At 40.9% G+C, this 240,315-nt stretch overlaps 4 protein-coding genes across 12 annotated transcripts in view; 3 read left to right on the forward strand and 1 right to left on the reverse strand.

Annotated features, from left to right (window-relative positions):
• LOC118105768 (melatonin receptor type 1B-B) overlaps window positions 1–13,321 on the forward strand; it is a 70,128-nt gene extending 56,807 nt beyond the window's left edge. Inside the window, exons 2-3 of the mRNA XM_035153577.2 lie at window positions 7,270–7,388; window positions 12,572–13,321. Of these exons, the coding sequence (XP_035009468.1) occupies window positions 7,270–7,388; window positions 12,572–13,321 (869 nt within the window). The remainder of the gene's footprint in view (window positions 1–7,269; window positions 7,389–12,571) is intronic.
• Window positions 13,322–36,620: 23,299 nt separating this feature from the next.
• On the reverse strand, window positions 36,621–54,407 carry LOC118106063 (vascular endothelial zinc finger 1). 3 transcript variants are annotated; one of them, XM_035154218.2, is made up of 7 exons: window positions 54,300–54,407; window positions 49,508–50,259; window positions 48,832–48,901; window positions 48,442–48,610; window positions 43,604–43,645; window positions 42,877–42,942; window positions 36,621–42,688 (listed from the first exon to the last, which is right to left on the reverse strand). In XM_035154218.2, the coding sequence occupies exons 1-7, from the start codon at window positions 54,330–54,332 to the stop codon at window positions 42,321–42,323; spliced, it is 1,500 nt and encodes a 499-aa protein (XP_035010109.1). In that variant the 5' UTR covers window positions 54,333–54,407; the 3' UTR covers window positions 36,621–42,320. The 3 variants fall into 3 exon arrangements, with proteins under 3 accessions (XP_035010109.1, XP_035010110.1, XP_035010111.1); XM_035154219.2 differs by lacking the exon at window positions 42,877–42,942; XM_035154220.2 differs by lacking the exons at window positions 42,877–42,942; window positions 43,604–43,645.
• Window positions 54,408–60,059: 5,652 nt separating this feature from the next.
• Window positions 60,060–61,166, forward strand: LOC118106335 (gap junction gamma-1 protein). Its single transcript, XM_035154777.1, has one exon. The coding sequence runs from the start codon at window positions 60,060–60,062 to the stop codon at window positions 61,164–61,166; it is 1,107 nt and encodes a 368-aa protein (XP_035010668.1).
• Window positions 61,167–71,698: 10,532 nt separating this feature from the next.
• On the forward strand, window positions 71,699–239,288 carry LOC118106618 (RNA-binding protein Musashi homolog 2). 7 transcript variants are annotated; one of them, XR_004695225.2, is made up of 15 exons: window positions 71,699–71,871; window positions 72,645–72,685; window positions 72,854–72,935; window positions 73,273–73,357; window positions 82,921–82,962; window positions 143,921–144,013; window positions 173,597–173,645; window positions 214,728–214,810; window positions 219,700–219,832; window positions 221,454–221,528; window positions 223,972–224,028; window positions 227,088–227,291; window positions 228,433–228,476; window positions 231,523–231,677; window positions 237,919–239,288. XR_004695225.2 is itself a non-coding variant. In XM_035155313.2 (15 exons), exons 1-14 carry the CDS (start codon window positions 71,810–71,812, stop codon window positions 234,073–234,075), a joined length of 1,203 nt encoding a protein of 400 aa, XP_035011204.1. In that variant the 5' UTR covers window positions 71,699–71,809; the 3' UTR covers window positions 234,076–234,085; window positions 234,212–239,288. The 7 variants fall into 7 exon arrangements, 6 of the variants coding, with proteins under 6 accessions (XP_035011204.1, XP_035011203.1, XP_035011205.1 ...); XM_035155313.2 differs by lacking the exon at window positions 228,433–228,476 and adding an exon at window positions 234,034–234,085 and having other exon boundaries at window positions 234,212–239,288; XM_035155312.2 differs by lacking the exon at window positions 228,433–228,476 and adding an exon at window positions 234,034–234,085.
• The last annotated feature ends 1,027 nt before the right edge of the window (window positions 239,289–240,315 follow it).

Consider the following 240,315-nt stretch of genomic DNA (forward strand, 5'->3'; position numbering starts at 1 on the left):
GTTCAGCTTACAGTTTGTAACATAGGCTATATTAAAACGTGCTAAATTCTTGTAAATTTTGCTAAACAATATTTGTTATTGTATTGACATTTTAGATTTTTTTCCAGTAAGATACGTTCATATAGATTTATTCTGAGGTAAACATTACTGTTGCTGCTCTAGAAACAGTTGGTTTAATTATGTTTAAAATATTCTTTGGATCTCATCCAGTTATGAATTTATTCTTTTTTTTTATGCAATCATCCCTAGCTTGTTTTCAGGTTTAGGAGATGGTTGTTCATGTTTGCAAATGTAAATTGAACCATCATGAGCCATAAGAATAGCATGGAATTTTTTTAATTGAAAGGTGAAAGTTATCCTTACAAAACTACACCGAGATTATGAAACTTACTGTTACAAAAATGTATTTGACCAAGACTTTACTGCAGTTACAGCAGCAGTGTGTCCTGAAACCTACTAGTTAGAGCCAGTGCCTCAGATGTCAGAACAATATTTTGTGACCTGTCTTTTACCTAAGCTAAATTTGCGTTATACAACCTGTATGTTTCGGTGCCTTTGAAATTCATATCAATATTATCCATGGTGCATTGCAGAACACAGTAGTGGTGTCACAGATTTGAGGAACAAAAACAGTACAAATGCAAAGTTACAATGTCACTACCCTAGCAAAAATCATATAGCTCATCTATAGCCAAAGACTCTTGTGTATATATGATGTATGTGTGATGATATCCTCCAATAACTTTCCTTGTAATGCATGCTCAAAGGATGGATGATCTAAGTGACTTCTTGAGACAGAGAAATGTTCCTGAGGAAACAATAGAGACCCTTGAGCATGAGAAGGTATTCAACCTCAAAAGCAGAATATTTGAGTCAAACAACTGTTCTTTTCATGACAATTTTTATTGCTTCTAAATTATTGTCTCTGAAAATGAACATGAGCTTTTTTTGTATTTTCGTTTCTTTAAACTGTAGATAACTAAATATTATCAAAAATTATTAGGTTATCTAATCATGATTACTCATTTTTAAACAATTCCTTTGTCCATGTTTAGGTTGACACCAGCACCATACAGCTGATGACAGATGAAGAATTAAAGACGTATTTGCCATCATATGGTGATCGCCTAGCAGTGTTAGGATTTTGTAAGAGGAAAGAGAACAGCCACAACAACACTCGAAAATCAAAGCTTTTTGAGCGACTGAAACAAAAACTGGCCAAAAGAAAACCTTGTGATGAAGGAGGCAGGAGCAGAAACCAAGGGGAGCCCTCACAACCATCTCAGAAAAGAAATGCTTTGAAGATAATGAGAAAAATAGAAATAGGATGGATGCATTCTGATGATGAAAAAGAGCCTTTCAAGCAAGTGAGAGCCAGACGAGGAGGTGGAACAAGAAAAGTCAACATTTTAAAGGATGCTCAGAAAGGGGAGTTGATGCAGGAAGGAATTAAACTGTTTTTTCCAGACGGGAGAAGTAGTCTGGGGCCCTTAACAGATTTTGAGTTAGATCTCAAAAATTATCAAGAGGTGACAGTTGACGATGTAATTACAGTTGGACAATTGTACACTGACACAAAACTCCCTCTTCTTAGGTTTTATTTGACCACACAGAAAAAAACGATCAACCGTCCACACAGCACAAGTTTGGCTCCATCTTTGGAGTGACAAGAAAGCTCTCAGTCAGTCAATCAGTCCTCCACTTCTTCTCAGTGTTTCTACAACACCGCCATCTGCTACATTTGAAACACTCAATGTAATGGACATAATCTAATCTAGTCCAGGGAGTTTGTGAGTGTTTATGGTATTCACACACAACTTCAATGTAAAATCTTGTTATTTCCTTGTACATTGTCAGTGACCATGCATCTTCATGTAAAACCTAGAATAAGACTGAAACAGTTCAAAAGATAGCTCTAAAGACCAACTGTCCTGTTTGTTACCTAAATCATTTGTTAAGGATAACACCATAAGTCTTAATAGCATCATGCCATTGGAGATCAAGGAGGGCAAAGATGTACATTTAAACAAATTTTGTTGGCACTTTTAAATATCAAGGTCTATGCTTTTAGCCTTTTTAGTTTTTGAGCTAAGCAATTGTTATGTAAAGTTAATACTACAGATGTAACATTTTGGATGGCATTAGTTAATGCCACTTAAGTTTAAGGGTTAATGTCTTAATCCCATTGTGAAGAACATCTATGGCAGAATGACCATTGTAAGATTTTTTTGGAACCAATACATGCCTAAAGTAAGGGATGTAAACATCTAATATCAAAACTAGAAGAATTAGCAGTTCTATAATTGCTCAGTGTTCTATTGCTCTGGGGGAATGTCAATAATGTGTAATGAAAAGAGCACTATGATACAAATCACTTGCTTATCTGTTTAACTCTGTCACTCAAAACAACCATTTTGTCTTAGAATTTCTTGGCTATATCGTCAGACATATCCAGTTACACACCTACAGCATGGTCATCATCATCATTTTCTCATAAGTGTATACAGTACATTTGTTCTTACACAGTTTAGATACGAATAATATTTTTTGTTGACACAAAGGCATAAAGGGAAGATAGGAATATGTGTATGAATATTTACACAAAATTAGTTGGGAGCTGTGAATTCACTGGTACTGTGTAGTCATGTTCTTTTATGTGTGTGTCAGTCAGTTGGAATCAGTCACCCCGCGCAAGATAACGACATTGCGCAGCTATATGCGCATTTCACCGAGTATAAAAGTAATAAAATGCCTCACATTGTTGTCACCTATTTAAGACCAGGGTGCTACTGACATTAACATATAGATTTATAACAGCTGATGACTCACATGGGTCGCGAATAACCAGCCCAAAAATGTACTATAGGTCTATGTATTAATTAATAATGAATAATACGATAACAGGATGTCTATATCAGCTTGCCAAGCGCGCTTCCAATCATGAACAGCGCTGTCTACACAATCAGCAACATGGACAGGTCAGGTAATACAACTTTGGAAAAGCCTGCGGTGTACATCATTCAGCACCATGGACAGTGGCGAACGCAGACACCCGAAGTGCGTTTAGAATGGAATTGCTGGTGTGATTTTATTCCTTTTGTTTCATTTAGCAGGAGCGCTGAAACCTCATCTAGTCACATTTAGAAATGAATTACATTTAGTTAAAGGGGACATAGCATGCAAATTCCACTTTGTTAGTGCTTCTACAGGTTAATGTGGGTATCTGGCATGTCTACCAACCCAAAAACTCTGGGGAAAAAACACTCGCGCGTTTTGTTATAGTTCCTCTAAGTCAGAAACGTCATGCTTGAGCGACTCGATTGCGCTTCCTGGGTATTGTTTCGTAACAAGGAACTGGAAGTCTCCCTACATGGTCTTGGCCCACCCCCACTCGTTACTTCGGGTTTACACCGGAGGCAGCGAGGCTGCGAGGCAGCGCAGCGCCGTTCCCAAGCACGCAGCCGGGCTGTTCACACGGGACGAGCATTTCTCCGCTGGTCAGCCCGCGATTCACTCACATGTGGCATTTGTCTGGATCGTTGGGACTGGGAGGCTGCAGCAGCTGCTCGGGAGCGACCGCTCGCTCTCCAGTGTGGAAGACTTCCGCAGTGTTCAGCGCTACTGTAACCCCCGAACCCCGACATTCAACGGGTACAACAACAAGGGGAGAAAGCAGAATCGCGGGCTGACCTTATATGTACAGTCTATGGGGCTGACCAGCGCGGAGAAATGCTCGTCCCGTGTGAACAGCCAGGCGGCTGCGCGCTGGAGAACGGCGCTGCGCTGCCTCGCAGCGGTCTTCCACACTGCCAGCTGTGTGGAAGACTTCCGCAGTGTTCAGCTCTACTGTACGCCGGGTTACAGTAGTTACGCCGGGTTACAGTAGTTACGCCGGGGTACACGGACGCGAAGCGCCGCTGCGAGGCAGCGCAGCGCCGTTCTCCACCGCAGCCGCCTGGCTGTTCACACAGGACGTGCATTTCTCCGCGCTGGTCAGCCCCATAGACTGTATATATAAGGTCAGCCCGCGATTCTGCTTTCTCCGCTTGTTGTTGTACCCGTTGAATGTCGGGGTTCGGGGTAAATGATGGTCTTCATAGCCCCCCCCCTCTCTCTCTCTCTCTGTCTGTCTGCTTGTGTGCTTGTAGTGGATGGGCAGAGGGGGACATTTAATTATGTGATTGGGAAAATTAAAACTCCAGGACAACAAGGGAATACAAAGTATGGGATGCATATTTGATATTTATATCATATAAAATATGTAATTTATATCGTTTAAAATCATGGGGGGGGAGGGGGGAGCTGGCTCATTAGCATTTAAAGGAACAGGCACTCAAAACAGGTCACTCTGTGGAGGGCTGTTTTATACAGGGTAAAAAGGGTGCTGTTTTAAATGATCCTTGTGGTATTTTGACCAAAGTATGTTACAGACATTTCATTAAGACCCCAAGGAACCATATCAACTTGTGGTAAAATGGGCATGCTATGTCCCCTTTAGTTAATAAGTAACATCATCCACCATTGTTGACTTTTCTTAAAAATGTGTTCTTTACATGCTAGCATTGCAAGAATTTCAAAATCAGGTTTGAAAAAGAAGTTGAAAGGTTTTTTTCCCCTCCGTGTGTGTCATTCATGTGTTATTGCGTCTCGCTCATCTTCCGACCAATGATTGAGTTTTCCTTCAACCCACCAGGTGACGCAAGGATTCACCTATAGGCTACATCTTCACACATAGCATAGTCTGTTTTACAAAATGGCTTCATCAGCACAATAATAATTATAAAAGTAATGACTAGAATGGAACTCTAACAGATGTAACATTTGGGCATGAACATGCTCAAAATGAAAAATATTAATGTTTTCATAATCTGCACGTACTCTTTGCATAGTATTACGCCTGGGCCACACTGCCTATACCTCTCTACCTGTGCGTCGGCTACCTCGCTGAACTGCAGCTGATCGCATGTCTGTGTGGTGTCCACACAGACAGCGCTGTTGCTGCCAGCCCTGTCTTTGAACATGGAGTTTGGATTTGATGATGGCCATCATTAAAAGCATTGTTAACAAATGAAGGGATTCCAGCCACAGAAATGCTAGACAGCTTTTAATTTGAAACGGATACAAATGGATGAGTTACAAAATGATTAATATTTTTTTCATTTCATTTCTGTGATATATTCTACAGATACATTGAAACTGTAGCAAAAATTGACAGTGATCTATTTTGTGCCTGTATTTCAGATGGCGTGTACAATAAACAATTCAGGACATATTTGTTTACTATGGTAGGCCTAGCTGACACTGTTTATCATAGCACATACTTCATTCCCCCAGTCCATCAGCAATCATTGGACAAAGTCTTAAATAAAGGTCTGTAATTTTATTACACATCATCAGACATTGCCAGGTTGTGTTCAGCCATAAGTTCCATACATAAGTGAAACACATCCTCATCACAAGGGTAGTCCTTAAAACAACAGTCCTCTCTGCATATTTCTATTTTCATTTGATCAGCTGGCTGCAAGACCTGGCATGTAAAATGTTATATCTGTGTGAAGAAGTATGCAGCTTTTACAACCAAAACATTGATTTTCAGGAAAGACAGTAATTTCTTGGACATGACATGAAGTTTATATTTTGATTAGTACTGATAATGTTGAAGTTAAAATTGTTTAGGATTAGAGAATAATCACTTGGGTAAAATGTGCAAGTTTTCATCTATGCTTATTTCAAACCACCATGCTGCTACAGCTAACTATACAGTACATGGCTGACAGGGGTGGGGATGGATGTAACACTTTTAATCTAATTAAACCTGAATTGACAACTTCACACATACACACATTTTTTGTTCACTACATAGATGATGTTCTCTTCTAAATTCTAATCAGCACCACCATAAAAGGCAAATACAAACACAATGACAATGAAAGGTTAATCATAGAAATCAAAAAGTGCCAACAACAGCAGAGCATTTCAGGGAGTGGTGGCCAATGGAGCCTCAAAGGCCACAGCTCGATCACACAAGTGGACACGTAACTACACCCAGAAGGGCTTCCAGCAGAGCAATCCGTCTTCCACGGAAACGGCAGTCGGTTGTGCTGTATGGGGAGGATGACGCGCCACGACGGCTGCCACGCCACACAAAAGGCCCTTGCACACCAGGCTGCAGCCACCACGGGAGATGAGTGGAAATGGAAGGCACACCCGTATTTAAAAGGCCGTATGGCTCCACCCAGTAATCAGTGTGCCGGGAAAGCTGGCACAGTGCCGTACAGCAACAGGGAGGGAAAGGACCTCCGGCTACTCTAAGTACAATCTACTTTGAATTATAAACCTCGAGCAGTTGCCGTTTTTTACATTAGGCTAAGAGTGGATTTAGACAAACCCTAAATGCTGTAGTAGATTATAGAAGTTACTGAGATACTGAAATATAATTAGAGCGAAGGTACTGCACATAGATGCACTGTGTAAATGGGCGAATGGCAAAAACTGTACTGTGACTTGCGGAGTGGTCATCAAGACTAGAAAAGCGCTACATAAACACAAACCATTTAGATAAACTTAGAATGGATCACATCATTTACTGACAGTAATAAAAATAAATGAATGTGTGCATTCCAGTAATGAGCTCATGTATTCTTTGTTAGTATGACTGATTGGTTCACACTGTTAAGAAACCTGCCTTGGGTGAGTGGTGTTACGCCCAGCCTAGGAGCCACGAGAGCATAACATAATTTGGCAAAACAATCTATAATATCAAAACTAACTTCCCTACACCCAAAAGAGACGAAAATAGAATACAGAGATCTTACCTCCCTACCTAAACAAAAACAGGAGAAAAGAGTTTTCTAAAACAGAAAGGTGTCTCTTCCATACAATAATCAGGACTGCTCTGAAACATCAATCAAAAGGTAATTAACAGAAAACATTCTAACAATATAGCGAATACAGATCTGAAAGGATTTAATAGGACAAAGTCACGGTTGTGTTGGGAGCCAAGAAAAAAAGATGAAGGTCCCCCGGCATCAGCTCCATCAGCCTATCCTCCAATCACCTGCCGGACCTGAAACACAGCCACAGGAAAACAGAGCAAGGGAAACAGCACCACCCCCAGGCAGGGAGGGAGAACCACACAAAACAAACATATGACTCAGAGTCAGAACAGTGGTGGCCATACATATCCATAAACTTGCTGTTGCTACACTTAAAGTTGGTATGGTTTCAATCACACCTTCATATGACTCTTTCCTCTCATGCCCTTCACAGGAAATGTCTTTGTGGTGAGCCTGGCCTTCGCTGACTTGGTGGTTGCATTTTATCCCTACCCTCTGGTATTGTATGCCATCTTCCATGACGGCTGGTCACTAGGTGAGACCCAGTGCAAGGTGAGCTGTATATGACTGTATATCTGATGCTCACTTTCCTTTAAACCTTTATCTCACAAGTCAGTAGTTTGTTATTAACATCGGTCTCTGGTGATGCAATCACACATGGACAGCTCTGATTTAATCAGTTCACACTTGGCATTAAATTGTGTTTTAACATCTGTCTGCAGTGACCACTTGTGATCAAATGTCACGTCCCATTTTATATGCAATTAAACACAATTTCTGTTCACAAAGACCAAATGTTTTTAACCAGGAGGCCTTTTGTCAGTGTCCATTTCATTTAGTGAGTGAGAGAGAGAAAGCAAGAAAGCAGAGTCAAGAGGAGGTGGGTAAATCAATGCTCTGCACAAAGCTTTGCAATAAAATACGATTTTTTATAAAGAAAATAAAAAAGAAAGAATCGATATGTGTCAGTCAGAGTTAATACCATGGTGGTGACCACAAATACAGAATACTAGGTCTGAACAGGGTATCAGAGCGCCGCGATTTGTGCCCTTTGATTATGATGACAAACTCCGAACAAAATCCTTTAATAGGAAACAATGTGAGAGTTTTTTAAGGAAGCAGGAGGATCCAAAAATGTGTAACAAAAACTGTCCTTTAATTAGACAGGGTTTGACAAAATCCACTAAGAGAAAAAGCACAGGAAAACTAGAAAAAGGACTCCAAAAGGCTGACCTGGAAAAACGTAGGGAAACACAAGAACTCACGATAAAGGCGAGAGGGTGGTGACGTGGGAAGGCCGTGTAGACGACGAACCGACAAACGGAAGCACAGAGACTTATATACACAGGGAAGGCAGGGGTAATTAGACACAGGTGAAACACATGAGGAACTGGTGCAGACAATCACAGGGGCAGGAAACAGGACAAAGACAGGAAGTAAAGTGGAAAACACACAATGAGCAAAACATAACAGGAAACTGAAAACTCAGAACACAAATCCAAACATAAGGAAAACACAGGTCTTCTGTTTCTGTATCAGTGGGATGCCTACACACAAACGGTGCAGTCAGTGTGTGTGTGTGTGTCTGTTGTTATTTTCAATTTAATACCAATATACAAATAATAATAATAATACTTGAATATATAATGGGTAAATTGGTCTATGATCAGCCTGACCCATAGTGTGATGAAAGTTTTCTGGAAGCTAATGAAAAGAGATGACTTCTTAAGCCATGTTCACACCGGACGCGGCAGCGCAGCGCCAAGATAAGCTGTCCGCCTCCTTTCCGCCCCCATGTAAATCAATTGGGCTGTTCACATTGGCTGCGAAGCAGCACCGAGGACGGCTCGCGCTCTGCAGCGATGGTTTCGGCGTCTGGTCTATTTTTTTTGCTCGCCGCCAGCATATCGCGCCAGAAAACACACTGAAAATCGATTTTTAAATGATATAAATGACATATTATCAGTGGTGTATAAAGTACTTGAAAGCCATACCTGAGTAAAAGTACAGATATCTTACCTGAAAGTGACTGGTAAAAGTAAAAGTCACCCATAAGAAAATGACTTGAGTCAAAGTCTTAAAGTAGCTAATATCAAATGTACTTAAGTATCAAAAGTACAAGTACCAAAATTAAAAATGCAAAGTGCTTTTTATAGTAGGCCTATACAGACACAAAAAAAACAAAATTGTTCTCTTCAGGCTTTATTTCAACTGACTGAAAAATTATAACAAAAATATACATATACTGTATAATTTCAAATAGTAATGGACTAGTGCATCTGAACTTCTATGGACAACAAAGAACCAACACAACAGAATAAACAAGTGCCTCTTGTGTCTGCCTAAGACCACTAATAGACCAAAGTATAACCACGAACAAATTCTGTAAATATCACTAAACATGGACCTTTCACTTTCTAATCAGTAGCAGGAATGATACACAGTGCCCCTTATGATAACTCAGCAAAAGGAAACAAGTTTGAGGCAAACAAATAGGATAGTTTTCCTCTGTTAACAACCTGCACAGTGCTAGTACAGAGAAGGAAAAAAAATCACTGGACAGTCTAGTTTGGCTGCATGCCAATGTTGTGCAATAGTAGGTAGACTTGATGTTGGCTAATTATTAATAATCATAAAATATGATAATTAAAATAATATTATTTATTAAAAATAATATTATTAATTACAAACAATAAAGTTATCAATTAAGAATAAGGAAATTATTAATGAAAAACAATAAAATGATCAATTAAGAATAATAAAATCTTGTAATTATAATTTATAAAAGACGGGGCACCACCCTGGTATCAGGGACCAACAATCAATCTGTAAAGATCAGTCTCATAATCTGAAAAAGTTCAATTAGAAATCTCAATATTTACTTAATGATATATAATGAACAGTGAAGGTTTTAAGTTCAAGCACTGGCTATCATAATCCAGCCGTATTCACATACATATGCACAAATACCGTTACTTTAAATACAATAGAATTTATTCAAGATAATACCATCAATGTTAATTAATGACTACTATCCTAACAAGAATCCACTATATCAAAGATACATAACAAACACTTATCACAATTTATAACACACATGCAATACCTGTGTGTGTGTGTGTGTGTGTGTGTGTGTGTGTGTGTCTGTGTGTGTGTGTGTGTGTGTGTGTGTGAGAGAGAGGAGGGGAAGTCAAGATGGCGTACGAAGTCACGTGGGTGAAGTTTGTATGGCCAAATTCAAGATGGCGTTATAACCACGTTGGGGACATACATATGACCAATTCAAGATGGCGGTATAAACTCGTGGTTTGACCAACAGGAAATGGAGAACAAAGGGATGCTTTGGTCTATCTCGTGGTTCAAGGCGCCGAATGGCGTCGAGATGCGATCGCACTATCTAAGTCGGTTGCAGGTCGGAACGTGTGTGCAGGCGGGTTTAGGAGAAAAGAGAGAGAGAGAGAAAAGGAAACACAAATGGACTCGGCGGTCCTACACAAATATACACTCTAATAACACGCTAATGTTTAAACTAGTCTCTGCCCAGACATAAGCCTCTTACTTGCTGGTCCACGGTTTGTTGATGCGCGAGCGGAAAGTGGAGAGAATTGGTCTCGTTCTCCTTGGCGAAAGTTTCTTGCCCTTCTGCAGGGATGAACAGCTGAGGAGCAGCTGTGGTTTCGGATCTGGAAAAAGTCTGTGGAACTCGGCCTGCGAGTGAATAGACTTTTGCCGCGGTCGTTTCAAAATAAAAATCAAGCTTTCAAAATAAAAATCGAGGTAACAGGAAGTTCACAAAAAGGAGAGCGTAAACTTAAGGTAAAAATCAAAATACAAACGTTTGGATGGGTCCTCCCTTTGAGTGGCTGGATCGTCTGGAGTAACCGGGAGAGGTTCTGGTCTAATCTTCAGCACACGGGAATAAGCAATGAGTTGCAGGGGGGGCTCTGTATTTATTACCTGAGAGGTGTCCGGCCTCCCTCCAGGGGGGGCCGTGGGGTCTGTTGGCTCTCAGCCAATGGAAGGCCCGAGTTTAAACTCGGGCCGCGGTTAAAAACATGGGGGTCCCCAAAGGCATTCTGGGTGTTTTCTGGCCTCATGGTCAGAGAAACAACTCTAGGTCAGGCTTCTCAAATGTCATGTCATCATTGTCCTGGGCTCAATCCCAACACCAAATTTCAGACAGAATAATAAAGACTGAACTGAACCGAGCTCCTGCAGGAGCACCTGGATAATTCTAAAGGGAATAAATGGATGGGGAATGTGCTCACGTTGATTAAGTCCCTGCCCTTTGTACACACATCGCAACTACCCATTGGATGGTTTAGTGAGGTCCTCGGATCGGCCCTGCCAGAGTTGGTCACGGCCCTGGTGGAGCTGGAGAGTGGAGTTTCTGAAGGTGCGGAGGGATTCATTTACCTCCGAACCCCTACATTGAACGGAACAAACAACAACCAGCGGAGAAAGCTGAATCGCGGCCTGACCGGTGTTAACAGCCAGGCGGCTGCGAGCGCGAGAATTTAAATCCTTCCCTCCCCACCTCGCATCACCCACTCCAACAACATGTCCATAAAAGGCTTGATATGCTGTCACTCTCTATGTTACATGTATGTATTCACATCTTAAACCTTATGTCTTGCCTCTCAACCTCTGCTCTGGTTAAGAAAAGCTTTGGAGCTTCTCCATCTTGAACCTTTGATATGAAAGTCCCTGAGCGTAGGTAGACATTACAATTTACCGCTAGTTTGCCCCTTATGTATAACCTAGCCATGGGTATTGCTAGGAGAGAAGGGAGTATGTGTGGGGGGAACAAATAGCAGATGTGCTGTGTTTTTGATGTAGGGAGCACAAGGCAAAAATTCCTTCACACATACATGACCATAAATGGAGCTCGGAGCTATAATCATGTGACACACCATCCCAATTTGGCAGTCTATTTAAGCTGAAAAGATTTCTCATGCTTGTCAATGCCTCTGCTGCACTGCATCAGTACCGCTGCCTGTCGATTTAGTGGTGCGAAGGCTCACATATAGCAGATTCACAAGGTAATATTTTCCCCTACAACCAAGATGCCTAGGGGGTAATGGCCACACGCAGGCTGGTGCCAAGGCTCCGAATGTGCAATTTTGGGGCATTAAAGACATTTGCTCATCACTCCCCATGATATTAATTTCATGTAATAAATCTAATGATTTCTGGGGAAGTAATGGAATGGGAGTTTATACACCAAACTCTAAAAGTTATATGAAACACACAATAAACAATGTTTATTATTCTTATCATTCTTCTTCTTCTTCTTCTTATTATTATTATTATGGATTTTCTACTTTCAAGAAATCTAAAACATATTTTCACTTTTCCATGATGAGTGATAGTAGAACACTACAGTTTGCCAAAAGTGAGAGAGTCTTGAGTATTTCCTGAAGCCACTCTAAGATGCTGATTAACTTTCAAGTGCCAACAAAAGCGGAATCCACGTAACTTCCAGGATTGCTCTCATGTAGACTGGACTTCTAACATTTTCCTTTTAAGATAATCTTGTGTTATCCATAGACCCGCAGGGCTGGGGAACTGTAGCTCAAGATGCTACGAGCTAGTTTGCTGTAAGTTATTAAGCTGCAGCAACACTGCAAGTAGTGAGCTATGCTACAAGCTGGAGCTTAGTCATTTAGTCATGTTCGTGTTGTAATTTACTGCAACACTGAGCTGGCCTATCTCTCTCTCTCTCTCTGTCTCAGGTGAGTGGATTCCTGATGGGCTTGAGCGTCATTGGCTCCATCTTCAACATAACAGGCATTGCCATCAACCGCTACTGTTACATCTGCCACAGCTTCAGTTACGACAAGCTGTACAGCTACCGCAACACGCTGCTGCTAGTGGCCCTCATTTGGCTGCTCACTGTCATTGCCATCATGCCCAATTTCTTTGTCGGCTCACTGCAGTACGACCCACGCATCTACTCATGTACATTTGCACAGACAGTCAGCACGTCCTACACCATTGCAGTGGTGGTCATTCATTTCTTTGTGCCCATTGCTGTTGTCACCTTCTGCTACCTACGAATCTGGATCCTGGTCATCCAAGTGAGACGGAGGGTAAAGTCAGAGGTTGGTCCTCGCCTCAAGCCCAGCGACCTGAGGAACTTTATCACCATGTTTGTGGTGTTCGTGCTGTTTGCAATTTGTTGGGCACCACTCAATTTCATTGGGCTTGCTGTTGCTATCAACCCTGAAGCAACGGCACCTCGCATCCCAGAGTGGCTGTTTGTGGTCAGCTACTTCATGGCTTACTTCAACAGTTGCCTCAATGCCATCATCTATGGCCTGCTGAACCAGAACTTCCGGAGAGAGTACAAGCGGATCATCATGTCTGTGTGGATGCCACACCTTTTCTTCCAGGAGACATCGCGGGGGGGCACTGAGGGGATGAAGAGTAAACCCTCACCAGGACTCAATAATAATGAGCAAGTGAAAGGAGAAACTGTGTGACACTGCTTTCCTCCTCTCTGATCTCCTTTCTGTTTTCACTTGTGCAGTGCCATCTATCAGAAGTTAATCTCTTCTGTGACAAAGCAATGAACTCTGTAAATACAGATAGACCGACCAACAGTGAGCGTGAGTGGGATTAAAATGAAAGAAGAGTTTTCTCAAAAAGCATAATGACTGCAGTAGCTGTGTTCTCCATTCTTTTAAGAGTACCATTCATGAAACACAAGGCTCATCAATTTAGATTTGAAGTGATTTTATTTGAATTTATATTCATTAATTTGAGTCTGCAATGTGTGGTTTGTATTTAGTGGCAATATTCAGTATCCGTGTAAAAAATACTTTCAACCAAATATGATGTTCAGTGCTGCAAACTAATCACCCTAATCGTTTTTGGCTTATACCTCAGGAATAGGGCCCTCACTGGGGCCAGGAAATAGACAACGAATCTGGTCTCCCTGGACAAAATGCAGGAAAGGTTCCTGAGTTCCTTTGAAGATTCTTGGATTCCTGGAAAAGTTTGTGGGTTTAAAATGGGCTACATAATCCCTTCTCTAACAGTTTTGTTAAGTGGGATGAAATTAACATTGTAGCCTTTTGTTTTGCATCTTTACTTTTTGACATTTGATTTTCACCTGCTTTTATAGTTTTCAAACCAAAAATTTGTAATAACTTCCATGTTTTTTTCAAAAATAAGAAAACAAAAATTGATGAGCCCTACACATGTATCATAACTTATTATGTATCATGTTTTGTACACCTCAGGGTGCCTGCCTCCTCTACTGTTAAGAGATTAGTAATTTAAGTATATTACATCATGAGGTCAATGATGGTTTGCCTGTCCACACAGTGTCTTCATTATCCTTATGGATTTCTGTACTGTATTAGTAATGTACTACAAGTGTTTTAGCACACCAGATAATTTCAAAGGCATTCTGTGTATTAGTAATTATTGTTTGTCTCATTTTTAAACCAAAAATGTATTCAGTTCTCATTTTATTATATAACTGTTGGTAAATGCACTACAGCATGATGACCCTCTAACAGATGACAGAACAATCTGTTACTGGTTGATGCCTCAAATTTGTAATGGACATTTCCATGCTTTGTCAAAGGTGCCTGATTTATTGTTCATAGCCTCAAAATGAAAGATTTTACCAAAAACAACAAACCGTTCTGCCAGAAAGCTGTGGTGGACTTACAGGTGTATTATCATTATGAAACTATTTTACCAACATCCCTCATAGGTTTGTTTCAAGGTGTGTTCACACTGAATGAGAAGTCAATTTAGAGGTGAGGTGACACGTCAATTCTCTCTCTCTCTCTCTCTCTCATACAATATCCAGGTTCAAATCTGGCATCTTAGGGTGTTACATTTTTATTTTCAAAACCTAACTAGGGTGAAGACCTTATTTTTGTCGTTTTTATGTGTTGAAACATAATGTAATTATCACATTGCTTTAATGACCTCCACTCTCTGTACTACTGCAGATTTGACAAAAGAATGTTAACAGGCAAATGCAGTGAAAGTATAGATTATATAATATGATTTAGTCGATCATCAATGAATTACATTATTCATGACCACGATTCACATATTCCTATATTAAACTTATACATCAAGGTTTTTCAGCCCTCAGTGATCATCACCCTCTCTTCAGTGTGGGTTGTAGAGTCTGCAGTGTGCTGTGCTGTACAGGCAAGGACATTTTTTCTACAAATCTCCCACACCAGAGCTGTTGTGACAGGTGACCACACCCCAGTTAAGTTGCACGTTTTTCCCCACTGGCTCCCTGCTTGACAGCATGCTCTTTGTTCTGCAGCCCTCCTGGTAGTCTTGTACCTTTGTGCGAAACACCAATAATCTCTGTCCAAGAGGCACAAATGTTCTTCTCCTCCTTAGCATCGGCAAGGGGAAGATCTCCCAACCAATGACGTCCTGTTTCAGCCCTCTATGCTCAACCTACACAATGTACATTTTCCCATCATCCTTAGGCTGTTCAAGAATTCACTTGGGCTCTTAATCCATGTTCAATTTCAATGTTTCCTGCTCTGAGCACAGCCTGTAAGCAGCTTTTATCTTCAACATGGATTGACAATAGCAAAATGGACATTCATTCAAACTGGTAGAGCATGTCTTTTCATGATCCATTGAAAAGACCTGGCTGTATGATGTCAATTTGTACCACATGGTACCACATGGCTGTCCAGAGTTGGACAGCCATGTGGTACAGACTGGGCAGACCATAATCACACCAGGTTAGGCTCCCTACCCCTTGGTTGTAGGACATCATGATGCAGGACAAACGACAGTCCTGGGCATAAGTATTTTGAAAGTTAAATGATACATGGACTGCATTTATGTGGCACTTCTCAAGTCTTAATGGCCACTCAAAAATTACAGTTTACACTAACCCATTCATATACACATTCAAATAACTCTTGTCTATCACTCACACTGACAGAGGCAATTTGAGGTCCAGTGTCTTGTCCAAGGACATGTCACATCAACATGATGGCTGGACAAGAAAGGACTCGGATCACTGGCCTTCCAAGTGGTGGACAACCTGCTCTAACTCCTGAGCCACTACCACCCCAAGGACAGGATGCCATAGTTGAGGGGGTGTCTGCAGTACAATACGTATACTCAACAGGAGTCATAGAGTTTACAAACTAGCCACCGGCATTGAGGGCAGAAGTATGAGCTAGTTATTTACCATAACATGAGGGAAAGCTGTGGATGTGGTTATTTGTCTAGAGCAGTCATAGACCTGTTGATGAAAAGCTTTAGTCTAACCACCTGTTCACCTGTTTTTCCAGTGTGAGTAAAGGGTTAGTCGGTGGGGCTGGGCCTGTGTATGCTCTATCTGTGGCTAATATTAGCTCAATGCCAGGAACTGGTTGCTACTGTCTCTATTGTTGGCACATCTGTCATTTGTTTGAGTTCTTATTCGCTTGAACAGCATTCCTCATTTCCACCAATTTAAAGCATTGCAAATAAATGTGCTGGATTTCATCCAAGAATTAATAGTCTACTGTAAGAATCAGTGTGTATTTTAGACATGGTTACAGTTAGATTTAAGTTAAGGTTTTGATACTTTTGTTGAAGCATCCACCTTCAGTGTGTAAGGAATCAGTAAAAAATTGTAAGATGCCAGATTTCAACTAGTTATGAAGTAATAGGTTTGCAAGTAAAGACATAAACATCCTACGATTTAATTGCCTAACTGAACGCTTACTAACAAACTAAAACACACACACACACAATAAAAATACAAACTGCACACGTGACAAAAAATTACTTCTGAATTTGGTCTGCACACACCTTTATTCATCAGACAAATGCAGTGCACTAAAATTCTGTTTTGTCTGTTTGAGTTGTAGTGGAAAATTGCACTGACCAGTGTCTAAGGTATTGGAAATCCCCCTGACCAGGTGTCTCACTGCTGTGATACCGTCTACCTGACAGGATGGAACCCTTATTTGGCGGTGTCTCACTGCTATGACCTTGATCAACAGGGTGCATGCCCTTATTTGGTGATGTTTTTCTTCCAACTGCTACAGCGGACGGACAGACACAGATGATCTCATGTCTTTCATGTCTTTTTTCATATTATGTTTTATGAAACGCCTCTTTGTATAAGTTCTGGCTTTTGTGAACTTGCGGCCAGTTCCATTTTGAGCACCCGTGGTTGTTGTGTAACTTCTGCAGAGCTTACTATTATAAAGACTCAAAGGCAACTCCAGTCTGAGAATTTCATTATTTCAAATCTCAAGATGAATTTCCATCACAAACTTGGCGTCACGAACAGGAAAGATCCCTTGAAAGATCGTCTGGACCCGAGAAGTCTTCGGTGGTTGGCCACCCAGGAGAAAAAAATCTTCTGCCTCTACCTCCAACAGTTAAGAGAAGAGAGGGCCGAAATAACTTGGGTTCCGGACCTTCTTCACAGGGATCCAAAGACCTCTCTTTGGTCATCTTATATCTGGTGAGATGTTGAAATTCTGATTTTCATGACTGTTTAGATGATTTCTCAAATACGAAATCAAACATAAGAAATAATACATTTAAAGGGTTTTATTTGGAACGGGTGTATTAGTCATTCTCTCTGGATTATTGTGGATTATTAATGTTAATCTGACCCATATTGTGGCAATCATCCTTGTTGATGGCTTTTTTTTCCTGTTTTTTGCCGTAAAGAGAAACAAGGATTCGTGGAGACGTCCACGTCTTAAATTGAGTGTTCAAGGGAAATTGTAGACGTGCACAATTTCATACACTTAATTGATAAAGATGGGTAACAAGGGAAGTCAGGGACTTCAAAACCCAGAAAGTCCAAATGGTGGGCTTTATGGTTGCAAGAGTGAGGACGGGAAAGTGTGACATTTTCTTCCAATATGGTCCAGAGACTTTGCTTTTCCTCATAACGGGTCATTCATTGTCGAAAAAATTAAACTTTTATGAGAGAAACTCCTCGAGAATGAGGAAGAATTAAAAAGCAACAAAAAAAAAAAAAAGAGAAAAAATAAATAAATAAATCAAGGTCACAATGTGGAAAGACAGAAGATAATAAGAAAGTGTCTTGAAATGTGGGAAACAGAGGCAGAGTGTAGGGACAGAAAACAAACATTTAAACAGATGGCTAAGGTTGATAAGAAGGAAACTGAGAAAGTTGAAAAGAAATCATATAGATCTCTGTATTCTCCATTACAGGGTGTGGCAGTCCGCTCCTCGACGCCTGCCTTCCTCCTCACCTACGACAAAACCCTCCTCCATATGATGTGCAGAGACCAGACTCCACCAATCAACGATCAGGCCCATCTCAGACTCCACCCACCACTCTCCCAGTCTATGGAGACGGGGCAGCGGGAGGACTGAATGATGACGCCACCTCTTCCTCATCTTTAGGCCCCACTGACTTTGCAAAGATATGTCCGCACTGTGGGGGAGACCTCCGTCTGACATCACCAGACTGGGATGATGCGTTTAATGCAGCATACGTCAACGCTCTCAACACACTCCTCAACGCCCTGAGGACCGCCTTCCCCAATAAAATTGACATGTCCAAAATAACGGGGTGCAAACAACAACCAGGCGAAACCGTAGGAGATTTCCTCACACGTCTGACCGTCCTGTTTAATCAACACAGAGGCATCCCCATACCTGACACCCTTGGCAACGAGCCAGGGGCTTATGAAACACATCTGAAACAGGCCTTCCTGAATGGTCTGCTCCCCCCACTACGGGCAGACGTAGGCCACACCTGCATCGGGCTTGAGGATGCTCGCTTGACAGAGGTCAGATGTCATTCTGAACATGCTGAACGTCAACACAAAGAAACCAAAGACAAAACTCAGCAGAAAAAGAATCAACAACTCCAGAAAGCACAGCTAACCATGATGCAGGCTGTGTCTGCCCTGTCAAGGCCACGCAGACAAGATAACGCTGAGAGCAGAGCCAACTTCACTGTACCAGGAAGAGAGGGGCGCGGACGTGGCCGTGGGCGAGGCTTCTCTGTACACTGGGCAAGGGACTGCCCCAGCAGCGAGAGGAGGGGGAGACAAGAACTTTCACTACCGACTGAACTACAGAAAGTGAGGAGGGGGCAGACGGGGGGAGACGACCAATCTACCCGCCGAGGATCAGAGAAAGGGAAGTGAAACACACACACATACATGCCAAAGCAATGAAGAAAACGCTTGCAATTCTAACCGCACACACACACACACACACACACACAAAAGCTCCAGCAATGAAGAAATCGCTTGCTAAACTAACTGCACACACACACACCAGAGCAAACACAACTTTGTGGTTCTTATGTTAAGTACAATAGTGATGCTTTTAAGAAAATGCCTCAACTCGAACTGTGTGTTAACGGTCACAAACTTAATTTCATGGTCGACTCTGGTGCAGGTTATTCTGTGGTTAGGATGTCAGATTTGCCCACATCTCCTGAGATGAGTGGTGGCTTTATATTCTCTCAAGGTGCCAGCGGTGCCAATGTAAAAGAAAATTTCACAAAACCTCTCAAATGCGCTGCTCAGTTTGACAAACATCCCATAAGGTTTGAACATGATTTTCTGTTGTCTCCCTGTTGCCCGATTAATCTATTAGAAAGAGATTTGATGATGGTGTTAGGCCTCAATTTAGTATCCTCCCCTGATGGAGTGACAGTTACGCACAATTCTTCTTCACAATGTCACAGACCACACATGAGCAGCTGCTTGTATATCAGTGGCAACTTCCTATAAATGCCTCCATTGATCTGCTCTCCAGGTCAGGGTCTCTCGACACCCCTTTTTTCTGATTTTATGCACACTGATTCACTGCATTGCACTTCACATGTGACAGACACAGCAGATCACGTTTATGAATCTCTGTTTTTGCCTTTTCCTGATGATTCTCTGAAAGTGTCCAATATTTTTTGGTCTGTTTCCAGAAGTGCAGCTTCCGTCTCACTCACTGACCAACAGATGGCACTGTTTCGCGTCTCGAATTCCAGCCCTCACATCTCGCTCTCCAAGTCCCATGATGACCAGTGGCAAGGCTTAGGCCCATTTGTCAGATCATGGCAGGCTGCCGTTGATTGGCAACCCACAACCATGCCTGACGTAATGTATTCACCCAGTCTGAGTGCATTTGATCTAAAAATGTCTCCAACCTTCTGTTCTCCAGCCACACGCTCATTTGTTGTGATTGAAAATCACCTTCATTCTTATGCAATGTTGTCCAACCCCTCTGATGTTTCGCCTTTACTTTCAGATCTGCCTGAAACACTGTGGGCAAAGGACACATATGATGTGGGCCTCATCAGAAACTGTGATCCAGTCAAAATCACTCCAAAATCTGATTATAGGCCATGTAAACAACAATATCCACTCAGACAGAATGCAGTGGAGGGGATACGTCCTGTTTTTGAATCCTTTTTGCAGGCTGGTGTAATTGTCCCCTGCCCTGATTCACCGGTCCGCACTCCACTGTTCCCAGTTAAGAAGATCAGAGACAAAGGTCAACCTACTGAGTGGCGGTTTGTGCAGGATCTGAAGGCTGTGAATGATGCTGTAATTTCTCGATCGCCTATTGTTCCCAACCCATACACGCTGCTTTCCCAAATTCCGCCTAATGCAGCGTGGTTTTCGGTTGTAGACTTATCCAATGATTTTTTGTTAGTGTTCCTGTCCACAGGGACAGCCAGTACTGGTTAGCTTTTAATTTTGAAAACAAGGCCTACACGTTCACACGCCTATGTCAAGGCTACTGTGACTCTCCATCATTATACAATCAGGCTCTCAGGAACAGTCTTGAATCCCTCATCCTCATTCCGGGTTCAGTTCTCTTGCAATATGTTGATGATCTACTAGTTGCCAGTCCCACACAGGAGCAATGTGAAACAGATACGATCGCTTTGCTGAGACATCTGGCTCGTGACGGCCATAAAGTCAGCCTCAGCAAATGTCACGTTTCTGGGTCATGTCGTCACCAAAGATGGCAAATCCCTGTCTGATAAGAGAGTAGAAGCTATTGTTAACATGCCTAAACCCTTGACGAAGAAACAAATCATGTCATTCATCGTAGAACGTTCATTCCTGACTTTGCTCTTCTTGAAGCCCCTTTAGGTGCTCTGTACCATGGCAAATCACTCACTCCTCACGAACGTGTCGTTTGGACTCACGAGGCAGACGAGGCATTTGTCACACTGAAGAGGACGCTGCAGCAATCTCCCACTCTTGCTCTCCCTAACCCTGACAAACCTTTTGTTCAGGCTGTGGATGAGAGAGACCGCTGCATGACTTCTGTCCTCCTTCAGTCTCATGGTGACAAATATCGCCCTGTCGCCTACTTCTCCGCCAAACTTGATCCGGTGGCAGCTGGCCTTCCACGTTGTTTGTGTGCAGTGGCCGCCTGTGAAAAAAGCCGTCCTTGCCTCACGAGACATAGTAGGTTACTCTGACTTGACACTCCTTGTTCCTCATGCTGTGTCTCTCATTCTTACAGAACAGAAGACCTCACATCTCTCTGCTGCTCGCTGGTTGAGGTATCACACTGTTCTTCTTGACATGCCCAACATCACAGTGAAACGCTGTTCAACTTTGAACCCAGCCACGCTTCTTCCGCTTCCGGATGACGGGGAGGAACACAACTGTGTGGCTGAACTTCAAGTCCAGTGTTCCCCACGACCTGACCTCTCTGACGAACCTCTTTCTAACTCTGACTTGATTCTGTATGTCGATGGCTCCACCTCACGTGACCCTGTCTCTGGTACTAACTGTGTTGGTTTTTCTGTTTGTTCAGATAACGAAGTTCTCCTCTCGAGTTCTCTTTCTCATCACCTCTCAGCACAGGCAGCAGAGCTCATTGCACTCATGGAAGCATGCAAATTGGCTACTGGTAAAACACACAGTCTACACTGACTCCAGATATGCGTTCGGTGTAACTCATGATTTTGGCGCCCTTTGGCAACACAGAAACTTCCTCACATCTTCTGGTAAAAAGATAGCACACCACGGTCTCATCACAGATCTTCTGTCTGCCATTTTGCATTGTTAAGAGACATTATTCCACGATGGGGAATTCCTAGCAGAATTTCCAGTGACAATGGCAGACACTTCGTAAACGAAGCTGTCAAACAACTCGGTTCTCATCTAACTATGGATGTGCGAACACACTGTGCATATCATCCAGCCAGTGGTGGAGCTGTGGAACGAGAGAACGGCACACTCAAAACTAAACTTGCAAAGTGCTGTGAAGGCACAGGTCTTGCATCGACAAAAGTCCTGCCTCTGGTGCTGATGTACATGAGGATGAGAAAACGAACCCCACATTGGTGTGGATCCTCCGTCTTCTCCGCTTCCATCCACAGACTTGTGTGATCATGATATGTTGTCCTATTTCTCTAACCTGACTTCTTCAGGAAACAGGTGGCAAGAGCCCTACCAGGTACTGCTAACAACCCACACAGCAGTGAAAGTTGCTGAAAGAGCCACCTGGATCCACGCCAGCCACTGCAAATGAGTACCAGCTCCATCTGACCAGCTGACGCCTTCAACTCAAAGCACACACACTGATACTTCCACAGGTTGAGAAGCACCGAGAGTGTTGTATGATTAACCACACGAGCGTTCTGCCACAACACAGAAGAAATCTGCCTGACAACTGAGACCATGGACAGGCCATGGCATCCATTTCGACATCCAGGGTTGTGTGGCCTGAGAGGCTCACTATACGTGTTACTCATGATCTCCTCTATTATTGTTTTGCACATTATTCTGTCTAGATGCACTCCTGTAAAAGTCTCTGATGATCTAACGAACTGTCTTTTCCTACGGTGTCCTCTCAGAACCATCCAACACATGCAAATTTGACTAGACACAAGATAAAGTGATTCAGGTCCCCTTGATCCGTAACTTATTCCCCATCCCTCCCTACCTGGACACTGACAGCACAGATGGTTCTGATGACGATACTCAATTTTAGGTTTTTTTATGTTATTTTCTCCCCCCAGATTGCTTATGTGTTTCTTAATGATTTCACTAGAAAAAAACAGCTACTGCAATTATCCTTTCAACTTCATATTTTATGATGCCTTAATTTAAATCTCTGTGAATTTTTAAGGTTGATGTGAGTTACTTTATGAAGTTTGTACATACTTAATCAATTTTTACTTCCTAGCAAGAATTTAAAAAGTTTTTACTGCATATTTTCAACCTTAGATATACTGTATGTTGACATTTAACGTTTTATTACATTTTAATATGAGTTACTTTTGCCAATCAATACAGTATGTTAAATTTTGATAATGGTTAATGAGATGATGATGTTGTTTGACCTGATTTCCTTCCACTTTCATTTTAAATGCTTGCTCAATTACAGGAAAAGAACTTTTTTTTTCTTTCCACAAAAACAGCAGCGGCTACCTATTGCACCTCCCCACCATGCATCGATGTTCTAGAACCTCTCCATGGTGGATGTGACCCTGTATGTACGCAAAGTACCAGGGTTGAAGACTCGTCGATATTCTTCAATGATTATGATGTTGATTATGATGTTTCTTGATTATTTTTCGTTAGTGATCATATTTTTATTGATGATCAAAGGGGGAAGTGTAGTGGAAAATTGCACTGACCAGTGTCTAAGGTATTGGAAATCCCCCTGACCAGGTGTCTAACTGCTGTGATACTGTCTACCTGACAGGATGGAACCCTTATTTGGTGGTGTCTCACTGCTATGACCTTGATCAACAGGGTGCATGCCCTTATTTGGTGAAGTTTTTCTTCCAACTGCTACAGCGGACGGACAGACACAGATGATCTCATGTCTTTCATGTCTTTTTTCATATTATGTTTTATGAAACGCCTCTTTGTATAAGTTCTGGCTTTTGTGAACTTGCGGCCAGTTCCATTTTGAGCACCCGTGCTTGTTGTGTAACTTCTGCAGAGCTTACTATTATAAAGACTCAAAGGCAACTCCAGTCTGAGAATTTCATTATTTCAAATCTCAAGATGAATTTCCATCACAGAGTGTAAGAGTATTTTGGTATGTAAGCTTACTACAGTCATAACACAAAAACTCTGAAGGTATATAAAAGCACAATTGTCTATGAAGCCCGGGTGACAGTGTACTTATGCAGTTTACAGGTTTAAATCTTAGTAAAGTTTAATCTTAGTAATGATGAGAATCACCACTCTCTATGCATTTCATTTTTCATATTACTACCAGAGAACAGACAAGAGATTCTTGTGAATAAAGCTACCACTGTTTTTATCCTGTTCATCTTAGTAAAGACCAAGTGAATCAGTGGGTGCAGGCTGATCTCCAGTCTAGTCGTTATAAGTTGTTATATAGAATGTGCATGATTTTTTCTGACTGATCTTTTATGTTGTCTTTTATTACTTATTGGTTTAGGTCCAATGATAACTGTGAAAATTGCTGCTGAAAAGATTGAGATAATGATGAAATAATAGTCATGATAATTGGTAGGACCTGGTAATGGTGCATATTAAATTTGTATGCTGTAAATGTCATGATTAATGGATGAATGAAAGAGACATATTGGTTGTAAACAAAGCAATTTGAACTAAGTAACTGGGCCTTTATTTACCTCACCTGTTTAACAAGTACATTTGATATCTTAGTGAGATCCTGTGCTCTATAATTTGCATAGATTTTAAGGTATTGATGCATACAGTTCCTTGATGTTTACCTGTTCCATATGATATAACTCCATTACAACAGTCATGTCACTCTCAGGACTCTTGACACTTTGTGACTATTTCTTTCATATTTAATATATCTCAACTAGCTTGATGAGGATAATCTCTGTTTCTCCTTGTTAAACTTTTAATTTGAAACAATGTTTGTAATCTTCATGACGTAACTAACTGTGATAGAAAAAAAAGTTAAATGATTTAAGATGTGACTCCTTTTCATGAATGTGAGCCAATATTGGCTGTTAATGTTAATGACTCGTCCATGCACACACAAGTTAGTCATGGAGTTCCACAAGGTTCTGTCCTTGGACCCATACTCTTCACCTTATATATGCTCCCTTTAGGCAACATCATCAGAAAGCACCACGTACACTTCCATTGTTACGCAGACGACACCCAGTTGTACATATCTATGAATATCTGATGAATCTAATCACTTAGTCCAACTTCAGGAATGCCTCAAGAACATCAAGGCCTGGATGACCCAGAACTTCTTACTTCTAGATTCAGATAAAATTGATGTTGTTGTAATTGGCCCTAAGCATCTCAGAGAAACACTGTCTGACCAGATAGTCACCTTGGATGGTATTAGTTTGGCCCCCAACTCTACTGTGAGGAACCTTCGAGTTATGTTTGAACAGGACATGTCATTTGACCCACATATAAAACAAGTCTCTAAGACAGCTTTCTTCCACCTGCGCAATATTTATGAAAATTAGAAACATCCTGTCTCAGAAGGATGCATGCAGGTCCATCCATTTGTTACCTCTAGACTGGATTACTGTAATTCTTTATTATCAGGATGTCACAGTAAGTCTGTGAAAAGCTTCCAGTTGGTCCAAAATGCTGCAGCACGAGTGCTGACAGGAAGTAGAAGGAGAGATCATATGACTCCTGTCTTAGCTTCTCTGCATTGGCTCCCTGTAAAATTCAGAATAGAATTCAAGATCCTGCTCCTCACATACAAAGCCCTTAACAATCAAGCTCTTTCATATATCAAAGAGCTCATATATTATTGTGTATTGTCCAAATAGATCATTTAGCTCCCAAAACACAGGCTCCCTTGTGGTTCCAAGAATCTGTAAGAGGAGAATGGGACGTAGAGCATTCAGCTACCAGGCTCCTCTCCTGTGGAACCAGTTCCCACTCTGGGTTCGGGAGGCAGACACCATCTCTACATTCAAGGTTAAACTTAAAACCTTCCTTTTGGTAAAGCCTATAGTTAGGGCTGGATCAGGTGAGTCCTATACCATCCCTTAGTTATGCTGCTATAGGTCTAGACTGCTGGGGGAACTCCCATCATCCACTGAGCACTTCTCCCCGTCTTTCTGTCTCTCTGCCCCCACATTCATTTACTTACATGTCACTAACTATGTGTCTTTTTCCTCCCATAGTCTCTCTCTCTCTTTCTCTCTCTCTTTGCAGGTATCTCTGACTCCAGAGCTGCAGGATAACAACTATTATTATTATTATTATTATTATTAACAATAATATGTATAAATTATTATATGAACTGTTGTTTCTATCATTAATAATCAATAACATCTTATATATATTGTTGTTATTAGGAGAAAGTGAGCATTAAATTATTGTTGGTAAATGTAAATTAGGCTGAGTTGAGCCATTTATAGCACTTACAATACAAATCTCCTCTGTATGTTTCTATCTATACATTAACCATAATTTGTTTGTGCTGCCTGTTATTACCTCCACCAAGGAGGTTATGTTTTTGCCAATGTTTGTTAGTTTGTTTGACTGCAGGATTATGCAAAGAGTACAGAAGCAGTTTGCATCAAACCTGGTAGAGAAAAGGGACAGGGGCCAGAGAAGGACCCGTTAGAGTTTGGTGCATATCAAGTTAAACGGGCAGATCCCGGACTCAACACTTCACTTTCCTCAACATTGTGAGAGAAGGCATTAAAGACACTTTTGTCAATTTCTCAGGAAATAATGTATTGATGTAGGATGCAAAAAATCCTTGTTGAGCTGTTTATTAACAAACAAATTGTTAGGGTTTGTTTCTAGTTGGACCCCAAAGCAGAGACTGGAGAACCAGATCGGAACGAAGGCAGAGTTTATTGAACAAATAGGCAGAGAAAAGCAGGCTGGGGAGGCAGGGTGCTGGCTGGCTGGAACTCTCCACGGTATGACACGGACACTGAACACCAGGAACGGGAAAAACACTGCACGGAAAAACAAAACGCTGGCGAGCAGCAAGGCACAAGGGAGGTCGAACAAGACGGAATTATCTGGCAGCGTAGTGGAGTCAAGACCAGGCTTTTATTGAGAGGTTGATGAGATGAGATGTAGAGGTAACATGAACGTTACTTTCAGTCGGCCATCTTTAGTGTTGCTATCAGAAGAGGTGTTTAAGTTCTAGCATGAATGCTGGTGGTTCATCTAAATTGTTTTGATGTTTACTAAACAGATATCATAGTCAAGGGCCGAGCTACACCGAGCTAACTGATTCATCCTATCCATAAACATAGACTGTCAGTTTTTGAGCAAGTCAATCTGAGAAAACATACAGTGAAGCCTCATCAGACAAGGGAAAAAAAGGGATGAAAACTTTATCTGGTGTTCTGTGCATTAACTGAGACATCAGTCAATACGCAGGCACGACCATCTCCTTCTTATACCCGAGTACTAGCAACAATACTAGCTTAACCATTTTTATGATTATCTTTCTCAGTGGAAATTACAACAATGTGATGTCCTCCCTGTTAGTCTGAGACCTTTTTGAAATGGAACTAAGGGGGGAGGTGTTGATGGGTACTGACGTACTAGGGTAAGCGAATTGCGTCATTTCCTTTTTTCCTGCCGCTGGTGGTGGTCGCTCTCTCTGATCTAGCTCCTCTGCTAACACAGCTATTTATCTATATTACTACGGCTAAAATCGCCAGTCTATATTTAAACATCCACACATACCAACCCCTACTCTTTGGTGCTTTAGCGATTCTGTGTCTGTCCTTCTCACCAGATTCTTCTGTTTGAGCTCACCCTCGTAGGCTAACAGGCTAATATAGCAGCGATGGATTCTCTCCCTCCCTCTTGCTCCACTGCTCCGAGTGTCTAATGTTCACTTACTCCTCCGCCTCCTTTAACAGTAGTGGCACAGTTAACAAATGTAGTGTATTGGTAGCGATGGAGGCGAGGCTTAGCGACTTAGCAGCTTAGAACCTCCGTTAGCTGTAGTTAGCCAGCCCCCGCTAGCATGTAGCTTAGCCTCAGCTAGCAGTCCCTCGACTTGTCCCGTGCAGCCGGGAGCACAGGGCGGCTGGGTGACTGTCCGGAGGGGGCATAGTGCTATCTTAAAAAGCCCACGATTAAAGACCCACCAGCTCACGTTTCAAATAGATTTTCTCCACTCAGCGACGCACACGTTGAGAAGCAAACTCTGGTCATTGGCGACTCGGTTCTGAGAAACGTGAGGTTAGCGACACCAGCGACCATAGTCAATTGCATGCCAAGGGCCAGAGCCGGCGACATCGAATCCAAACTGAAGCTGCTGGCTAAAACTAAACGTAAATACAGTAATATCGTAATTCACGTCGGCAGCAACGACTCCCAGCTTCGCATGTCGGAGGTCACTAAAGTTAATGTTGAGTCGGTGTGTGCTTTTGCAAAAACGATGTTGGACACAGTCATTTTCTCTGGACCTCTCCCGAACATGACAGGTGATGACATGTTTAGCCGCATGTTGTCTTTTAACCGCTGGCTGTCGAGGTGGTGTCCTGTAAATGGTGTGGGCTTTGTAGATAATTGGCAAACTTTTTGGAGGAAACCTGGTCTTGTTAGGAGAGACGGCGTTCATCCCACTTGGGATGGGGCATCTCTCTTATCTAGGAATATTACCCAGTCTATAAAATGACAACCCAGAGTTGGGACCAGGAAGCAGAGCTGCAGTGCTACACACTTCTCTGCGCTCCCTCTGGATCAGTCACACAACCACAAACCCATAGAGATTGTGTCTGTCCACCGTCCCATTAAATTATTTAAATCAAACAATAAAGAGGGAGAATTCCACACAAAAATCTAATACAAATTAACACAACCTCTGCAACAACTCAGGAAACAAAGACTTTTAAATGTGGTCTTTTAAACATAAGATCATTATCATCAAAGGCTATTTTAGTTAATGAAGTAGTCTCAGATCAAAAAATAGATTTATTGTCCCTCACTGAGACGTGGCTGCATCCTGATGAATATGTCAGTCTAAATGAATCTACTCCCCCCAGTCATGTAAATACACACGTTCCCAGAGAATTCGGCCAAGGAGGTGGAGTTGCTGCTATTTTTAACTCCAGTCTATCAATTAATCCTAAATCTAAACTAAGCTACAACTCATTTGAATGTCTTGTTCTTAGTCTTCCACACCAATCCAAGAAATACCAACAGCCAATCACATTTGCTGTAGTTTACCGTGCTCCTGGGGCTTATTCTGAATTTTTAACGGAATTCCCTGAGTTTTTATCAAACCTAGTCCTCAAGACCGATAAAGTTAGTATTGTCTGTGACTTTAATATTCATGTTGACAGTAATAATGATAGCCTTAGCGTAGCATTTATTTCAATACGAGACTCAATAGGTTTCAGTCAGTGTGTACACCAACCTACTCATTGTTGTAACCACACACTTGACCTTGTATTATCATACGGTGTCAACATTGAAAATCTAATAGTACTTCCGCGCAATCCAATCCTATCAGACCATAATTTAATAACCTTCGATTTTTCATTATCAGAATATATGCCACTAATAAAAAACTCATTTTCTAGATGTCTACCTGATAGTGCTGTAGCTAAATTTAAGGAAATAATTCCGATTACATTTAAACCCATATTATCCGTCGATATAACCAACAAATTCTTTAAAAACCCTAGCTCCACTGAGATTGACCATCTCGTCGATAGCTCTGTAAAGTCATTACGATTAACATTAGACTCAATAGCGCCTCTAAAAAAGAAACGTGTGAAACATAGTAAGTTAGCTCCGTGGTATAATTCCAAGACACATGAGTTAAAACAAGGGTCAAGAAAACTAGAAAGGAAGTGGCGCTCCAGCAACCGTGTTGAAAATCTCCTAGACTGGAAGAATAGTGTTAAAGCATATAAGAAGGCCCTCCACAAAGCAAGAGCTGCCTACTACTCGAAACTAATAGAAGAGAATAAAAACAACCCCAGGTTTCTCTTCAGCACTGTAGCCAGGCTGACAGAGAGTCACACCTCCACCGAACCCAGTATTCCTCCATCCCTGAATAGCAATTTCTTTATGAGCTTCTTTAATGATAACATTCTAAATATTAGAAATCAAATCAACCATCTCCTGCCCTCAATTGACACTAATACCCTACCAAGAACAGAAATCTCAGAAACAGCTGAGAATCTTACCAATTATTTAGACAGCTTCTCTCTGATCACCCTTGATCAGCTGAACAAAATAATCTCATCTTCTAAACCAACAACTTGTATCTTAGATCCCATTCCTACAAAATTACTTAAAGAAATTCTGCCCCTAATTGATAGTTCGTTACTGAACACAATCAATCTGTCATTATCATCAGGATATGTACCACAGTCCTTTAAACTAGCTGTAATCAAACCCATTCTCAAAAAACCCACCCTAGACCCAGAGGTTTAAGCCAATTACAGACCGATATCCAACCTCCTCTTCCTGTCTAAAATCCTTGAAAAAGTTGTAGCCAATCAGCTGTGTGAGTTTCTCCAGGAAAGTAATATATATGAAGACTTTCAGTCGGGGTTTAGAGCTAATCACAGCACAGAGACAGCCTTGGCAAAAGTCACTAATGACCTTCTAATAGCTTCAGATCAGGGGTTTGTGTCTGTCCTCATTCTGTTAGATCTTAGTGCAGCATTCAACACTATTGACCATCAAATTTTATTACAGAGACTAGAACAGTGAATTAGCATTAAAGGAACCGCCCTGAACTGGTTTAACTCATATTTTTCCGATCGATTCCAAGTCGTGCAAATTAATGATGAGTCATCTGTGCGCACCAAAGTTAACCACGGTGTTCCACAGGGCTCTGTGCTCTGCCCAATTTTATTCTCATTATATATGCTTCCACTAGGAAACATTATCAGGACACACTCTGTAAATTTCCACTGCTATGCGGATGACACCCAGTTATACTTGTCAATAAAACCTGAACAATGTAATCAATTAACTAAACTCCAAGCATGTCTCAAGGACATAAAAACCTGGATGACCCGCAATTTTCTCTTATTAAACTCAGATAAGACAGAGGTTCTAATACTTGGCCCTAAACACCTTAGAGATACATTATCTAATGATATAGCTGCGCTAGACGACATTGCCCTTGCTTCCAATGAAACAGTCAGGAACTTGGGAGTGATCTTCGATCCTGATTTGTCCTTTAATTCTCACTTAAAACAAATTTCTAGGACCACCTTCTTTCACTTGCGTAATATCTCAATATCTCAAATGTCCTTTCTCAAAAAGATGCAGGAAAACTAGTCCACGCCTTTGTTACATCCAAACTTGATTATTGTAATTCCTTATTATCAGGCTCCAGCAGTAAGTCGTTAAAGACTCTGCAGCTTGTCCAAAATGCTGCAGCACGTGTCCTGACAAGAACCAGGAAAAGAGACCACATTTCTCCAGTATTAGCTTCACTACACTGGCTTCTGGTTAAATCTAGAATAGAATTTAAAATTCTCCTCCTCACCTTCAAGGCCCTTAATAATATGGCACCATTATACCTTAAAGAGCTGATAGTACCATATCAACCCACTAGAGCAGGGGTCACTAACAGGCGGACCGCGGTCCGGGTCCGGACCCAGAAGCCGTCCCGTATGGACCCGGACCTACAGCCAAAACAGAAGGTTATGATTTAAAACCTGACGGGGCGCTTCTATTTGTAACCGGCGCAGCTTTTGTAGTCTTTACGGTAATAGTTTAGCGGATGAGGAAACGCATAGACCAATTGCATGCGAGTTAAGCCATCCCACGTGACACTACTCAGCCAATCAAGTCTGTGCATTCCAGGCGGTAAACATTGCGACTCTACAGTGCAGACAGATGAGAGAGTTAGAGGCAAGTTACACATGAAGAGACGGTAGAAAGAAAAAGAAAGATAGAGATACAGGTAGAGAAAACAAAGGGAGAGAAACAGAGGAGTGAGACGGAGAAAGGGAGAGAAACAGAGGAGTGAGACGGAGAAAGGGAGAGAAACAGGAGTGAGACGGAGAGAAACGGAGGAGTGAGATGGAGAAAGGGAGAGAAACAGAGGAGTGAGACGGAGAAAGGGAGAGAAACAGGAGTGAGACGGAGAAAGGGAGAGAAACAGAGGAGTGAGACGGAGAAAGGGAGAGAAACAGAGGAGTGAGACAGAGAAAGTGGAGAAACAGGAGTGAGACGGAGAAAGGGAGAGAAACAGAGGAGTGAGACGGAGAAAGTGGAGAAACAGGAGTGAGACGGAGAAAGGGAGAGAAACAGGAGTGAGACGGAGAAAGGGAGAGAAACATGGGGGACAAACAACATGACAAAAATCATGGGGGGAGAGGGGGGAGGGGGGAGCTGGCTCATTAGCATTTAAAGGAACAGGCACTCAAAACAGGTCACTCTGTGGAGGGCTGTTTTAGACAGGGTAAAAAGGGTGCTGTTTTATATGATCCTTGTGGTATTTTGACCAAAGTATGTTACAGACATTTCATTAAGACCCCAAGGAACCATATCAACTTGTGGTAAAATGGGCATGCTATGTCCCCTTTAACAATTAATAAAATTGCACATTAATAGATTGTGGTGGAAATTGGTCAACAAACGAGGTTCTGAGACAAGTTGTCTTTGTAAGTTTATTTGTAAAAGCTTTCTGCAGAAAGGATCACACAGGCACGGTGGAGGCTGCAAGTGAGATGGGTCTGGGACAAGTGTCTGTGCTCATATGCATACACATGCATCCTAAATGTGTTGGAGAGGAAATAGTGTCATGTATGGTAAGGGTGTTTGTCAGTCAGCTGAGTTCTTCGAACAAAGGACAAACACAGTCCAACCACAGAGTACAGCAAAGGTCACTATAGAATTCAGGTGACCTCAGGATCAACTTCTGCAATACATGAATAGACAATGGGCTCACATGCTACATATGTTTTTATTCATGATATTCATATGCTGTCGCGCTTTAGAAAGGTCATCAACTCAACTCGATTTGTGAACACAGCAGGGATCCCCTGCTGTGTTCACAAATCGACTTCTCCTGGATTTCAACTGACTTTATACTCGGAGGTCAGGCGGAAAAGTCTGTAGAGACTGCGGAGCATCTCACTCACAGATTTGTGCTCACACATGCACCTCCTCCGGACAAAATACGGAGGAACTGCAGATGGAATTCAGTGCATGTCTGAAAGCAGCTTCACATCAACACCTGCATATGGAATCAGAACACACATGCTGTTCTGTCTCATTCTTTAAATAAAATGTTACAACTCTCAAGCCTCTGCTTTTTAACTCTGTGAATTCAATTTCAAAAATTAAAACCCAAGCTGAACCATATATTAAATAACATGGCTCATCATATGTATATGCCTATTATTATCATCGTTTTCATAATGTCATAACTTTTGTATCGTTCTCATGTCTGTATAAAGCACTTTGGTCAACCAGTATTGTTTTAAAGCTCCTCTCTTCCTCTTTTCTTCCCCTCTGCCTCTCTCTTATTATTTCCACAGCTGCTTTCAGCCATTCCTCTGTGCTCCTTCATGCTTCTACACATTCGTATCATCATCATCAGGAGCCATCTCCCTCTGTGACCATAGCCTCAGGCTCGATGCGAAATTAATGCATACAAATTGACTCCGTGGGCCCCACCATTACTTACTGTAAGTTCCATGGTGGCCATCATCCTGGCAAAGGAAAACTGCTGACAGAAGGAGCAATGGCTTCGGGCATGAAAAGAAGACTAAAGACTGTTCATTCTGACAAGACAAAGGCATCTTAGCACCTATACCAGTGGAGCTGGTAAATCTTTTCTCCAGCAGGGGCTATACCAAAATCTAAAACATACATACCAAAAATCAAGCAAACGTGTATTAAGGTATCTGCTGAGCTGAATGAACATTTGTATATGTGTGTGGTAAGTCAGTAGAGTGAGAAGTGACAAGATGACCACAATGATCAACACCAAGCTCTTTGCGCAAGTTATTTTCAGTGAATTAATTCAGTACTAAGTGAATTACAGCCTCCAATGACACTCAAGTTCAACAACTCATCAAGCTGCAGATGTATCTCAAACCTTGTGTTTCAATTAATGGAACACATCCCTCTGCTGCCACCTGTTGTGTGGTGGGATGTAATGCTGTTGAGGCACTGGAGAAATGCACCAACAACCAAGGAGGCAGGAATGCACATGAGCAACATACAGCCAGTGTCACCGGGCAAAGATCCAGCCACAGGCCAGTCAGTAAATTAAATCTGTGTAGAATGATATAATATATTATTTATTATATATAATAAATAATTGATATTTGTATTGCAGATTATACATTTCACACACTACCTTCATACACTTTAAATTGCTCTTAGATCCACCACATCATCAATCAATCAACCCTGTCACCACAATCACAGAGGAAATCAAATTCAATGTTGATACCACTTTCCTGCCACAGCAACTTAGACCAGACATTCCTCTCTCTGTGGAGCCTGAACACAGACTCAAAGAGGAACAGACTTAAAAAAAAAAAAATGTATTGTTTTTTTTGGGGTGTATAATAGCATTGCTGCTTGCGACAGTTCATTAATTGGGCTAAACAATATCATTTATAGGCCCAGATGATGCAAGAGCGGAGGATGTTGCGCAGACGACCCTCACTCCTAGTTGCCAGCGCCAACCACCCAGTCCACTTCCCAGTCCACTTTCCTGGGGTTGTACAAACATCAGCTGGCTGTCCGGAATGCAGTGAAGGAAATTGCGACATGAATAGAAAACATCAATAAAACAAAAGCACTTATTGGATGTCCTCACTAATAAATTAGTGCATGACTGAATATGGGTGTGTGTGTGTCAGTATACATTTTGAAATAAGGCTTTTTAACTTACCATCAGAAAAGCATAATGTCGTAGCGAGCCAGCACTGCAGCCCTACCAGGAAGCCCCACATTTGGCTGTGCGTCTTCGTGCTTGTCTGGTTGTGGATCTGCTCCAGGTAGTAAGGGGATGCCATGAGCCATAGGTTGTGCAGGACACAGCACGCCAGGATAATTCTGCACCTTCTCAGGTGTATAAAGGACCTTGCTGCCAGCTGGGTCCAAGCACATCTAACGACCCCTGAGCTGCCAAAATGTGTGCTCTATCACAGGGCTTGTGTGGGTGTGGATGTCATTGTAGAGCACCTCTTTGAGGGTTGGAAGGTTGGAGCAGAACTCTATACTAAATATATATAAATATAATTTTATAAGCTCTAATGTCAGATTTTTTTATGGTAACAATTAATCAGTTAAAATCAAACTACAGATGCACAATTTCATGGCACTAGAAATTGTAGGTAGTGACCGATCAATTATAGACCAATAAACAATTTAACATAAGCCAAAAATGAAGTGAACCCCGCAAGCTAGTTCAGGCAGCCAACTCGAGCTGCGCTGCTCCAATCATGTGACATACATCATGTGACATACCTCACTCTATAATACACACATCTATAATACACACACACCTTATCAGGTGATCTATTTAAGCAGAGAGAAATTTCCCATCTTCCCTTTTGCTCGCACTGCTGCTGCAGTATTGCTACCAGTTGCTTCAGCCCCTCCACCACCCCAGCATCCACCTGTAGGCTCTGACAGGGGGTTACAAGTATTTGCTCATCACTCCCATCATTCCTGTGTAATCATATGGGAGAGTGATTTAATTGGAGCCTAGACGGCAAACACTAAACCTGTTCTACTGCTGCAATAAATGTTTGAACGTGAGTTGTCTGACTGAACTGTTAGTTTACGATAGAGAATATGAAGTTGAGTTGAAGCATTGGAAGTCTCGTCACTTGCCAGCACCGTTACCTCTGAAAAATGCTGTTGCCGCTGAAATGCAATGAATCCTGGAATACGTTGGACTGGGGAAGGACCCACCCACTGGAATCATTGTTTCTTGGGAATGGAAGGACACATCTGTCTGCCACATTTGAAGGAGCCTTCACAATTGGACAGTCTAGTCGCACTACTGTGACGCAGTTGCAAGGATGCAGCCCCTGAATTGAGATACAGATATGGCAACAAATGTGTCCCAGCCGTTTTGTGTCCCCTATAATCACATCTGTATTTGGTTGGGTCATATTTGGCTGTGTTGTAAGTATACAGTTTTATAGTATTTGCAGCGCATGTGATGTCAAATTGATAGCTTTCTCCATTTGCATGTTTTGCAATCCAAGCGCCGCTGGATTCGGTCTTTCCACCACATTTTGGAAGTAAGGAGTTGAACTGGACATACTTTTGGCAATGTAGTGTATAGAATGCATGTGTAGTATGAGAGTAAACTCGATTGCTTTACATAATACAGCAGTAAAAAATTAAATTATTTTTTGTCCCTAGGGAGAGGGTTAGGGTCTCTTCAAAGTCGCTATATATATATATATATATATATATAAATATTCAAGTTACTATTATTCTTATTAAAAATACTTCTCATTCAGATGTCAGTTAACCACTGTATGTTCACCTACGACACAATTAACACAACACATAACATTTCCCAAGTTTAATCGTCGATGAATGAAAAAACACCGAAATGTTTTTGTATTCACATACAGACCATGAATTGTCACATAATCCCCTGAAGTTTAAACTGTGAAGATACTGAGGAGCCTTGAGACCAGAAACACCCATGAGCACGCACGCACACATAGACACACAGGAGACTTTAGGGGCAACCTCAGCAGCCTCCCAGAATCCTCAGGAAAAGCTACAAAAAGAGCGAACACATCATGAAGAGTACATCTCTCCTGATTAGGCGAACGTGCTGAGTGCGGCGGGGAGTGGATGGGTCAGTCCCAAGATTCAGGTGAGATGGACAGCATTTATTTCCTGGGTACCACTCAGTATGGAGACTCCACAATCATGTTTTGTTTTCTTTTATTTAGACAAACCCAAATAAAAGGCACATAAAACATTGCGCATATGTTTACATAATTATTCTCAATGGACATACATTTAAAAAAAATGTAGGAATGTTTTACCTTTCTGCTAATCAGAAAGCCTAGCCTTCGTATATACAAAATTACCATTGTTAATGTTCTAATACAAAAAGATTTATAAAAGGTTATTTTTTTCTTGCATGTCTGTCATAACTAACATGTCCTCTGAACTAAATGGTTTGTACAAAGATATACATTCATTTGCCTTCACATCTGCCAAATTCATCATACAAACTTCACAGAAAATAAGAATCATCTTCCAAATCATAGTTTGGCCAATAAATGGTTTGCTTTTCACATTAGGTTGGAGTCAAATTAAAAACTTAAACCACATGGTTGAATGTAACTGATACATTTATGACCTCGACTTTAAGATTGCAATTCATGTTTCAAGGTTGTTCTTAAAGAGAATATGATAACGTCACAATCATTAGGTTTAAACATAATAATAAAAACAAAAAGCTAATCACAATATTGTTTGGTTGCCAGACCGTGGCCCTCAGCTGTCTAAAATGATGAAGGCTTCCTTCACAAAACTGTTCCATCACACAGCACATCTAGAGGAGGAAGCATTGACATGAGGAAAAGTCTTGCAAAGTATTTCAGGCACACATGTTTACGGCCACTGGAGAAGGACAAATGACGCCACACACTTCCTTTCATCCTAATTTTTTTAGTGTTTTGTTTTCATTAAGTCACTAGTCTTCTAATATGGTTTTTGAACTCAAACCTACTCTGGACTAGCTCAGTCATCCACATGCAACATTGGATAAAAAAAACAAAACAAAGATGGTTCATGAAATGGTTTCAAAGATCATAATGCCATTCCACATCAGAGCATTTCCCTTGATGGACAGAGTTGGCATGCATACGGCTAAATTATTGAGCCAAAACAAAATGCAGATGTGGCCGGGTGAACTGTAAAACAAACAAATCATCGTCTTATCCCATTAAACTGAAATGCCCTTGATAAGTACCACTCTTCTGTAGTGTGCACATCCCACAGTTTGCTGCAAGTGCTTCAGAGTTCCTGCACTGAAAAAAGGCTGTCAACTACAAACAGGCCTCAGATCTACAAACTAATTATCTCGGTCTCTCTCTCTCTCTCTCACACACACACACACACACACACACACACACACACACACACACACACACACACACACACACACACACACACACACACACACACACACACACACACACACACACACACACACACACACACAGGGAACTGTGGGACAGTTTGTGAGTCTGGTGTAGGAGGAACTGTTGAGGCTGAGATCACAAGACACCTGTGAACATGTCCAGGCCTTTGTTCAGTCACTGTCCATGAAAAGCACAACCAAGTATTCAAGTGAAGTGCACCACGTGTTTCTAGTAATTGTGAATGACACATCGCAGCCCTCACATCATCATTCTGACCTATTTCTCTCCTCCATTAACAGGTGTTTTTTTTATTATTTTAATGATTCCACTTCTTCACAAGCTAAACTCAGATGAATCAGCTCATGTAACAAAATCTGACAACTCCTCATTTCAAGTTGGAATTCGAGGGGCTGTATAAGACAATTTGTGCAACTTTCAAAAACAACCTATCCAATAATCAGACCCACGTCTCTCAGTGACTGATCGAGTATGTGATTGCACATGCTCAATTCCGTTCATGGCCTCGTCACTACAGACACACCAAAAAAAGGTCTCTTTGAGAGATAAAGCTGTGGGTTGAAGTGAGGAGGCGGCTGGAAGACCTTCATCTGCTGTTGTGTTCAGCTCCGCTCTGGAATCAAATGGCAACCTCATATGTTTGCGCCACATCCCAATACGACCATTACGACATACAACAGGGATCAGGATAAATTAGACCTGTCAGCCCTGATCAAGAGTCACTGGACCAGGTAGCTTGGTCTTTTGGTATTTGTCTTTGTGTGCCACTGTCATGATGTTCTAGGACTGAAAAATCACCAATCAGCTAACCTGCCCAATGTCTCCAAGATCCCAGTGAGAGGTGTTTGGATGAGGGGTCCTGTGTTCTGGTGTCCTCTGTTGTCTCCACTGAATAGTTCAGTGGTTCAACAGATGATGTTCAATCATCACACCCAGGTTATCAACCAATCTGTATCTTGGCTACATGGATAACACTCCTACACTTTTGCTCTTTCAGGTACACCTGAGCTTTGAATACATTCTTTGTGATCACAGCCTCCATTTTCCTGTTAAGATCAACTGCCAGGATAAAAAAGAAAAAACATAAAATAACTACGACAAATAAACAATGCGCTATGCAAGTGAGATCTACAGAGAATTCAGATTAAAAAGGACAAGTCTGAAATTACCTCACCTCTTTATAACTGACACTTTCCCTGAAGAGGCTCTAACCAACAATGAGTTCAGCATGCTGAAAAGTTGGATCTGTGTAGCTACAGCCTGACAAGGCTTAACTGTACCATAGGAGAAAAATGAACAAATATACAAGAGCCATGCTTGTGACATGTAAAACTATCAGTATGTTTTCAACAAGAATTCATCTTTAGAGGCGAAGCACTACATAAAGCAGATGACATGCACTTGCAAATATCTGTGTTTCTGCTGCTTTGTTAGTTTGGCAAGAATAACACTGAGAACCTGTTCAGACCTGGTTATAACTGTCTCTGGTGATCCAAGCTAGTGTGTTTAACTCTGATTTCATCAGTTCATACCTGGCATTAAAATGCATGTCCAGTTGTGATCATACATTTGTTTATAAAGACCAAATTATGTTGTTTTTAGTCAGTGTGGGTCTACAGGCAGGTCTGTTGTCACTATAGGAATGTGGGCACATGTCCCACACTTCCCCAAATGTGCTGCGCAAACAGATCACCTGAAACAGGTGATGATACCAGGTCTGGACAGGGCCTGTGTTTATCTCAACTAAACAGTAAAGCTCCTTCATTCGTTTTAATAGTTTTTGGACAACAATGGAATTGTGTGATAGTGGAAGCACAAGCTCCTGTATATCAAGCTGTAGCCTTCAACAGATGGTACTTGTTGGCATGTTAATTGTTGGTTTTTGGCCTTTAATGCAATTTGCTTATTATCAAAAGAAACTGTCACCTTTCTTATCCTTTCATTAGCCTCTGCTCATTTCTCTGTCCCCTCCAGGATGGACGGCCACACCAGTGGTGAATTAGTTCTTGCATTGCTAGCCTGTGGTAAGTCGAGAGGTTCACTCTCTCACAGGTAAAAGGCAATAAAATAGTGTTTCATATTTACAAAGAAATGGTCAGTGTGTAAATTGTTGAACATGGTTTAAAAGACTATTCTCAGTAACCCCCCTGAGTTTGACTGACAGTGATGGGATCCTATACCTGCTAAAGTAAACAACCTACCCAAACAAACATACCAAAATAGTTGACTTTGGAAATGCTTCCGTAGCACACAAGTCTCATGAGCCACCGTGTAGCTCTTCTGACCTCTACAGTTACAAAAGGTCCACAGTAATCAAAATTTCAAATCATTTGACGTTTGATAATACTGCGATTTTAAGGGCAACACAAGAGGACGTGCTTTCAGTACGAGACACTTCCTCCTAGTTGTACCTTCAACTGTCATGTCCTGATATAAATACATAAAAAAAGTCCTAACAAATGTCACAGATAAACTTATGTAGAATATCCAGCAGTGAGGAGTGACTGGTTTCCAAATATTTCAAAATACAGACATGGTAGAAGCTGATGGATCTAACCAGCCTTTGAACCAACAGTGAAATCCACAATATCACTCACCCTTCCCCAAAGTGGAAGCTTTGTTTTTCTGTTGTTAAACTTTAAAATACATTAACTATTAAATACTGATAAGTCCACTAAAATAACAATAGGAAAAAACATGAACATGAAAAAATATGCCTCAAGAGGAAGCAATTCAGAACAACTCTGGCAATCGATTCCATTGACGCAGTTGCTAAACAATGCCTCAGGTATAGTTAAGTTATCACACGTCATCCATGTTTTAAGTCAGATGGCCAGTTGAAGAAATCAATTTCAACTGGTCATTTTTACAAGACCCGACACTTCAGTGGCTGAAGAATAGTTAAAGAATTGTGGGGAAAGGGCTCAGAGGGCATTTTCACACCTATAGTTTGTTTGCTTTGGTCCGATTCGGTTGGTGAGTTTGTGAAGTTGGCTCATTTTCCTTTGTTCGTTTTCTATTCACACAGAAAATTTTGAGCCAAAATGCATCACTACAAACGACAAATTCTTTCCACCTACTGGTCAGATGTTTTGGGGGCAAAAAAGTAAGACTGTTGGGAGGTTTCTTGTTGCTAATCGCTGGTCCAAGTAAGACCGATTTGCTGTTACTACCATTACTACACAAGCTGCTACAGTTTGTGCGCGGCATTCCAAAATGCAAAGCTCACAGACCCAGGTCGGACCACATTTCCACCACAAACATACCGCTCCAGAATTTGTTTGGGACCAGACTAAATCGACCCCCTTTCAAGGGTCTTGGTGGGGTAGATTTGGTGTGATCAGCGTGTTCACACCTGTCCAAACAAATCGCGCCAGGAGTCCGATTAAACCAGACTGAAAAGTATAGGTGCAAAAACACCCTCAGAGGGTTAGACTCTCACAGCATATATTGTGTTAACTGCCATCACTGCTGCAGTGAGCCAGCTAACTGTCAACTATCATAGTAACACAAACTGCCCACGTTTGTAGAAAGGGGAGAGCAAGGGATAAAAAGAAGCAAAACATAGGTGAAAATGCAGCAGCTGAAAATGTATGAACTGCCCAACTAACCATGTCAAAGTGTAAGAAAATGCACTTTTGGTTTTGAAGTGTTATGAAGTTCACGATCAATTGCCAGTAATGCAAGCAGGTAAACATTTATAAACATATCACATACTGAAATGCTGCAATAAGTAGCATTATTATTGCAACATACTGTACATGAGTCTCGGGAAAGACGCAACATTTGAACATGTTGGCTGCTACTGTAACATTTTTTAGAAACATAGGCTCCCCATGTCACCCCTCCTCTCACAGTTCCAGAGCAGATGAGACAGCTCACCAGGTTCATTACACTTTCTAAAGAAAACTTTTTGTTCCTTGATGGTTTAAATGCTGTTTAAAGGTTTTCTAGTAATCTTTCAAAATATATAATTTGGTGGAAACCCTATAGTTAGAAAATCTTTGGTATAAAATTGTCATTATTTACACAGTAACTGTATCCCATGAGGTCATGTTATGCTGACATATGAAATACGTTCTCTAAAATGCTCTGCGGCCTTTGACACCATTCAGGTCATTCAGGCAGTCAAGAGGTACGAAATTTAATGTCTATCCGAGTGTGACAAGTTGACTTTGGAGAGTGGAGGCCATCACACCTGGTGCTGAAAATCATTTCCACCTCACCACATAAAAATCCCGTTATTACATGAAAACTGCAAACATTTGCCATGATAATGGCTCCTGCCAGTAATGATCATTGTTTACTATTTTTGTGGTCGTATAACATTCATTATCCCCTTTTTAAATTAAATGCACTATCAACCATTTTGAGAGACATTTCATAAATTTGACAGGCTGATGTATTATTGGGCAGTTCAAACATTATCTGCTGTTACATGGGCTAACACAGCTCTACCAAGGAGGGGAGGAAGGCAGGACTTGGGATAGAAAAGGCATGCTCTCCATGGGCCGCATGGCAATGTTGAGTGGCCCGGTGATATTCATAGACATGGGAGAGGTGATAGCAACTGGGTGGGCAATATTCATGTGTGCTGTTGTCGGTATGTTGACAGAGGCCAGGTTCACTGGGCCGGTAATGGTAACAGGGTGCTGTAGGTTGATTGGTGACGTGATGTTGACCGTGCTGGTGGCGATGTTCATCTGCGCAGCGATGGTGATTGGGTTGCTGGAATGGCCGACCCGGTTCAAAGATGAAGTAATGGCTGCCGAGTTGCTGACCGGCGTTGTGGTGGCTGAGTTGTTGTGCACACTGTTGGCATCTGTGTTAAGACAAAAAAGACACCCAGAGTCAATTTAGGGATTGTAAACCTTGTAGAAATGTGCTACCCCTCCAAAACAAGGAATGCCAACAGCCCTCTCAATTCTTGGCCGTTTAGCTGGGTCACTGAAAATGTGAATGTTATGAATACGTTATGTCAACTGTGGTAATATTGTTGAAGAAACCTACCTTTGTGAGAGTTGTCAATTAGGACTTGGAAGGAGTTATTTAAAATCTCTCCTACTGTCAACTCACCTGAGGGGTAAATTCAAAAAGCAGGATCAATAGACTAACCAGCTGTCTATTGTTTTTATTCAAAACTTTCATTTTAAACAGTTACACATTATAAAGGACATCTTAGTCTCCATGTTTGCCTGGATTCACACTACACTACAGACCATATTAGATAAGGTCAGGGACAGCACATCACAGGCTCACTGTCACATTGCCTGGCCCATACTGAGGGCATCAGCTCACTGCGGAGTCATTTCTGATCCAATCTAGACTGGGAAGTCCCAGTCTTCAGACATGTTTGTTTCTATACTTTGTATTTCTCATTTCTTATTAATGGTTTAAAAAGCTGAGCTATCAAATCAGGTCAAAGTAAGATTACAGTTCGGTAAAGAAATATGGCATCTTATGTAAGGTCAGTTAGTGTGAATCTAGGCTGAGTGTTATGGTCCAGTTTGTTCTACTGATCCTGCTTCATGGAATTTAACCATACATTAGCATAATATGCTAAACAGCATCTTTAAATCAGAGAAACCTTAATGACACCAGTCCTCAGAGAAGATAAATGCTTCTGTACTTGAGTGACATGGTACAATGTGAAGAAAAACTGGCCACGTGTATTTTGCAGATTTGCAGAGGTTATATTTGAGTGTTAAGGGGTTTCTGTTACTAGCTACTGGATTACCTTTTCGTGGCCCTGAGTGGTTCCACTGCCAGTCACTTATGCCTATTCAGAAATACAGACACATATGGGGTTACAAGAGCACAGGGCAGCAGTGCCATCATCTGGGAGTCATCTTCAACAATTGGGCGTAGTCAGGTTGTTTGTACATGGGGTGGAGTTAATTTTTTTTTTAATTAATTTTTTTTTTTTTCAGCCCCTACCGTTTTGATGGGGTCAAAAATACAAACCAACTTTTTTTTTCTATGAATGTCATCTCTGAAAACAAAGTCTCAAGTCCAAATACAAAAAACAAATACTCTAATGGCTTCATAATTGACAGTTTTTTTCCCCAACTTAGTAATGGTGCTTGACTCAACTGTATAATACAGTAACAGCTGTCATGGTGAAGCTCTAAATTATGTTTCTGTATGAAGCTATGGCTCATTTCAAGCTCACTTCGCAGGGATATTTTTCGACACAAAACACAGAATACATTCACCAAAATTATGACATCTAATGCATGACTGCTTATGAGGCATACCATAGTAAGCAAGTCCTGCATTTCCATAAAGTTGAGGCATTCCCAAAATAGACGAATGGTCACAATCAAGGCAGCAGAGCCTGAGATATCCTGATTTGTAGTTCTTAGTATGGGTCAGCCACTACAAATTATGGTTTATTCCTAAAATGTTACAAAAAATAACGTTTTTTTTGTCCTCTCTACCTGGTTAATAGCCACAGCTGTCAGCACAGAGCTAGGGCCAAAACATATATCAAGACAAAAAATGTGATATTAGTAAATATTGATAATTATCTCAATTGTTCAAATTGCTAAATTATAATTTTCTTTAAGTTTGAAGTTAAAGTTTAAAGTCATTTTTGCTCTTGAATGAAGACTGTGGTTGAATGACAAACATTTTACAGATCTTAGGTAGTTCAATTACACGTCATTTCTCATCTCCGAGTTTGCACAATGCATAAGCATTGTACCTAATGTATATCGGACATGTTCAAAATCATATTGCGAAAATTATCTATATTGTTTTATCCCCAAGCCTTATTACAATAGTAAATTAGAGAGTTATGGTTTAATACTGATTAAATGACTGTTTTGTTTGTATTTTCCAGTCGTTCAATTAGAAATTTTCATCAGAATACAAGCAAAGATGAGGTAACCGGTAATGGATGGTTTAAGATCCCTTAAACAATATTTGAGAATAGAAATACTCATCGTAATCTATTATTTGTTCAGATCATATGCCATTTCAAATGTAAGCATGGAAAGCCAGTCCCACCAGAGGAGCAAACCCTAGAGCAAAATTAATGATGAACCAGTTTGTGAGTTTGTCTCTCTGTATTGTGTGTCTTCTAATGGTCAAAACATATTTTCAAAGTCATTTTGTAAAGTTTTGAAATGGTTTGTGGAAATGGCGCTATGCAACCATTTGTTAGATGAGCTACAGTAACAGGTAGGGCTGTAACGATTCTCGAACCAAAACCGCGGTCCAGACTTCCAAAGTTTTGGTTTGCTATACACAAAGACGGAACCGCGACACGTCTCCCTGCCCAACCTCACACGCTGCCACAGCTGCAGGTGTTGCCTGTTGCGCATGCGCTTATGTGTCCAATCACAACCCCACATAATCTGAACCAACACACAAGTGAGCAGTATCTTCAGAGCAATGAGTGTAGAGGTCAGATAGGATCGTCTGTTTTACCTTTACAAAAGTGCATTGTTAAGTCTGTGTGTTGTTGCCGTTCAGGAGCAGACACCTCATCTCTACTATGGAATCAGAAGGAAATCGTTTATTCCTTGTGGAGTACCCCTTGAGCTGCCAGCCGGCATATGCCCGACTGACTGGACCATCGACGGTACCGTGAGTGACCGGTACACTTTTTTTATTTATTTATATATATATATAAATATATATTATTGAAGCATAGATGCTTCTCTTTCTGTGTACTGTAGTTGATGGTTTATTAAGATCCACAGTAAAACCCTGAACAGATTATTTTTGTTTCATCTGTTTTTCGTTGTTTGAATTGAACTGTGTTGGGCTTGTGGGGGAGACTGAAATGGACTTTGTACTGTATGTACACTGATTGAACTCTGGATGTCGAGACTGTGGAAGACGAACACACACACCCTCACCTCTTTCCTATTCTTTGGTTATTTTTGTTTACGTAGTTTTATGTGAAGTCAATTCCAACAATGTTCTTCTCTTTAATGTCCCAAATGTTGCCGTTTTAATAAAACCCAGAAGGCACACTCCCCCTCTAGTATAGGAAAATATACACAGCCAGAATTAAAAAGAAGAAGACAGGAGAGACAGGGGGAAAAAAATATAGCAAATAAAGGATTTGACTGACAGAGGAAAAGGAGAAAGAATTGGAAGTAGCCAATACCGGCTGCTGAACCAAATGAGGCAAGTTGGTCTGAGATACAAAACGCTGAGGCCAAAGGAATCCAAAGTCAAACTAAAATACAGACTTAAATGTGAATAAAATGTTTATAAACAACATTCATTGTTTTTTGTTTTAATGCTGTAATTGATTGATTCAATGTATTTGAGATTTAAAATGACTACAAGTTTATGTTTTCGTCACCACCTTCAGATATGGATTATCTCTGTCCGGTGTATGCCACCTCTGTCAGATGAATAATAATATTTCAGTATGATATTTCATATTTTTGGAGGAATTGGTCATATGGGAAAATGTTATCTGTCTCCTAACATGAGAATGTATTTTTAAATGTACATATATTTTGATAGCTGTTTAAAGTAAAGTTAAAATTCTAATAAAAGTCCAATAAAAAAACATTTTTATAACATACAAATTAGGGCTGTCAAAATTAACACGGGATGATTAATTTCTGGAATTAACGTGTTGAGATCAGAGCTCGTTCACGTTAAGCAGCCAGTCAGTGTCTTTGTAGAAGAACAGTGAAATACAGAGTTTCTCTGGTCACAGCTGCTCAGTGATCAGCTGCTTCGTGATCAGAGCAGAAGCTGCAGTTGGTTTGTACAGAGCTGGAGTTTCTGTGTCCTCCTCCACTCTCCTCTCACTTGAACTAATAAACACTCATCACTAGTTATCAGGACCTGATCAGTACATGAAGTCACTTAGTGTTTGTTTGATTCGCTCCAGAGTTTATGAGGCTGCATTTAAACATCATGAAAATGACTCGTCAACATTTTGTGCTCAGTACAACACGAGACGTGACGCTCACAGTCGGGACTCTGTGTTAAAGTGAGCGGAGCGACACGCAGACATGATCCGACTCCATCGATTCCTAACCAAACATGAGCTCTGTCAGCCTTGGTGAAAATTTGTTTTTGTAGGTCTAGCATAATGTGAGTAAAAATGTAGTGTTTTTGGTGACTGATGGTGTTGATACAAAATAAGTGATGGCAAGGCAAAAAGCACATTGTTAAAGAAAAAAAGAAAGGAAAAAAAAAGAAAGAAAAAAAAAAAGTATCGTTGGGAGGTTGTATCAAAGCATAGCTCAGTAGCGTAGTACATTGTCAATTCATACATGTAGTTTTATTTGTCTGAGGTTAAAGTGATATTTTTTCAATATTGGATCCTCTTTCATCCCACTTCTCAAGAATCAGTAATTTGTAAACATTTTCAGTTCAGTTGTTAGAGTAAAAAAAAAAAATACTGATGAACATTAGAGCAATGGGAATGGTTTAGAACAAAAAGGCAAAGATTGAGACTCTCAGATGGTTTTTATTTTGTGTTTCTATTTGCTTCAGAGGCTGAGAAATCAAGTTCAGTGATGCTGTAACAGGACTGCAACTGTCCCACTCCCTAGTCCCTCATCCACTGAGACAACTAGCAGCTCAGCAGACTGTATGCATCTTCTAAACCAGGGGTCAGCAACCTTTTTGACAATAAGTGCCAATGTAACATTTTCTTGTTAATTAGTGTGCCATATCAACATTTTTTATAATATTCACTTTTATTATTGAACCACATTAATATTTCCAACAGACTTGTCATTTTATTCAATCCATATTGGCTATATATAGAACAACACTATAAAGAAACATGTTTATCTCATTATGATTGCAATAATAAGTTTGTCATTAACCCGCACCAACCCCACTCATATTCAGAATTGTGAAAGCTTGCATCAGTCACATGGTTTTGGCAGTGTCAAAGACTTTGAGAGAGTTTGCCTGCTTCCCATACCTGGACACTGCACGTTTGATTGATTCTCCCTTGTCTGCCTGATCTTAGAAACTTCTTTCGTGCTTTGTCTCAAAGTGGTGCTTAACACTGGACATTCTGCAAACAACACTTTAAAACATAACGTGCACACAGCACAGTCCTTATGAAAAACAAAGCCGTAGTCTTCTGCCCATGAGGGCTGAAATGCCTGTACTTTTGTTTTTTTAGCTAGCGGGCATGCCATCACCAGTACACCTGAACGGCTGCACTTTACGGAGATTCATGTGGGAAAATGCGAGCAGCGCCAGCCACTACTGGCACCTAGTGGCTGGGAGGTGTTAACATCAATCAAGCTAAATAATACAGGCTGCGTGACGGCAAAACCTTTGAACATTTCTTTGATAAGAAATCACCTGTGTGCCAATGATTATGGCGCCGCGTGCCAATAGTGGCACGCGTGCCTAAGGTTGCTGACCCCTGTTCTAAACCATCGTCGGTTATTGTCATCCAGGTAACTGCAGTACTCAGCTTTAGTGTCTCTCCTCTGGCCCAGGTTATCAGCCATTGTTAGAGCCGTGACTTTAAAAACTGTTTGTGATGTTGTGGATATTGGAGGGATACATGGATGTTGTTGAAGTGTGAAGTGAAGAAAGACGAGTTAAAGGAGACATGAGGCCTACCTTTATTGTTACATGGGTTGCTGAAGCTGGCCTGGCCATGTGTCTTGAGGTGACTTGTGATATAGGCAGCACTTAGCATTTTGCCACAGATGTTGCAGGTCACTTTGCCTTCGTGCCTGATCATGTGGGAGCGCAGACGGTCTTTGGTAGCGAAGGCGGAGGTACAAGCCTGAGAAAGAAAAATGGGGGCTATTATTTACTGCCAAGAAATGGTAAGACATGCACCAACAGTGAATAGGCTGTACAAGTGATAGCCTCTGGGTGCTTGTATCGTCTTTCCTGGCCTTTAGAGATCTCAATCATGTTCCTGTGTGTATCAACAATAACACAAGACCAACTGCAGAGCAAACATGACAGCAATATTGCAGAGGAGACCTAGTCTAGACTTACTGTTACTTGGCACTTGAATGGCCTCTCTGAGGAATGGACATGCTTGACATGACAGCTTAGGTGATCAGGTCTGCAAATTGAGATGAAGACAGGTAAGAGACAGGAAATTCTTTACCTTTAGCTGTGCTAGAAGGATCATTCCAGTCACTTAAATAACAGCTCGGTAACGTGGCAGAATATTTCATAGGGATACGCAGTCATGTTGTTGATTGCATCAGAGTCAACAGATTTGACATATTGTACAGTTTATCATGTCAATCAGAATACACACGCTGGGAGCAGTGACTGTGTCTTATGTAAAGTGTTGCCAACAAGAATGCCAACACCAAGTTCTTTTAACACCCCTTTGTGTTTTGTTTTGGTGTTTATAGCTGAGTTAAAGCAGTGTAATTGAGTAATTATAATGCCCTTCTACAGCTGAATACATTCCAATAAAACCAACTGTGAATTAATTGATTATTTCACCCAGGGACACCATCGTCCGTTTACGTATAGGTAAATAAAAGTGTCCGACTAGGAAAGGGCTTATTAAAAACTTGATGGGACATCCAATTTTTAATCTTCCAAAATATTGACTTCAACATATTCTTCATGAAAAACTGTCTTTTATAGGATATGGTGGGCGTTTTTGCAAACTGGTGCCAGGTAGATAGAAAAGGTTGTGATGTCCAAATACCTGGAGAAGCCCTTCCCACAGACAGAACAGATGTAAGGCTTGTGAACTCCTCCATCATGGGAGCGGACATGGTATGTCATGCGGTCCTTCCTCTTGAACCTCTGCTGGCAGATGGGACACTCAAACGGCTTCTCATCAGAGTGCGACAGCTTGTGGCGGTTGAGGTGATATACATCTCTGAAGGCTTTACCACACATGTCGCAACCGTGATTCTTTTTCACTGGCTTGGGGGGCTTTTTAGGGATGCTCTGCTGCTGTTGGTGTTGCATTGGGGTCATGATGCTTGTACCTGTGGCTGTTGACGTGGTGGCTGTAGTCAAGATACCAGCTACAGTAGTAATATATGAAGGGTTTCCGCTATTTTCACGTGGTACAGTGGATATAAGCGGCACCATGGTGGGGGCTGTTTGAGTCTTCTTTGGCCGTGAAACCATCTTGATGCCGGTGTGGCAGGACTCGTGCCGCCGCAGGTGGTAGCTGTCTCGGAAAGCCTTGTTGCAGTAGCCGCAGATGAAGGGCGTCTTTGACTTGGGCTCCTTTTTGACCATGGTAAGTGGAGGCCCACCACCACCTCCTCCAGTCCCACTGGCCACATTGTCTTTAAGAAGTTCTGCAGCACTGACAGGGGGTTTCTGGTCCAAAGGAATGGGCAGCACTGGTTTCTGATCAGGTGGCTCCGTTCCAGAATTGAGCAAAGGCAAGAGGCTGTTTCCGGCTACTTGGTGCTGGTGATGCAGAGCCTCATTGGCCTGCTGTAATGAGAGACAGAACCGTGTACAATGATGTTAGGAAACCACCAAAAACCAAAGATGAAGCAAAGCATCACTAGAGTGGAAAAGCTATATTCTGATGGCTGGTGTTTGACACTCTGCAATAGTCACACATATATATATTTATTAATAAAGATATATTGGTTGCCTCCTGTCTCCACAAATATACAGACACTATATGACACTTAAAATAAAAGGAAACCACCAAAGAAAGCTGTAGACTTATTTTCTTGATCAATTTAGGTCATTTTATGTATGAGATTGAATTATATTTAAAGAAACCAAATAAACCACTTACTCTCTACATTACTTAAAACTGTTAAAACATATTGGACTAGTAGTTTAGCAGGGGCTCTGCAGAGGAATACATACGATTGGAAAATCACGCATCTTAATATTGGAAAATCTAAAATAACAATTTAGGTAGATAATAAAGAGCAATAAAGAAAAGAAAAATGTTCCAGTGAAATAAATATCACAATGACAAGCACAGAAAATGCTACCCAACAGCAGTTGATAAAAAAAAAAAAAACTGTAGGGAGGACATCTTAAGTCTGCAGCTGCTGGCAGGCATTGTCTGATTGGTCACGGCAGATCCCCAGTGGGATAGGACGAACAGAAGGTGGGGGCTTATATGAATATTTTGGCCGGGGAGAAAGCAGAGATTCACATTGTAACCAGCAACTTTACAACAGGTCAGCTCAGAGCCTGGCGATTGAGACAGCCTTGTTCTTTTCTGTAATCGCCATTGGGCAGGGTTAAAGACCTGACCCATGGCTTTTCAGGTTCAGCCAAGCATCCCAACTCGGTCAGTCAGGAGGGGGGATGTGGTTTGAGGGGGCCAGGGTCCCAAGTGCTGCTTTTTTCCCCCACTGTGTTCTTTAATGGACGACACAAATCCAAGCACTGATGCACTTATGGCCCTTGGAAGAAAGGGGGGGCAGCCCTACTTGGTGCAGGCGGCCACTGCATTTGTTTTAGCATGGTGGAGAGAGCTGGGGGCCGTCACAGGTTGTCGACTCGCTTTTATATCTGCCACACTGTAGCTGTACTCAGACAAAATCATTACTGCAATTAGCATTTCTCCTAGCATATGTGTATGCAAGTCCTGGATGGCCAAATGCACACCCTTTCTCAGCAAGAAAAGAGAGCATGGCCTGCTGTTCCATCACACTCACTCTGATGATTTTGATACAAATCTGCTGTGAAGGCTGGGGTCCCCTTCAAATGAAACTACTGAAAAAGAATTAAGAGTATGGAAATTGACAAGAAATAGTACAAATAAAAATACTCCAGTCATTGTTTTTTTGTCCGCCCACAGGAAGGCGGGATATAGAATCACCACAACAGCGTCCCATTTGAAAGAATGCTATGTTTACAACGCTGTTATACATACACTGCCTTTCAACTGACACTTTACAAAACCCCAGATGAAAACAGTTATCACTAAAAACTAAATTTAAGGAGCAATGGAGTTATTTAGAATTCCAAGCTATACATAAAGAGGTTATAAATAAAATAATGCTAAAAAAAAGAAAATCGCAGCTCAACAAAAAGTATCTTGTAATTATAATAAGACCAGGAGTTAGGGGAAAAATAGCAGTATTTGTAGGGCAGTCCTAACAGAACCATCGCCTGACAACAACACCCTATATATTAGCTTATGGATGCTTCATCATGTGAGGTGACTCTTAATAGTCTCCTACACACCAGCTCCAGATATTCTGGCCATGTCTACCACTAACTATCAAAAAAACTAACCACTAATAGTTGCATCACTAGCAGTGGTGCAATGCAGCCTACATTCATGGTGATTTTTGCAATACAAATATGACAAATACCATGGCAACTGAAGCTTCATGAAATCAACTGTGTCTTTCAGTCAGATCAACAGTCTCAAATGGGAAATCATACATTTCCAGTTCAGATCATTTGAAAATTATTGTATGGCAAATGAGGATGTGTCATCCTACTGGGTTCTATTCTTATTTTTAAACAGACAATGAGGAACTAGCAATTAGGGCATTTCCATAACTGTGAGGGACAAGAAACTCTCCTTGTTAAAATGTGTAGAATATCATTGACTGAGTGCTGCTACCTTTGTTGATTACATCAGAATGAGATGATGTAAACTGCAAACTATCATTTTAAAAAAATAACAAACAACAATTTCAACAATAGTGACATGGTAAAACACAAAATAATGAGCAAAATTGAACTGCAGCACAGATTTTGTGTATTAAGTATTAAGCTCCTGCCATAGAAATACTACTGTCGTCTCAAAAACAGCCTCGCATCCAATAATAATGACAACACAAGCTCTGATCTGCCACCAAATTAAAACTACCAAATGCCTCACAAAGCAAAAATGATGCCAGGTCCCATCAAGGATGCGAAAGCACTTTGAAGGAACGGGTTAACTTTTAGTTCCATAGAGTACACACAAAATGTGCATTAATTCAGTGACTTAGTTGCAGTGATTTGTTTTTCATTACAGCAATCACACATTTCAAACCCTGATATCAATGTTGCCAATATTCACAGGGAGGGCATTTACTTTGATGCGGTTGATGTTGAAGGGAATAGAAAAGGAAGATAAGTGGACAAAATATAAACTAATAACATTAATAAGATCATCCACATTCTGTGTTAATACTTATGTTACCAATAATAGTAACCCTTTGAATATGATTTAAGTTCTCAAAATACAACTGTCTGGGAGCAGGAGCAACTATTCATACTATACAGGTGTTAATGACTTCATGGGACACTGCAATGCACTTGCAGTAACACTCTACAGTAGCAAAAACGTGTTGAGTTGTGGCCAATTCAAACCGGACAGACACTCTGCAGCCTGCTGATAGAAGATAGGCTCTTGTATTTGCCAAAGCATTTGACAGGTAGAAAGACTGGACTGACTGAGCTGCTATAGTTTGTCAGGAGCAGGACGAACAGGAGCAATTCCGGATTTACTGAACGAATTGTGGCTTATTTTAGGCGTTTTACTAAACTCTTGACGGTTTAGAAGAATAACTACCGTTCTTTTCAGGCCTAAATCTCCAATAAATCTCAACTCAGATAGTACTTCACACAGCGTTACTTGCATATATCGTGGGCCAGGGACATAAATACAACATTGAACTATACTTTCCTGGTGCATGTGATGTGTCAAACTAAAGAACCTTATTATGAACCTAAAAAAGTTCTTATAACGCGATGTAAACGGCACATTTCTGTTTTCAAACAAAAGGCCACATTGAAACTTTTAAGTTACAAGGTGGCTGGGGAAAGCGTTTTTTAAGTGGGTGGTCAATGATGGCAGAGATTTATTTAGCTATTTCTAGTTAGCGATCCGTGACTATACGTCCATGGTGAAACTGGGAAGTTGTGTCTCTTACGCGTGGTTTAATCGCAGCAGTCCGCGTGCTAGGCAGCCTTCGAGCTGCAGCGTTAGCATTAGCTAACTCCTCGGTAATGAACAGGTATAGCGTTCACATTGGTAAATTCCATCTCTTCCATTGCTCCGTTAACTGGTTTAAGTTAACAATAAACCGCTGCCTACCGATCTGTGCTGTGGCGTGAATTTATATGTTGCAGACGGTGAAGCATCCTGGTTAGCTAACCCATTAGCCATTTAGCTTAGCACACCAACATGTAATGGCTCAAGCTACTAGCCATGTTGCTAACGCGCGCATCAACAGCACTGGTACCAGAAGCGAGCTCCGCTGTGATTTTAGTGCAAAATGAGACACTGTGACAGAAGACCTTTAACCAACACCATGGAGGCAGAAATACAGAGTCTCTTTAAACCACATACACTGGGGTTCGATCAAGCTACTTAGCAGTTTGCTAAAGCAACCCCCACAGTGGACTTAGCAAGCAGGCTAATGCTATCACCATTGTTTTGCTTGGGTAACTAATTCATTTCACGAAGTGATAAAGTACATCTGCTTAACAACATTTACGCTATGTCGAAAACGTTGATGCGGTTTCTCAGATTAATGTTCAACTATGCCACTTACCTGAAATAAAAACGTACTCCAGCTCGGCTCCATTGCAAGACTTAGGCTAAAATCTGCAGGAGACCTACAAGGAATCTACAACAAAGCAGCCAAACATGGCAGCTACAACTTCCTGTAACCCCCGGGGCTGAACCAAGTCCACAGGACTTTTATCCGCAATACTGGACTTTACAAGAAATGTCAAAACAAATGTTTTCTGGTCAGTCACAAACCACCAAAAATGTGCTATATGAGAGAAATTGTTGATGATGAAAAATAAACATAACAAATAACAAATAAAAAGTTCTACATATAACGGTGTGATGTTTACATATACACTGGTTTATGATCAACATTAAGCACAAACAGTTACGGCTAGATTAGCTACTAAATAGAGGGGAGTCTGCATCATAACAATTTTTTATAAGGAATTGTAAAATTGGTGTGTAAAATAAATAAAACAAATAAAGCAAAATAGTGAGGCAATGGTAGTCAGCCTGCAGTAAAATGCTAAAGATATAGTCAGACAATTATACAGATAGTAGTTATTATTATTATTCATAGCCTATAAATACAATAAGGTGTCATATGAGAAAATATATTTTACAGTATAATAATAAAATACAATAACATTATTATTGTTGTTGTAAATAATAACAATAGCTTGATTTTAGTATAAGCAGTTAATTATACAATAAAATTGTAAACAGAATAGTGAATATAGTAATCAATTTATCCATTCATAATCCATTATTTTGGATGCACTATTCAGATTTCGCCCCCCCCCAATATTTCAACGTGAATAAGTTATATCCTCACCTGTATACCCTTTACAGTTCTGACCTGGAGCACAAGAGAAACTGTAATGATGGAGATGTAAACTAAACAACCCTTTTCCCAAAAAGATTTCACAACATCAGCAATTCAATTAATGTAGCCTAATGTACTTACATCTAGCTGTGATTATATCCTAACATTTTCGAAACTCTATGTGGCCTAACTGGACACAAATCTTTTTGTACTCCGAATAAATCTTAAACCCTTGAATATTAAACACATTGAAATTGGTGAAATGTAACTGTTATAGAGCTTTTTATCCAGACAAATGGCAGCTCCTCTGTTACCATGTATTTACCAGTCTTAACAAACCCCATACAGCAGTGAAAGATGTATCAATCAGAATGCTGCATGTGATGCTGCCCTCCAATTAAAGTCGTGAGCTTGTGGTTCCATTGTTGAAAGTCATGTATAATCTGTAAAACAATAAATGCAAAGTCTTAATGACAAAAATTACACGATAGAAACTTTTCCATCTAACACTGTGGCCTCTGCCCTCTGTGAGCAAGAATGTCACAACTCTTGAACTCAGAGTTTTCAGAAAATTCTGAGATCCAAGGTCTTGAACACCCTAAAAGGTCAAAATTTGTATGGACTCCTTGTGAACACGGTAAACACAACCCTTTTGTATATATTTGTGCACATGTGATATATTTGGTCACTGCGTGTGATGTATTAATGCAGTCGCCATATTGATGAGGGAAAGTTACCTATGAAGACATGAAGGTCTATCCACAATAAATATCATCATATCTGGCTGAATTTTCAAGTAGTTTAGTTTGTTTCAAATTTCAAACATGTAGTTATGATACAGAGAACTTGACTAAACTAAAATGCAGGTTTTTACATTCCAAAGCTATCTTTCAGAGGTAGATAGGAACAGTAATTAACTGCTATAATGAATAACATCATTACATCTATAAATACCACTCTTACCATTTGTCATTATAACAACCAGTCAGACAGAGCATAATAATGATGGTCATACAACTGTTCCCAGCCTCAAGTACAGTACTAATTGTCCATGTTTGAATTGCACAGTAGATTTTGAGAGGAAGTCCTCCACTGGCACTACTATGGAAGTGCTCAGCAGTGCAATCAATTGCAGGGTATTGCAAAAAACATTCTGTTTGGGTGTGTGTGTCTCTCTCAATGGCTGTTTGTCACTTTAATACCAAGAAATACAGAATAAAATCAGTGTTTGTTTTTCTAATTTAACAATTTACCAGTCAAATACTGTGGCAGCGACAACTAAGTGAACAGAAGTTCAAAAGGCGACTTGAGGGCAGCGCCACCACACATGGATGGCCAATGCAGGAACAGACACTAATGTGTTCATTAGTAGATACATATAGTCCAAAGTGATATTTTTAATGAGCGAAAAAGACACAGAGACATGTTTTTTTAATATTGTTTTTTTCACGAACTTCATTGGACAGAAAATCAGTCTTTCACTTGTAACCATAATGTATGATGTTCCAGAGCTCCCACTAAATATCTCAACTAAGGCTTTCATGTCCATTTAAGGGGAGCCGTCCATCTTCAGCATGTATGGAACAGTATTGGACAAATGGGAATTTTAACACAATAATGTCACTAATAATGTTAGGGAATCAGATTTATTGCACTCCCCCCATTAGACACGTTGAACTGTACCACATTTCTCAAAAATATGTCCAAAAGTTGCTCAGATAAATAATTATTTAGGCCTACAAATGTCAACTTTAGGAATCACCAACATCAGTAGAAATACTCCACCATCCCTGCAAGTTGAGCCATGCTGCACAGCATGGCTGAAAACACACCCATCAAAACCCTTTTCAAGCTCACTGATGAATACATTTGTTTTAATCATAGAGAGACAGAACAGGAAAATCTCCAGGCATTGGTTTGCTTTGCCGACAGTAGTGACTGCATGCAGACTTTCTACCAAATTGCTGAACAATTCTTTTAAACCCTTGATGAAAACAAACTTGTTTTCTGTATTCTTTCTGTATAGAGAATAAAATACAGCACACACATAGTGGCATAAATGATGACATGACAAATAAATAGTTGTAATATACTATTCAATAATACAACTTTTCACTGAATTCCTACCCAGAGCAAACTGCTTGATCTGTCACTGGTGCACTGCTTCCATTCCAGCGTCCTCAGTGTTAGTCTGTGAGTTTGGCAGCAGATGATGATGCGGATGCTGATGAAGATCTTAAACATTCCATTGTAAACATCACTGAAATGGTTATAAATCCTGTAGCCTACATTGAGCTGCTGAGCAATATTAAGCCTGCCGAAAAAATGGAGCCTCAGTGTCTAAATGACTGTGGCAACTTTCAGGCCGTTTGTATTTGAGAGATGTTCAGAGTCTCGCATCCCCATCGTTGTCTAGAGTACCTCTGTGAAACAGCAAACAGGGGAAGCAATAAAAGACTCTGTTTCTCATAAAAAGAATCCGCTGGTGTAAGCTTGTCCTCATCACTCTCTGGCTCTTGTATGTGCAAATTGCGTCAGTTCGTACCAATCTCCTCCATCCTGTTTTATTCTTGTAGGGGTGTTTTTGTAAAGAAATTAGGGGGTTTGCCGCAGTTCCCCATGAAGTCTACATATGTTTGCCTATCAGCTTGCAGCGGATGTACCTGAGATGACGTCGAGAGTCGCACAATCACATTAGATCAAAAAAACATAAATCAATACCAATTGTCTGTAAATAATAGTGGGAGTGTCCGGGGCGCAGAGAGCTGCATCCTGTGGAAAATCTGAGAAAAACTGTTAAAGAGCAGCCTCAGGTCCCGTGGTGGCCAAAACTTTACGGACCGCCATTCACTTTCATTTGGACATCGCCACACACCAGGAAGTATATGTATTTGGACAGAAATTAACCAAATACAATTAAAAAAATTGCTCACAGGCACTTATGGTCAACCAGGAGTATTGTACAAATAAACATTATTATCCTATTAAATTATGTTTAACATTTTTATACCGTTTTTTTTGTCTCAGGATGTTGGAGGGGGCAGCGCCCCAGTGCCCCTTATTAATCAGCAGCCAGTGGTTACCACTGACAAAACCCTGGAGAATATTTACAGAGATTATTGTGTCTGGAAGTGGACTAGATTCCTGAATGGAACAGGTTTACACCCTGTTCACTACCAACAATGGCATCCAGAGAGCATTCTCTATATCGAGTGTATTTTGACTGACAACCAGTACTACGTGAGACTTCAATACTCATGAATGAATGTGTGAGCATGTTTTCTTTATCTGAGCCACTGAATGCTGATTGGATAGAGATACACTGGCTCTAGCTGACACATGCTGCTACTGCCCTGTGCTCTGTTTTGAAAACGTTTGAGGCATCATCTGGAAAACAAAAGAAATGTAGAATGATTTATTTTTCTCTAACTTGTGCTTTTCAAGCTGGCTAAACACAGAACTTTTGCATAAACCTGCATTGTGTTGTCTTTCCAGCTGGTTCCATTTGCTTTTTGTTCGACTGTTCCAGGCTGTTCAGAAAAGGAACCCCCCATTGTGTTTTTAAATCTTTGTTGCACTGTACATTGCCAGCCTTTGTAGCCACATAGCACAATGCCAGTTTCAGATAGACTGGCTCAATTTGTGTGGTCAGCCTATTCTCCCTCACCACGCCCAACAGGATTAATTTCATCAACGCTTAAAGATTAAAAATAGCCATGCAACCTGCATGGCAAGGTCTGGATGTAAAGATTTATTTTGGAAAGCTCAAGGTTACATTAAGGTGAGTCCTAATATCATTCTGTTACGCTTTATTTTTATGTACTTCCTCCTCTAGGTTTATGGTGTAAAAGCAGTTTATGCATTTGTCTGACAGGATTGAAAATTAGGCACAAATTCACACTTTTATATGTGCACAGTAGTGTTTGTGCTAACTGAGGACACAGAGGAAATTTCCTCAGTAATATATCTGGGATTGGAACTGAAGTGCAGTTTACACTTTATGATTTAAAATTTTACATAACAAGTTTTGACAAGGCTTATACCAATATTTGTTTGGTCAGTTTTCTTTCAAATTAAAACTTACTTTCACTTTGAAAACTTCTCATAACCTGCTGACTGGTTTATATTGATATTTAAATGTAAATACAAGGGAAGAGTAATACATGTCTGTAAAATCATTTTGTAAATACTGCAACCTTCATGGTAGAGTGCAAGGACACAAAACTGTAAAGTATGAGGTATGTGGGCTTGTGATTGTTCTTCCCTTTTTTAGTCCATTACTCATACAACAAAATTATCATACAGTTCTATAAAAGTGTTACCATATATTAATACAATTCTCCGCTATGTTTTAATATCTAATAAAGTAAAGAAAGCTTTAATCTTATTTATAACAATTAAACTTTCTAGGAGCTGCAAAAACTGAAATATCTCCAACAAAATCTAAAATGGAGTCGGGATAGAGAAAGTGCTGCACATAGATTCACTGTATGAATATGTGTGTGAGTGGGTGAATGACAAAACCTACTGGTAGATGATATGAGTGGTCATCAAGATGAGAAAAGCGTAATATAAACATAGATCATTAATTATCATCATCATATTTATGCTTTTATTGACTGACTACTACATACAGTAACAAGGTTACTTAACAAATATTTAAAAAATATTTTTATTAGAAGCATGCTTACTTATACCAGTAGTTCTGTAACTATGGGGTCAACCCCCCTTAGGAGAAGTACACTGTAATTTAGTGTTCAGTGTCTTGCCCACTACAGCATGAAGATTGGGGGATCAAACCATTGACCTTATGTTGAGAGGATGACCCACTCTACCTCCTGAGCCACAGTAACCCATGTCTGCCCCCAAACAGAAAGAAAGCCTTTGAGAGGTACTGAAGTAAACAGAAACCTAATTTCTTAACTTATCCTATTGTATCATTGATGTAATTTCTCGCCCTAAGGTTCTGCCATGGGCGACTGGTCCATACTTGGTCGCTTCCTGTCTGAGGTCCAGAACCACTCCACAGTGATAGGCAAGATATGGCTCACTATGCTGCTCATTTTCCGTATCCTGCTGGTGGCCTTGGTAGGTGATGCCGTCTACAGCGATGAGCAGTCCAAGTTCACCTGTAACACCCAGCAGCCTGGATGTAGCAACGTCTGTTATGACACTTTTGCTCCTGTTTCACACCTACGGTTCTGGGTTTTCCAAATTGTTCTGGTCTCCACCCCGTCCATCTTCTATATTGTTTTTGTTCTGCATAAGATTGCCAAGGATGAAAAGCTGGATGGTCAAAGAGAACAGGTGGTAGCCCAGAAACCTCCCACACAGAGATGCAGCCACATGGGGAAGGATGGCATGGAGGCCTTGAGGGTTGGCAGGCCCACTTACTGTCCTCATTACGTGGAGGAATGGGACATGAGGGAGAGGGATGCCGTAGAACAAAGCTTTCTGCAGGAGAATTATGGTGAGGTCGGAGAGGACCCCACCCAGCAGTCCAATCAAGTTCTTCTCATCTACATCCTTCATGTGTTGCTTAGATCTGTCATGGAGATCACCTTCTTGGTAGGCCAGTACTTCCTGTTTGGGTTTGAGGTGCCTCACCTGTACCGCTGTGAGACCTACCCTTGCCCTACTCGTACAGACTGCTTTGTATCACGTGCCACTGAGAAGACCATCTTCCTGAACTTCATGTTCAGCATCAGCCTTGGTTGCTTTGTGCTCAACATCGCAGAGCTCCACTACCTGGGCTGGGTCTACATTTTCCGAATCCTCTGCTCAGCCTGCTCAACCTGCTGCAGTCAGGAGAGGGACACTGTCAAACTGTACCCAAACCACAAACCCCTCTTGCTTCAGCTCAGGCATTCTTTAAGGGGGCAGCTTGTTCTGCAGACCCCAGTAACCATGGCCCAAGAGAAGACAGGAGGTCTGCTTACTCATGCCCCAGCTATCTCCTTTGAAACAGACTCAACTGTGGAATGCACTTCCAAGAGAAGTCCAGAGAGCAGAGACAAACTGAAGGTCAAGCTGGCTAACATGTCCAGGCTGGGACGTACTAAGAAGTCATGGCTATGAGACAGAAATAGTGCCATTATCTTCCCTTATACCTCCATTAAAATGACTCTTGGGTGATCCTATCATAGGTGGAAGTATGTCAAATCACAACTGGCATTAGAATGTGTCTCCACGTGTGTCTCCAGTGACTTGTGATCAGATTCCACACATGCAAAAAAACATGTACATCATCTCTGTCCAGATTAACCGGTTTAATCCATTGTGTATGTGTGTCTGTGTTAGAGAGAGAGCACGAGAGAGACAGAGAGATACCCCTTTTCCACCGAGGCAGCTTAATATTGCATTGGTTCTCTGTGTTTTGACAGCCAAAGAAATGACTCTCGGCCAGAGAAACTGGTTCTAGAGTGGCACCAAGCTCTTTGCTGGTTGAAGAAAGAACTGCTTACGTCAGAGTCTGGGGGGGCGTGATTATCGGGACTTTGTTGTGACCATAATTATTTTTTAAACATTGAGTAATGTATTGTCTTCAGATAACTATGGATACCAAAGCTAAGCAGCAGTGGTCTGTGGAGGAGATAAATTGTCAAATTGAGAGAGAACTGGGAAAGGAGAAGCTGAGTGAATCAATGCACTGTGCAGCTTTACAATAAAATAAGACTTTAGTAATCATTCCTCAAATTATGGGAAATTATGAAATTGTAGCAGGTCGGTGGTCATCAGCTGAGTAAGCAGTTGTTCAATGTGGCTCAGGACACATTGATGTTCACACTGCTAAAAGTACGTGGCCACATGTGTTCCTGAACACCTCTAATTATGATCTGAGTGATCTAAATATGCCTTCATGTATTTTGGGTCCACTTGTGATTGAACCACCTGAGACGTGTGGTAACATGAACAGTTCTACTGAGAAAAGAAACTCTAATACCTGAAACAAACCTTACACAAATATGTCAACATATTCATGACACATTTCACTTTTAATCATTGTTGTGGTAAAATATTGAAATTGTTAATGTGATGCAAGTGTTTGAAGTATGGCAGTGAGGGCTGGAGACAATAAGGTGGAGTGGTTTATTCAGCTGTGTCCTAGGTCCATAATACAAAGTGACTGTATTGAGTATGTACTGCATACTAATTGTACACAGCATACATGAAATCAATGTATCACTTTTAAATAACAGTAAATAATACAATGATTGTGTGAAATGCTAAATAAATATCACAATGAGAAAGCCAGATTTGAACCGGAGTCATTGTGTGCATGTGTGTGTTTGTGTGTTTGTGTGTTTGCGTCAATTATCATGTGTGTTTTCAGTAAAATCAGCTTTAAACAAACGTGTAGGATGTAAACTGTGTGAACATTACAAGCAAATATGTGTGATGTAACTGAATTTACCAGAACATTTCTGAGGCGAAAAGCAGTTTCAAGCAAATGTCCAAGAGGTTTATCAACATTAAAACACCTTTCCTATCATATCATGTAACAGCATCAATGGGTAATGTTTGCTCGAAAGTGATTGAACATTAGCTGTTGTCTAATTGTAGTTAATGCATATAATATGTTGTTTTAACTTGAAACATGGCTGAAAGTCCCTCCAGATTTTTACTGTCCAATGTGTTTGTGTGTGTTCAATCAAAAAGCTGATTTTTTCAGAATTCATATGTTAATGTGATTTCCCATCCTAGCATGACATCAGAGGAAAATGAGCTGTACCAGCTCTCATACAATCCTACTGCCAAGGTATTGCACTGCTAAAAACACTGTTACCCTGTTAAAATTTCTCATAAACTTTGAACATTGCAGTATTTTGTGTGTGCAAGTAGTCAAGTGGAGAGCTGGTCAGTGTGCGATGGGTCTTGAAGTAGGTTGGCTTCTCTGCTGACGCAAAGGGATGTGAAAAGGTCCTCTACAGAGGGCAGTGGGCAGTGGGCAGCCAATGATTTGCATTCAAGAAAATGATGTCAAAATATATGACTGTGTCTATTTTTTCTATAACCCTTGTGTTGTCCCTGCTTCCCCCGGCTGTTGGCTGTGAGCGTTTGGGTACTGATTTAACTAACCCTTGTTGTGTTGTCCCCACTCCTCATCCTCCTCCTCCTCCTCCTCCTCCTCCTCCTCCTCCTCATCCTCCTCCTCCTCCTCCTTGGACTGTGGACCCTAACACCCCCACATAGCCCACCACATATTAGCACGTGCACGTAGGGCAATAGACAAGTGAGCAACCCTTGCAGATGTATTTGTTACACCCGCTGCACACGGTGTGAGTTTTACAGTCCTTTTTCGTGGGGCATATCTGACACCTCTCCCTCTTACTCGCCCCGAGCGGGGCTGCTGCGGCGGCGACTAGGGCTAGGGAGGAGGCCGGACACTGGGGTCGAGCGTCGTCGTCGTGGTCAAGAGCTCTCCGCGCGGCGGCGGTGGCGGCTTTCGGAAGCCTTCACAACCGCGGCGGATACTTCCGTGTGGGGGAGGCGTGAAGGCGAACCTGGAGGAGAACACCTCTCTTCCCTTGACCGCGAGCAGCCGGGTCAGGAGCTCGGGCTTGTTCTTCCGAACTGTGCCGACCACGGTGATCTTCCTCTCCAGGAGCTGCTGCGCGAGTTCGTAGGAGGTGAAGTAATTGTCGCACGTGACGTTGCGACCGCGCAGTCCCTCCGTGACATCGACCACGACCCGCAACCCCTGGTTCCTCTCCGGGCGTCCGCCGCTCGGCTTTCCGGTGTAGCTGGATTTGGCGTTGCAGGCCACCCACGACTTGATCCCATATTTCGCTGGCTTGCTGGGCATGTACTGTCGGAAAGGACACCGGAGAAGAAGAGGAGGAGGAGGAGAGGAGAGGAGAGGAGAGGAGATGCGAATGTTGACAGGAGAGGAGAAGAGATGAGAGGAGATGAGGATGAGGACTAGCAGCCGCTAGCTAGCTATAGCTAAATAACATAATAACATAACATAATAATAATATAAAAAAAACGAAAAAAAAGAATAACCTCTGAACGGAACCAGTTGCTCGTCCACGGTCACTTCGGGCCCTGGGTTGTAGAGGCGCGGCAGCCTCTACAACCCGTCTCGCGCGTCTCATCTCGCGGTCGTCGAAGCGCAGCAGTCTGGAGTACGTGTGAAAGACTTTGAGTGGTATCGTGGCACGAAATATCGCCCAGCCGCTCTCGGCGTCCCACAGGCTGGTGGCGGCCTCGCCCCGGGACCTGTACACGCCCGCTAAGATCAGCAGCCCTACGTAGGCGCGCAGGTCGGTCTCGTCCATCCCTTTCCAGTCGTCACCGTATTTTCGACGACCCTCCAGATTCGTCATCTCCAGGATGATGTTCTCTACCGTCGGCGTGACGAACAGGCGGAACGTCGAGGCTACGTCACGGGCGCGGGACGTTGCATGTTGGGGGTGGGGAATTGGTAAATTTGCTCGACAATACAGCTGATTCCAATTGTGATCTCGGGAGAAACACACCGGCCTCTCTGTGGGTCTAAATGACCCCCAGGAGAATCGAGAATGACAATCCGTGGGTCACCCTAACCCTAACCCTGACCGGCCAGGGCTTGCGGATGATCCCACGCACGCACATTTTTTGGGCTTTTTACCGCCTTTAATAAATAGGACAGAGTAAGCCTGTGAAAGGGGGGATAGAGAGAGAGTTGGGGTGGACATGCATAAATCGCCGTAGGCTGGAATGGAACCCGGGCTTCTGCGGGTTGAGGCCTTGCCTCATTGGGGCGTCGTATACAAATATAATTTGAGTTGCCTTTCAGTTGATGGTTTACGATTAGCAGCAGTATGTGTCTGTGGGTGTGACACCAGACAACTGCTTCTCCATATAGTCTGGAGGATCTGCCCGAGTTAGCAATTAGGACGCTGATTGGTGTACCATTGTATTTTTTCTAGAAGGAGGTTGGAAAATGTGGACTTTCCTGGAACACAGCATCAGTGCTAGCCTGTTAGCCTGCTGGATTTTGGGGATTTTATGAAACTCATGGTGATTTTACTCAGAATGGAACCAAAAACATCCAGTGAGAGGTCACTCTGTGGATGGAGGCACCTTGTTGATAAAGGTATAAAAGCTGTGGTGAGCAGAAAAGCCTCTCAGAATGAACAGCATGTCCAACCATTAGCTTGATGGTTTACAACAGCAGAGACCACATCAGTTTCTACTCCTGTCAGCCAAAAACACAATTGAAGATGTAAAAAAAACCTTGTCTGGTCAGATTAATGTTTCTGCTAAGGGTGCAGAATCTCGAAGGAGTTTCCAACACCTTGGAATTCATGACACAAAGAACTGAAGCTGTTTCCAGAGTAAATGGAGGAACTTCCAAGTGTCAGTGTTCCTAATAAAGTACTTGGTGAGAGTATATTTCTAGTATCTAAAACTAGAAAAGCTGTGAAATTGTGTAGACAAACAATCACAATTTCTTGCTTTGAGTGATAACATAAAATAAAAAAAACTACAGGCACAAGACAGACTGAAAAATTATTATATATTTACTTTTATTACTTGTAAGTGTGCCTGATTTTTTAAATCAAGATCTTGTGTATTTGTTGGGAAATTCACAAAGGTATGAAAAAACAAATTTCTTTTGCTTGCAGACACATTTCACTCACCCATACATGCTTTACATTACTGACCTACTGATTCCTACACGTTGTGATATCTTGTTGTTAAAATAAATGTCTGTTTGGTAACAGCCAACTTGTGTCATCTCCCTCCTTGTCACAATCTTTGAGCCGGGTTGTGACAATAGCATAACATCACATCACATCACATAATATAAGTTGATATATGAGTAATAAGGCCAGACTCATTATGCTACTTAGACATGTCTAATAAGATCCACATAAAGTCAGATAATTTATAAAGCAGAATTCCAAATGTCGGCGTGTATTTATAGGCCTATTGTCCTATTCAAGACATCATTTTCACAGCAGTTAGCTGGAGTCAGTGGAAATAAATAAAGCAGGGGCTCAAGGCACATCTTAAAATGAAATGTGAAAAAATCATTTAAGAAACTATTAATTTTAAGAATATGGCATTAAACATATTTTGTATAGCGTGAGGAGTAATGCAGCATGCCTGCAACAGCATCAACTCATTTGGCACTGATTTCACTCTTACTCTTTCTTTGGAAACAGACACACAGCAAAATAATGATAACAATTTAATAAACTTAATTTCTATAACTTTCTTTGGAGAAAATAAATGCACCCAGTGATGAAAATAGACATAATTAACATAGGGATTAATACCCCAATTAATATAACATAAGATGGAAAGTGAAACCCACTTGATAACAATACAAATAAGATAAAATAAGGATAAAGTGGAGCAGTGCACAAGTGTAAGGGTTAAAGTGTAAGGGCTTTTACATAAGGAGAAGGACAATAAAATACAATTCCTAATGTAACAGAAAATGTATGCTGACAATTGTGTGAGACTTCTGTTTCACTCTGTTGAAGAAAATTATCAACATGGGTTCATGTGCACTGGAGGGAGATGGATTCATGACGATCAAAGGCTTTACATTTGTCATTTAATAGGAGTATACTTATGATTTTTACATTACAATAAGACTGAATTTATTCTTCAGTAACTTCTCTCTGGGTTTCTTCTTCTTCTTCTTCTTCTTCTTCTTCTTCTTCTTCTTCTTCTTCTTCTTCTTCTTCTTCTTCTTCTTCTTCTCTCCCATGGGGCCCAGCAGTTCATCCACATCAATCATCCTGAAAGGTGGAATGGGAGATTCACGTTTCCTTAGGGTGGGAGCTATGGCTGTCGCTGTCAGCTAATGGTGATTGATGTGCATGGTTACAACAGGACACCTGAGCCAATGCACATGGCTTGACCAGGGAGCATGTTGGCTCCAACACACCAGGGGGCACTGCTATTCCCTCTACAGTACAGACAGCCTGGGCCGGATTTGTAGCAAGGCAATCAAATCCCCTGTAGAAAGATCTGGGATTGAAAGATGTCAGAAAGACGACAGAGTCAATTCTTTTTAACAGCTGAATGTCAGCTAATGTCATCAATTAAAATGCATCAAGTTGTAAGGTAAACATCCTTGCTATTTTTGCTATGGCACAATTAGTCGTGTGGGTGGTGCTCTAAGCTCGCTATGACTTTACATTTTGAGCTTTTGTTTGGTATAGGGCAGAGGAGAGAAGCAGAACCTTTCACTGGCTGAATGAGTATTATTGCTCTCAACCATCCAACAAGTTCCAGTGTTTAAACCCAGGTAAAAAACAACATTTAGGTTTTTATTTTGTGTGACAAAAAAGAATGTTGTTATGTGTTCAAGTTTTCTCCATTGATTTTTAAGGCATAGACTACAATGATAAAATACTGTATATCAATGAGATAGAAAATAGAAAGTTACAAAGAAACACAAAAGCTGATGTGGAGAGTTTTCTCAGCTATCAGAAATTTGTTATATTTACTAATCCTGACTGTCACAGACATATCGACCCCACAGTTTATCTGTGAGGAATCACAGAGGACTGAAAACTGAGTTGTTCAGAGAGTGGGCTGAAGATATGTCCAGCAGATAGCAGTAGAGGTTAGCAGGAGATGGACTGAACCTTCAACTTGATACTTCTACAGCTGCTACCACAGACTGAAAGGAATAAATGTTAATTGAATTATTTCTAATGATTTAATTCAATAATAATGATTTTTTTAAGCAAATATCTCAAGAAAAGTTTCTTAAAATTATGTTCTTCTTTACATTCCCTACAGATGTAAAACCAAGCTTTCAAATCTTTCCTTTTCTGAACGGATGTAGGTAAGGATGAGGATGTAGAAGGGTGGTAAATAAGGGGAAGGAAGGGTGGGTCGAGAGATCTGAGACAAACGGAGCAGGATGGGTTGACTGGTATAAGAAGGGTCGATGGGTAATTGGAGTAGTGGTCGAGGCGTGGTCCTGCTCCCATACCAAAGCTAAATTATTTACTTCATTTCAGTAGCATGGACCACATCACAACAGTGTAACGTTTGAATCTTTCAATGGAAATTCAGACTGTATTCAATTTTGCGGATGGATGAATGGATGTAAAGGGCAAAGATGAATATGATTGAAGGATGTCTCTGTCAGGCTGGGCTGGGAGGATATGCCGTGAACTGGGCGGATGGAGACTCAGTGTGGGGGTTCCGTCTCAGGCGCATTTCTGCCCAAGCTGGTGTTGGACCCCCAAAAAAATTTAGATTTAAATTGAGCTCAGTTGAGTTTTGGCTTGACGGATATCGTTGAGGTTATTGAGGATGTAGGAACGATATGCTTGTGATGACTTGCAGCCAAAGACCTGGGTGGTTTGATCTGAGATGCCCAGCCTGGCCGCAGTGGATGTTGCTCTGATGCAGAAGGAATGGCAGGAACAGTGATCGTACGAAAATGCCTGAAATGAGTACCTGGAGCTGATGTATTTGGCCAAGTGGGTCTGGATGGTTGAGGAGGAGATTTGTTTAATAGTATGAGCGTGGGTGATAATATGGCATATAGACATGATGTCTGGAGAGGGGAAGGGTGGTATGATGCGTGAAATGCCTTGAAACAATTCCAGCCGGTGAAGTAGGCTGAGAGAAGGCTTGGGGCGAGGCTGTTAAGGATGGCTTCTTGGGAGGCGTGAATGAGGATTTCCAACTGTGGAGCTAGTTGAAAACTGTGGCTAAATACTATGGGACTGGTATGGGATGAGTATCCTATTCTGGGGAAAAGATTCAGAATTTCTGAAATGAGAACCGAGACGGTGAATCTGTGATGTTTTTCAGGTAACCGGGGATGTGGGCTGCTGCTGCTGATCATCAATCAATCAATCAATCAAATTTTATTTGTATAGCCCATATTCACAAATCACAATTTGTCTCATAGGGCTTTAACAAGGTGTGACATCCTCTGCCCTTAACCCTCAACAAGGAAAAACTACTAAAAAACCCTTTTAACAGGGTAAAAAGAACGTAGAAACCTCAGAGAGCCACATGTGAGGGATCCCTCTCCCATGACGGACAGAAGTGCAATAGATGTCAAGTGTAATGGAGAACATCAGAAAGATAAGGGTATTTGCAGCATTGATTAGAATAAACACTTTGTAGCATAACTGAAGGTCAATGAATTGATGGATTATTGTCAGTAATGGTCGAGTATCTGAGGAGAAATATTATATATCAAGCAGTCCTGCTGCAATCATAGTCCATGGTCAGCAGCCACCACGATTGTGGTCCACCACCACTATCAGATGCCAACACGATACAGGATCCGCCATTATTATCACGATCAGCCAGCATGATACAGGATCCACCATTACGATCGCGATCCACTGTCATAATCCACGATGTGGCCGCAGCCGCGGCCCTGGATCTGCGGACGATAAGGCAAAGGGACTCTGGGGAAGAAGTCAAGTCAGTAACATGTATTGATGAGATATCAATTTCTTTGATGTGATAAGGAGGGAGAAGAGGAAGGAGAAGCTGGGAAGAGAAGCTCCGAGTGTCATGTGTCCCCCGACATTCTAGACCTATAGCAGCTGATGAAGCAACATGTCATCCAGTGTAACAATGTGTGCCAATGTGATGTGTCTTGGGATGACAATGGTACTCTGCGGCACAGATGAATGAGATAAATCAGGCTTTGCTTCACACACAGATACCAGTTAGTAGAGTCAAATTACCTGGATTTGTTGACAATAAGGGCATAATAGAGGTTCACCAGATGCATCCTTTCAAGACAGCTTGAATTATGAAGAGAATGTGTGTTTCACTCCCTATTCTATACCTCAGTTAGAGCTAGCACTCTGAGCTGGTACTTCACTGTTTGATACGTGCCCCAGCAGACTAGGCCACGTGCAGGGCTGTCTCTGCCAGCTGTTAGATGAAGCTCTGCTTTGATGTGCAGAGCTACAGCTCTTTGATGGTGGTTCATTACAATTAGAACCAACAGCATTTGTTTTAAGGCCTCCTTGATGTGACTGCTCCATGAAGGACATATTTTAATTTGAACTAAATATCCCACAGTGTGTCTGTCATGGCACTGAGGCAGCCCCAGTGGAATGCAGTATGTTTCATTTACAGCTAGACTTTCTTCTAGGGCTGCAGTCAGATGCCAGTAGGAGATCGAGATGTTATGCTTTCACTATAGGGACATTTTTTTATGGTCCATTCAAACACAGTTGATAAAACAGTACTGAATAAATGATTGTTACACGCTGCCCCTAGTACTATTTTTTCTCCCCCTTTTTTTCCTCACTCCTTTTCCTCTCTGGTGTGTGTGATGAGCTTGATTACGCAAAGCGGCATTTAAGGGAGGCTAGAGAGGCGCTTTCTCTCTCTGTCTCTCTCTTTGCCATCAGAGTTTGCCGGCAGCCACTGCCATCATGGCACAGTATTTATTGTTTGTTTCCTTTTGAGTTGTGGGTCTGCAAGTCTTCTTGGTTTTTGTGGTTGGTCCAGATCTTCCCATTTTTCTGTTCTTTTTGGCCAGGCCACCACACTCCCACAGACTAATTTAACATAATTTGGTTGTCTTTGTTTTAACCATTTCTCTGGCTGGCTTATTATGTTGTGGTCTCAAGGTTGAGCCAAGCTAAATTTTTGAGGCTGTAGCCGTAAAAATTATATCGAATATTAAAAACAAATAAACTGCCACTACACTACCTTCCTGTTAAATTTAGAATAGAATTTAAAATCCTCCTCCTCAAGTATGAATAATAATAATATGGCACCATCATACCTTAAAGCGCTCATAATGTATCACCCCACTAGAACACTGCGCTCCCAGAATTCAGGCTTACTTGTCATCCTTAAAGAGTAGGAGGCAGAGCCTTTAGTTCCTCTCCTGTGGAATCATCTCCCAGTTTCGTTCGTGAGGCAGACACCCTCTGTACATTTAAGAGTAGGCTTAAAACCTTCCTTTTTGATAAAGCTTATAGTTAGAGCTGGTTTAGTTCTGTTTTAGACCTATAACAGCAGTTATGATGCTATAGATTGACTCGAAACGGTGTAATTTACACCATGTTTTTAGCCTAAAGGTGCACTGATTTCCTCCTCTGGATCCGCGTTCATGTTCGCACACCACACACACTGCACACAAACTCTCGCTCAAGGTTAAGCGCGGGGTGAGCGGTAGCATCGCTACTTCTGGTAGCGGACATTTAGGCTTAAAACATGGTGTAAATGAAACCGCTTCGAGTTGACTTTGAATGTCGGGGCTTACAGACACTTGGATGACACCACAAGAGCAGTATGGAGGCATTTACACTCTCCCTTCACACTCATATTCTATTATTCCTATCACACTCTACAACTCTTTTTCAACCCAACTAGTTTTCAACTGCGGTTGGACACACCTGCCCATAGGCATGTATGTCTATGGATTTACTTGTTTTAACTTGAGTACAGTTGTGAGTTGCATTTAAGGCGCTCAGCTGAATGGATTATTATATTTTGTGAAGAAAGAAGCCCATCCTTGATGCTACATGTCATCTCATTAAACCCGTCAGGAATGCACATCTCTATTTGGAGGTAATGTGGGCGGGTTGTGGAAAGCTGACGTCAGTGTGGTTGGCCGGTGACGGTGGAGGAGGGACCACAGACCGGACTGATCCCACGTGTGACGGAGTGCTGTGTTCGCGGCTCACTGGCTCTGCCGCTCAGTTCCGCCTGCCGTCCAACTGCCTGTTTGCATCCGCCAGTCACTGCCTGGAGCTGGGTCAGATATGGAGGGAGACGGGAGCCAAACCACATTAGGAAGTCCGACCGATCCGCTGCACGACCCGGGGTAAGGTTACAGCCCTTCAATACGAACGTGGTTGTTGTTTTTAAACCGAACAATTGCAAACTGTAACTGACAGTTACTGCCTCCAGTCCGGTCAGCTGCAGCCCTGCTTATGTTTCCAAACGGACCTGCCCCCTTATAGCGGAGTGTTCTCCTGGATCAGTCCGATTTATGCCCTTATTACTCGTATGGGAATAACAATACTGACATATTTATTATTGGACGTACAAGTGTTTAAAACGAGTGTTTAATGCTTTTTTTTAAAGTAAAGGTTTCCTAGTAAAGTAATAGTCGCACTTTATTGAAATGAAACACGACATTTTGCATGTGCTTCGCTCTGCTCCTCGCACTGACTAAGCTGTGGTTTGATGGAGCAGGTGAGGATTGTGTTACAGTCCAACCTACGTGAAAAGTTGAACCCAGCTCTTATTCGTCGATCAGTGATTTACACATGTTTGCCGAATTGAAGACTGTGTTCGTGTCAGGAGTTGACAACCTTAACCCTTGTTCTACCCGGTATGTTCCTCTGTCAAGAAGTCAGCGGGATTTAACTGCCATATGTTTTGAACGGAGCTTCGCCTGACTCCTGGTCCACAGCCGGGGCCCGGGGACGTTATGGGGCTGCTGCTTGCTCGGCTTTCTAAACGGGCGGACTCTTCATCACATTGCCTTGGTCTTTGTCCCTTGTCCCGAGCTCTTTAATTCTCTGCAGCCGGTTAAACACTGCAAGAAACGTCAAAATGGACATAGTGAAATGATGTTTTTTCCTTTGGCAGGAAAATGTTTATCGGTGGCCTCAGCTGGCAAACTTCACCAGGTAATGACATCTCTCTCTCTCTCTCTCTCTCTCTCTCGTCCTCCAATTGACCCCTCCTATGTATAACTGTGACATTCACTGCTGACAACACATTTTCATCTTTTATTGAGCGAGGAAATAAAACAAACTAAAACTGTAACCTTCTTTTATTCTGTTTTCCCCCCACAGACAGCCTTACAGATTATTTTATTAAATTCGGGGAAATCAGAGAAAGCATGGTGATGAGAGATCCAACGACAAAACGGTCAAGGTAAACAAACATTTCCTCTGTTAATGGGAAAAATGCACATTTTGTATTTTTTACTGATATTTTAACTAGAGTGGTTATGATAGGGTAATGCAGTTTGACATTGGCTATGGAGCTATGGAGAATATTCCCTCTACTGACAGTATTCATTAAATCTTAGAATAACATGACTACCATAAATTAAAGAAGTTGTTTAATATATGGGGGCATAGACAAGTAAAATAGACAAAATATTAGATTAATAAAGATTAACAACATGGCATCATAGTGTTGTGTCAATTGAAAACTGATTGACAATCTCGTTAGAAATGTCATATTCTTGTGTGTGGTTTCTCAACAGGGGTTTTGGCTTCATCACTTTTGCAGATGCTGCCAGCGTAGATAAAGTGTTAGCACAGACGCAGCACGAGTTAGACTCTAAACGGGTAGGTTCCCCTTTTTATTCTGATTGCATGATAGACATTGACGTCTTTTATTTCTATAATTCATGTGTATCATAGTCATAAACACCTGGTGGGAACAGAACTTGGTGACTGGGAGTCCTTACAGTGAAAAAAGGGACTCTCTCTCTCTCACACACACACACACACACACACACACACACACACACACACGCGTACACTTACATATCCAGATGTTTGTTTTCCTGAAACACAAACTAAATCAAAGCCAAGTTAGAAGCTCTGGTTGATTTAGTTTGTGTTTTTGCAATTTAAGCGGTTTTCCTCAGGCTTCTCTTTAGTGAAATCAGCAGATATCTGATCAGCATACCCAGGATTTCAGTAGATGGAAAGGAGTATATGGGTGGGGGTGGATGAGCAACCCTCTTCCAGGACAGAAGGATTAACAGATGCAATATGGGTCTTATGTACAGTTCGAAAGGAAGCTAAATATGGAATGTACTGATGAATGCAGATAAAAAAAGTTCTTCTAATTTTTAACCCAGTGAGAGCTGTTTTTGTGATGTAATGTGTGGACTTCAACTGCTTTTTAATACCATTGATTTTTTATTACATATACTGTCCTGTTAAGGACAAAATACATAGATTTTTTTAATGAAGCCAGATAAATGTTGAAGGTCAAGTAACTGTTGAAGCCAGTGTTTTCATCTTGGTCACATTCAGTGACACCCCCCACCCACTTTCCCTGTTCAGTAGCAAGCTGAAGTTTGAGGAAATTTGTGTGTGAGCAGCGCTGGTTGAACAAAGTAGGTCAACATGGGAAATTGTTGAGAAAGTCTGTGACAGCTGATTTACTCAGGTACTGAGGTACACAGGCACAGGCTCTAGCTGGGCTATAATGTGTTTGTGTCATGTGTAGGGTGGAGGTGCAGGTGGGGTGTTACGTCTTGGAATGGACGAGGACCCAAATGCAGATGCCGCACGAGGACAGATTCAATAACCAGTCTTAAATATGCCCTATGAGTAGGTGAACAGTCAGGAAGGCAGAGGTCACCCAAAACACAAAAGCAGATAGATAGATACTTTATTGATCCCAAGGGAAATTTAAAAATAAAATGTTCAATAAACACTGAAAAAATGCTATAATATTGACAGAAAAAATGACAAGACAAACTGACACTGAAAAATGGGAAACAGAGACAGCTGAATTCTTCTCTTGTGATCACTTCTGATCGTGATGTATGCCATGCTCCACATGCAATGGTTTTTATCGAGTAACAGTTTACTGGTTTGTCCGATGTCACTGTGTTAGTGTGTGTGTAAGTTGGCGCGATCTTGTGAGAGAGAGGTAAAGAGAGAGGGGCAGAAGAGGAGTCAGGAGGGGATGAATTCATCTTGTGCAGCTGTGCTGTTAAGAAAGATTTGAACAATTTAACCCTTTGATACACAAGCTATGCAAACCCCTTCTACTGCACAACATGGGTGAAAAATGACCCGTACTCATTTCCTATGTTATTTCATGCATTGCTGAGTGTTTCTTTGCTATATCTTTTGAAATAAATTTATTTCATCATTTAATATTCTATGTTTTCATTAAATATCTTGTTTTTGATTACCAGAAATCATTACTTTCTTTGTTCCTTTCTTACTTTATGAACAAAAACATTTTTTTGTATTACTACATCAAGTTTGCACACATGGATAAAAAATAACCATACTATAGACATACTAGACATACTATAATAATTATTTAGATAAAATAATTATGTTCGCAGTGATTTGGACCAAACAATAATATATTCGATTTTTAAAATATGTTTATTTGTCACTTCTTCTTACATAACGTACACATCACTGACAATCGATAACACTGATATTGAACTGTAATGTATCTGTAGTGTAACTGTAGTATAAATGTGTGGACTTCAGCTGTTAGATATACATATACATTACATATACTGTCCTGTTAAGGACAAAATACATAGATTTTTCTTATGAAGCCAGATAAATGTTGAAGGTCAAGTAACTGTGGAAACCAGGGTTTTCATCTGGGCTACAAGCTGGGTCACCTGAGAGAGGGTGCATTATTAGGACTGCCTCTAGGCAATTTCATTTCATCCGTTTCAATTCACTTGGATTCATTGATTAACTGATTAGATTTCGGTGGTCAAAGGTCAGGGTTTTAACCTCTTGAATATGATATCTCGAGACTGCTTCAGGGAATTTGTTCAACTTTTGACCTTATATGAATCTGGAAAAAACTATTTTAATCAAACTATGATTTTGGTTTTCTAAAGCATCCAATTGAACTGGTTCTTCAGGCAACCTATAAACAATCGGTTCTTTGTGGAACCTTAAATTTTAAACTTTTCATTACAACATATGTAAAAGCAACATCAAGTTCAACATGTTTGGTTGAACATCTAAGTAACCATCCAGGGCACCACAAGGCATCCAGAAAGGGCAATGTCTTTCTTAAGTTTTTGGGATACCAAACATGGAAGATGTGATAGAATAAAAAGGCAGCAGCCAGGTCAGGTGAGATGTCCATGCTGCCACCATCAAGATGCATCTAAATTTCCCCTGTCTTATTTATTTGGTAATAAGCAAGATGTTTTTAAGGAAGCACAATAAACCTTTCCCAACAGTACAGGAATAAAACAGGAATTTGAAACCTTAAAGTAGAATAAATGTTATGTTTGAATAATACGAACAACAAACAAACTCAAAATAGTTACAGAACGTGAGACAGAATACTTAACCTTATCAATAATAAACAGCTGTTGTGCGTCCCCTTTGAAGACTGACGGTAGGAGGAGTATTACAGCATTGATAATCTGGCCTGAAAAAAGCAAAGACATTGTAAAGACAAAGGTGATATTCTCAATAACACACTCCATGGAACATGGTAAAGTTCAAAATTCAAATTTAAAGTAATTAATATATATAGAATTTTGTTTTTCAAATGATTACTTACCCACCCATGTTAACTGATGCAGCTGTGCAGACTGCAGGTCAAACAGCAGCGCAGAGCTTCACACTCCTCCGTGATCTGCAGTGGTAGTTTCCACTTCCGTACCAGTTCATTACACAGTTTGAGCAAATCTGGCAAGAAATCACACTGATAATTATTATAAACAATATAATTGTATAATATAACAGGAATTAATCTAATTATAAAACAATATGCATTTGCTGTTCTCCCACATAAGTTTAACCTTTAAAATCTGCCCAAACACTAAATATATACTAAATAGTATCAGTGATACTATCAGTTATTGTGTTAAATTAACAAAGTAGCTAACGTAGCTAATGCTAACGTGGCTAATGTTAACTAGCAAGCTAATATAGTAACGATAATTGTGAAAACCGTAATATTTCCTCTGACAATAATCGTGGTACCAAAATTTCACAATACAATTCTCAATACAATATTGAACTGTTCAGTACAGCATCCACGGTCCAACACATGCTTGTGAATTGGTGTATTTTTGGTTTTGCGTATAACTAGCTTCTATTCATTATATTTCTCTCCGAATTTGGTCTGTTTGTGTGGGCCTGTGAGTCCATGCACTGGGATGAGGAAACGCCTCCCCCAAGCAAATATCCAATCACTATGCGCTTAAGTTGGGGGAAGCTGACAATACTGGTGTCAGATTTCACACATTTCTTAAACATGGCGAGCGGTGAACAGAGGCAGCAATATGAGGAAGCACCTTTGTTTCAAATCTGTGGTGTGGGTGTTACGTTTAATGGAGATTTGGACCCAGATGCAGGACAGACTCGAGGATGCAGTTTAACAGTTAATTGAAATGGAGAGTAATGGTGGGATTCACAGGCAGGCAGAACAGTGGTGGAGTGGCATTGAGGGATCCAGTGGCTTCAGCAGGCGGGAGAGGGGAATAGTGAAGATGTCTGGCGGCAGACAGGTTAGCAGGTGGTGTTGATCAGGAGCTGGCAGGCTGGGATGGTTCTGAACACAAGGAAACAAGAAGTTAGGTACGAGCACAGGCAAGGTAACATAGAGACGTAGCTACCACTGTAGTGGATGGAATGATCTGGGGAAGACTGAGAGGAAAGCTGGGGTGGAAGTACTGCAGGAGGTGATTAGGTGATGAGCGTCAGGTGTGCCAGCTGCCAGAGCTCAGGAGCAGGAAGCCACGTCCAATCACACACACACACACACATACACACACACACGCACACAAACACACAAAAGGGGGGTGGGGACACAGAAAGACTGGTGGAGAGACCATGACAGTGGGGACATTTCGGTTTCGGCCTTGAGTATAATGGCGAGGAAGAGAAAACAGTGAACAAAAAAATGACTGTCTGCAAGCTTTCCTTGACAAATATATTTGAATGGAAACTTCTAACATGACTGCACATCTGCGGCGGCATCACCCAGTGATATCACTGTCTGGAAGCAGGATAGCCGAGCAGGTAACACCGTCATCCAAAAAGCTACAGTCACTCGCCTATGCCTACCATCATACATACCACACTGGTTCAGAGAGACACAAAAAATTATCAAGGGCAGTGGGGGTGTTCATTGCCAAAGATTTGCCACCATTTTTGGTGGTTGGAGATGTGGGCTTTCATCACCTTGTGAAAACACTCGATCCGCTTAACAAAGTACCCAGTAGCACATTTTTCTGCACCAAGGTAATTCCAGACCTCTATGAAACAACACGCAAAGGTATCGAAAACTCATTGGCTAAAGCACAGAGCCTTGCTCTCACTACAGTTAGTTGGACCTTGCGGGCAACAGAGAGTTACCTCACTGTGACTGTTCACTATATGTGGGATTGGGAAATAAAGAGCGAAGTACTCCAAACCCGTCCCCTGTATGAAAGTCATACAAGCATGTATTTGGCAGAGGAGTTGACAAAGGCAGTGAATACGTGGAAGTTGGAGAGGCCAAACATGTCACTCTCAGTAGCCACAGATAACGCAGCAAATATTGTAAATGCGATCCATGAAGCTGATGGACAGGGGCCACAGATAAGTAGCTTTGCACATGTTGTAAACCTCACAGCTAAGAGAGCAGTGTCAATCTAGCGGTGTCCTGCCTCCTGGGGACACAGGAGACTTTTTTTCACAAAAGCATCCCAGCCCACCATTTATGTTAAACCATGATGTCACAACTCGGTGGAATACAATACATGACATGTTGGAAATATACACAGAACAGCAGCCCGCCATCTACTCTGCCTTAGTGGACAAATGTCTGAAGAAGACATCTGTCAAGGACATAGCATGTTGAATGACAGAAACTGGCAGAAGAACTGATTCAGCTACTCAACAACCCCCCCACCATACCGATGATCCTCCCTCTGGAAGAGATGATTCTCAAATCCATTGCACCAGGAGACAAGAAGCCAAAGCAGCAATTACAATTGACTTGGAAAGGAGGTACACTGAGCCTGATCTTCATGTTTACCTCGAAAAGGCCATAGCCCTGGACCCCAAGTTTAAATCCCTGCCTTACCTTGATGACGAGGCTTGTGACAGGCTCTAAAGGAATCTCCTCACATAAATTCTGGAGCATGAACAGCAGGTATTATTTGATTATAATGTTTTTTGTTAACCTTGTGTGATTATTATTGTTTTGTATTTATTTAGATGGCTTTTATATGATATATCAGTACCTTATATCTGTATCCTTTTCACAGATCAAAATAATTTAACATTAGGGATATGTTATTATACACTGGAGATGGTTGTGGTTCTGAGCTGTGCCTGCATGTGTGTGTGTGGGGTAATTATATTAAAGGGTCATTCTCTTTGTTACATAGGGTCAAGCAGAGAATCCTGTGCGATCGCCAGAGGAAAAAATCGATCCTCTCCCCCTCCCAAGAAGAAGACAGCAATGTCAGAGCTATTTGGGGAGCTTTTAGAACAGTGGAACAACAGACCAGGCACCTTCCCCAGATCATTGAGGAGGAAGTCACCACATACAAGTTAGCAGACTGCATTCATGTGGATGCTGTTCCATTCATGTGATGGAAAACAAATGAATGAAAAGTTGCACAACGACACCTCTGTGTCCAGGGAACCTCCCGGGAGAATTTTCTCCACTGCAGGACACAGTATAAGTGCGAACTGCTCTCGCCTTGCTGCAGAGAATTTTGACAGGCTTATCTTTTTACAGAAGAACCTCAAAATACAGGAATAGATAGCTGACCTAAGTGATATTGTACATTACATTCTGAATGTAAGCTACTGTACTGAAGTACAGGTGTACTTATTTGAAATGGTAAATTTATGTTTACAGGTATCGTTATTTAAAGTAGGGGATTTATGTATACAGTTTGTATTAAAATTTTTGAATTCATGTTTTCCCCAGTTTGTATATGGGCTACCAGCAGCTGGGAGCTGCCAGGGCTAAGAAGAACTTTTTCTTTTGGAAGAGTTATTTTTTTATTTTACATCATACAATTCCAGAGGTGGGAAGTAACGAAGTACAAATACTTCGTTATTGTACTTAAAGGGGACATTGTATGCCCATTTTACCACAAGTTGATATGGTTCCTTGGGGTCTTAATGAAATGTCTGTAACATACTTTGGTCAAAATACCACAAGGATCATTTAAAACAGCACCCTTTTTACCCTGTCTAAAACAGCCCTCCACAGAGTGACCTGTTTTGAGTGCCTGTTCCTTTAAATGCTAATGAGCCAGCTCCCCCCTCCCCCCTCTCCCCCCATGATTTTAAACGATATAAATTACATATTTTATATGATATAAATTATCAAATATGCATCCCATACTTTGTATTCCCCTTCTGTTGTCCTGGAGTTTTAATTTTCCCAATCACATAATTAAATGTCCCCCTCTGCCCATCCACTACAAGCACACAAGCAGACAGACAGAGAGAGAAAGAGAGGGTGGGGGGGCTATGAAGACCATCATTTACCCCCGAACCCCGACATTCAACAGGTACAACAACAAGCGGAGAAAGCAGAATCGCGGGCTGACCTTATATATACAGTCTATGGGGCTGACCAGCGCGGAGCAATGCACGCCCCTTGTGAACAGCCAGGCGGCTGCGCGCTTGGGAACGGCGCTGCGCTGCCTCGCAGCGGCGCTTCCGCGTCCGGTGTTAACCCGGCATAACAGGTGGGGGGGCTCTGTGTGTTTGTCCCATTGGTACAGTAGTGCTGAACACTGCGGAAGTCTTCCACACTGCTGGCTGTGTAGCGCTGACACAAATTCCAGCTCACGCATGGGAGAGCGAGCGGTCGCTCCCGAGCAGCTGCTGCAGCCTCCCAGTCCCAACGATCCAGACAAATGCCACATGTGAGTGAATCGCGGGCTGACCAGTGGAGAAATGCTCGTCCCGTGTGAACAGCCCGGCTGCGTGCTTGGGAACGGCGCTGCGCTGCCTCGCAGCCTCGCTGCGTCCGGTGTAAACCCGGCGTAATGAGTGTGGGGGACGGGGGACGGGGGTGGGCCAAGACCATGTAGGGAGACTTCCAGTACCTTGTTACGACACAAAACCCAGGAAGCTCAATCGAGTCACTCAAGCATGACGTTTCTGACTTAGAGGAACCATAACAAAACGCGCGAGTGTTTTTTTCCCAGAGTTTTTGGGTTGGTAGACATGCCAGATACCCACATTAACGTGTAGAAGCACTAACAAAGTGGAATTTGCAGTGTAAATGAAGTGAAAATGCGTGTAAATGAAGTGAAAATGCAAATTTGCAATTTGCATTTTCTTATGGGTGACTTTTACTTTTACCAGAGTCACTTTCAGGTAAGATATCTGTACTTTTACTCAAGTATGGCTTTCAAGTACTTAATACACCACTGTACAATTCACAAGCAATGTGTATAAATGGAAACGTTTGTTTTGCTTATAAGTAAAATAAAGAAATAGTTTTGTAATAGAAAAATTGCTTTTTATTTACTCCTTAACCCTTTACTGTTCCTGTACAATTCGCCTAAAATGCCTCCAGAACCGAACCACACCGTAAACCTTGACCAAAAAAATGAGGTATGCATTGAACCATGGGCTAACTGTATTGTTGCATCCCTAGCAGATACACAGCATTTCCAAACTCACATTATTTCTCAGTACTTCCAACCTGGAGAAAGTCATCCATGCCCTCATATCCTCATGCCTTGATTGCAGCAACTTGTTATTCGTCATCACTCAGTCCTTGTTCTTGATGCAGCAGCAACACACACACACACACACACACACACACACACACACACACACACACACACACACACACACACACACACACACACACACACACACACACACACACACACACACACACACACACACACAATCATCACTTAAGTCAGGCCCCATTTGGCCCCATATTCACTTGACTTGTTTGTTACTATAAAAAAGCATATTATTGATCATTACCATGGTAGACAGTGAGTGATGGAAATTGCTTAACATTTCCATCTTGATGGTCAATAAAACAAGAAACATACTCCTTCACAGCTGGAGAGCCCCCAACGTTTCAGAGACGTACGCATGCGCCACCGGTTCGACATATGAATACAATAAAATTATTATTACTAAATATACTAGTTTTATATTTACTTTATACTGATTTTGTGTGTTTTTTAAAGAAAACAAACTTAAAGAGCTTTTCTTTGACTTTTCTTTGAGCACACAGCCATTGAAATCTGAGTGGAGATAAACAGTGCTGCTTAAAGCTGTTCACTATTATGCCACCAGTGTATTTATTTGTCTATCATAGAGTGCTGAAATACATTTTCAGCCTAGAGGATGTTAATATGAATTCTAGATGTTCAGTGTCCCTCTCTTAGTGGGTGTGGAACCCCATTAGATATGCTTAGGTCTAAAACAGTGCGGTGGAGGGGCTCTCCGGCTCTGCAGGTCGATGATATTTGATAAATCAGAAACCTCCTTCACCATTATGTTGGTCAGATTTTAATGACAGTCATCAACGACGGACCAAATTTTCAGATGATGCTGCTGATAACAGTACTACTTGATAGTAGTCGTGATAATATGTGAGCGAGTGATCGAGTGAGCAAAGGCTTTTCACAAACTAACTGGGACATCCTGATAATAAAGAAGAAGAATTCTCCAGTATATAGGTAACAAATGCATGCTGTTAGATGAGGCACAGACAAACCTGACACACATCTGATTATATCCAATAAATCATCGATATATTCACCAATGTGAGCTAATGAGGTCTTTCAGGCCTCAGCATGTGTCTGTTTACAATAACACTATATGCTATTCCTTTCTTGTATTTCTGGGAGAGCAGCTACCCAGAGCATGTCTTTTGCCCCTAGTGGTTGTGTGGTTTTCAAACATCGCATAAATTCTTACTGTGTGTTTGCTTTTGCATCATGTACAGTACATGTACGCGTCACTTCCTCTAAATCCCCCGGGTGTAATTGTGCACTTAAATTAGTGCAGGAATGGTGGACTGAAAAGGTAGCACTCATAGGAGCATATATATCATCTCCTCAGCACTATTGATTTACTCCTGGAGTTTTCATGTTATGTTTTTTAGGATGTGAGTCATTCGTTGTGTCTTTGTTTTGTGACTTAACTTGTTTGATGTTCTTTCTCTCCTGCAGATTGACCCTAAAGTTGCCTTTCCTAGACGCACTCAACTCAAGGTAAGAAGACGTCTCTCCTTCATGCTACGGGTTAGGGTTATGCAACTTGTAATGTCACCTTTATACATATGAAACAATGGAAATGCTAATCCAAGACAAAACAGACTGATGTTTTTTGCTACACTACAAACACAGGGTATGGTGAAGATAAGACATTAGGTGCATGTGGACTGTGATTGATATCTGAGATATTCCTATTAGACAGAGACAGCTGCTGTCTCTTTGGTGGTTGAGGTAGAGTAAAGAGAACATGCTCTCTTTAAGGTGGGATATAACCATTGAAGTGAAGATGACCAGCAAGGGACGTTCCCTGTTGCAGGGTTGCACTAGGTTGTTTTTTGTCTGCTTAAAATGAACTCGTTCAAGTCAAAGCTGGCAGATTTGTTAGTGACTGTGTGGAAGGCTTTTGAACACTTGTACAACAGTGGGCATATATGGTGTTACACATTACAAAGCTTCGAAATGTCTCTCCTTTTTGAGCCATTTTGGGTGGTGAAGCAGGGAAGCATTTGCATTCATCATTTGATAAACATGAAATTGACACAAGGACATACACAACAATAGACCAGGGCTCTCATTTATAAAACAGTGAGTGGGATTCATACTAAAAGTGTACGTGCGCAAAAAAGCCGGAGTCCTGATAGAGTCACTGCATCAAGCGATGAGAAGAGGAAGCGAAACTTTCTGACACTGACATCGAGGTGTTTGTTAGTGGGGTGGAGGTGAAGAGAGATTTTATGGGACAGCAGTGATGTCACTAATAAAGAAAATACACTGATACTCTGCTGCTGCTGTGGATAATACAATGTGTGAGAGTGAGTACGATAGAAAGAACAGAGCCTTTTTTTGCATCCACCTCAAAGGTGGATGCAAAAAAAAAAACTCTCAGAATGTGAGGGAACTTGTTGTATTGTCTGTTCGTATTTTAATCATCCAAAACTGCAGGATTATTAAATTCAGAGACAGCTGTGATGTCCTCAATCTATAGAATTTAACAGAATTATTATCATATGCTCGTGTTTGTACTGGGATGGTTCGGTTCCGTCGGTCGATCTGTGGGATACTGGACACAGTTCAGCTCAGAGATCACAGATCACAGATTAATAGAATCTATATCAGCTGATCAGACAACGCGTCATCCTTCCATTCGCGTGCATCCATCACGCAGCATCACGCACCAGTGTCACGGCAGTATTTATTTATTTAGAGCATCGGACCGATTCCCTCACATCAGTGGATCCTCACCTCAACTCTGGGATATTAATTGGAAAGTTTTCTTCATTTCTTGTAAGTGATCTCCTGTGCGCTCTGTGCGCCTGATGGCACAGTCAGGTTCACTGCAGCGATTTAATACACGCACAGTGTTAGCAGATACTGTTAAAAACTGTTAATGACTCGGCTCTGTAACTGCGCTGTTTAATGGAATCTGAACGTAATTTGCTGTAAGTTGTTTTATATATTTTTCAATTAAAAGGTTCGTATTAGAACAATTATGTCGCGCGAGCACAACTAAAGCTGTTTTAATGTTCATGATGAAGTGGATCAATAATTTGGCTTCAGTTCACCACCTCACGTCTGCATCGCCACTTTCCCGTCTCCAAAACGTTCGTACGCATGGGTCAGAGTTTGTGTGGAAATACGCACATTTTCCCGTCAAGTTTGTTTTTACAAATCCCAACGTTTGCGTGAGAAGTGCCGTACGTACGTTTCAGGCCCCGTTTTGTGCGTACGCAACGGTTATAAATGAGACCCCAGGACCTGCATCTTCAGGGCAAACTCATCAGTGAAGAAAAGACGAAGGATTCTTTCTGCCCTGAGTTGTGATGTTATTGCTGCTCCAGCAGCAGCAATGAAGGCAGATAGAGGACATGTATCGGTTCTGATCAGTGTGCATGGCAGCTACCTCAGGTGGGCTCTGACTGTGTTCATGTTCACTTTACTGCTTATGTTCAATTTCCAAGTCCCCACCTGGAGATGGGTGTGTTCAGTTTTCTGGTTGTGTGTTCTTCCATGCAGCACCTTTTTTTCAGTAAGACAAGATCAGGCTGTAATCACAGCTAATGCTGCTACAAATCTTTGTGGATAAATTCCTGCTTTGCCTCTTTCTGAGACACAAAAAGACACACAAATAAAATCAGTCGCATATTTTAGGGATTTAAAACTTCTACCCAATTATAGTTTTCATCACAAAAGTTAAGTAAATTACTTTGAATTCGTAAGTTATTATTCATACCTGCAACTCATAAACAAACCACACAAACCATAGGTGTGTATGTCCTGGTGTGAGCATCCCTCTGGTTATCTTACCTACTTTGCTTGTTGAGTTTTGGATGTTTGTCTGCTCCCCACCTGCTTTTGTTCACTTTACTGGACTGATTACTTGAACATGGCTAGCTCTCTCTCTCTCTCTCTCTCTCTCTCTCTCTATAAATAGAGAGAGACAAGAATGGCGAGGTTGCTCACTCTGGTAGAACACATTTATATTCTGTAAATGTAAAGAATATAGTTCAGTTCTCAGACAACTTCTCTACCAGCATTGTCTACTTATGACCATGTTCTTCCACAAAATAACCAAATTCGAGCAATAATAATAAACTGTTAAATTTATATACAATAAACCCACATTACTTTCTATCCTAATCGGATCCTTGCCAGGTATTCCCTCTTGGATATCCACAGTAAATAAAAAAAAATATTTTACAGGGATCCCAGGTAAGGAACACTTTAAACTCAAGGATTACTCTTTTTTCAGACACAGCCAAATCAAAAATTTTTAGGTATTTACTGTCATGAGTTTTTAATATTTTAGTAACCTTGAAAAAAAAAAGTACCTTCTCCAATATAAATGAAGTTAATATTATGACATGTGAACACATACAGACATTATCAGTGTAGCCTGTTTAACACAGACACGTTATGAAAAAGCACTATAAATATTTACTCTATGCAGCCATCTTTCACAGTCAAGCATGAATCTCCAAACACACAACTCTAGTTACTGGCTTAAGTTCATACAGAAAAATACTGAACTGTCCTTTAGTTTAGCTAACAGAGATGTAAGGCACCCGCCATTTTAATCAAGGCTGCCATTAGTAGACAACACGCGCTTTCAACTACGGTCAAGATCAATGTTACTCACTAAGGCTCTACTCACTTGTGCCAACATTGTCTGTTACCTGGGTTGTGCTTATAGTCGGCTTAACTGTAGAAAATATAAAGATACAGTTCAGATCACAGGCTCTACACCGAAACCCAAAAATAATTAAGTAAATAAACAAACCTCCTACTGGATCTTAACACAGGCACTCTTCATGGTGTGCATGAACTAATTTTGTACTGACAACTTCTAACCAGCGTCAACTACTGTTGACCATACTGTGCATAGAGGTTACATAAAGTAACCTCATATAATAAGAATAATAATTTGAATTTAAAGAGCGCCTTTCAAGAGACCCAAGGGCGCTTTACATGTGTCACTAGGATCAGTAAATTACCTAAAAGCAGGGTAATACAGGTGCGTGACACAACAGACTCTCACTGAGTTCAAATAAAACCCAGTGTTATGATCTGTTTTTTAGCGGACCCAAAATGCAGAACACGAACACAGCTGATGAGCTGAGCTGAGGTCTTATAGAGTGAGAGGTGGAGTTGATGAGGAGCTGAATGTCAGCTGCGCAGGTATACCACAGGAGGCTCCTCCCAGCTCCAGGTAGAGCCACACAGGGAAGGAGAAACAGTAGGGGAAGGGAAAACACTGAGCACAAATGGAGGTGGAAAACCTGGTCCTAACACCCAGTGCCACATTCTCCCACACAAAATTAAATGTCTCCTGAGATTTCTTAGTAACTTCTTTACTCCAAGGACCCAATTCACCGGACATCCTCTGGAGTTCATGTGTGAGAACAGCTTGAGTGACATTAATGAGGAGAGCAGCTGAACAAATGTGCTCAAACAAAGACAAAGCCCCCTTTCTTTTCATGTGGAAACCTCGGCTTCCGGTGTCTTTTTCTTTCTGCATGGAGTAAGCTGTAGTCTCTGCCCCAGTGCTTATTTCGCCCACACACACCCTCATCTGCTGCTTCACACAGAGTGAGCAGACAGGCCTGTGTAAACCCCTCTTTGATGAATGGGCAATAGGGTCTAGGAGGCTGCAGGTATGGATCATTTGACAGGAAGGTGGTGGGCTCTTATTTGCAGCAGGAAGAAAAATCTATGAACGAAGTGTCCCGATCACAGGCTTTGATAGTGTAAAGGACAGTATTCATTTAAAAAATGCTTTTGACCTTTGTAGTCACCTGTAACACTATTACTGTGTGAATGTAAATTCCATAGATTGCTAAATTTAAAGATGAACTCCACACTCCATACTTATTAAACAGATTCTTCTTGGCAAATTATATTTAAATAGGTTGATTTTCAGTAATATAGATATTGTGTATAAAACAGTTATTTCTGATCAATATCTGCATGTATGTGTATGTTGGAGTTAAAAGTTACTTCTTTCACGGCAAGTTCCCTTGGTGGCCCCACAATCAGTGCATCACATAGCAATTATTGTTAGGGTCACACGCACAGGTTTAGAGGAAGATCAACCCTGTCTCCTGGAAATATTATTAATACACATTACACAATATCATTTACAACAACAAATAGCCTATGTTTTGTTGGAAGCATAATGGTGAAAACTCTACGTTTTCTGGGGGTGGGAGTATGTAGGACAGTATCAAGGTCCCGCCAATACACCTGCCCAAGTCATCTGTGAGCACAACCTCATTCAATTTTCAATTAAATCTTTGTATAGGGCCAAATCATAACATGCATTATCTGAAGGCACTTGTAAGAGACCCCGCCAAGTGATTAAAGGATTTTAAATTGTCTAGACTTGTGAGATTTCTTAGCAAGCATGTGTTCCATCATCAGCTGATGCTGTTTGTTCACAGTGTGGGTGTGTGTGAGTGAGGTCGGGTACTTACAATCAGTGAAAAAATATTCACAATATTGCTTACATTATGAATAGTTCAGGCTCCACAAGTTATTTTAAATTCATTGGCAGTAATCAAACAGTTCTAAAAACAATACAAATTGCATGTGTGTGATATAAAATTTATGTTGCAACATTAAAATTTGAAAATAATGTTATTGATATATTCTAGTCTGTATGAATCAAAATGACTCAAGACTTAAGATGCCCCCTGGGGGCTTCTTTCTCCAGTACAAGCCTTCACTGCTGTTCTCTGGCTCTTGCAGTCTGGCTGCACTCAGAGCTGAGGTGTCTGATTGCTCCTGAATGACACATGTGACAGACGCAGCCTCTGTCTGTCAGCTATCCCTGCCACACTCTCTCTCTCACTGTCTCATATATGCTCACTCTCTCTCTGGCTGGCTGTCTAGTTTGCTGCAGGTTTTCCTGCCGCATGATAAATCTGATGCTAAATTTAGAGGCACTTTTTCTCGAGCAGTGAGGGATTACTGGCAGAGCAAGAGGGAGAATGACAAGGGGAGAGAGAGAAATGCAGCGGCAGGCTCGTTCACTCTGCCAGGCCCAGTAAGAGCTCCGAGACAATTTTTGTTCTGTCTGTGTCCTATGTAGTTCAGTAATCTACTACCAACAAACAGCAGCCATTCACTGCCTGCCATCTTTATGACGTGACTTATTACATTATGATGATGTTTTGATCAAATAAGCTTGAATTTTTTTTCTCTGTTATTTGTGGAAATGTATTGGAAAATGTATTTTGCGGGCCATATATGTGTTGACCTTTGACACACACACACACACACACACACACACACACACACACACACACACACACACACACACACACACACACACACACACACACACACACCATTTATCAATACATTTGTATGGGTGAGTTTTGCAGTGTCTGTAGTCCACAGCTGTATGGAAGCATCTCCTTCAACACTGAATCCCTGCTGATATTATTCCCATCCAGCTAATTTGGTTCTTTGAAATCTTTTCTGAATTTACAAGTGAGTTGAAATTGAGTTGAAGTCATGATCAGTATTCATTTGAGTGCTGATCATGTCATTGCAGTTATTTGATAGGAGCACTCCCAGCATGCCCTTGGGCAATAGATTTAGGGACATGAGTCTCATTTTATGTTTAATTGCTTTGCTATGTGACAAAGCCTCCCCTGCCTCACCCCCTCCCTTCCCAAGCATGCAGAGAGCTATGGTGGCCTTCATGTGTCAAAATGTCAAAGATCTTATCAAGTAGTCTTCTTGCCAGTATGTGTCCTCAGATAGATATTTAAAAATGTGATTTGATTATTTAAAATGTAAAACTATTGTTGACCCTAAATTGACCCTGATGGCTGTGAAATAGAGAAGAGCTGAACGGGAGAATGTGATTTATGACTACAACAGAGGTATATAAATACAATTAATTTACAAACATGAGAATGGTTAATGATTCTGCCTGTTTACGTGAGTTTTGTTTTTATGTTCCCGCGCTTGCGACATCCAGTGGCTGGAGGCGTAATGTTTTTTTTGGGCTGTCCATCTGTTTTACGTCCCATTCTCGTGAACGCAATATCTCAAGAATGCCTTGAAGAAATTTCTTCAAATTTGGTGCACTTGGACTTAATGATTAACTGATCGATTTTTGTTGGCAAAGGTTGAAGGGATTGTTCCCCCCAAAATGAAAATCACTCATTATCTACTCACAACTATGTCGATGGAGGGGTGGGTGAAGTGTTTGAGATCACGAAACACTTTTCAGGGATAAACAGCGTTGCAGCCAAATCCAATACAAGTAAATAGTGACTGATTCTTCAAACGTAAGAAAACAGAAAAAAACAGAAAATGGCTCCATACTCCTCCTGTGGTGGCATCCAAGTGTCCGTAAGCCCCGGCATTTCACTTTTGACTTGAAACTGTGTCATTAACACCATGTTTTTAGCCTAAATGTCTGATGTGATCCACTCACGAATGCGGCTCCAGAGGATATTACCCCTGAAACTCCAAAAGTGTTTTGTGGACTCAAACACTCCACCCAGCCCTCCGTCGGCATTGTGGTGAGTAGATAATGAGCGAATTTTCATTTTGGGGTGAACTATCCCTTTAAGATCACGGTGGCCTAACAAAGCAGAATTTTGGGTCGAGTGACCTCTAAAAACACATTTTACCTTGTGAAGGTGATATCTCAGGAACACCTCAAGGGAAGTCTTTCAGATTTGGCACACATGTTCACTTGGACTCATGGATTAACTTAAATGAGGTCAAAGAGCAAGGGGCGTCCTCACAAAACCGCAGTGCAGTATTTCTAGTTAACAAATGAAAGTTTGATAAGAGCAGCGAAGCAAACAATTGTTTTCTGTTTTAGTCTTGAAATGCATTTGTCATATCAGCAGTTATTATTATACCTGTCTCAGTGAATATAAATATGTTTGCTTAAAGAAGACACTGAAGTACCAAGATAACAATATGTTTTTGGTGTCCACCAGAGAACAGAAAGGTTCACTGTTAGACATTTATTGTATTTTTGCAGTAACTTACTGGCAACACTGCTGTAATAACTGGTTTACAGTACCTTTATTTTTATGAGGTTTTACAATAAAACACTGTAAATGTATTTTACATTATATCTGGTCTACTGTGATTGTGTTTTAGAGTATGCAACTGTTATTACACTATAATACATTAATGATGCATATTGATTAATATTACTGCAAATCTAAATACAAGTTTGCTGTCTGAATATTAAAAACAGATTTTAATATACACATTAATTTCACAAAATATTTATTGTATAAAACAATGTACTTGGACAACAATGTTTAATCATTACATTTATTGTCAACAGACTTGCACATTTTAAATCCATCAAGGTGTCCTCAGCAGCTTAAAAACAATGTGACAAAACTCATTTAAGACTGGCTCAACCAGAATTATATAGTGTGCTATAGAAAAACAAAACCACACATGGTAACACTACAGGACATTTTTCTTTTACAATAAGCACATCTGTCAACATGAGTTCCAGCCTTTAATTAGCAAAAGGGCTGGCTTCTACAAAAAAAAGACAGTGCATGTTGATAAAATGAACTGTAATTCATTAAGGATAGGCTTTTGCATGCATCCTTAAACTGTGTGGCATAAAAATGTCCACACACACACACACACACACACACACACACACACACACACACACACACACACACACACACACACACACACACACACACACACACACACACACACACACACACACACACACACACACACACACACACACACACACACACACACACACACACACACACACACACACACACACACACACACAAGGTTTTTGTTTTTACATTTAAGCTTGTATTTAGTGCTGGACAATAAAACAGATGAGGATGAACAGATCTCATGAAAATAATAATGCAATGCGTAATAATGTGTTTGGTTCTCTCTTTGTAGAGTTTCTGGCATTTAGTGCTGTGATGGAAGTTTTCTGGAAGCTGGTGAAAGGAGAACTCAGGCAGCTGCTGATGTCTTATGCAGAAGGGTTTAATGTAGGCTTGATGCATCAAGGAGACCAGAAGGTGGAACAATATACAAACACTAACAGACACCCCCAAGTCTGAAGATGTCTCCCACAGCATCCCAATTTATGTTCCTCATCTTGTGTAATCCAAACAGCACATCCATGAAAGCATGCATACCTAACCTTTACGTCTAGCCACTGATGTAATACGCAAAAGAATTGGAGTTGGTGCCTCTTTGTCTGGGAATTAGATATGAAAGTCCATGAACGTAGGGACTACAATGTACTGCTAGTTGCCCCTTTATCTATAACCTGACCTTGGGTACTGCGAGGAGAGAGAAGGGAGTGTCTGTGGAATGAGTCTGGTTGTAGTCACTTCATTGTGAACAGATTTACTGTATGAGGATGAGGGGAAGGGGCAACCATGGTGGGATGACTCTGGGATCCATCTTGTGGTGGTTTAAATGTAAAGACAAAGAGGGACAGCTTGAGAGGTCATGTGATGGCCAGGGGGTTACCTACATGTTTAAATCAACAGATAAAAATCACACCAAAACATTGGCATTGGTATCAGCATAGTAGACAGGAAGCAAAGAAAACAAAATAATACACACGGTTCTTACTTGTTGGAAGTTCTCCATTCAAATTCAGTGACTCGTTGGAGGAAGGTGGTGACCCGTGGGTTGATGCTTGACACTTTTTGTTAGGACCAGGCTTTGGACGCAGAGGCAGAGAGAGGCTTGAGGCAGAAGTCAAGTCAAACAGGGTTTATTTGTATGACCGTGTGGAACAGGTAGGCAGGCAGGAATCTGAGGCTGGAGTCGGGGCTAATGTCCAGCTGTTGATCCTGGGCAGGGAGACAGGGAAAGTCAGGACACAGCAAAACAGGAAGTTCAGAATCTTCTAGTATCTTTACTAAAGGTTGTGGCTGGCAGTACTAACGGTAACTTAGTCTATAGTCCGGTGAAGACTGAGAGCAGGGCTGGAGCTTATAAAGGCAGCTGACCGCTCAACAGCAGCTGTGTAGCCAAGACCCCAACTCCAGCACACCAGGTCCTCATCTGCAATTAGTCTCCACACGCACCGAGAGAGAGAGAGAGAGAGAGAGAGAGAGAGAGAGACACTAGGGGGCAGATGAGGCAGAGGGCATGACACTTTTCTTTTCAAAATGCTTCCTGTCTTGCGGCTTGTAACGAGTTTGAGTGGGCACTTGGTGCCTTTATCTGGATTGATCCTCACAATAAATCTTTGAACAGAAAAAAAGGCACTTCAAATTTAAAACTGAGACATACTGTACAGTTCATCAATCAGCTATGGTTGAAATACATGAAAAATTAAGCAAACCCCGCGAGCTAGTTCAGGCAGCCAACTCGAGCTGCAGTATTGCTACCAGTTGCTTCAGCCCCTCCACCACCCCAGCATCCACCTGTAGGCTCCGACAGCGGGTTACAAGTATTTGTTCATCACTCCCATCATATCTGTGTAATCATATGGGGGAGTGATTAAGTTGGAGCCTAGACGCCAAACACTAAACCTGTTCTACTGTTGCAATAAACGTTTACGCGAGTTGTCTGACTGAAATACATATATGTAACAAAACAACTTTCATTTATCCATTATATTGTTTTAAAAAAAACACCAAAAAAACGTTTTGTATTTTACACCTTTCTCCTCATTAACAAAGCCCTGTACACTGACGCTTTTTTAATGGTTTATTAAATCACACACTACAGTTATTAAGTATTTTAGCAGGCTAACCAGCTCTAGCAAGCTCAAGACTATAATGTTTTGTCTTGTGAAAAGTTGAAAAGCTATGTTTTAAATCCGCACAACAGAATTACACTGAACAGCAAGTTAGAAGGAGCAAACGTTGAAAAGAAGACAGCTTCAGACAGCCCAAACATGGCATTGCTTACCTTACCTTACCAACGACAAAATAGCTCAGTAAAGTCCAAATGTGGATTTCAACCTCTTGCTTGTAACGGTGCTTCACCTCCTGCTACTGCCACTCCTTATGGCCTGTATGTTACTTCCTTGGGGTTACTTCACATTAAAAGCCAAGCAGTCAAATCAGCGGAAGACTTTTACTTTGAAAAAAATAAAAAAGGTCCTGATAAGAAAACAGCAACAGCAAAACTTCATTCTTCAGCAGCTTACTGTGTATATGGTGCCTTCTTTTTTTTACTCGAATTGGGACTTTGAAAACAGCAATTTTATTTGAGAGCTAAATGAGTGCTATGATTAAAATAAGGGCTGCTATCTGAGTTCATTTATGAACGATCAGAACACAAATGCTTTACTTACTTTGAACCCCTGCAATAAAATGCTGATTTGGCTTCAGTCTTGAAGTCTTTTAGAATTCATCTTGCACTGTGTCAATATTTGGTCAACCAGTGATGAGAAATATGGGGGACAAATACATTGGATAACGAAATAGTTGCCCTTATTTTATTAGCCATTTGTTAAAAAAAAGTTAATTTGATTTGTCATTAGGTTTTTAAAATTTAAATTATTATCGAAACCACTGGAAGAGTAAAAATACATAAAGAGCGTTCAACCATTCTAATCAAATCCTTATAACTACAGTAGCACTACTGCCAATACAGTAAATTACAACAATTTCAAAAATTATATGGGTTATGGGTATAATACCCATAATGCAATGCAAAATACAGGATCTAACTGTGTGTTGTTATGGTTGTTTTATTGGGCATTTTGTGGTATTTTATTGTAAAAAATACAGCAAAGGCTAACTTCGTTGATTTTTCAACTGTCAAATGTCCCTTTTAGTAAGTATTTTGGTCATAGTTTTTAAAAAATAATTCTGTTTTAACATTTTATTTAATAATTAGATTTCATCAAAATATGTTATTTGCCTTGAGTCCTGAAGTTATTGTCTCCCCCACCCCTTTTGTGCAGATTAGGACCAAGAAGCAGACCTCAGTTCTTTTAAAACATGAGGAATCCTCTGATTATATCCCCCATTCTTCGCCTGGTTTAACTCCTGAGTGCCTCTTTGAGAAGCAGTGTTTGAGTTCTGAAGATTCATATTTGCATTTAGTGTTTCATAGTTTTACTTTAATAGACAAGTGAGCCACATGACTGAGTCCAATGAGTCACAAAATTGTGAGTGATCCAAGCCCAGCTACGCAGTGGGATTTTTTCAAGCACAGTGTGAACCCTGCAGAGGTACTGTTGCCTCAGCTGTCTACCAGTCTAGATGGGATTTGAATTAATCCACCAGGCAGTTTTTTTCACCTTTATCATTAGTGTAAGCCATGTATTGAGATTCATCCACTGTACAGCCACTTGTTTTTCATAGTCATAGTTTTAAACTATTCAAATGTGAAGCACATTTGAAATCACCCTACCCAATCCACTGTTGGTTTGAATGTCATTACAAGTCACAGAGATTATCAACATGTCCCTAAAGAGCAGAAATTTGGGTGTCAATGGGTGTTATGTTTTGAATAATAAGATTAGGGACTTATATACAGTACAATATCCAGTTACTGAGTGCTTTATCAGGAACATCTCTACATCTGCATAGCTATGCTGTTATCCCATCTGCCAATCATGTTGCAGCAGTTCAGTATGAATAAAATCCACATAAGGGCCCCATTGCGATTGCTCTACTGTCCAGGTTGTGCACGCTAAATTTCCTTGTTAAGGCTACATCCATACTACTACGTTTTCATTAGTAAATGGCGTTTTTAGTCCAAAATGATCTTTGTCCACACTAACATGCCTGAAATGCATATCACATACAGTGGGCATGCACGTGCCAGTGTAAACAGAAAGCATTTTGTTGTTAGTTGTAGAATTGTTGTAGATCCTGTCTCCAACACATGTAAGCAGTGGGATGAATGTAAAATGCAGAAGATAATGCAGATTTTTTTCTTCGGGTGGTCATTTGATAGGAGCCTGAAGAAATCAGCGAAGGTTACGTTGTGACTAAAAAGACCCAATCATCAAGTGGCTGTAAGTGTCTTTGTCATAGTTTGCAAAAATGTCAGTTTCTGCCCATCCAGATCAAATTGTTGCCCCAGAGTTTTTTTAACAAAAACAGCAGCATACCCCAACTTCTAGTTCTTAAACTGTGGAGTACTGTCGACGCCAGGCGTATCCATAGCAGAGTTGATGTGTTGATGTGTACGACGTAGTAATGTGGCTTTAGCCTCAGACATATAACAAGGGGGCAGTAGAACCTTTTGAAGCCCCAGACTTCTTCTGTGTGCTCTTCCATTGTAAAAGCTGTTGTTTGGTGTCTCAGTCATAGCTGTAGGCTAACGTCCTCCTGTGCCTGCTAATTTGGCAATGCTGGAGAAATAAAGTATAAATAACTACACGTAGGGCTGGGCGATATGGAAAAAAATCTTATCACAATAATTTTTTTCATATCAGTGATATACTGTATACCCCAATATAATCATCTCGTCTTTTTGACAATGTCCTTGTCTATTGAGCTTTTGGCCGCTTTTTGTCCTTTTGGGTGTCTTCTTTTATAACGCTTTCGCTCGAGTTTTTGTTAACATTTCCTGCTGTTTGGATTTTCTCTTTTATCTTGTTCCTACTCCATACGTATTGGTGTGCACGTTTGCAGTAGCCCAAACATTAGCATGTGTGCTACTGCTACTCCTACGCTCTGTGCTGTGTGCGTCAACCTAATCTTGGTGGGTTCCATGCGGCGCTATTGTCATTATCATTGGCTGTTCGTATTGTCTGTCAAAATATGGATGGAATGGGTTCTATCGACGTTGTATCGACCATGTCCTATATTTCTATCGAGGAAAAGTTATTTAATTATAATTATCTTTACCGTTTAATCTCCCAGCTCTACATACAAGTGGTCACAATTCAGATGCTTTGAGTGGTCATAAGGACTAGAAAAGTGCTATATAAATACAGACCATTTAGATGTTGAACATGTGATGTAGTGCGAAAACACTACATAGCAGTTACTACTTGCACCTGCTGCATGTGCATTACAGTGCTCCATTCATTCGTAGCAGGAACAGTCTCAGAACCTTTTTACACCTCATATTACATTCAGCTCAGTTGACAATGATTGATTGATTAGGTGGACAGGTCTCACTCACACTTCAGTGTAATCAATTAAGAGTCTAGAATCACTACAAAGAGGAAAAATCTAAAAAGCTGAGGTTGCTGCAGTCAGGATAATATAAGTGACAGTCAGTTCCAATCAGCTGCAAATGTGTGAAGAATGATTCATGCGATACACTCACCAGCTAAACCACTTTTACTCTATATTATAGTATAATACAGGGATGGTTTATTTTAGCACAGCAGAGGCCCAGTGCTCTGACATGTCCTGTGACTGAATTCTTACTAAATGATCATCATGGCCCAAATAATTCATGATAACTACATTATCAGTATCTATACAATTCAGAAAAATAACGTAAATAAGGGGACCGTTAGTCAATTTCATCTTTAACATTGTTGAATGTGTTTTATCTAATTTATATGCCACTGTACTGGAGGCACCGTGGTTCACAAAGGTCAAATGTCACGGTCACAGTGAACCCTTTTTTGGGCTCTTGAACTTGATATTTCAAGACAGTCACTGTCACTGTCGATCCCTGAACACTCTGGACTCACTGGCAGCGGTTGCGCTGCAGATCAGCTGTTTGTCAGTTGTCTGTTGTTCAGACGCGCTGTGTGTCAGCTACTGTTGGCGGCGCTGCTGGCTTATCTACTGCATTTCCTTTAATACAAGTCAGATTATGTACTAAACTAAATGTCAGGACCTAAGGTATGAAGACGCACATCTTCCGGTCTGTCGATTAAGGACTGGGGCGACACGTCGACGTAATCAAATACGCAATGACACAGATATGCGCAATGTGCGTTGATGCGTAGTAAGAAAGGTGACTGCGCACAGTCAAAGCACCTGAAGAGCAAGCTGAAGTGGAAAAAAATCGCCGACGATCGTCTACCATAGGTCCCCAATAGGTTGGCCGGAGTCAGGACCGGATCCAGAAGCCATTCTATACGGACCCAGATCTGTTATTGGATTCTGACTGACCGTTTCTATTTAACCTGCGCATTTTTTCTCGCATTTACGGTGGTCTTATTTCAACCTCCCCAGCTTTTCCGTCTTTACGGTAGTAAATCCTAGCAGCACACGGTAGACTTTATTTCTCTCACTGAACAAGAGAAAGTGGACACAAAGGGAAAAGAAGTGTTAAAGCTGTTTAGTTGTTAATTTTTGTTGAGATTGTTTATATGAAATGTAGTTAAGAAAAAAAGAAGAAAAGGGGAAACTCAAGCTTTTTATAATTTTTTTCTAAAATTCATTAATTTCGCTTTTTTCGAAAGCCAAACGTTACGTTTGTGACATAGACAGATAAACATTGTGGTTCAAAGCTGAATAAACAAAGAAAATGATCTTTCACCTGAGTTTTAATGTTTATCTGTTGAATCTATGTCACAAAGAAATGGTCAAAATAAAAGCACTCAAGCTTTTCTATTCTCCTAATCCATTATTTTGTTTTAAAAAAAGGGAGTTTAATGTGAAATATTTGCAGGAGCAGAAAATGCATGGCTTTGTATGTATAGTACTGGTATTTATTTGAGTACACAACATTCATATTCGACTAGAAACCGCATTATTTACACCATGTTTTAAGCCAAAAAGTCCTCTGATATGCTCCCCTGAGCCACATACACGTTCGCATGCACACACCGGAAAACCACACACAATGCAAACAAGCATCGCTACTTCTGGTAGTGGACTTTTTTCTTGACTTTTTCAAGTCAATTCTGAATGTCAGGGACATTGGATTGCACCACACAAGCAGTATGGAGGCATGTTGTGTTTTTTTTCTGTTGGTTTATTACGTCTGAAGATGGGGTCACCTTGGCTGCAACACTGTTTACCCCTGAGAATCCTAAAGTGTTTTGGAGACTCAAACAATTGACCCACCCCTCCATCCGCATTGTGGTGAGTAGATAATGAGTGAATTTTCATTTTTCTGTGAACTATCCCTTTAAGGTCACTGTGATCACTAAACACATATATGTTTTGGATTTTGAATGTGATATCTTAGGAACACCTCAAGGGAATTCTTTCAAATTTGCCACTAATGTTCACACTTGCAGATTAATTGATGAGATTTTTGTGGTCAAAGGTCAAGTTCATGGTGGCCTAACAAAACATGATTTTGGTCTCTTGAATGTGATATCTCCAGACCGCCTTGAGGGAATTTCTTCAACTTTTGATCAGTTGTCACTTGGACTCAAAGATTATGGGCAAAAGTCATGGTGACCTTATTTTAATCTGGAAAAAAGTTATGTAGATTGAAATTGGACAGGCCAAGCTGGTTATATCATAGATCTATAATACTCCAGAGGAGGCTGAATGACAAGGTTTCTGCTGTGTTTTGCTTTTTTGGCACAGCTCTCTCTCCATCTCCATCAAAGACAACAAAAGCCATTAAAGTCATAAACATTGGGAGCAGGGCAGGGAAAGAATAGATCTTACCCTTGGTGATGGGGCCCTTAGGAGTAAATGTCAAGTCTCCACACTGTGTTGGAGTCGTGACTCTGGGTTGTTGTTGCACTACCTCCCAGCCCTAGCGTCTCACTGATTCCCTCTCTCTGTTGTGTTGCTCAGGAAACATTTACCTGTCGACAATCTCTGAGTACATTGGCTATGGTCTGACAACAAATTAGCCTCTCATGGCAATGGCCAGTATTTTGTGGATTCCTGTGTAGACAGTGGATGTCTGGGCCGAGACTCCATCTTCTATTCACTGTACACTTGTTATGAATGGTGCCGTGCTAGGTGGCAGCCTGTTACAGCAGCTCCCGTTGTTTTTTTCTTGAATTGTTCCTTTTTGTCACTTTTGTCACTTTATTCTTTTAATCTTTCTTAGTAATTGTCCTGGGGACTTAGTGGCAATGGCTACGTGTTGTTTGGCAACTTTTTTCCTTGTTTTTCTGCTACTTTCCAAACTCTTTGTTATGACGAGCCATGCAGAGAGGAGTGAGAGCATTGTTTACTCACGCGACCAGCTGTGTTGCTGCCCGGCGAGAGACCTGAAATTCCGAAGGAGGTACAGAGGAGACGCCGGGGATGCAGAGCTGGAACTAAGCGCAGACTGAAGAGGAGGAAACATAAACCTTCATTTCCAGTGGTCATCATGGGAAACGTGAGGTCCTTGGGGAATAAGATGTATGAGCTCAGCGCGCTGATGACCCAGAGGGAATACCGGATTTCCCGGACAACAGTGTGTAGTTACCCGGTAAGAAGAAGGGAGGAGGGATTGCACTATATGTGAGTGAAAGATGGTGTAATCCCAGACATATTAATCAGAAGGAGCATCTCTGTAGCCAGGACATTGAGCTGCTAGCATTGGGAATGCACCCATATTATTTGCCGAGGGAGTTTACGTCCGCCATCGTTGTTTACATTCCTCCATCAGCTGATTCGACTGTAGTTAGAGACACCATTCACTCCACTGTTGCAAGGCTTCAAAATCAACATCCCAATGCTTGTATAGCCATCACTGGTGACTTCAATCATGTCACACTGGACAAAACTTTACCTTCATTTCATCAGTATGTGAACTGCCCCACATGACAGTAAAACACTGGACCTTCTGTATGCAAATGCTCTGGGTGCATACAGTGCCACTGCACTCCCCCCACTCAGCAGATCAGACCACAACCTGGTATTGCTGACACCCAAGTATGTCCCTCTTGTCCAGCGGCAGCCGGCATCCACAAGGACTGTGAGGAGGTAGACTCAGGAGGCCCCTGAGGCACTGCAGGACTGCTTCGAGTCAACTGACTGGAATGTGCTCTGTGAGCCACATGGGGAGGACATCAACAATATGTCTGACTGCATCTCGGAATACATTAAATTCTGTGAACAAACCACCTTGCTGGCCTGGACTGTACGCTGATTTCCCAACAACAAGCCCTGGATCACCACTGAGCTGAGGATCATACAAAATTACCTGAGGGAAAAGCTGAGGGAGAATCATATTCTTAGATTTTTCCAGTGCGTTTAACACCATCCAGCCAGTTCTTATGAGGCAGAAGCTGCAAGCGATGGGGGTGGACACATCCACCGTCTCGTGGATTACTGACTATCTGACAGGTAGAACTTTGTCCGGCTGGGCAGTGTTCTGTCTGAAGTGGTGGTGAGTACTACCAGAGCTACACAGGGCACTGTACTGTCACCCTTCCTCTTCACACTGTACACCTCTGACTTTCAGTACAACTCAGAGTCATGCCACTTGCAGAAGTTATCTGATGACTCTGCAGTGGTTGGGTGTATAAGTGATGGGAGGGAGGGTGAGTACAGAGCGCTGGTGGATGGTTTTGTAGAGTGGGCTGGTAGAAATCATCTGCGTCTGAATGTGGCCAAGACCAGGAAGATAGTGATCGACTCCAGGAGGAAGAGGACGTTTCACAGCCACTGTGTATTTTGGGAGAGGATGTTGTCACAGTGGAGGATTACAAGTACCTGGGCGTCCACATGGACAACGGACTGAAGTAGAAAACCAACACCGACGCTGTGTACAAGAAAGGAATGAGCAGACTCTATTTCCTGAGAAAGCTGAGATTTTTCAACGTGTGCATCAAGAAGTTGGAAATCTTCTATCAGTCTGTTGTAGCCAGTGCACTGTACTTTGCTGTGGTCTGCTGGGGGAGAAGCATAGGAGCTGGTGACACCAACAGAGAAGCTGATTAAGAAGGCTGACTCCATCATTGGCTGCAAACCGGACTCTTTTGAAGTGGTGGTGGAGAGGAGGGTTTTGAACAAACTGTCCATCATGGACAACCACGAGCACCCTCTCCACCACCTAGTGGACAGACAGCGGAGCACTTTCTCCAATAGACTGGTTCAGCTCCGCTGCCGGAAGGACAGATACAGGAAGTGTTTCTTGCCCACAGCAATAAGATTGTATAAAACTGTATAGTTTCTATCCACACCAAAACTGTCATACTAATCCTGCAATAACTCTGAACTTTTTGTACATATTTTGTACAAACTTGATCGTCAGCACTAGGAACGTCCTGTGGGTAGTTGTGCAGGTGGAGTGGGCTGAGGTTCTGTTGCTGAGTCTCTTTCTGGCGGCGGAGCCTCGACTTTAGCTGGCCGTGAGGAGGGGACGACTGTAGATTTACGTGCTGGGGAAAGAGGGGAGGCAGCGCCGCTGGCACGAGCAGTACTGTAAAGAGCTTTGAGTGGTCATCAAGACTAGAAAAGCGCTATATAAATACAAAACCATTTACCATTTATATTCATATTCATTTTTTACTGCACATCTAATAGTCATATTTATTTATTTGGTCATGTTTCAAACAAATACTGCAATTTTGCGCGCTTGTCTCTTTGTCGCCTTTTTTCTTTGCTCTATGTGAAATATTTTGCCCTTGACATGCTGTGTTGATACAATAATTTCCCAAATTAGGATCAATAAAGTACATTTTATCTTTATCTTACCCTGTTTACAGTTTGACAAGTCCACACAAGTTAAATGTTTGACTAATTTCTAGTAACAGCTATCTAAATATGAATGAAGATATATTAACAAGCTGAAAGCCTATGCATTTTGGTCAATGTGTCCCGCCTCTTAACCTGGTCAAATTAGAAATGAAAATCAGGCGGCTTCTGGCCCCAAAATCTAAAGATTCTGCATAGTCACACATATAATCAGCTTATAGAGGTGAACCTGCAAATAATGATAATTTTTTCTTTAGTCATGTGGGTTAAATTGAAAACAGGTTTAAGAGTTATAGGAGCAATAACCACTTAACTGTAAGTACAGAAAACGCAGCTGCCTTTCATCGTTTTTGGGTTATAAAGTTGACATCAAAAACCTTATGTTCTTTAGTGTAATTTTTTTTCTCCCTGTAGAAGTCACTTTTTCTTTTAATTACGTGAGTCCTTTTCAGATTCCTCTACATTCTATATCCTAAAGGAGACGGCTTCACGGTCCCTTCAGTTTTGTCAAATGTTTTCCTTGTTTAAAGACAACTTTAAACCAAAGTTACGCTGAAATTTGCTTTTCAGACAGCACAGCTCAATGAAGTTGCAGCCATGTTGTTTCAATTTACATGAATACTGTGTACTGATATGCTGGAGAAATGTATCGTAACAGTTTCCTTATTTTCTGGACATGAAGACTGTCATTGTGGTGGTGCACAGAATGATGTCACGCAGGTTCAGTCTGGTGCTCATCCACCATAAACCATAACAATGTACCAAAATGCATGGAAACAATATACATAGCACCATTTTCTAAACTATTTAGAATGTAATATGTTTCCATACATACATATAAACACATATGGAGCATATAAAACTCTTTCTCAGCTCCTCTTTTATGCATGAAACCACTGTATTTCTCACTGTCTTGTGGCTTATTGTGCCACAAGACAGTGACAGCCTACATCCAGGACATGGTCAAACCTTACACCCCAGCCCGTCCACTCCGCTCTGCTTCTGCCAATCGGCTTGCTGCTCCTTCACTGCGAGCTAACCACTCAACAAAATCACGACTCTTTGTTGTCCTGGCTCCTAAATGGTGGAACGAGCTCCCCATTGACATCAGGACAGCAGAAAGTCTACACATATTCCACCGCAGACTAAAGACGCAGCTCTTCCGACTATACCTTGGACAAAATAAAATAAAAAACACTATATTTAGTGGCACTTATATATATCATTTTGTAGTTTGTAAAAATTGTACTTCCTTGATTCTTGTTTTTCTGGGTTTGAATGCACTTATTGTAAGTTGCTTTGGATAAAAGCGTCAGCTAAATGTAATGTGCCACATCATTGCCATTGTCCACCCGCCCAACCCTAGTTTAATTGCAACCAAACTGTAACACCAAATGTGATTGTTTACAACATGAGTAGTTTGTTCCCTAATGACATAATGAGCGTTATCAAGAAAGTTGCAAATGTGTTGATAATGAAGGGTTAAGGTAAGACAAAGACTGTGGTCTGATTAAATACTGAAAAAGTTAACAGTGACTTCCCAACATGTTGACTTACATTTAACAAAACCACCATCTGTCCTTAAGCTTAACCAAAGTGCTCATATTGAGACTCTGGATGTGACCTGCACATGCCTGCCATCCACCCTGAACACTCCCTGACAACTTTGCTGCTGTTCAGCCGCAGAATGAGTTTCCTACAAAGGGGTTTCGACTGATTATAGAAACTGTTTTTTTTTCTTAGTAAAAATGTAAGGATCTATTTAAAGCATACACATACACACAAACTTTACTCAACTGTCTGAATCCATAATCCATAATCCATAATCCATAATCCAACTCACTCACTCACACATGTACTATCCAGTGTGTTTGGAACAGTGTCTTCCTATGATTTTCCTTTAGAGCAGAGGTCTTCAACAGGGGGTCCGCGGAGGTACTGCAGGGGGGTCGCGAAATTTTTGGTTGATTAGCCAATTTTGTATATTTTTTTTTCCAACCAATGTTTTTTCCAAAAGTTGAATCTGTGAATTATTTCAATAGCTCAGTGTTGTATGCAAGATGTATGTTTATAAATGGCTGTGGCACGCCCACCCTGTACCTTGCACATGAATATATGAACCTGTGTATTATTTGAATAGCTTAGTATTGACTGCACAATAACAGGGTAGCTTTGTTTATACATGGCACTAGGCCCAGTTTAATATAAAACACAATTTTAAACAATATATATAGTAGGGGGTCCCTGCTCCATCTCTCCATCAGTTTGGGGGTCCTTGGCCTGAAAAACGTTGAAGACCCCTGCTTTAGAGAGCTGGTTAAAGAAGGACACTGCTGTGCTCTACAGCTGGTGTGTTTGTTTTACTGCACATCACACCACTGTCCCTGTTGTTTCTACAGCTGACACAAGTGGGTGGGTACCTTGGTATGAAGGCAGACCTATTGACATGTCCGCCTCCTCACTCTGAGGGCACATCTGGGGGCATTTGAAATCTGTGTAAGCCTAAAGCTTTTAACAATGATTGTATATGAAATGAGAATTTAAAAGTGAGATATTTTGAGAGGAATTGCTCTTGATGATGAACGTACAGAGACTTATCAGCTGAATTTGCTCATCCTCTCAGCTTAATTTTTTACAATGTGTATGTATCACTGTTTATCTGTTGAGCCCACGACTTCACTGTTCTCATTCATTTACACCACTTTCGTCACTGCTTCAACCAAAGGTAAACACAAAGTCATCACTTCACTGCACCCCATGTTGACTTGTTCTATATTTCCTCTTTTACTTTGTGTCACTGCCCTTTATGTGTTTCCTTCCAACGTGATTTTCTGCCCTCTGCCTGATTGGTTGGATCTCACATAGCCTCCCCTCTACTGGTGTATTTAGTCTCTGCTCCCATCCCTCCACCAGTTCTTTGCCAAACAACCCATTAGAGTTCATGTTGCACTTCTTCTTCTCTCCTGCATCCCTTTGTGCTCAATTAAGACTCAGTTGTTTGGAACCTAATTCTTTCTTGTTGAGTTGTGCATCTGAGTCCCTGTGTTGCGTGTTCAATTTTGACACTTTCACTCTGTGAATGGAGACTGAAATCTTTTTAGAAAAGGGTGGAAAGGAGTAGTACGAAAACTGAACTTTGTGGATCAAGAGGGAAAAGAGTGGGGAGAACAACACAAAATATTGTTTCAATTAAGAAACTTAGTTTATCTATACACATGTTGGAGAAGGCTGCCATGTTTAATTTAGGTTAAAATTATTGTTACCTTTTCATCTTTCATTTTAGGTCATCCATAACATTTAAAGGGGCAATGTGTACAATTTCTAAGGCTCTCTTTGCAAAATCGGGACAAAGGTGGCGTCTCACGTTTGTTTACTGAAGTAGCAGTGTGAATTCAACAGAAGAAAAACTAGTGAGAGACAAAGAGTTTGAGACTGATGCCGAAGTCTCCATTTTTCTGTTTAACAGGTAATTTACCAAATCAATATAATTTAATTCTGTTGTTTGATAGATTTGTTTTATTACTATGCACCAGAATTACAATGTTTGTATTCAGTCAGCTGCTTGTATAGTAACATTTACATTGTTACAGATAGATTCATATTATTATCTCTTCATGCCTAAGAATATAGTTGTAATTGTTGAGAAATCCTAGATTCATGTGTTTTTATTTATTTTGTTTAGTGAACTTCCCACCACCTCAGGATGTAAAATAATTTATTACAGGAGTTGACCACTGTGTCATGAAGCAATTGTTTTTTTTACTATTCTTTTGGAGCTTTCAGACAGACACTGATACATCAACTCCAATGAAAGGAAAACCTTTTTCAGATCCAATGGAGTGTCCACTGGAACAAACAGGCAAGAGAATGCATTGAAAAATTGTAATGTTTATTCACTAATATGTTTTATTATATACAAACATTTTCTTCGGTTCTTTGTTACTTTCTCTCATTTCTGACCGTCATTTTACCATATGTATTAAAAAAAGTTGGAAATGCTTTAGTATTATATTATTATGTTTGTTTCCACAGCTTCCACAGGTGGCATCTGATTGTGGTGGTGGATCCTGATCGTGGACTATTATTTTCAACAAGATTGCTTGATATACAATATGCCTACTCACATACTCTACCATTACAGACAATCACTCCTCAAATCATTTACTTTTCACTATGTTACAAATTGTTTAACAGCACATAATGATTAAAAAGACAAATTGAAAGTAAGTAGCTTCTTTGACTAGCAGTCAATGCATGTGGAACACACCGATAATTGTTCTTGTTGTTCTTGTAATTGTTGTTGTATCTTTTACAGTTCCCCATCTGCCACGTTTTTGAATTGTTTGATCTGTGGAAACACCTTTTGTCCTCGGCTTTTCTTTATCACAATTCAGCTGGGTCTTCAGTTATAGCTCATTCTTGGCAACTGATTTCTCTCTTCGCAACACATCTTTGTGTGTGTTTGGCAGTGATTGAGCAGGCAGGGCCATAGTGCATTCTGGGATCAGGCTGACTTTATCTCCCATCATATGCAGCTTAGACAAACAGCTCAGTCTCCCACAGCTCTTAAACCAACACACTACAGCCTTGTAGGAGCATTCAGGAAAAGCCCCCCGTTCCTCAGCTCCAGCTAGCTGCCAATAACTCTGAGCTGCTGCTCAACACATCCACAAATCATGGCTTCTGTGCCTGACATGCTTCATGTTGGTTTGAACGTTCACATTCAAAATGAGCAGAGGCGGACTTAACCATTAGGCAAAGGTTGGAAATTGCCTTGGGCCCCGAACTACCAGGGGCCCCATAAAACACCTAATAAATTTGTGGTTAAGAATTTTTTTTTACTCTTCGTTAATTATTATTTCATTCTAAAAATTCATACGCTAAAATGGCATCAGAATGCCTATAATTTATGAGTAACTAGTGTATCAGCAACCGCCCTCCCTCCCTGGTCCCCACTACAATGGACTATTCCATGAGCGAATTTGGGGCGTAAACACAAACTGACGAGCAGTGTTGAGCCAGTTCACACTTAAAATGAACTAGTTCACGTTAATTTGTTCCTTTTTTTATTGGGATTGTTTAGATGACAAACTTATCGATGGTGTCGGATCATGTCTGCGTGTCGCTCCGGTCACTTTAACATGACTGTGTGCGTCACGTCCTGTGTTGTACTGAGCACAAAATGTAGACGAGTCATTTTTCATGATGTTTCAATGCTGTCTCATAAACTCTGGAGCGAATCAAACAAACACTAAGTTACTTCATGCACTGATCAGGTCCTGATAACTAGTGAAGGTTGAGAGAGAGCAGGTCAGAGTGGAGTAGGACACAGAAACTCCAGCTCGGTAGAAACCAACTGCTATAATCACACTGTGTGTGTCCTCTGAGCGAGTGAGTGGGGGCGGGGCCTCTGTGTGTGAGCGTGCACACAGGCACACACATACACGTTTTCACTCGCTCCTGGTATTTCACATGATGGCCTATACATGATGATTTTTAAAAACGTGAGCGCGTTTTTAAGAGAAAGACATGAAAATATAAACATTCAAGGGAGAGAAAGAGAAAACAGGGACAAAGGAGGAGAGTAAGAGAAAACAGGGACAAAGAGAAATTGTAATCATTTTTAAAAGTATATTTTCTTATTTCTTTTTTTATTAATACTTTATTTACAATTTTCAGATACATAACAAAGTGTTGACAGGACATAATACAAATTCAAAAACAAAAACAAAACATAGGATACAAAATTAAAAACCCAAAACAAACAAACAACAAAAAAAAAAGCTGCCAGACAGATTACTCAATTACAAATATGGTCTTTTGGAAATGTTATCTCGGAGATAGGGCCAAGTAACATGAACAAGTGAACAAAGTAATATACTACATCCACTGATGAAGCCAGGTAGGTCAGAGTTGCTGTGGACCTCAAGATATATTCCACTGAGCAGGTCCCCATGTTCTCTCAAATCTTTTCTGTGTGTTGCCTTTGTGGAGACGCAGTTTTTCCATTTGTATAACAGACAACATCTCCTTGATCCAGTGTGTAAAGCAGGGAGGAGAAGTAGACTTCCAAGTCAAAAGAATAAGTTTCTTAGCGACCACCATCCCTAGGTGTAGAGCAGTTTGTGTATCATAAGGAAGCTTAAGAGTCTCTGCAGAGCATCCAAGGATGGCCAGATCGTGGTTTGGCTGAATGTCTCCAGAATAGGCTTTTGAGAGCCACTGAAAAATTATAGATGAAAAATTATATAGAGTAGGGCAAAACCAAAAAAAGGTGCGCCAGTGAACCCTCAGCAGCGCATTTATCACATTGAGAAGAGACCGATGGGAAAATGCGGTTTAGCTTTGTTTTTGAGTAGTGCAGTCTACACCTTGTACTGGATTAATCTGTAACGTGAATTTTTAGAATAATTAATCCGAGTCATTGCCACTTCCCAGAGCTCAGCTGATATATCTGAGTTCAAGTCCCTAGCCCAGGCCTCCCTAATGAGGTCAGAAGAAACCTGACCAGCCAGACATTCTACAAATTTTGATACTAGATGCTTGGAGGGAGCCAGGAGGGAGCAAGAAAATTTCAAGGAGAGGGTGAGTGGTGGTGGGGGACTGAAAGTCTTGACACTCTTCCTGAACGTAGTGCCTGGCTTGAAGATATCTAAAAAGATGTGAGTTTGGAAGATTAAACTTAGAACTTAGTTGACTAAATGAAGCGAATTGGCCATCAATATACAAATCTAGGAAAGTTCTGATGCCCCTCTCTCTCCAAACTGCAAAAAAAACATCTAGTTGTCCAGGCTTGAATGTGTGGTTTTGGCAAATTGGTGCATGTATAGAGACACTAGGGGCCTGGCGAGCCACCTTTATCTGATTTCATATTTGTAAAGAATTCTTTAGGGTAAAGTTCTGTCGGATTGACTTTTCTATGAGGGCTGGGCTGGAAAACATAAGTGCAGGAAGTGAGGAATTTTTAACAGCAGAGGCCTCAAGTGGTAGCCACAAAGGGTCCTTCTCTGCCTCTGCACCGCTGCAATTCCAGTAAGTAAGAGCCCTGGAGTTAGCTGCCCAATAGTAGTGTTTCAGAATTGGCAAACAGAGACCACCCTTTTTAGTGGGCTTATGTAGGTGAGACTTGGATATCCTGCTATGTTAAATAGCAAGGGGGACAATGGGTCCCCTTGGCGAACACCACATTGCAAAGGGAACTGTTTGGATCTGTCCCCATTTGTAAGGATTTTGGATTTTGGATCATTATATAATATTATCTAAACACTCATCAAAATCACGACTGTTTGCTGTCCTGGCTCCTAAATGGTGAAATGAGCTCCCGATGGACATCCGGACATCAGAAAGTTTACACATCTTCCGCCACAAACTAAAAACACACCTCTTCCGACTATACCTTGAATACAATTTTTAAACTAACAATTTAGTAGCACTTAAATGGCACTTACTTATAGCACTTTGTAGTTTTGCTCTTTTGAAGAAATTGTACTTTCTTGATTCTTGTTGTTCTGAGTTTGTACCCTCATGGTTGAATGCACTTATTGTAAGTCGCTTTGGATAAAAGTGTCAGCTAAATGAAATGTAATGTAATGTAATGTTGACCCATTCTATGAATGTATCCCCAAATCCAAACTTCCTGAGAGTCTCAATCAAATAGGGCCACTCTATCATGTCAAACGCCTTGTGCGCATCTAAAGATAGTATAGCAGTGTTATCATCTTTGTCATGAACAGCGTACAAAACATTTAAGATTTTGCGGACATTACAAAAGGAGTATCTGTCTGGAACAAAACCTGTTTGGTCTGGGTGGATTATGCTTGCTATATGGTTGCCCAGCCTTTTTGCTCATACTTTTGTCATTATTTTCAAATCACAATTTAGCAGGGCAATGGGCCTGTAATTGCCAGGATCCGTTTCATCTCTATCTTTTTTTAATAGGACACAAATGTTTGCTTCGCTCAAAGAGGCTGGGAGCCTCTTGTTTTTAAAAGTATCGCAAATCATTCTCATTAATATAGGTTCAGATGACGAGAAATCCAAATTTTCCCTGAAGGCGGCATCCAAACTTGAGAGTTGAAGCGGTTCGAAGAAACGATCTAAGTCTTCCTGTGTAGCTGTCGATTTGGACGTGTAAATATCTGAGTAAAACTCCTGAAATCGATTGTTGATATCTTTCAAGTCAGTAAGCATCAGGCCAGATTTGGATTTAATTTTTTAGATGGCTCGTTTCGCTTGTTCTCGCTTTAATTGTCTCGCCAATAACTTTTGTGGTTTGTCGCCAAACTCAAAGTGTCTCTGTTTAAGTTTGAGAAGTGTTTTACCAATCTGTTCCCCCAGAATGGAATTGTATTCATATTTCAATTTAAGAATATTATTATAATCTGATTGGAGCAAAGAGCTTTTATAAACCTGTTCAGCAACCAGAAATTCTCCATCAATCTCATACAATCTATTTCTCCTAGCCCTTTTCAATGTAGCTTCATAAGAAATAATGTGGCCTCTAATATAAGCTTTAAGTGTTTCCCACAGTGTTTCCCTCCCTGTTGTCATTGATATCAAGAAACTGTGAAATATTCGTTGTTATGTTCTTTTTAAGTGCTTGGTCTTAAAGTAAGAGGAGATTGAAATGCCAGGTATAGGCTTGTCTGGGTAGGGACATTTGGAGGTTTAGCCCAACCGGACTATGGTCTGATATTATTATATTGTGATATTTGACATTGTCAATATTGGAGATTTTGTTTGTAATTAAGCTTGCCCTATTTATTACCCTGTGTTTCCACTTACCCTCTGCCAGATTGTCATCGTCTCCTTCGTGTGCACATGCTCTCAAGCCTCAATTTCCTTGTGTTTGCTTGCCTGGTTTTTGACTCTGCCTGGATTATGGACTTTGGATTTTGTGCTTTTTCCCTGAATGGACTTGGTTGCTTCTCTGACTGCCTTCTGACTGCCGTGTATGACCACTGGATTATTAAAGTAAAGTTTTCTTTTGAACTTTATTTTTTGTCTCTGTTGCTTCCTTCTGCATCTGAGTCCCAGTTTTGTACGAAAGTGTCACAGTACAATCTGGCCATGACAGACTCAGCAAAGGAAGACGCTTTTCGCTTGGCTCTCCGTGCCCAAGGGAAGAAGCTTCACGGTCATGAGCAGCAGCTGTCCTCTCTTGTGGGTGGCGTGCAGCAATTACACGCCAGGCAGGACACTTTTCAAACTTCCATGACAGACCAGTTTCAAGACCTTTCCACCCAGATGCAACAGATGGTCGCTCTCCTGAAACCCACTGCTTCGGCTCCACCTGCTCAGCCTGCTCTTCAGCCCAGGGAGGCTCAACCTGTTTTTCACCCTGAACCCCGTCTCCCCAGTATCGAGAGGTATGATGGTAATCCCTCTACTTGCCGCTCCTTCCTGTCACTCTGCTCAATGACTTTTGAACTGCAGCCTCACTCTTACCCCTCCGAGAGCTCCCGTGTGGCTTTCATGATAACCCACCTTTCAGGAAGGGCCCGAGAGTGGGCTACCGCAGAGTGGGACAAGCAATCTTACTCCTGTCTCTCAGCGAGGAGTTTTGCGGAGGCCCTCCGCAAGGTTTTTGATCACCGTACACCAGGCAGAGAGGCGGCTCGAGGACTGTTGGACCTGCGACAGGGAGGCAGTCGAGTGGCTGATCATGCTATTCGCTTCCGCACCCTGGCGTCGGAGAGCGAGTGGGGTGAGAATTCTTCATCTGACACATTCCTAAACAGTTTATCTGAGGACATTAAAGATCACCTGGCCCCACTCGATCTGCCTTCCGTCTTCGATTCTCTGGTCACTCTGGCCATAAAGATTGACAATCGACTACATGAGAGGAGGATGGAGAAGGCTCGATTCACCAATAGACCGCCAGCCCGATGGGGGCAGTCTTCGCCATCCTGTCTTTCTTCTCCTCCTTCTGGTCCAGTGACGGCAGCGGACAGCGCCAGTGTCTCCCAGTGGTCAGGAGGAACCCATGCAGCTCGGGCGCACCCCCTCTCTTCTGAGGAACGTCAGCGCCGCCGTAGGGAAGGGAGATGCCTTTACTGCGGGATGCTGGGCCATTTCTTGGCTTCATGTCCGTTAAAAGACCGGGCTCATCAATAAGGAGAGGGTTATTGGTGAGCCGAACATCCACTTCCTCTAGTCCCTTCAGACCTTTAACCCACGCTTATCTGACCTCTCCTGAGGTTTCCCTGGAACTGGCGGTGTTCGTGGATTCTGGAGCTGATGAGAACTTTTTGGACCGGGGGCTAGCTAAGCAGCTCCAGCTGATCCCGGAACCACTCCCTGTTCCCCGGGAGGCCAACGCCCTGGATGGCCGCCTGTTGTGCCATGTTACCCACCGCACTCCAGCTCTGAGCCTCACTATGTCTGGTAACCACGCTGAGATGCTCTCATTTTTGATCATTGACTCACCTCATGTGCCACTCATTCTGGGTCTTCCTTGGCTCAAGAGACACAACCCACACATAGACTGGTCAACTGGGTTGATTTTGGGGTGGAGTGAAGTTTGTCTCTCATCCTGTCTTGTGTCTGCCTCTCCCAGTCTTTGTCCCAAGAACTCTGACTCTTCCTCAGATTTTCCTGACCTCTCTGATGTTCCACCTGTCTACCTGGATTTAAAGGAGGTTTTCAACAAATCCCGCGCTACCTCCTTACCCCCCCATCGGCCCTATGACTGCACCATCGAACTCCTCCCTGGGGCCTCTCTTCCTAAGGGTCGTCTCTACTCCTTGTCTGCCCCTGAGACGGAGGCCATGAACAGATACATTCAAAGCTCCCTGGCTGCTGGTATTATCCATCCCTCTTCCTCTCCTGCTGGTTCTGGTTTCTTTTTTGTTGGTAAGAAGGACAAATCCCTGCGTCCATGCATCGACTACAGAGGCCTGAATGATGTCATGGTCAAGAACAGGTACCCTCTTCCACTCATTTCCTCTGCTTTTGAGCTGTTAAAAGGGGCGTACATTTTTTCTAAACTGGATTTGAGAAATGCATACCATCTAGTTCGCATACGGGAGGGGGATGAATGGAAAACGGCCTTTAACACCCCTAGTGGCCACTATGAGTATCTGGTCATGCCATTTGGTCTAACCAACGCCTCAGCACTTTTTCAGGCCCTGGTCAATGATGTTATGAGGGACATGTTAAACAAGTTTGTTTTTGTATACCTGGATGACATTTTGATTTTTTCCAAGTCTGAGGAGGAGCATGTGCAGCATGTTCGACGGGTTCTTCAGCGGCTGCTGGAGAATCAGCTTTTTGTGAAAGCTGAGAAATGCCAGTTTCATCAGTGGACCGTTTCCTTCCTGGGATTCATTGTGGCACCCGGCGGCATCCAGATGGACCCTGATAAGGTCAGTGGAGTCACGGATTGGCCTGTTCCCAAAGACAGAAAGCAGCTGCAGAGGTTCTTGGGCTTTGCAAATTTGTATAGACGCTTCATCAGGAACTATAGCTCTGTTGCAGCCCCTCTCCATGCCCTCACGTCCCCAGGAACCAGGTTTTCGTGGAGTCCTCAGGCCGAGGAGGCCTTCCGGTCTCTTAAGCAGCGATTCTCTTCTGCACCCATCCTCACCTTGCCTGACTCGAAGCTTCAGTTTATCGTCGAGGTTGACACCTCTGGGGTGGGGGCGGGGGCAGTCCTCTCCCAACGCTGCCCCAAGGATAACAAGGTTCCCCCCTGTGGTTTCTTTTCCAGGAAGCTTTCTCCTGCTGAGAGGAACTATGATGTGGGCAACAGGGAGCTGCTGGCTGTTAAGCTGGCTCTAGAGGAGTGGAGGCACTGGCTGGAGGGGGCTGAGCAGCCGTTTTTGGTGTGGACCGACAACAAAAACCTGGAGTATATAAGGACTGCTAAAAGACTAAACTCTCGTCAAGCCAGGTGGGCACTTTTTTTTTATCGATTTTATTTCACTCTGTCTTAATGCCCTGGCTCCAGAAACGTCAAAGCTGATGCCCTGTCCCGCCAATTTGAGCATGAACACACCCCCGGAACCCCTGCCACCATCCTGCCATCTACGTGCGTCATTGGAGCTGTGACATGGGGCATTGCTGATAATGTCAGACAAGCGCTGGAGGGGGCAGAAATCCCGGCAGGCTGCCCGGAGAGTCGTCTTTTTGTTCTGCCCATTCTCCATCCGCAGGGTCTGCAGTGGGGACACCCCTCCAACTTCAGCTGTCACCCAGGGGTTGCCCGCTCCATCAGTCTCCTTCGACAACGTTTCTGGTGGCCTACGCTGAGGGAGGATGTCCAGGAGTTCGTCGCTGCATGCCCTGTCTGCACCCAGAATAAGACCTCTCGCCAGCGGCCCTACGGTTTGCTCCACCCTTTGCCCATTCCCCGGCGACCCTGGTCGCACATCTCCATTGAATTTGTTACTGGACTGCCTTTTTCAGAAGGTTAGGCAGTTATACTCACCATTGTGGACAGATTTTCTAAAATGGCTCATTTTGTCCCTCTGCCTAAGCTCCCCTCTGCCAAAGAGATGGCAAAAATTTTATCTGGATTGAGTACGCTCATAATTCTCTCCCTGTCTCAGCCACAGGACTCTCCCCTTTCCAGTGTGTATATGGATACCAGCCACCCCTGTTTCCTGAGCAAGAGGAGGAGATTGCGGTGCCATCTGCTCAGGCATCTCACTTGGAGAAGAGCCCGAGCGGCTCTTCTCCGCACCTCCAGCCGATACAAGCGTGTGGCTGACAAATGCCGTTCTCAAGCTCCGCACTACAGAGTTGGCCAAAGAGTCTGACTGTCCACCCAGGACCTTCCTCTCCGCCTGGAGTCCCGCAAGTTGGCACCAAGATTTGTGGGTCCGTTCCCCATCACTAAGGTGGTAAACCCTGTGGCGGTGCAGCTCAAGCTCCCCAGGACAATGAGGGTCCATCCATGTTTCCAAGGTCAAGCCCGTCAGGACCAGTCTGCTGGCTCCCTCCTCCAGACCCCCTCCACCCCCCCAGGTCATTGATGGGGGGCCAACATACACGGTTAGGCGCCTACTGGCGGTCCGCCGCAGGGGCTGTGGACTTCAGTACCTTGTGGACTGGGAGGGTTACGGGCCCAAGGAGAGGTCCTGGGTCCCTTCTAGGGACATTCTTGGTAAGACTTTGATCAGGGATTTCCACCGGTGTCACCCGGACCAGCGGGCGAGCTCCCTTTCCGGCTCGTGCAGTTTTAAGTGACATTATAACGTCCGTTTTTTCGGTGGAGGAAAAGATAAACTTACCACGAAGATTCTTAGAGCAAAAACGTAGAGTCTAGCATTCAAGAGGCGATTATATCAGTAGAACTGTGTGAGCCTCGAGAAAACACGTCTACACTGCACTCATCTCACTAGCGCCCCAATTTCACTGTTGGCAATGAGATTTCAGATGCTGTTAAAAACTCTTAATTTAACACACACACTTAGAACGAAAGTCACCTTTAAGACAAGGTCAGTGAAATGACCTAGGCTGATTCCTCTTGAGTTTGTATTCGTCAGTGTGAATAATTCATCCTTAACAAACACTGAGAGAACACAAGAAATGGTGTGCTGTCACCTGTTGCAGCACTATTATCATTAAATACAAATGCATTCAGATTGCCTCTGTCAGATATCACCACTTCGTCTGCAACCTCCATTAGTCATGATACCTCTCATCCCAATGGTGTATTAAGACCTTCCCTCATGTGTTTACAGGGAATTTTTGCTCTCTGTCAGGATTTATTGGTAAACAAAGTTCAGATTTTACAAAGGAGAGCTGGTGTGCTGACAGGAGGCAAAGAGCAGAGTGAGTGACAGGCACATGACTTATTCAGCAAGTGTTTCTTCTATATTTGAATATATTTGCTTTTGTCAGAGCATTACCTTTGCTTTCAAAAGAATGCTAACGTGCCAGCAACAGGCCAATCAATTTTTGTCTTATTCTCTGTGTAATTACAGCGCTCATGACTCACTGTGTCTCTTCTCGCCTCGGTCGGCATAAAATACATTTCCATGTTTCATGACAGTCCTTGTCAATGGCTTCCTCTCTTCTGTAGATGGAATCCATTAGTACTGAGAGACGGAGGTAGCCAGCAGTCAGCCATTATTCAGGAAATTATTCAGTTTGGACTTTTTTCTGGCACATTGGCAGATTTGCTTTGTTTATTTGAAAATAAATGAATGTTTCTGTTCTCCAACTGTGACAGGGATTTCTGCAGTCAGTCCCTTTGTGGATCAACCACTTTTGTCATTGGGAAGAGAAGGGCTTCATGCTGAATCAGTATGGTGAATTTGGGTAATCAGGGACATTTTTGGAAGTTATTCCGATATGTTTTACACATTAGATCAATATATTATATCTTTCTATTTCTTTAAGATTTTTCTAACCACACCAGAAGAAAGAATGAAGATATCATACTCAGATGAGAATTGGAACAGATTTTAGTATTCTTTGTGCCAAAAAAGAAAATTCTTCCTGAATTTGATCATCTAGGACGGGCCACTTTTTAATCTGGGCCACTTCAATTCTTAAAAGCACGACAAAGAAAATGAAAAGATAATGTATATTATTCATTGAAATATCATTAACAAATATTACCATATTAAAGTGTTGTTGTTTTCATAAAGAACCCTAGCCTAAATACAGAAACTGTAATATTAATTCAAAACATTTTATTAAAGGTGTATCAAATTAAAAAAAACATCAATTAAAATTAAATCATCAGCAAGAAACGATAACAATACCAGTTTATTCATTCAGTAATTTCTATAGGGTCTACTCAGGCAAGGAAACAGTCCTTGTAGGTGAGAGACCTATCATCATCGATCACATCACATGTTTTCTTGTCAGAATCCTACAGTATGTCACTGACTTTGTCATGCAATTCCAAGGTGGAGCTTCTGATTGACACTTTACCCGCCCCTTTCAGTGACATCACCCCCATGAACTCATTTGATTTCAGCCCCAGGATATCCATGATAACCTATAGTAAAAGTCCTAGAAAGCTCATAAAATTAATAATTACGTGGGAAAACCACCAGGGACCCAAAACCTAGCTGTAAGAACAGTCTCAATTTAGTGTTCACGTACAGGTAGGTCTGGGCGATATGGCCTAAAACAAATATCACAATATTTTTAGACTATATCGCAATACACAATATATATCTCAATATTTTGAAATCTCCTCTAAAACACTGTACAAATGTTAAATTCATAAAAGTCCACAGGAAGTGGCTATGGTAGCGAACGTTAGCATTTCCGACCCTGAATGCACCTTGTCGGAAGATATCAGCTGACATTTAGGCTTAAAACACGGTGTAAATGACCTCGTTTCGAGTTGAATATAAATGTTGGAGCATGTCTTCTGATCATTGAGCAGCTGTGGGTCATAGAGAAAACTCTGTGTTTTCACTGTTTGTTTCCACTGTTCTTCAACAAAGTCACTGCTGCTTCATGTGAATGCACCTCTCATCTCACTGTGTGGCGGAGTGAGTGGGGGTGGAGCCCCGGGGCCTGTGTGTGTGTGTGTGTGTGTGTGTGTAAACTTCAACTCGCTCCGAGCACACACACACACACACACAAGCGTCCACTCTCGCTGGACTGAACGCCGCTCGCAACACTGTCAATAACTGTATCTGAACTCTCGTCAACTCGCTAGGACTCTTCACTTTATTTCGCTCTCTATATGCTCTCTGCATCTCTTCCCTCGGTCATGATACAAAAATATGCATACGCGCAGTAGAGTTTTCTGGATGGGCGGGGGAGTGAGCTGTCTGCTGTGAGAGGGGCATGATAAGAGAGAAGCGAAACTCAAAGATAATTTAATGGTGCTTAAAACATTCACACGACAATTTTATACATCTCATGTGGAGCAAGCCGCTATACATCGAGTTGATTCGATATATCGCCCACAGGAATCAATATTTGGAAAACCTTGACACGAATAGTGAAGTTGAGTAGGGTTAAATTTAAGCACTGACTGTCACAATCTAGGGGATGTCTCATAAATTATGCTCAAATAATCACAAGTAATGGCTGCTTAAATCAAGGACTTGAATGGTGAGAGTAAGAGACAAAAGTGGGACATGATCTAACATGTGGCTGGCATGGAGATGGTATTAGGGCAAACTAAGTTATGCCACCACGATATGTAGCCAATAAGGTGTCTTTGAATATACAGGAATATGTGTAGGCATGGGCAAGGAAAAGAAAAGAAAAAGAGAATAACACATGTTAATAGAGTGAAGAAGATTCTAATTACCTCAGGGATACAAAATGCCATTATTTTACCACACAGTAACAAAGCAGGCGAACTGATGTTTATCCAGCTTGGCACTGGTCTTTACTGGTAAAATCTAAATATGGGGCGTCCAAATTCAACATCAACATACTGTGTGTAATTAAACAAGCAGCAACAATGTGAACAGTCTGCATTGATCAACACAGGACAAGGTGGTCTGTTGTTCACAGCAGCACAATAACATGGAGGAGCGGAGCAGTTCTGCCTTTATCTCCTCTGTGATGACAACAGAATCAACGGAAGGTTCTGGGAATTCCTTGGGATTCCAGTCTTGTCCAGCGAGGGGCTGGAGTTTGGATTTATGATGTACAGCACAAGATGGCAGCGCCTAAATCCATATTTTGCCTTTTTATTTAGAGTATTGGTTTCATGACATCAGAGCATCTTGCACACATTATGCATTCATTTCACCCATATGCAAAAAGCTTGTTATTGGGCTGGTTGCTTTGGTATTTTATTTGGTGAGAGACCTTTGTTTTGCAGTGGATGGTATTTCAAATGGCGAAACAAATTCGAGTTGTTTGTTCAACATTTTCCTTGCAAACCAGACAATAGATCCAGTACTGTTTTTTAAAAAACCTTCTTACTGAGTATGTTAGCATGCTGTCTTTGGCATTTACTTAAAAGTATTGGTGTGCCAAAGTTGCATAACATGTTTGTAGACTCACAGTACTGCAGTGCAGCATTTTGGTGCATGTCCACCGTGTGTGTGCCTGTGTGTTTGTGTGTGTGTGTTTGTGTGCATCCTGTGAAGTGACTTTGCCACTGCATGGAAAAAGTTCTATATTTAGCACTAGAATGGACAGGGTGTTGGTCTGTTCCTGTGTGTGCCTGGTCCCATGGAGATTGCTGCCTGAATTTAAGTTAATTTGAATGTTTAATTCATTGAGGATTTTTGAAAAGGTGAAGAGAGTGTGCTAAAGTGAAGACAAAGCCTTGTGTCTTCATAATCAGAATACTCTACCTGCAGCAAAACACTGCATCTCAAAGGAAAGGAGCCATAAATAAATTCACCAATTGGATCAGCAGCTGATCAATCCAGATATTTTGAGGCTAACTTTCTGTTTATATTCTTTAGCCCAACCTATACCAACATGTGGCAGGTAATGTATTTCAGGTACATCATTCACTCAGCAGTCCAAACCACAAGACAAAATGCAGGTCTATTGTTTTCTGGTTTCAATAAATGACTGTAACAAGATAAAGTGTAATCTGTGCAGATTTTACTGCTAAAACAAAAATACTAATCTGCTATCATAAGGGCTATCATAATACTAATCTGCTATCATAAGGGCAAAACAATAGATTATTTTTCACAGTGACCCTTGTGCCTTTATCCTAAATGATAAGTGTGCTGTGGGTGTTTACAACATTCCAGAATATATTTCTTAGCAGCTATTAACATTTATTTGTGTTTTGTTTGATGTTCTTCTCTGAACAGGGAGTATTTCTACATCGCAGTGGAGAAGTGTTCACCTCTGTACTTCTGAGTGAACTAAAGAGGGTGCACACAGAGTGAGAGAGTGTCTGGCAGCAGTGGAGCAGGGCTGTAATTTGTAGAGAGATCTCAAATGAGGAGATGGATTGATATTGTTGGAGAAGCCTCCCTGGGGATTCTACTCAAATAACTTTTGGTTGGTAAGAATAAATATTTCCTCAACTGGATAATCCTCAGGTCTTGGTAATAGTGGGGGTTTATTGAACTGTGTGGTGAAATAAATCCTCTTAGCAAAGCACCACTGGTAATATTTAGTAAAACCTGTTGATTTACATGTTAAATGCAAATTTTTCAACCAGCTTTGTATTGTTACAATATCCATAGTTAGTGTTCTCTCTCAGACAGGGGTTAATTGTTGTACAGTCATGGCAGAAACATTTCCTGTAACAGTCATTGTGACGGCAAAGTCTGGTGGAGAAGTTCTGCCCAGTATGTCGTGGAGAAGATGGTAGAGGTTATCCATGATCGACAACAGTTTTTTCAGTGCCCTCCTCTCCTGGTTAAAAAAACTTTAATGGATATACATAATACATTGTTAAAGCAGAAGCCACACACCTTATACAACGTATTTGAAAGTCCCTCCTCCAGTAATAATAGTTGTCCAAGGACATGCATTCAAACTTCAATACATGCAGATACGCGTCTATACTGTAAACAATGTAATATGGACTGACTACATTGCTGCAGGTCAAGTAGAACACCTGATTCCATTTTGCCACAATGCATTCTCCTTAAACGGCAAGCAGTGTGCAAGTGTTTGAAATAAGTAGTGAGACAGGAAAATCAATGTGGAGGCCACAGGGCAGTGGAGCTTGAAAAGGGCAAACTCACTGACATGCTCATTGCCTTGAGGAGTCTGTCATACAGGACTGGAGGATCTACCTCAGGAATTAGTACTGCACTGACACTCCACCTTATGGGTTTTACCAAGCTTTTTTCCCTTCTTTTTTTCAAATTTGCTCTGGGCTTAATAGAATTTGCGTGACATGTTAATACATTTTGCTGCAGGTGCTTTCTGGCATTTTCTGACATTTTGCATGTCTGTCATAGATTCCTCCAGAAGTCTATATGCACAGACACAAAGGGCTCACTGAATACATATAATAATAATAATAATAATAATAATAATAATAATAATAATAATAATAATAATAATAATAATAATACTTTTGGGATAAAGAATTAATTAAATTAACTTTTGTTATTTTTAACAATCCTACAATTCGTGATCCTTAACCCTCAGCAAGAGTGAAAAATCCCTCACTAACAGGGAAATTTATGTAGAATTGGAGGGACAGAAGTGCAATAGATGCCAAGTGTATATAGAGCACATCAACAAAATAACATAACATAATGCTTCTAACATAAATATATAGGTGAGTAGGCATATTGTATATCTAAGCAATCTAGTTGTAATCATAATCCGTGATCAACTGCCATCACGATCCACAATAACAATTCACCAGCACAAACAGCTGCCACTTTGATCACAATCCACCATCATGGTTACGATCCATAATCTACAATCCACCATGATCACGATCCACATTTATGGTATGATATGATGATAATGTTGAGCAGTTGGCTGGACTCCCTCCTCTAATCTCTAGCTCCCAATTTCATGTCTCTCTTCCACTATAAAAAATAATTAAGACATAAAAAGTAATTTAAGAGTTATGATGGAGCTTGGTGATTAATGGCATTGTACTTTGTACAGTCACCCAGCTGTTCTGGTGCCAGTGGTGATCAGTGCACTCAGGGTTGAAACCTACTTAACTGGGAAGTGGGGCATTATATTGTGTTTATACAAACCCAGTCCCTCGTAAAGTACTGTTTCTAAAGTATTAAAAGGGAACATAAGAATTGATTGTTCAATAATGGATCTTTAATATAAAATAACATTTGATACACAGTATTAATCCTCATACTTATTTATATGCACTTCAGATTACAAAGTTTTCATATGATGTGAACAAATGAAGGTACCAATATATTTGACCCCTCCGTCATGCCAAAGAACACTGTTTTGTGTTAGGCACTTTGATGCTAGGTTTCAAGTGGAAAGTTATCTTGGTGTTGGCTCAAATTGCCCCCCCCCCCAATTCCACACTGACAGAGAGGTGCAGCCTGCCATGCACAGACTATAAATTCAGTGTGTACTAGAACCTAGACAAATATATTTATCACTCGTTTGCAGGGATTTCCCCAGAGATCAACTTGAGCTGTAGAACTGATGAACAAGATAAGATATGATGATCCTTTATTAGTCCCACAATGGGGACATTTGCAGTATTTCAGCAGCAAGAGTAAAAAAGGCATCAGCAAGTAATAGGTAACAAAAGGTATGCAAAAGTGTAAGGAATAAAAAAGAAATAGAAATATAGAAAAATATACACTGCAAAGACAGAAAGAAATATATGCAGTGTGAGAATATGTACAGTGAATGCACATGAACCGTTGATATTGCACAGACAGATGAATATAGCAAAGTCAGTATTGCACAGTTGAGACCTAAAGTGTTAAAATGCAGTCCATAATGATGGTGCATGTAGTTTTTACTAGGAGCAGAGCTGGTTGTACAGTCCCACTGCTGCAGGAAGGAACGACCTGTGATACCTCTCCTTCAGACACTTAGGGTGGATCAGTCTGTTGCTGAAGGAGCTACCCAGTGCTGAGATGGTGTCCTGCAGGGGGTGGGACTGGTTGTCCATCAGAGAAAACAGCTTCGCCATCATCCTCCTCTCTCCCACCACCTCCACTGGGTCAAGCTGGTATCCTAGGACCGAGCTGGCCCTCCTAATAAGTCGGTCCAGTCTCTTCCTGTCAGCAGTTGAAATGCTGCTGCCCCAGAAGACCACTCCATGGAAGAGGCCCGATGCCACCAGAGAATCATAAAAGGTCTTCAGGCGCACCCCCTGCACTCCAAAAGACCTCAGTCTCAAAATATATTGGCTAGGCTACTTTAAAGGGATAGTTCACCCAGAAATGAAAATTCACTCATTATCTTATCACCACTATGCCGATGGAGGGGTGGGTAAAGTGTTTGTGGCAGTTGACCATGCCACAAACACTTTATCCGCACACAGACCAGAGACAGTACTGTTGCTTTTCAGCATTCTTTATTAACACATAAACAAAACTCACAACTTAAGGTACCAGCACTTTCTGCTGGTGTCTGGTGTCTGGCTTTGCAGCTCAGTGTCTCTAATGTTTCTGTGATCCTCCGAGTGTCTCACTCCTGGCAGCTCTGCCGCTGCCTTTTAAACCTGAGGATCAAGGTGTATTCAGGGACGATCGGAAATGCTATCATCTGGTAGCTTAGCTACTTCTGGTGGACTTTTAGGCTTAAAACACAATGTAAATTACTTAGTTTCGAGTTGAATATGAATGTTGGGGCTTGCTGTGACTCGGATGACATGACACAAGCAGTATGGAGGCGTGATTCAGCTGTAGTTCAGCTATGGGAGCCGTGCTGCTCTTCTAGAGATATGAGGTCTCGCCGATTCTTTCTGTGTACAGTGCAATTCACAACAGAATAAAACAAACAAAAACAAAAACGCCCCACTAGTAACTCTATGCACAAAAATTCAAGCACCTCAGCTTTGTTCAATGGCTTAGGATCATCCATCTTTATCTTGATCACACTATAGAGGTTTTCAATAAGGTTCAGGTCTGGAGATTGGTCTGATCATGGCAGGGTCTTGGGTTGTCCTCCAACCTCACCTTGACTGACCTAGGTGTGTGGTATGAAGCATTTTCCTGCTGGAATCCTGAGGGTTGGGAGACATTGTCAGAGCAGAAGGGAGCAGGTTCTACTCACCTTGCTTCATGTGTCTTTATTTGGCAGATATGCCAGATTCCAGCATTGCTGAAGATCATCACTGATCATCACAAATATCACAGTGGCTGCTAAAGCAAAGGTTGTAATACTTTTTCTTGTAAAATAAGATTTGGTTTAGGTGATCACCTAATCTTTCTCTGACACATGAGTTTGTGATATGCCTTAGATGAATAATGTATTGGAGAAGACGAGGGAAAACCAAGGATTTATTGAAACAGAATTGAAGGATCACGTCAAATGAATTAGGTTTAAAGAGCAGGGTGATGTAAGTGGAGATGATTTGAAGGATGAAGAGAATGGACAAGAGATTGTCGGGACATCAGGGGTCACACACTTAAATATCAAATAGCGAATGAGAATACTGCATACCTTCACTCTAATGGAAGTGTTACTAAAAGTTGCTTTATCTTTTTGTCTACAATAATTACACTTTGTGGTCAATTTTAATTTAAATTGTATTCTTAATAGGGCTGGGCGACTCGTGGACGTAATCGACGTCATCGATTACGCAAATACGTTGACTCGCCCACGATCATCTAGCATAGGTTCCCAATAGTCGGACCGGACCCAGAAGCTGCTCTGTATGGACCTGGACGCTGTTATTAGATTATGACGGACCGCTTCTATTTTAACCTACGCAGGTATTTCCGTCTTTACGGTAATGAATCCTGGCAGCACACGGTAGAGTTCACTTCTCTCACTGAACCAGAGAAAGTGGGAACAAATAGGAAAGTTAAAGCTGTTTAGTTGTTAATGTTTGTTGAGATTGTTCATATGTGAAGTGTAGTTATATATTAAGAAAAAAATGGGGAAACTTAAACTACATCTTTTTATTTACTTTTTCTAAAATTAAGCACTTTATTTTAACATGCAAGGCTTATTTTACTTGAAATAAGAAAATAATTTGTATTTATTATAAGAGTACACAGTTCAGTGTGAAAAAAAAAACAACAAACATGTGGAAACACTATTGAATTGTACTTTATTTGTCAGCTTTTGACTTCACACAGACACAGATAAAACGACTGGGCTACTTCAAGATAGTTTTTTATACAGAGTGTTGATATTTTGTTGTTGGACAGCATAATGTAGATTGATATATACCTTTTACTTGAATGGAACAAGCTCTTGCTCAAGTTTTATTTTGGAGAGATATAAGACTTTAAAAGGCTGATTAGCAGTTCAGACCTGGCTATTTTTTGTTTTGGATTAATGTCTTGCAGTGCATACTTTGTTTTTGTCAGATTTGTTTGTATTTAAGAGAAGATTATTAAATAAATATAAATGACACAAGTTTTTTAACTTTTATTTTTGAGAAATTCATTATTATATTAATCAAGTAATAAAATAATCGTTAGATTAATCGATAAAAAAATAATGGATGCAGCCCTAATTCCTAATGACTCTGCTTAGAGTGTGGGGAAGAGTGCTTTTCCTTTTACATCTACAGACATACAACTTTATTATGTAGCTTCTGGGGTATTATCAGACCCAATCTGATGAGGTATATTGATACATCCCTCACTGCTCCCAGAATTCCATATGGCAAAAAAGTGCGCTGCAAGACCAGATCCTGCTTTCTCATATCCCTAAATTACAACTTGGGGAAATAGAAAGCACAGCAGTGATAGTTTCAAAATAGTTACTTTAAGAATATATATTACTTCAAGCATAGTAATGTAAGTAATATGTTAATTGTATATAACTTCCTTGCAAAACCTTCTAAGATCATCCTTGAATCAGACACTTAATTAGCGTATTCTTTTTTTCGAATGGCTTTGAGGATTTTATTTTTTTCACAAATTTAAATGTCTTTAAATACACATTAACACGAATCCAACATATTGTAGCGAACGGATAAATGGAGGCAGAAGACGTTATCTTGACATCCATTGCACTTCTGTCCGTCCTGGGAGAGGGATCCCTCACATGTGGCTCTCTCTGAGGTTTCTACCTTCTTTTTACCCTGTTAAAAGGGTTTTTAGTAGTTTTTCCTTACTCTTGTTGAGGGTTAAGGGCAGAGGATGTCACACCATGTTAAAGCCCTATGAGACAAATTGTGATTTGTGAATATGGGCTATACAAATAAAATTTGATTGATTGATTGATTGATCTTTCAGTCAGCAATGCACACATTCAGCGACACACAATAATAAAAACATGAATATATGAACCTGTGTAATATTTGAATAGCTTAGTATTGACTGCATAATAACAGGGTAGCTATGTTTATACATGGCACTAGGCCCAGTTTAATATAAAACACTATTTTATACAATATATATAATAGGGGGTCCCTGCTCCATCTCTCCATCAGTTTGGGGGTCCTTGGCCTGAAAAACGTTGAAGACCCCTGGTGTAGAGAATTACTTCATCAGTGTTTTCCCAAATCTGTTAAGCAGTAAACAAGCAGATTACACTGATTAATCATCTGTGTGTAAGATTTGCAATAAGTTCGAGAAGTTGAAGGCAGAATATTATTACACAATTAATGCAGATAGTTGAGTTGTGTGTGTAACGAAAGAGAGTGGATGTGTGATGGTATGGCTGGTGACTGGAGCAGAGAGTTAGAGTTTAAAAGTATATCTGTGAAGTGACATGTATGTGCAGCTCAGACTGTTTGTCAGTAAATAAATGACTCCTCAAGACTCAAGACATGTTCCTCCCTGCTCTCAAATGCTGTTGCCAGCAGAATCGTTCTCACATATTCAACAACAACTGCAGTCAAAACTGTAATTCACTCTTACTACAGCTACCTTTTAATCCCATATGATGATAGGATGATGATTTTTGCTCTAATTATGAACCACTTTTGGAGCTGATGTGATAAAGGTCTATAATGTATCTGCAAATAATAGTGACACTTTAAAGGACACTTTGAAGCTTATACTGAGATAATGATTCCCTATCAATGATATCATATAATAAGTCAGAATTCAAATTCATTCCAGGTATCTCTTTAGCCTATAGGACACAACTTAAAGTTCCATAGATTGAAAAAGAACACATCATATAGTGTAGCAATGCATGCACTGTTGCATCATCATTATGACATCATTATGAAATAGCATTATATAATACAAAAAAGTTAGCCTGGTAGGATATACTGGTGTACATAGTGTGCAAAGGGGTATGTGTCACCCCTCAATTGCTTTTTATTGTTGTTGTTGGTGGAAGTGGGAGGTGGGTCTGCAGAGCTGCATAACTGTGTACACTAGTGCTCACTAAATTCCATGAAATAAAATGCAAAACTGAAAATGCTGGATCTCATCATTTCATAAAATGATAATGTTGTGCCCCCTCCATCCCAAACGGCATATATGATCACATTTCTTTTAAGAATCACTTCAGGTCACAGTGATTATTTGATTTAGATGACAAACTTACTATCATTAATCAATCAAATTTTATTTGTATAGCCCATATTCACAAATCACAATTTGTCTCATAGGGCTTTAACAAGGTGTGACATCCTCTGCTCTTAACCCTCAACCAGAGTAAGGAAAAACTACAAAAAAACAAAAAAAATTAACAGGGTAAAAAGAACGTAGAAACCTCAGAGAGAGCCACATGTGAGGGATCCCTCTCCCAGGACGGACAGAAGTGCAATAGATGCCACGTGTAATGGAAAACATCAGAAAGATAAGGGTATTTACAGCACTGATTAGAATAAACACTTTGTAGCATAATGGAAGGTAAATTAATGTGTGTCATGTGTCCCCCGACCTTCTAGACCTATAGCAGCATAACTGAGAGCAGGTCTAAGACAAGCCTGGACCAGCTCTAACTATAAGCTTTATCGTAAAGGAAGGTTTTAAGCCTACTCTTAAACGTACAGGACACGTGCTGCAGCATTTTGGACAAGCTGCAGAGTCTTTAACGACTTACTGCTGGAGCCTGATAATAAGGAATTACAATAATCAAGTCTGGATGTAACAAAGGCGTGGAGTAGTTTTTCTGCATCTTTTTGAGAAAGGACATGTCAGATTTTTGAGATGTTACGCAAGTGGAAGAAGGCGGTCCTAGAAATTTGTTTTAAGTGAGAATTAAAGGACAAATCAGGATCGAAGATCACTCCCAAGTTCCTGACTATTTCATTGGAAGCAAGGGCAATGTCGTCTAGCGCAGCTATATCGTTAGATAATGTATCTCTAAGGTGTTTAGGGCCAAGTATTAGAACCTCTGTCTTATCTGAGTTTAATAAGAGAAAATTGCGGGTCATCCAGGTTTTTATGTCCTTAAGACATGCTTGGAGTTTAGTTAATTGATTACATTGTTCAGGTTTTATTGACAAGTATAACTGGGTGTCAGCTGCATAGCAGTGGAAATTTACTGAGTGTCTCCTGATAATGTTTCCTAGTGGAAACCTATATAATGAGAATATAATTGCACAGAGCACAGAGCCCTGTGGAACACCGTGGTTAACTTTGGTGCCCATAGATGACTCATCATTAATTTGCACAAATTGGAATCGATCTGAAAAATAGGATTTTAAACCAGTTTAGGGCGGTTCCTTTAATGCTAATTAACTGTTCTAGTCTCTGTAATAACATTTGATGGTCAATAGTGTTGAATGCTGCACTAAGATCTAACAGAATGAGGACAGACACAAACCCCTGATCTGAAGCTATTAGAAGATCATTAGTGACTTTTGCCAAGGCTGTCTCTGTGCTGTGATTGGCTCTAAACCCCGACTGAAAGTCTTCATATACATTACTTTCCTGGAGAAACTCACACAGCTGATTGGCTACAACTTTTTCTAGGATTTTAGACAGGAAGAGGAGGTTGGATATCGGTCTGTAATTGGCTAAAACCTCCGGGTCCATGGAGGTTTTTTTGAGAAGGGGTTTGATTACAGCTAGTTTAAAGGACTGTGGTACATATCCTGATGATAATGATATATTGATTGTGTTCAGTAACGAACTATCAATTAGGGGCAGAATTTCTTTAAGTAATTTTGTAGGAATGGGGTCTGAGATACAAGTTGTTGGTTTAGAAGATGAGATTATTTTTGGTCAGCTGATCAAGGGTGATCAGAGAGAAGCTGTCTAAATAATTGGTAAGATTCTCATCTGTTTCTGAGATTTCTGTTCTTGGTGGGGTATTAGTGCCAATTGAGGGCAGGAGATGGTTGATTTGATTTCTAATAGTTAGAATGTTATCATTAAAGAAGTTCATAAAGATATTGCTATTCAGGGATGGAGGAATACTGGGTTCGGTGGAGGTGTGACTCTCTGTCAGCCTGGCTACAGTGCTGAAGAGAAACCTGGGGTTGTTTTTATTCTCTTCTATTAGTTTCGAGTAGTAGGCAGCTCTTGCTTTGTGGAGGGCCTCCTTATATGCTTTAACACTATTCTTCCAGTCTAGGAGATTTTCAACACGGTTGCTGGAGCTCACTTCCTTTCTAGTTTTCTTGATACTTGTTTTAATTCATGTGTGTTGGAATTATACCACGGAGCTAATTTACTATGTTTTACATGTTTCTTTTTTAGAGGCACTATTGAGTCTAATGTTAATCGTAATGACTTTACAGAGCTATCGACGAGATGGTCAATCTTAGTGGAGCTAGGGTTTTTAAAGGATTCGTTGGTTATATTGACGGATAATACGGGTTTAATGTAATCGGAATTATTTCCTTAAATTCCGCTACAGCACTATCAGGTAGGCATCTAGAAAAGGAGTTTTTTATTAGTGGCATATATTCTGATAATGAAAAATCAATGGTTATAAAATTATGGTCTGATAGAATCGGATTACGTGGAAGTACTATTACGCCGGGTTCACACAGGACGCGGAAGCGCAGCCGCCTGGCGATTCACACAGGACGCGCATTTCTCCGCGCCGGTCATCCTGCGATTCCTCTCCGTGATCACACATACAGCTGATATTTGTCATGGGTAGTAAAACAGCATATACTTACTTGTGGCTCCAACATTAACTGCAACGGCGTCCCAACACTTATCTTTTTTGGCGTTGTCTTTATACAACATGTTCTGAGGATCATACAACTCCCTGTACTTCTCCACTTCAATTATCAACTTTATGTCATCCATCTTCAAGAATTTCTCCGCTGTTTGCTCCGTGCAATGTCGGGTGTCGGGGGTAAATGAGGTAGTCACAAGTGACTACGCAATTGTGTACACACTGACTGAAACCAATTGAGTCTAGTACTGAAATAAATGCTACGCTAAGGCTATCATTATTACTGTCAACATGAATATTAAAGTCACCAACAATACTAACTTTATCTGTTTTTAGGACTAGGTTTGATAAAAACTCAGGGAATTCCGTAAAAAATTCAGAATAAGCCCCAGGGGCACGGTAAACTACAGCAAATATGATTGGCTGTTGGTGTTTCTTGGATTGATGTGGAAGACTAAGAACAAGACTTTCAAATGAGTTGTAGCTTAGTTTAAGTTTAGGATGAATTGATAGACTGGAGTTAAAAATAGCAGCAACTCCACCTCCTCGACCAAATTCTCAGGGAACGTTTGAATTTACATGACTGGGGGGAGTAGATTCATTTAGACTGACATATTCATCGGGATGCAGCCAGGTCTCAGTGAGGGACAATAAATCAATTTTTTGATCTGAGACTACTTCATTAACTAAAATAGCCTTCGATGATAGTGATCTTATGTTTAAAAGTCCATATTTAAAAGTCTTTGTTTGTTGAGTTGTTGCAGAGGTTGTGTTAATTTGTATTAGTTTTTTGTGTAGAATTCGCCTTCTGTTAATGTTTGATTTAAACAAGTTAAACTCTCGTCTTCAGAAACTGAGAGCATCATGCAGGACTGTTTATCACAGACAGACTGGTTAGTGTTTAAACTGCAGCCACACTGGAAGATTCTACCATCAACATACAGGAGTACGCTGAATGTGTGACTGGGTACATTAGCACCTGTGTTGATAACATTGTGCCCACCATACAAGTCAGGAAGTTTCCAAACCAGAAGCCCTGGATTTACAGTCAGGTACGTCAAATGCTGCATGCTCGGCCACTTGCATTTCGATCAGGGAACAACATGGAGTACAAAACAGCAAAGTACAGACTGGGGAAAACCATCAAAGAGGCTAAAAAGCAGTACAAGGAGAAACTGGACGACAACTACACTACTGCTGATGCCGGGCGGATGTGGCTGGGCCTGCAACACATCACAGTATAAGGGCACCACCACAGAGATCACCAATTTCCCCATCACCCTGCCTGAACAGCTCAACCAATTCTACGCCCGCTTCGAGACCTCCAGCAGCGACACAATTCTCTTTCAGAATTGGAAATATAACATCAAACAGCGTTGTGATCAACACTTGTTCCCCACAGGGATGTGTTCTCAGCCCCATGCTCTACACACTGTTCACATACGACTGTGTCGCCTCTCACAAGTACAACACCATCCTGAAATTTACTGATGACACCACAGTCATTGAACTTATTACTGGCGGTGTGGAAACAGCATATAGAAGTGAGGTGGCAAGTCTTGTGACATGGTGTGAAGAGAACAATCTCCCCCTCAACACGGACGAGAGCAAGGAAATGATCGTTGACATGAGAAAGGAGAGGAGAACCCATCGGCCGCTGTTCATCCGTGGGCTTGAGGTGGAGAGGGTAAGCAGTTTCAAATTCCTGGGCGTCTACATCAGTGATGACCTCTCCCGGACACTAAACACCATCCAGCTGGTCAAGAAAGCACAACAGCGGCTGTACTTCCTGAGGAGGCAGAATAAATTTGGCATGTCACCAAAGATCCTCAGCAACTTCTACATCTGCATCATTGAGAGCATCTTGACCAGCTGCATCACCGTGTGGTACGGGAGCACCTCTGCAAGCGCCTGCAGAGTGTGGTAAAGACCGCTGAGAGGATCACCAGGACATCAATACCCTCTCTGCAGGACATCTACCACCGCAGAGTCCACAGAAGAGCCTGCTCCATTGTTATGGAATCCTTCCACTCCCAACACGGATTGTTCACACCTCTGCCCTCTGGTAGAAGGTACAGAAGTGTGAAATGCAAGACGTCCAGACTGAGGTACAGCTTTCATCCAACTGCCATCAGACTGTTAAACACTCACTGGCCCTGACACCACCCTGGACTATACCTAAACTCACAGATCCTTCACTCTGCCCTGATATGATAATGATAATTACTGCATGTTTTGACAGACGACACAAAAAGCCAATGAGAATATCGCCGTGCCGAACCAATCAAGAGGCTTGAATAAAGTTACAGTCAGGTTAGGTTGACGCACACAGCACAGAGTGTAGGAGGAGCAGCCTACAGCAGCACAGGTGCTAATGTTAGGGCTACTGCAGCCATGCACACCAGTACGTCAGGAGTGGGAATGAGATAAAAGAGAAAATGACAACAAAGATTTTTAAAATGTTAACGAAAACAAGGACATTGTTGAAAAGAAGGGTCAGAGATATTCGGTAGTGTGGAGATATTTTGGCTATTTAAAGTCCGACAAGAAGCAGAGTAGCATGCACTGCAAATTAGTTTGAAATTTTAAATTTAGAAAGCATTTTTCCACAAAGACAGCAAATACCACCAATCTTTTTTCATCTGAAGCAGACATGACACAAAAAGTGATTTGATTTATTGTGATATTGATATCAACTGATATTTTATAAAGATTTTTTATTGCGATAAGATTGTTTTCCATATCACCCAGACCTACTTACAGGATAGTCACAATGGCTGTTCACTAGTTGAAGATCAGTTTTAGTAGGTGATGCAGTAGGTCATTTACCATAATTTTTGATTTCAAACAAAGAAAATACAGAGTCAGAGCCCAGACCTGACTCATTCCACAGCTCTCCTGGATTCTGCAACTATATTCTGTGGATTGGGCTCAGAGATACATTCGCACCAGCCTCTGTAGAGCCTTGACCACATTGGATGTGTGTGCAGAGTATGATGCTGCATTGCTAGTCTGCTGTGTCTCACATGTACCTGTTGCTCACACAGAGAGAGTGTCTGCTACGGTGCTGCTATGTAGGGGTGGGGGATATAGCCTCAAAATTATATCACGATATTTCAAGGAATGATAGCGATAACGATATTTATGACGATATAGAAAAAAAATACTGAACAACGTTTTATCGGTGATTGCAGCTTGCAGGCAGCAGCATTTATTAGTGCAATCAAAATTAAGGCCATTTTCCATCCTTCTTTTCCTTCTTGCAACGTTAGCACCAGGTGTCCGATTGACCTGTTAGCAGCCAAGACCTGTGTGACGGCCTTTTCTTGTTCTAAAAGCTGCTGGATCATCTTTTGTCTTTCTGTGACCAGTTCTTGCTGAAGTAGGCCTATGTGCCCGCTGCCGCTTTCAATGAAGAATGTAAAGGGCCCATTCTAGGGTAAATAAAACAACAATTTGTATAATTTAGATGAAACACACTCGTGAAAACGTCACTAGGATTATTTTATATAAAATGTCTGTCAATAGATCCCTTTCACCTAAATCTTACACACTGGACCTTTAAGAAAACTTCCTTAAAGCACTCGCAATATTTTTGCTTGTGTGATCCTCGAGAAAGAAACTAATATCGGGGCAGGAGTTGTGCAGCTTCCAGTCGTCGTCGATGTAGTGCACGGTCAGGCCGGTTTCGTGGTTCGGCTCGACCACAGGTCCTTGGTTGAGTCAAAAAACTCCACCGACGATAGTGTAGCTGCTAGTTTGTCACGGTATGCTTCATACATCGCAGGCAAGGATATGTATCCGCATCAGTAATTTCCATCCACCGTTTGCTCTTCCTGTCATATGGAGAGCCACTAGCGAGAGCAACTAGCGATGCTCGGTTGAGTCGTTTGTTTACTTTTGGGCCACACATCACCAGCTGCTCGTGTCTCCTGCTCGCATGCCTTCATAGCCTTGTTGTACTCAACGGTGTGTTTTCGCTTCAAGTTGTGAAAAAAGTTTGTTGTGTTTTCACCTTTAGCAGTAACAGTTTTCTTGTTTTTTTTATAGCTCCTCTTTTATAGCTCCTCTTTAGGGAAATCTTCATCGGAGGCTGACACACTGCTCTTGCTCTCAGACATGTTTGGGCTTGTGACGTTGTTGTGCGCGCTATATGCACGTTCATAGCGTAGCTACAGTATATCAATATGACACTTTTTTATCATGTAAAAATATATACCGGTATTATCGTGGATGGTATGATATGGCACAGCCCTAGTACTATGTGAGGTTTCTGGTCTGATTACTGAATTTCCTTGAATGAAAGTAGCTTATGGACTCAACTAAATACCAGGAATCTAAGGTATGAAGCCATGCATCATCCGATCATGCCATAATAATAATAAAACCCTATTAAGACAAATGAATGGATTCAGTCAACAGAAACACAAGAGTGCTCCTACCTTGAAACAGGTACAGTAATGTTGCAAATATATATGTGTGTGACATATTTGACAGATAGACATTAAAACTGTGAAATACAAGGCCGTAGTCATGAAGTGAACATTGGGGGGGACCAAAATCTCACAACTCCTTATTAACAGACAAAATGATTTTTTATGTATTTTGTTATTTAAAACAATGTTTAATACCGTATTGTAAGTCTAATGTGTGCTTGGTAATATAAACATGTTTATGTGTATATAACTTTATTTATTATTTTGTATATTTTTTAAAATACAATTACATAAGTTTATCAAATTATATAAAATATTTTAAATTAGCATCTATACATTAGACTTAAGACATAAGACAGCAAACACATGACACAATGTTTAATATTTTATTTTATTATTTTTTGGTATTACATTTTTTTTTATCCTACACTAACCTTCTCTTCAGTCATATTTTCTCTTCCTCTCCACTCTACTCTTCTCCTCTCCTCTCTCTTCTCCAGTCACTCTTTTTGCTTGTCATCATAGCATAACAGTTTTATTATTATTATTCGACCAGTTTACAATTCAGTTTATTGGGGGGGACAATTTGACCATATTTAAACATTGGGGGGAAAGTGTCTATTATGACTACTGCTCTGGTGAAATATCATGTTCACTGTCTATTTTGCTGTGAATGCACACTGCAAATGGAGAAAATAGACAAGACCCCGACTCAGTACAAGAGCTTTGCAGCTCAGTGGGACTGCTCTAACAAGATAAGTAAGATGTTCCATGTGTGGCTCAGGCATAACACCATGTCTGAGCTGAAGCAGGTCTGTAAGAAGAATGACACTCATCCTGAACTTTGTGCTGAAGGGAGGTTTATCCAGTCATGATCACTGTACATTGACAAATCTGATTGTCCAGTTGCCCGATTGCTCTGAGCACAATTAGAAGCTGCAGCAAATTGGTTTCCCAACTTGATTAGGAAGAATGAGACTAGAGTTGTAAAAACTTTAGATGGAGCTTTGGTGATAATGTGAAATGATCCAACCACCACATCTGTCTTCAGCACTGTCAGTTAAATAACTTTTACATCAAATAATTTACATGTGGAGGTGATAGTGGCAAAGTTCTCTTTATAATCCAGTATCAGAGCTCTGATTAAGTTTTAGTCATGATTACAAACACCCCAGGCCCTTGTATTGGGTCTTGGTCACAATTTAGTTCATAGATTTGCTCTGTTAGCTTGTGGATTGTGCAAGTGGATTTTACGCCTCCAGACAAACAATGATCTGCAGAGAAAAACATGTCAAAGTGTCTCTTGAGAGACTAGCCATCAGCATTTTTAGTCCTGAGGTCGCTGCAGCTATTTGCTACCCCCTGTAAGATGTGGAAAAAATATAGGGAGTCTCCCTTCTTGGGTTAATGGAAATGTCACTTTACATTTCATCTTTGTGGTTGTTTTCTTTTTTATCATTAACATGCTGAGAGGCTTTCTTTACCTGCAATGGCTCATTCCTATGCCATACATGTGCCACATCTCTGGAGACCTATGCATTATCACTAAGGGACAGATAAGCATAACGTGGCCTGGAGGTGGTTGGGCTGAACCCGCCTCTCTGCTCAATGACAGACTATCTTTTCTTCTTGCGCCTGATGCTCTGTGAAAATGGTCCACCTGTTCCCCTCGTATTGTAGTCAGCCTTTTATCTGCACCTCACAGCCTGAGCAGCCAGCATTTGAGGTGTGTGTGTGGATGTGCGGGGGGGGGACGAAATCCTTCCCCACCTAATCTCCTCTCTCACCATAATATCCTGCCTCCTCATCAGAGTCCAATGTCTCACCGGAATAACAGTGTTTGCATCACAGCCTGGTGCTGTGTGCACTTACCATTTCTACACCTGACTCTTGGGGACACCTTCTACATTCATGGACACACTGTGAGAATTTAAAGGAATAGTTCACCGAAAAATTAAAATTCACTCATTATCTACTCACCACTATGCCGATGGAGTGGGGGGAAATGTTTTGAGTCCATAAAACACTTTAAGAGTCTCAGGGGTAAATAGTGTTGCAGCCAAATCCAATACAATTGATGTAACTGTTGACTCTTTCTTCAAACGTAAAAAAAAGAGAAGAAAAAACAGGAAAAACCCAACAGAAAATGGCTCCATACTGCTCCTGTGGTGTCATCCAAGTGTCCATAAGCCCCGACATTCAAATTAGAGTCAAAACGGCGTCATGTACACCATGTTTTTAGTCTAAAAGTCTCCTACCGGAAGAAGCGATGCTAGTGGAAGTAGCGATGCTAATTAACGCCGAGGAGGATATAAGACGACATTTAGGCTTAAAACATGTTTGAACGTCAGGGCTTCCGGACACAGGGATGACACCACAGGAGCAGTATGGAGGGATGTTATGGTTTTTTTTCTGTTGTCTTTTGACGTTTGAAAAAGTTATCACTAGTTATTTCAATTGTATTGGATTTGGCTGCAACATTGTTTACCCCTGAAACTCCTTAAGTGTTTTGTGGAATCAACCCCTTACCCACCCCTCCATCGGCATAGTGGTGAGTAGATAATGAGTGAATTTTAATTTTGTTATTTACTTAAAAGCTCCACAAATCTTAAAGGGGACATATCATGCAAATTCCACTTTGTTAGTGCTTCTACAGGTTAATGTGGGTATCTGGCATGTCTACCAACCCAAAAACTCTGGGAAATAAACACTCGCGCATTTTGTTATGGTTCCTCTAAGTCAGAAACGTCATGCTTGAGTGACTCGATTGAGCTTCCTGGGTTTTGTGTCGTAACAATACACTGGAAGTCTCCCTACATGGCCTTGGCCCACCCCCCACCTTATCCCCCCCCGTCCCCCGTCCCCCACACTCGTTACGCCGGGTTTACACCGGACGCAGCGAGGCTGCGAGGCAGCACAGCGCCGTTCCCAAGCACGCAGCCGCCTGGCTGTTCACACGGGACGAGCATTTCTCCGCTGGTCAGCCCGCGATTCACTCACATGTGGCATTTGTCTGGATCGTTGGGACTGGGAGGCTGCAGCAGTTGCTCGGGCGCGACCGCTCGCTCTCCCATGCGTGAGCTGGAATTTGTGTCAGCGCCACACAGCCAGCAGTGTGGAGGACTTCCGCAGTGTTCAGCACTACTGTAACACTGGCACAAACACACAGAGCCCCCCCACTCGGTACGCCGGGTTTACACCGGACGCGGAAGCGCCGCTGCGAGGCTGCGAGGCAGCGCAGCGCCGTTCTCAAGCGCGCAGCCGCCTGGCTGTTCACACGGGACGTGCATTTCTCCGCGCTGGTCAGCCCCATAGACTGTATATATAAGGTCAGCCCGCGATTCTGCTTTCTCCGCTTGTTGTTGTACCCGTTGAATGTCGGGGTTCGGGGGTAAATGATGGTCTTCATAGCCCCCCCCCACCCCTCTCTTTCTCTCTCTGTCTGTCTGCTTGTGTGCTTGTAGTGGATGGGCAGAGGGGGACAATTATGTGATTGGGAAAATTAAAACTCCAGGACAACAGAAGGGGAATACAAAGTATGGGATGCATATTTGATCATTTATATCATATAAAATATGTAATTAATATCGTTTAAAATCATGGGGGGAGAGGGGGGAGGGGGGAGCTGGCTCATTAGCATTTAAAGGAACAGGCACTCAAAACAGGTCACTCTGTGGAGGGCTGTTTTAGACAGGGTAAAAAGGGTGCTGTTTGAAATGATCCTTGTGGTATTTTGACCAAAGTATGTTACAGACATTTCATTAAGACCCCAAGGAGCCATATCAACTTGTGGTAAAATGGGCATACAATGTCCCCTTTAATACACACTTGGGAGGTGACACTGTCAGCTGTGAGAGCTCAAAAACCTTCGCCTTTGTTGCAATACCAAGCAGCCCCACCTGGCAAATGGCAGAACATCAGCATTTTCCTACATGAACCTGTAGTATCAGCAATGCATTCCAGTCTGTTGGCTGTGTTTTTGTTTTAAACCTGCTCCTAGAGGAGTTAGCAGATGTTGACGCTTTGGTAATACATTCAGTGTCTGCTGCAGATTTGTGAAAGATCTCCCCAGCCTTTCCAAATCCTAGTTTTGTGTAATGTGCATGCATATCCTCAGTGGCAGTTGCCACTAAAATAGCACCAGAGAAGGACTGGAATAGTTCAGAACCATAATTTAAGTTTGAGCAACGTTGCAACACCACTGAAAAGCTCTGGCTGATCTTCAGTGGATTTTTTAAACTAATCTAACTTTGCACTTGTAAGGTCTAATGATAATGCTTGCGGCTGTGTCTGAGGGGTAGAGCGGTCGTCCTCCAACCTGAAGGTCGGCAGTTTGATCCCCAGTCTTCCCCATCTGCAAGTGTCCTTGGGCAAGATGCTGAACCCTGAATTGCCCCTCATAGAACAACAAAGTGCTGCTAATAGATGCACTGTATGAATGTGTGTGTGAATGGGTGAATGTAAAACTGTACTGTAAAGAGCTTTGAGTGGTCATCAAGACTAGAAAAGCGCTATATAAATACAAAACAATTTTATGTAAATTGGTCCAGAACACTTTAACTCAGCAAATGTCATATTGGCTGAATGTGATATATTGGAAATATTTCTGCTCCCCATACATACATAACTCATTTTTAATTAATTTAATAACTCTAGTGACTCTTAACTTTTTGTCGAACACCACATATATGCTCCCATAATAAGAAAGAATAATGCTCCTATGCTGCTTCATTTGGAGTACTTTAAGAACAAACCAAACATTTTCAGCCTTGAACTCAGAATAGCGGATTGAAGTTCAAATCTATGCAGAACATTCGTAAGAAAAGGGTTGGAATTAGATCCTTTTTAGTACAGTAATAAAACAAAAAACAAACTTTGCCCCTGGACATTCAATTGGTTGACATTGCTCTCTGCTGTGCTGTTACTGTAGCATGCACTGCTATTGGCTATCGGCTTCATTAATCACTTGAAGACCGGGACACTTTGTCATGGTGTTGTCTTCTGAGTGTTTATTTTCCACCTCTTTATGAAGAGTGTTTTCAGTTTAATTATTACCTCCTTGTGTTTCATGTTTATCCCTGTGTTTATGTTTGTTTATGAGTTGTTTCTGTGTCTCAGGTTTTCCCACTCCCTGTGTTCTGTTTCCTGTTTCATTTTGTAGTTTCTGCTCCTAGTGTGTTTTCTTTCTTCACTTCCTGTCTTTGTGATTGTCTGCACCAGTCCTCATGTGTTCCACCTGTGTTCAATTGCCCCTGCCTTCCCTGTGTGTATACAAGTCTCTGTGCTTCTCGTTGTCGTAATGCTTCATCTCCTGTGCTCGTGTCCCCTCCTTCTTCTCGTCTCTTGTATGCTTGTAGTGTTTTCCCCTGTGTGCTCTTTGTTTTTTCAGTTTTTACTTTTTGAGATTTTCTGTTTGTTGTTTTCGCCTGTTAAGACATTTCCATTAAAAGGACATTTTTGTTTTAAAACTCTGCCTCTGCATCCTGGGTCCACCTGCTCAACCAAATCCCCAACACACTTGCCCAGAGCCAAAGATATTATCCTGTCTAGCTGTGTAGATGTCTCCCTCATATGCAGTAAAATTGCCTCAAAATGCACTCAAGAAGGAAACTTTTATTCCCATCATAAGGCTTCATTTTTATTATTGAGTGTTTCAGAAGTTGGAAAATCATTTGACATTGACACATGTTTGAGAGGTTCATGGATATAAGTGACACCACAAACATTGACCTGAAGGTCTGAAATTTCATACAGGTGTGTATGACAGCCCCTTGGCTGACCCCATTTTGTTTTTTGTTGTGGTAGTTTGTTACATTTGTTACAGCAAATTGACTGATATCGTCCTTTTGTTTTTAGTTTTATTCACTTCTTATCATTCTCTCATAAAGACACTACACATATACTGGCATTGTCAAGTTTTCTCTTAAATAGGCTTTGAAGTGGACACAGAACTCAGAAACTGTTTTTATCAACAAAATAAAGATAATGTGAATTTGTGTAGTAGTTGTTATGGAGGTTTTCTGGAAGCTGGTGAAAGGAGAACTCAGGCAGCAGCTGATGTCTTATGCAGAAAATTTTAATGTAGACTCGATGCATCAAGGAGACCAGAAGGTGAAACAATATACAAACACTAACAGAGTAACATGAGCAATTGTCACCCCCAAGTCTGAAGATGTCTCCCACAGCATCCCCATATATCTTCCTCTACTTGCATCACCCATTCTAACAGCACATCCATAATTGGCTAGAATTGCTGTCACTCTATGTTTCATGGAGGTGTTCGCATCCTATTGGATAGTTAAGCCTAAAGTATGCATAACTAAATCACATGGTGTCCTTACGTCTTGCAACTGGTGAAATACACCAAAGAGTTAAAGTTGGTGAGAGTTGAAGTTGGTGCCTCTCTGTCTGAAGCATCTGAGTTAGATATGAAAGTCCCTCAGCGTAGACACTACAATGCACTGCTGGTTGGCCCTTTATCTATAACCTGACCTTGAGTACTGCTAAGAGAGAGAAGGGAGTGTGGAATTAGACAGGCTCTATTCTCTTCATGATGTACAGATGTAATGTAATATACATTATATACATAATATATAGTGGCATATACAGTAATGTGTGAGGATGGTCCAAAATTCCTTAACAGTAGTCTGCATTTCCTGGCTGCAAAATCTGCATTCTGCATTGATGCTGATGACAGCAAGACCACCACTCTGCTGCAGAACCGCAGCTGACATGCTGCCAGTGTGAACAACAGACAACCGTGACATGCAAGAGAACCGCGGCGCTGCCATTCCGAGGCGCAAACGACTGGACATGATTGTCAAGAAGGCTGGTTCAGTGTTTTGCAATGATAGCTTGGAGGTGGTGGAGAGGTGCACAAGGACTAATGTCTAAAGCAATCCTGAACAAAATTTCAACCACCCTCTGTAGAGCACCCTGGCTGACCAGAGATGCAGCAGCAGTGGGAGGCTAATATTGCTGCGCTGCAGGTCAGAATCGTTTAGGAGGTCCTTTTATTCCCATGGCCATCAGGCTTTTAACACCTCAAACAATGGTAGAATCCCCTTCATAGATCTGTAGAGGAGGTGAACATGGATACACGGTGGGAGCTAGCAATCTGATTTACATCACAGAATATGTTCAGGGTGTTCCTAATAGTCCTCCTTAGTTAAAGATGCGTTTAGTAAATTTTCAGATTCTTAAAAATTGTGTTCAGTCCATTTTGTGGCCAGATAATTTGTTATGAGAAGATTTTTCTTGAACACAAGAGAAGACACAGACAATGCTATAACATATCAGCCTTGTTAAGTTGATTAGAGGATAATTCTCTGGCATGTATGGGAGTTTGTGGGAGAAAAGTATTAGTAGTAAACAACAGAAGCTATGCCCAGCAGCCATGAAGAGACACATTTGCACTCCTTGTCAGCCCACTCACCTAACATTTGCTAGCTGACTGTACAGGATCGTCCCTGGAGATGTGACGTTGACCTGTTTGACCTGATTTGAGGAAATTCAGTTATTATTATGAAAGGATTCATACTATTGTAATAACTGGAATTGGATTAGATTACTTGGATTAATGCAGATGTGCTGCAGAGAATTATATGACTGGAACCCAAAGCAGTCAATGGTGAGTTGGTATCCTTTTCCTGCATCGTTGTTAGTTGCCTAGTGGCAGATTATTAATTGACAATTTAATGGGTCACACTAGTCTTGCCATTCGTGATATGGCAATATGTGGGACATGACTATCACGTACTTTTCCAGCTCTATGGTTTTGTTCTGCAATTCCAGAAGCTTACATTTTTTCAATATCAGTTATTTTTAATTAAGTGGCTATAAAACTACTGGAATAGACTGTACCAGCTCTCCTTGGAAGGATAAAGAAATCTATGCTTGCTGCAAATGTAGATGAACGTGCATGTAAATCTGGTATTTGGTGCAAGTGTGACACCTCAGCTTTTGTCTCCCATGGATTGCTTTGCATATGTTTACCTTTAACCTTTAGCCATGTAATATGGACATCTAAAATTATGACAGAAAAATAGGTGACTCATAAGAGGTCCTCTTAAAGTCAGATCTATACACTGACAGTCATTGTGCTGGCAATTAGGTCAGCGTTGCAGAAAGCTTGGCATATATTTGTCCATTGGTGAATGTGATATACTGCGTGGCCTGTTTCAGTGTAGAGGACTTTTATGCATTCCCTCATGTCACTTACACACTTCTAATTCTGGAGTTGGCTGTTTGTTATAGCTGCAGTCATGACAGCAGCAGTGGCTATCCTCATCATTAAGATAAATGGTGTCTGGCTCCAGCACTGGTATTAACCACCAAATTAAGTAATAATGTTGAAAAATGACCATAAAATTGCCATAATTCCCTGCAGAAGCCATGAAAGACAGAAAATGTGTGGTGTTCCCTCCAATACTGTCCATACCAAAAGGTTCTAACCAATTCCTGGGTCTACTATTTTTAACTTTGTGTTTTTCCCTGTTCTCTTCATCCCACACATGCAGAAGGTAGTACAGAGTTTTACTGATTTAGAGTTTATTGATTTCTCTGACTGCAACAGTCAGCGAAATCAACAGGTTCTCCTGTTATGTAGATCCTAATTGGAATCTATCAGGCCAGGTCTAATATACATGGCATGTATGTTGTCTTTAAACACAAAAAGTGTTCATATTTTTCCACTTGGACTGAAATGTTCTGAAGTTTTGGAATGGAGATTGGTTTATCAATCAATAAATCAATCAAATTGTATATTCTCATAGGGATTAACAAGGTGACACATCCTCTGTCATTAACACTCAACAAGAGTAAGGGAAAAAAAGAAAAAACTATTAACAGGGGGAAAAAACGTATTAACCTTAGAGGGATCCCTCTCCCAGGACGGACAGATGCCGCGTGTAGAGGTGACTCTGTCTGTGACTTCACTGTTGGTTTCTAAAGAGTGAATTTGAGGCTCAGTGGGCGTTTCATCCGGCGCCATCTTGCCGGTGCCTGACTCCTCGCAGTTGTTGGCCATCCCAAATATGGGAAGAGAGGAGGAGCGCGAGTGGAGCTGAGGTGCTCTGAATGAAGACTGACAGCTGAGCCACGCCCACAGAGCTCAACGATACCTGGTTAGCTCAGGCTAAGGAGCTAGGAAAACACAAAAGTATAACATTATTGCAGAGGAAGTGTTACTTATAAACAAAGTTTGTGTCCTTATATTCTGTGGATATTCAACTATGTATTTGAATATGGTTTTGGATTAAACCGTGTACTACTAAGACAATGAATGTGCAGTATGTAGTTCTTCCACATTAAAATCATTGCATATACAATGTTATGTATTATGTGCAAGACTTTGCTTTGATTGTTTGTAAGTTATGAAAACAGGTCTGTACCTGGAGTCATTGCTGAAGTGATGACTCTCAGTGTTCAGTCTGGTTGAAGTCCAGTTCTGTCTCCTCAAGTTGGACATCTACGGATGCAGGCTGTCTGAGTCACCTTCGAGGAACATATAAATATGTAGAGAACATGTGTCAGTTGAACCTCTTCACAGACTTTTACATGCTAACATATAAACATGTAGAGTCATACATGTGTCAGTTGAACTTCCTTACAGACTTTTACATGCTAAAGTTTATTTCTTTAAATTCATCAGATCATAATCAGTTCACTTCAGCTTAGGAAATAGGTGAACATCAGCCTCAGGTTCTCTCTGTGACGGTCTATTCTAGGTCTGTTTTAGATTAACAATGTAAAAACTAAAAGTAGCTGACTAGTTTAGTTTTCACTGTAACACATTACAACACATCACAACCAATACTCTGAATAGAGTGTTTCAACGTTATGCTACTTTAAACAACTGCTCTTAAATTGCAGATATGCATGTGTATATCGAAGCACCATTATCCATGATGAAGAAGTAGAGACAACGCTTAATAAGTTTTACTTTGTTCTGTGAAATGTTGCTAACCTCCTTCCGTCTCTTTCTCTCTGTCTTCCTCCTCCCAGATGGTCACAAGAACAAAGAAAATATTTGTAGGAGGATTGTCAGCCAACACAGTAATTGAAGATATGAAGCAGTATTTTGAACAGTTTGGGAAGGTAAGACTTTTTGGAGGATTTCCTCTTATGGCTTGCTCTGTGTTGTCTTGTGTTTTAGGGTTCAGAGCTATTTGAGTTAACTGCTGCTGTCTGAGCTCTGAAACAGCCTGCTGCTTGTTATCTTGTAAATTAGATTTCCCTGTGATGTTGTGGCAACATTGTGTAAACTCAGCAAAGATGTCAGGAAAATGAACCAGGATACCAGTCAGATGAGATATGCAGATTCTGTCCTTTGGAGAATTATGCCATCAGGTTGTCCAGCAGTCAGACGAAAAGAAGCATATCATTTTTATCATGTTTAAGGTAGCATCGCACAATAACTTGACACGATAGGAAACTGCCAAACTCAATAGAAAGTGAACAAAGTATGTTGTATGTGCCTGTGTAAGTCAGTCCATCTGTACCTCTATTCTCTCATTTTCTCTTTGTCTGTTTGTGTGTCGCTGCACACTGTTACACTCTGTAACAGCATTGTGCAACAACAAGTAAACAAATCACACAGTAACTGAGGCCTCTTCTTTGTGAGGGGTGGCATTCATATATCAGTAATTTACACAATTAATAATGTACGCTAATGGGTGGGGCTAGGATGATCATTACAGTCGTTGGATAGGCAACACTTTATATCAATAAGGTCCTCTAAAGTCATGGAGTTGTGTGTGTGTGAGAGAGAGAGATTATCTTTTTGTCATGTAGCTACAGTATGATTATTTGTAAAATTGTCGTGATGAACCATGGTGTTCCTGGTGCTTTAAAGGGGACATAGCATGCCCATTTTACCACAAGTTGATATGGCTCCTTGGGGTCTTAATGAAATGTCTGTAACATACTTTGGTCAAAATACCACAAGGATCATTTCAAACAGCACCCTTTTTACCCTGTCTAAAACAGCCCTCCACAGAGTGACCTGTTTTGAGTGCCTGTTCCTTTAAATGCTAATGAGCCAGCTCCCCCCTCCCCCCTCTCCCCCCATGATTTTAAACGATATAATTTACATATTTTATATGATATAAATTATCAAATATGCATCCCATACTTTGTATTCCCCTTCTGTTGTCCTGGAGTTTTAATTTTCCCAATCACATAATTAAATGTCCCCTCTGCCCATCCACTACAAGCACACAAGCAGACAGACAGAGAGAGAAAGAGAGGGGTGGGGGGTGGCTATGAAGACCATCATTTACCCCCGAACCCCGACATTCAACGGGTACAACAACAAGCGGAGAAAGCAGAATCGCGGGCTGACCTTATATATACAGTCTATGGGGCTGACCAGCGCGGAGAAATGCACGTCCCGTGTGAACAGCCAGGCGGCTGCGCGCTTGAGAACGGCGCTGCGCTGCCTCGCAGCGGCGCTTCCGCGTCCGGTGTAAACCCGGCGTAACGAGTGGGGGGGCTCTGTGTGTTTGTGCCGGTGTTACAGTAGTGCTGAACACTGCGGAAGTCTTCCACACTGCTGGCTGTGTGGCGTTGACACAAATTCCAGCTCACGCATGGGAGAGCGAGCGGTCGCGCCCGAGCAGCTGCTGCAGCCTCCCAGTCCCAACGATCCAGACAAATGCCACATGTGAGTGAATCGCGGGCTGACCAGCGGAGAAATGCTCGTCCCGTGTGAACAGCCAGGCGGCTGCGTGCTTGGGAACGGCGCTGCGCTGCCTCGCAGCCTCGCTGCCTCCGGTGTAAACCCGGTGTAACGAGTGCAAAATACAGCAAAGATGACCAAAAACAATGATCAGGAAAATACAGAAAAAACTGTCATGTGCTGCTCGTTTCACCACCACAAAAACAGGACTCAAAGGTAAATACAGGAGAAAACTTATTAACCCTCTTATAGCTGGACTGAGGTCGGTTATTTAACCTGGCTGCCTGCCAAAACCCCAAAATAGTGGGACAGTAATTACAACGAGCGACTGGAGGGCTGAGGTGTCAGAAGGATAATCAAATAGACACTGTGCTCTGCTCTGTCCTTTGCCTGTTTCACCGCTCCACTGCTTGCATCACCTTGCAGAGGTTCATACCCTTTGTATAGGAAACACATTTATTGTTACACTGAAAGATGTGTGTCCATAGGATGTGTGACAAGGTTTTACAGGAATATTTCATCGAGTGCTTAATGAATACCAGATATTCTCTCTCTTTGTCATCAGTGCAGCAGCTCCCTGACAGTTTGGTACATGTATTTTGTTGTCCACTGAAGAGAGTACTTGGTTGATTTATATGAAGTCATGCTCTGAAGCGGTTGTGAAGTCAGATTGTCTGTCCTTTCTTTAATTATTTATCCTCCTACTGTCCGTAAGGGTCCACTGATAAAAAGAATCAAAAGGGTTTTTCATCAAAGTATTTTGCATATTTTGCTCAACAAGCAACACCTCTTCATATCTCAGTAAATAAATGACTAATCTTTTACCTAAGATGGACCATGTCTGAGCTTATATTACAGATGCACCATTTGATCTGTGGAGTTTTTACAAAAATCCCTTCACTTACCATCAGCTTACATCTCCATCGTACTGTTGGAGATGTAAGTCTCTCAACCACCCATTCATATTGGTCTGCTGCGTCAAAGCATTTAGAGTACTGATGGGGAGGAGGTTTCTCAGACCTTAACTTCCTGGGTTTCTGTCAGTTTGATGTTGGTATTCACTGCTGTTCCCTAACATTTTAAATAATTTGGACACATTTCATTCTCCATGTACCAGGCCATTTAGGTGCTGCTGTCATGCTTCTAGCACATTTCAGTAAATGGTTTCATCACAAGATGAAGTGGAACCAGGGAACAGAGAATTGGAAAAAAAAACATACAACCTGTGGTTGAGTTGTACAATTGAATTTATGCCGCCTATGATTGTAGGCTTGTAAGATTTACCGAAATATTTTTCAGATCAATCATACTAATAAAGACATATGGTGATATATATTTGAAAAGATCTGCTCACATCAATAGTTTGCCCCAAACAAAGATGCAAACGTCAGTGCATGTCTCCTCAGAATGTGAAAATCGACAGGATGTTCATAGAGTTAATAGAGCAGAGGGAGGATGCTATACCGAGCTTTGAGCTTGTTGTTGCTTTGCAGACTAATGATTTTTTTTGTCCTGTGTCAAGCACATCCGCCGATTCCACATTAAATGGCTTAGCAAAGTGTGTGTGTGTGTGTGTGCGCATATTGGCAGACATCCTCTTTTGCAAGAACCTGTCTTGTCTTTATAAACTGTCCCTTGACTAATGGTTTTGTGTGGATATTCACACACTCTTTTTGAAATAGTTTAATGTTAATGACAACCCTCTGGTATGCAAAATGAAATTTGCCAATTTTTTCATGCGTGTACATCAAGTGTACATAAGATATAAAAAGCCTAATTGGTCAATCGGTTAGATATTTATATGAATGTTCCAAAGCAATGACACCTATCTACAGGCTACAACATGATCACAGCCCATAGACTTAATTGGACTAAGACCATCTTAGCCTTTATTATTATTAGAAATTATATTGTATATGACAATGCTATGCATTGAAATATCTCACTTTGTGAAACATTACATATTTTTGTTTTATACAATATCCAAATGCTACATTATTAATATCTAAGTATAAATAAGTTGCCAATGAAAAGTGTGATTAGTAGTGTTGTGATGCACGATGCTAATTTACAAAACATCTATTTTACTAAACATCTACGGACTTACTCATTATCTCCTGTCTTATCTTGGGGCGGCTGTGGCTGAGGGGTAGAGCGGTCGCCCTCCAACCCGATCCCCAGTCTTCCCTATCTGCATGCCGAATTTCCCCATCAAAGTGCTGCTAATAGATGCACTGTATGTGTGTGAATGGGTGAATATAAAACTGTACTGTAAAGAGCTTTGAGTGGTCATCAAGACTAGAAAAGCGCTAGATAAATACAAAACCATTTATTTAGTAACAGGTGGAAAAATCACAGAAGTAAGCTGATGACACGTTATCAAGTAAGGTATATATCTATATATAGATCTATATAGATATCAAAATATAGATATCGATATATATATAGATATATATCCTATTATCAGGACCAATGGTCTTGATGGGGGGCGAAACCTGATTCGTCATCATTCGTTTATGTCAGGACTACTTTCATCAAAAGTAACTTAATTTTAATTATAACAGTAAGTTATATTTGGCGGTAAAGCTCTTTGCAGAGCTGTACATCGTTGTTATGCTTGTTGCTGTTATGGTTTGTTTCTAGTTGGACCCCAAAGCAGAGACTTGAAAACCAGATCGTAACGAAGGCAGAGTTTATGGTTCAATAGGCAGAGAAAAGCAGGCTGTGGAGGTGCTGGCTGGCTGGAACTCTCCACGGGATGACACGGAACACCAGGAACGGGAAAAACACTGCACGGAAAACAAAACGCCGGCGAGCAGCAAGGCACACGGGAGGTCTGGGTAACACGGAGGGAAAATCACAGATTAGTAACTGTCAAACAAAAAGACAAGGGAACCGAGAGAATCACATGAGAATACGCTACCGAACGAGACGGAATTATCTGGCAGCGTAGTGGAGTCCAGACCAGGCTTTTATTGAGAGGTTGATGAGATGAGTGAGAACAGGTGTCTCTTGTCTGCTGCAGCGGGGAAGCCAGCCACACCCCCTGCCACACACGACCTGCAGGGGAAGAACAGAAAGGGGAGGGGGAGAGAGAGAGAACACCAAATACAACCAAACACAGAATCATCACAGTTGCTCTCTTATCACACCAGCCTTACGTAATTACTGATGGTTTATGCCCTTGCCTCAATATCCTGAAGATGAATTGGCCTGAAACGGTGCTCCTAATAATGCTCATCAATTACATTTAACAATTTGGCAGATTTTATCCAAAGTGACTTACAACTGGGTGACAGCAAAAAAGCTTCAGTATAATAGGTGACCTTGAAGTAAGAGCTAAATCTGTTCAAAAAGAGAGATAAGGGATATCGGTAAATAACTGCACACTAAGTGCTAGTTAGAAATGTAAGAGAGTTAGAGGAATGGTAAATGATCTGTATTTATTTAGCACTTTTCTAGTCTTCTAGTCACTCAAAGCCCTTTACATTACAGTTTTTGCCATTCACACACCCATTCACACAGTGCATCTATGTGCAGCTTTCTCTATGACAAGGTGTCTTTTTGGCTTTAGTATCTTGTCCGAGGACACATGGGTAAGACTGGGATCAAACTGCCGACTGGTAAGAGGCTTTCTCCCCTGAGCCGGAGCCACAGCCGCCCAAGGAGCACTAACAAGGAGTTGGTAGAAAAGGTGCTCTTGGAGGAGATGAGTGTTCTAGAGGTTACTGAAAATAGAGAGACCCTCTTCCTCTAATAGCACCACCATCAGTGAACCACAAACAAGAATATGCGGGAGTGGACTGTGATTGTGACTTCTGTACAAGGATAGAAATGTTTTTTGAGTACTGCCCTGTAGCCATAGTTACTGGGCTTATGATCTGTGGACTTGCGGTCAAAGTATTCCACTAAGCAAGTGGGTTCCTTGCATTTTTCTGTTTAAGATAAGCACACAGTTTGCAGTTAAGCTCATAAACATATCAATTCCAATCCAACTTCATACTGTAACATAAACAGTTTCTACTTTAAATGTTCACTTGATGCTGATTGGTTTTGTCTCACCCATTTTTGACACTTTTCTTTTTCTTTTTTGCAACTAATGCAGTGTTTGGCCCCAATGCTTGTCTTTTTTTCTGTGCACAACAGAAAATGCGACACATCAAAAGATGGAGGATTTGCTTTCTTCTGTATCAGCTGGAGCTTTGAAATGGGAGAATGATCCCAACATCCTCAACAAAGTTGATTTAGGAGGTGCTTGCCAATGTACACAGCAGGTATACCACCCATTCTTTACAGCAATATTCAATGACATCTAAAGATGCTGCAGGTAGACCTAAGACTTCTCACCTGCACCTTGGAATGTGTCAATTAACTGTTCATAAATCTACATAAAGCTGCATTAAATAAAGACTCAAATACTTGACAATGTCAATTTCAAAGATTTTCCAGGTATGTTAAAGCAGGACAATTCATGAGTAAATCAATACTGGAACAACAATTCAATTCAATTTTATTTGTATGGTGCCAAATCATAATATACATTATTTTAAGGCACTTTACACAGAAGGTCAAGACATTAAAAATTATAGAGAGACCCAACAGTTCCCACAGTGAGCAGCACTTTGGCGACTGTGGAGAGCAGAAAAACTCCCTCATTAACTGGAAGAAACCTCTAGCAGAACCAGACTCCATGTGGGGGGACATCTGCCTCGACCGGTTGGGGTGAGCAGAGAAAAATGGGGAGGAGAGGAGAGATGGGTGGAAAAGAGGGTAAAGAAGAGAGAGAGATAGGGGGAGGGGGAGGAGAGGGGGAGAGAGAGGAGAGGTCAAATCCTTTTAACAAAGAAAAGCCTAGAAATGATGTTGGGGGCAGACATGAGCATTTAGATCAATGATTGTCATTTAAACAAAACAAAGCAAGAAAGGAAATAACATACAGTGTTGATTTAAAAAAAAAAATCAGGGCTCTGAGTGTGCATTTCAGTTCTCATTACACTGGCAGTGGCAAAGACAGATTATGGTTGATCTCTCAGGTACTGTTTTGTATGGTAGCATACAATACTTTATACACAACTTAGTGAATTATACAGGATGGTGAGCAGATGTTTACTGTGTTCATTGTTCCATTCGGTCACTATATCCAGTCGGTTTTTGTGCTTAGTGAAGTCAGCAGTGGTACTCTGATGTAAGTGATACTCTGCACTCTGCTGCTATTAAATGTGATTATGCTTTCTTTGTCTAATTCACAGTAATGATGTCCCGTGGCTGATGATAACACAGATAGTACAGTCCATACAAACACATGTGAAAAAAACACAGCAGTAAAAAAGAACTAATCTAATGTGTTTGCTTAAACATAATCCAGACATTCAAACATCGTGGATCTGCCATTTAAGAGCTGAAAACAAATAATTACATGTCTTACATGTCTACACAGTAGCAGCTGACATGATTATCATTGACGTGACATGCAAACAAAAGATATAGAAAACCAGTCGTGGAAATGTAACCATTCCTTTGTCGCCCCAGGCAAGATACTGCTCCGTGGCTGCCCATGTTGCCCATACGGAAATCCACAAATTAGACTTTTTCCTGTGCTTTGGTTTGGTGTCTTTAGTGCTTAACAGTCATTCTCTACAGGCTTTAAGCTAATTATCCTTTATCCTTGAATCCCAGCAGCAGACAGCAGACTTAAATCTGTAAGCTCTCAGTGTTTCATCAGTCTATACAGCACACCTTTATCATCACACTAACAATTAATGTAACATGAGTGCAGGTCAGAGGAGGAGTGAGGAGGAAGCAGACTCTGACAGAGACACAGGACGACCGGACCTTTAATGAGCATCTGTCCTGGTCCTGAAGCAGCGGTGGTTATAATTATTCAGCGGTGGAAAACTGCTAAAGCAATGAACGTAGCGGAAAACATAAATCATTACTATCATACACTGCATCGATGCAGAGTCGTCCACCTCTGTGCAGTAGACCAAACATTAGCACGTGTGCTGCTCCTCCTACACTCTGTGCTGTGTGTGTCAACTGAATCTGATGTGGCTGTAACTCTATTCCAGCCACTTGATTGGTTCGGCGCTATTCTCATTATCATTTGTTGTTTATCTTGTCTGACAAAACATAGATGGAATGAGTTCTATCGACGTTTCATTTCTTTCATTTCTATCGAGGAAAAGTTATATTGCGATGATTATTGCTATCGTTTTATCGCCCAGCCCTGGGTGAAAGTGACCTTTTTTTATTTACACTCCTCAGAATGTAAAAATCCTCAGGATGTTCATGGAGTTGATCGAACTCAAGCAGAGGGAGGTTGTTGTACTGAGCTTTGGGTTTGTTGTGGCTTTGCAGGTAAAGATTTTGTGTCGCTTGTCAAGCACATCTGTTGGTTCCACATTGAATGGCTTAGCAAATATGATCAATTTGTTTATTTTTCATGTCTATAAACCTCTTGACAAATGCCTGAAAGAGTTTTTTTAAATTCACTATCACATTCACGCACAGCAGGATTTTGTTTTTACAGTGTAGGTAAATGCAGTGTTCTCACACAATGACCTGGTTAACAGCTCTGCAGCAGCACCAATGCTCCTCAACAAATTTTACTTCTAATGAGGTTTCAGCTTCTTAGCTATTAGCTCACTCATCACAAAAACTTTGTCTGTCAGAATGTGTCCTTTGAAATCTGCTTTTTGGAAACCAAACTCCACTGAAAAGCATTAACTTTATTGAAGGTCATTTGTCTTTGCAACTTGTCTGGTTTAGCTTAATTTTTCCAGCTGTAATGATGCTGAGATTCTTATTTTTCATCACTTTGTGCATGTCCCCACAAACTAGAAACACTTTTACAGATTTTCAGTTGCCCTTTTACATTGGAAAGTACAACATACTTTCCTTGACATTCGTCATGATGTTTGTCAGTCATGTGTGCACCAAATGTGCTTCGTTCATCGGGACCTCACATCTCTTCAATTTGACATTATTTATTTTATTTTACTATCAGAAAAAGGTAATTGCTGTCATACGAATTTGTGTGTATTTTTTTTAATAATTTGCCTTGTGGGCCACATCAAACTCTCTTGTGGGTAGTATGTGGCAGGCAGTGGCGGCTAGTGATAACATTTATTGGGGGGCCACAGCGTCCTGTGGAAAATCTGCAACAACCAATTAAAGAGCAGCCTCAGGTCCCGTGGTTTTCAAAACTTTAAGGACCAAAATTCACATCCATTTGGCCGTCGCCCCACACCAGGAGGTGTTCAGACAGAAATTGACCAAATCAAATTTGAAAACAATTTATCTTGAAAGCTCAAAGGCGCTTATGCTCTACCAGGTGCATTGTACGAGCAAACTATTATTATGTAATTAAAATATGTTTAACATTTTTATACAGGCTTTTTTTTTTCAGATGAGCCTGTAGTGTTTAGTGTCCTGTAATGCTTTGGATGTTATTACAGAGACTTTTATGAATACATTTGCAGGGAAAGTGTTTACACTAATAAGAATAAACATGGTCAAACTAAAAGATACTGAAACTCCCCCAAGGCAGTCTGCTGTAACTTTACTAATTCTTTCTAATTAATATTATAAGTATAAACCACATCATTTTCTGTGTGCCAGAAATGACAAATACCTTCATAAACTTCATTTATTTTGGGTCATAAAAGACCATTCCATCTATCTATCCATCCATCCATCCAGGTAACATTGAAGTCCTGGTTCAGACCTGGTGTGCAGGCCTCATGCTCATTTGTCATTATGTATTTTCTGTAGTAGTTAATGGCTGAGTCAATGCCACACAACAACCACCCTTAGGATGAGAGGGGCTTTACAAGTTACAGTAAACACATATAAATATATTTACTGAGGAAAAAGCACATATGTTTATATAGGCTTTTCATAAAGCAGGGATGTTAGAAGTTGGGCTTTCAGTGGAAAATTCTATTCTGTTATTACAGTCATATGTTCACATATTTGAAAGTGTCTCAATGACATTAGATTGTCAGTTAAACAACTGTCACTGTTTATTTCTACAGTAATAGTGAGGTTACTATAGCAGAAGAAACTGACTCTGTAGCATGTTGTAACAGACAACAACTGTATTTGGTATTAACGTATCTACAGGTACTGAATGAATCCCTACATATTGATATGATGAGGTTCTCGTCTCATCTATTTATCACTTTTTATATTTTGTAGACAGTCTGGTCTGTAAATAACATGCTACTGTTGTGTCTAGCCTAATGTTAGAACAGAACAAGACAATAATTGTGGATAATTTGATGCAAATGACCAGCTTGGGTTTAAGCCAGCGTTGGTTTGATTTTGGACAGATACTAGACGTGAATGTGTGGGTGAATGGGTGAATGGGTGAATGGCAGAAAAACTGTCCAGTGAAGTGCTTTGAGAGGTCATCAAGAATAGAAAAGTGATACATAAATACAGACCATACAGAATACTTGCACAATATTAATGTGAACATCTACAGTATATTTACCCTTCATCCTGCAAGTGTCTGTCTGCATGACTGACAGAGTACCTGCACTGTATTAGCCCCATGCAGATCAGCCTTTGTTGCTTCCTGCTGTGTAACTAAAGTTCTCAACCTGAATTATCCCCTCACCCTACATTTACCAACAAAATAAAACTAATGCTCAAATACAGTCATCTTTTTGGCAAAATCTGATTTATTTCTTTGTGTTTTTTAAATTGTCTTTATGGTCCCACGTTTAGATAAGTGTTTCAAGCTGGCTCAGGCTTGTAGCAAAAGTAATATCAAATTATATTTATTTGAGTTTTTTAGACTTAATGATGGAGTGTGAAAGAGTAGTCAGTGTAGTAAGGCATGTATGGATGAGTGGAGGTATGTGTGTGGAGTGTTGAACATGTGCAAACTAAAACTAAGCCGGTGAGGAGGCTCCGCTGTCCGCCAGAGAGAGAGAGAGAACCTGGAGAAGCAACCCTTTTTATGCCTTCAGCTTGGGTTTGACGCAGGTTAATGTTATGGGGTGCCAGTCAGAGTCAAGTCTGATAAATAATAATTCAACAAAAAAGGAGCAAATAACCAGAAATTAAATATTTTCAGAAAAACACAGCAATACAACAATAACAGACCACAACTCTAGTTTTCAAAACTGTATTCACCCTAGTACACAACCACCAAGGAAAATGTGTGTGTGCGTGTGTCTGTGTGAGCCTCCCACAATCTCAGCATCCACAGGATTTTTTCCTGACCTCTGTGACAAAACGTCTCCTCCTGAGTGGCGACAACACACAGACTTTAACATGCGTCTGAGTCTCAACAGATGGTCTTCTCTGCCTCTCCTCTTCGCCATCCCCATTGACCGAAGCTACGTATTTGTCACTTCCGTATTGTAGGTTCAAATTATGCAGGGTTGGGGTCTGGAGTTGTGATAGGATTATTAAATTATTGTGGGTGTGACTGGAAAACATGAATGAACTCTCTGATAGGTGACATGGCGTGATCTAACACTGGTCGCTACAAGCTCCTCCCACTTCTCAGGTGCAGTCAGTTGCTCCACATCATTAGAATGCAAACAATGTGGGCCATCACACAGGAATAAATTAATACAAATAAATTCATTTGTATAGCGCTATGGTAATATTTTTATTAATAATAGTCCGTTATAGTTACCAAGATTGAACAAAAATAACTAAACAGATTTCCATGAAATTTGGGATCTTTGGATGGGTCTGTGACCATATCTTTGTGGTTAGAGAAGGCTGTTGCCAAATTTCAACTGTTTTATCAGCTTCTCGTCACTGCGTTAGTGTGGCCTTCATGACAACCACAAACTTCTACAGAAGATTTTAGTGCTGGAAACCAAACTTCACCGGTTAGAAGTGAATGTGGAGGTAAAATGGAGTGACGCCTGCGAGCTAGTTCAGACAGCCAACTCGAGCTGCGCTGCTCCAATCATGTGACATACCTCACTCTCCACATCTATCTATAATACACACCCACCACTCAGGTGGTCTATTTAAGCAGAGAGACATTTGCCATCATCGCCTTTGCTCGCACTGCTGCTGCAGTATCGCTACCAGTTGATCGTTGTGCCTCCGTGGGTCGTTTGTTTCTCTCAATCCGAATGAGTCTGAGTCCTCCGGGGAAGAAGTCCGCCTTATTCCCCAAATTTGGGCTCGGTCTTTCAAGATTCACTCAGAGTGTGAATCGGACGTCCAGCGTCTGCGCCGTGGCTCCCGCGAGCCTCTCTGCGAGCACCGCATCCTGGAGCAGCTGTGCGCCCGCAGCGTTGTAGAGTGTTCGTCCTCCAACCAGAAGGATGTTGAATGTAAATTTAATTGAATGTGTGAATTGTAAATCGCTTTGGATAAAAGCATCTGCCAAATGTCATGTAATGTAATATAATGTAATAGGTATACACAGATATACACATAAGCAAATATGCATATATCAAAAGAATAAATCTCTGAAAACCATAGTTGATTTCAGGCGTTTTTCGTATTTCCTAAAATCAATGATCCTATTTTGAAAGCTAGCCGCGGCCTAGTTCAGTGTCACCTCGGAACTTTAGACCAAGTTCACCTGCACACAGGGAGAGCCTCAACACTTACTCGGCTATCATTTCTGAACTTGCCCTTTTATACATCAATCAAATAAATAAATATAATAGGTACTCAGGTTGGTAAAAGTTTTGTTGTTCATGAAGAGTCATTCTCTCTGCACAGAAGTAAGGAAATTCTGGGAAGGAGACAAGAAATACTGAGTTCTATAATAAGCGTTATCCCCAGAAGTTAGCTGGCTGGGAAATAAAAGGGATGGTTTACAATCTGCAGCAACGCAGAGTTTGATAATGTTGGCATTCCTATCTGGTTGGTTAATATAAATAAATTAAATTAATCACAATACAAATAAATAAATAAAATCTCTGCCCATAAAGAGGAAGTTTAGACCACAGCTGTTTTGGGGGATTCTTCATTAATGTCTGGCCAACCAAACCCGATGGTCTTTACCCCACGGTCTTCATCTGATTCCTACAGAGCAGTAAATAGATCAAGAACAAATTACTTTGTCATGCGTCAATGCTGCTACAATAGAAATAATCTAAAAAGCCTCAATGATTACAGTCTTACCCAACATTTAGCTTGGCTTTTTATTTCCGTATTACTAAGTTGTTGTCAAGGTGAGTCCGAGTAGATATGATGATGGAAGCAGTAGCCAGAAATCTGCCAAGAACATTCTCATTTAATCCTCTACATGTCTTTACCCTCTCTAATCTTAGAACAACACATGTACACGACAAGTCTGATAGATCTTGTCGAGACTTCTGAATTATCATTGCTGAGAATAATACTGCTTTTTGTTCTTTCTCCTCTATGATGAAACACTTGCATTGCTCTCCAACCCATCTGGGGGCACCCTTGCTCACCAACAATGGTTGAAAACGCATGACGAGATCTCCTCAAAACTTTGCAATCCCTGCCAGAGCTGAGACCTAACTCCTGAATGCTATTCCCTTCACTCCCTAAGATGTGGCACAGCTACGATTGCAGCTCTCCATCATCCATGCTAAGTCAGACACCACAAGAAGGAATATTGATTCTAAAACATCATCAGTTGCTGCACCCTTGATGTTTTAATATGTACTCTCCGCTGCCTAATTCCATTGTTGCATGCCAGATCTCGGAGACCATCGCGTCTCCGCGTCTGCGGCAGTCGCAGGCAGGCTTCGGCGCGCCTTCGTCTCCCCAAGTGCAGACGCTTTTGTGAAACCCATCTTCTGGTGCGGGTCCTTCTTCCCACCTCCTCACACTTCCACTCCTTCCTTCACGGGAAGGAGCGCCTCACGTCGGGCCCTGCATGAGCCGGGCGCGGCTGCTGGTGGACAAACCTCTGTCTCCGTGCTGCCAGCGTTTCGCGTGTGTCAGGCTCCGGCGCGGGGGATGAGCGCTGTGTGAGGCTGTGTGTGGTCGAGGGGGCTGCATTGCCAAGGGTGACGACACAAGGCGAACGAAGCCAAGAGATTACCACCCTTGTTGTGGCTCCTGTCCGTCCTGAGAGAGGGATCCCTCACATGTGGCTCTCTCTGAGGTTTCTACGTTTTTCCCCCTGTTAATGGGCTTTTTGGTAGTTTTTCCTTACTCTTGTTGAGGCCTAAGTAACTAATCGTGTTTTGTGAATATGGGTTATACAAGCAAAACATTTGAGTGAATAATATGTATGTGCTTTGCAACCTGATTATATTGTTGCATTTCAGGTGGTTTGCTGGGCTTAAAGTGTTCAATTTAGATTTTGGTTTATTTGTTGCCATGTGTCAAGTTTACTAGGTATATAGTGTCTCTGACTTGACGGGAATAATCCGACATGTTGTAGCTGCACATCCCACTGTAAAAAGCACCCTACTGCATTAACTGTATGAATCTGTTGAACACAGTCAGCAGTCTGGACGTTCAGGTTTTTATCACTCTACCACCACTCCGAAGAGGAGTTGAAAGATTCAGCAGATTATTACTTTCAATTGCATGTACTGTCAATATAGTGCACTTTATTGACAACTTTTATTCTCGGAACATAGACATCTTTTTATGGCAGATCGACTTTCCTTCAACAGGGCAGGAATAATTTTTTTCCCTGAAAGCATTTCTTCTTCCTGTGTCAGCCATCTGTTCCCTCTTCCAAGGACAAGAGACAAGAGGAATCAAAATGGGATAAAAGTAAAAACAATTCAATTTAATTTAATTTGTATCCGACAAATTATAACATACATTATCTTTAGGCACTTTACATAATTATAGAGAAATCCAACAGTTCCCACAATGTGCAAACAGTCCCTTATTAACTGGAAGAAATCTGTAGCAGAACCAGACAATGTAGGCGGCCATCTGCCTCGACCGGTTGAGGTGAGCAGAGAAAAATAGGGAAGAGTGGAGAGGTGGGTTGAAAAGAGGGGAGAGGAGAGAGAGACCAGGAGCAGTTGTATAACTTGTTGTAATGAAAATGTTAAGAGTTATATTTATAGATGTAATGATGTTATTAATGACAGCAGCAACAGTTGCTATTATAATAATAATAATAATAACATTATTTTTATTTGTTGTCGTCTGGATCCTGCATCTCTGGAGTCAGAGAGAGAGAGGCAGAGAGACACACTATGGGAGGGAAAAAAACACAAAGAGTGCCATCTCTTACTCTAGCTTTAACTAGATGAATTCAGACATTGTTGGATTCATATTATAATGAATGATTTTCGAGGTAGTAAGAGAGACCAATCTGTAGTGGAAACTCTCCTCTCACAGGAGCAGATCATCTGTGTGTGTAACAACACCTATATACATTCATATTATTATCTTGATAATGTGCCTTGAAATTACAGAGAGATACAGACTTCATACCATGGTTTTGTTGTTTTGTTGTGTGTGTGAATGGGTGGATGACAAAACTACACTGTAACCCACTTTGGGTGGTCATCAAGTCTAGAGCGCTATATACATACAAACCATTTACCCACACACCTACAGATGCTTAGATGGGCACACTGGTATTTGCATTCAAACAATGTGGTCCCTAGATGGAAATGCATTGGTTTGAAACTAGTGAAGACAGGACTGTAGTGTGTGTGTGTGACTGGAGAACTACGCACAGCCATTTTAATAGGTTTTATTCATCAAGATGCTCCCTCCTCAAAGACTTGTAGGTGTAACATTTTAAAATGTAAAAATTGTTGAACATGTTATGTCTGCTGATGCAAGCAGAGAAATATCTGCTTCCTTTCTTGCACACAATCACTCCTCTTGACAACACTATCCAGCCATAATCATCATCACCATCTTCATCATCATTTCCTCTTCATTCTTGACTCAATTATGCCAGTGGCACTTTTATAAATCTGTCAGCTGAAATAAACCACATTTCTGCATGATTGTGTTTGATTGTGCTGCTTGAATTGAATTTGCTATTCGCAGACTTTTTTCTGCATTGTAAATAAAAAAAGGCGGCAGAAAGGGAAAAAAGAAATGGAAGTGGTATCACTTTTAACAGGCCAACCTGCTATTTTTAAGCATTGTTCTCAGTAGAGGAAGGCTGCCAGGGTAATTTGCATTTATAAAGGCCTTCCTTACACATCCTTGGTTTGGTTAAAACATTATTTTCCCCCTCCCAATAATAGAAGCACAAATTGAGGGCCGTGAGTGCAGGCACAGAGGGATGATGGGAAATATATTAATTTGTCTCTTGTCATTCGGTGGGGATAATTTGAATTTTGTCATGGTAATTTGGTGCTCGAAGGCTGCGGGTCACTTTCCAGACAGAGACCCGGCATGAGCTTGGCCCAATCCTTGTGAGGCACTGATAAGAGTCGCCGGCTGTGTGTGTGTCTGTAAATGTATGGGTGTGTGAACATGTGTGTGCCCTTCACTGCAATGATGAATTACCTGCTTATCTCACTCAGTCCAGAGAGAGAAGCGCACGATGGCAGGGGACTGTCAGGGAGAGAAAGAGGTGTTGAGATAGGCTACTGGAGAAAGAGATGAAATGATGTCGGGGGCTGGGGGAGAGGGTGCATCACATAGGGGGATTGGTTAGGTTGGTTAGTGGAAGAGGAGAGATATGGAAGCAATTGTGGGGCTGGATGGAAGGGAATGGGGATGCTGAGCTGCAATGGATTGTGGTCATTGTGCTGGTGGTGAAAAAGAAATGTTCAACTGACATGGAGACTGGACTAATAATATGTCTTGGAAAAGTCTGAAATAATTCAGAATCAACATTAATATATCTGATAAATATTAGTGGGTTTATTATTAGATCCAACTTCTAATTTCACAAGCAGCTGTCTGTCTTTCTGTCTGTAAGTGGAATGCATATCTCGCAAACTGTTCTTCCAATCAGCTTCACACTTGGTATGTGTATCGTAAGTGTCCGAGAAAGTGTGAAGTCCTAGTTTGGTGCGATTTGGATATGCCATATATTTGATAATACAAATTTGAATAAACTGGTGACCAGCGCAGTCAGTGGGGGCAGGGCAGTGTGCTTTTCTGAAATAACCAACTTGTTACTTATGTAAAAATAATAACAGTTAAGTAAATCATTCAAATTTATATATTAACCACACTTAACCAACTCAAACGTGACACCATTAAATGGTGTGCCTTTGGGCATTCAATACATTTTATAGAAAAATATTGAATATGAATATTTTTAATATTCATATTAAATATCAACTTTAATTGATTAAAGCTACTTCTGGGCACCACCCTTCAAAGGAAGGGACAAGATAGCCAATTTATTGATTAAGTCTCATGAAATTATTAACTACAAATTTGGAACTCTGATCAATAATTAAATTAATAACTTTATTCAAAATTACCATATAGGTAGCAAAGTTCTTGACAGTGTAGAGGTTGGCAAAATTCACACTTATGCAACATTAATGAAGATGTGTGTTAAAGAAAAACATTATTATGAAAATAATAAAAGTGTAAACTCAGTGGTGTATAAAGTACTTGAAAGCCATACTTGAGTAAAAATACAGATATCTTACCTGAAAGGGACTCCGGTAAAAGTAAAAGTCACCCATAAGAAAATGACCTGAGTCAAAGTCTTAAAGTAGCTAATATTAAATGTACTTAAGTATCAAAAGTAAAAGTACAAGTACCAAAATAAAAAATGCAAAGTGCTTTTTATAGTAGGCCTATACAGACACAAAAAAACAAAAATTGTTCTCTTCAGGCTTTATTTCAACTGAACAAAAATATACATATACTGTATAATTTTACAAATTTTGAACCCCAGATGCTGAGGTTCAAATAGTATTGGACTAGTGCATCTGAACTTCTATGGACAACAAAGAACCAACACAACAGAATAAACAAGTGCCTCTTGTGTCTGCCTAAGACCACTAATAGACCAAAGTATAACCACGAACAAATTCTGTAAATATCACTAAACATGGACCTTTCACTTTCTAATCAGTAGCAGGAATGATACACAGTGCCCCTTATGATAACTCAGCAAAAGGAAACAAGTTCGAGGCAAACAAATAGGATAGTTTTCCTCTGTTGTTAACAACCTGCACAGTGCTAGTACAGAGAAGAAACAAAATCACTGGACACAGTCTCGTTTTGCTGCATGCCAAATTTCAGACAGAATAATAAAGAATTAACTGAGCCAAGCTCCTGCATGAGCACCTGGATAATTCTAAAGGGAATAAATGGATGGGGAATGTGCTCGCGTTGATGAAGTCCCTGCCCTTTGTACACACATCGCTACTACCCATTGGATGGTTTAGTGAGGTCCTTGGATCGGCCCTGCCAGAGCGCCGATAAGACGATCAAGCTTGACTATCTAGAGCAGTGGTCACCAAGCTTTTCGAGCCCAAGATCACTTTTTAATTCCAAACGTAAGCCGAGATCTACCACCCTGATATCTTCCAAGAAACCCACTTAGGAGGGTCATACTTTATATGTATTCTTTTTTGCAATTTCTGTTAAAGGCTGAATGTACAAGAAATAAATATACACAAAGAAAGGCAGTTGTATAACTTTTTCTATTCAATGCACAATATTCAAATTAATATCAATTCATATTTACAATGCAAAATATGTAGCTTCTCAGTTCCACAACATGTTCTGCAGAGGAGCTGCTACTGCAGCACAATGTTTTTACATATAGGCTTTGATTTTAATATGGCCACAAATATGATTATTGCCCTGAATGAAAGAAGTACTTTGTACTCAAATAAATACCAGTACTACACAGTATGAAGCCGTGCATCTTCCGCTCCTGCAAATATTTCACAATAAAAAAAAAATTTTAAACAAGGGAATGGATTCCATTAACAGATACGCTGGAGGGCTTTTATTTTGAAAAGGCATACAGAAAGTGTTGCAACCATTTGTTTGTGACATGAATTCATCAGATAAACATACAAATTTAGGTGAAAGATCATCTTCTCTGTTTATTCTGCTGTGAAACACAACGTTTATCTGTCTATGACACAAATGTATTTACAACACTTTCCGAACCCGTTTCAAAGTAAAAGCCCTCCAGCGTTTCACCTTCTGAATCCACTCATTTGTTCCAACGGGGCTTTGATTGTTATCGACAGACCGAAAGATTTGCATCTTCATACCGTAGAGTCCTGACATTTACTTTAGTACATAAACCAACTTGTTCTTGAAGGAAATGCAGGAGATAAACCAGCTGCTCCACCACCAGTAGCGGACACACAGCGCGTGTGAAAAACAGACAACCGACACACAGCTGATCTGCGGCGCGACGACAGCCAGTGAGTCCAGAGAGTTCGGAGATCGACAGTGAAGACTGCGAGATCGACCGGTAGGTCGCGATCGACGGGTTGGCGACCACTGATCTAGAGGAAGTAAAACTCTTAATAAAGTTTCTGAAGGTGAACCTGCGGAGGGATCATTACCGGTACAGCCTGCTCGACCCCAGTCGACCAAGGCAGCCCAACCAACCTCCGGACGCTTAGGCAAACGCCGCCGGGCCTGCGCATCTCCCGAGGCATGAGAGAGTGTAAAGGCGTGCGTTGCGCCGACCTCTGCTTCTCAAGTAACGAGCAAGTTTTGAGAATATAAGAAGTAGAAAGTACAGAAATTTGCGTTCAAATGTATCGAGTAAAAGTAAAAAGTCGTCAGGAAAATAAATACTCAAGTAGATTTTTCACATATCTGTATTTTACTTAAGTACAGTAACGAAGTATCCCACCTCTGGTATAAACACACAAACTATCTAATTGTACTTACTATATAAATGTGTATGTGAGTATACGTGTGTGTGTGAGTGAGTGAGAAAGTGTGCTTTCAAAATGGCGGCCGGCCACTATGAAGACAAAGGACCAATGGTTACACCATGTGGTTGGATAGCAAGACAAATCAAACTTATATCACATGAATAGAATTCAATATTCCTATGCTTAGCCTATTATAATTAGCCCAGTTATGTTACCAGTTAATGAAAAGGGGGAAAGGTCCTTTTTGAGATGCTGTTTGAAGTCCAGTGAAGCGGTATTGCTGGTTGGGGCTCCTGTTTTTGTGCATCTGCTGATCAGACTTTGTATCGTGGCCAATTACTTGTGCTAAAGTAGGCTCTCGCCTCACTGCCTTTTGGAAGGTTTTAGCAGTCTGCTTCAGGCAGGCCTGCTTGGAGGTCGACAGAGCTTGGGTAGGGAGAGGTCTCCCCAACTGGGTGAGCAGAAGAGCTATACTTCTCCTCCTGGAGAAGTCAGTAGAAAAGAAAAGGGAGAGATACCCACTTCTCCTCCAAAGTGAGTAGAAAGAGATAGAAGAGAAAGGGATCTGGGCTTTTATTGGCCTGGTGACTTCATGAGTCATGGGGCACACAGTGACCAATAGGGGTGGAAAGTTGTGTCCAGGGGCAGGTTTAACACCTAGGTGTGAAGATGAAGCACCCTGGGAAACAGAACAAAGGAAACAAGTGATTGCAGGCGTTGGCTTCACATATAGGCCCAAATATTGTTCACTAATAGTAGGTCCCAACAGCAAATTCAAACTCATTTTATTAAAAACATTGACTATAAAATCTTAATTGCAGATAATCCATTCACAAGAAAGTGGCAGTATATTGTAGAACTGTTTGAAGAGGACTCACTAATGACAAGGAATCATTCTGAAGCAACTCTGGTCCTAGCACTCTGTCCCATACCTCTGGTGCTGATGTGGCTTGATGCAAATTGATTGAAAAAGCAAACTGAACACATTTCAGTCAAGAGAGGCTTATAAGGGATTTTGGTGCATATACTGGCAGATTGTGGATAGTGGTGGTGGATCCTGATCGTGGTGGCAGCTGATCATGGACTATGATTAACAAGACTGCTTGATATACACTACTCATAAACTCTACCTTTACTGACAATAACTCCTCAGTTCATTTGTCATTGCTGCTCCTTTCATCTCTATCAGACATTTTCTAATGTACAAATAATTGTAAATACTGTTATTTTGCTGTTATGTTCTCAGTTACATGCAGCATCTATTGCACTTCTGTCCATCCTGGGAGAGGGATCCCTCACATGTTGCTTTCTCTCAGATTTCAAAATTGTTTCCCCCTGTTAGAAGGGCTTTTTAGTAGTTTTTCCTTACTCTTGTTGAGGGTTAAGGGCAGAGGATGTCGCACCTTGTTAAGCTCTATAAAACAAATTGTGATTTGTGAATATGGGCTATACAAACAACATTTTATTGATTGATTTATTCATTGAGATCTCAGAAGGATTTCGATCATGATGGGAAGCAGCCCTATCACTTACTTGCTTTTAATATAAAAATAACTTCTCCGAAAGCTAAGACACTGGTGGAGGTGATGGGGGATGAAGCTGGAGGTTGGGATGTTGGGAACCGAAACTTGGTTCCAAATTAAAACCGAATCTAAAATGCCAGGTACCAGGTACCCGTCAAAACAAATGTTGGTTCTGCTTATCGGTTCCTAAACTGCAAGGATGCCGTATGTATCTGCCAGGACCTGCCTACGTGACTACGTCCTGCACCACGTAACAGAACTGAGAGAGCTTCTCTTGTGCACCTGCTGCACTTTTCATCACAGCCATTATGTTGACACCTGGGATACGCCAGGCTTCCCTCGACTTTTCTGCTGAAAGTCTTGTGGATTTAGCAGCTGCACAGGGAGACTGTCAGGTGCAACTGGTCCTCCATGAAGAGTCAAAACCCATACTCTTTGATATGAAATAATGGATAGTTTCCTGTTTGTCATCAGTGGAAGTAACATTATCAATCACCTGCAATTTATGAATAGAAAAAGAAGTTGAAATCCACAAAGGTTGGAATTTGTCTCTGTTCCATTTGGCTGTTTTGTAAAACGTATATGCACACAGCACGTAGCAACAGCAGTAACAGTAATTTTAAAACAGCAAGGTCTTAACTCAAAAGGTCCAGAATCACTAATACACACTGCTGTACCTGGGGTGAGGACCCATAATCACACAATTAGACAGTACACAGTTGTCATTCACCTCTACGTTGAAAGTTTAACATGTTTGGGAAACTACAGTAACTAAGGTATGAAAAAGATTGTGGCCACAGTTACAAGAGGGCAATGTTGTCTCTTGGTTGAAGATGTGATAATTGGTCTCTGGAGTCAAAGTCGGACCCTGTTAATCCAGCCATCAAGAGTTCATCCAAATGTGGATGAAGGATAGTGTACAGTTGCCAACATGCCACATAAGCTCTCACTTTCTAACACATCAAATGGCTGATAGCAGAAAGTGTAGTTCAGTCAGACAACTCACGTAAACGTTTATTGCAACAGTAGAACAGGTTTAGTGTTTGGCGTCTAGGCTCCATCTTAATCACTCTCCCATATGATTACACAGATATGATGGGAGTGATGAACAAATACTTGTAACCCACCGTCGGCGCCTACAGGTGGATGCTGGGGTGGTGGAGGGGCTGAAGCAACTGGTAGCAATACTGCAGCAGCAGTGCGAGCAAAGGGGATGATGGGAAATGTCTCTCTGCTTAAATAGGCCTCCTAATAAAGTGGTTGTGTATTATAGATGGTTGTGGAGAGTGAGGTATGTCACATGATGCATTTCACATGATTGGAGCAGCGCAGCTCGAGTTGGCTGCCTGAACTAGCTCGCGGGGTTCACTTCATATATATGTTTGTCACAGGCTCAGTAGACAGTTTTCCTCACCTGCTGATCTCTTTATTTCGTATTTACAGATTCAGTGTTGGCTAACAGTCCCTGCTACTGGCAGCTGACATATGGCTTTCCAGGGAATGCTGTTATTATTCAGAATGGTGGATCCATGTAATTCCTTGTAGCTCACATTCAGGGAGACTCCTCCACTCTTTTTTTTATTCATTTTCTTTTTAATTTTCCCCAGAGATTGGCAACATGATGAGTGGAAAAAACGGTGGATGAGCTGACACCACTGTTTCTCCTTCTTCAGACAGGCCACCCATTAAATTTGAGCTTTTGATAATCAAACATGATAAAACATCTTTCAAATAACAGTTACAGAAAAAAGCAGAATCAGAGCTGAATCAATATGATGCATCTTTCTGCTGTCAACAAATCGTCCCTCACCCTGCATCCTTCTGTGTTTCGTCTCAGTCTGAGAGATGCAACAGCACATCTCTTGTGGTCTTTTTCATCACACGTCTACCTATTGTAGTCACACTTCAAGTAATAAAGCTTGTTTGTTCTGCCTTTACACACACACTGAAAGATTTGGCATCAGTCTCTGGGAATATGAGCTGTTATTGTTACTCAGCAAAGATTCCCCAGACAACCAGTAGATAACAGTGGTGTCGAGCCTTCAGAGCCAAAGTACATGTGTGTGGCTCCCTTCCACATTCTGTCCATCCTAACATGACATTAGTGGTGGGAGATTGGGCAACAGCTCATGACAATGTGTCATTTGCCTGAAGTGAAATATGATTTAGAATTTGTAATTCAGTGGAATGGACAGTGTTCATTTCTCCAGTCGAAATGACACATCTGAAACCCCAGCTGTGACTAAGCTACCAGCTTTGCCAGAGACAAAGGTTTCATTTATTAAAGATGAGGAATGTTCATGCCAAACTATTTTCTAGGCCATTTTCATTCCAGGTGCTTTCAGATATTCATCATGTTTGGCAATTAAAACCATTGTGTTTTCCATGGCTGTGATCCGATATGGAAAAAAATCTTATCACGATAATTTTTTTCAAATCAGTAGATATCGATATATATCAAGATATAAATCAAATCAGCCTACTGCACTGAGGCGCACTACTCTGCGCAGGTCAACAAGTGATTCTGCTCCTGAACGGGCCGTCGCTTCTTTTGCAACAAAGAAGTTAAAACACACATTGCATCATAATCTGCGGGAAGAACTTCTGTCTGTAGTAGTCTGTGTGTGTGTGTGTCTGTTTGTCTCTGTCCCTCTTCACACACGTACTGATAATCACATGTATTTAGTTATTAATCGATGATGTCGGATCATGACTCCGGATCGTTCTGCTCACTTTAACCCTGATGTCCTGACTGTGTGCGTCACGTTACGTCTTGTGTTGTGTAGCAGGTTTAAACATGTGTCTCATAAACTCTGGAGAATCAAACAAACACAAACTAAACGTCAGTCCTGTACGTGTCCTAATAACTTGTGATCAGTGATGGTGTTTATTGGTAAAGTGTAAAATGAGCACAGGTCAGAGGGGGAGTGAGGAGGAAGCAGACTCCGACAGAGACTCTTGACAGAGGAACACCGGACCTTTAATGAGCGTCTGTCCTGAAACAGCGTGGGTTATAATTATTCAGGTGTGGAAACCCGCTAAAACAATGAATGTAGTGGAAAACATGAATCGATTATATTCTGTCACTGCATCGATGCAGTCGTCCACCTCTGTGCAGTAGACCAAACATTAGCATGTGTGCTGCTACCCATACACTCTGTGCTGTGTGCGTCAACTGAATCTGATGTGGCTGTAACTCTATTCCAGTCACTTAGATTAGATTAGATTCAACTTTATTGTCATTGCACAGAGTACAAGTACTGAGACAACGAAATGCAGTTCAGCATCTAACCAGAAGTGCAAAAAAGCTGTAAAAGTGCAGAGTATGTGCATATGTAAAGTGGAATATGTAAATAAATAAGATATGTACAGTAAGAAATAGATATGGAATATGAACAGTATTGATACAAGACTAGCAGCAATAGAAGTAGGTCGTGTAGATATGATAAGTATATATAAAGTGCAGGTGTAAGTATAAGTGATGGTAGTAAGTGAAAATGAAAAATGAAGTGAATGAGGTAGTAGTAATATTATATACAGAGTAAGTTAAAAGGTATGGTATGATATAAGTACGATGAATACACTATGAGCAAGATAAGTATATAAATAGATATAAATATGAATACACTATAGGTGGGATAATACAGTAGTAAAAAATAACAGTCTAGTGCAAATGTTCAGTGGCTGGAGGAGGGTGTGTGGCAGTCCAAGCCAGGGTGGAGGGGGGAAGTACAGTCACTGGAGGAGGTGTGTGTGTGGGGGGGCGGCTATCACCGTGGTGCAGAGTTCAGCAGGGTGACAGCCGCAGGGAAGAAGCTGTGCCTGAACCTGCTGGTCCGGGAACAGAGGACCCTGTAGCGCCTCCCAGAGGGGAGGAGGGCAAACAGTCTGTGGCTGGGGTGTGAGCTGTCCTTGACGATGCTGCGCGCCCTCCGCAGACATCTCTTGCTCTGGACAGCCTCAATGGTGGGGAGTGAGGAACCGGTGATGCGTTGGGCAGTTTTCACCACCCTCTGCAGTGTTTTCCGGTCCGCAACAGAGCAGCTGCCATACCACACTGAGATGCAGTTGGTGAGGATGCTCTCGATGGTGCAGCGGTAGAAATGTACCAGAATCTAAGGAGACAGATGGGCCTTCTTCAGTCTCCTCAGGAAGAAGAGACGCTGGTGTGCCTTCTTGACCAGAGTTGAGGTGTTGAGGGTCCAAGAGAGGTCCTCAGAGATGTGGACACCCAGGAACTTGAAGCTGGCGACACGCTCAACCTCCGTCCCGTTGATATGGATGGGGGTGTGTGTGCCACCTTTCTTCCTGAAGTCCACAATGAGCTCTTTGGTCTTCTTGATGTTGAGAGCCAGGTTGTTGTCAGCGCACCACTCCGCCAGGTGCTGGACCTCTTCTCTGTAGGCCGACTCATCGTTGTCGCTGATGAGGCCAATCACCGTTGTGTCGTCTGCAAACTTGACAATGGTATTAGAACCATGTACAGGTGTGCAGTCGTAGGTGAAGAGGGAGTAGAGGAGAGGACTCAGCACACAGCCCTGTGGCACGTTCAGGATGAGGGTTGAGGAGGTGTGGTTCTCTAACCTAACAGACTGGGGTCTGTTGGATAGGAAGTCCAGTATCCAGTTGCAGAGGGAAGTGTTGATACCTAGGTCACTGAGTTTCGTGATCAGTTTGGAGGGGATGATGGTGTTGAAAGCTGAACTGAAGTCTATGAACAGCATTCTCACAAAGGTGTTGTTATTGTCCAGGTGAGAAAGTGCGGAGTGTAGTGCCGTGGAGATGGCATCCTCCGTACTCCTATTCTGGCGGTAGGCAAATTGGAAGGGGTCCAGTGTGGGTGGTAAACAGGTTTTGAGGTGAGCCAGGACCATCCTCTCGAAGCACTTCATGATGGTGGGGGTGAGTGCAATAGGGCGGAAGTCGTTAAGGCTCGCTGCAGTGGAGTGTTTTGGCACCGGCACGATGGAGGTGGTTTTAAAGCACGTGGGGACAGCTGCTTGGGCCAGTGACAGGTTGAATATGTCAGTCAAGACCTCAGCTAGTTGAGGTGGTTGAGTGGTTGAAGTCACCCGCAACAATAAAGGCTGCCTCCGGGTGTGAAGTCTGTCGTTTGCTAATGGCAGCATGCAGTTCTTTCATTGCCAGTTTAGCATTAGCATCAGGGGGGATATAGGCTGCAGTCACAACAGTAGATGTGAACTCTCTGGGCAGATAGAAAGGTCTACACTTAACCATGAGATATTCTAGGTTAGGAGAGCAGTGACTCTCGATGATGATAGTGTCCGTGCACCAAGCTTTGTTCACATAGATGCACAGACTCCCACCTCTGGTCTTACCGGAGTCATCAGCTGTTCTATCCGCCCGGAGGAGGTAGCGCCCCGTTAGCTCGATGGCGCTATCGGGAACGCTGCTGTTGAGCCATGTTTCCGTGAAAATCATGATGTTGCAGTCCATAATACATTTATGTTTGGTGATCCGCAGCCGCAGCTCATCCATTTTGTTCGCCAGAGACCGAACATTGGCGAGGAAAATGCTAGGTAGAGATAGCCGGTGAGGAGTTAGCTTCAGCTTAGCCCTTAGCCCACCTCTCTTCCCCCGTCTTTGTTTACGGTCTCGACGCCGCCTGTGAGCGCTTCCGGTCGGCGGAGCCGGGTTAGTAGCCTCCGTAGTCTTGGCGATCTCAGGAATGAGCCTGAGACCATCGATAAAGTGGATAGTATTACAGGATCCGATGTCCAAAAGATCCTGTCGGCTGTAGAAAGTGTTCACAAGACTGTTCTGAGTGAACAGACTTGAAACAAGTAGGCAGATAGTAACTATTTTGCAAAATCTGGAGAGACGCTGAGCCTCGCATTGTGCACGCGCCGGCACTTAGTCACTTGATTGGTTTGGCACTATTCTCATGATCATTGGTTGTTCGTGTTGTCTGTCAACACATGGATTGGATGAGTTCTATCTGTGTTTTATCGGCCATGTCTTATATTTCTATCGAGAAAAGTTATATCACGATAATTATTGTTTTTTATAATAATTACGATAGGTAGTAAAATAGCCCTGTGTTCAGTCACATACACAAACATCACACTATTAAAATATCATTTTTAAAAACTATAAAAAAGAAAATTTTGAGTATGAAAACTCGTTGAGTTGAGTATGTTGAGTATGAAAACTGACTTGTGTTCATTGATTCACTGAAGTTTTTAAAACTTGTTCCGAATAGTTCTCTTACTCTTGTGTTCAAAAACATTGATCTAAAACTCAATTCTCAGGCTTTTCTGTCAGAGTTTTCTAATAAACAATAAATATAGCAACTTCTGATCAACCCATGTCAGGCTTAAAATACCAACGTCCTGTTTAAGTCCCGCCCACTTCCGGTTTAAGTCCGAGTATGGATTCGGATAATTTTGTTGGTTGAACAGATACAGATACAAATAATCCCTAGTGAGAAACATGTTATGTTACTTCTAACCTGCTCTCTGAGTGATCAATTTACACGTAAATACAGCTAAAATCACAGTTCATTCATTTCTGATACACATGAGTGTGATAATGGTCCACCCATATAGTTTTAAGTTAGCCTCATTCATTATTAACAACTCAGGTACGTGATAACAGGTGTTTGGGTGGGAATGTCTCTGGTGGCAGATGTGAATTACCCCCTTCATCTTTCACTGGCCATTCACTGACACCTTCTCAGTGACCTTTGACTGCTGGTGCGTACTGGTGTTTTTTCCCAACAAGTCCTTTAAATGATGTCTTATTCAATTGTTGGGTGAAGGATTTTTGATCCAACAGCTCTTTGACAAGATTTACTTCCTTTGGATTTTTGAGGTATTTGTTTCTTGAATATAAATGTGCCACTTCTGAGACAATAACGACTGATGCAGATTTGTAGGTGGATATTTTCCTGTTTCTATAATATCTTCGCTCTATTGTCAGTGGAGTTCTTGCTGTTTCACGAATGTAGTGTACTCCAAAGCTATTATGTGCTTCCATACAATATCCCATTCAAGCTTTCTGCAACATCTGTTTTGATTTCGACAAAATTGTTCAACTTCTGGTCACACTCTATATGGGAGTGTTTTCAGGAATATGGCACTTTGAAGTAATGGGTGAATAAATGATAATAATGGAAAGAAAAGAGAAGTTTGTTTTTTGTATTAGGGTGGACCATTGAGCAGAGTTGTATTTTAATTGAATCTTATAATTTCATCACATGCTCTGTCAGATATCCAATGTCTAAAATCAAAATATGACAAATTTGGGAAGACTGTTTTTGTCACAACATGTATATTGTTTACAGTGTATATCTTTTTTCGTGGGAACACTGGAGTGTAAGAAAATCTTCACCCTGGAGGTTTAGATGTTTTGCTCTTTACTTAAGTGTCCAAGACATCTGAGTAGGTACTTTAAATTATTTGGTGGAATGCTATTACTTGATGTGGCCTCATAGATGGTGGACATCATGTAGTCACAACGTGCCATTATTGCACACTGGAGGTTCCATAACCATAAACATATGTTAGTGTAGTTTTTGAAGTTGGTTTGCTTCAATTTGTCACCCTTTACTTCAATTGTTGAATAATTTGAGACAAACTGAGCAAACACCATTATATTCCTGAAGTGCAACACATATTTGTTGACCCAGGTTATCTGTAGCATCACGAGCACTCATCTGACATGATACAAAAAAATGTAGCCAGGATATGATCTGTAAGGTAAATGTGATAAACATTTCTGAAGTGTTGATGTAAGCAGATGATGGGTCTATCCTTCAAATGTGCATCAGCCAGTGAAAATGTGTGCAGGATGGCATCCAGAATAAGAGGAGCATGTGTTCTGATCACACAGGGACGAGTCGCAACAGGTTCGGCTGCTTAAAAAATGCTCTGGAAAAGCCAGGCTGAAAGCAAGCGTGGTGCGCCTTGTGGACCTGATGAGCTGGGCTATGCGCACAAGCAGAACATCAAATGTAAATTACGGGAAAAAATTGTTACAGGCAGACGTCGAGCACTTTTGTTTTAGAAAAAGCAGCAAAAAGGTCCTGTCTACTGGGCATCAAAACAGGAAGTGGTAAAACAGTTGCTTGATTTAATTGGCTGCAAGTCCTGCGACTGTTAAGTATATTTTAAGTTTAAAGGGAAAGTTGACTGAAAAATTAAAATCTACTCTTATCTACTCACCACAATGCCAATGGAGGGGTGGATGAAGTGTTTGAGTCCACAAAACACTTCTGGAGTCTAAGGGGTAAACTTTGTAGCACTGAATCCGTAACTGGTGACCAAGACTTCAGACGTAATAAAACAACTGAAAAAACCCATAACATGCCTCCATACTGCTCTTGTGGTGTCATCCAAGTGTCCGCAAGCCCCGACTTTTATATTCAACTCAAAATTATGTAATTTACACCGTGTTTTAAGCCTAAAAGTCCACCGGAAGTCTCTAAGCTAGCAGACTTAGCTACACGATGGTGTGCCTGAGGGTCCGTGAATGCACCTCATAGGAAGAGATCAGAGGACATTTAGATCAGAGGACCCACTTCACCCACCCCTCCATTGGCATAGTGGTGAGTAGATATGAGTGAATTTTCATTTTTCAGTGAACTATCCCTTTAATACTCAACTGGTTACTCTGAATTATTGGCCATTTACTCATGTGCTCTGTCCTTGAAAGTGCTGTATATATTTTCTGTTTGATTCTATGTGTACATAACTGAAGTCTAAAATATTTTCATGTCATCTTTCAGGTTGAAGACGCCATGCTAATGTTTGACAAAACCACCAACCGACATAGAGGTAGGTTCAAAATCTGTGTATTTGTGTGTGTTTGTTTGATGTGTTTGGACTTGATATTCTCAACACTGCGTAAAGTTACATCAATAACCATTGTGTGTCATATACAGTACATATTTTGTAAAATCCTTCCACTCTTGTATTCAAGTCCAGTTCAGGACACACACACACACACACACACAAACAAACACAAACACGCCAATAAGTGAATCCCCTCAAAGATTCCTACCCCCCTTAAGGTCACCTACATTGTTGCCCATTTCAGATAGCTTTCACTATGCCCAGCAATCCATAATAAATATTTTGCCTTATCATAGTTATTCTTCACACTGTTGACTGACACACACACACACACACACACACACACACACACACTCGATATGGATCTACACTGGCAGTCTGGAGATTGGATGATGGAGGAGAGGGACACAGTAAGACTGAGTGGGTCAAATGAGGGAGAGGGAGAAAAAGCAAAAGAGAAAAGATCCCCAACAGCTGAACAGAAGGATGGAGATTGAAGGATGGAGGCCTGTGTGGTCCGATAACGGTTCAGATAGCTGTTGCCGCAGATCAACATAGGCGGCAGGATGGCTATCTCCACCCCTTCCTTATCTGAAAGCCTTATCTGTGGCTGCGGCCCTCTGCCCCCCAAAAGGAGGACTTTACAAAGACACAGCAGCAGAGGGGGAGAAGAGAAGACAGACATTCACTTCTGAGCAGTTTTAAAGAAGGATGCAGGAACCAATGAGTTACAACACATTGGGCCTTATGCAAGAACATATAAGAATTCTAAGATAACCTTTTCTCTCCGTTCATACTATCTTCTTACACATATTTTTGTTATTTCATCAAGTATGTATGGATGGCTGCCTCACATGCAGATAGTTAGTCTTTAATCTACAAATGAATAGAGATACATCTATTTCAACATCTTCTTATACTATTGAACAAATACAGTTTTTACTAGCTTGAACAATCATCCTGTGCCACTGCACTTTACTCAAATACATTTCTATACAAATAATATTTTGTAGTGAAAATGTGTATGTTATATATAGTTTTTTTTATTCTATTGCCTTTTTTCTCTTTTCTACCTCATTCTGACTTGTCCCTGCTGTAAAAAGCACATTTCTTTGCTTTGGGATCAAACCTTTTATCTTATCTTATCCTTGTTGTGTACAAGACAGTCTACAAGCCGTAGGGTGATCTACTAAAAATAATTGCGCAAATGGTTTCTGCCATGGAGCAAAATGGAGAGCAGAGTGACCGCAAGTGCAAGCTCACGCTTGAGCGCTAGGGCCATTGTAGCGCACACGGAGCGCACACCAGGCAGCTGGTCAGCCCTGTATCTGGTGTGATGATGGCCATCAGTGCCCTGGCAAGAGGATTATTTTTGCTTCTGTCAATCCAAACATGCTAACATGAGCAGAAAAAACCTGTTCTCTCCCTCTTCTACCTGCCGTCTCCTCCTCACCACAACAGCTGCAGCCATCTGTGCGTAACGCTGTGGCGATTAGCACCTACCTTTCAAACGTAAAAAATATAGACGCAGTCTCAACCACCGCAGTTATTTTCAGGCTTTGTAAATCACATTGCTCGTGCTAACTTAAAGTATTTGCATCTACTCCTCCCAGTATTTTGCGCTCTCTGGTAGAAACGCCCGATATTGCATATTCATTAAAGTAAACGTACTAAATGGACAGCGCATGGTATTCTGCACGCAATCGTCAGGGCGCACCGTTAGTAAATCTACTTTTTTACACGTTTTTACACGCGCAAACCTTTAGTAGATCACGCCCTATCTCTCTTAGAAGTTTCGAAAAGATTAACAGCACACCATGATTGATGACTGGTATGCGACAGACATTAAAATGAACTTTGGACAATGTTGTTTCTCCAAGGATGATTTTAGAATTTTTCCAAATCATAGTTGTCTTGTAGAAATAAGAACTTTAAAAGTATTTTACCCTATGTGTATATGAGGTGTCCTTAAAGCAACTTGATTAATTGTGACAGAGCTGTAGTGCTTTGGAGACCAAAAAGATCATAATTCTGATTGCATCAAATTCTTTGATCAGATTAGATCAGATATTTTAGATCAGGCTCAGGAGGTATAGAGGGTTGTCCAAGTGCATTGGGCAAGATACTGAACCCCAAATTGCCCCCGACTGTAATGCCAACAGAGTATATAGAATCGCTGTATCACAGTGTGTGTGAATGGGCGAAAGTGACTTAAAATCTAAAGCGCTTTGAGTGATGTTCAATCTTACACAGCTCAAAACTGATATCGTAGAGTCCGACAGAGACTCAAAGCCCAGCCATGGATTCTCTAAGAGTGAATTCAGTCACCCCAAACTATAATTCAAAACACATCAAAAGCAAATATCTCTCAAATGCAGTTTAAAGTAGCTTTAACTATGCCAACATTATTTCTCTCTCCCTGTGGGTGTCTGTTTCCAACACTTGTTCGTATTAACATTTGGGAAATTATGTTATTGCTCTGTAATCATGGGACAATGATTGTGATGTATCCTACCATTGTGGATATTCAGTGTGTCTGTGAAATTTCATAGACATGTTGCTAGTTTATGGCATTTACACTCCATCTACCCTAACAATATGGATTAAACTACTGTTTATTCACATTATATTACATTACATATCATTTAGCTGACTCTTTTATTCAAAGTGACTTACAATAAGCGCATTCAACCATGAGGGTACAAACCCAGAACAACAAGAATCAAGCAAGTACAAGTTTCTTCAAGAAAGCCAAACTACAAAGTGCTATAAATAAGTGCCATATAAATGCAACTAAATATAGTAGGGTTTTTTTTGTTTTTGTTTTTTTGTTTTTTTATCCAAGGTATAGTCGGAAGAGATGTGTCTTTATTCTGCGGTGGAAGATGTGTAGACTTTCTACTGTCCTGATGTCATTGGGGAGCTCATTCCACCATTTAGGAGCCAGGACAGCAAACAGTCTTGATTTTGTTGAGTGGTTAGCTCGCAGTGAGGGAGCAGCAAGCTGATTCGCAGATGCGGAGTGGACGGGCTGGGGTGTAAGGTTTGACCATGTCCTGGATGTAGACTGGACCCGATCCGTTCGCAGCACGGTACGCAAGTACTAGTGTTTTGAAACGGATGCGGGCAGCTACTGGTAACCAGTGAAGGGAGCGGAGGAGTGGAGTAGTGTGATTGAATTTAAGTAGGTTTAAGACCAGTCGAGCTGCTGCATTCTGTATGAGCTGCAGAGGTTGGATGGCACTAGTAGGTAGACCTGCCAGGAGGGAGTTACAATAGTCTAGGCGTCTAGATGACCAGGGCCTGGACCAGAACCTGCACCGCCTTCTGAGTGAGAAGGGGACGTATTCTCCTGATATTGTGCAGCATGTATCTACAGGAACGGGTTGCTGCAGTAATGTTGGCAGTAAGGGAGAGTTGACTGTCGAGTGTCACACCCAGGTTCCTAGCAGTCTGGGTGGGGGCTAACACGGAGTTGTCAAAGGTAATAGTCAGGTCATGGGTGGGATAACATTTCCCTGGAAGGAAAAGTAGTTGGGTTTTGTCAAGGTTGATTTTCAGGTGGTGTGCAGACATCCTCTGAGAGATGTCAGTCAGACAGGCCGAGATTCGTGCTGCTACCTGTGTTTCAGATTGGGGAAAAGAGAGGATTAGTTGGGTGTCATCAGCGTACCATGACTGTTGCCAGTTGTTATTCCACCTCTGCCTGTGATTGGCACATGCATTATTAAGCCACTTTCTTCTTCAGAGCTTAGCCCTGTCAGGTGCAGATTTCAAATCATACCATCTTCTCTTTAATTTGCATTGTATTCTACCATTGTTCCATATCTCCCTTTGCAGTACACAAGATTTTAAAAGAAAAAGGCTGCACCTCAAGGTTGACTAGGGGTTTGTGATGGTTCATTCACTGTGAAGACCATTTATCCGTCTTCCAGTTAGGCAGAGCTTACCCCCCCCCTGTACCTGCTCTTCACTGAATAGATCAGGGCCTTGTACTCAACCAACTTCTATGGACAAGATGAATATATTAAATGAAGACACATTTTCCATTAGGCCAGTTTGACAAGACAGTGTTTTCTTAATGTTTCTAAATTAGTTTTTTTAATATCAACTGTAACAAAATCAAACGAAATGGACAACCATTGGATAGAGATTATTATTATTATTATTAATATTATTACAGATCATTCAATTTAAAACTTCTTGCCTTGGCAGTAGATGAACTGAATTGAGGCCTACACTGTCTTACACCAATTTTACACATAACATCATGATTAGTTTTCTAATCATTGCTAGTACTGTATAGCCTGAATTAACAGTTCTTCTTCCAGTGTCTTCTTTGGCTCGAGAGGAGGGTTGTGAAATGTAAATAACGATGTCATAGTGGCTGGGCCTGTTTACTGCTGGAGATCTAAGCCATCACATTAGTGAGGACAGTATCACTGTCCTCCCGTAGATCCAATTTTCATCATTTGTCATTTTTTATAACATTTTTTATAACAATTATTTCATCATTAACCAGAGGATCATTCATTATGAAAAATAACAAAATACAGCAGTCGGCTTTTTAAACTAAATGTAATTTTGCCTGTTGCCAGATGTGTCCCCTTGTGTCTGGCTTCATGTCACGTCACAAGGATGTGGTGACAGTAACCTAAGTGATTCTTGTGTTTTGTATTTTGTGTTTTGTGTATGCTTTGTATTGACTGTTTTTAGACATTGTTGCATTTTGTCTATAAGTCAAATGTGAATGCGGCTCCGGGCTGATAAAACATGGTGTAAATTGACCCAGTTTCGAGTTGAATTTGAATGTCTGGGTTACGGACACAAGTTTTTTTATGTTTGAAGAAGTGGTCGCAATTTACTTCAATTGGATCGGATTTGGCTCCAAAATTCCTTCGGCATAGTGGTGAGTACTTCATTTTTGGGTGAACTATCTCTTTAATAGGCAAATGTGCACTCAAACACATATATGGATATGAGCATGCCTGGAGTGGCTAATCGGTAAGACCAGGGCTCTCATTTATAAAACAGTGCGTGGGATTCATACTAAAAGTGTACGTGCGCACAAAAGCCGGAAATGTCGTACGCAAAAGAAAATTCCGATTTATAAAACCGTGCGCACACACCTGAAGGCAATGTTCATTTTATAAATCACAGTCCACCTGGAAACGTTCCTACGTGGATCTGCCTCCAAGTCCGCCCTCCACAAACCCACTTTCAACCATAAATGGTCAATGCAAAGCACCTCATGAATATTAAATTATGCTGCTGACCAATGGGTTTCCAACGTGAGTCCTGATAGAGTCAGCATCAAGTGATGAGAAGAGGAAGCGAAACTTTCTGACACTGACATCGAGGTGTTTGTTAGTGGGGTGGGGGTGAAGAGAGATTTTATGGGACAGCAGTGATGTCACTAATAAAGAAAATACACTGATACTCTGCTGCTGCTGTGGATAATACAATGTGTGAGAGTGAGTACGATAGAAAGAACGGAGCCTGAAGTAAAAAAATATCCAATTCAAAGGTGGGGGCATAAAAAAACACACTCAGAATTTGAGGGAACTTGTTGTATTGTCTGTTCGTATTTTAATCTTCCAAAACTGCAGGATTATTAAATTCAGAGACAGCTGTGATGTCCTCAATCTATAGAATTTAACAGAATTATTATTATATGCTTGTGTTTGTACTGGGATGGTTCGGTTCCGTCGGTCGATCTGTGGGATACTGGACACAGTTCAGCTCAGAGATCACAGATCACAGATTAATAGAATCTATATCAGCTGATCAGACAACGCGTCATCCTTCCATTCGCGTGCATCCATCACGCAGCATCACGCACCAGTGTCACGGCAGTATTTATTTATTTAGAGCATCGGACCGATTCCCTCACATCAGTGGATCCTCACCTCAACTCTGGGATATTAATTGGAAAGTTTTCTTCATTTCTTGTAAGTGATCTCCAGTGTGCTCTGTGCGCTCTGTGCGCCTGATGGCACAGTCAGGTTCACTGCAGCGATTTAATACACGCACAGTGTTAGCAGATACTGTTAAAAACTGTTAATGACTCGGCTCTGTAACTGCGCTGTTTAATGGAATCTGAACGTAATTTGCTGTAAGTTGTTTTATATATTTTTCAATTAAAAGGTTCGTATTAGAACAATTATGTCGCGCGAGCACAACTAAAGCTGTTTTAATGTTCATGATGAAGTGGATCAATAATCTGCTTCAGTTCACCACCTCACGTCTGCATCGCCACTTTCCCGTCTCCAAAACATTCGTACGCATGGGTCAGAGTTTGTGTGGAAATACGCACATTTTCCCGTCAAGCTTGTTTTTATGAATCCCAATGTTTGCGCAACGGTTATAAATGAGACCCCAGGACTATTCCAGGTCGACCAGACTGGTATTTTGGCCGGGATGGCCAGTAAAATAGGTCGTTTTTCATTTTTGAAACAAATAACAGATAAAAAAAAATGTCGTTTTGGGTTTGCACATCCATAATTATGAATGTTTATTTTTCAGCTTATTAAGCAATAATAGGATGAAAGAAAAAAAAAAGTATCTGCTGTTCTCAGTGCACATGTGTAGGTGCATCGCTTTACACCTATGTAAGAGCTTCTCAGACGTCACAACATACAAACAATATCTGTAAGGGGACTTTGCAACTCTTCAGAATGCTAATTATATATATGTGTATCAAAAGTGATTGAATACCAATACTCAAGCAGCAGTTTAAATTAATAATATGTAACATGAATTTTAATAAAATGGAGCCAGTGTTTTCATTCTTCTTCATTGTCTTGGGGACATAACATGATACGTACAGTGTGTCCTTCAGGTACATCTTTCCTTAATAAAATGACAAGAAACGTAAAACTATGACATCATTGAAGAGTAACTGGATGTTATTAAAGATGGTTGTCTGTTTAAATTTTGCCGATATTCAACTTGAACTAAATTAACAGTGTAAGACAATTAATAAAGTGTGCAAGTCATCCATATTTATTGTTACATTAAAAGAATATTGAACAAAGTTTACTGACAACGTTGTAAATAGCTTACTGTTTTATTTAGAATCATTTTGTTTCTTGTTTGACAGTATGTGAGGAAAAGTTAAGCACTTCTTACTCTTTGCATTAAACCCAATCAAATGTCAAAGTTTGAAAAAGTAAGTTAAATCTCCATTGGAGAGGGGTATTGATCACCTCCTTTCCAATGCACCTAGTTACAGCTGTCAAAAGTAGCCTCTTACTTTATGGATCTCCACAAGGGCAAGGTGATGAACAATCCCAACATCCTCTTCATATATCAATGTCCATCTCTACTCCTCAACACTTGCATATATCTGACTGCTGGATAAGTCTTGAGGGGGCTAATTAAAACACTGAGTTGTTACTTCATGTGTGAGTGCATGTCTGTCTGACCGATGCTGTTTGGCAAGCTGCTGTAGCCCCAGGAGTGACCTGTTTTTCACCATATTCACTTGAAAGTGAGGGAGAGATGGAGATCAAGAACACTGTTCCATAAAGCACAAACACACTGAGGTAATAAGCATATGACTGTAGAGAGAAAAATGCAGTGGAAGGTACATTTTTCCATGATGCTGTAGTTGCCACCAATAGGTGGCATAGCAACACAATTAATTAAACAGTGTAACATTTGTGACTTTGATGAGATGTAGCACATTCATGGGAAAAAAAACAGGAAACCACGAAAAAACCTTAGTTTTACTAGAAAAACACAGGTGTTGTTGGCTGAGACCTGATTTAAGACCAACCCAGCCCTGGCTCTATGAGATTATCCAGCATATTTCACAGCCATGAGGCAGCATAACAGAAAATGTTAGTAACAGAAAAACTGACATGTCTGTTTCTGCCTGAAAGCAACAAATAATTAGTTGTTTTGAATAGATTGTATTGTAAAGGCCTATTTGATTAACACATATTCATCTTGAGACACATTCATGTTTATGGTTATGTGTTAAGCAATGAAGGTACTCAATTAAGATGAGCCGAATATGGTGGTTCAGCTTATTCAGACCATTCAATGTTACGAAGGTAGTGGAATTACTGAGACAAATTACAACAATTAACATTTGAGTTAATACAGCAGAGGCAGAGCTCCTGGTGTACATGCTCTGCTATGAGTCACACTGCAAAGGCTAGAATCTATATTTCCCCTAATTATGAGTCACAAGCACAATATGAAATAATAATGGTGACATCATACATATCACTTTCTTTGCCTTTAGAGGACACCCATCAAGAATTTAAGTGTTTTTATTATGTTTTTTTACCAGTGACAGTCATAGTCTGAGGCATTAGGTTAAACTGCAGCTTGAATGTTGGCGGAGGCATACAATTGTAATTGCCTATATGTTAATCAAGCAACACAGATGAAAATGCAGGATGGCCATTAACTTCTTTGTACATTCTCCAATGTGTGTGTGTGTGTGTGTGTGTGTGTGTGTGTACACTTAAACATAAATCTTTATGAAGACCATTTTGAATGTAGACCATTTGGAGTGAGGACATTTTGGCAAGTCCTCAATTTTGGCTGGTTTGAAAGCTGTTTGAGGGTTAAGACGTCCTTTTAGGGTTAGAATTAGGTGTAGGTTAGGGTAAGTATTAGGTTTGCTATGTAGTTGGGACATTTAACGTTCAGGTAAGGGGCTAGGGAATACACACACTGATTTTGGAAGACAGGGTTCATTACACACAACCAGAACCACGTGAAAATGGTATTCACTGCTCAACACTGAATGGTAGTGTTGGGACCTACTATTAATGAACAATAGTTGGGCCTACATGTGTAACCAAAGCCTGCGACCACATGTCTCATTTGTCCTGAAGACAATGGAGGGCTTCCAGAACTCAGTCTGCCAAGGTCCTTCATCTTCACACATAGGTGTGAAACCTGCCCCTGGGTTCCGGCTACTATTGGTCACTGTGTGCCTCAGGACCCATGAGGTTACCAGGCCAATAAAACCCTAGTTCCCCCTCTCTCCACTCCTGGCCAGGGAGACTGTCTCCCTACCCAAGCTCTTCCAACCTCCATGCAGGCCTGCCTGAAGCAGACTGCTAACACTTTCCAAAAAAGCAGCGACACGAGAGCATGCCTAAGGACTTCAGCACGAACGGCTATGACACAAAGTTTTGCCAGCAGAACAACAACAGCAGGAGCCAGACACCAGCAAGACCACTTCACTGGACTTTAAACAGCACATCAAAAGGGACCCGTCCCCCCTTTCATGAATGGGTAACATAACTGGGCTAAATACTCGAGACTAAACAAAAGACTGTTATTTTCATAGTTTGATTTGTGTTGCTGTGATATTTTGGAAATAAGTTATTTGAAAGCTAATGTTAGTTCTGTTACAGTTTTCAGTAACCATCCCACTACGATTTAACAAATATTGCAGGATAACTGTTCTTTGTGAAATAGTAGGTAAGTATTTAATTCCAATAATAACCATGTCAGTCATTCTTATACAAAAACAGATAGCTAACAGTATACTGCACACTGCACAAACTAACTTAAAAAGCTAAACTTAGAAAACTAAATCAAATAATATATACAAAAAATAATAATAATAAGCCGATTGATAAATAATGTAAATTATTATTAGTTGTTGCCCTTGTGCTCAGATAGTAAGTAGAGTATGCATCATTAGACTACAGACTGAGTCTGCTTACTAGTGTTTACTAAGTACAGATTCCTGAAACATATACAGTGCTATTAACAAACACTATTAAGACAAAATAAAAGGAGGTGCCATATACTGCTGGATATCGTATGAGGTAAACTATACACAAAGAAAATACACACACCTTATCCACCTCTTCATTGTGTTTTCTCAACCCGATCCTGTGGCCTTCATCCGGCTGCGATTTTGCCTAACATGGCTAGCACGTAGACTCATGTTTCTTTATTTCTCGGATAAATGTTTTATATCTCTTACTCCAATAACAGTCCATGCTGTTTCTGTTCCAGCAGTTTTCAAAAGTAAACATGGAAAGTGGAAGACTGCATTTACATGGCTACTTTCTGCTTGCCAAGCCTTTCTGCTGTACCAATTACGGAAAATCCTCCGGTGTGCGTATCACGGCTGCGATGCTGTTTCATCCGTCCCCGCGGCCGACATTGTCGCTAGTACCGTCTGACTTCCTCCACCACCGACACTGAGTGATCTGGCTTGGGCGCTAACAGAATCGCCCTTCAGGCATTATTTTGCCAACCTCAACAGTGTCTACTGATCTGGTAATTTTGGTTATAGTTATTAATTTAATTGTTGGTCAGATTTCAAAAGGGTAGTTAGTAATTTAATGAGACTAAATAAGTAAATTGGCTCTTCTCCTTCTTTTGAAGGGGGATGCCCAGAGGTAGCTTTAATGTCAATTAAAGTTATTATTTAATATTTCTAATATTAATATAAAATATTTTTCTGATAGCCAAATTTATTGAACGCCCAAAGGCACAACATTTAGGGGTGCCACTTTTAATGTAAAGTAATCCCAACAGATAATTTATCCAGGAGGTGGATTCCATGAAGAACAACCTGCTTGGATGGCGCAGACCAGGTTATAATAATAATAACAATAACTTTATATGTATAGCACTTATCTAAACAAGGTTACAAAGTGCTTCACACAAACAAAATCCATGGCAAAATGAGGAATGAATTATAATAAAAGGTTTTCAGTTAAGTTCAATTTTAAGAGCCAGGTAATAATATAAAAAGACCTTAAATTTATAGAGAGAGAAAAAATGATGAAGAGAGGAGAGATGGGTGGAAAAGAGTGGGTAGAAAAGAAAGAGAGATAGGGGAGTTGAGGGGAGATCAGGAACATCACTTTTAAACTCTGTCGGTCCACAAGTAACACAAGTGTCCAATAGCCCCGACATTCATTCACTCAAAACGAGGTCATTTACACCGTGTTTTAAGCCTAAAAAAGTCATCCGGAAGTGGGGATGCTAGCGGACTTAGCAACATGATGGTGTGTCCGAGGGTCAGTGAATGCACCTCGTAGGAAGAAATCAGCGGCCAACTTAATGTAGTGATGGACCTGGTGTGCTGAAAGCAGACAGAATGTAAAACTTCTTTAAAGCAGTGACAGGGCTTCTAATGTTAGAGGAAGTCTCTACAGAGTCTCCACACAAAACCTGCCTGCCTAACATTGTCTTTGTCAAAGAGCATTGTTCCTTGTTACTCATTCAGTTAAGATGCATGTTTCAGCCTACTGACTGAAATCAGTAGGCTAGCTTTGCCAACAAGCTTATAAAATTCAGCATAATCATGTGTGCAAATGACAAGTTCTCATCAAAGATGCTCATATCGTGACATCATGTTGGAACTAGCCCTGTAATCTGCCTTCTCTAACTTGTATGTAGCCTTGAGGATGTTTCTGTCACACTTAAGACAGACGAGGACCCAAATGCAGATCCACACGAAGACTTGATCAAATACATTTTTCAATGTCTCATGGGTAGATGTACAGGTAGGCAATTAAACAAAACCCAAAAGAAAAGGTGAGGTCAAAAACAAATCTTTAAAATTACCTCCTCAAAAATGCAGGAATTATCAATGGAAAACTAGCAAGACAAAAGGCAAGGAACACAAGGGAACCTGTGTGTAAATACAGGAGTAAACAAGAGGTGTAACTAATTAGGATGGGGTATGTGTTCAGTGAAGGAGGGAAGGCAGACAAAGACAGGAAGTACAGTGCAGAGAAATGAGACATAAGGGTAAGTCACAAAATAAAACAGTACATAACTGAATAGAACAGAAAAACACATGATTAAACTCAAGAAGCAAACAAAAGACACAAATCCAAAAACCAAATACAATTAAACATGGTCAAATTCCATAGCCAAAATATGAAAGGAGGAGTCCATAACACTGCAGAATTGTCTGTTTGTCTCTTTGCTAGTGACAAACTGTGAAGGAGAGCACTCGTTTCCCACATGGGGAAAACAAAAAATTTACTGAGAACAAGAATGAGTCAATAACACTTGAACTCTCAGTACTGGCAATAGAGTCAGAACTTGTCAGAGACCTGTACTTTAATGATCATCAGATTTTGTGCCCAGGAGCGTCTGTATTCGTAATCCATGGTAAAGTTAAGCTCATACATTCAAATGAATACTCTCAAAACAGATGTGTTAAAAGCAACACAATGTGTGTTCATTTTTAACAAACCAGCGTGTCTAGTTAAGGACAACACGTTTCGTGTTACATTCAACACAATTAGTGTGTTAACACATTAAACACATGCTGTGTGTTAAATGTGTCAACACAAGGATGTGATAAAAGATGTGTCATTTTAACACGTCTTCGTGTTGTTTGTTTTTTTGGCAATTTTTGTTTTACATAAAATTACCAATAAAATGCTCACAAAATAATACATCTGAATGATATTTATTAGAAACATTAAATCTGTGGCAGATAATGTTTTTTTCCACATTGATCCAAAGCTCTTTAAAAAATACTTGAGCACTAACATTCCAGTCAGTAGAATGAAAATAACAAGGGCAATATGAATCTATTTGACAACGGTCAAACCCTCAAATACACAAAATACAATAAATACATTTCAACAATTCATTTGGCAATGGGCCTTTTAAGAGCCAGTTAGGAAACTAACCTAACAAACTATTTATGGAGAACATTCACAGAAGTTCAATTATATACCTGCTGTTAACTACGTGTACGTGTGCGCATGATGGCTGCACGTCAGTGGTGCACGTCCTCAGAAATTAACGCTATCCGTGTGCCAGTTGCAATAAGAACTTGACTGGTAAGAGCAATGTGGCGGTTCTCTACGCAAACGGGTGTTTAACCTCTTAACATTCCGGTGAAATTTGCCTAAAACGCCTGTCTAAGGCATACCCAAAGTAAATTGAAAGCTGTTCTTGAACCATTTGGAGTACATGCATGGTTTTGGTCTCTTTTGAAAGGTAACACTCAGAATCACTATAAGTGCTACTGGCATTGAGTAATAGAAGTTGGAACACACTGAAGTAGAAGGTTTTTTATTTCCGCCTGAATGTTTTTGGTAAACAGATGCCTGCAGATGACTCTAGCTGGGACTTATGAGCTGGAAAACACTATGGGACCACAGCATGAAGCCTTACCTAGCCCAAGTTCAAATAACAAAATATATTTGATAACAATACCACAGAAAATGAATATTTTACAGATGTTTTTCTAAGGGCATGTCTAGGCGTTTTCCAAAAAAGGCCATTTGGAGACTCCAAAGGACCCTTGGTAACCATGGTCACATACCTAGGCTAAAAAGGTCACTTTTACACTCAAACTTATACTTACATATAAAGGAGTCAAAACCGGTCATAGGGTTGAAAATGTATTCAAATATACATGTTACATGTTTTTGGCAACATGCCAGTCATTGTAGCAGTCACGACCGGGGACAAAACACAAAGGCACATCGCAGGAGGAGCACTTCAGTGGTGTCTTTGCATGGCAATGCTTGCACTTCAGCCGACCAGCGGTGCTGTGCCCAGTGATATGGACTGGCCGGTGATGTGCTCCGTGTGGAGCAAGAGATGGTACGGGTCTGGCTGTGAAAATAAAGAAATAACAGTTATTTACAAAACTAGATAAAACTTTTATGCATTCTACACAAACACACACACACACACACAGTGAAACAATGTGGCACACACACCTCCCCCACTTCAACAGTAACACCTAGACACACACACACCTCCTCCACATCAACACTAACACCAAAAGACACACATACACACACACACACACACAGTGAAATAGAGGGGCACACACACACACATACAGTAATTTACAAGTTATATATTATAATAAAATACTTACTTGTCAAGAGTAATGTCTCCTCCATCCAGGAACATGGTCTCTGCCTCAGAGTCAAACGACAGCTCGCTCTCTTCGTCTGATACTTCGTCCCCAGACTGGTCACTTTCACGCCGAAGACAAAGTTCACGGGCTTCTTCGGTCGAGTAGTTCCTTTTCTCCAAACGTTTCGCCATTGTATAGCTTCCAAAGTCGGAGAAACTCTCAAAAACAACTCTTTTGGGGCTTTTACGCACGGACGCACGAGAAACCGAAACCAGTTGTTCGCCTGTACGCAGTGACTTTCTTGGGGTCGCTTTATATTTACACAGAGAAGCAGCACATCTGCATGTTGGAAATTTCATTGGCTATACGAAGCGCCAGTCATCAGAACAATCGGTTGCAATCGGCTCAGTATTTACACGACAGAAGAGAGGCAGGCACTGTCCTTCAACGAGGTCTCTCCTTGGCTATTGTGGACAGGACATGCCCGCTCCTATTTGGTCAAGTGAGCTGTCAATCTAAAGTTCAGAGTGCAGCCTCCATTTTGATATCAAGATATCGGCTATGTTTACATGCTAACGGGAGTTACGAGGGAAAATACATCAAAGGTTACACATAGCTGCCGGCTAGTTTGATATGACGCAACAGCAGTCTGTGGGTATTTATTGATGTAATAATGTGTTTTGGACTAAACGTGTTACTGGATTGGATCATCTGGACCTTTGGCAATGTATCAAGACCGTTTTGGAATGTTATCGATCTGTGGATTACGATGAGGCGTCTTAGGTGAGTGACCTCGATTTTGTTATTGTTTTTTTGTTGTTGGTGGTCTGACAGAGGCGTTGATTGTACCTGCTGTGGTGATCGTATCTTGAAATGGTTTGCATCAATCGAACCACAAGAATCTTAGCTTTCCAAAGATATGTCGCATCAGTACCTAGCTATACGAAGCAGTTGTGTAAATAACAAAGTTTGACGCTAAGCGCAGGCCGTCGGATCGCTAAGAGGTTAAACAGCAAGTATATCTAAGAATTCAAAAACAATGCTCTAACCTACAAATTACAGCTGCAGGGGACATCAGGCCACGCCATCATAAATCTGCAGGATCATAAGACAGGCCTGGTAGTTGCCTCAGGTATATCAGAGCTAAAGCAGTTAATAGAAATACGAGATTTAAACAATCAATTTGTATCTTGGATTTAAATACAGTGCATTTCCAATGAAGATAAAGATAACAAGTCTAGTTCTCTGATGTCTGCTACATCTTTTACATTGATCATTTCATACTCATCCATCTTCTTTACCAAATATGAAATAGAAATGATCATCAAAGTTAAACATACTTTGAATTTGATTCATATAGGCCACAGTCTTAGAAGTATTTATGAAGTTACACACAACATGAGCATGCCTTTTGAGAGGGCCATGCTTACTCTCAAATCTCATACACCATAACTTCAAAAGTGGGGCCAAACTCTTTATTGTAGATTAAATGTTTCAAAAGTAATTTTGTCTCAATTAGAGCCACACCCTCTAAAGCAGTGGTTCTCAACCTTTTTCTGTCATGCCCCACTTTGGAGCTAGAATATTTTTCATGCCCCACCCGCTCGCCTGCCCCAACAAAATGATGACAAAATGGGCCAAGTTTAACATGTGTATTTACATAACATACACATGAACATTAAATTCACATTACTTACAGGAATTTCTGATGTCCAAATAAAAAACCTGTGTGTGTGTGTGCGCTGTCTGGGAGCGCACACACACACACACAGTATTTCATGCTGGCCTGATACGATGATGATTTAACAAATTAACGTGACGTTCCCTCACGTTCACGTTCAACATATGAAACATATCGTAAAGTTCCCCGTTCGCGAAAAATATGCGCGACATGCACAACACTGTACAGGGAGCCACTGCAGAGGGGCTGAAGAGCTGCTGTTACAGAGATGCGGACGTCAAAACATTAGTTCGGCTATAACATTAGTTCCGCCTCACATTTCCCCCTCCCGGTCGCGCGCCCCACCACACACAGTTTGAGAATCACTGCTCTAAAGTGTCGTGCATAATGTCTTATGGCTTTCAAAACACCCTCCAAGTGAATGGCAAGCAAGATTATCAGCAGTCAGGAGAAAGATAGTGCCATAGAGCAGAGAACTCTGTCCCTCAATTTCAACCTTCATCCCTTTTGCTTCAAGAGATCGAATATTATCCAACAAAGGCTCTAATATATTGCCGAAGCCATATACCTCTGTATATAGAATTGAAGAGTAGACAAAGGTGAATGTTTGCAAGGGAGGAGTTAAATTCCATAGGTAAGTTTCTCAACTGAAAGTAAACCTCTCCCAATTTGTCAATCAATCAATCAAATTTTATTTGTATAGCCCATATTCAAAAATCACAATTTGTCTCATAGGGCTTTAACAAGGTGTAACATCCTCTGCCCTTAACCCTCAACAAGAGAGAGGAAAAACTACAAAAGAAAACCCTTTTAACAGGGTAAAAAGAAGGTAGAAACCTCAGAGAGAGCCACATGTGAGGGATCCCTCTCCCAGGACGGACAGAAGTGCAATAGATGTCAAGTGTAAAGGAGAACATCAGAAAGATAAGGGTATTAGCAGCATTGATAAGAATAAACATTTTGAAGCATAACTGACGGTCAATGAATTGATAGATTATTGTCAGTAATGGTCGAGCAGTCCTGCTGCAATCATAGTCCCTGGTCAGCAGCCACCACGATCATGATCCACCATCAAGATCGGATGCCACTATAGTCCACAGTCATTGTCCACTGCCGCCATTAGGATCCACCATCAGCTGCCACCTCGATCGTGGTCCACCACCATTATCAGATGCCAACACGATAAAGGATCCAGCATTATTATCACGATCAGCCAGCACGATACAGAATCCGCCATACTGGATCCACCATTACGATCTCTGATACGTGATCCACAGATCATAATCCACGATGTGGCCGCAGCTGCGGCCCTGGATCTGCGGATGATAAGGCAAAGGGACTCCGGGGAAGAAGTCAAGTCAGTAACATGTATTGATGAGATATTAATTTCTTTGATGTGATAAGGAGGGAGAAGAGGAAGGAAGAGCTGGCACGATACAGGATTTTTAATTCTATTCTAGATTTAACCGGAAGCCAGTGAATGTAGTGGAAATTTATCTCGAGATGTGAAATGAAGAGTTTCTCAGACCGGAGTTGTCTTTGAGTCTTTAATTGTAAGCTCTGCAGAGGGTTACACAGTCAGCTTCAACACTACGCTTGCGAATATATTTTTCCCGCTCTTCGCGCCTGGCGGACAAACAACCTAATAACGTTAATTGTAGATTTGAGATATAACTTTTTGGCCAACATATCTTTGACAATACTGAGCTTATGTTAGCAAGACATCCAAGATATGTTAACCGATGATTCTCCACACTTGTTACCAGCATTTACCATTGCCAAATGCACAATGAAACAGGGCCCGGCCCGACCCCACCCTCCTAAAGTAAATGACTTAAGCTATCCCTGTCAAAGCGTTTGTAAGAGATAAATGCAGTTATCCTGTTTAAACCGTTTATATAAATCTCACTTGTGAGTAAGTGCTTTTCAGTGAATACAGTTTTGAAACCTCCCTACCTGAATGTCACAAATTTGTTCAGTCATTTTCAGCAGCCTCTACGCTTAATAAAGATAAACACCAACTTACCTTTCGTCGTTCCGTTTTATTGACTCTTCTCTCCGTTGCCACAATCAGAAAGACCGATCATTTGACTTGGAAGATGACGTCGCAGTACAGTCTGCAACGTGATTTGTCAAGAATCTAACATGTGATGAAGTTTGACTTTTTAAAAAGTTTTTTAACACATGAGTGGATATTTTAACACACCGTGTGTTGGATTTAAACACATCCTTTCTGAGAGTTTATGTATGGCACTTGTTGCTTGCTTGATGCAGTTCTTCTTTGAGAGGTTTCAGAAGATGTACAAATTCATTGGGGATCCTGTGGCTGGCGAAGATATTTTTCCAATTATTGATGAAGTTATAGACTGCTTTGGATGACTTTCAGTGCACTCTCTATTAATGAAAATCAAAACACAGGCCCTACATAGAGTTGTTTCCACTTATGAGGTGGTGGCTTTGCTGGCATGGCTTGATTAGTTTTCCCTGCATGACATTGTCTCACCACAGACACTGAATTTAAATTTTTGGCCACCACACCTACCTGTGGGTCATTGCCTTCATCCTTGAAAGCTCTGGACAGGTATCATTAAGTTTATTAACTTAAAAGGGACAGTGCATATATATTAAAATGTATTCTTAACTCCATGGTTGATGGTAAAAGACACACAAAGTACATTAGTATCAATAATTAATAAACCGTTTCTTAAATCCTCATCTATCCTCGTGATGAAATTATTAACCCACACCCACATCTGATGCTCCCCCCCCCCTCACCCCATGCTGTCGTGAATATGATCACTGTGATTCCAATCCAATATCTATACTCTGATGCCCCTCCAGTTTATCCTGATAGCCAATAATAAATAATAATGTCTACTACTTAATATTGTATGAAGCTTTTTCTTGTGTGGTTCACAGTCACTTTGCTTCTTGTCAAGCCACTGTCATTCTCTCTGTTCAGCAGCTCTACCAAGAAATCAACTAACAGCTAATTGAAAAATATTTTCACCTTACAAGACACAAAAAACATTCAACAAACACATTTTACCTGAACTTCATCCTTCACTCCACCAATAAACCCCTGCTGATTCATTGCCAGTTGCATCTAATGTCTGCAATACAGTATTTTTCCAGTAAGTGAGTTGGTGCAATCGAAATTTTTTCTGAATAACATCTGACATCGATGTGCCAGAGAAACTATTGATTTTAAATGCTGATTGAGGTGAAAGTGTGAATTGTAACTGTAGATACACACACACACACAGACACACACACGCTAATCCCCTCATAATTCTATAGAGAGCATGATTGGATTGAATGATGAATGAACAATACAGAGCAGAAGAAAGCAGTGAATGAGGCGTGCCATGTCTGTATTTGCCAAGCCATCATTTTGAATAATTTCGTAATTGCTCGGCACAAATTCAAACTCATTAAATGACTTGTGATGTGCAGCAGTGGCTTCATAATAATTTTCACGTTCGAACTCAGTACATTCTCAAAGACAAATAATGTTGCGCTTGATTTCAAATTATGTTTTGTTTAATTTTTGCAACAACTGTAATGTACACTGCATGATATATAGACTGTTGTAGCATATGTAAATTTACTTAAACTGATCAGTTAAAATGCAACCACTGGCTACAGGGGCAGTTATTCAGCCTCAAGCCCCAGAGACAACACTCTTCCAGATGCACTGAACCAGTTCTTTGCCAGCTTCGACCAGCAGAACTGAGAGGCCCACATCTGTCCTGAACTACCGGGGAGGGACCAGAGCATAAATCTGCAGTATCAGGGTCAGATCCACCCTGTGTAGATTTAATGCCTGCAAAGTGGCTGGGCCAGATGGAGTCTCTAAGAGTGCTCGAAGAGTGCTAAAGAACTGTGTAGACCAACTAGCAGAGGTATTCACTAACATTTTTAACCTCTCGCTTGAAAAGGCTGTAATTCCAAAGGGGACAAAGCTCCTGCTGAATCGGGCCCTTCTCCATTTGAGAGTTTTGTACCTCCGGATGGCAGTAATGTGAAGTGGTGATTGTCATTTGTGACTCTGTTTTTGTTGGAGACTGAGCATGTTGTAGAAATAGATGGAACAGTACAGCAGAATGGGTTGTACTATGCTTTTATATAGCAAGAACAGCAGTTGGGGTGGCAACAGACAGTGCTCTGACTTTGCAGATGACATGGAGTCTTCGGTGGGATAGTTAATCAAAACAGAGTTTATTGTCTATGGTGAGTCCAATAAATTATCAACCTGTTGTACTGTTTTGTCAAGGATGGATGTGGGGTTCAGTCTAGTGTGGGGTGTGTTTGATGTGCTAGATTATTTTAAGTATCTAGTGATGGGTGAGGGGCTGGTGCATTGCGTTGGTGTAGAGTGTGTAGAGTAAGGGACTGAGGACACTGCCCTAGGGGGCTCCAGGTTGGATTATGACAGTTGGTGGTTATGCTGTACCTATCCTGACCGCCTGAGGTTTGTTCCTGAGGAACTTGTGGATCCAGTGGAGGGATTATCAGTTGGTGGAGTTTTCTGATCATGAGGTGCCATTAGATTGTATTTAAAGCGGAGCTGAAATCAATTAGGAGAATTGTGGCGAAATTGCGAGACTCCAGAAGTTGGAGGAAGGAGTGGAGGAGACATGCCACAGCTTTCTCTGTCCCTCTTTTGGCCCTGTAGGTGAACTGGCAGGGGTCCAGCTGCGGTCTGACGGCTGGAAGGATGATTCATTTTTCCAGGCATTTCATGATTATTAAAGTGAGTGCAACCTGTCGAAAGTGGTAGGGTTCTGAAGGGCGGGATTTCTTTGCTAGTGGTATGATAGTGGTACTGATTCTGTCCTATAGGATTCCCAGAAAAGGGAGTAAATGACAGGGGCACAGAGCTTCAGCCATCTGGCCTTGGCGCCTGAGTTTGGATTATTTTGAAAGTTCTTGTTGGTATGGTGATGGTAATGCCGGGGGCAAATCAGGATAGTTTCACTCAGTGGTGCAGAGGTTACACCGTTTTCTAAAAGGTACTAACTCCATTTTAAGAAAATATCTGGTATAAGTAAATCAGGCTTTGTACAATTATAAATTCATAAAATGTAACTTGAATAAATGTGCCTTATATAAGTAAGTATGCTATAATGATTGTTATCAGTGATACAATTTTCAGGGTACATCTGATAATACATTGCTAACATTGTATTTCCGTCAAGCTCATCCAAGATAATCTGTTGGAATGGAGAGAGTAGCACCACTGAACAGTTTTCTAAGAGATGTCTTTCTGCTGACACCAAAACACTGTGCTTCACATAAAGCATATCAGCTGTGTCATCGCGTGACAAAGTCCCAAACATTGATCCTCCCAAATAAAAATTGCCTCATGATTTGGACTTCAATTGTCCTATTGTTGTTATTAAACTTTCCCAGGATTCCATTAAAACGCTCTAATGAAAAACTCATACTATATAAATGTAAAGTACAATATAAAAACTGGCATTGAACATGGTGAACGTTATGCTGCCTGTAACATCATCCAGCATGACCGGTTTGGCAGTGGGTCAGTGATGGTCTGGGGAGGCATATCGTTGGAGGGTCTAACAGACCTCCATATCATAGCCAACGGTACCCTGGCTGCTGTTAGGTACCAGGATGAAATCCTCAGAGCAATTACCAGCCAAGTACCGCCACAGACTGTCTAGAAGCTCACTGATGTCCTGATCCAAGTCTGGGAGGAGATCCCCCAATACACCATCCGCCGTCTCATCAGGAGCACGTCCAGCTGTTGTCGGGAGTGCATACAGGCATGAGGAGGCCATACACAATACTTAGTCATATGAGTTGCTGTTATGAAATTCACGCAAGTTGGATCAGCCTGTGGGATCAGTTTATTACTTTGATTTTCGGTGAGATCTTGAATCCAGTCCTCAGTTGGTTTAAGATTTTGGTTTCCATTGACCATTGTTACGTCATTTTGTTCTCAACAAATTATACAATGGACATCAGTAAGGAGTTTCAACTTGAATAATTCATTCATCAAGATCTGACGTGTGATTTCAGTGTTCCCTTAATTATTTTGAACAGTTTATATATAGACATATATATATGAGTGAATAAATGAATATTGAGTAAATAGTTAAGTGACTCTAGTACCTCATTATTAATCCTAAGGACATATGTTTTTGTTTGCAACAAAACCAGACAACTCTTGTGAGTTTCTTCTATCTCAGTCTCCCTAGTGTCCCTAGTTTGGCTTTGAGTTATCGCAGTAAGAACCTTTAAAAAGGCTCCATGTAATAATTCAACAAAATGGCTGTTTTTTTAATTTCATCTTTGCAGTCAGAGAACAGCAACAGACCAATTGTATTAATAATTGGCTTAATCTTTTGTTACCCTATGTCTTTATTGATTGTTTTCCTCTGCTGTACTTGGTGAGGTGTTTGTAAAATGTGAAAAAGATTCAGAGCTCCTGCTCGATCTTTCTGGCTGAGAAGAGTAACCAAATATATATACATTTGTTTAAGTCTCCTGTGAGAGCTCCACTTCCAAATACAGAGCTGGTAATCAGCAATTGCAGAGATGATATTCAGCAGTGAGAATGTGGCAGGAGAGAGCTCCACAGAAGCTCAGAGATAACAGCATCCTCAGACTCCAGTGTCTCATATCTCACACATAGATTGCTTTAAATCTGTCTGAGAGCACTGCCATGATCTAATTAGAAAGGCACTCTCTCACCTCTCTCGTCCTTTGATTCCTCTCTGTTTACTTCTGTCTCGTTGCATGTCAGTCTCACCCCCCACCCCAGCTTCATTGGTCATGCCAGTTGATTTGTTGGAGAAAAGCCTCTCATGGTTTTCGCCTTGATGTGTCTTGCGTAATTAAAGCCCAAATTGGTTTGATGCCAGTGTAATCACATTAGTGTGTTATTGCAAGACAGAAAGAAGAGAGTGGTGGGAAGAGAAATTGGACTTTCTTGATTCCACATCCACAACTTGCTACCACCGTGTGTGTGTGTGTGTGTGTGTGTGTGTGTGTGTGTGTGTAAACATAAAGCTGTCACTAAAGTTCAAAATTCTGGTCCATATGGAATTCCATTAACTTTTCTGTGAAATGGGCCGTAATGATGGACAGAGAGAACACTGGGCTGAGAGACTGGATAAACTATTTACTTTGGTTTCACTTAATATGTGTAAATATGACAAGCTTGTATCTCATTTTGAACATTCAGGTGTATTCTGAATATGAATATAAATTTTGATAACAAATAATAATGATTCATATTATATATGTAGTAATAGGCAGTAGACGTAAGCCAGTTTAAGTATGTGACTTCATGTATAGTCTGTGCCAAATACACAGACTATACGACAGGCAACAACAGCATTTTCTTATGAACTGAAGACACAAAAGGGAATGGAAAAATATGTGAACCTTTTAAGAAACTTATCTATACACAATTCTTGAGTATGCCTCATAACTCACCAGGTTTATCTGTCATTCAGACAAACACTACCATATGCTTGGAAGGTGGCTATGGTTATCCAATTTTTTTATATTTGGGAAATAACATCCAAGATCAACTATCTGCCTATTAAGCATCTTACCAGTTGTTTTTAAGGTTGCTGAAGAGTGAGTACCAAAGCTACTGACTGAACATCTAAATAAAGGTCTCACTCTTCTGCACCTACAAAAGGTTTAATACTTTTTGGATAGCAGATCTTAACTCGTGTTCGATTTAAAGAAGTCATTTGTTTATTATGATTTGGCTCTATACAAATATAATTGAATTGAATTGAATTGCATGTATCTCTGGGTCACATTAGAAACATTAACCTTTAAATGCCGTGTGAATGAGGTATCAAAGAAAGGGAAACTTAATTTACATTGTAATTGTTGCTAGGATATTCTTACACTCAATCCTTTACATATAAGGATTTGTGTGGACTTGCTCCCCTTCCTTTCAATGATTTTATTTAAAAAAAACTGATATTTGGGACATACTAGGCCCGCTGCTGAAGGTCAACAGACTGTATGGTGCCATTTAGGCAAAGCACATTTGGACAGACTGTGCTGTCAGTAAAGGAAAGTAAAAGTTGACCTACCAGTTGCAATAATGGAATGTCCTACATATCCCACTTTTAAAGGGTTTTGCTGTCACACCAGAAAATTTAAATAAAACAAAAAATCCATATTATCATTCAAAAATTATGTATCACAAAGTTGCACGTTATAACGCTGTAACGTGAAAAGTTTTTGATTATCATATCATCAGGTCTGGGATGGATGTACCCTCCTGATAACATGCACTTCGGGTAGCACACTGAAGTATAGTCGGAATAACTAATAAATGAAATATAGTTAAATCACAAGCATAGCCTCCAACCAATCAGAGTAATGTAGCCTACACAAACAGCAAGTGTATTACTTTTATCAACACAAGTCGAAATCCGATGGGGAAGAAAACCACTGGACTCTATGTACAGTAGGCAGTAACACAAGTGGGCAGGGACCGTCTACAGAGTGCAGTCAGAAGTGCAGGGTTACCAAAATCATGACACATATAAAGGGTCATTTCCTGAGTAGACTACAACCCTTATTTTGGAAAAATATGCTTTGTAATTTTCACATGAGAACATGTTGGTAAATCTTGTTTATGACAATTCTAGATATCTGAGATGGTACTGAATATTCCTACGTGACCCTGAAGTATACCTCATAGTTATTGGCCCAGAGGACATGCAGTGTGTTGCTAGCTCATCTCTAAGTGTGGATGTATGCACCTTGATTAGAACACAGCCATGTTCAGCTGCAGAGCGCAGAATAAACGCTATAAATTGCAGCACATTGTTGTGTTTGTTTAACGTAATTACATAAGGTACAAAACAAGACATGCTTTAGTATAATTTTGAGGTTTTTTATTACTAACAATAATTAATAATAGTACCCCTGTAGAGTGTGGGGTCACCAAAGTCAATACACACATAAATGGTATAATGTCACAGTTTTTTTAATTTTTCTGGTGTGACAGCAATAGGCTTCCGTATATTTGTATACTGATGTCTGTTATTTGTACAGTATCACTCATGTTCTTTACTTATTCATTTATTTTACCTGCCCATGGACAACAGATGTAAATTACAATTTTTGCTAACGTTATATATATTATATATAACGAAATATGAAATATATAAGTATATATTTTGTAGCCATGTAAATAAATGTCTCTGAACGTGGTGCAGTGAAGGTTTGATCATGTTTAGACAAAAAAGAAATTCACATTCAAAAATATATGCCACAGTTTTGTTGAGCTAAAACAACCACACCCATAGTGCAGTTCAACAATAAAGATAGAATTCAAAAGAAAGACAATAAAATTGAGCAGTTTTCCCTATAATAGTACAGGCCAACGAGAGCCCCCACCAGGCCCAAAAAACTGAAAATCTTTAAACAAAATGAAAAATCAATCAAAGTGCTTTCCCCAAGGGTTAGGGTTAGGGTATCAAATGTCCAACTGCTCATTGAAGTCACACAGGTTACTTTATTAAGGCTTCATGTGACCTTAAACTGTGATTCCCTGTTTTATTTGTAAAGTTGGCCGTTGTTTAATACAATATGTTAATTGTTATGTCCGCTCCCATTTGCTCTGATCTCTGTCCTCTCCTCCTCCTCATATACTCGAACACACACATCAGGAGAGGTTTCGGTCGGCACATCTAGGTGAAGTGACGGTAACTTAAGTTGACAATAATGCTCATTAGGTTTGTGCAGTAAAAAGAGAAAGACCAATTAAGAATTTAATCAAACTACCAAACAACATATTGAAGTAATGGTTTGAACTGTTTGGTCCACAGTCAGTTTGTCATGTTACTACTGTCTAAGACAAACTGTCACCTCCCCTCATGTTGCTCCTCAGAAACAATATTTCTCCAAACCATGTTTCCTAAAGTAGGTGTGATGTAATGGTAAATGGTTTGTATTTATATAGCACTTTCTAGTCTTGATGACCACTCAAAGCGCTTTACAGTACAGGTTATTGCCATTCACCCATTTACACAAACATTCATACAGTGCATCTATGGGCAGCACTTTCTTTCTATGAGGGACAATTTGAGGTTCAGTATCTTCCCTAAGGACACTTCAGCATGTAGATGGGGAAGACTGGGATCGAACGGCCGACTTTCTGGTTAGAGGACGACCGCTAACCCCTCAGTCACAGCCGACCCCAATTGCCGGTTGTAATGGAGCTTCCTGCAGTAGATTTTTTCTCTTGAGGCCATAATGAAATTGTTGTTGGGACAGGGTTTTTGTGAAAGCACAGTTCGGCCTCCATGTGCAGTCAAAAGCCTGAAGCCGCATGTCCCTTTGTCTGGAGAAAACCAGACCCTCCAGAACGTCACACAGAGGTGTGAAAACCCCCCAGGGACACAAGTTTCAACTCCTATTGGTCACTCTGGGCCCCATGACCTGTGAGGTCACCGGGCCAATATAAGGCCTGTTCCCCCTCTCTTCTATCTCTTTCTACAAACCCTCCAAGGAGAGTAGGCTGTCCAGCCTCTTTTCCCGCATCGCCGAGGGGAGAAGCCTGGCTTCTCCAGCTCACATCTTCTCTTTCCATCCAACTCTTCGAGAGGAGCTCAAAGGTGCAGCTTCCAGCTCATCTCACCAAGGAAACCTCCTCGCAAGCTCTACCAACCTCCTAGCAGTGACGCGATGTCCTGCAGGAGAACTTCAACCAGCAACTGAGCTGCACAGCGCAACAGAACTACGAAGGCAGTAGCCACACAACCAGCAAGATGATTTCACCGAACTGCGAACTGCACAGCAACCTCTTTTCCCTTTCCAAGGACGGGTAACACAACTGGGCTTAATAATTATACTAGGCTAAGCAAGACTGTTTATTCGATTCTGTGTGATGTTTATAAGTTTGATTTGTGTTGTGATATTTTGGTTATAAGTTATTCGAAAGTAATGTTAGTTTGTTATGCCCTTCACAGTCTTTCTGTGCATTTCACTCTACACTATTTCTCTAACTTGGCACAAACACACACACAGACACACGCATAAATCTTCACCTAATTATCTCTACATGTCGTAAACATTCCAATAGGGGGGGAAGGGTGTTATCTCTTTGGCCAACCGCTATTTTATAAGCACGCTGACTCACACAGACACACACGCATGCATACTCACATACCTATCTTTGTTTAGTAATTACACCATTAGTAATTTGTGTTTTTATACTTTATTATATTCATAATAAATGTTTTCCTTTCACAAATGTTTTTTCATTAATGTTGCATAAGTGAATTTTGCCAACCTCTACACTGTCAAGAACTCCATATCCTTCAACTTAGCTAACTATCTAGATGGTAATTTTGATTATAGTTATTAATTTAATTGTTGGAAAAGTGCAAAAAGAAAACATATTTAGGAAGGCCACATTCTTCTTTTATGTACATGTGCCAGCGCCAAATGTTTGGCATCTTTTCTTGGCTGCCATTTTATGTTAGGTTGGGTTGTGTGCTGTGGAAACCCTCAAGATTGTGTGAAGGGTTAGGGTTAGTGAAGGTGTGCATCAGTGAGACGACTCCGGTGTGGGTTTTTGTTCATCTTCATCAAAGAGAAGGGGCGTGTGGGTGAACTTGATGGGGCAGGCACTGGGATCTCTGGAACACTGGAAAAATTATTTAATAACCGGACATTGCACACGGTTGCTCGGCCTATGGAGTTTTTTTTTCACCCCAAAAAAAGGGTGTGTCCTATTTACCAGCGGGCCAGTTAAGGTAGACATGATTTTTTTTTTTTGACAGGCAGATATAATTGTACCACGGGCCCGATGTGGCCCGCGGGCCTTGAGTTTGACATGTCTGCATTAGACAGTTAACCCAGATCCCAAAGATCAAGATCACCCAGAGGCCTGTGCTGGAGCATGTTGCGCACTGGATCCCATGGGGATGACAAGTGCATGAGATTGGGCATCTGCCCCAAGCATCAGACAGGAGCGGGTTGTAATGCTGCCTTGGATGGCTTCTGTGTTGACATTAACAAAATTTGCCCCAGACAAATCACTTGGGAAATAGGGATGAGCGAACTGGGAAATACTCAAAAGGTACACAAGATGATCAGGGACAATTACTTGGCACAGACACAAACATTACACAAGGTTAATATTAAAACATCAATAATGGTAGTATATAGACTCCCAACCGACTCCTAAGTCTGAATCAAAATATGTTTTTTTCCACCATGCCGGCATTATTGCAGATAGGACACCTGAATATTAAAAACTTAATGTCCAAACATTATCAAATATATATTAAACTCAAACTTGGACTATAATTATTAGCCCAAAGACAGATGCTTGAGGAAAGGTGGATGTTTAATAATGACCTGTAAAAATACCTTTAAATGCTGTAAAATACAAATTACCCCCTTGCCCCTTTTTGATGTGCTGGTCATTTACAACACACAAAACGTCATTCTCTAATGATTCTGAACTACTGCTGAGGAAGTGGGATCAAGAAATGTGTCCCTCATCATTTCAGCAGTCTCTGGTTGCACAAAGATATAGAAAGGAAACTACTGTCTGTCCTGGGAGAGGATTCCTGTCTTGCGGATCTCTCTACAAGGAGTGATAGCTTGAGCCAATGGTTTTTCCTTACTCATGTTGAGGGTTAGGTGCAGAAGATGTTGCACCTTGTTGAGCCCTATACATAAATTTTGTTTTTTGAATATGGGATAAACAAATAAAACTTGATTGACTGATTGACTTACAATGTATTGATTTTCTCAAATGTAAGATATAACAATCTTAAAAAATCAAGTGTAACTCAAACCTTGAGCTTTGCTTAACATTTCATACAGCTCGTACTTTCCTCTTGTGTTACTGTTTCACCTCTCTGGATCAGGCACAAGCTTCCACTATTTAACCACTAAAGACCCTTAATAACTTAATAATAAAGTGCTGGCCAATAAACCTTCTGAGATGTCAATATTGCAGTGTTTCTAATTATTTAATATAATTATTAATAATTATTTAAATTACTGTTCTCAGTTATTCATACATCACATTAAACGTACATAAATGAAACATTAACTAGTCATTATGAGTATTTATGTTTTGTTTCATTTGTCAGTTTGTGTATGCCATGTTTTACTGCTGTATGCACTGATTTTGAAAAACAAAATATAATTTTAATGATTACTTGACCCAGACATGCACATCAAGGGAGTGGTGTTGAATTAGCTTTGGCTACATACACATAAACACTGTCAGTAGTCCTCTGTACTTATCTTCGCGTCTAATAAAGCAGTCTTGCAGACGTCAAAGACATTAAATCCCTTCATTTGCTTTTTTTCTAACAAGTCAGAGCCACTCCATGAAACGAGGCCTTTTCCTGTCCTCCTCTTCCTCTTTATTCACCTTGTGTGTTTCTCTCCCAGCCCCCATCAGTCTGCTTAACGAATTTCTCTCTGCTCATTACAATGTAGTGAGATGGCTTGCTGCCTCAATCGATTCCTCTGTCCACTCTCATTAACTTTAAATGGGATCCTGCTTCTAAAGAGCGTAACTGTGTTTTCTCCTCCCACCTCCTTGTCTCCCCTCCTCCTTATTGTTTTTGATCAAGAGGATGTGTAAATAATGCACAAATTCCCATTGATGCATGCCAATCTATTTATTGACTCAGCGGTGTTGCATCTGGCTAGTTTTCCCATAACACCTCCCAAGGTGAAAAGGGACAATAGGGTTTCGTCGTCATTTCTGAGTGCTTTGTTTGTGTATTCATGGCACATTTACACATGAAACCCTCTTTCTAATTCAAATGTCAATTGAAATTCACTGTGCGTTACTTGTTTGGATCAGTAAATAGTTTAGAAAGCCACTATATTACAATGTAATGTTTTCTTTTATTCCTCCACATGAAACCATGATTATCTGAGGTGGACAAATTCTGCTGGTCAAGTTTTCTGTTCAATTTTGTGTAATTAAGCAGACAACAGGGTCTTTTTTATTAGAGGTCGACAAGGCAGATGTGTTTTAAACAAATTGAAGATATCCAGAATACCCCATGAACATATGATGAAGTTATGGGAGTGGAGTTTGTAAATCATACAAATTGATTTAGGTAGTAGATGAATGCCATGGCAAATTTGAGTCACTGCCACTTCATGAGAGATGTGCCCAAGGTGAGTTGCTGAGCACAGCACTGTGTGCAAATATTGTTTATTAATGTACAAATGTGCACTGTGCCTTATGGTGAGCTGAATAAGAACAGTTGCCACCTACTGACAATAGTGATGTGATATTTACTCCTCTTAGCGGGTTGACTGCACTGGTCAGAAAAACATGAAAACTATTTTGTTATTAAAGAGTTATAGTTGTTATGGAAGTTTTCTGGAAGCTGGTGAAAGGAGAACTCAGGCAGCTGCTGATGTCTTATGCAGAAGATTTTAATGTAGACTTGATGCATCAAGGAGACCAGAAGGTGGAACAATATACAAACACTAACAGAGTAACATGAGCAATTGTCACCCCCAAGTCTGAAGATGTCTCCCACAGCATCCCCATATATCTTCCTCTACTTGCGTCACCCATTATAACAGAACATCCATAATTGGCTAGAATTGCTGTCACTCTCTATGTTACATGTAGGTGTTCGCATCCTATTGGATAGTTAAGTCTAAATATGCTTTCCTAAATCACATGGTGTCCTTACGTCTTGCCACTGGTGAAATACGCAAAAGAGTTAAAGTTGGTGTCTCTGTCTGAAGCATCTGAGTTAGATATAAAAGTCGCTAAGCGCAGACACTACAATGTACTGTTGGTTGGTCCTGTATCTATAACCTGACCTTGGGCACTGCGAAGAGAGAAGGGAGTATCTATGTAACTAAACAGGCACTATTCTCCTGTACAGTTATACTGTGTAATATACAATATATACATAATATATAGTGGCATATACAGTAATGTGTGAGGATGGTCAAAAATTCTTCAACAGTTCCCCCCTTTTGATATTATATCAACACAAACCCTACTATCACAATAAAAACAGTCGGACATCTTTTCTCCAGAGGAATGACAAAAGCTTGACAATACAATGGATAAAACACAGTATAAATTCAACATGAAGGTCTCACTCATCAAGCATTAATTTGAACCCCCCTCTAAAAGGGGGCTGTCGCAGGCAAACATCTCTCGGCCAATTTGAGTAAAGGCTCTGCGGCAACCAATTAGTCCTTCTGCTTATTTATTCAAAGAATACATAACAGAACAATCATAACAAGTGCAAATGGGACATATTTCTTCAATGTCCTCAGTCAAAACAGTCAGATTACATAAACATAAATGTTAATCAGGAAAATTATAATCACAACATCAGAATTTCTTCTGTCTTCTTCCATCGTCTGAGCGAGCCAGTGGGTTTTTAAACCACCAGGGCTGCTCTTCGGTATATTTCCTTTTTTTTCTTCTCAGCTCCAGGATGATCATCATTGATAATTATTCATTATATATTTTAAAATAAAGGGAACTACTCCGTAAATTGAAACACACAATATAAATCAACACACATTAACATTTCAAACCCAAAATTGCATTCAAACCATTATTATTCGATTCAGTTCTATATTTATAGCACCAAATCTTCCCTCTAATTCATAGTGAGGACTCATTTCTCATATCTATGTTCTCTAGGGAGTAAAGCCTCTGACTTTGGCCAAGCTCTCGCACTTCCCCAAACACGACAGACAGCTGCACTACGTCTCAATGAGAGGAGACAGTGTCTCCCCGAAAATTGCGTAACAGTTAGATTTAACAATTTCAATCAAAATCAAAAACTTCACATTAACCATCATCATAATTAACACATTGTAGAGTCTTCTACCCATGTGCATTACGCATGTAGAGGGTCACCACCATGGAGAGGTTACTAGAACATACATGCATGGCGATATGGATTCAATCCTCGCAGGATTATCATTCCAACTATTTTTTCTTTCATGATACAACATTTCTATGAAAATATTATCCCGATAGACTTTAAACAGATTCATAACTTTACTCACTGTACTTGATCAATGTTCTTGCTTTTTAAGTATACTAAGTATTTGTTTATTATTAATCAATTCTGATTCACAAGGTATCATTTTGATTTAATACTGTTGTATACTCACTCTATTATCAGGTACTATCACCAATAATGAGTACACGGGAGACTAGGGAGAATTGCACAATTTTTACACAGAACGGAGGATTACAAGCACGTAACACAAAAGGGGGCGTAACAGTATCCGTGAAGGGACAAACTTAGGCTGTCAATACACAACATATCCCTCCCCCTTTACCTTTGATGCTCCTTTAACAAGAATAAATATTTTACTGTCTCAGTATCTTCTCTGAAATGTCTCTGCATCAAACACACCCTTTTTTTTCCTTTTGTTTTCGAAATATCACAATGTTATTTTCTGTATTTCTTACTTCTATAATTAACTTTTAACAAACTTGTTTTGGCTACAGAACTTTGCCTGAACTAGGGAAAGAGGGTAGACTACCTCAATTCCTGGACTAAACCCTGGGGATTATTCTGCCCCAATGTCAAGTGTTAGTCTCTACTCTACAATGTCAGTCTATCAGGAGGTCGTCTGTCTCTTCTGGGGTAGGTACGACCTGTAGGCAAGTCAGTCACATTGTCTCTTGTGGAGGACTGTATGACTCCTGGTCTGGGAGAAGTGACAAGACAGAGACATCACGGCCCGAGGCTGCGTTTATTGTGGCCGGTGATTTTAACAACGCCAAGATGAGGAAAGTCCTGCCGAGATACCATCAACACATCAGCTGTCCTACGCGTGGAGCGAACTCATCTGCTACATCAGCAAATGCATCGATGACGTCGTACCCAGGATTACTGTACGAACATTCCCAAACCAGAAGCCCTGGATTAATGGTGACGTCCATGCAAAACTCAAAGCACGGACTGATGCCTACATCTCAGGTGATCTGGAGGAGTACAGGAAGTCCAGGTACTCGCTCCGGAGTGCTATTAGCAGTGCCAAGAGACTTTACTTTTTTTCTTTAGGTGTATATATATATTTTAGATATGTATATTTTGTTTTAAATTTTAAATTTGGATTGAGCATTGTTATAAGAGAGCCTGTGACCCAAGCATTTCATTGCAAGCGACTGCTTAATGTTATCGTTGTGCATGTGACAATAAACTCTTGAATCTTGAATCTTGAATCGTGATGCCTCGGGTAGGCACCTGATCAGGGCTAAGTGTGCCCGGAACAGTGTCCAGTCCTGAAGGTTGCGTCAGGGGTTCTTCTGGGGATATATGCTGTTCCTGGTAGGCCTCCAGCTCTGGAACAAGGGATGGTGGCTGAGGTGAGTCATCATGGGAAGTGTGGAGCAGTTGATCGATGTGTCTTCTCCAGATGAGATTATGTGTTTCAACTGTGTATGACACGGGGCCTGTTTTTGCAACAACTGTAGCAGGCATCCACTTTATCCCTTTGGTATAGTTCCGGGCGAGAACCATGTCTCCAGCTGTGAAGCTCCGGAACTTTGCTTTCGCTCGTCTCTCCACTTGAGCTCTCTGTTGTAGGTGCACAAACTCTTTTGAGGTCTCAGGAGGTCAAGTCGAGGAGACACCTTTGTCGTAGCATGAGGTGTATTTCGGTATGACAACAGGAAAGCACTGAGGCACCTGTTGAGGGACTGGGTACCTTGAGAGGACAGGGAGAATTGCTCGTAAGCATGTATTAGTTTTTACACAGAAGGGAGGATTACAACAATGTACAACCGAGCTGAAGGAGGTGGCAAGCGTGGCTCCGATTCCACGTTCCTGCGCAGCGCCGAAGGAGACGGACACACAGAACAGGCAGCAACATATGTACGAGTGTCTGCATATATCATGGGCCACAAGAAGTGTCTCTTCAGGAGAGAGAGAGTGCGGCTAACTCCAGGGTGGCAGGCAAACCTAGAGGTGTGTACTCACTGTAGGACATGAGAACGAACAGAATCTGGGACAAAAAGACAGTTAGGTGGGCCTGTACCTGGATCAGGTTGATTTTCTTGTGCCCCCCTGATCACTGCTTCAATCTCCCATGTGACCGCTGCGACAACACAGGAGGGAGGCAAGATGGTCAGAATCTGCATTGGATACCTCACTCATATGTTGTCGGGAGAGAGCATCCAGCCTTATGTTACGTTTACCTGGGCGGTAAGTGAAGGGGAAATTAAAACGACTGAAAAACAAGGCCCACCGAACCTGTCTGGAGTTTTGCCTCTTAGCTGACTGAATGTATGCTAAATTCTTGTAATCAGTCCAAACCACGAATGGTTGCTCCACCCCCTCCAGCCAATGTCTCCACTCTTCTAATGCTAACTTGACAGGTAACAATTCCTTTTTCCCAACATCATAGTTCTTTTCAGCAGGTGACAAGCGACAAGAATAAAAGGCACATGGGTGAAGCTTGTGATCTGAACCAGAACGTTGGGAAAGAACAGCTCCTATCCCAGTATCTGAAGCATCCACTCCCACTACAAACTGCAGAGAGGGATCAGGTTGAACTAACACAGGAGCCGAGATGAACAGATTCTTTAGTTTGCAAAATGCTGCCTCTGCTTCCGGGGTCCAGGAAAATTGCACAGAGGAAGACGTTAGTTTAGTGAGGGGAGCTGCCACTTGACTGAAACCCTTGATTAATCTGCGATAGAAATTTGCAAATCCAATTTCCAATTTCTTGCAAGTAGTGGGTGTGGGCCACTCAGATACTGCCTTGATCTTTTCCGGGTCTGTCTTCACCTGCCCACCCTCGATGATGGTACCCCAGAAAACTCACCGAGCTGGTGTAAAACTCACACTTCTCTGCTTTGAGAAAATCGTATTTTCTAGTAGTCTCTGGAGAACTAGCCGGACATGGGACACATGCTCACTGAGGTCTTTGGAAAAGATAAGGATGTCATCTAAATATACAAAAACAAAACGGTTGAGGAAGTCTCGAAGGACATCATTCACTCAAAGGGTATAACTAGATACTCAAAATGCCCCAGCGGTTTGTGAAAAGCAGTCTTCCATTCATTCCCATCCCGAATCCGCACAAGATAGGCGTTACGGAGATCCAGTTTTGAAAAGATGGAGGCTCCCTGAAGGGGTTCAAAAGCAGAGCTGATTAGTGGAAGGGGGTATTAGTTATTGATAGTGATGTTATTTAGGCCACGGAAGTCAATGCAAGGGCGAAGAGTCTCATCCTTTTTCTCAACAAAGATAAAACTAGCACCAAGAGGGGAAGAGGATGGGCGGATTATTCCAGCAGCTAGAGACTCTTAAATTTAGTTTTCCATGGCCGCTTGCTCAGGGCGCGAGAGATTGTATAAATGGCTAGCTGGCAGTTGGAACCAGGGAGCAGGTCAATAGCAAATTCGTAAGGTCTATGAGGGGGTCGAGAAAGTGCTCGGTCTTTGCTAAATACCTCACCTAAATCTTGGTACTTCTGAGGAACGCCTGAAAAGTCTGGGGGGCAAACTGATGTGGTCACTCCCTCAGCTGGGGACAAGGCTGACTGCAGGCACGTAGAGTGACAGAAACTGCTCCAAGCTACAATTCTCCCAGCTGCCCAATCTATGTGAGGGTTATGTTTCTTCAACCATGGGTGGCCAAGAACTAGGGGTGAATTTGGAGCTTAAATTATCTTGAGACGAATGGTTTCACTGTGCTTACCAGAGAGGACGAGGGTGAGGGGAGCAGTTTGGTGATTTACCTTAGCTAGAAACCTACCTTGCATTCAGGGGTGCATCTAAGGGCTCGAGTACTGAATCTGACTGAAAGGCTACATCATAATCAAGGAAATTATCTTCAGCACCCGAGTCAATTAGAGCTAGGAGGGGCAGAGACAGCTGATTGGAGCAAATGGTAGCTAAAACTTGTAACTGGGATTTAGGTGGAGGGAAGTGGTTGGCTTGGCTCATCAGTACCCCCACTTCCACGGATGAGCCTGGTCTTTTGGCAGAATTGAGCAAGCAGCAAGGAAATGACCCCCTTACCACAATATATGCACTCACCGGCCCGGATGCGCCGTAGACGTTCCGCAGGAGGTAGCTGGGCCCTGCTGAGTTGCAGGGGTTCATCCTCTGGAAAAACAGTGGCCAAGCTGGGCTGAATGGTGGAGGTTTGTTGTGGACCAACTGTGGTGCGAGTCGTGGGCATAGTGTGAGCGCTGGTGGCCGGCAGCGAATGAGCAGATTTCTCCATGCAGCGTTCACACAGGCAATTGTCCAACCTGATAGTTAGAGAGACAAGAGAGTTGAGACTTTCAGGTTCATCCCTGGAGGCAAGTTCATCTTTAAGCTGTTCATTTAAACCTTTCTGAAAAACTCCTAAGTGCACGCTCATCCCATTGAGCGTCAGCTGCCAAGGTCCAAAACTCCACAGCATAGTCTGCTGCACTCTTTGACCCCTGATGGAGACTCAACAAACGTTACTCAGTCATTTTATAGACTGAGTAATATTCCTAGATAAGAGAGCTGCCCCATGCCAAGTGGGATGAACGCCGACTCTCCTAACAGGTTTCCTCCAAAAAGTTTGCCAATTATCTACAAAGCCTACACCATTTACAGGACACCACCTCGACAGCTAGCGGTTAAAAGACAACATGCGGCTAAACATGTCATCACCTGTCATGTTAGGGAGAGGTCCAGAGAAAACTACTGTGTCTGAATTAGTTTTTGCAAAAGCACACACCGATTCAACATTAACTTTAGTGACCTCCAACATACGAAGCCGGGAGTCGTTGCTGCCGATGTGAAACAATAACATTTGAGATTTCACGAATTTGTATATTTAGTCATTACATTCATGCTACAAGCATAGTGAATTTGTGAATCCATTCATGTGGCCCCTTCTTTGATGGCAGATAATCCCTCTTGACACCATCAAGACTTTCAGAATTTTCTTATCTTTTAAATGTATAAAGCAGAACATCTCAATTTTACCAAGCACACACACACTTACACTTAATGTCAGTGAGCTCCCACTGGCTCTGATCGAGAGTAGAAACTGGATGCCATTTGTGACAATGTTGTCCTGGTGTGCGTCTGTATTTTAATGACTTCTCTCACTTGGGAGTATATTGAAAAGGGTGCCGAGTGCGATGAAGATGGAACAGTGAAACCAATGAAAAGAGAGTAAAAAACAGGGAGCAAGAAGCAACAGCACTTAATGGAGAGAAACAAACAAATGTGTAACTGGTATTTCTATTTTCTCATACATGTTGTGTGACTTAATTATGTCTTTTAATTCTGCAGTAACAGATATTTACCGATACAAATTGTATCAGTGAATAAGAATAAGACTAGAGCTTGTATTTGTACTGTGTTAAACAAACAACTCAACTTTATAGTGAGTATTATGGATGAAAGCTTTGGTGAACATATCCAGTTATATTATCTGACCAGAGCTCAGGGGTCATACACTAAGCAGAAGGTCTGTGGTTTGATCTTACCAAATAACCTAATGCTTGCTACTGTCTAATGCAGGGCTTTTCAACTTCAATATCAAGAAGGCCAAATTATAAAATCCCTGGGGGTTCTTGGGCCACAAACAAATAACTCTTGTTTACTTGTGAAAAGCATCTCCAGGAAGTGTCACAGAACACTGCTTATTCTGAGGTGAAGAGAGACAGGTTGCTACGACAAATTGGGGACCTGTGCAGAAGAGGTGAAATCTGAGGGGTTTCACAGACCCTTGATTAGTGCTGCAGTTGATGATGTGCTGCTGTGGAGAACAATTGGTGCCACTGCCAGGGACAAGGGTTATCATTTGTCTTCTCCGATTGCTAGTCAATCTTAAGAGGTCTTACATGATATGAGCAAGGAAGAGGGTTGCATGAGTCCAAGTGTGAATGGTTATTGAATCTCTTTGGAAGGGATGAAAGGACACCATTGGAGGTGGGGGATAAGACTGGCAGTCAAATATTTGGGCCTGCCAGCCATCTACTACTGTTGCCATTTTTTTAGGGGGCAATTTGGCGTTCAGTACATTGACCAAAGACCCTTCTGCATGCAGATGGGGAACACTGGGTTCGAACCGTCGACCTTCTGGTTAGAGGATGACCTCTCTACCACCTCAGCCACAGTCGCTAAAGACAACTCTCCTTGCTGTGCGTGCCTCTCTCATTGATGTATGCGATCAAAGCAATCCATTGATTTGTACTGGCATTTGCAGTATTTGGTATTCTTCTGCAGCTCGTAATGCTTGACAGAGTGCTACCACATGTAGATACATAGCTCGGAAAGAGCCAACAACCAGGGTTATAAGCACTGCCCATATTTCCACCTTCTCCCACTTTGCAAAAATTACCCCAGCATCTGGGGTTCAAAATTTCTTAAATTATACAGCATATATATATTTTGTTATAATTTTTCAGTCATCTGAAATAAAGCCTGAAGAGAACCATTTTTGTTAGTTTTGTTTCTGTATAGGCCTACTATAAAAAGCACTTTACATTTTTTATTTTGGTACTTGTACTTTTACTTTTGATACTTCAGTACATTTGATAGCTACTTTAAGACTTTGACTCAAGTCATTTTCTTACCGATTTACTTTTGCATCTAATACTGAATTAGGGGGTTGCACAGGGGAGCTGCCTTGCACCTTTATTATTCTCACTTCACATGCTGCCACTGGATGACATCATCAGAAAAGCACAATGTTTGTTTCAATAGTTATGCAGATGATACACACCTGTACATCACTGCTGCGCCAAATGATGATAATGCTCTGCGCTCTATCACTAAATGAATCCAAACCCCAAATCAAAAAGAGAAATGCTGGTAATTAGTCTGGGTCAGCTAACTCCTTGGATAAAATCTGAGTTGACAAATCTAGGTGTTATCTTCGACCCAGGTCTGAGTTTCAAGGCCCACTTTACCAAAACCTAATTTTTCCACCTTAGAAACATAGCAAAGTCGGCCATTTATAGACAGACGGATGCTGAAAACCTCATTCATGCCTTCATTTCTAGTCTACTGGATTACTGTACTACACATTTTGCAGACCTCCCAAAGAAATCAATAGAGACTCTGAAAGATAATCGGAGATGCAGCTTTTTAAGTTGATATTTGTTTTTCAGAACAAAAATGATTGAAAACCTGCTCTTACAAATGAACTTGCCTCTTAGCTCCCCAGCCACAATTATCTGCCGCAGCTGCACAGACAGAGTGACATTTTATTTGTTTGTTCTCTCCACTCAGTTGCTGTAGATTTTAGCTCTGTATGTTGCACTTGCCTGATTTGCTTCCTGCTGGGTGGCCTGTGATTGGCTGCTCAGTTCCACACTTTAATCAACATCATGCTGGCATCTTGGGTCTATCCTCTGTTTTTTTTACTTGTTACTATACTTGGATACTTTGTTTCACTTTCTGAAATTTTATTATGGTATGCTGAATTTTATGTTCCATTTTATGCTCAATAGTAACATCAGCTAACATCCATCAACTCTTCATCACGTATCACTGCTTTTCAAATTTAAGAAGTGACAATTTTAAGAAGTGATTAGCGATGAACAATACATAAGTATGTGCCATATGTCTTAAAGGATGTTACATATACCCTCTACAAAAGATGGGCTAACCATATAAAACAAGGCTACCATATGATCGTCCCGGCTCATCTAGTCTGCATTGTTGCATCTGATACATGAACACTTTTGAAGAGTACATGAACAGATTCACATGCATTATATAGACACTGGGTAATGGTCTATATAAATACAGACCATCTCCCAGCATGAATGATACTTACTGGCTGAGCCTTTGAATTAGCACAGCAAGCAGTACTGATGGGTGTGAAGCCACGGGGACCACTCCAGAAATTGTTAAGCCATTTATAATAAACCTACTATATGCTTTAAATACCAAAAATACTGTATATGCATGTTATCAAATTTTTCCCACACATTATGCACCCTCCTTCTCCTCTGTCTGTCATCTTGCAGTCTTGTTTTCTCACAATTCATGCCCTGTCTGTTCATGCAACCTATTGTGGTGAATGTATGTTAGCCGTAGGGCTCACTGAGAAATTACCCCTGACAGCTGATTTGTTGTATGTCAGAAAGGGTGGTTCGGGTTCTGATAATGAAGAGGAGGAGAGGAAGGGAAGTGGTAGGCAAAGGATCAGTCATCTTTTTCTTGCTTGCTAAACAGATCGTTATCATGTCTTTACTTATGTCTTTCTAATCATTCACCAAAATGAGTAAAAATGTGTACTACATAATGTGCACACCTTTTTTTTTTTTTACAAATACTGTAATTTATGTGATATCAGATCAGATCAGATCGCAAAGATGTTGGACCTGATGTTTGGACCTGGATTGTGCAATATATAAATCAAAGGAGCAACAGAATATCATTAAAATACAGGAAATTCTATGACATTATAAAGCCTTCATAGTCACCTCAACTCAGAGATGATTCCACGGGAGAGGAACCTGATAGCTGAAAGCTCTGGCTCCTACTCTACTTTTAGAGACTTTAGGGACGACAAGTAAGCCTGAATTCTGGGAGCGCAGTGCTCTAGTGGGTTGATCAGGTACTATCAGCTCTTTAAGGTATAATGGTGCCATATTATTAAGGGCCTTGAAGGTGAGGAGAATTTAAAATTCTATTCTAGATTTAACCGGAAGCCAGTGTAGTGAAGCTAATACTGGAGAGATGTGGTCTCTTTTCCTGGTTCTTGTGGAGTCATATATAATGTGAATAAATTTGTAGTTGTATCATTAGTCCCTGTGGCTGATCCACTAACCTTATGAGATTTGAAAAGTAAATAACAAAAATATCTAGATTTCCAATTGTTCTGATTCATAGTTAATGCAACTTTCAGCAATAAATGAGCAGGTTTTACAATAAAATAGATTTTTGTTGTTATTACTCTTTACAAAATATGTCCAATAAGAAAATGTGCTCATATGTGCATAGTGTGCTGTATGGTTTGTCAGAAAATTAATCTAGATTCATTACCACTCAGGAGACAAAGTTTCACTACTTCCAAACCAAACCAAACAACTTAATATTCTTTTCACACCAAAGCCTAAAGCCTGAGTTAGATATGATGAGTCCAATGACAGCATAGCTTTATTTAGTTAAAAAATGATGCCTACAAATGCAAGCGGAAACTCCTCTGACTCTGTCATACTGTCAACTGCTCAACCTGCTCAATCATCTCTCTTATCCTCTAGCAAAAGTTTGTTGATCCGAACCACAGTCAGTGGATAACAGTAAATAACACAAAGGGGAAAAACATGTACACACACAGGTTGTGCAGCAACAAGCAAAATAATAAATCTATGTTGAGTGTACATCTGTGAACCTGAAGAAGCAGAGCTGTATGTGGTGATAGTCTCCATTTCTATCTCTTAATCAATACAAAGAATGTTTGCTCTCATCTGTAAGTGAATTATGCTTTTGCAGAATTATGACCAATTGTCCGCCCCTCTCTTTTCTATTTCCTGCCTCCTGTGTCTCTCTTCTCTTTCCACTATTCTCTCTATCCCTCTGTCTCCTTTGCAGGTTTTGGCTTTGTAACATTTGAAATAGAGGATGTGGTGGAGAAAGTCTGCGAGATCCATTTTCATGAAATCAATAATAAAATGGTAAGTGGCTCCCATCACATTTCAGAATGTCAGAGATAGATTTGGATTCATATTTGATTTTCCCTGGTGTGGTGTGGAAACTGATAGGGGACAGGTCGGGATGGAGACGGGCAGTGCGAGTACACACACACACACACACACACACACACACACACACACACAGTCTGTGGGCCAGTAGTTTGTTTGTCTGTCACTTGCAAACAGCTGATTTGCAAAAATAGTGTAAGCCCGAGTGTGCCACCATTATAAAAATTTAAATTAAAATTTCACAATACAGCCTATTTTCAAAGTATTATGGAGCCATCTCATTACAGCAATCCCAAAACAAGAAATATATTTTGAACAGTGCCAAGAAGTTAATATTGAACAACGCCACCAAGCATCTACAGATCTACTATTTAGTTTACTATCATTAACGATTTGAATCATCATTGACTCTCATTGGATGTGTGTTGAGCAGCACCCTGGCATGTGCTGCTAGGTGTGATGTACTCTGAAATACAGACGCAAACAAAACAATCAAAAACTGTTTTACACCAAGAATACCCACATGTACACACACCCGCACAATATATTGGTTTTACATCAACACAGCCCTGGTTGTCTTACACAGAAGCTACTAAACTACAATATAGCTAGTGAATACCCTGTAAAAATGTCCGCACTCAGCCATGTTAGTGACAGTATGTTAGCGGAGCTTCCACCCATTCTAACGAGGTATAGCAGGGCCATATTGACAAAACTTTATTTTGCATGTTACCTCGTCGGTGTATCCGAAACAGCCAAGGCCTACGCATTACAGATTTTACTATGATAAATCCACCTCCACACTCTACCAGTGCTCAATATTTAGAAACATCTGCATATTTTCATACAGTTTTGGCCCTACACCTGATAAAAGTTAGCAAATACACTTCGCAATAATGTTAGCTAACAAGTAAGTTGTAGTAGCCAACTTGTTTGTTTCAAACATAAATCCACAAATAAAGAAAATACGTCACCTAAACATATACTAACCTAACTCATCTTGTCCCCACCACCGTGGGACGAATAAAGGATTATCTTATCTTAACTTACTTCCACCCTTGCTTTACCCAGCTTAGTTGTGAGCATGCCAGACTGGACACTAGTCGTGCAATATGCTGATGTGCTGGTGTTATGTGGCATCACTACAGCACGCTCATTTCAGTGAGACTACTGACAAGGCATTTCAGCAGCTTCAGGAGCAGTGTTTTCTATGAGAGCAAGGAGCACTCTACTCTTTGGGCTTTTTATTTATGCACACCTTTTGAAGACACAAAAAATAATAAAACCCACTAGAGGAAAAGGAAAGAAATAAAGCTAAACATTCTTCTTTAAATATAGACAATAGATTCAAAACAATATGCAACTAAATGTAAATATTCAGTTAACAATGAACAAAAAATTACATTTTACCAAGTATTCCGCTATCTGCCGCTAGGATACGGAACTCAATGGCAAAGTCTGTGGCGTTATGCTTACCGTGACGAAGGTTAACCAGAGCCCTTGCTGCCTCTCTGCCCGGAGAGACTCGCTGGAAAACTTTGGTGAGCCTGGTAGTGAATGTCTGGAGGAGAATTTTGCAAGAAGGAGATTGATCGATAGTAGGGTTAGGGGTACAATTAAAATCTATCAAAGTATAGGAGGGTAGAAAAGTCAGAAATGGTTGCCAACAGTTTGGGGAAAAAGGCAGATTATATTGGGGTTGAGATGCAACCTAGTAAAATGTGCTCTCCATAGATGTATCCGGAAATAAGTACAGGGGTTCCTGTTTAGCTCTCCGTTACAAGGATCCGAGTTTCAGGCTCTAGAGGAATTCACACTAATAGAGTTTCACTGTAACTTATTTTAGCTGATGGCTTCTAACTGCCTTCATCCGAATGTCTACCCTGCTTCCACTGGAAAAGTATTATACTGAATAGCCAGTAAAATAGTATTCCCAGCCACACCCGTTCACGGCAGCTCTCCTCTCATGATCAGTGCACTTGGTAGGTGCTAGGAACTATTAAGTGGCTTTGTAAGCCCCAAGGATCTGTTAAAATATCTGGCTAGAGTAACTTTTAAGAATCAGTAAGTTGTCATTAAACATTGTAGTTCCCCATTTACTGTCATACTGAAAACGGTCCACAACTTCTTAATTGAATCTAAATTTCTTATTTATTGAGCTTAATTAGCAAGGGCAAGCAGACAGCAATTATTAAAATCTCAATTTTGGTCGCACAATGAGAACTGCACCTTCTGCATTTAATATGTGGCTGAAAACTCAAAAACTTGAGTGTAGATGTTTTCTCCATATCCTTTTTCAGACAACATCGTTCACTGCCTCCAATCCAACTCATTGCCCAATTTGCTCTATCTCATGTCAAACTATTCAGTTTTTTCTGTCACAATGCTCTGCTGGCAGCTGTATTGTCATTTTTTGAATAATATCAGATCCTTTACTATAACCACTGACAATAGTACATCTGTTATGTTTTCCTTTGCTGATTTCTGACTTGCAGTGCCGCACTATACAGTACCACCATACCTTGTGACATAATGAACATATCTCAAAGGAAAAACAGAAAAGTTTTGGATGTTTCATAACTTCATGACACTTTTTGGTAATTGGTTTTGGTCAAAAAGAATTTGATTACCAGACAAAAAAATCGTCATAATGGTAAATGGATTGCATTTATGTCGCGCTTTTGTCTTGATGACCACTCAAAGCGCTTTACAGTACAGTTGACATTCACCCATTCACACACTTATTCACACAGTGCCTGTATATTATGTGCTTTGCCTGCCTGTCTTTGGCATATGGATTGGACAAATGGGTATCAAACCATTTACCCTCTAATCAGTGGACAATCCGCTCTAACTCCTAAGCCATACATCAGACTTCCACACATGCTCTAACCTCTCCTTAATTATACAATTATCCCAAACTTCTGTCAATAGAAGCTCTTTTTCTCCTGGTCTTATTATTGTCACTGAGTCAGCATGCAATTGCCATACAAACAACCTAGAGGAGCAGAGAGAAGGAAGAGCTATTAGAGCACACTAGCTATTAATTTTTACATGATAGCGTTTATACATGGGGAGCTCAACAATGCTGACTTAGATTTCTTTATCAATATACCCATAGAGAGACTGAAGCCATGATCTTTCTTCCATTACACTTCTGGCCTTGATTGAATCGAGCTACAAAGGAAGTGCATGGATTGTTCACACCAGCAGGAGAGGCCAAGCAAGAAGAATGGTGACAGAGAAGCACAGAGAGAGCAGAAGTGTACGAAATACAGGCATTGAAACAAGGTTATAACTAGCTCAGTAAAGAAGTAGCATTATCTTTCACCTGTATGCTGGCATAGCAAGGTATTATTTTCACCTGTCTGTGTATCTGTGTGTGTTTAAAATAATTCAACAACGCATTCACTGATTTCCATCACACTTGGAGGGAATTTATACTTAAGTAATTATCTCCGGATGATTAACTTTTGGAACTGATCGGTCAAAGGTCAAGGTCAACAAAAATATGTTAACAATCATGACAGTGCAGAGAAGCTGAGTTGTGGCATCTGAACAGCTGCAAAGCTGCACCAAATTTGATTAACATAGTGAACATAACATAAGTGATTGTGAGATTGTGTAATATGAAATGAATGAGTTAAAACTATAACTGCAAGGCAGAACAGTATGTCAGGTAAACTAGTTTTTTTACAGCTCAGACCAGACTTTAATATTTGATTCTTGGTGAACTTTGAATCATATTTTAAATATGTGAAAACCTTAAAAACTTTGATCCAATTAAAAATGGCAGTATATCAAGTAGTCAGAATGATAAGCTTCCTTTCAGTAGAAAAAAGTTTAATTTAATTTGACTAGACAGGACCACACAATTAACGATGGGTTCCTGGGATTGATATATGAGATGTTGAAGAATTCTTGAGTCTTATTTGCGATGTGGGGAAGCTGGGCATGATGCCGTATGGTTTTAGTTAAGTGATGGGGAAGTGTCCCTGTAGAAAGTGAATAAGTGTTGTGAATAGAGGCCATGCTCTGGGTCAGGAAAGGTCTCATCGTGGATGGAGGTTTGTTGGATGGACACAGTCATGCTCCGCGGTGTGTGTGTGTGTCCCAGGTGTGTCGAGTTGTCCACTAAAAAGAGAGTTAAACCCCCACCCCCCTGTGTGGAGTGTCAGTCTTTCCCTATAACCTCTTTCTACACCTAACACTACACCTAAACTCAAAAATAAATAAACAAACCCCCTGATGGTTCTTAACATTGTGCCTCATGCTGAGCTACAGACTCAAAATCAGGCACAACTCAGTCATGACTTTACTGTTTTGGAAGAGTTAAGCTGAACAAAACTTGCTGCCATCCAATCCTGGTCTTCATGTATATTTACAGCACCACGCAAGTCATTCAAAATGTGAAATCCAGACAAGAAGTCAATTACTTTGGATTTCCTGCATCAGATTTCATTTTACAAATACAGTATTTTAAAGTAGTAATTATGTCAAATCGGCATTGGTGTGGAACGTTGGCTTGATAGAACCCCCTTATTACTTTTAGCAAAACAAAGTGAAAATCAGTATTTCATTTACAAGATATCTTCTGGTCTGGTCTACACTTGACACACGGAATCTTAATATCTGTTTGTTAAATGTTCTTTAGTGCCATGTACTGGACATAGGAAGTGGTACAATTTGGGCAAGACAAGTCCACTCACTCCATGCAGGAAGTAACATCTTACTTTTTCATTAGGGTCTGATGAACGCAGAAGTGCACAGCTGCGTCAACAAGCATTTCACCAACATGCACACAGCGTCAATTGATCAATGCTACTTGCAGCTTTAATTTGTATTTTGTCTATACTCCACAGGTAGAATGTAAAAAGGCCCAGCCTAAGGAAGTGATGTTTCCTCCCGGGATGCGAGGACGGACAAGGAGCCTACCATACACAATGGAGGCCTTCATGCTGGGCATGGGCATGCTAAGTACGCACACAGTTTGTTGTGGGTGAATATATTAATTTAACGTAACCTAATACCTTTCTTTAAATAAAGCTTGTTTTATTACGAGGAGAATAAAGCATCATTACCATATCATGGTATAATTTGACCATGAAATGTACTGAAAGGGTGGAGGTCTGCTGTACATGAAATCATTCAAATGAGGCAGTAATAAAATGTTCGTGGAAACAACATAGTCTCCAACACCTTGAGAACAGACCATTTCACAATGTTTGAGAAATCTCACTTTTCTGGTCATTTTATGACATCATGATCAAAAACAGAATGCATGGAGGAAAATGGAGAGTATGTAGTAAGAAGTGTGAGCAGGCAATCTTGGAAGGAGACTACTATTATTATACTTAAGACTGCTTGCTTAACACAGGAGTATATACACACATTTCTAGGGTAGGTCATATTTAATTTTTGGGTCTACTAGGAAATGTTTACATGCTGTAAAGTTTAAGAAACACTTTATTTCTTTCATACAACACATTACTACTGCGGATTTTCAATGAAACAGCTAGTCTTAGCTCCTGTGTCTTTAAATAACATTGTAATGTGCAGATGTTTGACTAAATGTTAATTGTAAGTCTAAATAGACGTTTTTGCTGATAAACCTTTGTGTTATCATTATTATTATTAATGAAGCGTTGCGTTAGTTCATGCAGGACACGGAGTCATGTGCTCAGCTGTCATAAGCTGCCAGCTACTGATAGGTTTATGGGTGCTCACCAGTCACCCACCAATCACAGCCCATTCTCTCAACAAAGCGGTCCCTTTAAATATGACCTCCCCTGCTGGCGGCAACTTGCCTCCACCACCCCAGCCTCCCCTTTTAGTACTGAGTCCAAACATTGAGGTAAATGGTATTCATCTTGAACAAATGTATCTTGCCTGCTACGCCCACTGGGGGATTGCACGTGTGCCCTGTTTTATCTTAGCATGCTGCTTGGCTAATCCAGGGGACATCAAAAGAATCAAGCCAAGCATAACTGTATTCCCAGTGCAATAAATGGGTAAAATCACGACAAAGTGTTCCTGACTGAATTACTATTATTATACGTTATTAGTTATTATACAAATTCTAAACTCTTAAGGTCTGGTTTGATTTAAAAAAGAGGAGAAGAAAGTTTAACCATCGATTTAACCATCGCTAAGATGCCCAAATTGTTTAGGATAAAGGTTATCTTTGAGTTTGATTAAAAAAAAAAAAAAACATCATCCTATGTTTGCTCAGAGACAGCAAAGAGACAGCCACATTTTATTATGGTGTGGTATGTTTAAGTTTGATTTTATTTTATTTTTCAATCTTAATAACTCAAATTTAACAAATGTTAAATGTATATATCCGCTTTCTGTAATTTATCTCTCCGTTCCCACAACCATATACATAGAAAATGGGGATTTTTCGTGCATTTAGAAATGTTGATTAATCCGATACAAAATTGTAATCGTTTGAGAGCCCAAATTATTATATATTATCACTTGTAATTGACCTTTTAAATGAACTGAAAGTTTTTAATAAAGTTTAATTTGAAATAGACAAATGGATGTCATCAGTATGGGTTTGCTTCTGTTATAATTATTGTTTTATAACAGTTGTCTCTTATCTTTTCTCCAGGTTATCCTAACATTGTGTCTACTTATGGCAGAGGCTACACTGGTTTTGCCCCAAGCTATAGCTACCAGTTCCCAGGTAATTTATTTTAAATGATTTGATTTCCCTTCTGACACACACATATAAACACACCTACATACACTCACACAAATGTGTGCGACAGATCTTAGTAGGGTTATTCAGGATGAATGTGCAATGCTGTCACAGCAACCAAGCCTGGGGTCTGTTTCCCGCACAACTTAAGTTACACTAAACATGTATGGTGAAATGCACCTTTCAGTTAAGTAACATTCACAATATGATGGTTTTCTAAACCTGTTGAACTAAAATTAATCAATTGTTATTGCCTGAGAGCTTTTGTTGCCATTATGAAAAGTATCACAATCAGCTTTATTGGCCATGTATGCATACACATACAAGGAATTTGACTACGGTTTTTCCGTTGCTCTCAACATACATACACAGAAATAGACAAATAAACAAAAAAAGCAAGGACAACAAAGCAGAACAGTTTAAGCTAAACATTTAATTATGATATACATTTAAAATCTGAATATAAATATATATACAAAAGTATACATATATGAACATAAATAACACAACAAAAATGAGAATGAAATGGGGAAATAGTCAATGCTGGGTTTTGAACCTGAATGCAGGAGACATGACTAAATTGGAAACTGGGTTTGTCAAGTATTATCAATACTTAGATACTTTCTCAACACCACACATTTACAATGATACAATCTACGTTAGGTTCACTATCATTGAATCAAAAAGTATCCAAGCAGATCTACAATCAAATTTTCAACCCAAGGTTTCCCCCAGAAACAAACCCAGTGACATAATCGTGAGTGATTTCAGACACAGCCACAAAGAATGTATAGGGAAAACATTGAAGAATAGTATTAATAATGTTGGTATGAGTTCAGAGACCTTTTTAGTAGCAGTACTGTGTGTTATGCTGGTTGTTAATGAAATGAAACAATTATTACCATATTTGTGTGCCTAGGACCTTTTTCTTAATGGAAACACAGAATGAACGTAGCACAGGATCAAGCATGTGTAGATAAGGTGTTCCAAGACATGATTGAAACAAAGCCGGTGTATGGTATGGCACTTGCCAAGAATCATCTAACGGATGACTGAACACTGAAATCTAATCATTTCATCTCTTAGTCCAAGTGAATGTTTGTAGCAGATTTTAAGAAATTCCATCAAGCCAATCTTAAGATATCACGTTTAAGAGGCGAGAATAGTGATTTCACAGTTCACAGGGACCTAGACATTTGACCTTTGATCACCAAACTCTCGTCAGTTCATCCTTAATTCAAAGTGAACGTTTTTTTTCCAATTTATAAATTAAATTCCCAAAAGTTGTTCCTGTAATGTTGCGTTCAAGAGGTTAAAAATATGTTTTATGAGTCACAGTGACATTGAACTTTTGACATTTGACCTTGAGTCCAAGGGAATGTTTTTACTAAATTTGAAGACAGTCCCTCAAGCTGATCTTAAGGTTTCATTTTCATACTAATAATAATATACATAATAATAAGTGTTGTTGTCTGAATCCTGCAGCTCTGCAGTCAGAGATACCTGCAAAGAGAGAGAGAGAGATAAACACAACGTTAGTGATATGTAGTAAAATAAATAAATGTGGGGGCAGAGAGACAGGAAGAAGGGTGCTCACTGCTCAGTGCCTGATGGGTGTTCCCCCAGCAGTCTAGGCCTATAGCAGAATAGCTACTGGGATTGTTCAGGACTCACCTAATCCAGCCGTAACTATAGGCTTTATCAAAAAGTAACGTTTAAAGTCTAACCTTAAATGTAGAGATTGGCGATATGTCCATTTACTACAGAACACAAAAGCATGTGTTTTGCCCTGATGCCTGTTTGTTGTCATAGCTATAGTAATTAGCACTTAGTTAATGTTTGATAATGGTCATGATCATGCCTCAATAGTAAATACATTTGAATTATGTCACAAAGTGCTCCAGTCATAGTTAGTGAAATGACTGATGCTGGAGGGACGATCTCCAAACAACAGACAGCTTCACTTAGTGTGAGTAGTGAATATGAAAACAATATCATATGAACTTTAAAGTTACAACGGATATAGTAAAACTTTTAGTAGTATTGTCACATAAATCAGCCAGTTAGAGGCTACCCTGTATGCTGAAACCAGTCTGAACACAGACATTTGACCAAAGACGTTCAGTATCTTTGAGCAAGTGGCTCTGTGTGCATGTCTCCAGCAAGTCCTCCAACCTAACATAGTTTTATTCACATTCGCAGAATTGTCTCAGTCATTCAATGGCCATTTAATTGGCAATTTTAGAATATAGGACAAGATTGTGAATATCCCTATAACCAACTGCCATTAGATTTTATCAGGTGTTAGCAGCCACCAGCGGATGCTAGGGACATAACTTAGCATCAAGTGTTTTGGCCTTGTAATCAATATGTTGTAGTCTTAAATGAACTAACAGAATGTTGACTGCCCTTCCTGTTCTTTTCTCAGGCTTCCCAGCTACAGCGTACGGACCAGTTACAGCAGTGGCAGCAGCTCGTGGATCAGGTAGGGGTACCCATGGAAGAGTTGGCAGCTACATGCTATACGGGCAGAATGCAAGGGCAGGTAAATGCTCTGTCAGTATTCTGTGTAGCCTGACACTGTCTCCATGCACTCTCATTTGTCTGTTCTGCCAGACACACTAAAACATGCACGTAAACATACTGTAACACAGGAACAGTTACTGTATATACTGCTTGTAAAGTGGATAAAGAGGGTAAGTTTCTTCACTCCTCTAAATTTGGTGATAGTAAACAGACAGTTATAGTAGCTTCCACAGTTTGTCTGAAGAGCTACAGTACCTGCTATGTAAATTCATCATGGATGGATGTTTTTTTATTATTAGTTGTTTTTTTTTACTTTTAAACAGCTACTTGCTTGTGTGTGTGTGTGTGGGTTCAGTGAGTTTTTCCTCACTGCCCTTAACTAGTCAAAGTGTTATCATTTCCATGTTCCAGCTAGTGATCAGTTGTTCAGTATCATAGTAAAAAACATGACTTTTAGATTGTGTTGTGGCAGAAATATTTAACATACAGGAGAGTTTTTTGTCAGAAAAGTGGCCAGGCTTTTAACTTGGAACAGGCCAGGAGCAGGAGTCAGCCTCTACGCCGACAGGGGACCAGGAGCAGGCGACAGCTTTTCTGCTGACCAGGGAGCAGGAAATCTGGTTCTAAATCTGGTTACTAGCAAACTGAATACTAGCAGACTGAGGAGCAGACAGGTTCAAACTGGCTGGAAAACCCCTGGACCGATGGTGGCAAGGTGGCCTAAGGAAACTCTTTGTCTTCTGCCATGAGAACAGGAAATTTGGTTGAGGCTGCGGTGTCCTCCAAAGCCAGAGCTGCCAAGGAATGGGTTGAGGTGGTCTTTGACTTGAGGATGGCAGGCGGAAAGCTAGCTTGTTGAGACCTTTGAACAATAAGGCGAAACTCTGTTGGGTCCATGTCTGGTCAGTTCGTTCTGTCACAAGCGGAAAGCAGGAGCAACCAAACGCAGGAGCCAAGTTAAGGTGAAACAACAAAAAATCTCCTTCAAATGAAGGCTGAGTAAGGCAAGGGACCAAAACAAAGTCCAATAATAAATTGGAAATAAATAATAAAGCATAACTAATTGGAACAAGGGAAACAAGATGAACATGGTGACGAGATGAACTGACAAAGTGAAGCACAGACTTATATACACAAGGGAGGCAGGAATGATGGAACACAGGTGAAACACATTAGGAACAGGTACAATCACAATGGCGGGAAAACAGGACAAAGGCAGGAAATCAAGCTGGAGACACACATGGAACATCATTTCAAAAGAAAACAGGAAACCAAGAACTCAGGGACAACTGTAACTGTAAGGAGCTGTCGACCAAGTGTGTTTCTGAATGCTCTGAGTTCAAAGTTTTTCTGTTGATTGTGTGAGAGTGTAGGGATGTGACGTGAGGAAAGTTCCTTTTGTTTTTTAATGATCATAATCAGAGCATTCTTTACTTTGAGATACCATGCCACTGCTTTAAGAAGCCTGATCCAATCTGAGAAGAATGAGATAAGATCAGATGGTCTATGGTAGTTTCAGTGTTTCTTGTCACTGTTGTGAATACAGCAGCATTTTTCCTGACCTCTGGATCATTTTGTTGCACTGACTGGGGATCCAATCCCTTTTCCACAGGCCAACATTCCTCAGGTTTCCATCAGAAGTCAGGGGCATGAATCCATCTGCCTTGCTCCTTGAATTTAGCTGCACTCATTTCCTTTGAGGTGTCATCTGCTGGATTGTCCTTGCTGCTTACATTCAATTCTCCATTGAGACAGATCTGTATTGTCCAGAATAAGGAAAACTCTGTTTGCAACATAGGTCTTAAACCTGGTGCGGTCGTTTACAATGTACTTGAGTACTGTTTTAGTATCCACCCAGAAGATTGAGGGTTTTAGGTTCATGTGCAGTTTATTACCAAGCATTTTGTCAACCATCACTAACCGTGCTGCAGCTGCCAACTCCAGTTGTTGTATTGTGATGTGCTTTAAAGGAAGAATTCTGGACTTTCCCAGGACAGAAGTTAAATGCACAACATCCTGATTGTTAAACTGCAACAGTGACTCACTAAGACATAACCACATTTTTTATTTATGTCTGAAAAGTGGAAAGTTGTGTTTTCTACATGACAGTGTGATGAGCACTGAAACTAAAAAATAGTTGACTTAAATGTAAAGGCACACTTGCGTAGTCTGTATTAAAGGTAAATCTACCAGGTGCATAGGTTTGGTTGAAACCCATGAAGTGAAGCAACTGCTTGGATGCGGCTATTTCTGGTAGTGAATGTTTGACACATTCGTTTCCCTGCTATAGAGGTAGTCCAAGCCCCACCCCATTGTCCGGTTTAGTCCTCACAACCTTCTGTCCAAAGCTAGTAAGCTGCACCACACTTTTACCATTGCTGTGGTAGTAGCAAGCCCAGACCATTTTTGGTGATGGTAAATGGTTTTGTATTTATATAGCGCTTTTCTAGTCTTAATGACCACTCAAAGCTCTTTACAGTACAGTTTTACATTCACCCATTCACACACACATTCATACAGTGCATCTATTAGCAGCACTTTGTTGTTCTATGAGGGGCAATTCGGGGTTCAGCGTATTGCCCAAGGACACTTCGGCATGCAGATGGGAAGACTGGGGATCAAACTGCCGACCTTCAGGTTGGAGGACGACCGCTCTACCCCTCAGCCACAGCCTCTTCCCCAGTGTTCATAACAGGTACCGCCCTAAGTGGAAACACTGCATCTCCCCTAAAGGATTGTTCCGGCCTTGATCCCTGTGTCTGAAGCATGAGTGGTCTTTCTCAGCGGTGCTCGAAGGGATTGATTTTTCTTTTCATCATCAGTCATTTTAATAATGACTGATGTTTTTTACCTGATTGTGTTTCACTATTTAGTGGCCTGTTTTGAAATAACAGGAACACATCAACAGAGAAATTATATGACACAATTCTGCCAATCAATCAAGGTCATTATAAACTACAGTGATGAAGTCGCAATGCCATTCAATCCCTCCCCCACCCCCACCTCCTTATCTCCCAGGGTTCCCTGATTATGGGTTGTATTCTGCATCTGGACCTGGCAGTGACGTGCGGGGAGGAGCCCCTTACTCCCTGGCTGGCTATGGCTCCCTGGGGGCCCAGACGGCTGCTGAGATCCTGCCCAGTGAGCATGCAAGCTCGGCCTGCAACTCTCCCAGCTCCCTCCAGGACATCCTACACAGCCCGCAACCTTTTAAGAGCCCAGGTCAGTATTTCAATGTCTCTGTTACTTCTACACATGCATGTAGACCCACAGACAACACAGCTCATCAACAACCTGAGGGGGAGATGGAAGGAGTGTGCAGTTATGATATGCAACAGTGCTTGCTTTTTATCCATTTCCTTTAATTTTGTCATTAGTTATTTTGTTCTAATCATTGTTTGGAATATTTTCACACTAGCGCATAACTTTTATGGACAAACAGAAACAAGTCATTCAGGCCAGGAATTTGACTCCATCCCAGGGCTCCTCAAACTAACAGTCTGACCACTGATTCTGTTGACTCTACCTGTTTGTTGATGTAACATACACAAAATGTAGTTATTCATGTGTTAGTGACTGAGATATATCAATTATAAATATATCTTTTAACATTTTTAGAAATTTCGTGTTATTACAGGAGCAAGTGGAGCCTACATGTGGACCATATAGTTCTGAAGAGAAACCCAATGTAGGTTATAATTGTATTAAATTAAAACCACATTGGGTAAGTGGTGGTAGTTTTCTCTCTCTCTCTCTCTCTCTCTCTCTCTCTCTCTCTCTCTCTCTGAACAATGGTTAAGAAAATACATTTATTATGATTGATGAAGATAATTATCATTATTATGATAGACAATAGCAGTAGTGGGGACACACACGTTTGCAGATCAGTGAGGTCACTGTCATGCACTGGTGAGGTAAGCTTTGATGCAACAGGTCCCTTAACTCATTTTGGATTATTACATCATCACTGGTTGAGTTGACTGTTTAGGCCTAATTGAACCTCAGGCCTCCGGGAAAATGCTGTCAACCAGAAGAAGCTTCCAGTGTCCACATTATTCTTTGAGACCTTGGATCCAGACTGTAACTGTCTGAAGATCACGTTTCCTACAAACAAAAGACAAATGAGGATACCTCTTTATGAATAGCTATCATTCGATTACAGATTTGTCCCTCAAATGTTTGGATCCAGAGAACACAACGTGTTTAATGAAGGGTGAGTCTAATGCTTTTGTGTGTTTACTGACAAAAGCATGATCTGATCTTAAGGATCATCGTGCCAATTCTTACACATTTAAAGAAAGCTTCAATAAAGCTGCAATAAAGTTGATTAATATTTAACCTCAGCCTTTTCTGACATTTACAGCATATACTTGTACACACACGCACAATGTGGAGTTGGAAGTATTGGTAAGTGAAAGTGATCTATTAGTAATGATCCTTGACTGGCTATCACCTACCTATTTCTGGAATACCTCTCTCTCTCTCTCTCTCTCTCTCTCTCTCTCTCTCTCTCTCTCTCTCTCTCGCTCGCTCTCTCTCTCTCTCTCGTGTTTGTTTGTGTGTGTGTGTGCATAAACGCTCGAGACATACTCTGCACTGAACCATTATCTTTTTTTATATATTCTACCGTGCATACATACTGTAACATACCTAACTACTGCAACACATGACTAGAGCCTAAAAACACATTCTAGCTAGAATGTGTTTTTAGGCTGGTATTCTGCAGTATTACTCCCCTTCTGGTGAGGTGAGTCCATGAAATAGTTCAGCTCAAAATACCCAGGACACCCTGTGTAATTTCCTGCCTGTCAGGCAGCTAGATCAAATGCCCCAAGTACTTTGGAGAAGATAATCACCTTCATATATTTAAAAGAGGCGGTGAAGGAGCAGGAGCAGTGTGGAGATGTGTGGGGGAAGGGAATGTGGATGTGGTGAATAGTGCTGGAGGCTCTTGCTGTGACAGGTGTTGATTAGGTGAGGGGTGTTTTGCCCACTTCCCCTGTGCAGATTTTGCCTAGAATTCATAAACTGTCTGGTAGTCATAACTGCAAAGTGCAAAGAATGAGAAATTGAAATTGAGGAGTTGTTTTTTACCCTTTACATTGGTGATGTAAAAAATCACTTATGTTGAGCTTAAAAATCATCTATAAGAATTAAAAAACTGTATATATGCAGTAAATTACTCCAGTAAAGCTCATAAAGACCAAGACGTTTCACAATTCTGCCTCAGTTCATTTCAGCTGATCTTTTATATATATGTTAGGGCTGCAACGATTTTTGAACCAAAACTGAAACCGCGGTCCAGACTTACAAGGTTCGGTTCGCGATACGCGGAGACGGAACCGCAACATGTCTCCCTGCCCAAGCCCACACAGGTGCAGCCTGTTACTTGTGTGCATATCTCTATAGACAGTCTATGGTGCATATGTGTGTCCAATCATACTCCAATCCAATCACAAACACTGAAATGACTAGTATCTTTAGAGCAATGAGTGTCAAAGAGGATTGTCTGTTTTAACTTTACAAAAGTGAGTTGTAAAGTCTGTGTGTTGTCGCCGCTCTGGAGCAGACACCGGCCGGCGTCTGCCCGACTGACTGCCCTGAACATATTGTCTATGGGAATGCTGTTGTTATTGAAGTGACAAGGACACTTATCTTTGTGTTTACTTTCCTGAGTTGTTGGTTCATGAAGAGCTGCAGTAAAACCCTGAACGGATATTTTTTTCGTTTTCATTGTTTAAACTGAAATGTGTTGGGCTTGTCGGGGAGACTGAAACGGACTTTGTATATACATGGATTGAACTCTGGTAGTTGAGACTGTGGGAGACACACACACACACACACACACTCTCACCTCTTCCCTATTCTTGGTTAGTTTTGTTTACATAGTTTTATGTGAAGTCAAGTTTGCATGTTCTGTAGTGTTCTTCTCTTTATTGTTTCGAATGTTGGTGCTAATAAAACCCCCAAATCCCCCCCAAACAACAATAAACCGATGTATGAACCGAACCGTGGATTGTTACAGCCCAAATTTATATTGTTCTGTTATATCTCATGCCAATACTTCACAAAAGACAATATCAACAATATGTTTGTCTGTCTCTCAGTCTAGTCTGACCTTCCATATGCTCTCAGTCCTAGTCCTCAGTCCTTGGCTCCCACTCAAGATGGGTGCATATTTAAAAGCTCAGTAATTACGTATTCATTATTGTTTTGTTTTTTCGCAAATTCATGGAGACTTAATCATCTTTGTATACAGTCTATGGTTCACTAGGATGGCAATGTTTAACCCATTGTAGTTAAATATCCTTAAAATTTTAAGTGTTAGTTGACACACTATATATACTTAACTCTAACCCCCACATGATTTCTTTAAAGAAAATTGCCAAAATGTAGCTCAGCCAGAAACTGTAAAAACAGAAAGAATCATCAGGTTTTCACCTTTCTGACAGTCCAAAACAAATCATGTGTGAGATGGTGTGCCGTAAGGAAAACTCTGACCCAATCGGAGCTTAAAATTGTCATATTTTCTCAAAACCACTTGTCTCATGTCCCGTTAATTTTTTTTCCAAACATTCAAACTTTTCATGAACTTAATTCTGTAAAACATTTAATTATGCACTCCTTTGCAGTCTCACACATAAGCAAAGCTCCATGGCTACTAGACGGCCCCATACTGAGCTTGAAATGTTACAATGTCAATGGTAGTTGAAAACAGTGAAACTGAAATAGTTAAAAACCCAATGTTATGTTAATCCTTCGAAGTTGGCAATTTCTAATATGACACTAAAGTCGTTGTCAGACATGACCCCCGGAGGATGTCCAGTACATGGGTTCTTCACACATGCACAATGCAGCAGAAGATTCTCTGCTCAGTCACGTTCACAACAACACAGGTGAGGGGTGGTTCAGCAGAGAAAAGCAGGAATGTTACGTATTAACGTATTAATACATATTCGTCTCTGTCTTCTACGTGTATGGCACTGCGTTTTTCTCCGGTGATATTTTTTTCTTGTTGCGTCTGTCGCATGTTTGAAACATCATCAACACCCCACTCGCTCTCTATGAATCCTGCGGAGGATCTTCTACTGTTTTCTCACATCAGCTCCGCTGGATTGTCTGTGGACTTTATACTCAGGGACTGGCCATAGTATCTATCACTCTAGATTTCCATTCACACATATAGCCCCTTCAGAGAATGTCCCAAGGATCTCCAGAGTTCAGTGCATGTCTGAAAGCATCTTAAACTTCTTGGGAACACTGTGTGACGTAATTCTTCGTTTTCCCAGAAAGGAAACACTGTACCATTTTTACTAAAAGAATTTAAATAATCTGTCGGATTGTGTGAAATAAAGTTGCTTTCTCTTTGTTTGCCTGGTCGTAGTCACCCTATATCTCTGAGTGCCAGTTATAGATTATCTTGCTTATCTGTCTTTTGGCTTTTCCTCAACAGGAACCCACCCAATTCGGCCTGGAACCTTTCCTGGTGCCAACAGTCCTGGTCCTGTAGCCGACCCCTATGGAACCGCCAGACAGGACTCTGGTGTGGGCAACTATATCAGTGCCACCAGTCCTCAGCCAGGATCTGGTTTCAGCCACAACATTGCGGTGAGTGTGTCTATTTTTCATTGTCATCATCCATTGCTTGATAATCTCTCCACTACCTTTTTGCGGGTCAACACATTCTCCGCTCCCTTTTTCGCCTTATTTCACCACTGATTATAAGAATGTGAAATACAAAAGACCAAAATTTAATAGAGATCTTTTGGACTGTCCACCTCCTTAATCAGTAATCTTTTACTTTTACTTTTAGCTCCTTGCTTGATTACCAGTGGCCCACTACACATTTTTATTGAGAAAAAGTTCAAGGTACAAGGTTAGATTCAGCAGTCCCTTTGTGTTTCCCTGGTGACACTTCCTTTTTTGTCACATTAACACCTCTTTCTCTGCTGTTTTGTGGCTTTGCTCGATATATCATCACCTCTCTGATGTGTCACTTCTGTTCATATATACAGTAGGTCAAAGTCAGAAATTACCCTTACAAACGGTTTAATGATACAGGTATAATACGGTGGAACCCCTTATAGTGATCACGTTTGTCCCGGGCCAAGTTAATCCCTATAAGCGGTTCATTTCTATAACCTAATTGCGTAGCTTCTGTATGATAGTCCCAGAACTCTAGGGAAGGGTAATGGTGGATTTTAAGTTAAGGGAGATATTACACTGTGCACTGACTGCGCTGCTCACTTTTCTCACTCTTTCTCTCTTGCGCTGACTCATAAACACACACAGAGACACTCACCGACTCGGCTTACATCTCTGACCTGCTACAGCTTAAACGGCGATTTGTTTGAAATGACAGCACAATATCAACACTGATCACCACATAATGATTTATACTTTTCTTAAATGAGTAAAATCTTTCTTCATAGCTTGTCCTGACTCCGCTCTCTTTCTCTCTCTCTCTCTCTCTCACGCTGACACACACATCGACACACGCGCTCATACACGCAAACAGTGTCATCAGACAAATGTGTAAACTCCGACTGGGTAAATTCAACAGAATTTGAGATGGATATGACAGGGTACGCTCTGTTTGGCTTGATTAGGTTGGCAGTGCACAGCGCGAATGAAAGTGACACAGAGAGGAGCAGTAAATTACTGAGTAGGTAAAACTGTAAAAAATACACTGACAAGACCCAAGATGAACACTGTAAGCTGATTACGTGATCACTATAAACAAATTATTTAAACACCATTTGCATAGGAACGATTTTGTCCCAAGCTTTTTGATCCATATAAACGGTTGATCACTATATTTGTGATCACTTTAGCCGGTATCCGACATATAACCTACATCAATTGAGGGACAGAAATACAATCTGAACAAACTTTCATGATTTGGTTTGATGGGATTTACAGTTACCATGACTAACGATGACCTGATATTCAACATTTCAATGCATTACATATCTACAGAGGTGCACGTCCTCAGGTGCCATTTTCTCCTCTATTCATCTTCTACATTCATTCAATGTGAATACTCACTTAAACTGCCAGACTTCTTTCGGGCAAATGATTTGAACCAGAACCTACTACACCAACACTCTTATTATCATTTTGTTGGCTCAGTGCATTGAAAACCTTCCTCTAGTGCCACAGTGTAAATAACTATAGATTAGGTCAGCTGGAAACTAATCATGCTCAGGTGACAGTATGATTGTGAATATATTAGTGTGTCCTTTTTGTATCCTATACAGGAAAGGGATCATGTAAATGTTGCACTTATAATACACCATAACAGGATGGCATAGCCTCAGATAAGAGGGTTCTACATAAGCAGCTGGTAAATGAATCCTTTAGAAGACACAAAACCAGTTTTTCATTTATAGTCTTTTGGATCTCTTGACCTATTGTGCATGTAGGGTCGTGATAAGTGAGTACCATAATCACTGGATCTTCATCAATCACTGACAAGCTTCAAGATGAAAAAGAGTGGTTGTTCTAAGCACCCTTAAAATGTTTTAATGGCAGTGTTAAAGATACATGTGCATTATAAGAGTAATTTTAACAATGACCAGATTAATACTTTGCTGGCTATCAATGTGCCATGAAGGTATCATGAAACTTGTTCCGGGTCCAGTGTGGAGCAGTTTAATAGCTGCCTGCTATTAAATAGGGGAGAGTTGGTTTAACAAGTTGTTTAAGGATGCCTAAATGGTTGCGGACTTGAATCCAAGATGGTCATGTTTAATGGATTCTTCAGTTGTTTCTGTGTCTGCCTCTTGACAGATGCCTCTCAAATTGAGGATGAATTCCCAAATAAATAATTATTTTTAAGGAACAAAGATCTATTTTCATTCATGCTGCCATCACAAACTGTGAATGAATTAGACACTCACCTGTAATTTGCTACTTTCTTTTTTTTCAAGAAATGTACTGACATGCCAATTGTAAATTTTAGGGTCCACTGATTGCGACAGCTTTTACGAATGGATACCACTGAAAACTAACAGGTGACTAGTGGCCATCTTATTTTTTGGTATTATATAATATTTTTGCATCACAAACCTTTCTGCCCATATACACCTTTTGTTTTCTATTTACACTTACTTTTCATTTCCGCTTCCATCATGCCATAGGTTATTGCAGACACTGTGTCTAAATGTGCTGACACAGCTATTCACAAGGTTTGTACCAGCACAGAACACTGGTACAGTACTAGTACTAGCACAGTGTACTACTGTTTATAGTGTGTATGTATTCAAAATGGCATGCCCTTTGAAAAGTTGTCAATACGTTGATTTCCATTCTAATCTTTTCTTTCTGAGATGCCTGTTGTTTATCGTAAACCACCCTTGGCTTGACTCATGTATGCATACAAACTTCCTTCAAACTCTGCGTTATATAGGTCCACCTGCTGTTGCTTTCTCTGATATTTCCCATTTAGTCTAATATAGGCAGAGGGTGGCTCAGTTATACATCTGGTTCCTCCTCTGCTTTCACGTACTTAGTATTCACATTACTATACAATGGTGCTTTTACATTTTTTTTTACTTGACTAAATAAAACTAGATAAAATACACAATATATACATATGTGCAAGTCTGGTACTCTTTCTGGGGTCCTCAAACCCAGACTTTAAATCTCCTTTAATCTCATGTTGCCATATCTAAACATGGAGAATATCATACGCTTAGTTTTGATGATGAATTTTGTTTTGATGATAAAGCCCTTCTTGTCATTCACACACCGTGGAAAATGCTAATGGTAGCCTTCAGTTATTGTTTGTGCATGTTCAGGCTGAGGTCTCTTGGAAGTTGAATTGATTTGAACACATACATATATATAAAGAGAATTGATTTGTTCTCATATAGTAACATGACTGATTTAATCTTCTCACTGTATTTTAAGAGGTGTCAGTCACATGTGATTGGCAGCTATTCCACCAGCCTTTTCCCTGAGTGCTGTAGGCTACTTTAAACCCACAGCCCCTTGATTGCCCTTTTTTTTGTCCATGTAATGTTTCCCTTCATTTTTTCCACAATGTGAGTGGTGCAGCTGTCACCTCCACCTGCCAACTCCAAATTGAAGTTGCTGTTAGACATGCACTGAACTCCGGAGAACCTCCGGACATTCTCAGGAGGGGCTGTATGTGAGGATGCAAGACCCTCCAGATTTTCTATGGCCAGCCCCCAGTAAAAACTCCAGACAATGTAATGTCAGAATGAGCCTGTCTGAGAACACAGCAGGAGATCCTTTGCAAGATTCAAAGCAAATCAGTGGATGTGTTGAAGTCGTTTCTAACATGTGACAGACACAAAACTGAAAAAAACCCAAAAGGAATACATGTATCTCAGGATATAAAAGCGGTGCCTTAGACAAAGAAGACACAGACGAAGATGTCAAGAGAGCATTTGGTGATAAGAGCTGATGCTGGTGTCGATGTGCTGTAAACACAACACGTGATCTCCGCAGCGGAATTAATACATTACATCTGGCCTCTGCCTGCTGCTCCACTCCTCACCTGAATAATACGTAGATTTCTATGTTGTTGCGAACGTGGCTGAGCTGAGAATCACCTGTGGCGAACTCCAAAGACAGTCCAGGTGACTTTTTGAATAGCAGTTTCATACCCAGATACCACGGCAGTGCAGACAAAAGCTGCTTTCATATGTATGACAATAAAACCTTTAACTTTTCTTGACATTACCTAGAGGAACTGTATGTGTAAACACAAATGTCTGAATTTGTTGAAGCAGACAATAAATGAACTTAATTCTGCCTGTTCATGTCTGACTGAGACCATGAACAAACAGATAAAAAGCTGTAACCAGCTGATACTAAACACAGATTGACCATACACTGTCCAGCCAGGTTTTGACCTCTAGTTGGTACTTTGGCCTCGGTTTACTCCAAAACTACACAGTAAAAGTACTTAATACTATTTGTGCAAGTGATTGCAAAAATTCAAGGCCTCTAAACATCTTATGAAAGACCTTTTGTATCAGAGTAGATATACAAGACTTTAAATAACTTCAAGTTACAGTTGATATTTATAAATTGGTAAAGTTAAAACATTTTTAGACTTTGGGTGAATTGAATCCAATCAAGTTTAATATCAATCTTCGTTGTGGAGTTTAAGGCGCTGTTGCAGGACGTGAACACGTAGAGGGAGAGCAGGGGCTGGCTTGGGCAGAGTGTGTGAGACTCTCCTCTCTTCTTCTCAGGAAAGATGCACTTTGCTCTCATGCATTAATCATGGAATCATGCATTCCTAACTCATATGAAGCTTAGTACTATTATGTCTCTTTGCTTTCAAGTATGGCTACCAGCCATTTTTCTAGATACTAAGATTACAAATAAAACTTGTAATAATGCATGGAATTATGGTTTAAGTGAAAGACCGGACAGAATGGTTTGTGACAGGATTGTCGTGTGAAAAAGTCTTAAAAAATGTTCAGTATTTTCAGGAAGTAAACTTTATATAGTCAGATATGAAATAACATATACTGTCAGATTTTTCTTTTTGTGGCAGATTCGGGATACTAGATTATGTTATTTCATATCATATCTTTGCTTATCTTAAGAGTATGATGTTTTAAAATCTAATGGCCAGATGTCTGTGGAAGTGATGCTGGTACAGCTATTAGAAATCGTATTTTCTCTCAAATCTGGGTGTACGCATTTTCATTGTATTATTCCCTCAAAACAAACTTCTGTAACTTCTGATATCTGTATTTCTCTAATTATGTAGTTTTGTGCTGGATGTGACATGGCAGACAAAAACTCGTGTGAGGCATTTGACATGTTTTCTCAAATGAATTATATTATAATTGTGTTAGTCTTTGTTATTAAAAGGACATGAAGTGAATCTTCTTGGGCCATAATTTTATATTTCTGTTGCATTTGTGACGACTAGGTGCTCAGAGTTGGTTTGCTGCCCCCAGGTGTAACTAAATCAGTGGCCACTTTAGGGGGAACCTTTATTAATGAAGCTCACTTTCTGTGACCACCAACTGATTTTATGTATATTATGTAACTATTGATGATTCAATTACACTTCAGACTTTAAAACATCATTGTCTAAAGAAAATGTCATTTTTTATACTGATACTGTCATTTTCTAATAGAAAAATATTCGAACATCCTTTTAATTTAAAGGGATAGTTCACCGAAAAATGAAAATTCACTCATTATCCATTAACCACTTTGCCGATGGAGGGGTGGTTGTTTGAGTCCACAAAACACTTCTGGAGTCTCAGGGGTAAACAGCGTTGCAGCCAAATCCAATACAATTGAAGTCAATTGCGACTGCTTCCTCAGACGTAATAATACAGAAAAAAAGTAACATGCCTCCATACTGCTCGTCGACATTCATATTCGATTCGAAACAAGGTCATTTACACCATGTTTTAAGTCCACTGGAAGTGGCTATGCTAGCGGACATAGTCACACGAACGTGTCTGAGTGTCTGCGTGTTTCCGGTTGTGGACACTTGGATGACACCACACGAGCAGTATGGAGGCATGTTATGTTTTTTGCTTTCTTATGAGTAGAATTGTGTTATGGTCAGACAATCCTGTGACTAATTGTTCTTCTTCTTTCTGTGTAAATATGTTTTTGGTAGCAAAAACAAGAAACAATCTAGAAACAATCACGAACAAAGCTGAACATGTAAATTTGGTCTTAAAGTACACTCTTGGAAACCTGCTGATACCCTGTGCTGTGTGTGAAATAAGACACTACAAACACCATGTTGTGAATGTTCTGTCAAGCAGAGAAAAATTGTCTTTGAAGTTGACTGGCTTTTGGTCATGGAGTACAGTTTCTCAACTACTGTGTGCAGGTGATGCCTGACGGCACTAACCACTACAACATCCATGCAGTGAGCCAGGGTGGAGGGGACACCAGATGAAGAACAGCACGAAAAAAGTCAGAAATCATCACAGGAAAAAAAGACACACCGATCCCTCTGACTGTACTGGAGTTATTGTGTAGAGATTTACTGGTTTATTTTTCTTTAGAATTTTTTTTCAAAAATTAAGTTGCTTTTCTGGAACTGTGACCTTTTTGTTGTGGATTTAGAATCCGTAACTTTTAAGTATTTAGTTCTGATTATTTATGTGCATTTGTTTGTTTTGATCCTCCAATGAGAAAGCAATGTATGTTTACTACATTGTAAACATACATTGCACATACATCTCTCTCTCTCTCTCTCTCTCTCTCTCTCTCTCTCTCTCTCTCTCTCTCTCTCTCTCTGTGTGTGTGTGTGTTTGTGTGTATGTGTGTGTGTTAGCTGAGACACTATGGATACTTGATGATTGACAGGTTGTCAGTTTGCACATACAAAGACATTGTAAGTAAACCCATGGGACTCACAAGAGACAGTATTGGTTCATTGAAACAACAGAAGACACCAGTAACACTTAGTAGCTTTGGTTCAAGCAATGTGGTCACTAAACATACGTATTTTTGGCAATAAGAGGACTAAATATTTTCACAAGTCCACTTTTATAAATGTTTTTCTGTCTGGAGAAAAAAGAAAATTCTGTCCTTTTAATACTACATCAGATTTTAAAACAAGTGTGTAAATGTAAATTGTTTTCCATTAATTTAGTGATATAGAGAGGTGGGTGACTAGGCAAAAGCTCCACATCACACTGAATGGGAGGACATCAACTGTCCCACTGGAGTCCCATTTACATCTCACAACGAGTGAGGTAACAACAATCCAGTTACAGATCCACTTTGGGTTCCAAAAGTCTGATTCCATTTTTGGAACATGTATGCTCTTTGCTTTTCAACCGTGGTTAACTTAATGCCAGCATATCTATCTATCTATCTATCTATCTATCTATCTATCTATCTATCTATCTATCTATCTATCTATCTACATGATGAGCTACAGTGTGTACACTGAAAAATGCAACTCAAGGTTGTTGTAACACAAATGTGTGTGGATCTGAGCTCTGACACCCAGCAGACAGGTTCTTCTCATTCTCTCTGTGACGGTGACTCTGGAGCTCAGCAGCGTTCAAAGAATCAATCCGAAGCACAAGAGATATTTCTGGGAGCACCAGACTCATCAGCGGTTTGCTTATGTTTCTTGTTTTGTCTGATACACTCTAATTGTCTAAACTGGTGTCTCACAAATGTTTGATATATTTTTGGCAACTTGTATTTCTTTCTAAGTAAATGGAATGCATTTATAAAGCACTTTACTAGTCTCATTGACCACTCAAAGTGCTTTATACTACAACTCGACCATTGACATATACAGCACTCTTCAATCACATCCCATTCACACACTGCGGGGCAAAGGCATCAGGGGCAATTTGGGGTTTAGGTTCTTGTCCAAAGACACTTCATCATGCAGAGTGGAGGAGCGACACACTGACCTTCCCATTCCTGGATGGTCTGCTTTACCTCTTGGGCCACAGCCGTCCTGAGGAAGATGTGCAGATGATTGTTGCTTATTACCTCTGTACTGTGTGTTGTGTGTGTTGTGTTGTGTGCTGACCAGAGAACCGATTAGACAAAGAAGAAAGGCTAATAAGGTGGAGTTATTGCACTGTGATTATAGGTTAGGCTGAGAGCAGATTTAATTTGCACATTAGTTGAATATGTCACAAATTAAATATGTCAAAACATTTTCATACATTCATTATTTAAAACAAAGGAAAATATGAATGTTTCAAATGTATCAAAATTTCCTGTCAACAAATGGATGAAATGAATTTGGTAGAACTACAGAATCAGTCTCTCCTTTAAAGTGTGGAGTGAATTGAATTGTATGAAGTGATTAAACTGACAGTTCACCAAAAAATGAAAATTCCGTATCATCTACTCCCCACTATGCCGATGGAGGGGTGGGTGAAGTGTTTTAGTCCGCAAAACACTTTTGGGGTCTCAGGGTAAACTCTGTTGCAGCCAAATCCAATACAATTGGAAGTACTGGTGATCAGATTTTCAAAACAATACTGCTCGTGTGGGGTTATCCAAGTGTCCGCAAGCCCCGACGTTTATATTTGACTTCAAATCACACCGTGTTTAAAGCCTAAAAGTCTGCAACCTGAAGTGGCGATGCTAGTGGATGTAGCAACGTGCACCCTGCGCGTGCCCTTGGGCGAGAGCTTGTGTGCAGTTTGCATACTGTGTGAGTGCGAAACGTGAACACCGAACACGTGAACACCGATTCAGGCAGGAGGAGAAGAGCGGACCTTTAGGCTTAAAACATGTTGTA

This window comes from Hippoglossus stenolepis, chromosome 4 (genome assembly GCF_022539355.2).
Source record: "Hippoglossus stenolepis isolate QCI-W04-F060 chromosome 4, HSTE1.2, whole genome shotgun sequence".
Taxonomy (NCBI): domain Eukaryota; kingdom Metazoa; phylum Chordata; class Actinopteri; order Pleuronectiformes; family Pleuronectidae; genus Hippoglossus; species Hippoglossus stenolepis.

Excerpts from the sequence above, each read along its gene's own strand:
- LOC118106618 (XM_035155310.2), top strand. The coding sequence starts at position 71,810 with ATGGAGGGAGACGGGAGCCAAACCACATTAGGAAGTCCGACCGATCCG. Across the intron at positions 72,936-73,272 it reads CCAACGACAAAACGGTCAAG|GGGTTTTGGCTTCATCACTT; the intron begins GTAAACAAACAT and ends GTTTCTCAACAG. Across the intron at positions 231,678-237,918 it reads GTTTCAGCCACAACATTGCG|GTGATGCCTGACGGCACTAA; the intron begins GTGAGTGTGTCT and ends TACTGTGTGCAG.
- LOC118106335 (XM_035154777.1), top strand. The coding sequence starts at position 60,060 with ATGGGCGACTGGTCCATACTTGGTCGCTTCCTGTCTGAGGTCCAGAAC.
- LOC118106063 (XM_035154218.2), bottom strand. The coding sequence starts at position 54,332 with ATGGAGCCGAGCTGGAGTACGTTTTTATTTCAG. Across the intron at positions 48,902-49,507 it reads TGTGGGAAGGGCTTCTCCAG|ACCTGATCACCTAAGCTGTC; the intron begins GTATTTGGACAT and ends CTCAATTTGCAG. Across the intron at positions 42,689-42,876 it reads AATTGACAACTCTCACAAAG|ATGCCAACAGTGTGCACAAC; the intron begins GTAGGTTTCTTC and ends GTCTTAACACAG.